Here is a 285,162-nt window from a genome sequence, read left to right on the forward strand (position 1 = left end):
ACATGCTTAAAGCCTTATAGGCTCTATATAAGGATACGCCTTTACCCAAACCACTTAGGCGAGGGAAAATACGCCTCAACAATCTGTTATTTCAGTGAGTATTAGATAAACTACTCTCTAGACTGAAGGTAATCCAGAAAAAGCTGGACTAATGACCTCAGTGAACAGCAGAGACAAATAACCTGAAGCATTTGAAGCTCAGTGCTGTAATACACCAAATCTAAAATGCGTGAGAATGCATGTGCAACTCAAATTTGAGTACAAACGCCATTTTTGCGTACGTGTTAGCTAAGTTCACAGAAGTGAAACGTAAGAGATCAGTGAGCTTTATTGTTTTTTTCTGCAGAGCCAGAGTGTAATTAGGTTTCACGGCTGCTGCCTTCCGGTGAGAAAACCTTGATAAGGGTAATCTATTTCTTCCCTCTTAGAGGCCCACACTTCACTGTGGTCAGTTGCAAGCGTTCGATAAGCACCGTGGATATAAAAAACCCTGCATGTGGACAAATTTGGGAGGCAAAAAGGAACGGATTGAGCCCTCGTTCAAATTCCAGAAAAAAACATTTAAACAGGCATACTCCTAACCCCTTCATTATTTATCACTCATAATAAGTCGACCTTTAACTGATGCCAATTTTGGTCTTTAATGTGTTTCATCACAAAACCAAAAAAGAAAAATTAAATGTGTTTAAACCTAAGCCTGAAATGTTTTAGTATAAACTCAATCTCTGGAAAGCAAAAGTGAAAAAAAAAACACATTTTTCACAGCCCAACAAAGAAATATGGAGAAGGGAATAGTTTAAGAGGTTATGCTGCACCAACAATAACTAATAAGTGTGAAATTCCCATCTGGGATACATCAGTTCACTGTTGGGAACTCATCCTGTGGGACTCCAGGATTCCAGAAACCTTGGTGATCTCATATGTTGCCTTTTTTTAATGAAGAAGACCCAGCTCTCATGGCAGTGCTGCATTGCAGTGCATCTTGCTCTTTTTAAGTCCACTTGAACAGTGGCTGCTGGAAGAAGATAACCTCTTTGTGTCATTGCTGGTGTTTTCCCTCGTTCTCTTAGCTGCCATAGACTCAAGCAATTGGGGATCTTTGAGCACTGAATACAAAGCTAAACTGTAAATTGATTACCCCCCCACACACACACACACACATTTATATTGTAATAAGCATAAGTGTAATGCTGTAAAAGAGCATTACTCATTCAGCACAAATGTCCTGTGCTTGAATAAGCTTCACCACCTGCTTTACAGTCTGGGTTTACTTATTGACCAAGGTAATTCTACAGTTTTAGAACTATGCATTTTTCCAGGTAGTCAAATATACTTTTCTTTGTCTTCCGATGGGTTTCTGGTTTTCATTTCAAATCAAGAGACTAGTAATTCCTCTTACTTTTAGTTTTTTGCTCTACAATCTCTCGTTTAAGATTATATTATTACATTACATTTTTAGTGTTATGTCATAGCAGCATTCTTGACAAATCAGCTGGTTTAATATTGAATATGTGTGTTAAATGAAATTGAAGTATTTTCTTAATGGAGGTTAAAACTAACCATTTGCATTTATTCTTTAAATGAATTTGTAATTCAGACATCTTTACAGCTTGTGGATTCAATCAGCACAAATCCTGAAGAAGGCAAATGAACCACCTCAAAAACAAAAACAAAAGGGCGTCATGTCGCTATTTGTTTACCTGACAATGACTGAAGTAATGGAGGGTTTCTTATTAACATGGTTCTACTATGATTTTTTTTTTTTAATGTTCAAGAGGAGACATACCAGTACTTAAAAACAAAGCCTCTTAAACTTTAGCCTTTTTAAAACATGTTTTAATGCCTTCTCACACATTTGAATATATCTCTCTCTCTCTTTCTCTTCACCCCTGTCGGGGCATTTGAATATACTAATGTTTAAATGTAGTTACTTGTGTTTTTTTATTAATGAAAACTTTTCCATATGGACCTCGATGGTGTGATATGTAATTTTTGGCTTCTCAGAAGACATCAAAGTGTCCAGATCTTTCATGATTAACCCTTGTGTTATCATAGGCACTTTAACATTGGGAGTTGGGTCATCTAGACCCACTAGACAGTGCGCTGAACCTTTTTTCTTCAATGATTTGTGATCTTCACTGGTGCCCATGGATTACATGAAATCTTTCCACCTTTATCCACCTTTGTCATGGTAGGGAGAACACGTCAATGTAAGGGTGGGGTCATCTGAAATAGCACAAGGGTTAAAAGGGTTTTAAATTCCTTTTTGATTTATACAATTTTAAATGACTTAAATCATCTTTAGAATACTTCACACTTACTCTCACACTGAAACAAATGAATGAAATCTTAAATATCTCATTTATAGAGCTACCAAACTTAAGAACAATTTTGAATTAATTAAAAGAAAATCTTTAATTTTGGAGTGTTATTGATATGGAAGAGTACAGTGGTAAATTTAGAGCTTGTGAAGATTTTCAGTTGAGTTCTTGGTTAAAGTCATGCTTTGTTTTCAGTTACTGTTGTGTTTTTCTTCAGTCACACAAGGTTTCTGTTTCAAACAAGAACAGCTGTTTTCTAATTTGTGTTATGGGGCAAGGAAATAAAACAACAACAACAAACTGCGACGCTTTTGCAGAAGAAATGAGCATATGAAGTTTTGCAAAAAACAGCATTTTGTGTTTATATACATAAGTTTTCAGTCTTCAGATTCATTTATGAAAAAGGTTTGAAAACTGAGCTGTGAACCATCATCAGGAGAAAGTAAACCATTTTTCTGCTGCAGTCTATTTTATTCTCCGATGATCTGTAATTATGTGTCTGATTTGTTTGAATTAGGATTGGGCTGTTTGCTCTGGTGGAACTCAGATCTACTCTGAAATCTATTACAGCCTGGAGGGGGAGGACCTTTTGGATTTCTCTGATTTTTTTGTGTGCATATCCTGTTGTTTTTTCCTCAACTGGCAGTTGAGGAATGATTGTTTCTTAACAGAGAAACAATCATTTTCTGCAGTCTGAAGGTGAACTCACACTCATCCACCTCTGGTTTTTTGGACAAATGTAGAGCCCTGCAGCAGAGGCTGAAGAAGACTTACAGGTTTACATGTATTTTCATATATCTGTGCGCTCTTTTCCATCTGCTGAACTTGTTGAATTCCCTTCAAGGTTGCTGGTTCTTGTCCCAGCTACTGTTGAGCAAAGGCAGTGCTCACCTTTTCTCCAATGTTTAAAATTCCTCTAAATAGATTTGAGTGCATAAGAGAAGAACCTGCTGGAGTTAATTTTCCAGAAATGGAGTGTCCACTGTGTCCAGCTGCACTGGAAACAGTCAAGTCATTAATTCACTTCTTGCACCATCTGCATCATTTGGTGGAGACACCTTTGTGAAAATGATTCAGTGTAAATGACAGAAAATGTTCTTTTGTGTATGTGCATTATAATTAAACTGCCAACTGCCGTTACATTCAGTTTGTTCAAAGCATTGGTGAAATACGCCATAGCTTTTAATGAGTCATCTCAAATTTCTCAATCCTGTAGATAAGAGCAGAAAATATTTACTGTTGTTTTTCAAATATCCAAAATTACAAAGCCTTATTTACTAAAAAACTACTGTGGAAGCACATTTCCCAAGCCCAATTCTATCAGCTCACACACCAAAATAACCAGAGGGATCTCCCAAGTACAGCAATAAAATAAAAGTAAAGTAATTTTGTTTTCACTTTGTTAATAAAATCAGTGGAAGCTCCAAGCTTTCAATAGCCCACATTTTTAATTAAATGACTAACACTAGATCCCTTTTTTCTTTTGATGTTATAAAAACGAAAGCGGATGGAAATGGAATATAAAAGTCAACTTAGATTCAAGAGATTTACATTTACATAACCCAAAATATATTTTATATATAGAGACCATTCGTATTTTCATAAGCAGAAGCAATCTATATGCCCTGCTTTATTTATTTCCCAAAAGAGGATTGGGCATCACCACCCTGGCCAAATGTTTCCACAAAATAGGAGCATTCAGTTACATCAAAGAGATGGTGAACAAACCCTGAAAAATAGAGTGATGTAAAGTTTTTGTTGTTGTTCAGTTTTGTACATTTTTCTGTTGAATTTCTATCTATGCCACTTGTGTCAAACAGGCAGTTCTCCAGAACCAAGGCCACATCCATCTCAGACAACAAATGAAAAAAGCAAAAGACCGGCTATAGAATGGAAAAAAAATAACCTTACTAATAAAAGAAAGTTTTGCAATTATCATTGTTCTCTGGAACAAACATGGGCTCACCAAGGTGTGTATTTATCACTTCCAGCTGATGCTATGGCTGCAGGCCTTTCCTCAGCTGCTCCTGCATGGCGATGACTCTCATGGTGGAGTGCAAGACAGCAATCCTGAAACAAATATAATGGGGCAAAAGGCACCATCCTTAACATTTATTAGATGTAATTTTTGTGCACAGACACAGTTTCAGTCAATCCACAACTAAGGATTTCATAAATATGGTCTTTAATGTTTCAGATTAAATTTACCCCCCTACCGCAGTACAAATATTTAAAGAAATATGAATTTTCGACTTGTCAAAGTCACAAGTTCAGTTAGATCTAATCAATTGAAGGAAGTTGCATTTTTTAAACCAATATTTGGGACAAACTACCAAATTCCTGTATGTGAACACTACTTTTAACTGTGAAAAATGTCATCAAAAAAGACAATAATGTTATTTAAGAATATTCACTTTTTCAATTAATTCTATGACATAAAATACAGATATTTAAAATAAATATTTGCCTGGAGGAGCTTTGGTTTCAGTTGCTTAACCAATAAAAAGGATTTTTTTTATTAAAGAGAAAAGGCCAGGTTTCAATCTAAGCAGCGATTTCCAAAGAATGAAATTACCAAAGTCTCCAATTTAACAAATAACAGCAAAAAGACAAGGCCTTACTCCTAAGACTCTTTGTTTTTTTGGTGGGAGGCCCTGTGTTGATGTCAGGTTGTACTTAGTTGACTTTTGAAAAGGATTTCTTTTGGTTTTGCCAATGTTGAATTGGTTCACTGGAAATGTCACTTTTACAAGATTTATAGGAAAAAAAAATAGACTGTAGTGCTACAAATGCAAAAAGGTGATTGTCTTATTCTTACCTCTTTACAGCATCATTTGCAATACAGTTGTTGACTTAAAACTTTGTAGTTCTCCAAAAACATGGTTCACAGATAAAAGGTGTAAAGAAACCGTTCCTTACTTCTTGATGAAGCCATAATTCAAATTAGTGACACGAATGGTTGATTCAAATTTTTTTTAACAGCAAATGTTACTAAATACCCAAAAAGTCCTATCGTTTTGCAAGTGGAACATGCAGCTTTGAGCGTCTTTTCAAATTATTTTGCTTCCAGTGTTAATGGAGTTGTGCCTGTGGTTTTTTTCTCAGAAAGTAGCAGCACACGGGGTACATTTCCAATTTCCAGTCACTCCTTTTGAGCTGTTGCCTGCTGTATCCTTCTGAATAAGGAGGGATGACTACTAAATTGCATTGCCAACCCCACCAAGAAATTGAAAGACATCAATATTAAATAGACGTCCTTCAGCATATATATAATATTCTGTACACTTATATAATTATTTTTCTACATAAAACCATTATTATATATACTATAACTCTAATACATAATGTATCAAACAAAGGTAAAGGATTAGCATCTAACTGGAATTGTTTTTGACAACAAATTTAGAAAGTTTTCCTAATTGTAAAATATTATATATCTTTCAACAAAAACTTTTTCGCCTTTTCGTAAGAAAATCCAGTAAAAAGTTTAAATATATGAACTTTAAATAAATAGTAATAACAATAATAATAATTATAAACTACTGTCTGTTTAATAAAATAGCTTAAAACCTCCTTGAATCAACACCACTTTGTGCAATTGCTTCAAAGCTACAGCCACACCTCAAACTTATCAGACAAGCTTTTGATGTACCGACTGTCCTGGGCTCTCCTCATGTGGTCAACATGTCCCGTCTGTCTGTTTGGGGGGCGTCCAGGCTCCCTGTCTCCCTCCAGGTTGACTTTTATTTCCTATTCTTACTCTGTTCTCTGATGATAACACCGACCTCTGTGCAACATTTGCCATAGTAGGTAAAGTTACCAAGAAAATCAAAAAGTCATTTTAAAAGACGAAATATGAATCCAGTGTTTGTTGATTTGCCTGTAAATACTTTAATATTAATAGAGCAAAGATCTTGTAAATAATGTAAATATGTGCAACAAAAAATTATTTTCTTTCGGTTCAGTATTCTCTGTTTCTACCATCTTGGTGCCATATAGAGAAATCCTCGAAACAAATGGTAACTTTATTGATTCTGTATTGAATGTCTCAACACTGTCATTTTCCTATGTAACAGTTGGAACGTCGAACCAAAAGCATATTGTTGAATTGAAATTTTTTAAATGGAACTTTATCCTGCAATTTATGCAAATGAGTTTTTACAATAACAAACATATTTTATTGACCCAATTTTTTCTTATCCATAGTTATCATTGTAGGGAATTGTATTTAGGTTGACAACAGGGGAAAACCAAAAATTCACTTTAAGATGAAACATTGTCAACGTCGTGAAAATCGTCACGACTTTTGAAAAGCTCTATTCATGCAGTGAACAAGATAAATGAGCTCAAAAGCATTTTTTTCTTTTTTCTTTTGTTTCTCAGTTCAACAAAATGTGTCATGATCTTTAAACTTTTTTAAAGTTTTAATAAACTTTTCACACAGGTATAAAGGGACATATTAGCAAGAGACATGCCTCTTTTGGCTTTGAAGAAGGTGGCTGAGAAATGCAGGAGTGCCTGAATGACAGAGAAAGACACATCAAAGCCAGCTGAAGGCTGTTACTAAAAGAATACACCCATAACTATGATATTTGAATTTCTTTGCATGTTGAAAATTATCTCATTATTGGGATATGAGATTAGTGCTTTTTTTAGATTGGACTTGTCAAAAACCATGTAGTGTTTACTGTCACTGAAGTCCTTGATGAAGAAACGATCAGGGAGAGGCGTAAAAAGAAAACATCTGTCAGGATGGCAAGACACTTATGCTATTTATCCTATTTGCCTGTGTGTTTCATGCTCAGTGATGATTGTCTTTTATGTGGAAAGACAGATGTGTAATTGGATTTATGCATGCCCCCCGAGAGGATCAAACAGAGATGTGTGAGTTGTGTGACAGAAATGTTTTTTTTCCACCTTGCATGATAGGACATGCTAAAACAAAAAGTCATTACTTACATTTACATGAGCAGGTATCATCTGAATGGCGGATGTGGTCCATACTCAGGCAGACTGACAGAGCCTATCTGCAGAGGCAGTCAACTAAAACTGAAGTTGTCATGCTCAAGTTTCGCATGGGAAGCTCATTAAGACACAGTCCATCACACCCCTCTGCTCACTTTCAAACATCATTTGCACACTTGTGCATTCTCGTGTCTTTCTCACTTGTCTCTAAAACGCTCCCACACACAATAATGTACACCAGGTTTAGTCTTGCTTTATCATTTTTATTCCTCTAACTGCACTGTCTGCCTTTCAATTCCACCATCTGTATTAACAATATCTGAAATTCCTGCTTTCTGCAAGATTCCTGCTTCTCTTTAGTTTATCTCAGTAAGTTCTGATATGTATTATAATGGGCTTCCCAAACATTCTCTTGTGATTTGTTTCGCAGAGATCCCCTTAGTGGGCCTTCACTGGAAATGCTATGTGCGTGTATACATACAGTATAGTATTATTTTTCAGCAAGAGAGGGGGGAATTGTACAATGTCATGGATTTCTACCTCAGGTTTATCTTTTTTTTTCTAATACTTCATTTATTTATTTATTTATTTATTTATTGGGGTAGACCCAACAGTTCCCACGGTAGAAATATTCTTGGGTGAACACCAACCACTCGTGACAAGGAAGCCAATAAAAATCTTCTTTTTCTCTGTTTGAATCTGAATTCTTCCACTTCCCCTACGGCTTTTCCCTGCCCCTATATTTAGCCCTCTAAATGGAGAGTTATAGAAAAATGAGCATAAAGCTGATGCATATATGAAGTGTCAAAGAGAATTGTTCAAAGGAAATGTCATGATTACACCTAAACCCATAAGACAAGATGAAGCAAAAATATTTTTTTTTGCCAAACTACAGTTTGCAGTTGTACTTAGAGGCTGGATGACTCCGTTGGCTGTGTGTAGGACTGGCGCATGGGAAACCAGAGTTTATTTTCCAGGGGGCACAATGAGCTTCATCCACTGTGGGCAAGTCCTTTGTGCTACTGCCTAACTATGCAGCCTCAAGTGGGCCCAAGACTGAGTCTCACTGTGCCGTTCCAAACTCAGACAAAAAAAGGTTTTGTCAGAAAGTTTATCTGGCGCAAAAATCTCTGCCAAACCACCTATGCGCATCAGTGAAAGCTGATTTGCTGTGGTGACCCTTGAAGGGATATGTACGGTGGCCCAGAAGGGTCACAACACAACACATTAACTTTACACACAACACATTAACTTTACACACAACACATTAACTTTACACACAACACACTAACTTTACACACAACACATTAACTCACAACACAACACATTAACTCACAACACAACACATTAACTCACAACACAACACAATAACTCACAACACAAGACAATAACTCACAACATAACACAATAACTCACAACACATTAACTCACAACACAACACATTAACTCATGGCCCAGAAGGGTCACAACGCAACACATTAACTTACCTCACAACACTTTAACTCACAACGGAAGTAAAGCAGCAATTGAGGTGCTTTTATTCTGAAATTTGAGCGGCTAACTGCCTAACAGAAAGTAATGTCACAGTGAGCTGTGGAAGGACCATGATTTTTCTAAAGGAGCAGCTAGCAGCAGTGTTGCCAGAAACTTTCTCTTTATTACGTTTCTCCTTCCTCTAAACACACACAATATGAACGCACACTCCTCCCTCCGCTCTCACACCCCTCTCTGTCCTGCACGGGCGCTCCTCTCCTCTCCTTTCTTGCGCTCCCTCCTCTCACACAGGCGCGTGCGGTCCCCAACACACACACAAACAAACACACACACACACACACACCCACTCCGCAACACTAGACACCAAGAATATGGAGAGATGGGGTTTAGTATTTTGGAGAGTTCTACTTGGTAATCATGTTTCCATGTTTGAGATCATAAGATCATCCCAGGGAAAGTCTCTGCTTCAACTCCTGCAGTGAAAGCTGCATCTAAATCTGACGCCATGTTTGCATCTCTCTGACAGTTTGAAGCCAAAGCCCCTCCCCCGCCTCTCTACCTGCTTTTCCTCTCTACCTGTTCACCTGTTCACATCCTCTGCAGCTGAGAGTTGTTTCCCCCAGCGCTCCTCCAGTGGATCCTACACAGAGAACGCAAAATACGGTCATCATAGGTTGACACGATAGTCGGCACGCTCCGGCCTTGCACACGGAAGAAAGAGCCGCATATAGCGGGGATAGAGCGGGTTAAGAAAATTAATGAAAGAAGGCCGGTCCGCTGAAGAAATATTCAATACTGTCCTCCTTTTATTAGATCAGGAGAAAGAAGAATACACAGCTTTCATTGAGTTTTCCCCGTACTAGACTGATTTAGCACCCGATCCGATGATTTTTCAAAATAAAAGATAGTTCAGACTAATAATAAAAGGATCGATAAACACAGACACCGATCCATGTAGCGATCAGACCATAACTTTAGCTGGTATCTCCTCCTACACGCAGCCGCAGTGTCACGCTTTAAAGAACACAATTTCTAAGAGGCGGGGCGTTGCATCCCCCCAACAACAGGTTAAATGACAGAGCCCCTTAAGCGTCTCTGCCTGGTGCGTTCACTGAGCTTCAGTACATAGAAGTTCAACAGCCATACGGCCTAACGTAGTCCGCTATTATATATTCATGAAGGGAAAAACCCGCCGAACCGACCCTAAAACCGCCCAAATTATGCAAACCAAAGCCATTTTTACCCGCAAATTTAGAACCAAAACCGCCCAATCTAGCAACACTGCTACTATCTTCTCTTGTAGAAAAATCATGCTCCCTCCACAGCTCACTGGTTAGCCGCTCAGCCTAGTGGAAATTTCAGAATAAAAGCACTTCCATTGGTGCTTTACTTCCGTTGTGAGTTAAAGTGTTGTGAGGTAAGTTAATGTGTTGTGTTGTGACCCTTCTGGGCCATGAGTTAATGTGTTGTGAGTTATTGTGTTGTGAGTTAATGTGTTGTGTTGTGAGTTAATGTGTTGTGTTGTGAGTTAATGTGTTGTGTTGTGAGTTAATGTGTTGTGTGTTAAGTTAATGTGTTGTGTGTAAAGTTAATGTGTTGTGTGTAAAGTTATTGTGTTGTATGTAAAGTTAATGTGTTGTGTGTAAAGTTAAGGTGTTGTGTTGTGAGTTAATGTGTTGTGAGTTATTGTGTTGTGTTGTGAGTTAATGTGTTGTGTGTTAAGTTAATGTGTTGTGTGTTAAGTTAATGTGTTGTGTGTTAAGTTAATGTGTTGTGTGTAAAGTTAATGTGTTGTGTGTAAAGTTAATGTGTTGTGTGTAAAGTTAATGTGTTGTGTTGTGACCCTTCTGGGCCCCCGTAGATATGCCAAAAAATGAACAACAGTCTGTAATTGTACATAGCCATTTGAATTTTAAACCTCATTTGACAGGTTGGTAGGTGTTAATTTGATGCCCTACATATTTTATTTTTTAATTTCAAGACTTTAACTGTCCACAAACTCAAGGTAAACCGCTTCCTTCACATAACATTTGATAATGGAGGTAATGTTTTGTGGTTAGTAACTAAAGGATATGTAATAATTTCTTACTTTTCTTTCTCAATCCACGGCTCCGCTTTTTTGGGAGCATATTTGATGCAATGTCTTCTTGCAGATTTTTTTCCCTCTCTGCACATGCATCTTTGGTATCACTCTCACTTTAAAGTCTCCTTTGAGCTGAACCAAAAGTAAAAGTTCAAAAGAATTCAAACTCAAGCTTTGATAGCTAAAAAAAAGTGCCCTTTAATTCTCCATACCGGCTTCAGTCCTGAACACTAAATACATATGACGTAAATGTCAGCATGTCATTTAACTTGGGTTACATTCACTATCCAGCATCAAAATGTATTATTAGAGCCCCTAAATGTCAGACAGAAGTGTCTGGTAATCCTTTAGTTTATAAGCTGCTTACTTGACTTTTTAATTCAGCCATTTACACAGTACTTCACATTTGGTCCACAGTCCAAATTTGGCACACACACATGAGAAAAGTTCTTATGGAGAGCAAGAGTCTTGTCATGTTTGAACTGCAAAATAAAAGCTTGACATTTGAAATATTTCTGTGAATGTTAAGTTTAGAATGGATGGATGCATTTTTTTTATCTGGGAAAATCTCAGAAATCACAGTAAATGGATATTAAGAATGTTAAAATGTTAGGGAAGCACACAGTGTTTTATGACTGAATATGTCATGCATGCATGACCCGCGAAGGAGGGTCTAAGGGCAGCGGATGCCCAATTTAGTTTAGTCTGTTTACTTAAAGTTTGGTATTATCCTATCTAATTCTATGCATTTATGATCCTTTTGATTATACGTTTACTTTACAATTACCCGTACGAGGCCCATTGAGACAACTGTTGTTGTGAATTTTGGTTTACAAATAAAAATGCATTGAATTGAATTTGAAGACGTTTAATAAGACATTTTTGCTCTTAAGACCAAAATGCCACATGCACCACATGCTGTAATATTAAATATTAACTTAATTTTCCATCTTTTAGGTGGTGGGGGTTTATGTCAAATGCCAGTACTCTTTTTTCCCCGCAAAGTTTTGGTAAAGAAACTGTGTTTCTTATGGATTGGAATCATCTTTTAAATCACAATCATTTATTTGTTCATGCATGTTTGGCTTGCTGCATGTATGCACTCCATTGTGCTTGTATGCACGTGATTGGTATTTTTTTATTCTCTTCTACCAACAGTACCTCAGGCACTCAGGAAGAGGTTAACCTGTGGTCAACTTTTCTTCATATCTGTGTTCAACTTCACTGAGAAGCCAAAAAAAACTATGGCTTCACATATTGATATTTTTTAATGTCTCAGTATTTTTCTGACCCCCCAAATAAAAAGAAACATTTAACGCATGTATTTCAGGAAAAAGAGGTTGCAGAGAAAAAAGAGATTTCTATAACATTCTAAGCACAAACATATAAACAGGCACATCACATACTGACCCAAAAAGGAAAAAAAAGTCAACAGAAATGACAGATTAAAATACTACTACTACTACTACTACTACTACTACTACTACTACTACTACTACTACTACTACTACTACTACTACTACTACTACTAATAATAATAATAATAATAATAATAATAATAATAATAATAATAATAATAATAATTTAACTTTCAGTTTTAAAAAAAATAATAAACATGATATACTGAAAGGGGTTTTGTTGTTTGTAGATAGGGGTTCAATGCTGTTTGCCCTGTCCATGGTGCTGACACTCTCCTTAAACTCAGCAGCAGAGCTTAAGGAGCTACTTCAACGATTTATGCCTGTGACTAAACTGAAAAGTGTTTCTACACGCAGAACACAGCTTGTACATGGCAGCCAAATCCTGCTGGGACCCCAGTGTGAAGAAAAGAAGAAAAAAAGATCCCCAGCCTCAAATCAATGACATGGTTGGTGGCGAAAGGAGAGGGAAAGGGGGCGGTGTCTAATGACCGGAGAGGAGGAGGAGGAAGAGGAGGAGGAGAAAGCTCCTGGTTCTCTCTCTCTCGTTGCTCCGCTTTGCCGTCAGTGCTGTCGGGGCGCTACCGGGTGCCGTCGTGGACTTATTTTCTTTGTAATAGGAATTACGCACCAACGCGCGCACCAACGGTTAAGGTAAGTTGTGGATTATCGCAGCAGCTGTCGGTATTTGGCAAAGAAACATTCCATTTGGAATCAAAGTCAACTCTCTCAGACTTTAGGGTGCTGCTGTCGTTTGTGAGAGAAAGCGGCAGAAAACAGACAAAGCTCCGTGGGGACTGCAGTTGCGCCTCCGTCTGCGTTAATTGCTTTTTTTCCCCAAAATTGGTGGGAGGGAAGCTAATCGTTTGGCTGTGCCCCATCTGCTGCTGTAACAACTCTCCAGTGTTTATAATCCGATTAAAAGGAGGATCCGCAGTTTGATGTAATGATCACTTCACACGCAGTCACAGGAAGTGGCTTTACTAACTTCTTCTTCTTTTAAAGCGCTCACTTTTCCTCCACTTTGGACCAGGAGCATCCTCGCCGAGTCTTTCACCCTCAGAGTTGCTTCGATTTTCTTTTATCATCTTTCTTTTTGCTTTCAGAAAATGCTTTTCTGTCTCCTACCTGTCGTGGCTGTCTTGCTGGGAAGAGAAACAGCAGTCTCCGGTATCAGTAACGACAAATGGTTGGGCACCGGGGCTCAGTACAACAAGGACAGATCCTGGAACAGATTCAGAGATGTGAGTTGCGTTGGCACAACACAAGAGCTTACTTCCCCCTCACAAAAGAAAAAAAGAAAAAAGACAGACGAATCGCGATTACCTTCATCATTGTGCGTAAATGCGCGCGCATGTGTGTGTTTATCTGTGGAAATGTATGCGTACGAGCGCGCACGCTCCGCCCTTCACGCACTCAGCGAGCAGCTGAGCATTTGCCAGCAGGCATAATCCACCTTGTAGGAAGTCGGCAGGTTGAACCCCGGGTTTAGAGCCAGTCAGACTCCCAGACAAACAGTCAGCTGCTGCTCGTGGTGGAAAATTCTCCTGCAGCTCATTCTCACTGGCTGAGCAATTTCCCCCTCTGTATTGCCTGAGTTACCTTAGTTGTGTTGACATCAAGATATGTTTGAATTTCATTCCAGTTTACCATCAAGCATTCGTCACATCATGAGAAAAATGTTGATCATTTAGTCAGCTGATTTTCATTTCAAGAAATATAAAACATTTCTCAAGGTAATGATTCATGTATGCTCTCCTAATCTGTTGGAGATGTACATGTGCAAGAAAAGCACTTGGAAGCTTACAAATACACAATTTGTTCTTTTTAAATGCAAAATGCATTTTGGGAATTAGATTTTGTTACATTTTTGATAATCATGTTCACACTGAATGGGATCCATGCTGATTTTGAAAAAGCTGCATGTTTACTTTGTGTGTTTCATCACTTCTTTGAACGTCACTGTAAGAGGATGAAAACTGAAGACAAAGTGCTTTAGTTATTTCTGTTTTAAAACATTGCATGCTAGGTATTTTCCTCTAGAAGTGTGGTTTCAAACACAGCGTCTTGTATTGTGGAACCTTGATTTGAGTAAAGGTAATGTGTTTTTTTCTTACTCAAATATTCAGAGCTGCAGTCTCACCAGCTGCAATAAATGACATGGTTGGAAGGCAGTGTCAGTTGTTTCAAAACAGATTCACTAATTTTTAATTAACAGGCAGGGAAAAAAAAGATGACTCTGAGGTTCTGGGCTGTTTTAAAATGCTGGAAAGTTATTTTCATTACATGTAATTAACTCGGATTTCTTATCGCAGCTGGGATTCATAAACATAAAGACAACTGTCAGATGTGATCTTACAAATGTCCCGTTGGAAAGCCTGTGCTGGGATTTCCATGGGACATTTGTTTATTTACAAGGCTTTGCTGCCTGAGGGCATGCATGCATATCTTTCCCGTCTCACACTGTTTTTAGTCTTTGCTTTGGTTCATGTCTGTAAGTTCATGTCTGTAAGCTATCCTTTTAACTTCTTCAGATTTAAAAAAAATCTTTATACACATATATTAGCAAGCTGTTGATATTTGGAAGATGTCATTTTTGTTATCTTTATTGTTTTGTTTCTGACGTTTTTTTTAGCCTTTACTTTATAAAAAGCTCAGTTCTGAGTTTCTGTACTTTGTCCCATCTTTATAAACAAGCTAGTTTTGAGCTGCAATTGGCTTTGTAAATGTAAAAGAATTTTCTTTTTTCAATTTAATTTTAATTGTGAATGACACTGATGGTGTAATAATGAAACTGTTGAGCCTCCAGCTCTTTTTCTTGGTCAAAAGTTGTATTGTAAATCTTTAATTTTTCAGTAAGGCTTCTGATGGTGCATGTTTCCACATCAGCACATATCTGCCATGTCCTGTGGGACTTGTGAAAGTGTTTGGTGTTCTCCTAGGTTATCTGAGATAATTAGCAAACTAAACACATTTTGCATCCATGTGAACTGCTTTGATGCATGTTGTACAGATTCAAAACACAAATCACTAAGAAGAAATAGTCAATGCGTTTAAGGATAGCCGGCCACAACAGTGCGCACTCAGCGAGAGCTCTGCAACACCGAGTGTGTGTTTACAGTATATGTTGTTTTTTCATTAAGCTTCTCTGTAGCCATGTGTGCGAATAAAACTGGTTGATAGCAACCTGTCAACGGAGGACAGAGGAGGAAGAAAGAGAAGTGAACTTGTGCAGAGGATGCCAAATAGGGGTGTGTAAAGGACTGGCGTTTTTGTTTATCCCTCCCATTTCTCTTTGTCTTCTTGGTTTAACTCTTCCCATCAGAGGTGATAGCAGCAAACCAACTTTTTTTCTTTAATTCTGTTTTTATTCTCAACAGAAATGCCCTCTAATTTGTTTGAACAACTTTGAACCTGTCCATAAAAGTCCTACTTCAATCAGCTTTTGATCTATTTTAAAAGCATTTCCAATGGTCTTTTAATTATAATTATGCCATTTTTAGGCTAAATTTAAAAAAAAAAAGTGTCATTTTCTAGGACATAGTTTCTGCAGAGCGGCTGTAGTTCATTAGAAATTATCCTCTTAGTTGTGGGCGGAACTGTTGGTGCACAGTAAGCCTACGGCCACTTCACATCACCTGTCTGTTTACACTCTCTCCCACTAGCTTACAGCCCCATATAACCCCAACCAAAAATTAAAGCTACAAGTAGCATTTAGCGGGCCCGAGCACGTGCGACCGCCTGGCACGAGCGACCGCCCCGTGAGCAACGCCCTGCTCGAGCCATTCTCGTCGTTTTTTCTTGTCCATTCTGGAGCTCCAAGCTATTGTTAATACGACAGCAGCCTGGGGGGGGGGGGGGGGGGGGGCTGTAATCTGTTGCCTTAAGGGACAAAGACTTTTGCATATAGCATGAAAAAAATTCAAGCAATGATGATAATTGCTATCACTGTCCCTAAGGATGAGAACAATAGAACTCATTCAATTTCCACTACAATGTCTAGATGAGTGTCAGCTATGTCTGATAACTTGGCCAATTAGCTGGACCGGGATCTTGCAAAGTGCAGGTGGTTAACGTCCAGTGTGATGAGTCTGTGGACGGCAACAGTACAGCATAGCTTTTGGTTTCCACAAGAGAAGAACTCCTGACACATCTGCCCTAACAGACAACTACAAGAGGAGTTGAAATGTATAACACGGTGAAGGAGTTTTTGTGCAGAAAAAGGTACAATTAGAAAAGCTGGTAGCAGTGACTGCAGATGGGACTCCTGCTATGATCAATAGACAAACAGGTTTCATCACTCACTGTAAAGCTGACCCAGACTTTCCAAAATGTCTGCATTACTGCTGCGTCATTCACCAGCAGGCCTTATGTGCAGAAGTGATTGGCTCTGGACATATAATGACTCTTATTCTGAAAATCGTAAACAACCTCAGCTGCAAAGCTAAACAGCACAGGATTTTTAAGGTGCTATTGGTGGAGATGTCTGTTGAATATGGTGAATATGAACATTGTGAATCTGAACTTGCATTCTTGACTGACATTACTGGAAAACTAAACCACTTGATCTGCGAGCTGCAAGACAATGGCAAAACTATTTTTTTTTGACCAGCCTGCCTGAGCCAGTGTTTTTCTTGTGGGGATCTTTTCTGCCAGGGCTTGTCAGCTTGGTCAGTGGATGTTGCTGCAGTTGTCTCCCTTGCTGGGACAGCTGGAGTTAAACACAGCAGCTCACGGCTCTGAAGTGGACCCCGTTGCTGTCCCAGTCTGGATGGGCACTGTGGCGATGTTCCAATGGCCAGGCTGGCTCCTGGTATAAAGAGATTCCCAAATACCATTTCCTAACCGCAGAGCCAAGGATGTGTTTACATGTTTAGGTCAAAAATGTGATGGACAGCTTCATGTTGTCTAAACATGCCACCCTGTTATTAATCCAGTTGATATGGTTCTCCATCTGTGTCTAGGTGATAGAAAAGCATTTTTTTTTATATTTAGAGCTCTAAGCAAACAAACAGTTGTCTATATAAAAGAGCTTTTACAATTGTGCACTTTTAGCAGGTCTCTGAGTTCATGTGACCAATGTATGGTGGATTTTCACAGACCTTGTTTAAAACTGAAGGTGAGAGAGACTTAGAGAAATGGCTTCATTGTTCTGGAGTTCTTTGTTTCATCCACAGAAGTGTAGAATTGGTGATTGATTTTGAAAAGCTGCTGAAAAAAGTATCTTTTTCAAATTGCAATTTCTAACTTGGGTTTTACATTTTGTGTTCCATTTTTTGTGCTTTAATTGGGAAGCATTTGTTATTTGTTTGGTGTTTTTAAGGTTCTGCAAATATACACATCATTTTTTAGAGACATTTGTTATCAGTTGTGTTTGTTGATTTGTAGTTTAATTTCATTGGATGTATATATGTCGTGTGGGGGGGAGGCTCGAGAGCAGGTAGGACCCAGGCGCAGAGACGGGAGGCAAACGGGTTCAGGGCAAGTGGGTTTATTTAACTAACAAAAAGCGCTGCAGAGCAGGATGACAAAACTAAAAACAAAAACTTACTGTGGCTTGGCAAGGGACATGGACGCCAGACAAGAAGACGTGATCAACATGAGCAGAAGTTAATGGACCAGCACAGGAGGAAGGCAGAGACAAGACTTATATACAGACAGGGCAGACAAGACACAGGTGAACACGATTAGGGCAGATGGGGACCAAAGGAAGTAAAACTCAAGAAACATGACAAGACAGGAAACCTTTCAAAATAAAACAGGAAACAGAACCAAACAAGACAGAACAAGAACTAAAGCGAAAAAAAAGACAACAAACTGAAACCATGACAATAGAAAGGAAAAGAAGTTCAAACATTGATTATAAAAAAGGATATAAGAGATAAAAAAAGAAAAAGGAAAAGAAAAAAAATAAAATATTGATTTAATTGCATTTTGAATGAATAAAAAACAATGATTAATAGAATCAGAATCAGAATCAGGAATCAGAAAAAGTTTTATTGCCAGGTTCAGTAGAGCGCACTTTACAAAACGAGGAATTTGACTTGGTGTATAGTGCAATTAAGAATAAGTTAAAAATTAAGTTAACAACAACAACACACTATATACAGTAGAGTAAGGTGAATTAAAGTGGGAGCACAGATGGGCTGGGATGGTGGGGCCTGTAAGTGGCACCGACAGTCCTTTGGTGGGTGGGTGGGGGGGGGGGGGTCACCTGGGGGAGTTGGGGTTCTGTTCAGCAGGCTGGCTGCAGTGGGGAAGAAGCTGTTCTTGTGGCGCGAGGTCCTGGTCCTGATGGACCGGAGCCTCTTGCCAGAAGGGAGGGGCCGAAAGAGATTATGTCCTGGATGAGAGGGGTTGGCTACAATCCTGGCTGCCCGCCTCCAGGTCCTGGAGATGTGCAGCTCCTGGAGAGACGGGAGGTGGCAGCCGATCACCTTCTCTGCTGAGTGGATGACGCGTTGCAGCTTGGCCTTGTCTCTGGCCGTGGCCGCAGCGAACCAGACTGTGATGGAGGACGTGAGGGTGGATTCGATGATGGCGGTGTAAAAGTCTACCAGCATCTTTTCAGGGAGGTGAAACTTCTTCAGCTGCCTCAGGAAGTACATCCTCTGCTGGACCTTCTTAGTGATGGAGCTGATGTTCTGCTCCCACTTGAGGTCCTGGCTGATGATGGTTCCCAGGAAGCAGAAGGACTCCACAGAGGTCACCGGGGAGTCACAGAGGATGACAGGGGGGAGGGGGGCTGGGGCCTTCCTGAAGTCCACTGTCATCTCCACTGTCTTCAGAGCATTAAGCTCCAGGTTGTTAGCGCTGCACTATGACACCAGCCTGGCTATTTCACTCCTGTAGGCCGACTCATCTCCGTCAGAGATGAGGCCGATGAGTGTGGTGTCGTCAGCAAACTTCAGGAGTTTGACAGACAGGTGACCAGCTGTGCAGCTGTTTGTGTACAGGGAGAGTAACAGGGGTGAAAGGACACAGCCCTGGGGGGATCCGGTGCTTGTGGTCCGAGTATCTGAGACGAGCTTCCCCAGCCTCACATACTGCTGTCTGTCCGTCAGGAAGTCTGTGATCCACCTGCAGGTGGAGTCAGGCACATTCATCTTGGAGAGTTTTTAATACTAAAGATGTATGAAAGACATACCGAAAAAATATGTCTTTCAGTGTTTAACTGGCTGTCTTTGGATTATGCATGCCTGAGTAATGGCCATTCTTACTTCTCATCTCTCTGTTCACTGCTTGCTAATTTACATAGCAGGGGTCCCAGCAGGAGGGGGCGGGGTTGTAACACGACTCCTTCAGCAGAGCCAGGCTGAGAGAGGCTTTGACATGTAAGATGTTAGATGTTAGAATGCCAGATGTTAGAATGACCAGTTCATTTTATATCTATGAAAATATTCAGGTAGCTATGGGACATGTTTAGCTATAGGTCTGTGAAAATTGGTGTCGATTGTTGAAACATAAGTTACCATAAAAAAATGTTTGTTTGGAGTCTAGACAGATTTAACACAGGTTTTTGGATGAAAAAGGATTTTTTATAAATCATCTGTTACACTTTTAAGTCTGAAAAAAATATGGAAGGCAGCAAACACAGATCCCTACCGTTTTTAATTTTTTTGTGCTGATATTTGAAAGATAAGTTATGCAAAAAAATAGGTGTTTGCAGTTTTGCCTAAAAAGACGTTTTCGGACCTTTTTGGATGAAATGTTGAATAAAAGTTCACCTGTAACTTCAATAATTCTGAATTTTTTTAGGAAGCAGTAGCACATAAATGCCTATGAAAGTTGAATTCTTGGTGCTGATAACCTAAACATAATTTATGCTAAAAATCTTTGTTCAGTCCAAAATTTCATTAAAAAAATCAAGTGATGAAGTTTCTCGTAGACCCTATAGTGTTACATATCAAAGCTGGAGGTTATTAAAGGCATCTAATTCTGAAATCTCAGCTTCCTGAGACAAACGGCTGATTTATAATAAATTTCTATTATTTGGGTGCACATAATCGACCACTTCCTGTTACGCAGGCACCGTCAGGTGTACACCCATGAAACTTTACATGATGAGAGAAGACCCTTCTGAGTATCTCCAGTTTTAATTTCATGCACATCGGACAAAGCAAAGAGAAAATACAGGGCAGAATGTGCCCCATGCAATAACTAGGTGGCGCTATAGAGCTCGTCCAAGATTGTCATATCCATGGGTTCAGAATAGAAGCTTCATCATATCCATTGAATTTCAGTGAGATTGGACAAGGAATGTGCACGTGAGAGCAACTTTTGTGTGCATAGCGAGATGCCCAACTTTGCCGCTCTGTCACGACCACACCCCCGCATTGAAAGTTATGGTTTTTTGTCAGAGTAAACTTCAATGGCTTTTCAACAGGTGGACGTCATTTTGAGGTGTGTCGGCTCATCCTACTCGGAGTAGTGATGCTCCAAGTAAAACATGTCATTTCCTCTTGCCAGCAGGTGGCGCTACACTTTTTCCAGATTTTTTCACTGCAGATGTGTTCAGAGTCAGACTACAATCATGCATATCAATTTTGGATCAGATTGGATTTTGCATGGCTGAGTAATGGCCATTTTTCTTTTCATGGCGTGTTTTCGAAACGACCTCCAATTTTGACGCGCCGCCATGGTCACAAACATCCATAAAAACTTAAAAGCTTCGCAATTTAACATCGGACATGTGTCTAGTTTACACAACCAAAGTTTGAAGTCATTACTCCAAAATCTCTAGGAGGAGTTCGTTCTAGAGCGAGGCCTGCAAATGTCCAAAATGAAGCAAAAATGACATATTGACCTCAATATATCAGACTTCCTGTGCGAGTGACAGGTGGGTCCTTTCAGACTTTTTTGTAAGTCTCCATCTGAAGAACATGCCCTGTAAAAATCAAGCTTGTACGTTAAAGCGTATGCGGGGCGTCGGGACAAAAGTCACTGTAGGTGGCGCTATCGAGCCGTTTTTGTGCGCCCATGCCAATCTCCTATAAAATACGAAATTTTTCGCGACTCCTGATGTGTGTGCCAAATTTGGTGAGTTTTGGGGTATGTTAAAGGCCTCAAAAAGGCGACTCTTCCGGTAGAATAATAATAATAATAATAATTAAAGCTACAAGTAGCATTTAGCGGGCCCGAGCACGTGCGACCGCATGGCACGAGCGACCGCCCCGTGAGCAACGCCCTGCTCGAGCCATTCTCGTCGTTTTTTCTTGTCCATTCTGGAGCTCCAAGCTATTGTTAATACGACAGCAGCCTGGGGGGGGGGGGGGGGGCTGTAATCTGTTGCCTTAAGGGACAAAGACTTTTGCATATAGCATGAAAAAAATTCAAGCAATGATGATAATTGCTATCACTGTCCCTAAGGATGAGAACAATAGAACTCATTCAATTTCCACTACAATGTCTAGATGAGTGTCAGCTATGTCTGATAACTTGGCCAATTAGCTGGACCGGGATCTTGCAAAGTGCAGGTGGTTAACGTCCAGTGTGATGAGTCTGTGGACGGCAACAGTACAGCATAGCTTTTGGTTTCCACAAGAGAAGAACTCCTGACACATCTGCCCTAACAGACAACTACAAGAGGAGTTGAAATGTATAACACGGTGAAGGAGTTTTTGTGCAGAAAAAGGTACAATTAGAAAAGCTGGTAGCAGTGACTGCAGATGGGACTCCTGCTATGATCAATAGACAAACAGGTTTCATCACTCACTGTAAAGCTGACCCAGACTTTCCAAAATGTCTGCATTACTGCTGCGTCATTCACCAGCAGGCCTTATGTGCAGAAGTGATTGGCTCTGGACATATAATGACTCTTATTCTGAAAATCGTAAACAACCTCAGCTGGAAAGCTAAACAGCACAGGATTTTTAAGGTGCTATTGGAGGAGATGTCTGTTGAATATGGTGAATATGAACATTGTGAATCTGAACTTGCATTCTTGACTGACATTACTGGAAAACTAAACCACTTGATCTGCGAGCTGCAAGACAATGGCAAAACTATTTTTTTTGACCAGCCTGCCTGAGCCAGTGTTTTTCTTGTGGGGATCTTTTCTGCCAGGGCTTGTCAGCTTGGTCAGTGGATGTTGCTGCAGTTGTCTACCTTGCTGGGACAGCTGGAGTTAAACACAGCAGCTCACGGCTCTGAAGTGGACCCCGTTGCTGTCCCAGTCTGGATGGGCACTGTGGCGATGTTCCAATGGCCAGGCTGGCTCCTGGTATAAAGAGATTCCCAAATACCATTTCCTAACCGCAGAGCCAAGGATGTGTTTACATGTTTAGGTCAAAAATGTGATGGACAGCTTCATGTTGTCTAAACATGCCACCCTGTTATTAATCCAGTTGATATGGTTCTCCATCTGTGTCTAGGTGATAGAAAAGCATTTTTTTTATATTTAGAGCTCTAAGCAAACAAACAGTTGTCTATATAAAAGAGCTTTTACAATTGTGCACTTTTAGCAGGTCTCTGAGTTCATGTGACCAATGTATGGTGGATTTTCACAGACCTTGTTTAAAACTGAAGGTGAGAGAGACTTAGAGAAATGGCTTCATTGTTCTGGAGTTCTTTGTTTCATCCACAGAAGAGTAGAATTGGTGATTGATTTTGAAAAGCTGCTGAAAAAAGTATCTTTTTCAAATTGCAATTTCTAACTTGGGTTTTACATTTTGTGTTCCATTTTTTGTGCTTTAATTGGGAAGCATTTGTTATTTGTTTGGTGTTTTTAAGGTTCTGCAAATATACACATCATTTTTTAGAGACATTTGTTATCAGTTGTGTTTGTTGATTTGTAGTTTAATTTCATTGGATGTATAGATGTCGTGTGGGGGGGAGGCTCGAGAGCAGGTAGGACCCAGGCGCAGAGACGGGAGGCAAACGGGTTCAGGGCAAGTGGGTTTATTTAACTAACAAAAAGCGCTGCAGAGCAGGATGACAAAACTAAAAACAAAAACTTACTGTGGCATGGCAAGGGACATGGACGCCAGACAAGAAGACGTGATCAACATGAGCAGAAGTTAATGGACCAGCACAGGAGGAAGGCAGAGACAAGACTTATATACAGACAGGGCAGACAAGACACAGGTGAACACGATTAGGGCAGATGGGGACCAAAGGAAGTAAAACTCAAGAAACATGACAAGACAGGAAACCTTTCAAAATAAAACAGGAAACAGAACCAAACAAGACAGAACAAGAACTAAAGCGAAAAACAAGACAACAAACTGAAACCATGACAATAGAAAGGAAAAGAAGTTCAAACATTGATTATAAAAAAGGATATAAGAGATAAAAAAAAAAGAAAAAGGAAAAAGATAAAATATTGATTTAATTGCATTTTGAATGAATAAAAAACAATGATTAATAGAATCAGAATCAGAATCAGGAATCAGAAAAAGTTTTATTGCCAGGTTCAGTAGAGCGCACTTTACAAAACGAGGAATTTGACTTGGTGTATAGTGCAATTAAGAATAAGTTAAAAATTAAGTTAACAACAACAACACACTATATACAGTAGAGTAAGGTGAATTAAAGTGGGAGCACAGATGGGCTGGGATGGTGGGGCCTGTAAGTGGCACCGACAGTCCTTTGGTGGGCGGGGGGGGAGGGGGGGGTCACCTGGGGGAGTTGGGGTTCTGTTCAGCAGGCTGGCTGCAGTGGGGAAGAAGCTGTTCTTGTGGCGCGAGGTCCTGGTCCTTATGGACCGGAGCCTCTTGCCAGAAGGGAGGGGCCGAAAGAGATTATGTCCTGGATGAGAGGGGTTGGCTACAATCCTGGCTGCCCGCCTCCAGGTCCTGGAGATGTGCAGCTCCTGGAGAGACGGGAGGTGGCAGCCGATCACCTTCTCTGCTGAGTGGATGACGCGTTGCAGCTTGGCCTTGTCTCTGGCCGTGGCCGCAGCGAACCAGACTGTGATGGAGGACGTGAGGGTGGATTCGATGATGGCGGTGTAAAAGTCTACCAGCATCTTTTCAGGGAGGTGAAACTTCTTCAGCTGCCTCAGGAAGTACATCCTCTGCTGGACCTTCTTAGTGATGGAGCTGATGTTCTGCTCCCACTTGAGGTCCTGGCTGATGATGGTTCCCAGGAAGCAGAAGGACTCCACAGAGGTCACCGGGGAGTCACAGAGGATGACAGGGGGGAGGGGGGCTGGGGCCTTCCTGAAGTCCACTGTCATCTCCACTGTCTTCAGAGCATTAAGCTCCAGGTTGTTAGCGCTGCACTATGACACCAGCCTGGCTATTTCACTCCTGTAGGCCGACTCATCTCCGTCAGAGATGAGGCCGATGAGTGTGGTGTCGTCAGCCAACTTCAGGAGTTTGACAGACAGGTGACCAGCTGTGCAGCTGTTTGTGTACAGGGAGAGTAACAGGGGTGAAAGGACACAGCCCTGGGGGGATCCGGTGCTTGTGGTCCGAGTATCTGAGACGAGCTTCCCCAGCCTCACATACTGCTGTCTGTCCGTCAGGAAGTCTGTGATCCACCTGCAGGTGGAGTCAGGCACATTCATCTTGGAGAGTTTTTAATACTAAAGATGTATGAAAGACATACCGAAAAAATATGTCTTTCAGTGTTTAACTGGCTGTCTTTGGATTATGCATGCCTGAATAATGGCCATTCTTACTCCTCATCTCTCTGTTCACTGCTTGCTAATTTACATAGCAGGGGTCCCAGCAGGAGGGGGCGGGGTTGTAACACGACTCCTTCAGCAGAGCCAGGCTGAGAGAGGCTTTGACATGTAAGATGTTAGATGTTAGAATGCCAGATGTTAGAATGACCAGTTCATTTTATATCTATGAAAATATTCAGGGAGCTATGGGACATGTTCAGCTTTAGGTCTGTGAAAATTGGTGTCGATTGTTGAAACATAAGTTACCATAAAAAAATGTTTGTTTGGAGTCTAGACAGATTTAACACAGGTTTTTGGATGAAAAGGATTTTTTATAAATCATCTGTTACACTTTTAAGTCTGAAAAAAATATGGAAGGCAGCAAACACAGATCCCTACCGTTTTTAATTTTGTTGTGCTGATATTTGAAAGATAAGTTATGCAAAAAAATAGGTGTTTGCAGTTTTGCCTAAAAAGACGTTTTCGGACCTTTTTGGATGTAATGCTCTCTAAGATGTCACCTGTAACTTCAATCATTCTGAATTTTTTTAGGAAGCAGTAGCACATAAATGCCTATGAAAGTTGAATTCTTGGTGCTGATAACCTAAACAGAATTTATGCTAAAAATCTTTGTTCAGTCCAAAATTTCATTAAAAAAATCAAGTGATGAAGTTTCTCGTAGACCCTATAGTGTTACATATCAAAGCTGGAGGTTATTAAAGGCATCTAATTCTGAAATCTCAGCTTCCTGAGACAAACGGCTGATTTATAATAAATTTCTATTATTTGGGTGCACATAATCGACCACTTCCTGTTACGCAGGCACCGTCAGGTGTACACCCATGAAACTTTACATGATGAGAGAGGACCCTTCTGAGTATCTCCAGTTTTAATTTCATGCACATCGGACAAAGCAAAGAGAAAATACAGGGCAGAATGTGCCCAATGCAATAACTAGGTGGCGCTATAGAGCTCGTCCAAGATTGTCATATCCATGGGTTCAGAATAGAAGCTTCATCATATCCATTGAATTTCAGTGAGATTGGACAAGGAATGTGCACGTGAGAGCAACTTTTGTGTGCATAGCGAGATGCCCAACTTTGCCGCTCTGTCACGACCACACCCCCGCATTGAAAGTTATGGTTTTTTGTCAGAGTAAACTTCAATGGCTTTTCAACAGGTGGACGTCATTTTCAGGTGTGTCGGCTCATCCTACTTGGAGCAGTGATGCTCCAAGTCTAACATGTCATTTCCACTTGCCAGCAGGTGGCGCTACACTTTTTCCAGATTTTTTCACTGCAGATGTGTTCAGAGTCAGACTACAATCATGCATATCAATTTTGGATCAGATTGGATTATGCATGGCTGAGTAATGGCCATTTTTCTTTTCATGGCGTGTTTTCGAAACAACGTCGAATTTCTACGCGCCGCCACGGTCACAAACAACCGTAAAAACTTAAAAGCTTCGCAATTTAACATCGGACATGTGTCTAGTTTACAAAACCAAAGTTTGTAGTCATTATTCACAAATCTCTAGGAGGAGTTCGTTCTAGAGCGAGGCCTGCAAATGTCCAAAATAGAGCAAAAATGACATATTGACCTCAATATATCAGACTTCCTGTGCGAGTGACAGGTGGGTCCTTTCAGACTTTTTTGTAAGTCTCCATCTGAAGAACATGCCCTGTAAAAATCAAGCTTGTACGTTAAAGCGTATGCGGGGCGTCGGGACAAACGTCACTGTAGGTGGCGCTATCGAGCCGTTTTTGTGCGCCCATGCCAATCTCCTATAAAATACGAAATTTTTCGCGACTCCTGATGTGTGTGCCAAATTTGGTGAGTTTTGGGGTATGTTAAAGGCCTCAAAAAGGCGACTCTTCCGGTAGAATAATAATAATAATAATAATAAACATTCGAATTACAATAGGGTCCTTGCACTCCGTGCTCGGGCCCTAATAAACATTCGAATTACAATAGGGTCCTTGCACTCCGTGCTCGGGCCCTAATTAGTGGTGCAATAAAAATTAAAGCTACAAGTAGCATTTAGCGGGCCCGAGCACGTGCGACCGCCTGGCACGAGCGACCGCCCCGTGAGCAACGCCCTGCTCGAGCCATTCTCGTCGTTTTTTCTTGTCCATTCTGGAGCTCCAAGCTATTGTTAATACGACAGCAGCCTGGGGGGGGGGCTGTAATCTGTTGCCTTAAGGGACAAAGACTTTTGCATATAGCATGAAAAAAATTCAAGCAATGATGATAATTGCTATCACTGTCCCTAAGGATGAGAACAATAGAACTCATTCAATTTCCACTACAATGTCTAGATGAGTGTCAGCTATGTCTGATAACTTGGCCAATTAGCTGGACCGGGATCTTGCAAAGTGCAGGTGGTTAACGTCCAGTGTGATGAGTCTGTGGACGGCAACAGTACAGCATAGCTTTTGGTTTCCACAAGAGAAGAACTCCTGACACATCTGCCCTAACAGACAACTACAAGAGGAGTTGAAATGTATAACACGGTGAAGGAGTTTTTGTGCAGAAAAAGGTACAATTAGAAAAGCTGGTAGCAGTGACTGCAGATGGGACTCCTGCTATGATCAATAGACAAACAGGTTTCATCACTCACTGTAAAGCTGACCCAGACTTTCCAAAATGTCTGCATTACTGCTGCGTCATTCACCAGCAGGCCTTATGTGCAGAAGTGATTGGCTCTGGACATATAATGACTCTTATTCTGAAAATCGTAAACAACCTCAGCTGCAAAGCAAAACAGCACAGGATTTTTAAGGTGCTATTGGAGGAGATGTCTGTTGAATATGGTGAATATGAACATTGTGAATCTGAACTTGCATTCTTGACTGACATTACTGGAAAACTAAACCACTTGATCTGCGAGCTGCAAGACAATGGCAAAACTATTTTTTTTTGACCAGCCTGCCTGAGCCAGTGTTTTTCTTGTGGGGATCTTTTCTGCCAGGGCTTGTCAGCTTGGTCAGTGGATGTTGCTGCAGTTGTCTACCTTACTGGGACAGCTGGAGTTAAACACAGCAGCTCACGGCTCTGAAGTGGACCCCGTTGCTGTCCCAGTCTGGATGGGCACTGTGGCGATGTTCCAATGGCCAGGCTGGCTCCTGGTATAAAGAGATTCCCAAATACCATTTCCTAACCGCAGAGCCAAGGATGTGTTTACATGTTTAGGTCAAAAATGTGATGGACAGCTTCATGTTGTCTAAACATGCCACCCTGTTATTAATCCAGTTGATATGGTTCTCCATCTGTGTCTAGGTGATAGAAAAGCATTTTTTTTTTATATTTAGAGCTCTAAGCAAACAAACAGTTGTCTATATAAAAGAGCTTTTACAATTGTGCACTTTTAGCAGGTCTCTGAGTTCATGTGACCAATGTATGGTGGATTTTCACAGACCTTGTTTAAAACTGAAGGTGAGAGAGACTTAGAGAAATGGCTTCATTGTTCTGGAGTTCTTTGTTTCATCCACAGAAGTGTAGAATTGGTGATTGATTTTGAAAAGCTGCTGAAAAAAGTATCTTTTTCAAATTGCAATTTCTAACTTGGGTTTTACATTTTGTGTTCCATTTTTTGTGCTTTAATTGGGAAGCATTTGTTATTTGTTTGGTGTTTTTAAGGTTCTGCAAATATACACATCATTTTTTTAGAGACATTTGTTATCAGTTGTGTTTGTTGATTTGTAGTTTAATTTCATTGGATGTATAGATGTCGTGTGGGGGGGAGGCTCGAGAGCAGGTAGGACCCAGGCGCAGAGACGGGAGGCAAACGGGTTCAGGGCAAGTGGGTTTATTTAACTAACAAAAAGCGCTGCAGAGCAGGATGACAAAACTAAAAACAAAAACTTACTGTGGCATGGCAAGGGACATGGATGCCAGACAAGAAGACGTGATCAACATGAGCAGAAGTTAATGGACCAGCACAGGAGGAAGGCAGAGACAAGACTTATATACAGACAGGGCAGACAAGACACAGGTGAACACGATTAGGGCAGATGGGGACCAAAGGAAGTAAAACTCAAGAAACATGACAAGACAGGAAACCTTTCAAAATAAAACAGGAAACAGAACCAAACAAGACAGAACAAGAACTAAAGCGAAAAAAAAGACAACAAACTGAAACCATGACAATAGAAAGGAAAAGAAGTTCAAACATTGATTATAAAAAAGGATATAAGAGATAAAAAAAAAAGAAAAAGGAAAAGAAAAAAGATAAAATATTGATTTAATTGCATTTTGAATGAATAAAAAACAATGATTAATAGAATCAGAATCAGGAATCAGAAAAAGTTTTATTGCCAGGTTCAGTAGAGCGCACTTTACAAAACGAGGAATTTGACTTGGTGTATAGTGCAATTAAGAATAAGTTAAAAATTAAGTTAACAACAACAACACACTATATACAGTAGAGTAAGGTGAATTAAAGTGGGAGCACAGATGGGCTGGGATGGTGGGGCCTGTAAGTGGCACCGACAGTCCTTTGGTGGGCGGGGGGTGGAGGGGGGGTCACCTGGGGGAGTTGGGGTTCTGTTCAGCAGGCTGGCTGCAGTGGGGAAGAAGCTGTTCTTGTGGCGCGAGGTCCTGGTCCTGATGGACCGGAGCCTCTTGCCAGAAGGGAGGGGCCGAAAGAGATTATGTCCTGGATGAGAGGGGTTGGCTACAATCCTGGCTGCCCGCCTCCAGGTCCTGGAGATGTGCAGCTCCTGGAGAGACGGGAGGTGGCAGCCGATCACCTTCTCTGCTGAGTGGATGACGCGTTGCAGCTTGGCCTTGTCTCTGGCCGTGGCCGCAGCGAACCAGACTGTGATGGAGGACGTGAGGGTGGATTCGATGATGGCGGTGTAAAAGTCTACCAGCATCTTTTCAGGGAGGTGAAACTTCTTCAGCTGCCTCAGGAAGTACATCCTCTGCTGGACCTTCTTAGTGATGGAGCTGATGTTCTGCTCCCACTTGAGGTCTTGGCTGATGATGGTTCCCAGGAAGCAGAAGGACTCCACAGAGGTCACCGGGGAGTCACAGAGGATGACAGGGGGGAGGGGGGCTGGGGCCTTCCTGAAGTCCACTGTCATCTCCACTGTCTTCAGAGCATTAAGCTCCAGGTTGTTAGCGCTGCACTATGACACCAGCCTGGCTATTTAACTCCTGTAGGCCGACTCATCTCCGTCAGAGATGAGGCCGATGAGTGTGGTGTCGTCAGCAAACTTCAGGAGTTTGACAGACAGGTGACCAGCTGTGCAGCTGTTTGTGTACAGGGAGAGTAACAGGGGTGAAAGGACACAGCCCTGGGGGGATCCGGTGCTTGTGGTCCGAGTATCTGAGACGAGCTTCCCCAGCCTCACATACTGCTGTCTGTCCGTCAGGAAGTCTGTGATCCACCTGCAGGTGGAGTCAGGCACATTCATCTTGGAGAGTTTTTAATACTAAAGATGTATGAAAGACATACCGAAAAAATATGTCTTTCAGTGTTTAACTGGCTGTCTTTGGATTATGCATGCCTGAGTAATGGCCATTCTTACTTCTCATCTCTCTGTTCACTGCTTGCTAATTTACATAGCAGGGGTCCCAGCAGGAGGGGGCGGGGTTGTAACACGACTCCTTCAGCAGAGCCAGGCTGAGAGAGGCTTTGACATGTAAGATGTTAGATGTTAGAATGCCAGATGTTAGAATGACCAGTTCATTTTATATCTATGAAAATATTCAGGTAGCTATGGGACATGTTTAGCTATAGGTCTGTGAAAATTGGTGTCGATTGTTGAAACATAAGTTACCATAAAAAAATGTTTGTTTGGAGTCTAGACAGATTTAACACAGGTTTTTGGATGAAAAAGGATTTTTTATAAATCATCTGTTACACTTTTAAGTCTGAAAAAAATATGGAAGGCAGCAAACACAGATCCCTACCGTTTTTAATTTTTTTGTGCTGATATTTGAAAGATAAGTTATGCAAAAAAATAGGTGTTTGCAGTTTTGCCTAAAAAGACGTTTTCGGACCTTTTTGGATGAAATGTTGAATAAAAGTTCACCGGTAACTTCAATAATTCTGAATTTTTTTAGGAAGCAGTAGCACATAAATGCCTATGAAAGTTGAATTCCTGGTGCTGATAACCTAAACAGAATTTATGCTAAAAATCTTTGTTCAGTCCAAAATTTCATTAAAAAAATCAAGTGATGAAGTTTCTCGTAGACCCTATAGTGTTACATATCAAAGCTGGAGGTTATTAAAGGCATCTAATTCTGAAATCTCAGCTTCCTGAGACAAACGGCTGATTTATAATAAATTTCTATTATTTGGGTGCACATAATCGACCACTTCCTGTTACGCAGGCACCGTCAGGTGTACACCCATGAAACTTTACATGATGAGAGAAGACCCTTCTGAGTATCTCCAGTTTTAATTTCATGCACATCGGACAAAGCAAAGAGAAAATACAGGGCAGAATGTGCCCCATGCAATAACTAGGTGGCGCTATAGAGCTCGTCCAAGATTGTCATATCCATGGGTTCAGAATAGAAGCTTCATCATATCCATTGAATTTCAGTGAGATTGGACAAGGAATGTGCACGTGAGAGCAACTTTTGTGTGCATAGCGAGATGCCCAACTTTGCCGCTCTGTCACGACCACACCCCCGCATTGAAAGTTATGGTTTTTTGTCAGAGTAAACTTCAATGGCTTTTCAACAGGTGGACGTCATTTTCAGGTGTGTCGGCTCATCCTACTCGGAGTAGTGATGCTCCAAGTAAAACATGTCATTTCCTCTTGCCAGCAGGTGGCGCTACACTTTTTCCAGATTTTTTCACTGCAGATGTGTTCAGAGTCAGACTACAATCATGCATATCAATTTTGGATCAGATTGGATTTTGCATGGCTGAGTAATGGCCATTTTTCTTTTCATGGCGTGTTTTCGAAACGACCTCCAATTTTGACGCGCCGCCATGGTCACAAACATCCATAAAAACTTAAAAGCTTCGCAATTTAACATCGGACATGTGTCTAGTTTACACAACCAAAGTTTGAAGTCATTACTCCAAAATCTCTAGGAGGAGTTCGTTCTAGAGCGAGGCCTGCAAATGTCCAAAATGAAGCAAAAATGACATATTGACCTCAATATATCAAACTTCCTGTGCGAGTGACAGGTGGGTCCTTTCAGACTTTTTTGTAAGTCTCCATCTGAAGAACATGCCCTGTAAAAATCAAGCTTGTACGTTAAAGCGTATGCGGGGCGTCGGGACAAAAGTCACTGTAGGTGGCGCTATCGAGCCGTTTTTGTGCGCCCATGCCAATCTCCTATAAAATACGAAATTTTTCGCGACTCCTGATGTGTGTGCCAAATTTGGTGAGTTTTGGGGTATGTTAAAGGCCTCAAAAAGGCGACTCTTCCGGTAGAATAATAATAATAATAATAATAATAATAAACATTCGAATTACAATAGGGTCCTTGCACTCCGTGCTCGGGCCCTAACTAGCAAACAGTATTGAAGCCATCCAGCTGTACGGTTTTGATTCCAGCTCAGACGAGGAAAACAAAGACGTTCATGGATCTATAGTACAGACCAAATGTTTGGACACACCTCCCCATTCATGCGAATGAGAAGGTGTGTCCAAACTTTTGGTCTGTACTGTATGTGTCTGCAAATGGATGCATCGGAATGGAGCGGATAAGGGAGCTTATGGCCCTCTGATTGTACCACCTACATCACAGATGCAAGCTTTTTCCAACAGCATTTTTTGTCTGCTACTTATTCACAACAATTTGAATTAAAAAAAATCCTCAGAAATGCAATTTTAATCCAAAACTTCTATATATATGACCTCCATCATCAATATGCCACATGGATATGTTAAAATCGTGTTCTTGGAGTGGGTCTTTATCAAATCTGCACTACAGCTGCTGTGTTTCATGTCTGCCATTGAGCGTTCGTCTCTTCTTTCTCATCATAGTCTACATCTTACTCCATATCTATCCTCTCCTCTGTTCTTCCTCTGTCTCCAGAGCTGCAGAAGGCCCGAAACCTCATCAGCCACAGCACAGAATTTCGTTTTTTTTCTCGTCGTGCCCCACTCCCTCGAGTTGTCCTCTCTTTTGCTCTACCTTCCCTACCACATTTCACTCTACATACCGATTGATGAGCCACTTCCTTCCTTGTGCATAATGCATGAGTGTCCACATTCTAGCTGAAGAGCTGGTGTTATAGTTGAAAGTAAAAATTTTTCAAGAATTTTTTAAATAATCTGGTTTGGTCACATTGTTAATTAAAAATGATGACTTGCTGGTTTTACACAATAATGTACCAGTGTGATACAAAAATAACTATATATAAAAAAAAAAAAAACTTAAGGAGCTTAAGAGCACAAGAAAGTTGTATTGAGTTTTAATTGTCACTCAAATTCAGAATGCTTTTGTATTAAACTGTTCTTTAACTGTGAGAAAATATATAGAATAATATAAATAATTTTTTTGGAATACATTTTAGACTTTAACATATAAATTATCATCTTCAACACAAAAAGTAAAATTCTTTTATAAACATTGACAGCTTGTGTTTTGTTCTTTGAATTAGGTTTTTACCTTTTTTCCCCATTCATTTTTGTGCATGCAACAATGCTCGAATTTTTTCTTAAATAAGCACTCACCGTTCAAATTTCCCAAACTTTGATGTTTAGCCGCAGAGAACAAACGCATTCATATGCAACACACTTCAGTTTGTGTTCCTGCTTCAGACAGGGTCAAGTTTGTTGTGAGCCTGCAGCGGCCGTGTGCTGCTGGCTCCATCAAAGTGTTTTGGTCAGGAAAGACGTGAATGTGCACAGTCTGCCTGCAACAGTGGGGAAACTACCAGCAAGAACAAAAGCCAATCTTCTCAGCCAATTCTAACGTAGCTGAGCAACAGAGCTACGGGGAGCAAACATCAAAGAGGGACTTCACTGATTTACATGGAGGTGGAGGCAGCGGTGTCGACACGCTCTCAGTACATTAGTGGTAAACTTTGCGGCCTGTTATTTTCACATAGAAATCCCTTCCAAGTAGAAAGCAATGTGGTTTCGTGAAAAGTTCTTAAAAAGCAGATTCTCAAGCTATCTTTTTATTTTGGGTTTCTTGAGCAAGTGTTTGTTCTTTGTTCAGATTACAATCAAAATGCAAACTGAACCAGAAACTCAAGCTTTAAATCTACCAGTCAGTGTGTCGACGAGAACACCGATCGAGTGTCTATAGAGGTTCCTGGTATTCTCTGTGATTTAATTTTTATAAGCCTCCAGCTTCTAAAGTGTTCTGTGCTCTTTAGAGAGCAGTCAGTTGAGCTTAAACGTGACATACTTACCTCATGTTGGTGCAAAAATATTAGATGGGAGCAGCACTGTGAAGTCATCAGACAAACATTTTTGGCAAATTTGAAAAAAACTCTTAGTAGAGGACCACCCACAGGAAGACAAACAACTATAACAGTAACCTGTCATTTGAAATATGCTCTGATATTTCTGTAGAGATGAAGACATCTGATGGCAGAAACATGATGCACATGCTTTTATCTTGATGTTTGAGTCTTTCTTATTGCTTCGATTCATTTCAAGCAGAACAATGACAGCTGGTGCTTTAATGGCAAACTCTTTGATGTAAGGAGTTAAAGTCCCATTAGCTGTCACGTACCTAGGTGTGTGAAATTTGTTTCTGCATTTGACCCATCCCCTGGGGGAGCAGTGAGCTACAGTCACAGCTGTGCTCCGGAACCATTTCGTGGTTTAACCCCCTAATCCTATCAAGCAGGAAGGCACTGGATCCCATTTTTAGAGTCTTTGGTATGACTTGGTTTAGAATTTGAAGTCACGACCTTCTAGTCTCAGGGCAGAGACTCTACCACAAGACCACTAAGCTGGAGCAGGAGACACATAACATGTCATTATTTTTACATCTGATCAACTTTTACATCTTCATGTTGACAAAACTATACAGTAAATATAAAAAGTTAATTTAAAAAATAGTAACAAGTTCCCAATAAATGTATAAGTATCAAAAACATTTGAATCCTTCTTTGGCAATTTGGGTTTCTTATTTTTAATGGATGGATGGATGGATGGATGGATGGATGGATGGATGGATGGATGGATGGATGGATGGATGGATGGATGGATGGATGGATGGATGGATGGATGGATGGATGGATGGATGGATGGATGGATGGATGGATAGATAGATAGATAGATAGATAGATAGATAGATAGATAGATAGATAGATAGATAGATAGATAGATAGATAGATAGATAGATAGATAGATAGATAGATAGATAGATAGATAGATAGATAGATAGATAGATAGATAGATAGATAGATAGATAGATAGATAGATAGACGTAAAGTCCTGTGCATAGTGGTGCAAAGATGATTGTCATTACGTCAATTGTGTAAGCACTTCACTTCTGTGCAGTGTTGCATATCAGTGTGAGACTGCTTTTCTCTGCTTCGGAATCCACTGGAATTACGATAATTGCGTAAACAGTTGAAGAGTTACAGTAGTGGAAAGAATGCGGACACTGAAGCTAAAGCTCCGGTGTTTAAATAAACTCTTTGCCTTAGAAGTAAACCAACCTGTACCAGCTCAACTAGTTCTTTTGAACTTTCTGTTTTTGGATCTAATTTTGCAGATGATGGTTCGCTGCCCTTGCATGCTCTAAATGATAAATTCAGAGTTACATTTTGGACATTTCATCCCACACCAGCATTTCTCCACCATGTCCATCGTTGTGAATTCTGCCTCCTGCCTGGATTTGGACAGCCTTTGTCAACTGTCTCCCCTCCTGACGCCAACTGCTGTCATCTCCAGTCTGCAGCTTCACTGTTTTCTTCTGAAATTCCAAAAAAAGCTTGTTTCAACTCTATTGAGTCTGCTTCTTGTTTCTCCACAAAGAAGCTTTCTTTTGATTGTATCTGCTTTCTCCCTAATCTGTGGGAAATCCTGTCCTCCACCCTGCTCACATGCTGTCAAACTTGGACAAATACTGCAACGCAATTATGAGGGACATTGGATATCTACTGCAAATTGCCAGACCGGCTATTCATTAGCTGATAAACCTGGTGACAGGTGTAGAATGCTGTCAAATAAACCAAGTGTTCAGGCCGTAGCGAACTGTCTCAACTCCTTCCTACAGTGAGAATTAAACGTTGTCATCTTTCATCAGAGATGCTCTGTTTTCTGAGATGACAGACGGTCTCTTTAGGGCTGCCAGTTACAGTCCCTGCCTCTGCCTCTGCCTCATATATACCGTGGAAGGAGAATTTGTGAGTTGTTGTCTTTTTTTTTTTTTTTTTAACATGGTGCAACAGAAGTCAGACTTTTTTTATTTTCATTTCAAAGTTGGTTGGTCGAGTTGCTTGTTTGACATGTTTTTTTTTCCCCCATTCTGTTTATGGAGAACGGGTTTTGCTGAATGTGCATGTTCTTTTTTAGCTTCCTCCTGCTTCACATTCACACCTGGAAGCACCTCTCTGCCTCCAAATGAAACTGCAGACTTCGGTGTATCTGGGTTTGTGCCCGGCGACTGTGCATGTGTGCTCTGTTAAAATGATTGGTCGGTTATACATCAAAAGATAAAAGGGGGAGTTGTTCAGACACTCACACACATCCTCTAATTCAATACTTTTGACCAAACACCCAAATTCTATCAGTTTGGCTTCAGATTTCTATTTTCTTCTATTTGTCCTTCAGTCATCACCTTTAAATTTCCCTTTCCTTAAAAACTTTTTTTTTTAGCTTTTCAGATTATTAGATAAATTCCAGATAAGCAAGGAGGTTCTAAGTAAATCTTGCCCCTTCCTTCCAAGGCCCTATTTATTCCCTTCCCTTCCCTTCTATTACTGAAATAAAACAAAACAAACTACTAAAGTAAGTGTCGAGAACAGCATTTTGCTGCGTCTCCCTATACTGTGAGAACATTCCCTTATGTATCGCTGCTGATGACCCAGAATCCCATCTACCCTGAAACTCCCAGAGATCAATCACTAAATTTGAGGGGAGGGGTGACCTAGATTGAAGCATTGATGTAATCACTAAGCACAGGAAAAGCCAGGTAGATGTGCACAGTCACAAACACCACACACACAGACACACACACACATGGTAACAAAACCAATAGGAGAGTTGGGTTACACTGAGGACTAGGTTCAGTGCCCCGTATAACCAGATATATGTTATGGGGAAACATGTGTGTGCTCAATGTATGACAGAGATAAAGACAAAGCACGGGAGCCATCCCAGCAGTTTTGGAAAGGTTTTTACGTAAGGATGAAAGGGCCGGTCCCAGAGTAGAGGACAAAGAGACAGTTTGATGCAATTCCAGTCAACAGTGGAGAGAACAGACGGATAGACGGAGAACTGAAGAGTGACTCGTGCAATTCATCAGGAGCTTTTGTCGTGGCAGCAATGTTCTTTTTCTAGATGGAAAATATCACCACTGTTGTGCCTGAACTGCAAATGTTGAGCTGATGTTGATAATCACAGACGTGAATCTGCCGGCCGTCACAAGCTTTTCCTGTCCCTGAAGCTTAGTTTCCCTCTTTAATCTTCATAGATGTGTTAGATCATTACAGTCCGTGTAGGGAATCATCCTGACCTTTTGATAATTTAAATGAGAATCTGGAGAGAAAAGCATAGATCTGTGGTGAAGTCTGACTCCATTTTGGATTCTTCAAGAAGCATCAGAAATCGAGGTATCTTTGGTCACCAGAGTTAATGAATCCTAATGACCCTTAACTGTAATTTTCTGAAATATGTCATCAAAAATAAAACTTTAAAAAAACAGGCAGCTAGCTGCACGTTTTTCTGCCACCATCACACTAAAAACAGTTACAAACTTGTAGGACATGAAATATCAGTACTTTTCTTTGCTGAGCTAAACTTTTTTATTTTAAAGTAGTTTGTGAAGTCCTGACCTCAGAGTGTATCTGTCTGAAGAAGTGCAAGAAAAACCACTACATTTATGTAATGGCTCTGTCACTACTGCCAGAGTTGATTGCTGCCACTTCAAACAGCGCTTCCATCTGAAGTTTCAGAAGAGCCCAAGAAGTGGCTCTGTACTTTGTTAAAGTAGCAAAAAAATGACTACAACAATTTATTTTCTCACCCCAGTGAAAGCCGGGTAATGAAATTAAAAATAAATAAATAAATAAATAAATAAATAAATAAATAAATAAATAAATAAATAAATAAATAAATAAATAAATAAATAAATAAATAAATAAAATCAATGTTTTAAATGATAGTGAAATGCAAACCTACCTAAAAAATGTTTTTCCCACACCAGAATAATAACTATCAAATAACTTTAAGGGATGTTAGTGAGGTTAGTATAAAGTTTAGCAATCAACTCGGTACAGACACAGAACTGTGGCTGTAATAAACCAGGAGATGGCTTTGGTACTTTTCTGAAATTTTAAAGTCAGAGTGAGTGGAGAAACCCATGCATAAACAGGGGAAACAAACAAAATCTGTGTATTTAACTAATGAAAAATCAATATTAAACAACCTCATTTGAAAGGAAAACAAAAAAGAGAGAGAGAGACAACATTTAACGTAGTTAAAAAGGATTTATATGAATGGTTATATACATTTGTAATTAGTAATACAACCATTTAAATGGTCTTTTCAATATTCTGAATTCCACTGACATTGTAGCTGACCTTTTGGATGGGAACAGAATATATCTTAGAGTTCAATAAGCTCAAATTTGATTATTTTAATTTCTTCAGCATTAAAAAGATTGAATCCAAAGCCCCAACCTCTGTGATGTTAATTTACACACAGCAAAACTCCACAAGGTAGCTTACTTATGGGAACCTGTTTTAAAGGGAAGATATCCACGTGTGTGTGTGAGTGAGTGTAAGTAAAATTAATGAGCAGAGTTATATCTCCTCATTTCTTTTAAATAAAAAAGCATTAAGCATGTGTTCATGCATGATTGTTTGGATTATGGCGTTTACATGTCACAGTAATAGCCTAATAACATAATGGCACAGTAGTCTTTCTGCGTTTTCGTTCACTGATTTGCTTGCCAACGGCACCACTGTTGATGAACCTGTCACTACTGCTCTGCAATTCTTTCTAATTTAGGTGATGCCATCTCTCACAAAAAGGAAGACCACTGACCCGTGCCTAAATGTACGAAGATGTAAAGACATGCATGACTGTGGGAAGCACAGTGTTGTTCCTTTGGGAACTAACATAAAAAGAAACTTGAAACCCATGACACTTTCCTTTGTTCCAATTAGGCTCATAGATTGCAGGCAAATGCTTGTAGGTTACATTATAGATACTAAATATTAAATCATTTTATTTAGCTTTAAAAGGGAAAAATCATTAAAAAATTGGACAATGTTCAGACTATAAATCACATGTGTAAAACTCAGGGCCGGATTGGGCAACTATACATTAGGACTTAAACACTGTCCACCTAACCTAACCTGACAGAATCAAATTTAAAAGGATTTATGCTAGAGTAACAAGCAAACATGTTTTCGATACAACTGTAATTGTCACTTTAAAAAGTTAAAATAAATAAATACGTTTTTTAACATTAAGGAGTAGTTACATTTATTTTTCATTACCTTTAGTTACATGTATAAGTTATATCTGGCCCTTTGAGGACAGCAACTATGCTGATGTGGCCCTAGGTGCAATTGAGTTGTACACCCCTGCTATAAATCAACTGTTAACAGCTATTTTTTTTTATTTTTTTTAAAAAGGTCCAAGGAAAGTGATTGGTCAGAACTATTAGGAACTAGCCCATCGTTTGCTCAGTGGCAGCTTGGTGCTGCTGCTCCCTGTTCAAATGAAATGGATGAATTTGGCAGCCTTTGGATCGCTCCATTTATAAGTGTTTGATGTGTCCTCCTGTAAGGCAAACACATTAAAGACAGAATCTACAAGTGAAGATGAGCTATAGCTGCATTATTTGCCTGTTTGTTGCTGTGCCAGCTGGTAAGGGCCCGTTTGGATAGGGACTGCGTTTTGTGATTTGGAGTCGAAGATCTTGGGCTCTTGCCTGTTTTCTGCTCTTTGATTTTCTACAGTAATATTCCTCTTGGTTTCTCAGTGTAAAACATATGGTAAAAAGTCACAGTGAGTTAGGTATGGTCTGCTTTTCATGCTAAAGAGTAATTAAGAGTCTTTTGGCTTCTAGTTTGAGGACCACATTCTAGTATGTTGCCTTTTGGACTCAAGAGGTCTTATGGAGATGGTTCCTGCAAGAAACATTATTTATGATTGTAGTTTGAAGAGTGAAAGTGCAGAAGGTCTTTATGTTGTGATTGATTTAAACACTAGTCCTTGACACTGTCAGCTTTTCAACACGGGATTTTGAGAAAAAACTGAAAAAGTCCTTGAACGTAATTGTTAAAAGCAGGCAGATTAAAGCCAAAGTGTTCAATGCTGCTACAAACACACTAGTTTGAGTGAGACTCAGAGGCTCTCGCTATGCCAGCAGTATTTTTGGACACAGAGGGTTAACATGACTTGATTGATTAAAACTAAGCTTAAGCTAAGCTTTAAGTCAGTAGCCACATGCCAGGAAATCCTGGCTGTGAGTGAATGTCTCCCTAATAGTTTTGAGCTACTTCTAAATTAAAGGTGAACACAGTTAGGGGGGAAGTTTAAGTGCACCCACAGCACACAAACACACTCACATTATGTGCCACCAGGGATTTAGGGGACGCAAAGAAAAAAAAAACTCTTCCCAAAACACACTGCAGTTTGTCATTATTATGTTTGCTAAAGTTTTTCAATTGGACAACAGTCCAAAATGTCAGTCTGGAAACCGGGAATTTAATTCTGGACCATGTGGCATCCTGCCACCTTGGCCCACATCCAAAATGCTCCTAACCTCTATAATAGATTTTCTGTCCATGATCCATGCAGCTGGATGAGGTCTGGAAAGCAGATGAAAGTTAAGAAAGCAGATAAAAAAAAGTCTTGACTACTTATTTGTGTTTGGACATTAGACTGTGAATAAACCCAGACGTTATTCTTACTTTTTCCTCCAAAAGCAGAACGGAAAGCCTTCGATGTCTGGGTAATTAATTAAGTGACCTATTAAAATATGTCTGGGAGATTCAGTGGTGGAAAAAAAGACACTTAACAAGTTTGTCAGTGTCTACAATGCAGAGGAGAGCCTAAACGTGCTTTTTGATTGAGCAACTATGGAAAAATGATTGACGGCAGTCACAATTCTAATAGAGATTTTAGAAAAAAGAAGAATTATTTACTGATAAATGGAATCTGATAATAAATGATTGACTATGTTTTTATTCATAGTTTAAATAAAAAAATTCACAGTGTGTTTGGTCATTTTAGTGTGTCACTACGTAACTCTTTCTCCCTTTTTGAGAGCACTATCTCCATGGTTTTACATAACATGAAGCATCTAATGATGGTAAAGATGTTGGCTTGACAGATGATGGTTTTCCATGTTGATGATGCTTGTAAAATGTGGCGACGCATTTCATTATCCCCCGTGCCTCAGAAATATTTTTAACATGTTCCCCATGACCAGGTTCTTTTATTTATTTATTCATTTTTAACATAACCTCCAGTTGAAGGCAACAACAAAAAAGACCTTGCACTTGTTTACCACCGCTAAGCAGATTTTCTTTGGTGAAGGAGAGCTAGGAAAGTAAAACAAAGACTCAGGAGATGAATTGATAGAAGGACTGAAGAAAATGTAAATGCTCCAGTGTAAAAGAAAAGCGCTTTAGAAAAATTCTAAAAGGAATTTTGTTGTCTAAACTTTGCAAGTTCTACCTGTTGGGGGATCCTCTCAAGGCTGCATCTATATTTAAATAGAAATTTATGAAGCTCATAGTAACAGCTGATCCTATCAACCATCAGTCATTAGTTCCATAATAAACGTAGACGTCCTGAATACATAACTATCCCAGATCAGTGAGCATGAAATATTTCAGTGTCAAGCAGCTGCTGGAGGAGGCTTTTTGTTTTACTTGCTTGTTGGTGTTTTGAGGGAAAGAGTTGGAAAGTCAGACTGACTGAGATTTTCTTTTTTTTCTTTGCCAGCTACGTGACAGCCTGTTTTTAAAGTGTTTGTGTCAACAGGAAGTGAGTTTATCTTTCTTAATCACTTCTTGCATCCTTACAACCTAACATGTTTTTCTTGTAATGAGGGTCATGATGTGACTTATAAACTTGTTTCATACCAATATTCATCATCACATCTGTCTCTGCTTATTCTTTGTTATAATGGGGTTGTTGCTCAGTCTCACCCATTGAAACAGCTGATGCAGATAATTACTCTAACAGCATTCAAATTATTTTCCCGGTTTTAATGCTTGACCAAGTATTTTTTTTTCTTTTAACTACATTTTAATCAATTGTGCCACAAATTCCTTTTTTATTTGTGCGGAGTGGACAGTTCTGCACAGATTACATTTTAAAGCACCGCTTCTAACCTGAATGTCACCACATGGAATAAATTGTGAACTGTCTCTTTTACACCTCCTCAGCCCTCTTTTGATCAGAGTCAGCATCTCTTCTCCACCTCGTTTTGTGCCCTCTCACGCTGATGTTTATCGCCTGTAAAACCATGTCAGCTTGAATCGGTCATTATCTTTTTTTTTTCTCCCACAAGGGAAGGGACTTGCTGTTTGTGTGTGTATGTGTGCATGTGTGTGTGTGGGTGGGTTTGACAGATGTCTTGTCTGCTTCAATAATTCAGAAGGTTTCTGCTACTACACCTCTTGATGCTGGAGGGAAAGGAAGGCAGAGAGAGAAGAAGAGCAGATGAAGGGAGGGAAACAGTGCCAGGTTTATTCCCTGTGGCCCAGCTTTTTTAAAATAGATTAATAATATAACAAATTTGTCTGAAAACTCATCTTATGCATCAACACATACAATAAAGATAATGGTCTGGCTCATTTTCAAACAAAACAAAAATATAGTTTATTGAAATAAGTAAGTATGCATTATATACTATCTTAAATCCTTGTTAATTTCAAGAATTAATTTTGTAAAGTAGATTAGGTTATTAAAAAAGTTAATCTAATAATAAACATAAAACATTTATATAGTTTTTATTTTTATTTTTAAAGTTTACAGGTAGTGACAAAATTACTAAGAAGCTTAGAAATGGCCTTTTTCACACTGTTCATTCATGAACTCAGTTCTTTCTTGTTGGTGAGTAGAGGAGTAAAGGTGTCTTGTTTGATGACTTCCCAAGCAAGCAAAAAATAAAGGGGAGTAGAAAGGTCCTTTTATCTTTTTTTTTTAATTAAGTAATTAATTTTTTAAAGAGAAAAAATAGCTTGTCTGTCCTTAGTGGAAATAAATAGGAAAAACATCCAACAGTGGCAGATTTGGTTCAAAAAAGGGGAAGTCATCAGCTCTAATAATGATTATTACTTCATACTATTGTTGTTTTTGTAGTTGTGACACAATCTGCAGCGGTTTAATGAAAATTACAGAAAACGGTTGTATCCTCGGGGGGTTAAATAGTTATCTAACTACTGTATGAACTTGCAAACAGATATAAAAAATTGAGAATGTGATGATCTGTCCAATGTTTTTTGTAAGTTTTCACTTCCTCTTAGTTTTCCCTTAAAAAAATGAGCCCTAGGTAAACTAAAAAATATATATACTTTTTTTTTAATAATATTACTGCCTCTAGAAAACATATATTGTTTGATTAAACAGCACAAACTTGAGTCTCGCTGTGGATTTCTGCTGCATGTGTTATTCAGCTGTTATCCAGGTATGAGATTTCAGCACCACGGTCAGCTCCCGACTGTGGTGGTGTGATGCTCCTGTCAAAGTTGTACTGAGTTTCCCTCTGCTGTGTCAAAAATCCAGAAGTGGACAAGGTTTAAGTGGATTTGAGCCTCTGTGGATTCAGTGTTCTATACTGAGCTTGACTATTTTCACTGATCTGCCTGCCAGCAGTGCTGGTGCTGAAGTTAATGTTACTCTGACTTTTCGGTGCCAACTTTGCTTCAGTGGTCTCTGGCAGTACGCAGCCACTCTGCAGTGGGATGCTGCGGTGTTGTCAAAGAAACAGCTGGCAGGACGTCCTCTTTCAGGCTGACTTTCAAACCATGAGAGACATGACTAAACAGATTTAGGCCAGATGGTGTTTTTATCCTTTACACGCTGCGTATATTTAATATGATTTGATTTTGAAGACACATAATTGAAAGAGAAACTAATCCATGGGCCAAAAAGGATTAATAATACAGAAATAGTATTTTTTTGTATATATTTATATATACATATATAACTGAATAGAGATTGTTATGGCTTAAAATTGTTGTGTAACATCACAGGTGACCTAAATCTTCAGCTGGATGTTTATCAATCAATGTTGTAAAGTTTCGACTCGTTTCTTTATTTGATCATAACTCTAAGAAAAAAATCAGCTGTTTTGGAATTTGTTATTTGATGTGGTTTGCTTGAGTAATTATGGGAAGTAGAACAATTAGATTGCATTACACTTTTGGGCAGCAAGCAATCAAACACGTTTTTATGTTTAGCAACTCTCAACCACCCTGTCACCCCTTTAATCAACTGAGATTTCTCAGAATGTCTGTACTCCAATTTGGAATTCATAGGATTGTATCTGGAGCTTTCTTCAAGGACTGTAGATTAAACAAAGTGATTTATTTCAATAACCTTTATTAATAGGAAGAGAATGAGCTGATCTGGTAAACCTTTGTTGAAAATGCAATAAGGATTTTGTTGTTATTGTTCACCTTTTGGCATATCCTGCCAGCTTTCACTAATCTGCACAAGTGCTTTTGCAGTGATGTTGATTGACTGATTGAATGAATGAAGCTTTATTATATAGCACTTTACAACTCTTTCAGGGTACCAAAGTGATTTAATATAAAATTAAGACAAAAGAAAGTTAATATTTTATTCACTGAATGCCTTTCCTGACACAACCTTGTATTTTTTATCCGGGCTGGGGACCAGCACAAGGGGCCCAGACATGGGCATCCTTTTGGCTGCAAATTTTGTCTTGCCGTGTAAATTCTTTTGCATACTCATTAAACCACATTGATGCAAGAAGAAGGAAACTGTCCTGCGCTGTTGTTGACTGATAATCACTCATATAATATTCAAATATAAATATATACATTGGTGCATTTGAATTTTGATGATTTTTTTTGGAGCAAGAAGTTTTAGCACTTAACTCTTTTAAGACCAAAGCTCTAGTTTGACCTTTTTTTTTATCTGTCGTTTATATTCGGGCTAAATATTTCACCCTAAATGTGGTTCATTTAAATCTGACTATTTTTGCCTGTTAAAGATGTGAGTAGTTTATTAAAAATGAACTGCTCCCTCTGATGACATGAAGCCCTACCCACTTAATTACAAAGAGACTAATGGACTTCTGGATCTGAGTTTCATTATCCTGTCGTTCTTCATCCTTGCTTTTCTCCTGTGCTTCAGTTGTGATACAGGCTTTTTGTCTGTTTTGATAGCAGCCGACCCAGTGGTTTTGGGCGGGGGCAACGGCATGGGAAGAATAATTAGGCCAAATAGCCAGCCGTGCGTGTGGGGGGTGGATAAAGGGAGATTGATTGTGAGAATGTCACACTTGAGTTGATAACAGTGAAGACAAAATGCAGGGTGAGACAGATTAGAGTGTGAAAATGAATGCATGCATATGCATGTTGGAGAGTGACACAAGACTGGGCTGACAGCTTTAATTAAACTCAGCTGAGTCAGCCTCTGAGCTGCAACTTCAATCACATTTTAATGAGCCACACACCCATGAGCCCACTTGGGACGAGGCCTGTCCTCCTAAACCCTCCCCCTTTTTCTTTGCCTGCCATTTGTGCGCACATGTCCATGTATGTGTGCCCTCTTAACCTTGAAGACCACTGGCCTTTGACACGTTTTCATTGACTTTTAAATAGGTTTCATGAAAAAAAGGTGTGCTGGGATATTGCAGATCAACACTAAGAGCTTCCTTTATCTGCAGCTGACAGAAAAAACTGCTCTTTGCCAAAACCTCAAATTAGCACACATGGCCTGACTGTGGATAATGCCTTTTTAACTGCTGCTATTATGAGATTTATTTTGTTAGAGACTTTCATTTGGACTGTTCTAAAGTAAGAATTATACAGATAGAGTCCAATTTCATGAGCTTAGCTTTACTCTTCACAACGGTGTAATTCACTATGTTTCATTAAATGCACAATATAACTCAAAAGTGTCATGGAACTGCATATTTTCTTTTTAAATTAAGATTTGTCCTTGTTCCATTATGTTGCTCTGGTTGTACAGTAAAAATTCATCTTAATGTTTTAAGTATTTCTATAAATGTTTTCTTTTGTGGTATGCAAGCCCTTTGCTCTTGGAAAAAGACAGAAAACAGTTCTTAAATATGGTATTCAGGATCTACAATTAATCTAGCTCTTGTACTGACAGCTCGATTTTTGCAGATTCACTTATTATGAACTCCTAGTTCTTACTAGTTAATGTAAAATCTCGAAATATAAATATTGGCAGATAGGTTTTGTATTTTGGCCATTATGTGTACAATATTTTTGTCTTTTTGTACAATCTATTTTTGTCTATATATTTTTTTTTTATTCAAGAGTATTTTATTGTTTTGAAATCTGCTGGACCATTATGATAACTGAGTTTCCCTTTGGAAATAAAGCAATCCATCTGTCTGCAGGCTTAATGAAAGGATGGTTTTTAATGTAAAACCAGCACGAACTGGTTATTTTGTTGCATTCTTCTAACTTCAAACATTTTGAGTTGCAGTATTTAGCTGTGCCTTGAAACCTTTAGATCCAACATGTGTAACATTTTACATATATTAGCAGTCAGCTTGACCATCTTAATTACGCCTATAGGCTTGCTGGATTTGCTTTCCTTTGGTTATAAATTTCTCACACTTGCATTTGTGCACACCGACATGTAGAAATAGGGCTTTATGACCCCTTACCTTGTTACATTTTCATAACTGCAAATCTTCCTGCTGAGATCACAGACCTGAAGGCAAAAATGTGTGTAAAAAAATATTAAAGTACTTTCCCATCCCTCTGCTAGCCTTTGCTTTTTCTACTTTTTTGTTTAATTGCATTTGTTACTTTTTCTTTCAAAGGTTTGTGGCTGACCATCTGATAGGGTCCAAATTTCCAGCACAATCAAACTCACAAAGAGGAAGGCCGAGGTGATTTCAGTATGTTTTCTCTGGCAGTATAACAGTAAGTGATTGTTTATCCGTGAGAGTTCGGAGGCTAATAGCTCATATTAATGGTAACACTATTCGAGGTAGACACGTCTTTATTTAGTGCTCCTAATAAGTTGGTTTATGGTTGATGGAAACCGCTAATGGGTGGTTTTATTTTTTCCCAAATTACTATAGGAAGAAAGAATAGTTTTTTATCCTGGATAAATAACAGGACAATCATTTTTCTCTCCGAAGTGCTAAATCAAAAAATGGCTTCTTTCCATAACTGTATAAGTCTGCTTTTTGGTGGAGAATTTGTCCTAAATGATGAATGTTGTCATTTTTCATTTGGGAAAAGTCTAATTTTCTTGTTTTTTGCTCACTTTGCAGTGTGAGGAATGGTGGCACGATGTGCTTCATTTCCTTACTAAATATGGGGCACTTTTTCATTCACAGTAGGAGTGTGGTAAATCTTTGCTTACGTGTGTACCTAAAATAAGATAAATTGTTCTTCAGTTTTAAATTGCTCAAGGTTATTTGCCGAGTCTGGACGTGTGTGTGTGCTCTAAACACCCTGCAGCACTAAAACTAAAACTGAGTCTTGATACTTTATTTTTTCATCTGTTGTTTTTTGCTTGAATTTCATCCTGATTGAGTTGTATTTGACATTTTTGCTGTTATCTAATCCCAGAAAGTCGGCATTAAAGCAAGGAAACCGTTAAGTGCAGCACAGGTGTGACTGCACAGAACATAATGCCTAATGACTTGGCCAAAACATGCTGTTAGGCCTGTTTGCTGCTTTCCACATACAGTCATTGTGACTACAGGGATTTGTGACCATTTTTTTAAGCTTACACAAAAACACACAAGCTGCTGGCTTGTACTGTATGTTTCTTTGCAGGTGCAGCCTTGGTAACCACATCAGCCGCCTCCAGGCTTAAGTGTGACACCTGAGATTTAGCTCAGCTCCTCTGCTCTGCGCAGAGTCTCCAAAGGCGTAGAAAAATTAGATTTTTCTGCACTTTATGTCGCTGCGAATGCCAAAAACTCAATCAGCTTTAGTTTTGTGTTGCTCACCGGAAAAACAGGCAGATTTATCCACATAAGTGAAAATGTACTCATTTAGCCACACACAAGTCGAGGTGTCATAATCCCTCCATGAGTGTAGCGAGATATCGCACCAACAGTAACTCTGACTTTTGTGTGACCACATTCAAATCAAGCTCTTCACCTTTATTTAAAACCTGTCAGAAACAAGTATAAAAAGCCTAAACGATGTTTGGTAGGAGGTCTGTGAAAGCAAGTGAACACCAGCGAAAGTAAAGTATTCTTTGTAATGATGCATCGCACAATTGGAATTTGCAATACGCCTTTAAATGTGATGTCTGTTTACATTGAGTTTTGTTTTAGATTCTGATCCATGGAAGTTTTTAAAATATAAAAGCATGGTTTCAGCTGTTTTTTGGCACATTTGTCTAACTTAATACCCATTGTTTCTCCAATTATTGATTTAGATTTCTGTCAAGTTTTGCCTTTAAAAGTCCCCTTTCATTAGATTTGATTAATCGTTTAGGATGCTACCATTTTGGGCTCAAGTAACTTGAATTCAGGACCAACACACCTGAAAACAATTTGACAGCTGAAAAAAATAATCAAGATAGGAGGTGACAGGGCATGTTCTTTATGTATTTTATTACAAGGTCTAAAGCTTCATAAAATGCAGTTCACCATAGGTTGTGTATATTTTCACAATACAATGATAGCCAGATGGTCTCTTTTGTGCGATGATGCGATACTTTATCAAATCTTGCCTTTTGTTGAAATGTATCCACTTTTTCTGATCCTCATCCCAAATTCAGAATTTAGTTTTGAATGCTTTTTTATTTGAAATTATGTATTATTCTTTTTTGTTTCTGAGCAATTAGCTCCTGCATTTACCTCAAAGGACAATATCTTGATCTGTAAATGGTAACTATGGTAGCATAGTTATATGATCAGTAACAAGAAAAAAAAAATATTTAAAAAGTATTTTAAATGTAAGTTCACACAACCATTTTTTTTTTTCCATTTCAGAATTTTGTTTGAAGCCCTAGAGCTATGAGTGCAATGAATCAGCAACTTTGTATTCTCCCCCGCATGGCCAAAGAGGAACATGAGCCAATTTGTTAGCTGAATTTATTTGGGAATAAATTCCAAACATGGTTTGGCTTGTTTTATCAGGACATGACCTGACCAAAGATTAAACAAGCTTTTATAGCTGCTCCTGGGCGCTGAAGGCAAATATTCATACGGCTCATACTGCTGGTGTGGAAGCCCTGTCATGATTATGGTGGATTATGTGAACTTGTGCTCAGCTGCTTCCATTTACTGATTTGTTTGCTTTCCCTGTTCATGTCGGCTGAAGGGCAGAGGATTAGAAAAAGGACAAAAAAAATCATACCTCCCACAAAATCGGTTGTCCTTAAACACATTTGGTAAAGGAAAAATCTCCAATTATCACTTTATGATGTCAATCTGTATGATATCTTCAAGGGGTAACATATGATTTCATTAAGATTCAGCGTCTAAAACACACATGTGAATGTTATGTTTTGTTTTCGGGTATTTTCTGATAAACAATTGACATCTATATCATCCTTGTTGACTTCACTCCCTTCCAGCTCATTTCATGCATACTGATGCCTGAACAGTAAAGACCCAGTGTTTCTGATGTATATTTGAAAAATGTTAACTATTAAATTGCACAATTTAATATTAACGTGCAATTTAATCTCCCTAAGAAGTACAGAAGGTTAGTCCGGGCAAGTAATATCAAAAGACTGCTGTGGTCAAAAAAGCTGCTAAAATGCCAAAAACTGGTTGTTAATTGATGTATCAGGTTTTTCCCAACTGTCTTACTTTACATTACTAACTCCAGCTGTCACAGTTTGAGGGGTGATGTGCTGCTTGCTTCTAACTCACCTGCCCTTGTAGCTTTTAAATGGCATAACACGCCTGATCCAGGTAATCTGCAGCAGTTCAGGATATTTCCCATCGAGGCCTGGAGTTCAACATTCCTGGAGCAGAAAATGCCATCCATCCATTTTTTAATCCACTGTATCCCTTCCAGAGTCACTGGGCTGCCAGAACCTAGCCTGGCTACTGTTAGGCAATGGCGAGAAACACCCTGGACAGGTTGCCATCCTGTTGCAGGGCTATACAATCACACACTACACTCTCACAGTCACACCTAGGGACAATTTAGAGTAATCAATTAACCTGTGAAGCCTCTTTTCGGACTGTCGGAGGAAGTACCCTGAGAAAACCCACCCATACATGACAAGAACATGCAAATGCCACACACGAAGGACCCAGCCAGGATTTGAACCAGGGCCCTCTTGCTATGAGACGAAATTGCTAATGGAATATGACATCAGCGCTCAGTCACTTGTGATGCTGATCTTGTAGATGCTCTGTCAAAACACTGAGGCTTTTTATTTTATTTTATTAAATGTCAAAAATGCTATTTTTAAACACCAGAAAAACATGATGGTATTTTAGCACATTGTCCCAACAATCAACAAGACAGCCTGGAAGCTCATTAAATGAAGTGATCCTAGGGAGGTCTAAATTAGGAGCTGTGTTTCTCTTTAGCTGCTTGCTGAGTTTGTAATCTAATTAGTAATGGCAGATAACAAAACAGTAGAGGTCAAGTTGAGGTTTGGGAGAGTAAGACACTCTCTAAAATAAGTGCTTTTAGAACTCCAGTAAAACTGCGGCAATTCATCACATTTGCTGCAGAGAAGGAAAATTGTACATGAAAGTGGGGTGACTATACCTTTTTAAGCTTAGTATTTTGCAGTTATGTAAAGCAAAACTTATTGTAACAAAGTAGAATTGTTGATAATTTATGTTAACTTCAACATGTGCATTCAGGAATTCATGTCCATCACAAAAATTTAATTATTTTTGAAAAAAACAAAACAAATATAAATTCCCATGAGGAAAACAGTTTTCACTGTTTCCATTGTTTTAGGCAAGCATTGTTGCAAAGGAAAATGTACTGGGATTAAGGCTGAAAACATAAAAATATGCACAAGAGAAAAATATTTAAAAACTGAAAAAACATCTGAAAATCTGCTTTAGAAAAATCTTAACCAGACTCAAAGTGTAAAACATAAAGCAATTGCAGTCTTTTTGTAAAACCATGAAAAAGTAAGAATTAATAAAATAATTTTAGCATTCGAGCTGCAACAAAAGGCACTTAGAAGAAATGCTGCTACTGCAGATAAGGATTTCCTGCTGAGTTCCTAGTAATCGAGTCCTTTTATCATGGATGGTAGTTGTGGATGACCCAAATGCCAAATTCTGTTTGCAGGAAACCTAAACATTTATTAAATAAACTTCAACATGCTATGAAAAGCCAAGATATGTAATGTGGCAAAACCAGAATTTGAGGAGTGGAACCCAAAATGCTACTAAACAGAGAACATGACCAAGCTGGTGACTAAAACCAGTGACTTAAATAAACTTAACACAAACACCTGTGGTTGACGCACAAACCTTGAGTGAACATGCAAGCAAAAGCAAACCTATAAACTGAGCAGCCCAAGCACAAAATCGAAAAAACTGATCTGAACTGAACAAAAGTTCATTAAAGAGGCATCTATCCTCGTAGATTTATCCGGGCTCTGTGGTAAAGATACTTCTAAACTGTACTCACCATTTACATGCACAGTTACACCTCTCTAATAGCTACAATCAGGGCAGAAACAACGAGCATTATTATTTATAAATAGATATAATTATGGGAAACAATATACCCAGGTTGGTTTGTGTTTTCCAATCACTGTCTTTTTGAGTGCTCACTAACAGTTCGGTGAATGCAGTAGAATGATATCAGCTTTCATTTGAGCAAAACAAAAGCCAGGAATCAGATACCAAAGCTGGAGTTTCAGCGTCTCCTGTTAGGGAAATGTGCCCACAGGATTGAGAAAAGAGATGTTTATGATAAAGATCCTCACAGAAGCTGTTGGATCTGTTTTTGAAGATACGTAATGAATGAAATATAACACAAGAAATGGCATAAAACACCCTTCTATATGCCTTGTCCATCTCCCTGCCTGTTTTCATAAAACCTTTTATTTCTGTCATCCTCCAAATTCTTTTTTCAATTTCCTTGTCTTTTTCTTATTGTATTTGATTTTCTTTAATTACCTATGCATATTTCTTGTGTTATAAACTGTTTTGTTTTCTATTTGAAGTCACACGACTCAGATTAATTCAGGCATTTCCTTTCATTTTCGACTGTCTCTCTTGCAATGGGTTTCACTGTTATGTCATCTGTCTGTAGCAGTAGTGCAAACTTGTACCCTCTTCTATTCTTTTAAATAATATGGAAGTGGAAACAAGTTGTGTGCCCATATTTGAAAAAAAATACACTTAGTTTTAGTAAAGGTTCATAAACCACGGCAAAAAAAAAAAAAAACAACCCAAACACAGTTCACACAGGTTTGAAGGCAAAGGCACACATGTGGCCTCAGGCTTGGAAAGTGACAGCTCTGTCACTGCCATCATCCATTAATGACCAAGCAGGGCATTAGTCATCAGAGGAATGAATACAACTTCTCATAGAGGCAAATAAACTCATCGCCACTCTTTTTTTTTTCCACTCTGAGTGCCATCAGCAGAAATGAGGGCAGTTGAGAACGAAAGGTTAAAGCAGAGAGGGAGACGTCAATTAGGTGAAAGAAAAGTCGTGACAGAAGACTGAAAAGCGGATGAGGATGTTAGCGCTCTATACTTTAGGCAATGACACTTTTTAATCATGCTTGCAAAACCTGAAGCACTATAAACAGGTTCCGCTGCATAAAGAACAGTCCATTTCACACCTCAGATGGAAAAAACTGTCTTCCTGAAATGTACGTATCCTTTTGCAAGGTGGAGGGAGAGGAACAGGAGTTCAGAGACCCTTTTTTTAATGTAATCAGCTTTTCACTCTTGTTCCTACTTGTTCTAATTTCCTTTTTAAGGCCTTTTTCTCCATCGCTCTGGTGTCTTTTTTGTCTTTTCCACAACATCCTCCTTGAAAAACACTGGGGCTTTCTTCCTCTCCCTTATAAAGAAGAATCATGCATTAGTTCTTGATGGTTTTAAATTACAATTCCAGATCTCCTGAAGTAAAAACAGCAGGAACTTTGAGCACATCCCAAATCTGCCTCCTTGTGTTGTTGCCTTTGTGCTTGTCAGTGCCTTCAAGTTGGACGACAAACTTAAGGCATTGAACTTTTTGGGAAGTTATTGTCAAAAAAAAATGCAATTTTCATCGTAAATGAGAAACTGTTCTCAATTGTTCCTCCTGGTAAAATAAAGGATAATAAAAATGTATATAGATGTATATATATATATATATATATATATATATATATATATAAAATCACCAGAGTAGGGCATAACTACAGCAGATAAGTGTTAATTTTTGTACCAGCACTCCTCTAGTATTACCACATTACTGAAAAATAACCTATAATTGAATATTTCACATGGTGGGAACTTGCTTTGTTTTCCCACAAAGGAAGCAGCCCCTCACAATGTGACTGTAACAGATTGACATCCTCACAACACATGCTCTTGCACACCTGCTGAGAGCTGCTGCTGTGATCCCTTCAATTGCACTGCAGAGTCTGTATTGGATTTGTATTTGGAGCCAGCCTCCTGTCTTGTTGCTGTGTTGTGGCCTCTCACATAGACACACGCACACATATATATACACTGGGAGAAGCGTGGCCAATTAACTTCCAGAATCCTTGCTATGGGAAGCAGATATGTAATCCTGGCAGTGGCATCAATGAGGACTTCTGTGCTGAGAAAGTAATGCAGTCTTAGAAGGTGGAGTTGGCAGGAGCATCGATGACCAGCCACATCGACTCTTCTCTCAGCCTATTTAACTGTGGCAGACGGCTTTCTAATGAGCAGGGAGGGGAGGTCAAGTCAGATTCTCAGAGGAAATAACTTCTCCTGCAGGCAGGGATACTACAATTACATTGCTTGTGCATTATTAAAATTGTCTAGATTTCTCATTTAATTAAATGATTAACAGTGCAATAGCAGTTGCTGTCAGTGGTATTTCCACTTGACCAAAAATTCCACCTTCACAAATGCACTGAGAAAGCTGTAGATCTGCAGTAACCAAACACTCCTGGTAGTAATATTACACCTTTATGAACTAAACTTTGGTAGCTTGCCATCTCTCGGTGGGTGGAGTGTCCTTGCCCCGTTGGAGGAGTTTAAATATCTTGGGGTCTTGTTCACGAGTGAGGGAAGACCGGAGCGTGAGTTTGACAGGCAGATCGGAGCGGCGTCCATAGTTTTGCGGTCGCTATATTGGCTCGTTGTGGTGAAGAGAGAGCTGAGCCAAAAAGCAAAGCTCTCAATTTACCGGTCGATCTTCATTCCAATACTCACCTATGGTCATGAGCTTTGGGTCATGACCGAAAGAACGAGGTTCTGAATACAAGCAGCTGAAATGAGCTTCCTCCGTAGGGTGAGAGGGTGCTCCCTTAGAGTTAGGGTGAGAGGCTTGGCCACCCGCAAAGAGCTCGGAGTCGAACTGCTGGGAGGTATTCCGGGCATGTCCCACTGGGTGGAGGCCCCGGGGAAGCGGAGGAAGATGGATGGATGGATGGATGGACTAAACTCATTTATTCTGCCGTAAAGTGTGAGGCTCATTAAAAAAACAAAAAATAAACAAACCCTCTTTATGGGGGCAGGATCTATTATTTTATTATTTGTTAAAAGTCTCACTCCAATCATCTTTTGATCTATTTCAAAAGCGTTCAAAAGCGGTGGTCTTTTAATTATGATTTTGCTGTTTTTTGCCGAAATGTAAAATAATTGTGTAATTTTTCCAGGACATAGTGTCTGCTGAGTGGCAGTAATATGTTAGAAATTCACCTCCGAGTAAGCCTGCGCCCACTACCCTTCCCTATTTATTTACACAGTCTCCCACTAGCTTACAGCCCTTCACACCCACAGCCTAATCTTGCAACAAAAATGGAGAGCAATATTAGATTTACTGCCATAAATCTATCTTTCTGCAAGTTGGTACTTCAGAATGGAGCAGAGCAAGGAACTTGTGGCCTGGCAATTGTAGATTTTAAGTAACAACTACAAGCTTTTATCAATGACATTTTCTCATTTGCTTTGAAATTTACAATTTTCTTTATATATGTACTCCATTATGAGAAAAATACCATAAGAACATGAAAAAACACAAAAAACATATTTCAGAAAGTAACGTTTTATGTGAACTGAAGTGCAAACATAGTTTACAGCAGTTTAGATAGTTTAGATTAATTTGTCTTCTTTTCGTTACTTTTTATTGTTCTAAAATACCAATGTGGGAAGAAAATAAAAGAAGTTTGCACAAATAAACCAGAAATTTCAGCAAGTAGAGGTCAAACTTTCCAATGGGCCACTTCCAATGAAATAATGGTAATCCCCTGAATTAGAAGCAAAAATGTAAATTGTAATGAAACATGCCAAACTGGTGCACATTCTTTTGTAAATGTCTCTGTGTGCACCCACACTAAGTGAAGCAGCAACATTTGCTTTCCCTGTTTGCATTTGCAGGAAGAGGTGCCCTCTGCTTGCTCTAAAATAGTACAACAATTTCATGGCAAACTGTTTCTGAAATAACTTTGTGCCACCTATTTAAATAAACTCAACTTTCAACCTCATTCGAATTTTAATGGAAAGCCACAGTTTTACCAAGTAAGTTCAAGTCAGACAAACTTTTTGTTCAGCTAACAGTTTAGCCCAGCAGGATGTTGCATAAAAGTACATCCATTTTCAGCCAAAAGCATCTTTAAGTACCTTTGAATGTAAATCTGCTTCTTCTTCTGGCACATTTTATATTCCTCAATCCTTCAGTACCAGGAAGCCATGCTGCTCTTGTTTCAGGGACTTCTCTGTAATCTGTATGGTCACCTTCTTGCTGTGATGAAACCATTTTGTCACCAGGAACCCCTGAAGCTACAACAAAAGAATGGTTGAGTTGCGCTCTTTTATTGGGGCCTGTAATAGTTTTGTTCTGTTCGTTTAAATTAATTGTTTTTTTTCAGTGACACGTTAAAGAAAAAAAAACAGAGGGAGGAAAATGGCATTTCCCTCTTGAGTAAAAAGAGGGAGCTTTTAAAATGACAGCCTTGCACAGCAGAATCCTACATTCAGCCCCTGCAGTCATTGCTCCTAAGTTGTCATTTGAAGTTGTGCTCTTTATTTATTTATATTTTAAGTTTTCCTTGATCTCTGACCTCGCGTGATGCTTGCTGTTAGGCTCCTTTTGATTTGTTTGCTGTTTGTCAGTTTGTCAGTATGTTGCTGTTAAGTGACAGGGGAACTGTGGCACAAGGACACATCTGCCAAAGCAGATCTGAAAGGGGAAAACAGCCGGTGCAACTGCACAGCTTTCACCAGTTCATTAGAAACACAACTCTGATGCCTGTGTTTAAGCAACACAGTGATGAGCAAGTCAGGGGATGCTTTTGGGAATTTTTACTTGCAGCTTTTGTTGGGAAATGAGTCATGTCTAACAGTTTTCTATTCCCACTTCACATCTGTCTTTAATACTGACATAGTTAGTTCCAGAATTCCCAAGGCTGTTGTCTTTATCTACTCTTTAGCAACCCACCTAATCATCACTGATGTCTTTGTATATTACTAAGCTCTGACTTGTATTGTTTTAGACCCATGAAGAGGATCTGAGACATGAAACAAAATGCTTCAGGAATCAGGGATTATTGCACTCTGCATGATTAGGAACAAATCGATGCACTCCTCCTTACTGTTGTTTGTTGTTTGTCATTTTAAGTAGCTTTGTATGTTTAGGAGAGATTTTAGTGGGGACTGTTTGGTGGCAGGTAGCATCCATGACAGACTTGACATCAAACTGACATCACTGCAAACAAAGTTCGCATTTGAGAAATCTATAGAAAAAAAAAAAACATTTCCTCAAGCTGTCAATCTGCAATTGAGCCGGCTGTGTTTAAAACAAGGTATTGTCCTTGATGGATTATCCTACTTTTGGAAGTGAGTGGTTTCAAACTGTTTTTTTTTGCAACTGTTTCAATTTAATCTAGGATTTGCAGGGGGACGGGGGCGAGAAGGATCATGCATACTTGTTTTTTCTTTTTCAAATTTGGCAGCAGTACTGCTGCAAATATGATATCTTCTACCTCTGCTTTTATGTGCTGGTTTAACTCGACAGTGTAGCGCTTTAGCCTGCCACCTTGAACCACACATTGGTGAAAAAGAAGGAGCTGGCACATGTCATCTTTAACGTACTGTTGCAATAGAACTGATGGGTTTTGGCAGAGAGGAGTTACAGTAGCACAATTTAAGTGCTTGGATATGTCAGCTGTGGGTTATGTAACATCACAGTTGGCAGTCTGGCCAAAGACTCATCGTCATGTTGTCAAGAGGGGATGGAAAGGTCTTGAAGAACACGAGTGTCAGGTGGTAATATAGCAGCTCTGCTCTGAGAGTCCAAGCTGAGCTTCAGGTGGTGGAAAGCTGTCCAGTTTAGCTCAAAATGTCATTCACGTGGACAGCATTGTCCAAAACCCAGCAGGGTAAATCAGAGCAGATTTATTACTCAGTTAGTTACAGTGGGTCTGAGTGGATATGTAATTGGATAGAAGTCCCAGAAATAGTTTATTTTATGAAACTGAAGTCAAGTGAAGGTAGGAAGTCTACGAGGAAACCAATAAGCTGTCAAATGCAAAAAAAAAAAAAAAAAATGGTTCCAGAGACTGTCCATAAAGTCAAAACCTAAGGTGGTTGGCTTCAGAGGGAAGATAAGGCACAGAGCATAAACCTGCAAACGCAAAAATCAAAACCTACAGAAACAAGAAATGAAAAGCTTGACAGCGGATCACAAAGGAAACCTGGCAACCCAGGGGGGAAAAAGCAGGGAGTCTGCGGAACACACACACATATGTGACAAGGATAACTCAGGAGTGGGAAGTGGGGCTGTCATACCAGCACAAGGACAAGGATATTTTAGAATAAAACATCAGGAAAATAAAAAGCTGATTGAGACACACGACAAACCAGAGACAAAAAAAAAAAAGACAATCTTTTAAAGAAATGTAATATCTTAATAAGATACAATGATCTGAAGTCAAGCTAGATTTTGTGGATTTATGTGTCTTATTTTATTTTGGATTACCCAACAGAAACGCTAGAAGCATCAGATTGGAATTTTACACCATCTGCATCCCAAATGCCTGTCGGTTCTCTTTCTTGTAACAAGAAACCTGTTTTACAAAACTCTTAGTTCAACCTTTAACCTCACTCTGCATTTCTATCTCCTCACCTCCACTTTTCTCTGTAATATTTCATCCCCCCTCTCTTTAGTATGCATATTATATTTCTTTGCTGTCTCCTGTGCAGTGCATGCACACACACGCATACTCAGATTACAAATGTCCCTGCAAATATATATTCCAAGCAGTACATATATATTGAGCGGGCTCTCTAGTAAGATGAGTAATTTGTTTACAATTTAAAGACCTATAACTAGAAATTATTTTCATTTCAGTTTTAAATTCAAATTATATTTTTATTCCTATAAGCATCAGGATTTAGTTTGATCTGGTAAAATGAATGTTGCGATCATGATGAAGATTTGCTTTTTCCAATTTTAAATAAGGCTGTCCTACACCTCAATCCTAAAAATCCTTCACGTTTTTTTTTTCCTTTTTCTCTTTGGATCTTTTTTTGTGGCACATAAAGCAGTCTAAATCAATTTTTTCCCCTCTTAATTTATATTTCACAAGGACAACATAAAAATGTGGCTCTGGATAAGATGCAAAACATATCTACTTTGTGTCTCTCTCAGTCTGCATTGCCACTTTGGATTTATCCAACTTTTGAGTTTCTTTTATGAAAACATTTGACACAAATTTGTCCTGAAAAAATAAGAGGTATCAACAAATGTAAAGGAACACTGATATTATGCATGCACACAAGGAATACTACAGGAGTCTCGGTTTTTTTCTTGCTTTTTTGCATATTGAAACATTATATTTAACTCTGCTATATGCAAAAAAAACATACAGCAGTGAAAGAAAAATTAAATAGAATTAGAATAGAAGAATGGTGAAGTTTCGCATTTACTTTTTAAGATACCAAAACTGCAGCAAAGCTTGAGGGCTAAAAACATCATATGTTGCCAGTGACGTTACCGTTTAAAAAAAAAAAAAAAAAAAAATATATATATATATATATATATATATATATATATATATATATATATATATATATATATATATATATATATATATATATATATATATATATATTCACAACAACTGAAGTTGCTGAGATAGACAGAAGTACACCAGAGGAAATGAAGGATGCAAACATCCTCAAATGTTTCCTCTTTATGAATAGGCTCAAGTCTAATTTGGTGTCATTTACGCAGAAATGGTAGGGTGGGATGGATGTAAGTTAGAGACGATGACATGATAAATAGGTGCGCTGAAGATTTTTGACTGGCTTTCACTAAAAGGAATGGGAAAAGAAAATCTTTGAACAGCAAAAGCTTACAGCAATGACAATGATCTGTGAATGTGCACCTGTAATTTTTTTTTTTTTTCATTTTCTTTAGCTGTAAAAAGCAACAAAAAGAAGTTCCCAGATGAAAATGATGAAAACCAGGCAGAGTCTCATAACGCATTCAGTGTATATCTTGCTTGATGAAGAGTCTGCAGATAGTCGACCTGACAGGTCTACACAGCACCTTTCAGTCTTCGGACTGAATGGCAAACCAGCTGTCTGTCTGGATGAAGGATGTAGAATTCTTTCCACATTCACAGCTGCTCTCCCAGCACAAAGGACCTCACAGAATGGCTCGTGAGTCAGAGAGCTTCGCCGAAAAAACAAATCTGCATTTACAGCAGAGCTTCTGAAAACATTATTAAGCTCCTCCATCACCCTTACTGAATTACTGTTTGAACAGCATGATGGGATGTGTGTGTGAAAGGAGTTCCTAACACGCTTCTGCACATTTCCGTCTGAAGAAATTTAAGAGCTTTAAGCGTAGACGACTAGAAGGATCCCTTAAGTGTTCCTTAGAGGAGTCACATTGAGAGGATTGCTTCCAGCCTCTCTATCTCCTCATCCATCTCTCAGTGTCTTCAGCCTGGCCTTCTTGTATTCCTTTCAATTATACCAATTTAGTTATTGCACGTCAACAAAGCAAGGCTAAAAAAGAAGTATTTATGTTGATTTGACAGACTGAAGTGACGATGAAATGGTGAAAAAGTTGTAAGGGGTATAAGGGGAGCAGAAGAGTGAGCATTTCCAGGGAAAAGCTGGGGAGACTCAGGTTGGTGGTGTGTGTAAAAAGCTCTTCCTCTGGTGCATGACAGGAAGATGGCTGACTTGCCTCAAATCATTGCACAGAAATACTGAACAGATTGGAGTTTTACTTCACCCTGGAAGTTAACGTTTCATTTTGATGGTAATCTGTCTCCCACAGAATTGTCTGTTCAACTTGAAAGGAAACAAAGGCATCCAATCATTGAGATTAATTTTTTTTAAATTGGGTCAATAATGCCGTAAATGTATATCTACAGTTTTTAGGGTCACTGTAAAACAAAACTTAAAATACAGCTTTTAACTGTTTAGCAAAACTGTATTGTTCTTGAACATAGCATATGTCACAGTCAGCAGCTGTACATGCTTGTCAAGCCGCACGTTCATTGGATTTATTGCCTCGTGTCACTTTATGCGTCTCAGCATTATTTTATTTTCGAATCAAGTTTGAGTTATTGTTTGTGGGTGACTCTGACCTGAGAGGTTTGGCTTTGTTTTAGGCCTGCACAATGAATTGTAAATTTATCATTATTGCGATACCATGCCGTGCAATGTGCATTTCACAAAAGTTGGCAAAAATTAAGATAAATGGTTACCTTAATTGTGCTAAAACAATTTTATGGCAGCCCGAAGAATTTAAGTTGCCATAGAGGCAGCTGTGGGGCATCGGTAGGCCCCTGATCGGAAGATTGCAGGTTTGCTTCCCGCCTTGCCCGCCCATAGTCAAAGGGTCCTTGTGCAAGACACTGAACCCCACCTTGCCTCTGGTGAATCCATCAGTGTGTGAATGGGCCTGTGACTGTTTCCTTGGGCCTTCAAGAAAGGTAGAAACCATTTAACGAATTGTTACGATTTTCAGAATCAAATAAATCCCTATATGCATTTGACCAATAGGATGGACGCCTTCAAGTTGTTGACCAATCAGATGATAACCTTTTATGTTAGATGCCCGCCCCCTAGGTAGACATGAGTCATTTAGAGTGTAATTTAAGTTTTGTTTAAATTAAGCTGTTAAAGTGAAATGGAAATTATGTTATTTTGCAATTTGTTCATGTATCGCAAGTTATATTGTCACTGCAATATTGATCGCTTTTATTGCTAATTGCAAGTTTTCCTCATATCATGTAGCTCTAGCTTTTTATGCTGTTATTTATTTATTTATTTTAAAAACAGAGGGTGGGGAAGTCTATGCCTATGGAAGGATTTACTGCATATACCACTGTTTACTCCTTTCGACCCGAAGAATTTAGTAGGAATGAAGAAAGAGACATGAAAAAAATAGACACAGTAATAAAATTCTACAGTCAAAGCAAGGTTTGCCGGGCCAAGTGTGCTCTTGCCAAGCTTAATTTAAATGTTGTAACCTTAATTGGTTGGTAAGTTTTTGTATAGTCTGTCAAATACAAATCAAGCTTGACTGACATTTCTTTTACTAAAACATAACTTTTTCATGAAAAATGGGTAACACTCTAGAATGCAGTTTGCACTGTAATTACTGCGTAGGTGTGTGTTTGTGTGTGTGCGTGTGTGTGTGAGAGGAGGGGGGGGTCACTCAACTAAGAACTGAGTATTATTTCATATTTAAGGGGTATAGCTTCTGAAGTTATGCCATAACTGTGTGTGTTGTAAAATAAATATTTAGCAAAGCTTCACTTTTATCAGTGGCTTTTTATTCTCAAACTACATAGTACTAACAATCTTTATATTTTTAATCAGCTTTGAAAGATCTATTATCACCTAGCTTTTGTGTATGGTAAACTCTTTATGTAATTATGATTTACAATTGGCTGTACCTATTGTCAGGTTGGGGGGATGGGGAGCATGAAGGACCCAGAATTCAGAGACGGGAGGCACACGGTTCCAGGGCAAGGGATTTAATCAACTAACAAAAAGCGCTGCCAAGCAGGGAAACAAAACTAAAACTCACTGTGGGCATAGTATGAAAACATGGCAGAAGGGAGTCAGGGAAGAGACGTTAATGGACCAGCACAAGAGGAAAGCAGAGACAAGACTTAAATACAGACAGGACAGACAAGACACAGGTGAACATGATCAGGAGAGATTGGGACCAAGGAAGTAAAACACAAAAGCATGACAAAACAGGAAACCTTTCAAAATAAAACAAGAAACAGAACTCAAACATCTCCAAACCATGACACCTATAGGACAGTGGTACGATGTTTCCATTCTGAAGTTTAGCAAATTTCAACATTTATGTCTGCATTTATTCAACATTTTCGTCTGCTACTCTGTCATCTTGAAATAGGTGCTTTATGTGGACTCACAGCTTTCCAGCATGAAAAAAACTACCTTTAAATTACCCTTTAATTATAAAGTAGTTACCAAATAATTAAAATCTAAATCTACCTAGTAAAATGTTAGGTTCTTGGGGTGGGGATGGCTGGGCACTCTCCTTCCTTCTTTTCACATTCCACCGTCCATTTTAGAAAAACATAAACACTCACCTGAGCACAGGTGTTAGCTCACCTTTGCACTAACAGTTTGCATGATTGAATGACTGAAATATTTCACACTAGTTGGTTTAAAGGCATAGGTATGCGTGTGTGAACACGCATACTAATGCCATCGGTTTGCAGGCCATGGGTTTTGTGTACATGTTGACATGTGGAAATTTTTTTTAGACAGCAGGTGTGTTGATAACATTTGAGTGTGGACAGGCCCCGCCCTTTTTGTACTACACTTGAACCTTACCGTAATGATAAACAACCAGTAAACTTGTTGCTTTATGCTGCTTCATTGTCTTATCCCCCCCCCTCTATAACATCCCTCTCTCTTCTTCCCTCCTTTCCTTTTCCGTCCGGTCCAATACCAAAGATTTTCAAACATGATTGAAATTAATAAAGTTTGGCCTCAATTACAAAAGTGATTTATTCAGACATACCTTTGGTTTGTCTGAAGATTAATAACCCCTGTTGTTAAAGTAAAATATGTCCAACACAAGAGGCCTTCAGCTCTCATCTGTCTGCCCAGCTGTTGGACAGGACAAGTTAAAAAAAAAATGTTAGGTTATCTAATTCTTGGACTACTGTACCAACAAGATACATAAAAGAAATACATAATAACTACGATTTTTATAGTATGTATGCAGCAGTTAAGGTGTAAAACACAGGCTATTAGAACATTTTACTATGACACACTACATACTGGATTTCAAAAAGTTGTTGGTTAGACTCCAACCACCCTCAATCAAACATCATCTCTGTGACCTCTCAAAAAAACTTGGATTTCAATTGCAATTTCAATAGAAAAAGGTCATACTAGAAAAGAAAAACAATAATTTCCTAACAGTTTTCTCTACTACATAAATAACATGCAAATGAATATGATCAGGCTGTGTCATTACATTCTTACCTTTAAAACTGAAATAAACCTTCCATCAGTGGATGAGTGGGATGTCACTTGTCCCAGGGGGCCTCATTAAATTTTATTCCATTCTCTTCAATCAGAGTAAGAAAAGTTTCTTTGCAATTTCAGTCATAACTGAGGCTGTAGTGGAAGGAATGGATATGCTCTATCCTAAACGGAATAAATCTACTGTAATAATTGCACCAGATCATTGTATTCCCTCTGTGGAGGGAGCTCATTCTTCTCCCAATCACTCATTACTCTGTTAAAAGGGGTCATTCCCCATGTTGGCTTATTAGGGACTTGATGCTTTTTGTCAGGAGAGATGTGAGAAAGGATCAGGTTAGAATGATAGACCATGTAATATTAGTGTATTACTTACAGTCTCTGAAGTGCCTTTTATCACTGTAAGTATTGTAGATAAGAAGGTTTCTAAACTATACTTGGCTGACATAATAATAACTATTAAATCATGAAATTGTTTCATTTCAGTTTGTTTTTTTTAATCAATTTTACATATTCCTTAGGCACTGTGAAAAGAATGTAACAAAACATTCAAAACTACGACGGAGTTTTAGGGCCAGTTTGCAAAAAAAAGAAATATTAAATTACATTTTTTAAGTCGCAAATTTACGAGAAAGAAGGTCATAACTGTTAAATTACGAGATTTGAAGTCGTGAATTTAAGAGAAAAAAATCTTGTAAATTTACAAGAAAAAAAGTCATAGTACAAAAGTAATAGTAGTAAAAGTAGATTAACGAGGAGAAAACACCAAAGTTTTCCGTTTATTGGAGCCTAGTTTGAAGATGAAATATGTGGAGCCTTTTGTGAGGCTTTATTTCCGAATAGGTTTAAAAATCAAAGAGATTCTGAACCTTTTGGCGACTCAAAATCAGATTATTTTCAGTGGAGCCGGCTTTCCGGGGTTTGGTGTCAGGAAAGCGGAGAGAAAGAATTCAGTCTCTCTGGTCTCCTGTGGTTGACTCCATGACTTAGGGGGTGGGGGGCTTGGTCGTCCCTGCTCCTTGCCCTTCTGCCGTGGTTTGGGGTGGGGGTCGGGGCCTCCGGTGCCTGGCGGGGGCGGTGGGGGCTCCGTTGGTCGGGGGGTCGGGTCCGGTGCCTGGGTGGAGCGGGCTGGGGCGCTGCGTGGTCCTCTGGGCTTGGGTGTGGGGGTGCGTGGTGGGGGGGTGGGGTGGTGGTCTGGCTTGGCTTGGGGGGGTGGTCCCTTTGCCTGCGCTGGGGGGGGGTTGGCGGGGGGCCCTGCTCGGGGGGGGGCCCAGCGGCGCCGGATGGGCTGCCCATCTGCACCTGGGGCTGGGATCGGCCCTTCCCTGGCTCTGGGACGGAACGGGACAACCCACTCGGGGCCCCCGGTCGCTCTGGGTGTCATCCGCTTCGGCTGCTGGGTCTGGGGTGGGGTGGGGGGCTTGTCGGCCCTGTCCTGTGGGGGGGGCGTTCTGGGGGGGAGGGGGGGCCCATTATTGGTACGGGTCGGGAGGGCTAACGGGTCGGGGTCTCCGCTGAGGCAATCAGTGGTTGCCTCGGCCGGTTGGCCTCCTCGGTCCCGTCAAGGCCTGAAAAGAGCTCCTCTAGGGCCGGCGTCTGGGGGTGGGGGCCTGGGCTTGCTCTGGGGGGGGTGACGCTTTCTGGCTCCTCTCTCTCTGTGTGGGGTGGGTGGTGCCGGGCCTGGGGTGTCGGCGCCTCCGGGGGTGGGGCCCCTGGGCTGGGTGGCCCTGGCCCCTTTGCTGGGGGTGGGGGGGGGGGGGGGGCTGGGGGACAGCTGTTTGACCACCGGGGAACAGTCTACCAGCTGTCCCCAACTTACCCCCTTCCTCATATAACCTCATATTAGGGTGAGGGGGTGGGGGGTCTAGCCTGCGATGCGCCTTGGGGGGGGGGCTACTTGGCAGTGGCCCTCCTCCTATGGTTGCCGTATGGAGTGGGCCCCCCCTCTTTCGGTTTTATTTGCACCTTGGACATGTAGGGCCCCTTGGTGGGGAGGGTGAGGGGACATCACTGTGAGTAATCAGGAGATGTCCCCTTAGTGCCCTACTTGCCAATTTTAACTGCACCCCCCTAAGTACACACACCCCTCCCCCTTCAATATATACATTCCAACATAAACACACACACATGCACACACACACCCTCTCAAACACACATACACGCACACACATTTTGCAAGGAAGGTGGGACCTGGGTCCATCTGTCCCCTACCCCTTCCCTGGTGGGGGGTGCGGGCCCCTTGGCAATGGCGGCCGTGTCCCTTGGGTGCCGGCTCCCTGGGCCCGGCGGTGCTCTCTCCGCACGCTGGGGGGGTTCATATTACACCTGAGCCGGGGGTGTTCGTGTCCCTGGGGGGTGGGTCCTGGTCCTTGCCCCTGAGCGCTGGGCCCCGCCAAACTTCCAACATGGCCGAGCCTGGTCGGGCCATATTTATAACACCCCTTGTGGGCCACCCTTTTTTCCCCGGGGTTCCCCCCTCCTGGGCGGGGGCGGCGGGCCTGCCTTGCTCCTCCCTGGACCAACCGTGGGCCGGGTGGGTGGCTGCCTGGAGTGCGGAGCGGTTCTCCCCTGGCGTCTTTCTCCGGTGGGGCCCTGCGTTGGGCTCTTCTGGCGCGGCGGGGGGGCTGCTTTCCTGGCTGGGCTGGGGCGGCGCTCTCTTTCCCTCCGCGCCTCCCTGCTCTCTGGCTCTGGGGGCCTCGCGGCGGTCCTGCTGGCCCTGGCCTGGGTGGCGGTCTTGGTCGCCCGGGGGGCGGTTGTTCCCTGCCTGTTCCCGTGTGGCGTTGGGGGAATTCTGGCTGCCGCTGCTGCTGCGGCGGGGGTCTGGGTGTGGGGGTGGCTGGGCGCTCCTCCTCCTTCTTTTCACATTCCACCATCCATTTTAGAAGAACATAAACACTCACCTGAGCACAGGTGCTCACCTTTGCACTTATAGTTTGCATGATTGAATGAATGAAAGATTTCACACTAGTTGGTTTAAAGGCATAGGTATGCGTTCGTGAACACTATCTGTTTTGTGTACATGTTGACATGTGAACATTTTTTGCAGCTAGCAGGTGTGTTGATAATATTTGAGTGTGTGTGAACAGGCCCCGCCCTTTTTGTACTACATTTGAACTGTACTGTAATGATAAACAACCAGTAAACCTGTCTGCTCTATGCTGCTTCATGGTCTTACCCCCCCCCCCCCCTCTCACTATCACCCCCCCCACCCCCTCTGACATCCCTCCCTCTTCTTCCCTTCTTTCCTTTTCCGTCCGGTCCAACACCAAAGATTTTCAATCATGGTTGAAATTAATAAAGTTTGGCCTCAATTACAAAAGGGGTTTGTTCAGTCACACCTTTGGTTTGTCTTTAGATTAATAACCCCTCTTGTTAAAGTAAAATATGTCCAACACAAGAGGCCCTCAGCTCTCATCTGCCTGCCTAGCTGTTGGACAGGACAAGTAAAAAAAAAAAAAAAAAAGGAAAGCGGAGTTTCATATGTAAAATAAGGAGCTCACAGTTTGGGGTGTTGAGGACCAATACTTTATTTTCCTTTTCATTCACACACCCTGAAGTTTATTTGTCACCTTACGTCATAAACCTGTCATCCGAACACCAATGCTGAAGTAAACAGTGTTACATACGTCTCCTCCTCCAGATGAAGCGTCCCGTTTCAACATAAAACAATAAAGATGAATGAAAATAGTCTGTTATATTAGGATTAGAACGTTGAAAACGCCAAAAAGTGTTCCTCCTTAGATGAAAGCATCACACAGACGTAGAGTTCTTGTCTTTGGAGAAGGGAAGAAAGGATTGAAGTGGACAGCTGCAGGGATACCGACGGCTTCATCAGGCTGCAGAGATCCTGCAAACCACCCAGCAATAAATAAAACATTAATAAATTGTAAATAAAACAAATGAGCTTCCAAATATTTGAAACGTTATCAATAAACATTCAGCTTACCTGTTCCACTGAGTTTAGTCGGTCTGCTCTGCTGCGTGCTGCGTGGTGTTCACTTGCTGCTCTGAATGCTCACTTCGACTTTAATCTCGTAAAATTACGTGTATTTTTTCTCGTAAATTTACGAGTTTCTTTTCGTAAGTGTAAGACTTAAAATCTCGTAATTGTACTTTTTTTTTTTTCTGGTGGCCCTAAAACTCTGTTGTACAAAACTAAGCAGAGTATAACCATTTAGTTTTTTTTATAGCAAAATTCTTTCCGTTTTTGTCAAATTCTTATCATCATAATTGATTATTTATAGCAAACAAATTTGTGGATAGAATTTGTTAAATATTTAACTAAATATTTTAATACATTGTTTTAGTTTACAATAGATGAGCAGCTAAAATGTAGATTACTAAAATAGCACAACTTAATGAGATAGTGTGAAAAAGAAGCCCTGAATAGTGCAACTTTAGCATAATTGTGAAGGTGAAGAGATGTGTTTGTGCTTTAGCTTTGACTCGTTGAATGTCTTCTATTAGCATTTAACGAGGAGTTGCACTTTTCTTCATCTTGCATTTGTGTTTGCTTCATCTCTATCCACCCTGCACTTCTATTCCTTCTCTACTCACTTTATTCTATGTTGGGCTTTTCATTTTCCTTTTTGCTGCTACATCAGCACCTTTCTCTTTGTTTCCCCTCACAAACTTTGCTCCTGAGTAAGCCTTTAAATGATCAAGAGACAGTATGAAATTAGCTCCTGACTCCTGTGAGCTTTCAAGGTGTGTGTGCTGGCATACTTGTGTGTAAGTGGGGTGTAAGTGAAGCAGTCGTGCTACTATTAACTGCAACTTAAAAAAAAAACAACAAAAAAACAACAGCTACTGTTTCTATGCTCTGTTGTATCTAAATAAAGAGGGCCATGCTCCCAATGTAAAGACAAAGATAGTTTCTTTTGGGGTTTATTTTGTTGCTTTTTTTGGCCACACAATTTCACAAACACAGGTAGAAGTAGCTTGAAGCAACCAGTAACACATGGCTTGTTATACTGTCGAAGGTTAAGAAAGACTAAATATAAAATGTTGTGCCATGAATCCAATGCATTCAAATTGGTTTTTATTGAAATTGAAATTGCTGAGACTAAGTGGAGTGTCATGCAAATCAGAATTTGACAGGGGTTCCAGCATAGAAAAGGTTAGTATGCTTTGCCCAACGTAGATTTTACACAATAGGGTTAGGGTTTGGGTTTGCACATTCTGCAATAAAAAAAAAAATCACAAAAAGTTTACATAAACACTGTACATATGAACTGTCTAGGAGCTGAGCTCAGAATCTAGTGTAAATTAAAGCCTAAATCTAATTTAATCAGTGAATGATATTGTTGCCTTGGTTTATTATTAAAAACAATATATTATTGTTAGTTTAGTGTGTTACCCAATTTACAATATGTATTTAACAAAGAATCAAGATGTTAATCTGCATCTTTTTTTTTGCATCAATGTGGAATTACATGTACATTGTTTTTCTTCGCCTCACAACCAACCAACCATTTTCTGACACATAATCAAATCACACATTTCTAAATTTATTTCTAATCATTGAAAACATAAATGCTTTATTATTTTTTTTCTGTTCAAGGTGATACTATGGGATTCTTGAATAGCTTTTCCTTTTAAAAATAAAGTGATCAGTAACTCAAAAAATAAGTTAAAAGAGATGTTTTTTAAGGCATCTAATATCTTGTTGAACACATTTTTTTTATAGATTGCTTAAAACTCTATGAAAATTTGATGTGTATTTCACTTTTTCTGTGATGTTTTATTGATCAGTTGTTCCCAGTTAGGAGTCCCTGCCTACTTGGTGGTAGAGTGTTAAAGAGCGTATGGTCTTTCTCTGTTCAGAGGTTATTAAAATTAGATTTTCTTATGGACAGAAATCACAGCTAAGTTCATGTATCAAATAGTCTGTGCATGTTGAAGGACTGCAGCATTGCTATCGAACAAAAAAAGATACAACTACTTTTTGAATAGGTGTTTAAAACAAAGAACATGTTTAAAGTATGAAAAATAAAGGGCCATATGATGGTGGGAAGGCAGGGTCTCACATCAGAAAGGTCTTGAATCAAATCTGACATTATTGTGAGTTTCAGAGCATTATGGTTTCTTTACAAAGTGTGCAGTAAATGTCATTACTTTTTGTTTGTTTCTTTTTATTTCTGTAAAATAATGTAATTGCGGGAATGTTGATGGAAAATAAGATTATAAATTAAAGGAAAGAATATTTAGTAATCAAAAAAGGAGGATACAGACTGATCTCGAAATTTCAACTCCTAACCCCTTTCTCCACCTAACCATACCGACTGTTGGAAAACCTGAACAGTGAGCGCAATTCTCACTGTTACTGTGGTTGTTTGTTCTGTCTGTTTTGCAGTTATTCTGGGAACAGTAAAGATTGTGACCTGGATAATCTGAAACTCTCAACTCTCCTGGGATTTAGATCATATCTTTGTTATCTAGTGAGATTTTTCTTACACAAAGGTAGACGGGAGTGCAGAGCTTACTGTTGACAACTACACTAGAACAACTCTAAAGTCTAAATGTCACCTGGCACTGTGCACTTAGTTTCAGTCATACTTTAGTAGTTCAATCTAGGCCATAACTTAAGACCCACGCACTTTTTCCTTTTAAAACTGCTTTCATTCCTCATCATTTATTAATGTGTTTGGGGAGCACTTGCACATTGCAGCCATTGCAGCCTTTTCAGCGGTTAGTGTATCAACTGTTGTTTCAATGCAAGCTGGGAGTTTTGCTATGACTAAACATTATCACTGGAAATTACTCAAAGTAAAACCACATGGTGAGTATTTTTTTGTTTTTGAGTGAACTTTCTATAAACCCTGGAGATAGACAGAACATGTCTGCACAGATCAACAGTTTCTGAAATACTTAAGGACTTATGGTCTTTAATACCACAATGTATTTTTATCATGTTCTTGTTTTCTCATTATGGAGAACACATATAAAGAAGATTGGGCTTAAAATTGAACCGGTTAGTTCAAGAGGGGGGCCCAAGTCCAAGAGGTTTGTTTTTCCGCAAAATGATTTCAATTGCATAGCGTAAAGGGAGGCTACACCAAATGATTAATACTTTACCCAGATTTAGCACCAGTTCATAGCTTACATAGTATAAAGCACCTCACTTTTATAATTTCATAGGACTAGCAAACTAAAGTCTCTGGACTTGGGCCTTTCTTGAATTAAACAGGGGCGCTGCCACATTGGAAAACTAGTGCTGCCATCTATGGGATAAAGCAAAACCCATGCAAGAGAGGCCCAAGTTCAGGAATTTTGCACTTGATGCATTTTAAATGTCAAGCATAGTCAAAACATTACTACAGATTTAGGATTTTTTTGCACATAATCAGATTGCTTTTCCCTTGTATACCATAGAACATATAATATCTCTCTTTTGAAAAATTGTGGACTTGGGCCCCTTTTGAACCAACCGATTCAATTGCATTTCTGAGTATGTCTTTTTTAAATTGTTGTGAATCAGAAGCAGATGAAAAATGCCGTTAGAAAAAGCTTGTAAGTCTGACGTAAAACTCCCAATGGCAACCCACACGCTCCCTGCCCAACTCCATTCCAATGCATCCATTTGTAGACAAATAGATCCATGTACGTCTTTGTTTTCCTGATCTGAGTTGGCATCTGGCTCAAAATATTACGACTGGATAGCTCCAATATTGGTAATGTTAGGTTGGGGGTGTAAGGGGCTTTAAATAAAGGGATGTAAGTGTAAAAACAGGGGTGATGGGAAATGAAGACAGGCTCACTTTATGCCAGCAGTTCCGCCCACAACTCAGAGGTGAATTCACCTCTGAGTGAATTATCTGTCCTAGATAATGACATAGTTTTTTGTTTTGGTTAATCTTTTGGTTAAAAATGACCCTATCACAATTAAAAGACCACTGGGAACAATTTTGTAACATCACAAGGATTGGAAAGGGACTTTAACTCATCTGAAATCAACAATTTTTGCATGGTCATTTTTACTGTGGCATTTGATCCAAATGCATGGAAACACTGTACAGTAACTTGATTAGGCATATTGTACAAGTACAGGTTGAATTCACAAATTTCTAACTACCAGTGTTTGTCTATTTGAGAATTCATAAACTTTTAGTCTCCCTTTGCTTTTACCGTATGTAAAACCCAACACAGTATAAGACCCTTCAGAAAAGTAAAAAAAATTAAATAATGACGTTTTTCCTAATAATATAGTGGAAAGAAGAAAGCCTAATACAATGTGAAAGATTAGTCTGTAATTTTCTCAGCTGTGCTTAGCTTGACAAAGCCACAGAAGCACACATATGTTGAAGTGTGTCAGCGTCCTTCCACTTCAGAACTTTCAGGTGTTAACTTTGCAAACAGACAGGCCTGACGTCAGTTAGACTGAGAAGGTGGGGGAAGTGAAAAAGGAGCTGAGCCTAAGACTCATCTGAGGGGTTCAGGACAGCTCCATCGTGCTGAGGGAGGAGAAAACTCTGCACGCTTAGAGAGGGGAAATGAGCTGGAGGAGGAAAGAATTAAACAGAGCCGAGTAATGCAGTCAGAGGAAAGTAGGAACATTTATCAGTCCATCCTCCTGAGCTCTCCCCTTATTTCCCCAGTGGAGCCGGCAGATAAGAGAGCCTGTGTGCATGACTGGCTTAACACTTGGCCCATCACCACTGCCGCACTATCACTGTGGGACACTGAGACAAGCTAAGGGATTCTTCAGATAAGGTGGTATTTAAACAAGATTGGACAGCTTCTATGCATGATATTGACTTCCTGAACTTAAATCAGAGCTTCTGCATTTTGGATATGATCAGTAACACAAATTGAAATCATACATCAAACAAACTCCCTTTTTCTTTTGTATGTAATTTCTCCACTTCTGATGCCTTTTCACAATAAGACTCAACACATTTGTTCTCAATGAAAACTTTCAGACTTCAACGGTTGTGGAATTTGGAAATAGAGTAGCTGGGTTTTCCTTTTACTTTTTCCTAGTTAATTATTCTAGTTGGTGAATAAAAGTGTGGATGGAGATGGGAACAGTCTGCACGTTAGATCCAAACAGGCTCTCTAATGCAGAAAACCAAAGAGCTATTTGACTAAATAAAAAGAGAAACAGATGATTTCTTTTCCTAGCTTCTGTCCAATGTTTTCCACATGTCCATATAAATAATAACAAGTGCAGAGCACAGATGCTGGTGGGCTGTTAATGTTAATGCACATATTTTGGAAAATGCAGGAGTGAGCAAACAGCTGTCAGGTGAAAAAGAAACTACTTTGTGCATTTTTTTAATATACTTTGTGCAAAGCCAAGACTGTAAAAGCGTAAAGTCGTGCACGTGCAGCTGCAGCAGAAACTTTTTTTTTTCTCTTACAGCCACACACTCACTGTAGCTCACTTGACTGATCGGACCATCAAATACGGCACTGAAAATACTTTTTTTCTGACCTGGTGTCTAAAGTGTGGTCAGACAGAAACAACATGTAGCTGTCTCAATGAAATCTACTGGCACAATCGTGTATCTAGTATTTTTTTCTCTGTGTCCACAGAAACATTACCTCCCAAAGACTTGGATCTATGTTGATCTCAACACCAGTGGGAGCTGTTGACAGCCGTCAAAGCTAAAGACAACCTATAGAAGCATGAAAACTGTTTTATCTCGAAAAGATTTTCTCTAAATGGAAGTAAATTCAGAAAAACCCAACACAAAATATTTTATTTCTTCCAGTAGGCATAAATGTAAACATTAGAAAGAGAACATAGCATACAAAAATAAAAAAGGATGCATTTCTTTAAAATTGGGCTTTGTTCTTCACTGTTTGCTCTTCAGGAGCCTAAGTAACAAGACAAATTCACAATAGGGAGTCATTTATCATGTATCACATGAAAACAAGCATGAATAATGTTCGTTTTTAGCATCCACTATATCAAACCAGCAGCGAAACAACAGTAACACTGGGATGGAAATACAAAGTTTCTTGACTTTTTATTTCATGTATATTATTGTATTTCAAGTATTCTCCAGATTCTAAATACTCTACATCAGCATAACGTTACTTAAAATCAGATTTAAAAAAAAAAGTGTGGTTCTTATTTGTGATACATTTGTGGCAGCACATGTGATTATTGGGAGCTTTTGTGACCATGAGTTGTTCAGTGCAGGTGTAAAACTTCAAATTTGACCCTTTTTCAAAGTTATTTTTTCTTTTAAGTCTGCGGTTTAGTATATTTAGAGGAGGATGTTTTAGGAATGAAGACACTTTTAAAGTACATAAAGACATTCATCAATTTTGAGCTACAAACTGTGCTTTGTAAAGGCTTTCGCCGGAAAACTTGGAAAAGAATGGGAATGAAAAGGAAGCATCTCATTTTTTGAGCTTTTGTTCAGTTTACTCATCTGTGGGGGGTGTTCAGCAACAGTGGGAATGACAAGAAGAAACTGATGGATGAGGGGGAGTTTTCAAATAGAAAGCAAACTGTGAGGGGTGGGGGGTATACAGAGAGAAAATAAGTTGTTTGTGTTGTTGCAGTTATTGTTTATGTCTGCACTGGTTTGCCGGTTGCTTACATAACCTTACAGTCCGGGCAGGCAGCTCTTCAGCCTTCTCTCTTTGCTCTGCGCTTTCTTTAATCCCCTTCCATTCTTTAATCTCCCGAACCCTTCTTCAGATGTAACTTGGCAACAGACAGGGTTTACTTTGAATAGAATAGTTAAAAGAAAGCATGCACATTCACTCCTACTTCATTTCAATTCATCACCTAATCTGAAATAAAATGTGCATTTATTTTTTAAACTTGATTCTTTGCAGAAAATCCGGTCTGGGAGGACACGCTGAGTCAAGGAGATGTCAGCTCAGACTGATAAAACTTATGCTACTCAGTACTTTGACATTTTCCCTGTAAGGCTAAGAAAAAAATATTTGTTGACGGATTCATTTATTTTAAATGTATCCCGAATTTCATAAAATCGTAATATGTCAACCAATCATAAAAACTCAAAGAATTCAGAATAAGCAAAAAAAAAATTCAGATCCATCTTTTAAACCAGCATTGCTGGAGCCCATCCCAGCTACTGTTGGGTGAAGCTGGGGTACATCTTGGATAGTTCGCCAGTCCATTACAGGGCGAAATGAAATTATAAAAACATTAAATGAAGTTACTAAAAATTGTAAAAATGCAAAAAGTGAATCTAATTATTAATGTAAAAGTATAGTCATAAAAACTAGGGGGGAAAAGGCTAGCAAGGTATGTTTTTAGTCATGATATCTGCTGTTTGAGATCAAAATTACAATTGTGGTTGATCTGCTTTCACTGTGGGTGTAGATGCACTCAAGTCTCTGGTGGTAATTGTGGTGCAGCTGCATTAGCATTCTCATTTCTGCTCGCCCCTTCAGTCAAAATTGCATGACCTTAAATTGCTCTTGGTTTGAGTGCTGGTCATAACATTGATAGCACACATTTCTCAGTCATAAGCACCAATCCAAATACTTGGTGAAGTGTTTGGGGGGGAAAAAGTCATTTTATTTTATTTTTTTAAATCAAATACCTCCTTATGGCAACAGCTAGAGGGCTTTCATAAACTCCAATTTTATAGTTGACTTCAATCACTGTAATCACTATAATGGGCCTCATTAAATCTTTTGAGTTCAGAAGGAAGTTCATGTAAAATTCTACCCCACTATAAGTTGCATTACCTATACTAAATAATAAAGTTACAATAATAAGTCTAAGTTCTGCTAGTCCTACTTAGCATTCCTCACCTCAGCAGAGAGCAAACAGTGCAGTAATCTGAGGCAGTGTCACTAAAAGCCACTGTGTGCTGTGTTGTGCTATCTGCTCACAAAGCTCGTGTCTCAGCTTCACTGGCTGCTGATTGGATCAGAGGATGTAGCCTAAAGAGAAGAGCGACGACCTGGTGGAGAAGGGAGAAAAGAGAAACAGATTTAGGGAGGAGGGTATAAAAATTATAGGGGAAAATAGGAAGGAAGAAAAGGAATTTAACAAAGTTTTAAAACCATGGAAATTAAAACAAAAATTTAAAGAAAAAACCTATATGGTAAATATTTAATGCAGTTTGGTCTCTTCAAGAAGTGGGATTTGCATCCTCATCCCCTGATTATGACATTTTCAAGCAGCACTCCAGGCCTGGCTTTGCCTATTTTAATGTTAATGTGAATATTTTACATACTTACAATTATTCATTCCTTAGGGTTTCAATATCCAAGGTTTAAAAATTGAAAAAATAAGTATTGACTACTTGACTTGGGGGGTATTATGAAATTTTCTTTAATTTTATGGTTACCTGCTAAATTAAAAAATAAATAAAAGAATCCATTCAATTAACTTCATGTTTATGCTCACCTCATGCTTCTTTGGAACTATTTCATATTGGTACATAATAAATTGAATAAAATTGGATTATTGCCACAAGAAGATTAGTCTTTTGCATTTAGATATATTCTATACATAGACTGATAAACAGAAATAGCTGAAACACAGAGTTTTATAGCTGAAAGCCCTTAAGACTTTAATAAATACAGTAGGGTTGGCAGGTAACATAGACTAGCTCTCATTAAACGATATGGATGCAAGCCAATAGTTCAATCCCCCATCTGTACGGACGCTCTTTCATAGCCTTGTAAGCCTAAATATGGTTTAACTCTCATGTCTTTAGAAACAGACAGTACTCATTTGTGCTATTCTGGTTTTTATCTCTATTCATTTTTACTCCCATTATGCCCAATTAAAAGATCTAAGGACAGTTTTTTTTTTTTCTTTTATACTTTCTTCTTTCTAATCACCTTTTCGCACTCAATGATCAGGCTTTCTCAATTATTATAACACATCTGCCCTAAGAAAACAGTTATAATTTGCCGGAATAGAAAGAGTTGTCACTGCGGCAGTGAAAAATGGGTTGTTTGCTCAGTTGTGAGTTCATGTGCTCCTAGAATGATTTTCAAGACCTCATTTTAGGGGAGAAAAAATATGTAAAAATTCAGTTAAATGCTAAAATTAATTGTTAAAAGTGTCTAAAGGATTATCCTTTGGGAACACAAAGCCCAAAACTTGATGTTCCAAACCTCTGTTTTATCAAAAAATGAAAACCCACAGGAAATAAATACCTGAAAAAACACAAGATTACATGTGCAACTGTGAGGGTACAGTAGTGTCAAGAAAACATAAATCACTTTTGCTTTAAAAGCTAAGCTTTTGCTCCATAGGGACCTAAGAATGGTTCAGTGCTCACTGTGATTTAGTAGCAGAGTTTAAGACAGCAGAAAATGCAGAGTAATAATAAAACCTAATCAGAGTGGATGGCTTCATCATGTTTTAACCCCCCACCCCAAAACAAAAAAAAATAAAAAGCATTCTAAAAATGTGGGAGGTTTTTATGTTTATATGGTTACACAATATGAAATTCGTTTTTAAACCTCTACAAAACATTTCAAGACAAATCATGGATATGGATTGTTAATTTTTCTCCTAAATAGACTTTATTCATCTGTGAATAGAGCAGAGACCTTTATTGGTATTTGATTGGTTTTGATCAAACTTTAATATTTTTGACAGCTTTTTCTGAAAACGAAATCATGCAATTCACTACACCTCATCCTCCCAATGTCATCAGCCTTTGTCCACAAGACTCAGACTTTCAGTTTCAATGCCCATTTCAGTAAATTAGTTCAGTCCTTCCTCAGTTAGCTTCAAAAATAGCCCAACATTCTGGGATTTAACAAAATTAGGATCCACAAGACAAAACTCCTGCATTTATCTCTTCTGTAATCTTTTTTTTCTCTTAAATAAGCCAAAAGCCTCTAAATTCAACTAAAAAAAATACAACAACTAACCCTGAGTCTCAGAACCTGGGCTCGGTGTCCCTCCACTGGTTCCTTGTTTTGTTTTAGAATCAGTTATTAGATGTCATTTATCTGTTTAAATGTTTGTTAGGACATTTCAATGAATTCATGCTAATAATGTCACTTCTCAAAACCCACTTTTATTTATTAACTCACAACTTTGTCTTTCTATTGGTGACAGTGCAAATAATCAAACCTTTAACAGTAGTAAAATGCAAGAAACAATGTCATGATTACATTAAAGCTCACTATATCATTGGAGTTTAATACGGTGTTTAAGCACAGCGGTTCCATTTGTTATTATTTAAATGAAGGTGTTCTTTGGTTTTATAATGAGAGCATCTAATTTTCCCGGACAGTTATTGTGCTGCTTTTGAAATAGATTTTAAATTGAACCATTAATTAAAACCCAATTACACTGTGTAAAATTATGATTGGTAATAAACTCTTAGTGCCTGCAACTTTGAACAGCCCCTCTTTCCACTTGTAGCTGGATTTAGCAGCAAAACCTCCATCAAAAAAGATGTGATAGTAACGATCCAGTTTTATCTCCTCGTAATCTTTTTAAAAGGTTTGAATGACATTGGAACAGTGACCTGAGCAGGCAGCTCATACTTTATAGATAAGCGTATTAAACTGTTAATGAGGGACTTTTGCAGAGAAAGGTCATCGCTGCACTCACCCTAAATAAGAATGTATTTGGTAACAACTTGTGCAAAGGAGCATTTTTAGATATTTATGGCTGTTCACTGATGAAGTTAAACAGTGCTCTTCCCTCAAGGCATAACATGGTTAAAGGTCATGGTGCAGAGGTAGAGCGGTCAACCTCTGAACGGAAGATCACAGGTTTGGTTCCTGCCCTGCCTGCCCATGTGTCAAAATGTCCTTGGGCAAGACACTGAATCCTCCTGGTGCTGGTTGGTGCCAGTGTTCAGCATCAGTGTGTGAATGTGTGTGTTCTTTGGGGCTTTCATTCATTTACCAGTATCCTGAAAGAAGAACATCAAAATGTAAACTGTTCTGTATATAAAAATCCTACATGGACATGTAATCAAATGGCATGTTGTATAGAAATGACCCTACAAACAGAAGTTTGTTTATGAATTCCTTAATTCCAGAGCTACGTTCATATGGGCCATGTGACGCACATTCTTGAATTTTGAACTCTTGAATGTGCGTTAAGTTCACGGTGTTCATACCGGAAGAGTAGGGAGGGGCTTCTTTTTCTTTTTCTTCTGTTTATCAACGCATGTCCGCCACCTACAGTTGGAAGAGGCTTGGTGCGAAATGTCAAAGCAGAGCAAATCTGGCAAATCTTGCTCCAGGCTTTTTCTGTCACAGCTCTATTCTGATATAAGAAAGACTAAGCATCATATGATTTCACTGGGCACAAGCCGCAATTATTTATTTCTCCTACATGATAAACTTGCATGAATTCAAAGGGATGTCATCCAAGTCCCTGATTGGTCAATGTTCAACCTGGTTGGACTTTTTTGATATGTACAGCCAGAAAATGGTCGTAGAAACTTGTGTAGCGACGCGTGAACTTGAGAGTTTTGAAAACAGAAATCCAAAACATGCATATACACAGGTTACATTAACTTTTCATTGGAAGTGGTCGCTTGAACGCATGTTGCCAAGGGCATTGTGAATGTAGCATGAGATAAAATGATCTGTAGATACAAGAAATCATGGTTCAGATGGTGATAGTGATGACTTTGAGGTTGGAATGACTGTTGAAATTGTTTTTTTTTGGATAATAATTGAAACAATTGAACAATGTCATATATAAAATCTTCTTTTAGTCAGTCTGAACAGTCCAACCATCTTTTTTTAATGCTTCCTAATATTGAAGTTTCCAGATAAACATATCACCATGTATTAAAGATGTAACTGTAGTTATTTTTGCAATATATTTTTCACTGTTTTATATCCTTTTCTTGTTACAGCAACTTGTAGCACTTCCATAATGTATCAATAATTCTTTAAAAGAATCATTTTCAGACATAGTTTTAGCATGACGCTCATGTCTTGAATGTTTCACGTGCTCGATATTCTTTACACTCTCATATCATATTCCAGTGCAACAGAATGACGGTGGAATAATTTGCTTTTTTTCTCCACAGAATTCTTTTTTGCGCAGCGTTCATGCCTCGCTCCTCTCTCTGATTTTCCTTTATGCTGTTATGCTACTCTGGCTTCACAATTTGGCCTCGTTGTGTTTCAAATTACATGCCACGTCAAATAAAGCTGCAAGTGCGTGTACGTGTGAGTTCTGCGGTAATCAGCCAGCTTCAGAATTAGATTTGCATTAAACGGATCTCTGGAGTTGAGCTTGGTATTCTGAGTGAGTCACATAGGGTTGTAATGGATCTGATGGGCATAGCATACTGTGCCATAATTACTGACCTTTCCTTCTTTCTCTTCTCTCTCCTCGCAATTCTCCTGTGCCCTCTGCAATCATTTCCAGGAAGCAGAGGTAAGTATAGTCATTGTTTCTTTGACTTCAAATGCTATTTTAAAGAGAAATAACACAGTTCCTCCCTGGAAGCCCCAGACATTGCAGCGTTTGTCTGACACCTACTTAAAGACATATAAGAGAAGCTGGAGATGTTTTTTGTTTTTTTTCCTTTTGGCTACTCCCTTCAGGGGTTGCCACAGCGAATCACCCTGAGAAGCTGGAGCAGTATTGCTGATTTGAATGCACAGCAGGTTTGATGTCTGGTCAGGCACAGTGCAGGATAGTTCAGAATATTAAGATTCCGCCATGTCGTTTTATAGATTTTAAGCTTTCTGAGTGATTGAGTGATTGAATTTTCCAGTATAAAGCCTGTCATTTTGACATGACAAACTGTGAATATAAAGACACCCAAGCATGATGATCCTATTTCCATTTAGTTTGAAGCCTATTGCAGAGGTTGGAAATATGTGAAGGAGCATGGAGCTTATGTACAGCTCAAAAGAAGCATTTTTGATTTTCTCATTCTGTTACTTTTTGAATAATGACACTTTAACCTTTTCAACAAGAACAACTGTTCTTCAGAAATATGTAGGTTTAAAATGTCAAAGCTGCCATGCTGTGAAATGTTCCATTGCACTCCTGAAGCATCTACGGAGAAAAGCACTCCAACTGTGCGTATCATGAGCGTATGATGAATACAGTAAGATAACACGCTAAAAGCATCAAAAAGAGAAGTTTTTGTTTCAACAGATTCTGATTACTACACAGTCAGTAGCTGATGACTCCTTGTGGCACGTTGTTTTTAACCTTCAGTCCTGCAAATGAAATTGGCAATAAAGAAGATTTTTTTTAAATCAGATTTGACTGCACTTTCGTATATATGCTTAATCATACCCGAAGAGAAGGCACAACAGTTGATCATCCAGAGCATCAAAAATGATCATATCATACTCTCAACCCTCTCCAGATGCTTTTTGTTTTTATGGATGAGGTTCATTTTAATAATCTGAATACATTTATTCTGTCCCACCTGTCATATTCGTAATTGGTTGTATCTAAAAAAAAATATTGGTCTAATTCCAAATGAAATGATACACTGCAGAGATTTTTAAGGGTAGAGTCTAATTTGTGATAAATTTCGAGGATTGACAGGTTTGTGAACAAAATCCATGTCAGATTAGCCCCTGTGTTTTGTCAACAGAATAGGACTTTAATGAATTTGTAGAGAAGCTAAAACGCAACAGCCCAGAAGCTGTAAGTCTTTCCAAGATGAGAAACGCTGTGTGTTCTAATCCACATTGTTGTTTAATTTGTATAGTGGCTATTTGAGGGCCCAACACTGACAGTGTTTACACCTAAGAGGGTTAAAGTGGCAGAGCGCTACTACCAAGCTGGCTATGTCACCATATTTTGTCTAGATAGTTTCTCACCGCTTTCCTTGTTTTCAAATTGAGACTAGTTCTACAGAAACACAAATAAACCAACTGTGTCTGGACAGTCACTAAGTATAACCTATTCCCATAGTCGATCTGTCAGTTTTATATGTAGAACTCTTGCAGAAACATCCCTTAAAAATTTCAAAATTTTCTCCTCCTAGAATTATTTTTTTACAGTTTATTCATTTTGGAAAATGCTCTATGTGAAGGATTGTAATGAGTAATGCTGTTCACTCATGATAAAGTACCACAAGCAAAGCGGCATCACTTGCTTTTAAACACTCAGATCACTTTTTAATAGCGGGGGGTGTTAAAATTGCTTTTGCCACTAGCTCTCTTTACTTCCCAGTGAGTGCCTTGCAGGTTTCTGGGTAGATTTATGTCCCATTCAAGTGTCTACATAAGCTTGTACCTTTCCTTTGTCAATGAAGTTACTTGCTGCAGACAAATTTCCTCTGTAGCTTACTCGAGTATTTGGACTCTTTCTTTTCTGGTCTACCAAAATAAATTATGTTCATCATTATTTTATTTTTGTGTTTTTTATAACGCTTTTTTATTTTGGTTGTTCTTGTCAGGATGACTACTTCAAAAGTTGGGTTCCTGCCAAATCGCTCGACCATGGTGAGTAACTTTTGTGTCCATAAATTCTATTTTAAGCAATGGCATAAATTTGATGTCAATCTGAGGCAAAGGCGATTCTCAACTGTGGTAACATACAACATATGTATATTGTTTAAGTTAAAAATCCAGAGTAACTGTAAAAAGGCTTATTCATTCATGCTGGTGTAAGGATTTGAGATGGACAACCCAAGGAAGGCAGAGAGACTCAAGAGCAGTTTACCAGTTGTGGAAGAGTGATCAGTGATGATGGTGTCTGAAGTGCTCAGGAGGATTATCTTCTGAGAAAACCAGACAGGATGAGGAGCTGATCAGAGTGGTGTTGAGAAATCCAACAATCCAAAAAGGAGTAATCCATGAAAGCAAAGGTCAGAACATTTGTAAATCCACAGGTAAACTCGGCTAAACAAGAACAAAAAAAAGGGTCAGCAACAAAGTGGCAACAAGACATGAAATAATTGGCTAGAACAAGAGCAAAAAGGAAAAAAATGAACTGGCGGAGAAGAAGAGCAGAGCAGAGAAATAAATGCAGCTTAGGCCAGGTGAGGGTAATGAGGTTGATGAGGAGGGAAGGGAATGTGGCGAGACCTCCAACAGCAGCTGGAGGTCTGGCAGCTCAGCACAACATGAAGACTGTAATTTAATTGACTCTAATTTCTTCATATCTTTTGTTCATAACTAGTAGGTTTGGGATTTATTTTTAGACGATGTGGTACATGGGAACGCTATCAACTAAAAAGAGGAAAAACAAAAAGCAGTCTTTTGTTGTACATCAGTGACACAAGGTCAAATACAAGCAGTAATAATGATGACCATACAACATTAGCTTTTTTTTATCAAAAAGAAAAACAGATAGTACATTTAGATACTTTAGTTATGGTGCCTTCCTTCCACAAATTATTAAAGCGGTGGGAGCTGTACAACTTAATTTGGAACAAACCAATGCTTATCTTCATATCTCTCTCAAACACTCTTTTTCCACTTTCAACCACAACAGTGGCTCTGCATCAGCACCACTAGTGTTGTGTCTAGCACTTTACTCTAATCCATATGGATCTGCTGGTGCATGAAGTCTAGGCTTGCCGAAGCACCAATATTAATTAACAAAGTGTGTAACATTGATTTCTCATGTCAACATACAGATGAATACCCGAGATCTTCTTCAGAAACAACATAGATCTATCGCTTCCCAGTATTTGTCCATTTTTACATTTAATTGAAACACAGCTCTCTTTCTTTCTGTTTTTGCAATCAAAAAATGATTTATGAATATACCAGCTGACTCGGCTGCATGCTGTCAGCTAATCAGATTAGCAACATGCCTCCTGTGTCGTGTCCTCATTTAGGTGTGCAACACATAAAATGCCAGGTGATATACTTGCTACATCATAATCAAGTTAGGTCTATTGATAAAATATGGACTGAAAATTTTGTTTTTATTATTCAAATGCATATGTGGGAACACCCAGTGCCAATAGTTGCTTGTTTTTTCACTTGCTTATCTTTTCTTAAGGACTGACTCCAAAAAAATTGCGTTTTTAGTGTTTTTTTTTTTTTTTAACTTGTCCTTTCCAACAGCTGAGCAAACAGATCAGAGCTGAAGGCCTCTTGTGTTGGACATATTTTATTTTAACAACAGGGGTTATGAATCTTCTGACAAACCAGAGGTATGTCTGAATGAACCCTTTTTGTAATCGAGGCCAAACTTTATTCATTTTAATCATATTTGAAAATCTTTTGTGTTGGACCGGACGGAAAAGGAAAGGAGGGAAGAAGAGAGAGGGATGTTGGGGGGGGGAGTAGGAGGGTGATTATAGAAGGGGGGGGTAAAATCATGAAGCAGCATAAAGCAGCAAGTTGCTGGATGGTTATGATCATTGCTGTGAGGTTCAGATGTAATACAAATCTAGAAGGGCAGAGCCTGTCCACACACACACTCAAATGTTATCAACATACCGGTTTGCTCCAAAAATGTTTACAGGTCAACATGTACACAATACAAATAATGTTTACACACCCATACTTATGCATTCCAACCAACTAGTGTGAAATATTTCATTCAATCACGCAAAGTATTTGTGCAAAGGTGAGCTAACACCTGTGCTCAAGTTAGTGTTTATGTTCTTCTAAAGTGGATGATGGAATGTTAAAAGAAGGTGGGAGAGTGCCCAGTCATCCCCACACTGTGGGCGAGCTAGAACCCCGCCAACAACCGCACAGTAGCAGATAGAGAACAACCCCCCCCCCCCCCCCCCCCCCCCCCCCCCCCCCCGGCGATCACATCCGTCACCCAGGCCAGGGCCAGCAAGACCGCCACAAAGGCCTCCAAAGCCAGAGAGTGGGAGGCATGGGGGGACAGAGAGTGCAGCTCCGGCCCAACCAGGAGAGCAGCCCCCCCCAATGCGGGGCACCCAGAAGAGCGCCCACAGCCACAGATGAGCACCCCACCACCACCCAGGAGTCCTGGGCATCCCCCAACCCCAGGCACGAGCCAGGACCCCCCAAGGGAGACCCGCCCCGCGGCAACCACCCACCCAGCCCACGGTTGAGCAAGGCAGGGGCCAGCCCCCTCCGCCCAGGAGGAGGACACCCAGGAGAAGAGGGGGTCCACAAGAAGTGTTGTAAACATGGCCCGACCAGGCTCGCCCACAGTTGGAAATTTGGCGAGTCCCAGCGCTCTAGGGCAAGGACCAGAACCCAAGCCACAGGGACACGGACACCCCCAGGCTCAGATGTGATGTGATCTTGGTCTTGACAGAGAACTCAGGGATCCCTCTCCCTCCTTGTGGGATTTTTGCCATGATGGAAAATTAAAATTGCATTTCTGAGTATTTCTTTACAGTAAACCCTTGTTTTTCGCGGGGGTTACGTTCCAAAAAGAACCCGCGATAGACAAAATCCGTGAAGTAGAAACTAAGAAACCTGGATTTTTTTTATTTTTTTTTTACAACTGTTATAAAATTAAATACTGTATTATATATTGAAAAGAAAGAACAAACCAATTTACAGGCTCAAGCATTTGTTTCACAAAAAAAGTACTTTAGAAACGTTTTTTTCAACGAATAACTTCTGTACTGTCAAATAATAATTTTAATCATCGATGTGAACAGAAGGCTTCAAATTGCAGAGATTAGCCCCGCCCACCGCGACCTGAGTAATTGGATTAAATGGGATGAAAATTTAAAATGATTATGAAAAAAAATACAAAGTACAGTCGGACAAATAGTGACTCGGGTGTATTTCACTGCTCTTCAGACTGAGCCGCTGCATCCTGACTCCGCTCTGCAGAGTTTTCTTCTTTTGAAGCCCATAGTGCAGGTGTGTTTGTTCGGGAGAATAACATACTGAAAGGCAGTTACTGTCGCTCTTTCTTCATGGGTTTTAGAGAAACTCGAAATTGCAAGAGAATTTGCACGTATGTGTTGTAAATTTGGCAAGCTGTTTTACGTACGTGTACATATCAAACTTCAACGTTATTGACGCACAGGTAGAGAAGAAGCAGAGTGACTTTTTAGCCAATCAGAATGCAGAACACAATGTACGATGCAAATCCGTGAAGTAGCGAAACCGTGAAAAGTAAACCGCGTTATAGCGAGGGATCACTGTATTCAAATAGTTGTGAATCAGGAAAACACAGAAAAATTCAGTTTGAAAACACTTGTATTTGTGACCAAGAAGCTACAAGCAGCAGGCCACAAGCTTCCTGTTTCGCTCCATTCTAATGCATCCACTTATAGGCAAATAAATCCATGTACAGCTTTGTTTTCCGCGTCTGAGCTGGTATCTGACTCAAAACCGTACAGCTGGATAGCTCCAAATTTTTGTTGAACTAGTAATGTTTGGTTGGGGTTGTGAGGGGCTGTAGGTTAGTGGGGGAAGAGTAAAACAGATAGATGACGGAAAGTGGGAGCAGGTTTACAATAGACCTGTTTAGAACTGAGGATAATCTCTAAGGTACTACTGCCGCTCTGCAGAAACTAGACTAGAAAGAGGCGCGTTTTTTGAGTTAGCCTAAAAAATCATAAGTAAAAGACAACTGGGAACACTTTCACGATAGATCAAAAGATAACTGCAGTGGGACATTGAGTTTAAAGTGCATCTCAAGGTTTTCCTGAGATTGCATGAAAGGTTTTCAGTGTTTTGCAGAACAAATTGACAAATCTCCATAAAGCATTAACGATGACTTGATTTCTGAGTATTGGCCAAAAACAAGATTGATTCTATTAAGTGTCACTATTTGTGCCTCAAATGTTTGTTTTTAGTGTAGCATCAGAAGGCATCACCTACAAAGTGAAAAGCATCCTTTTTGTATCTCATATTATGAAGGAAAATACTGACTTGCTGCAAGCTGTAAGCTCTATTAAAACACAGGTAAAAATTCCTATGTAGTTGCTAAACAACATGTGTCGTTACTGAAATTACTATTGTTAACATAGTTAGGTCATTAAAAAGGTTAGAGACTTGTGAAATATTCTGGATTTTCCTTCTTGCAATTTATCAAGTAACTTATGTCACTGTTCTATAGATAAATGAGCTCCTTTATCAGGTCATCCATCCTCTGCAGTGCAGCTTCCACATTGGGGTAGACTTGCACGTTGCACATGCAGATGAGCATCCTGTAACTGCTTCACATTTAGCTTCAAGGCAGATCACATGGCCGTTTTACGCAATTATCAATAAATGAATATTGAATTACACAACGATCTATTTTCCATGTTGCATGTTCTGTACAGCATGTCCAAGTATGTAAGCATGTTCAGAGAGCACAGTGTGCTCACTCAGACAGTCACAACAACAGGAACTACTTCGCCTGTTGGAGTAAGGGTTTGTTTACTGCACTAATAAATTATGATTTTCAGTCACTGTTTGTGCTCTCATATTAGCACCACACCTGGAATTTACATTGAGCACATATTCATCAGGACACATATGCAGGTGCAAATCTGCTTATGCACTAAAAGATCCACTTGAGCTTACTCAGGAGCTGCTCAATAGTGAGATTTTGATTTGTGCTGTTTTTTCCAGCTCTTATAATTGATTAATCACTAATTCTAAGCATATTAGTGAATAGAAAGTCTAATATTATTAGACATTAATGCTGTGAGGAAAATATTATTGACTCAGTTCATTTGACTGTAGTTCAGGAAGTGATTTTTGTTTCATATATTCAAATGTAAAAATAAGGCAAAATGATTCACAGGTTTTGAAGCACCTTTGTGTGGGCAGGTAATTTCAAACTGGACCAGCTTATATAAAGGATAAGTAACTTTACTTCAAAAAGAATAAATTCTTCAAAAAAATAATTCTGCAAAGTGTTTAAAGTGATTATACAAAACAGACATGGGAACTTTGTAGAGGGTTAAGGTTAGTTACTGCATTTAATTATTGGAAATAAATTGTGTCTTTACACGGCTTGGTAATTATGGATTTACTACTGTATAGAAAGAATGCCAAGTCCTTTCCATCAGCTACACTCAACTGTGTAATGCCCTTACATCCCCTAGTAACTCTCAGCTAAAGTCAATTATTACAAACATGATTTCGCCCATGCACATACTCATGCACAGCCTGGTAGCTGCCTGTGCACATGCACAAACTCTCCCACAGTTTGAGGGGGGTTAATTGGACTGCAACTCTCTGAACAGCACACCGAACCTTAAATCTTCCAGCTGTTTAGCTTTTTCTGTTATTTGTAGGCTGGATTTTGCATATCTAGCACAGTAACTGTAATTCTTCAGGGAAAGACTTGCTGAGCAGTTTTATCTGGGCCAGCTCCTTGTGGATGCTTAGCCTGATGAGAACAGCCTTGCCTCAGTGCATCATGTTCTTCATGGAGTTCTTAAATATGACTCAAAACCCAAGGTATGCAGCACACCACACTCTGACAAGGGACTAAACGCGCAAGTGTTTGTATGTAAATCCTCTGTGTCAGTCTGAGAGTTGTCTGATTTAGCCTTTAAAATAATGTCTAATCCATAAAGAGGTACTGCACAACCAAAAAGATCCTATTTGCCAATTGGAATCAGATAAAGCTGTCATAAAAAGTTTATTGCAACTTTTTTTGTATGTTACTGGTGTTGACAAGCCGGCAAATATCAAATCACTGAAAATGTGATCATCAGAAAATCCCAGCTAAATCCATTTTACTGTTGTCCCTCGTTTGTATTGGCAATTAGGTAACAGCAGTTGCCTTGGTTATGCAACACTATCATAGGTTTTCCATCTCCTGTGTTCTATTCACTCTGGTGCAGATGTAAAATTTTAAAATAATTTGGAAAAAACATGGATGCATTTTGGGTATTATCAACTTTCTTGGTAGAAATCAACATGTCTGAGTTGAGTTCAGATTATAGAATAACAGCTGTTACCAGATAAAGGACACGCGAGTATCATGTTTACATGGTCTGTTGAAAATTCTGATATTTCAGAATAGACTTCAGATCATGATCAGATTTGAAAAAATTATGTTAACAAGCTCATTTAGATGGTCTTTACCTTGACTGGTGTATCTCAGTAGGAAATAGTTGCAAACTCAATATGCTCAGCAGCTGTTTTGCACACTGACTAACTAAGAAGCCTAGACAGCTTTTTTAAAACAACCAGGTCTCTTGAAATAACTATCGGCTGTTTTGACACATACAGAAAAAGCAAAATGAAAAAAAAAACACAGAAAATACAGATCAGTTTATCATTTTTCAAGAACTGGTATCACTTTGTAATTTCCCTCTTATTGCAAAGGGCTTTGATATGAAAAGAACTCTATCTACCAGGAAAAAAAAAGGCTAATTAAAAAAATTCCTCCCAACCACACTTACACGCTTTTTCAGCACTCATAGATTAAAATCTGAATATTTATAATTGAGTTCACAATTTAGCAAAGGAATTTGAATAAATCTGAAAACAATTTTCATTTCACATGATTCAAAGAATAACTGCAAGTCTAAAGAACGCCAATCTGAGGTTAAAGTCAGAGCTGTGAGAAAAAAAGTCAAATTTCTGACAATAATAGGTTTTTTGCCTTTCTCATTCTTTTTTTGGTAAAATTAAAATGTTTTTGAAAAAAAGTGGTTAAAGCAAGAATATTGATTTTGAAGGTCATTTTTTTAAGAAAGGAAAAAGCAACTATACCCACTTTTACTTTTTTTTGTGACCCGAATATTTAAAGCCAATTCCCGAGTTACTGATTTGACTGCCCAAAATTATTCTTAAACTAAAGAAAACCTCAACAGTCTCAGTACTGAGCTTCTATATGAATGGACAGTACATTTATGTAAGCATTTATTCAGCACTGCTGCTGCTTCCTGTCCGCACATCAAGACCTTGCTGGGTTAGCACGCCGTTCCCTAAAGTGGTGATAGAATTCTTTTTTAATTTTTTGCTTCACTAAAAATTGTAAGTTTCAAAACAATTTTCAAAATCTTTGTACAAAATGTGAATTGATGCAAAACTTGAGTGAAGGACGTACGTTAAAGTGGAGATGAGGAAGATTCTCGTAGAGAAAAAAACAATGTTTCCTAAATTGACAATGCTGTACCAGTCGTCTCAACAGTTGAATATGTATAGTCGTTTTTTCCCCCCTGTTTTAGAATTGGTCCAATGAATACAAAGTGCAATTTTTATGAGTCTTGAAAGCAAAGAAATGGAAACTTGCCCACATGATAATCAGCGATGTCATAACATATCAGTCAGCGCAGTTAGTTTAAATTTCTTATGCCGTGAGACAACATTTCTGCTTTCAACTGCAATGCCGCTTATATTCAGCGAAAGGTAAAAACTGCAAAACATTTTCTGACCCAAATGATGCAACTGTGTGTTTTAACTAGGAGAATGATGGGCTCAAAAGCATTGTGTCAATCTTCTGATTCCGCTTCTGGTTCTGCTGCAGCAGCTCAACACTTTTTAGTTGCAACATGACTGCAGACGTTTTTCTCCTCTGCAGCAGGGGAGCATCCCCTTCCACATCAGCAGCACAGCTGGAAGTAATGGACAGCAGAAACAATTAGACAGCACATAAGTAATATACGTCAATTGGACAATCTGGTCCCCTTTTTGTAACATTTAATAGCATCGCATGTCTGAACTCTTCCAGTCATTGCTACAACCATCAAGCTGGCACTGCAAGCATCACAGTCGAATCTGGTTTGACTTTTATTATGATTTACAATGTGATGGAGAATGTCTTTACTTCTTTTCCTTAGCAAAACTAAACCATTAGCTGACATTTCCTTCACTTTCTGTCTTTAGACTTAATGATTAGTTTGTGTTCTGGTCCATTTAAGTTTGACTCCAAGCTTCAAAGGCAAAAAAAAAAAAATAAGGTTGATTAAACTAATAGATCTGTGAGCGGACTTTCAAATTAAAAGAGCATGCAGTCAGTCTTGAAGAGAATTTTTCTAATTTGAAGGCTCCAAGAAGACAAATTTTTTGGAGGAATGGGAAAAAATGCTTTAAACTGATTTATGTGAAGAGAAATCCAATCAAACATTATTTATACAGCACTTTTCCTGTATCTGGGGTGACGCAAAGTGCTTCACAAAAAAATAAAACCTTTTAAAGTAATACAAATACCGTCATATGTATAAAAAAAGGTTGATTATGTGGTTTGAATTGAAATCACTAAAGATGGAAGAGCAGGAGGATTAAACACTGATGATTTCAGTTCGATGGATGAATCTCAGGCCTTCCTTGGAGACGGAACCGCACCAAGAACGTTGATGAAGGAGAAATTTAGTCCACTGATCAATCACTCTGAGATTAATGCTCCCTCAGACACATGAATGAATTCAGTGGGATCACAAACTGCTTGTTGGTGTCACAGAGAATAACAAATTAGTTTTCCAGACATCTTGCAGTTTAATGAAGTCCAGCTGTTGATCAGAAGGTTTTTGTGAAACTGAGATAACATATATTTGATCCCAAAAGTCCTCATTCAATGTGAAACTAGAAAACTTTCTGTAAGAAAATATTGGCTATAATAGAGAACTATTATGTTTTTTTTTCTTTTAGCTGGGTATCGTGTGGTAAAACAGTTGTTGTTTTTTTACAGCATGCTGTGAAGATTGAAAACCTAATTTGTTGCATTTGAGCCAAAAAACCACATTACAAATATTAATATTTTTGACCTCAATGAAAAAACATTTGAAACATCTCTTCAAAATGGTAAGCAGTGATTGAATATAGACTAAATAGTTTATCTCGATGTTCAATTTATTGAAATAAGCAGTTATTTGGTAAATTCTGTCTTCCTATAGCGCTGTACTGCAGCACAAATGACACTAGTTTTTGTGAATCATAATTTCAATATAGTTTAATATATTTTGGCTGCATTACAAATACTAAATCTAGGATAGATTTGCCAAATACATGTGAAAATGGAGTAAATAATGTACAGCATCTTTTCACGAGTGTAAGACTCACTCAGCTGCAGGACACAGGAAGCTACCATACCTGACTAATTCTGAAAGTAAGAATTCGCTGTTAGTATGAACTACCCGATCTGAAAGTGGCTGTACTTTCTCCTTTACATGACTTTTTTAAGTGTAATAATATATTAACAATCTTGCCTCTGTCTCTTTCCTGTTTTCGGCTGTCATCCTCATATAACTCTGTTTTATCCTTAGATGGTCTGAATCCATGGGTGTGCTTTTGCTAAGTAAACAAAGTTCTAGCCTTGGCTGAATAATGTGTTTTCCTACACGAAGAGACTTCTACGAAAAGTGATGTGATCTGGATTCAAACAGCTCTATTTTTTAAGTAGGAAATAATTGTGAGATCTTTATAAGTTTGCATTTTTTCTTCTCATCCTCACCTTTGACTATGCTTTTGCTTTTTTCTTTTGGTATGGCTGCTCAAATGATAACATATTTTGATGCTTATTTTGCTCACGTCTATCAACTGTGTTTTTGGGAGTATTTTGTCTGCATCTAACTAATTGTACATTCATTCAGAGTGGAAGCACATTCCAGGGTTCCCTGAGACCGTCCCAAGTCCGGGTAAATGCTGAAGGTATTCTCAGGGAGGGCATTTACAGTTAAACTAACCCCAAATCACAATGTGTGATGGGGTGATTTGCTTTGGTGACTCCTGAAAGAAGCAGCAATAATTTTTAAAAAATACTGGTGTTTGACCTCGTTTGAGTCTTAAATTTGACCATGGTGTGCTGTGGAGCTTGAGTGTGTCCCAAATCTATAGTTGTATATGTGTTAACTTTATATTGATTGAAGCTTAACACAAAAATGTAGCTCATGTAATCAGTCAATGTCCTATGATATTTTGCCTATAAACACACTTCCTGTTCCTCAGGGTTGCCTTCAGGTTCAGTTGTATTTCTGGTTACTTTTAAAAGGAGCTTCCTCCCACCATTACTGCTCATTGCCTCTCCAAAGTTTTATATCATTCTTGACACATTGAGTTCATCAAATGGAAATTGCATAACGAAAAATAATAGGTGACTCTGAATCAACATACCAAAGTGCCATAAACAAACACACTCACTAAAAGCCTGTGAGAATTAATTGGGTGTTGTATTCAGGCACATTTATTTAATAATTTAGAAACTGCTTATTGCTGCCACTGACCCAGTTCTATTCATGTCTGTTTCTTTATGTCTGGTTTCTTGTGCTTTGCAGGAAACAGAGGTTTCCAACAGCAAACTGTCCTTGCTCCCTCAGTCTCCAGTCTAGCTTTAAAGTGCATATTATTTGAGGTATTCTCATAATCATAAAACCAATTTCAGTATCCAAATCATGTCTTAACTACCAATTTGTCCAACAAACTTTAACCGTTTCCACAAATTGTGCCTTACAGTTACCTAAGGATTTCATATCTTCTCATTAGAGGATTGCAGATGCTGTGAGGATGAAAGATCATCTCAGACATAGAACAAAATAATAATAAAACACATTTAGCTGAATATTACAGCTGAATGCTAGAGTTTTGTGCTTGAAGAGTGTAAACAACATTCTTCTTTTATTGTTTTTGTGCTATTAAACTCCTTGCAGAGGACAGGTCTGAAGACCAGAGTAGGGTTGAATTATTACATAAGCCTGCGTAAAGTATGCAATCATGAGCAACTCAAACGAGGGCTGAAGGAGACAATCCTGATGGTCTTTTATCTTTCACAGTCGAATGATGCTGTTTGCCGCCATAATTTTCTGTCAGCTCATTATCATTTACAACATATGGTTTTGAAAACGTATTTGGTACTTTCAAAAATGAACAGCAAAGATTTCACTCCCACACATTTCCAGCTTGTAAACCACAGGAGTTAGCCTGCATTCTTCATCCATTCAGTTAAAGCTGAAATCTTTTATTCCCTTCAGGTCAGCTTAGTGATCCTCAAACTTTATATTCGTTTTTTTCTGCATGCCTATTAATTCTACTCATTCCTGTCAGTAACACTTTAGCAGTAGCGGTCTGTTAAGCCTGACAGAAGGGGGGAAAAAGAGTGTTTGGCACACGATAACAGTTGTGCTGTCAGCAAAGCCAATGTTACAAAAGGTCTTGGAGTTGTTTGAATCCGGGTTCCTCTATATGGCTAGCAGTCTTATGAGTTTGTGGTTACAGGACATTATCCAGAGAGGGGAGTCAAAGCGAGGATTTTGAAGGCATTCAGTGCCCATTATCGCAGTCGGTCCAGAAGACTTCAGAGATTCAAGTTGGCATCAAGACAAGAACAGAGGTCATTCTGCAAACGGAGACAAAACATTAAGAGTCTGGCTGACAATTTTCAGGTGTTTATTTTATTTTTTTTTCACTAACACATAGTATAAAAAGCAAATGATTGCCATGGGAACCATTTTGATTGCAAATCTAAAGTAATTTGCAAAGCACTATGAATTTGGCCACCGCAGTGGCTAACAAAGCAGAAATGCAGAGCTTCCAAATTGCCAATCAGTCTGATAACAAAAAGACAATGTCTTTGTCTTTTTTTAGAGGAGCATTTGTCGTATTTGACGCATTTGACGTAATTCATCCGTGCGTTCTCTAATTACAACACATCTGCCTCTTTGCAGATGTGATGTTTGTCTGCTCCCATTTTTCCTCGGTCCATCTTTAATCTCCCCTGACTCTATCACCACCTCTTAATACAGTCTCATAAAACTGTCTTTAATCTACGCCTGGAAGAGCTAAGAGAATTAGAAAGAGGAAAACTGATAAGAGAAGAGACAGATAGGACTACAAACTGCTTTGAGCACCTCAGGTCTATGTAGGAAATGGAGTGTGAATTAGAGTGAAAATAAATATCTAATTTCGGTAGAATGTGCAGTGGGTTTGTAACTTACTCTCGAGGCATTCTTTAAACATTGTTTAGTTTTCTGGCTTTAATAGCTTGCTGGCTGCATCACAAAAAAGTAATCCATGTCTATAACCTCAGTTTAGTCCTGGGATCATCAAGTGAAACCAGTGCATACATGCTACAGTGATTTCAGGCTCACAAAGTAAATGAATGAAGTGGCAATCAATGATACCCTGAACCCATTGAGACACACTTAGACTGAGAGAATTGCTAATTTAATGAGCAGTTGAAGCCAGATATGTCCACAAAGTTACTACCTTGCATCCTCATGTTACATGGGCAGAAAACAAACAACACTCTCACGCAGAAACACTGTGGTGAATCAATGGCGTGCAATATGTACTGAGCTGAACAAGCAGTTTTCAAGGGGAGATGAGAACCACAGAGGTTGCCTAGAGGGAAGACTGTGTGTGTGTTTTTTGACTATTCTTTATTTATTTTGCCTGTTAGCCGACAGGTACACCATTGATCATCGTAAATTAAGATAAATAAACTTAAGAGGATGCAAGCAGACAGCAGTTGCTTGCCATCTTAGCAGGAGCCTCAGGCGAAATGTCAGCATACGAAAGCGACAGTGGGATCAGAGAGTCCCGTGGGACAAAGGCAGAGGGAGATAGAAAGATATATAGACACAAGGCCCATAGAGGACACTTGAGAGAGATTGCCTCTAGAAAGGATAACTTGTGGATAAGAGAGTCTCCCGATAATGAGGAGAGGAAAGGTCTGGAAAAAAACTGAGACGAAGGAAAGAGTGGAAGATAATGAGTAACGGGCATATTGACAAAAGTTGGGCAAACTTCTGACTGGGACGTTCCTTTTTCTGATCTTCATACAAAGTCCTCAGTTAGCCCTTAGTCAAAAAGCCCTGCTGGCTAATAAAGTCAGAAGATGGGTGAGTTCAGGAAGTTAATCACTGGAGTTTTAATGTCACAGCCTACAGACAGATATGACAAACTCCCTGCCTCGTATTTGGCTGCTCTCCTTCCTCCCTAAGGCTCTGCCTCTTTTGACTTCTGTGGCAGATTTTGCTCTCTCCACTGAGCTCATAAGAGAGATGATGAACTGGCTCATCCTTTTAAATCACAAGACAATGTATGTGTCATGACCTCACAGTGTAGTATGCCAGCACTATTGCCTGAGAGAAAATATGTCCCGGATTTAAATATTTGATGTGAACAATATGTGAAGTAACTGTATTTGTTGATTAGTAGTTGACATTTTTTATGTATATTTTTATTCCAATTTACTCTGATTTTGACTAGCAATATGTGATATGCATTTAAAATATTTATTCAATCGTATTTCTCATTTTACTCAAAACTTGAGGTCTAAAATTGACTTAATCATTTTATACAGACATTATTTTAAAACAGTGGCTTCAGTTAAAAATACCATTTGGATGAAATACTTGTGTTTGTGCTCATCCATTTTTTATTATATTATATTTGTATTAATGTGAATTGGTTTTCTTGTGTTTCCATATCTTTGTCAGCAGATCATTAGGTCATCTAACAAGTTGACTCAGTGTGACAGTCAAAAACCTGTCCTATATATCTAAAAGCATTAAACGAACACCTGTTTTTACCTTAAGAACCTGATCATTAGATTTCTTTTAAACCCACACATGCTGTATCCACACACACATGCCTGCATATTTCAACTTTCAGATGTTCTCTGTGTTTGTTTCAGGTTTAAGAAAAATGTCATGAATTGTTGGCTTTTTTGTGCAGGAAAACAAAACTGTTTACTGACACTTCCATGAAAAATATTTACAAGCTGTTGTACATTATAGTGAAGACTTGCTGATAGCTGAGAGAGTTTCTCACCTATATCAGTATAATTGTCACAAGTAAAGGGGAAGTTAAAATTGTAATGGAGTAGCAGATTTGACTGGTTAGAATTGCGCGTGTATTTGAGCTGATTGGCAGGAATAGTTTAAAGGTGGAACATTTCTGAGTCTAGAGTGATTGGCCAAAGTTACAGTGATTGGACAAAGTTCTTGTGTCCAGAAAATGTGTAGGAATTGCTTGATAGCGGCACGAAATCTTTTAGGGATGGCTAAACAACTCAATTTAAGCATTGGTCTTTTACTTTTGTTTTTAGAGCAAGTTGCAGAACCTGGCAAGTATGGAGATCTAGGAAGTAATACACACTCAAGCTCAGCTAAAAAGAGGCTGCAGAATGCTAAGTTTAAGCAGCAGAACTTGTACTAAGATTTTTTAATAGTTTTTATATGGCCTACCTTTACTTTAATCAGGTGGAACTACATGCTTGGTTTATTTTTATAAATATTATTTCGACTTTGGGCCGAGAGTGGCGTAGACGTTAGCGCTCTTACCTCACAGCGAGAAGGCCCTGCATGGGTCAAATCCCACCTGGGTCCTTTCTGTGTGGAGTTGCATTCTCTTGGTGCATATGGGGGTTTTCTCTGGCACTGTTGCTTCCTCCCACAATCCAAAAACATGCTTCATGAGTTAGTGATTCGTAAGTGTCTCCTAGGTGTGTATGTGAGTGTATGTGTCTATTTGATGGACTGGCAAACTGTCCAGGGTGTACCCCACCTTTCCCCAACAGTATCTTGGTAGGAACCCAGACCCATTTTCCCCAAAATTCAGGTTATGTGAGCCATACCACAGACCAGGTAGACCACAAAACACATTTCTGATGTTTGCTTTTACACTGATGTCTCCATAGATTCCTACTTTTAAAATAAATTTGCTGTAAATTCCAGATTCCATTTACACTAACATTATGCCTCACAATGAGCCCATTTAAACCCCTTTAAAAAAAAGAATAACTGGAAGTTAATAAATATTTGCAATTGACATGCAACCATTAAGAAAATCGTACCTGATTTATAGTAAGTGCTAACGTTTTAACTTGAGAAACATGGTAGAACCCATGGCTGTAGCCATGTACCTTTGCTATATGTCTGAAAAAAATAAAGATAATAATATCTGCAATCCTCCATTTCCCCCCCAGACATTTTTATCCAAATTTACTCCTAAAACATTCATCTGTTAGGTTACAAAGAGCTTGTTTTTGTTACACCTATAAATATAAATTAACAATTGATAACACTAAATATGTTGCACAAACATTTAAACATTTAATGTATCCATTGCTTGAGCTCCATCACCCCCATCCAAAAAAACAAAAACAAAAAACACTATATTTGAATCACTTTGAAGCATTTCATATACAGTGTTCACAGGTTTTAAGTTTTTTAAATGTTTTTAGTGTTTTTGTCCAGATAGAGCTTAAATATTATTAATTAAATATATTGCCAGTCTATAATGGCCTCTAATCCATTTGCTTCATCATCAGGGGCTGGTTTATTACTTTCTACTGATCATCAGTAACCTGATCTGCTCTCAAAGTTGGTGGTTTTATTAAAAACTGACCAAAAAACAACAGTTAGCGTCAATAGCCAATTCTGCTTTATGCGAAATTAGATTCCCAGGCTCGCAATCTGTTGCCTTATAAAATAAACAGAAATTTACATAAAGTAATCAAAGGTACTGCATTTTTTACTCACATTTCCCAAGATTAGCTTCCGTATTAAAACTATTTTTTCCAATGTTTGTGTAATATTCCACTTTAATTTGTATTTTCGTTTATGGGATATGTTATGCAGGTGTAGTAATTCATCTCTGTCATTACAGTGCTAGTGTTTATGTTTAATTAGAAAAGGAAGTTCTCTGCTTTGTATTGAGACTCTTGTGTTCTAAAAGCATATTTCAAAATAGTTTTTTCGCTCTTTGTATTAAACTGCTTCCCAGCACTTTGTAGTTGACTCAGAAAGTCCCTGCCTAATAGTTCTGCTCATACGCAGAATAATGTATGCTCTCAGTTTCAGAAGTTTTGGTCTGCAGTCAATCTTTTATTTTTCTTCCTCCAAGAATTTCCTCATAAAAGATCTTTTTTTTATGTGTTATTCTTTCAGCACTTAATTGTCACACCAAATATGGTGGAGTCCAACTAAATCAACATGGCCTCATTAAAATATAACTTGTTTTACTTCACTAAGCTCCTTTGAGATGATATGCTGGCTGAACTCTATAGCATGAGTCACCCATGTTGGTGTAATAACCATTTAAGGGTCGCATTTACTCAGGTCGCATCTGGATCAGCTCCAGGGTTTGTTTATACAGACAGTCCACATCATTTACTAAGTAAAAAGCCTAAACTGTGGTCTGGACCAAACAAGTGAGCCCTGGGAGGAATGTGGGTCTCAGTTCACTTGTAAATGAACTCTGATGTAATCCACTTCCAAGTGAAGGGACTATTCAGAAGACCGAACTGAGGGAGCGACCCAAAAGGAGGAAATTGCATTGGTGCCATGGATAACAAGTAAGGGGGAAGACTGTCCACTGCACAGTTTAAAGAAGCTTTAATTGTTAAAAAGTTAGGCAATAGCTTGACAGTAAGTGTGGTCTGACAAGGCAGAACACAGAACTGAACTCAGATGCAGAGTTCAAGTTTACTTTTAATTCTCGGATTCAAGAAGTTTGGCTAAGCTTTGACAAGTGAAGAAACATGCCAAACTGGTACTGGACAAAGGGAAGCTCAGGCTATAAATACATGAGGAGGGGAAGCACAGGTGGGAACGATCAGGGATGATGAGGCAGTCTCAGCTGTGGGGAAACAGACAAGGCCAGGAAGAGGAAGGTCTGAAACGAGAGGTGGGTTAAACCTTCAGAATAAAACAGGAAGTGTCACACGAGACAACACAAGTGACGGACAGAAACTTGACGAGACATGACATGGTCAGTGTGTACAGACATAATAATTATGGCCCGCAGCACTCACAGAGTGCAAGGACCATATTGTAACTGCTACGAGGGTCGACCCCCAAAAAGGTCCAAAACGTCAAAAAAACGCGTTAAAACGCCAAAAAATGGGGTCAAAAGTCGCCCAAAGCACACAACGACACGACAATTGTGTAACGCAACAAAAATAGACACACACACGCACAACACCAACGCAAAAACGACAAAATTGTAGTCGCAAAAATGACGACAAAAACACGAAAAAGCCAAAAAAAGCCCCAAAAAGCCCTCAAAGAACGGGTTTAAAGCCAAAAAGACATGCCCACCCTATAGTAAAAGACAGGCCGCATTGAAATACATAGGCCACCTGACTGCAAAAACTTCTATATTGTTTTTCGAATGTTTATTATTATTATTCTTGTTTCTAACGGATCCGTTGAGCTCAAATTTGACCCCCGCCACATACCCGAAAACTCACCAAAATTGGCACACACCTGGGATAAATTGAAAATGAATTTTCGGCAAAGAGAACGTCACCCCCCCGAAGTCGATGACATCACAGCGAGCGTTCCCGTAAAAAAAATGAATGGGCCGAAAATCGCTTATGGGGCCAAAAAAATTTTTTTTGAAATACAGTTACGAAACCCAAACACTTGTGTTGGAGATATCCCAAAGAAGTTCTGAAATTATTATGGGATGGCCACACGACTTACGGCTTGGCGGCCATTTTGTGGCAAACTCAGAGAAATGGCGATTTTCGTGTTTTTTCACAATATGGGAAAACGACACTTTTGTTCAAGCGATTTTCACGAAATTGCACACACATGCCACAAACACGATTCTACAACTACCAAAGAAGTTTTGTTGACCTTTGACCTTGGCAAGGGGCGGCCATCTTGGATTTTCAAAAAAAAGCACCTTTAGTAATGGATACCATCGAAAACTCGTCCTAGGGATTTTTATCGATCTTTTTGAAACTTCTCGGGCATCAATGGCTAGCTACTGTGGACAAAATGTTGGAATTAGAAGTTGTAGATTTTGAACGGCGTGCGCGTGGCGAATTCGCAACCGTCGCTATTTTAGCTAGCTCGCACATATTTTATCGGAATAGCCTGAAACTGAAATATGCGATACCCTGGCCCACACTGAACAAAACAATGTCACATACGACAAAATCGGTAAAGGAATGTGGCCGTGGTAAACAAAAAACGGTCGCAAAAAAAAGTGCTGACTCGGCAAAAAAATTTTTTTTTTGGATTTTATTTTTAAGAATCGGCTAACGAAACCCAGATAACTTTGTCGGGTATATCCACAGAAAGTTTTGAAATCATTACGTGATGGCGACACGACCTACGGTTTGGCGGCCATTTTGTGCCAAAATCTGCCATTTTGAGTTTTTCGCGTTTTTACACAATATGGAAAAATGAACTTTTTTTCGAGCGATTTTTACGAAATTTGACGCGCATGTCCCTAGCGTAAGTCTACAATCACCTCTGGAGTTTCATCAACCTTTGACCTCGGGAAAAGGCGGCCATCTTGAATTTTCTATAAAAAACACCTTTACCACCAGATTCAAACGTAAACTTGTCGTTGGAATTTTCATCGATCATCTCGAAACTTTTTGGGCATCAATGGCAAGCTACTGTGGAAAAAATGTTGGAATTAGAAGTTGTAGATTTTGAACGGTGTGCGCGTGGCAAGCTAGCAAAGTGGCGCACTGTTATAACTACCATGCATTTCAATACAATACAGTGAAAATTGAATGCATGCAATAATGCCTGAAACAGAATACATTGAAAAACACTGGATTTTAACCGCACCCCCCTTAGTACACACACCCCTCCCCCCTCAATATATACATCCCAACATAAACACACACACATGCACACACACACTCTCTCAAACACACATACACGCACACACATTTTGCAAGGAAGGTGGGACCTAGGACCATCTGTCCCCTGCCTCTTCCCTGGTGGGGGGTACGGGCCCCTTTGCAACGGCGGCTGTGTCCCCGGGGTGCTGGCTTCCTGGGCCCGGCGGTGCTCTCTCCGCGCGGTGGGGGGGTTCACATTACATCTGAGCCGGGGGTGTTCGTGTCCCTGGGGGGTGGGTTCTGGTCCTTGCTCCTGAGTGCTGGGCCCCGCCAAATTTCCAACTGTGGCCGAGCCTGGTCGGGCCATATTTACAACACCCCTTGTGGGCCCTCTTTTTTCCCCGGGGTTCCCCCCTCCTGGGCGGGGGCGGCGGGCCCCTGCCTCGCTCCTCCCTGGACCAACCGTTGGCCGGGCGGATGGCTGCCTGGAGTGCGGAGTGGGTCTCCCTTGGGGGGTCCTGGCCCGTACCTGGGGTTGGGGCGGGGGGATGCCCGGAACTCCTGGGTGGTGGTGGGGTGCTCGTCTGGGGCTGTGGGCATCCTTCTCCGGTGGGGCCCTGCGTTGGGTTCTCCCGGCGCGGCGGGGGGGCTGCTCTCCTGGTTGGGCTGGGGCGGCGCCCTCTTTCCCTCCGTGCCTCCCTGCTCTCTGGCTCTGGGGGCCTTGCGGCGGCCCTGCTGGCCCTGGCCTGGGTGGCGGGCTTGGTCGCCCGGGCGGCGGTTGTTCCCTGCCGGTTCCCGTGTGGTGTTGGGGGGAGTCCGGCTGCCGCTGCTGGTGCGGTGGGGGTCTTGGGGTGGGGATGGCTGGGCACTCTCCCTCCTTCTTTTCACGTTCCACCATCCATTTTAGAAGAACATAAACACTCACCTGAGCACAGGTGTCAGCTCAACAGACTGAATGACTGAAATATTTCACACTAGTTGGTTTTAAGGCATAAGTATGCGTGTGAACACTATCTGTTTTGTGTACATGTCGACAGGTGGACATTTTTGCAACTAACAAGTGTGTTTATAACATTTGAGTGTGTGTGTGGACAGGCTCCGCCCTTTTTTTTGTTTTTTTTTTACATTTGAACCTTACCATAATGATTAACAACCAGTAAACTTGTTGCTTTATGCTGCTTCATGGTCTTATCCCCCTTCCCCTCCTATTATCACCCCCTACCCCCCCTCTCTCTAACGTCCCTCTTTCTTCTTCCCCTCTTTCCTTTTCCGTCCGGTCCAACACCAAAGATTTTCAGACATGTTTGAAATTAATAAAGTTTGGCCTCAATTACAAAAGGGGTTTATTCAGACATACCTTTGGTTTGTCTGAAGATTAATAACCCCTCTTGTTAAAGTAAAATATGTCCAACCCAAGAGGCCCTCAGCTCTCATCTGTCTGCCTAGCTGTTGGACAGGACAAGTTAGAAAAAAAAAAAAAAAAAAAAAAAAAAAAAGAAAAACACTGGATATGGACATATAAGGAATGTGGGCGTGGTTAGCATAAAACCACTGTTGCTAAGGACAACAAAAAGTTTACTTTTACCGATTCGTCCGAAACTGACGTCAATCTGTTCGTCCTTCCGAGGGGACCAAAACATAAAATGGTTGCTATAGAGATAAAATCAACAGAAAAGCCGCCATTTTGGAAAAAGTGGGTTTTTTATCAACTTATGACATATAGCTCTCACCAATGGAGGAATGTGTTTTTCTGAGTCAGTTGATGATGCTGATCGCTATGCTAGCACTTTTAGCTATGTTAGCATAGCTAACATAGTGAGCATAATTAGCATTTTAGGTAATGTGTTTTTCTGAGTCAATTGATGATGCTGATCGCAATGCTAGCACTTTTAGCCACATTAGCATAGTTAGCATAGTTAGCATAATTAGCATTTTGAGCAATTTTGACTACCCTTTATCAACGTGGGCGGTGAGGACGGTGGTGCGTAGAGTTGGGCGTGGAAGGCGGGTTGCGTCTGCGGGCCATACAACGCCGCTTGCGGCTTTAATTCTTCTTCTTTCTTTCTTCCACTTTGACCTCAAATTTGACCCCCGCCACATACCCGAAAACTCACCAAAATTGGCACACACCTAGGATAAATTGAAAATGAATTTTCGGCAAAGAGTACGTCACCCCCCCCACGACGATGACATCACGGCGAGCGTTCCCGTAAAAAAAATGAATGGGCCGAAAATCGCTTATGGGGCCAAAAAAAAATATTTTGAAATACAGTTACGAAACCAAAATGCAGGTGTTGGAGATATCTTAAAAAAGTTATGAAATTATTATGGGATGACCACACGACCTACGGCTTGGCGGCCATTTTGTGGTGAACTCAGAGAAATGGCGATTTTCGTGTTTTTTCACAATATGGGAAAACGACGCTTTTGTTCAAGCGATTTTCACGAAATTGCACACACATGCCACAAACACGATTTTACAACTACCAAAGAAGTTTCGTTGACCTTTGACCTTGGGAAGGGGCGGCCATCTTGAATTTTCAGAAAAAAGCACCTTTAGTAACAGATACAAACGAAAACTCGTCCTAGGGATTTTTATCGATCTTTTTGAAACTTCTCGGGCATCAATGGCAAGCTACTGTGGACAAAATGTTGGAATTAGAAGTTGTAGAATTTGAAACGCGTGCGCGTGGCGAATTCGCAACCGACGCCATTTTAGCTAGCTCGCACATATTTTATCGGAATAGCCTGAAACTGAAATATGCGATACCCTGGCCCACACTGAACAAAATGATGTCACATACGACAAAATCGGTAAAGGAATGTGGCCGTGGTAAACAAAAAACAGTCGCAAAAAAAAGTGCTGACTCGGCAAAAAAAAATTTTTTCAGATTTTATTTTTAAGAATCGGCTAACGAAACCCAGATAACTTTGTCGGGTATATCCAAAGAAAGTTTTGAAATCATTACGTGAGGGCGACACGACCAAGGGTTTGGCGGCCATTTTGTGCCAAAATCTGCCATTTTGAGTTTTTCGCGTTTTTACACAATATGGAAAAATGAACTTTTTTTCGAGCGATTTTCACGAAATTTGACTTGCATGTCCCTAGCGTAAGTCTACAATCACCTCTGGAGTTTTTTCGACCTTTGACCTCGGGAAAAGGCGGCCATCTTGAATTTTCTATAAAAAACACCTTTACCACCAGATTAAAACGTAAACTTGTCGTTGGAATTTTCATCGATTGTCTCGAAACTTCTTGGGCATCAATGGCAAGCTACTGTGGAAAAAATGTTGGAATTAGAAGTTGTAGATTTTGAACGGCGTGCGCGTGGCGAGCTAGCAAAGTGGCGCACTGTTATAACTCCTATGTTTTTCAAATGACTACTGTGAAATTTGAATGCCTGCAATAATACCTGAAACTGCATACATTGAAAAACACTGGGTATGGACATATAAGGAATGTGGGCGTGGTTAGCATAAAACCACTGTTGCTAAGGACAACAAAAAGTTTACTTTTACCGATTTGTCCGAAACTGACATCATTCTGTTTATCCTCCCGAGGGGACCAAAACATAAAATGGTTGCTATAGAGCTAAAATAAACAAAAAAGCCGCCATTTTGGAAAAAGTGGGTTTTTTATCAACTTATGGCATATAGCTCTCACCAATGGAGGAATGTGTTTTTCTGAGTCAGTTGATGATGCTGATCGCTATGCTAGCACTTTTAGCTATGTTAGCATAGCTAGCATAGTTAGCATAATTAGCATTTTAGGTGATGTGTTTTTCTGAGTCAGTTAATGATGCTGATCGCTATGCTAGCACTTTTAGCCACATTAGCATAGCTAGCATAGTTAGCATAATTAGCATTTTAGGTAATGTGTTTTTCTGAGTCAGTTAATGATGCTGATCGCTATGTTAGCACTTTTAGCCACATTAGCATAGCTAGCATAGTTAGCATAATTAGCATTTTAGGTAATGTGTTTTTCTGAGTCAGTTGATGATGCTGATCGCTATGCTAGCACTTTTAGCCACATTAGCATAGCTAGCATAGTTAGCATAATTAGCATTTTAGGTAATGTGTTTTTCCGAGTCAGTTGATGATGCTGATCGCTATGCTAGCACTTTTAGCCACATTAGCATTGCTAGCATAGTTAGCATAATTAGCATTTTAGGTGATGTGTTTTTCTGTGTCAGTTGATGATGCTGATCGCTATGCTAGCACTTTTAGCCACATTAGCATAGTTAGCATAGTTAGCATAATTAGCAAATCCAGCTTTGACTAGCTTTTAATTTGCGGGCTGTGAGGGCGGTGAGGTCAGCGGTGGTGCGTAGAGTTGGGCGTGGAGGCGGTTTGCGTCTGCGGGCCATACAACGCCGCTTGCGGCTTTAATTATTATTATTATTATTCTTGTCCTCTAACGGCGTCTTTGAGCTTAAATTTGACCCCCGCCACATACCCGAAAACTCACCAAAATTGGCACACACCTGGGATAAATTGAAACTGAATTTTCGGCAAAGAGAACGTCACCCCCCCCACGATGATGACATCACGGCAAGCGTTCCCGTAAAAAAAATGAATGGGCCGAAAATCGCTTATGGGGCCAAAAAAAAATATTTTGAAATACAGTTACGAAACCAAAACACGCGTGTTGGAGATATCCCAAAGAAGTTATGAAATCATTATGGGATGGCCACACGACCTACGGCTTGGCGGCCATTTTGTGGCGAACTCAGGGAAATGGCGATTTTCGTGTTTTTTCACAATATGGGAAAACAACACTTTTGTTCAAGCGATTTTCACGAAATTGAATACACGTGCCACTAACACGATTCTACAACTGCCAAAAAAGTTTCGTTGACCTTTGACCTTGGCAAGGGGCGGCCATCTTGGATTTTCGAAAAAAAGCACCTTTAGTAACAGATACAAACGAAAACTCGTCCTAGGGATTTTTTTCGATCTTTTTGAAACTTCTCGGGCATCAATGGCAAGCTACTGTGGACAAAATGTTGGAATTAGAAGTTGTAGAATTTGAAACGCGTGCGCGTGGCGAATTCGCAACCGTCGCCATTTTAGCTAGCTTGCACATATTTTATCGGAATAGCCTGAAACTAAAATATGCGATACCCTAGCCCACACTGAACAAAACGATGTCACATACGACAAAATCGATAAAGGAATGTGGCCGTGGTAAACAAAAAACGATCGCAAAAAAAAGTGCTGATTCGGCAAAAAAAAAATTTTTCGGATTTTATTTTTAAGAATCGGCTAACGAAACCCAGACAAATTTGTCGGGTATATCCAAAGAAAGTTTTGAAATCATTACGTGATGGCGACACGACCTATGGTTTTGCGGCCATTTTGTGCCAAAATCTGCCATTTTGAGTTTTTCGCGTTTTTACACAATATGGAAAAATGAACTTTTTTTCGAGCGATTTTCACGAAATTTGACGCGCATGTCCCTAGCGTAAGTCTACAATTACCTCTGGAGTTTCGTCGACCTTTGACCTCGGAAAAAGGCGGCCATCTTGAATTTTCTATAAAAAACACCTTTACCACTGGATTCAAACGTAAACTTGTCGTTGGAATTTTCATCGATCGTCACGAAACCTTTTGGGCATCAATGGCAAGCTACTGTGGAAAAAATGTTGGAATTAGAAGTTGTAGATTTTGAACGGCGTGTGCGTGGCAAGCTAGCAAAGTGGCGCACTGTTATAACTCCCATGCATTTCAATACAATACAGTGAAAATTGAATGCATGCATTAATGCCTGAATCAGAATACATTGAAAAACACTGGATATGGACATATAAGGAATGTGGGCGTGGTTAGCATAAAACCACTGTTGCTAAGGACAACAAAAAGTTTACTTTTACCGATTTGTCCGAAACTGACGTCAATCTGTTCGTCCTCCCATGGGGACCAAAACATAAAATGGTTGCTATGGAGATAAAATCAACAGAAAAGCCGCCATTTTGGAAAAAGTGGGTTTTTTTTATCAACTTATGACATATAGCTCTCACCAATGGAGGAATGTGTTTTTCTGAGTCAGTTGATGATGCTGATCGCTATGCTAGCACTTTTAGCCACATTAGCATAGCTAGCATAGTTAGCATGATTAGCATTTTAGGTAATGTGTTTTTCTGAGTCAGTTAATGATGCTGATCGCTATGCTAGCACTTTTAGCCACATTGGCATAGCTAGCATAGTTAGCATAATTAGCATATGCAGTTTTGACTAGCCTTCATCAAAAGTGGGCAGTGAGGGCGGTGAGGGCGGTGAGGGCGGTGAGGGCGGTGGTGCGAAGAGTTGGGCGTGGAAGGCGTGGAAGGCGGGTAGCGCCTGCGGGCCATACAACGCCGCTTGCGGCTTTAATTAAATCTCGTTTTTGTTTTTCTTCGTTTCTATTCAGATACTATTCATGACCAAAGCTGCCCCCAAATGATTAGCTTTTGGAAGTTCATGAATCGCTTTGGCTGTCTGGTTCATTGTAATTGCTTAAGTGCTAAATGTTCAATCACAGTAAAGTAAATCAAGCTCTAAAACTTATCAGCATCTTTTTTTAAAACTAACCAAGTGTTCCAGATTACCCTAGTCACCACATTTCAATTTCGGTCATGTTTGTCGGTGCTCGTATGAAGTGATAAAACAAGAGAAAACGTCTCAAGGGGTTATTGTTTTCACCGGAGTGCCCCAGAGCTTAGTGTTAGGGTCCTTTTTTTTTTTTTACTACAACCACCTTGGTTTCATCAATATTTGCATCCGTCTATGCAGGTTATTTACAGCTTCACTTTTTTATAGGATCAAACAAGGCCCTGGTGAAATCAGAGGTTTTCCATTTTAATTTTCATCATTTCAAAGGAATGCATTATATGTTGCTATGTTTGGCCATCTGAACATTTATTGTCAGAGTACCAGACTAGTTGAACACAAAAATTTATATTTGTGCAAAACATGGAATTGGACACAAGCTGCAGTGGCAGTCAGTGTGGTTGCTCATTGCAGAATGTGGAAAACAAGTTATGCTTCAGCAAGAGTCATTTGAACGTTAGAGTTTGGGAGCAAAAAAGTAAATACTTAACCAAACAGTAACTCAAAATGCAAATTTAAATTACACAAAGCGTGACAGCCTCCGCATATTTTTCTTTGTCTGTTTGGTTAAAATCATTTTAGCATGTTTTGCTCGAATTAAACTCCAAGAATTTGTTATTTTCTGTCAAGTCGGATGCAAACATTAGAACAGAATAATGAAAAGACAACTGTTTACTTTTAGGCTAAGTGCAATTTGTTTTTGTGTTTTCTGGCATCTTGTCATTGTGGCAACTAAAAATAATACAGTGAATTTTCTGTTTAGATAATAAGGGGAGTACACTTCATTATACTTTTACTGAATTAGTTTTTATATGTATTCACATTAACAGTCAATTCTGAGCTCTTTGGCAAAGTGAAAAAACTGGAAAAAGCTATTAATAATGGAGTTAAGTACAATCCAGTTGCATCCAATTAACAGTGCATTCCAGGTTTCATTAAATTATTTTAAGGAAATAAATAATCAAGTTCAATTTTTTTGTATAACCTATTACATTTGGCTGGTAGAATCGTGGAAAAACACGTCTGTGTTTAATGCATTAATTTTCTACTCTGATCTGGCATCTAATAAAATTATTCTTTTATTCTTGAGTAATCTTTTTTTGTTAGACTATATACTCCATGCACTTTTTATGTATTACAATCATTTTTATTTTGGTAATTTTATTTACATTATTTCTTAAGAGAAGCCTCTAAAAGAGTAGAAACATCAGGGAAATTATGAAAAATGAAATACAAGGGAAACACAACTACAATTTAACAAGGTCTTACTCATTCACAATTATGGACACATACATGCTTGAACTTTAAAATAATAAATGCCACACATTGAATAACATTTAATAATCTCTGACACTGGGAGGGAAGTAGAAGCCAGGTCTGTTAGCTAAAAATTTCATGCTGTACTCTGTCACAGTGACCTTCACCAAAACAGAATAAAAGCTTGGACTTTCCCTCTCTTTCATCAACATATGGCTGGTTAAATGTCTTGGGATGTTTGGTTTTTAAGATAGACAAGAAACTACTTAACATTATTCAAGTGTATCAGGGGCAACAGAGGGCAAAGTTAGAAGGAATACATCAAATAAAATGTGTGTGTTGCTGCCGGTCTTTTTCTTCTTACCCCCCTTTATTAACATATAATACAGTAACTACACTCTCACCCACTTTTCTTTTGTAATAAATATTTTTTGTATATCATTCTTTGTGTGACAACCAAAACTTAATAATAAAAAGTGGTATTTTAGATATAACTGTAGAAAGAAGACTATTGTAAGAATCACAGCTGATAAAATGTAGCATGTCATATAGTTGGCCAGACTTTAGGATTCAAAATGTTTATTTTATGTCTTTATCTGTGTCTGGTAAAAATTAAATCAGAGACCAGAATACAAGTGAGGTAAGCCTAGTGGTTGTTAGAATGAGTGGTATTTTTCTATATGAACTTTGAGATTTTATGCATGTTTGACTCATAAGGCACTCTTTGGAGCATCTAATTTTTCTCTTTGTTCCAAACACATTGGATATTATCTCATCATCAGTAAAAGGGTGTAAAATGTTAAACAGTGTGTAATTCCATAATCACCTAATTGGACCATTTGGAATAAAGTGGGTATTTGTGATACTATGTTATTACTATAATAATCAAAATAAGCAAGTACAGAACTACCTTTCCCACTACCACCACCATCTCAAAAGGTGCGAGATGCTCCTCTAAAATAAATTGGTCAGTTCGATTTTATTTTTGTCTAAGTTCATAAAAGATTCGTTCTCTTTAAACTGAAAAATTTGTTTTTAAAATAGATTCTTAGAAAGATGATTATGTGTTTTCCTACTCTGGACTGTCACATTACAAAAGTATTACTTTTTTAGTGGCAACAATGCATGATTCTTAGGTCCTTAAAACAATTTTTTATTCTTTTGTAACACTGCAGTTTCAGAACAAAGGTGCAACCTTGACTCTCTTGATGTTAACTGACACATCCCCCTCAATGGCACATTATTCCTGTCTTTGTATTAAAGTCCCTCAAATAGGATGTGACAGAGCACGATTAGTTGGAGAAACAGAAATGCAGCTAATAATTTCCCCTATAATGCCTCTAAATTGTTTTAACACGAGTGCTGCATGGACTTTGCAAAACTTGCCTGTGGTGCACATTCATGTTGCATTAAATTATCATTAAATTTGAGAAAGGTTTTTACACTTTCAATGTAAAAGCCTTGTAAAGGAGGATATGGGATCAAAAACTGTTCGTGGGTGACACCACTCTCGAACCAGGAGTGTCGGCCAGAACACTACTTCAAGGCCTGGATGAGGCTGTTTCTGTTAGTGGGTGCGTGGAATAAATGACAGCAGGCAGGAGGGTGGCTTCAATAATTATAATCCACGCTTCAGGCTTTACATCCTTTGACTTGACATACAGTGGCAGGTAAATTTCCATAGGTGGATGAACACAGGTAGGTGTGTGTGTGTGGTCTCTAATAAACACAAACACAAATATAAACTTAATATGCAACTTAAATCACATAAAAAGAACAAAGAAGTCATGAGCGCCCACGTGCGCTTTATGCTCATTATTGACTAATTAACGCTTATTTAGCTGTGCACTACGTAAACATGCTGAATATTTGAACCAAATTACTCCAAGTAACATATATTAACATAAACTTACTTTGTCATCAACGCACACTAAACTTCCAAGAAAAACTTCATTTCAACCTGCCACGCAGCGGCACTCTCACACGCACGGAGGAAAACAGACAGGCAGGTGCCGTGCAGCAACACGATGACGTCATCACTCTTTTAATGAGCATGCGTCTAACTCTAAACAGAACTTAAAGGGACAGGAACGTATTTTAACCATAAGTATCTGAGTCTTTTGTACAGCCGCCCCCAAAGGTGCGCAGTACGTTTGCTCCAACAAAAGACAACTAAGGAGCAAAGTAAAAATCTTACAAAGTCCCTTTAGAGTCTTTCGCAGGGAGCTCAGGTAAGGAGATTAGGCGGGCAACAGGTCGAGTGTAGGTCCTGTCCTTCACTTTCACGTCAGCTGACCTGACACACCCATCTAGGCTATGGTGCACCTTGATGACATGCCCAATAGGCCACAGTGCCCTTGGGAGCTGGGGATCCACGATCATGGTGACTGAGCCTTCCGTTATTGGGTCTGTTAAGGACTGCCACTTCTGACGTATTTGAAGTCCGGGAAGGTACAACTTGATGAAGCGGGTCCAGAAGTGGTCTGCAAGCACCTGCGTATGCTTCCACCGTCTTCGGCTCAGGAGCTCATTCTTTTCGTATACCACTTGTGGCAGTGCTCCGTCGGGCCGCCCCATCAGAAGACAATTAGGGGTCACGGGATCGGGGTCACTAACATCAGCAGACACATAGCCCAAAGGTTTTGAGTTCAGAATATTCTCCACTTCGATCAACACTGTTCGGAGCACTTCTTCTTGAACGGGCTGTGCTCCAACTGTGATGTACAGCGCTGTCTTAACAGATCTGATCTCCCTTTCCCAAACTCCTCCAAAGTGAGGAGAAGCAGGAGGGTTGAAATGGAACTGAATCTTGCTTGGGGCTAAGAGTCGCTGGAGGTCTGGAGACATAGCAGCAAATGCCTCATTCAACTCTCTCTCTCCTCCTTTGAAATTAGTTCCCTGATCCGAGTACAGCTCTGCCGGGGTTCCTCTTCGTGCAGCAAACCTTCGGAAAGCCATTAAAAATGAGTCTGTGTCCAGGGAACTCAGAACATCCAGGTGCACAGCTCTTACGGTGAGGCATTTAAATATGATCCCCCATCGTTTCTCAGATCGGCGTCCTATCTTGATGTTGAATGGTCCAAAGCAGTCAACTCCTGTAGAGTAGAAAGCAGGCTTGAAGAGACGGAGACGAGCTAGTGGCAAGTCAGCCATTTTCGGAACCGATGGCTTTGCTCTCCATCTTTGACACTCTGTGCAGGTTCTCTGGAGTTTCCGAATTACTTCCCTGCCTCGTAGAATCCAGTATTTGCGTCGAATTTCAGCAAATACACGCTCTGGACCTGGGTGCCTAAGCTCATTGTCATAGTTTCTGATGAGCAGATGAGTGAATGGATGTGAAGGGTCAAGCACCACTGGATGGAGAGTATCATAAGCCAGGGTTTCTGAGCGACGAAGACGGCCACCAACTATGATTAGCTGCCCAGTCTCATCTAACTCAGGGGACAGAGTTAGCAAGCGACTACTGCGTGGGATATCCTTGCCTGCCTTTAGAAGCTTTAGCTCACTGGGGAAGCTATCCTCTTGAATGCACTTGAGTAAAAACAACTCGGCTTGACGATAATCCTCAGCATTTAACGAAGTGTCCTCTTTGGCCGCCCCATGCAGCTTCTCTGCTGTAGTACGGAGCAACTCCTGCCAGGAGTTACTTTGGCTGAGCTCACTCATCCTAGGACTTGCAGGTGTAGCTGACATCCCACAGAAAGTAGTCTTCCTGAGCTCATCAGTGGTTGGAGCATTTATCTCATTAGCTGCTGGAATTGTTGGCCATGTGTCTGGATGCATGTGGAGGAAGGGGGGTCCAAAACTCCATCTGTTGGCTTTGCTGAGATCTTGCATGGTCTTGCCTCTGGTAATATCATCTGCAGGGTTTTGAGCAGAGTCTACATAACGCCACTGATGATGTTGGGTTAGCTCTTGGATTTCCGCTACACGTGTGCCAACAAAGATCTTAAAGCGACAAGACTCTGACTGCAACCAGGTCAGCACAGTTGTTGAATCTGTCCACAAGAAAATGGCTGTGATTGGCAACGTGAGCTCATCCTCGAGCAGTTTGGCAAGCTGTGCTCCTGTTTGGGCAGCGCAGAGCTCCAACCTGGGAACTGAATGAAGCCGTTTTGGGGCTACTCTGGAGCGGGCCATCACAAAGGCAAGGTGAGTGTGATTGTCTTCACAGACCGTCCTGAGGTATGCCACTGCTCCATAAGCCAACTCGGAGGCATCACAGAACACATGCAACTCTCGTCTTGCTACTGACGCAGCTTCACCTGCAGGTAGGTATGGACGGCTGAAGACAATCTGAGGGAGGAATTGTAACTCAGCCTCCCATGTCTTCCATTGCTGCAGGAGGTCAGGTGGTAGCTGGGGGTCATCCCAGCCTCTTTGTTTATCCCACAAATACCTGACTAGGATTTTGGCCCTCGTGGTGTAAGGCAAAATGAACCCCAATGGATCGTACTGACTAGCAAGTACTCTGTAAATGTTGCGGAGTGTGGGAGCACCATACTGGACTGGGCGATGTTTGTAGCCAAGCATATCAGTGGCAAAGTGCCAACTGAGACCCAGGGTTGATTCAGGACTGTCCGTCCTGTCTTGCGTTAACCAAAGTTCTGCACTACTGGAACGATCTTCCTCTGGAAGGTGGCTAATGACCTCCGGAACGTTGCTAGCCCATTGTCTGAGGACAAAACCAGCCGAGGACAAAAGAGCTCGGAGCTCGTTGACAAGATCTCTGGCTTCTGTTGTTGTTGGTAGGCTTTGAAGACAGTTATCAACGTAGAAACTTCTCTCAATGGAGGTTCTCACCTTGTCTTCTGGCATGCAGTGATCCTTTACATGACGCCACAGTGCATACGTAGCACAACACGGACTGCATGTGGTGCCGAAGGGCAGTACTTGCCATTCATATACTGCTGGTGGTTCATCAAGGTCCAGGTTGCGCCACAGAAAACGGAGTAAAGGGCGGTCTTCAGGAAGAAGGCGAACTTGATGGAACATGCCCTTTATGTCACCACTAATGGCTACTGCATGCTCACGGAACCTAAGAAGAACTCCAAGAAGAGAGGCGCCCAAAGTGGGGCCAGGCAGTAGATACTCATTCAAAGTCTGGCCTTGGTAACTGAAAGAGCAGTTAAACACGAGACGGTGCTTACCGTTGTGACTGACAAGGTGATGTGGTATGTACCAAGCCTCCTTTACGTCACTCAATTCTGACTCTTCAACTTTGGCAACATATCCAGCTTGAATGAGTTTCTCCATCTCTGCTGAGTAGATCTCAGCCTTTTCCGAGTCCTTCAGGAGTCTTCGCTCAATAGCTCTCAGGCTTGGCTTCACAGCATCAGGGGTTATTTGCAGGCATGGCATATCTTTCTTTCTGAGCAGAGGAGTAGCATAACGAGATACTCCACTGACCTCCACCCTTGTTGTTCTGGCCTCAAGCATCTCAACAGCGAAATGGTCTTGCTTGGAGCGAGTCACTATTTTGTCTATCCTGAGGGGGATGGTGTCAGTTTGCCACAATTTCTCCACATGCTTCATCAGCTCACTCATTTGGGGTGGAATGGAGGTCAAGAGGCACTGCTGTGATCTGTTGAACTGACAAACCACATTGGAGGGGCCTTGCAGTGTCCAGCCTAACCTGGTGTGGATTGCAGCTGGTCCACCAGGAGGTCCCAGCCTAACAGCCTCAATAGGAGTGAGAAGGTGTGGATGGTCGCTACCTATTAACAGCAACGGTTGGATCTTCTTGAAGGGCTGAATAGTTAGTCCCCTCAGGTGTTTGTACTTCTTCTGTAGTGACTCGATCGGGTATGTATGATCAGCGAGATCAATGTGGGAGGCCGTGAAGGCATTCCTGATCTGGTACTTAGTCTTGGGATTAGCCTTTGGTGAAATGGTAAAGGATATACAGGAGCCTCTCATATTCTGTATATCTTGCCTGATTGTGCGTAGAGGAAGGGTCTCTGGGTCACCTTCAAGCCGCAATTGCTGGGCGGCACTGGGTAGAAGCATAGTCCTTTCAGACCCATCATCTAGGATAGCATATGTATCTAGAATCTGACCCTTGTTGCGGATGAGAACTGGAACAACTTTGAGAAGAACACGACTGTTTGCTGTTGGCCGGTCGAGATATAAAACCCCAGTGCATTTCTCACCTCCATCTTGTGGTTGGCGTGCTGTGGTCTCTGAAGACCTCTTAGATGGACTTGTGTTGACATCATGGAGAACCTTTAAGTGACGACCTTGGCATAAGCTGCAAAGCTTCTTCAGGGTGCATTCTGCAGCACGATGAGAGCGGACACAGCGCCAGCACCTATGGTTGATTTTGATCCATTCAGTTAGCTGCTCCTTTGACAGTCCACTGATTGCTGTACACTGACTTAAGTGATGATCTCTGTTGTCACAGTAAGCACAATATGGTGGGGGATTCTTTTGTAGGACGCCGCTTGGTGATTTAAGTGATTGAGTTTTGGTTTCTGCTCCATGAAACACTGCAGTGGAACGTCTACCGGATGGCCCCTCAGGGTTCCGACCCTGTGGTTTATCTCTTACTCCTCTTGATGGTAGTTGGCCGTCAAAGTCTTGACACCAAGACTCGTACTTCAACCAGCTGGCTAAGTCTGCAAGGGTATATCTTTGGTCAGGGCGGTTGAACATGCACCTGCGGAACTCTGCTCGATGTTCAGGGGGTAACTTACTAAGTAGCTGGGCTACATGAGAGCCGCACCGCAGCTCCACATCCCCATCAGGGCCAAGTGTCTTTAACATTCCCACCAGCGATTGAACCTGGAGGGAAAACCTCTCAAAGGCAACAGCGTCACCTCGCCTGACGTCAGGGGAATTCATCACTTCAGCTATTCTCTTTAATGCAAGCTGATGAGGTTGACCGAACTTCTCGTTTAAAGTTCTCATGGTGTCTGTGAATGGTGTTGGTGAATAGATGTAAGCCTCAGCCACCAGCTTAGCATCTTCCAACTTCAAGTGATTAATCAGCACCTGGTACTTGAACAGCTCCGTACTGTCAGGAGGGAGTAAATTCTCCAACGCCATCTTCAGGTGGGCGAACTCTCCAGGGTCTCGGTTGACGAGGTTTGGGATTGATGGACGAGGTCCATGGTAAGTTGCATCCAAGCTTGAACTCCGACCATACAACTGACTGGGTGCAGGGGGACGGTTAGAACCAGAACTAGCCTGAAAGATGACATTTGGGGAATCCACATGCTTGTGATAAGGTGTTGATGCTAACCTGATGGGCGATGGAGATGCTGGGAAGGGATCTTCACCATAGTTATGTTGTGTTGGCACAGCATAACGTTTGTGCCAATTAGTCTCTGGAGGTCTTAAATCTGTGTCATTTGGGGGTTGCCTAGTCAACAATGGCTGACTTTGCGGAGTTGAGAGCGCTTGGCTGCGCAAAATCTGAAGCTCTCTCATCATTTTATCAAGTCGCTCCAGCATAGGTGAGTGAGTTTCTACCTGCTCCTTTTTCTCACAAACTGGAGGTGGGGGTGCTGGCCAATCTTCTTCTTTAACATTTTCCACCTTTCCTAGTGGATCGGCATATGTTCTTTGGGTTGATTGGCAGGGTGGAGCAGTATTAGCAGAGTCCATCATCCTTAAAATGTCCCGTTGCATTGCACACATGTCTTCAAAATCCGCAGCCATCCGAATGTGTGATTGCTGAAGGAGGAGCCTTTCCTGACGGATCTCCTCAAGCTCAGGGTTTGTAGAAATAGACTGCCGTGGCTTCGGTGAAAGATCATATTGAAGAAGGGTTTGGTCTCTCAGCCGGTCATGCATAGGACTAAGGGGTGGCTTTTGGACCACTAGGTTTTCTCGCTCATGCCACAGTCTCTGAATCTCATATCTGGGGTCTATCTCTGATGCAACTGAATGTCCGTCTGAGGTCTCACTGGCTGCTTCAGGTGAATGGGTCAAATGTTCTCCTGTCTCATGTCCATGGAAGGTTGGATCTGTGAAATCCACCACATACTCTTCAAATCGAAGAGGGGGACGAACTACGCGTCGGGGACGTGCACCACTTGCTTCATAGTTCAGAGCTTCATCCATCTTAACTGGTTAAGGGCAGTGTCCTCAGGCTCGAAGGACCAAAATGTAAAGGAGGATATGGGATCAAAAACTGTTCGTGGGTGACACCACTCTCGAACCAGGAGTGTCGGCCAGAACACTACTTCAAGGCCTGGATGAGGCTGTTTCTGTTAGTGGGTGCGTGGAATAAATGACAGCAGGCAGGAGGGTGGCTTCAATAATTATAATCCACGCTTCAGGCTTTACATCCTTTGACTTGACATACAGTGGCAGGTAAATTTCCATAGGTGGATGAACACAGGTAGGTGTGTGTGTGTGGTCTCTAATAAACACAAACACAAATATAAACTTAATATGCAACTTAAATCACATAAAAAGAACAAAGAAGTCATGAGCGCCCACGTGCGCTTTATGCTCATTATTGACTAATTAACGCTTATTTAGCTGTGCACTACGTAAACATGCTGAATATTTGAACCAAATTACTCCAAGTAACATATATTAACATAAACTTACTTTGTCATCAACGCACACTAAACTTCCAAGAAAAACTTCTTCATTTCAACCTGCCACGCAGCGGCACTCTCACACGCACGGAGGAAAACAGACAGGCAGGTGCCGTGCAGCAACACGATGACGTCATCACTCTTTTAATGAGCATGCGTCTAACTCTAAACAGAACTTAAAGGGACAGGAACGTATTTTAACCATAAGTATCTGAGTCTTTTGTACAAGCCTCTCCAATTATTCACCATAGTTTTGGTAATTTGGTAATTTCTTACATTTTCTGATAACCATTTGGAAATTGGTTAATGTTAAGTTCGACATACCTGCAATAACCATCGCTAAAAATGAATTCACCAATTCAAGACAATTAAATTAGGTCACAACAAAACTTATAAATTCAATTCAAATGTTGTCACAAGATGTTTTGACCTAAAGTAATTGATGCCTTAACCATAATGGTCTAAAGGTATTTTCTTGATGCTCTTCATTGTTTATAACGATTTTTAAAATTGTTAACACTTTCAAGGGGTATAGTTATTCCTGAGACGGTAACCTTCAGCATTTTTCACCAGATAAATCCTGCTGCAGTCCTTTAATTAATCTGTACCACTTTGCTTTTAGGCCACTGTCAAAGAATGCTTGATTGATGACTTGCATGGCTTCCTTTTAAATTTGCTACTGGCAAAACATCCTCATTTTAGAATTCTCTCCATGTGAATAGATTGATAATTGTTGCATGTCACTGATGAACAGAACGAATTATAACTGATAATGCATAGGTTCTTTCTGTGAGTATTTTCCTCCCGTAAGCTATTGTGCTTTCTTCTGACATGCAGACTGTAATAGCCTGTTTATCTTCTCCATTTTTCAATTACATTCTCAATAATACGATTTGCTTAAGTTTTCAATAATTAATTTTCTTTATGCTGAATGTGTTCCTCCCAGAGGCCTTGTCTGTTCTTCTCTCCCTCCATCGTCCCTTGCTGACGTCCATCGCTCTAGTGGTTCTCTCCAGGCCAAACAGTCAGACCCCGAGAGGCTTCACGAAGCGTAAAGTGGAGACAATTTTAATCTCTATCTCATCTGTTTGTCTTTCAGTTGCCTTTTTCTAGACTGTAGGGATTACTTTATAAAACACCACAGCGGCCCCCCCACAATGTGAAAAGGAAAAAAAATCACTTTCCTTACTGATTTTTTTCTTTTTTTCATTGCTTCTCTTTACACTTTGGGGATTCATTTAAAAAAACACATTTTTAATTTGTTTATCAAAGCTTGAAAGTAAATCTCATATTTCTAAAAACAGTTACAAACGCGTCCTTTGGGAACAGCCGTTCAAGCTGTTGCTGAGTTTATACAGACCTGCTTATTTGCTCTAAGACAAAATAGCAGGGGAGAGTAAATAACGCGAGAGAGGTGGAACAGATTGTGGATAAAAGAGCACATACCACCACATGCACAGGTCACTAAAACGACCTATTGACCCGTGTGCAGCTTTGCAGCAATTAATTTAAGGTCCATGTCTGTTCTTTAGCTGGGCTTGCACGCAATTTAGTCTGTGCTATTGGAGTCAGACTATCTTTATTATCCAATCACTGTGTCTTATCCTGGCGTCTGTCCAGCAATAGAGGACACAATACGAGTGTTTTGTCCTACACCCTTTACAGCAGCATTTTACAGTCAATTTTGCATTTTATTTTAAGGACGAGGCTGGAAATAAGAGGGTACACAAAACTATCTTTGCTTTATTAGTTACCCTGAGTTACACCACTATTTTTTAATAAATCATTGTTCATAGTTACTACAAATATTTAGTTGTAGTTAATACTATAATGTTAATACTGTCTAGTTTTAATATAGTATTAACATTATAGTAAGTATCAGAGGCTTTTCTGAATGCACTCTGTGCATAAACCTTTTGATGTACTGACATGTTTTTTTTGTTGTTGTTTTTTGTTTTTTTACAGTATATTGAACAAAATGAAGAAAGCCCTGGAAAATGCATATGAAGCAATACTAAATGGAACAACAATGACACAAAAATGTTTTATTTTATTTGCAGGATCAAGATTAAGAATCTTTTTGCAAATTCATCAAGGGCATAAAAGTTTGCTGTTACTCAACCAATTTTTTTTTTCTTTTGTGTACAAACTTGAACGCTGTGTCCATAACTACTAAAAAAGCAATACAGGGAATATGACGTGATCGATTTCAGAAAGTGAAAATCTAATTGATATGAGCGTTTTGCATGACTGAAGATAAAAACTTTGATGGTTTATCAAAAAAAATACATTTAAATACATTTTCTTTGCAAAAATTGTTCAAACGCCACACATTGTGGTCTAAATTGGCCAATTTAGTAGGCATCGATGCACAAATTTGTTTTCGCAGAGACTTCTGGGTAATTTCTAGGGCGAATGCACTATATAGTGCACTATGTAGTGAGTAGTGAAGGTATTCGGAAATAGCCATAGAGATAGTTACCTTAATCTAACAAGAAAAAGTGCAGATCATATGCTACAAAGGGTCCCATAACAGGCGATAAAACAATGTTAAGGGGACTTTTAGCCTTTTCAAATCTGGCACCTGTGCATATATTTTTCCTTTTCACATTTTTCTAATCCTAACCACAGGCCAAAAAAAAGGTTTTTGGTCTAAATCCTTGGTTTGACCTTTCAGTCAAGAGTTTGCATTTACTTACCCTGCAGATATGGGTTGAACTGCCCAAAAAAGCATGAATAAGAAGCTAGCTGATAATTCTGAACTGCCAGTGAGAGGGAATGTGAGCGTGCAACATTTACTCCTTCTGTGATGGGCATGCAATCTGTCCAGGTTTTACACTACAGATTCCCTAATGACAGCCAGGCTCCAACCCTTCTGTGACTTACCGCAGCACAAAGCAAGAACAGAGGACTAGCTTAAATTCTCAACACATTCTTTTTTTTTTGGAACAGGTCGGGTCTACGGCCATTGTTCTGCAATAACACGGCAATGTCACAATCTAAAACCTATTTTGTCATGAATGACCATGCAGCTATAACATTAGAAGGGCTTGTTGTTGTTTTTCTGCTCATTAAAACTTTGACTTTTTTGGGGGGGGTTGGGTGATGAACATTTTTTATTATTCCAACATAAAAAATTGTCAGAACTTTTGTTAAAATCTTAGGCTTCTTTTATTTAGCAAAAGCTATAATTGAAGCGGTTGGATACTAAGCAATCTATTGATTCACATTGTGAGATTCTTTTGATTAAATGGTTTGGAAGAACAGTTTATAAAGCTAAAAATGTTACACAAATCCTCTGTATGCACCCCACGTACACACGTCCAGTACATTCAAATATGCACATCATACAGGTCAATTCAAATACAGCTGTTTAAACCCAAAGCAGTTTACATTACGATAGATTATTAGACAAATATGGTCAGCTTGCATTCTGTTGGAGGATGTTGGTGCTTGTTTGTTAAAGAATCTGGTGCCTTTGATGTTCCTAACTAAGGCTCTGATCACTCCTCCATCTGCCTCAGTCTTACAGTTCTGCTTGCCAGGGAGCATTAGGCATCTCTACACATGCCCAAGGACAATGACTAGCAAAGCTGTGTGAATAATGACTTTGACCATGTAGAAGAAAAAAAATAAAAGTCCAAACTGTGCATTTCAGTTTTAAAACAGATAACCTTTTGTATGTTTATGTCTGGCAGAAAATCCCCAATGGTGTTTCTTTTCCTGTGACAATGGTAACGCTTGGAAGTGAATTATGTAGAAAAAAGATTTAAAAACAGGAAGTCTGTTTGAATTGTAACATTCCAAAACAGAAACTCTGGCAAAAGATGTTTCTGTTTGCATCCTGACTTGTTTCCAGAGACAAGCTAATGCTTTGCTTATTTTCATATTTTTGTCTTAGATAAAACACAATTTAGTTGACACTAGTATATTGGAGCTAAAATGCCCTGCTTAGTGAGTATAGTTATATCAGAAATAAGTCAGATTAGAATTGATATAATTTCTTGAAGAGTAAGGTTCTTGTGAAATCCCATAACTCTTTTCATCCGCGTGTGTCTGCTTTTAGAGTTAAAGAACAGACATGATATTCTTCATCTTCAAACACTGTCATCTGAAAAATGATAACCAACTTGACAGAAATGGTGTCTTCTGCACATGAAAAATGTGTTCACAGAATGCTCTTCACATGCTGACAGAGGCTGAAGGTCTGATCTTTATGTTGACTTTTATACCTTATAGAGATATTAAAAGTGGCGTATATTATCTCCCCAGTCAGAAAAGCAGTGTCAGTTCTTGATCTCAGGATACTGACTCAGATATTAACTAAGAATAGAATAGAATATTAATTTGTAATAGCAGTTAACTGAAAGAAGCTTCATCTACTAACAAAAAACATGAAAGTGTGTTCCTGAAGATAAAGATGTTGGCTTTAGTGTACAAATACCGGTGTTTACATCACCAACTGGGTTTTGAACAAGGCAGCTGCTGTTCAGCTCTCCCTTTGAAGAATGAGTCAAATGCTGTAATAGCAAGCCAACCAGATTCAAAACAAATGGGTGAGAAACGTAACATTTTTGCTCATAAAAGCTGCTCCTTGGCATCTCAAGCAAAAACAAGCTTTATATAATTTTTGCACATTTTAGCATAGTCTGCCCATTCCAGGTTTTCACGTGTGCAACTTTGAGACTTCTTCAACAGAAAAGCCATTGATTTCATGGAAAACAGTTACATAACGACTATTTTAATTTGGGTAACGTTTTTGCAGATGATAGTGTACTTTATGTCAAATCAATATTTTAGTGCAATAAATATCGCAGTAGTGGAAGTGGGGAATAAAGCAGATGGCTCGGTCATTGAGGAAAGTGAAAAAAGAGGTGGCAAGCATGTGCTGCAGTCCTTCTGCATTACAATTGATTGGCTGGTTTAACCAGCGCAGTGCTGCTCACTCAAGCTCTAAATAGATGGATAAATTCTCTCTTGCCCATATCTCTTACTTGCTTCTTATCTTAGCCACCTTAATGCCCTTTTCATTGTTGTTTTAAATTGTACTTTTTTTTTCTTGCTTCAAAATCCTCCGTTTTGCTCCCAACGTCTACATCAATTCTTTTTCCATCTGTTTTGAATCTATTGTTCTCTCTACCTTTTTTTTCTATTTTTTTAGTCATCCACTTCTACTCTTGTTTACACTCCCTACTTCATCTAAGCAACTTCAAATTAGCTCTAATTGTTTCTATTTCCCCAAAACGTTTAACCGATTCAATGGAAAGTAATTTTTGAGAGTATTTTTAATTGCACAGATTTATCCGTTTCAGAGTCGAGGTCACACAGGCATCTCATCCTCCTTTAACCAGATAAGATCTGGTTTTTCCTCCATCCATCTACTATAACATTCTTCTTGTCCCCTTCATCTGTCATTTCTTCACATCCATGATGCCTTTTCTCAGCTATGGAAAAAAACATGCTTTTACTTCATCCCTGAAAGATGAAGGTAACGATGGCTTCGAATTATCATGCAATAAAAGGCATGCACAACACACATTTCCCCTTTTTCTGCTTTTGGGATATGATAGCAGGTTCACTTACAAATGTGTTTTTCTCTCTGTCTTTCTTTGTGTGTCTATCATGCAGAGTAAAGAGGAAGTGTGTCTGTCAGTGACCTAGGAATTTTTTGCCTGCAGGCTTTCTAAGCTTTACAGTTTTATTGTTAGGCTGGTTCATCTTCTTGAAAGATTTAGAAAGATTTTCCCTATTGTCTGTCAGCTCTAGTCGTATAATGTCTACAGTTTTTATGTCATCTTTCGGCTGATTGCTGAGGTTTCCCTGTGGAATTAACATCAGGAAAAAACTCGCCTCCCAAGTTGTGGGAGATGAAAGCGAGATGCTTTTCCACATTAGATGTCCTCTTTGACTTAAACAAAACCCATTAGGCCACTAATATTAAATGATGTAATTCTAATAACTTTTAGATCATTAAGGTTTTAATGTAAAAAAATGTTCTCTGTTTAAATTGCCTCTACATTTAAAAAATATTTTACTAAAGACTTGATCTTTACATTTGATTTAAAACTAACTTTGCCCTCTAATCTTCTTAGTGGCGATCCTGGACAATGACAATATGCCAGGGAGCATCAGGCATCTGAGACTATAATTATTATTATTAGCTTATATTATATGTTGTAATTGCAGTGGCGGCTTTAATAGTAGCATCAGTCTTGGAGTAGCAGTAAGGGTAACAACACAGCAGTGGTAATAATAGCAATCGTAGTGGTGGGACTGCAATTGGAATACTAGTTGTTGCAGTAGTGCCAGGAATAGTTGCAGTAACACTGGTAGTTTCAGTTGCAGTAGCTGTAGTAGAAACTTTGGTAGTTGTACAGTATCAGTCATAGTAGAAGTGTTAACAAAAAGTGATAACTGTTGTAGTATTTGTAGCACTTTAGGTGGTAAAAGCAAAGAATTTCCTGCTCCTAAACTATCACATGGAGTTTAAGTAAACAGAAACTTAGCTTCATGTTATTAGAATTCCTCTAATTTTACAGATAAGCAAAGAAACAGAAACTGTTTAGAATTAACGCTTAGGGTAGTGCTGAATATTAATCACTCACAGAGTTTGGTTAAAGGTAACATTTTTTGCACAAAGAGACCATAATTATTGTTATTTGTAGGCGGTTGGACTGCTTGTTGGACTCTAGTAATTACTACCTATGCCATATCCTTGTGTTTTTAGTTACCTTTGTTAAATAAGATTGCTAATCTTCTTTTAATTGGCATCTATTATTGAAAACAAAAGTGACAAAATCTGTAAATCCACAATTTGACTCTTAAATGTGGACTCAATTTCTGCTTAAAGGGCCGGTTGCTCTCTTTTTGTTGTTTTTGCCTTTGTTCCCTGCCACTTTAGCAACATTTAAAGTCAGTCAAATGCAGGTGGGGTTGCGCTTTTAGCCTCCAGTAGAGGACACTCTTTTGAGTAAATGACCTTGCTTTGATCCTTTTTTACCTTGGACATCAGCCAACCTCATTGTTCCACTAAAAATTGATTTGTTAGAAAATGCTGTTGATGCTTGGAGAGAGTAGTTCTTATTGGTTAACTTACAGATCTCACAGTTTACTTCATGCATGTTTACTTTTCAGTCTTTCCCTCTAAGCGATTGCTTTTTGCCGGCTTCAGCTATTAGAAAGTGGGAGTCTGCCATCTGTAAAAATAACAGAACAGCAGGATTTTTCACTGCATCAACCTGGCACTGCTGTGCTGACATTTCCTGCCCTGCGTGTTAGTACTCTTTTATTTTTGCACTTTAAAAGTTACAATTTTTTGCCTCTTTTCTCGCTTCAGGGCCAGATACCACCAAGGACCCATGCCTGAGGCTTCACTGTCCTCCTCACAAGGTGTGCGTGAGCCATGACTTTCAGACTGCCATCTGCATCAATCAAAAGCAACCTGGCCACAGGTAGGAGCCAATTAAATGTATTGTTTATAAATATAATCTGTGAATTTTAAGGTGCTTAGTACAAGTTGCTTATTTGCAAATGGAAAAAAAATATCTTTTTGCATGCCAATAAGTTTATATTTAATAAAATCCAATATATTTTTAGATAATTAACATTAGATGTCTAATTTTGTAATAAACAAGGAAAAACAAGACTTAGTTTGGCTTTAAAAAAATTAGCAATACCACTTAGGTGGTTTAGTCTAGTGGTTTAGCAAAGCAGTTGGTCTTTTGTTTGCACTTTATTGGTTAAATTCACACATACTTATGTACCGAGCTAATTAAATTTAATTAAGCTATCTGCTTTGCTACTGGACAAATTGTCTTTTAAGTTTTCTTTTTCAGTTAATTCTTTTTCTTTTTCCATTTTCCCCTGACTTATCTATGCCCTGAGGTTTACCCGTCAAAAACTGTAGATTTAATCCTTTGCTTTCAGTTGCATTAATTACAAGTTCTATGTATTGCTGAAAATGTCCAATCATTCACATGGAATTTGCATTTTCCCCAATATCTTCACTCCACTGAGGCTACATTTCTTCATTTTTTTTAACACCATGACTGACTTGATTGTTGTAATTTGACTTTTTGTTGTTAGGCTGTACGCTCACTCTGGATTGCAGTCTTCATATCAGTTTTTCAACTACTTGAAGGATCCATGTTTACAGCAGGGTACAACTGAAGGCCCATTAGTGGAGTTTCCCTTGTTATTTTAAATTAAGATCCTATTCAATCAAATTCCGTGTAGATGAGAAAACACAGAATTTTTTCTAGGTGCTGATGCACAGCAGAGAAATATGAGGTGAATATTTTTATTGATTATCTGTCAACACTTTTCTGTGTTTCCTAGAAGTGTTAATCAAACATGCACTGCTTTAAGTGTCAGATATCACTTGTCAAATTCACGCTTAAATTCCAAACCTGTAGGCACAAAAAAAAAGATGCTTTCAGTGTGTCAATGAAGATTCTCATTCATCCAGGTGATGTTGTCTTGAAATGAGTTTTGGCTTCTTATTGTTTTCTCTTCTTTGAGAACTCATCCAAGTATCTTCATCAGACTCTTCAGTATTTCTTTACAAGCTAAAACATTATGATTTACGAGGCAAAAAAAACTGATACAGAGACGATGACTGCTTTAATATTACACCTCTTTCATAGTGTTTTTTAGTTTTTACATCCATTTCTCAGATTAGTAATACTTTTTGTCTACTTCTTTTGGGTTCATTATGATTTTGCATGTATTTGTATATTTTATCTTTTTTAAAAGCTTTGTGGATTATATTGGTGTCTCTGTGATTTTTATCTTTCTTTTAATCTATAATATATACTGCACTGTAAACCCGAACGTTCAGAGTAATTAAATATGATGAGTAGCTAATACTCAAAGACTTAAAAAAACTCTTCTAACTCAATCATATAAAGTTTGTTCAACACATCCCCTGTTTTGAGTATATGTAACTAATAATTTTTAATTTAAAATAAAATATGTTTAAATTAAGTAAATTAAACTTAAAAACATAATTCAAGTGTAATATATAGATTTAAGTATTGCACACTGTAAACCCGAACGTTCAAAGTAATTAAATATAATTAGTAGCTAATACTCAAAGTTTTCAAAAAAACTCTTCTAACTCAATCATATAAAGCTTGTTCAACACATCCCCTGTTTTGAGTATATGTAACTAATAATTTTTAATTTAAAATAAAATAAGTTTAAATTAAGTAAATTAAACTTAAAACATAATTAAAGTGTAATATATAGATTTTAGTATTGCACTGTAATTAGTACTGGATTTCTTATCTCTCTTGTTTCAGGTGGTGCATGCTCTCAAATTTTTATTTTTATTTTTCTAAATATTGTAGCAACCTGCAGCCCCGCCTTCAGCCCCTAAGAATCATGGGAAGTGGGGAATCTTGGTGTGAAAACCATGAGTGAGGGGGCTGGAAGCAGAAGTGAGATGCATGCTGTTTGCCTGTTTGTGTGTGTGTGTGTGTGTGTTCAAATAATTGGAAGAAGCGGGCAGAAGCAAAGGTTCCTTTGCGCAACAGAAGTTATTGTTTGAAAATATACTTCTTGTAGGAATAAAATTTTAATATGAATTTAAAAGTTTATTCCTTATTTTAAATTAATAAATGTAGAGAAAAGTACTTTTATTAGTTTTATTTAGGCATTGCACAGAAAGGAGTGAGTCATTAATATTGTTAGGCAGGTGTTTACAACATTTTGCTGTACAATCTAAAAAGAGCATTTAGGCTGTAGTTGGAAAGATAAACTTTTTTCCATTGTTCTAACTTAATTATTTGGTTTGGTGAAGATAAATCTTTTTTTTAGTTCATTCAACTTAAAAATAACATGTAGTTGTCTGATGTAGTTATTTTTACTTTCAATCAACTTAATTGAATTAAGTTGGTGTAACTTTGGTGTAAATGCACCATGATGTCATAACGTAAGGCAGCGCAAGGAATTATGGGATACCATTTTCTTTGCCAATCTGGGCAGATTGGGGTTTAGGTGTGCGTTTTTGTCCATGGTTTTTGTTGTGTAGCTGTTTTACTCTGTTTTAACTAGTAATTTAAACTATTATTTTTATTTCTTTCTGCACCATAAGTTAGAGTTTGGTAAAGGATGATGACCAACCCCGTAGAGCACAAAACAGTGTATGTCCCTTTATTAAAGGCAGAGTTCACAATGGCTGAGCTCTTGTCTTGAACAATATGACATTGCTGGGTCATTCATGTCTTTGATGTGAATAAATCAAGGTCCAGTAGTTGAAACTTTAGAAAAATGAGCCAATGTATATTGTTGCATATCTTTTTTCAGTTAGACTAACTTATCAATTTGAGTTGAATAGCCATATAAACTAAGTTGCATAAACTCAATTCAATTAGGTGTTACCAACTGAAGTAATTCAATTAAGTTGGATCAACTTTTTTTCTTTTTAGAGTGTTTTAAGTTACCATTACTCTATTTTTTAGGCAATCATTTGCCTAAAGAAAATAAGTTTTGAAAAGCATGGTTTTGAGTTTACTGACTCAAACAAATTGATTATCCCTGTACAAGAAGGTAACTAATATATATCGAGTTCTGTTAAGATAAAATTGTTGTTTTTCCCTATTTTTTTAAGTTATGCAAACTTATTCTTGTGGCTTTGAAACTCAAAACTGCGAGTCATAGTGACTGATGACAATTAAGTTGTCTTAATGTGTAAATGTAAGTAATATTTAATGCCAATATTTGACTTGCATGAATTGACACTTTTAATTTAACTGTTATAAAGAAATACAAGTAGCACACAATTAAATCATTTATGTTGTGGAAAACTCAGACTTTTTAGTTAATCAACTCAAAAAAATTGTGGCAAATGATTGCCTTAATTTTTTTAAGTTCTGGTAACTTGTTCGGGTTTACAGTGTGATCGTATTTCTTTCTTTTTTTTTTTTGACCAAAGCCTTCTGTCTTTTTTTTTAATCATTTTGAAATTCACCGCTTAAACATGCAGTCCAGAAAAGCATTGTTTTTTTTTATTCAATACAGGTCAAAAATGAACTCAAGAAAACAAAATAAAAAAGAAATACATGAATAAAATTTCATAAATACAGTGAACAAGAATGTCCATTTTGCCCAAAACTGATTTCTTTCATCTTGATTTGAGGCTAACATAGTAACTCACATCTTATGACTTTGGAGAGTTTGAATCTTCAAATGCTAATGTTTTGTTACTTTTTAGTTAATAGTCTTTGGTCCACTGAATGAATCAGTTTTTAACATTTAATATTTACCCAATTGGGTCTAAATATTTTTTGCAGTTTTGCATTATTTTCAGAATTTTCTTCAAAAATGTTGTCAGTTTTAACCTCTTTGGTCATTGAATCCACATGCTTAAACATCACATTTTAGGTTATATTAACACAGTAGTTAATTATTCTTTACTACAGCCTTGTTTAGATGGTTAGCTAAAATATTAGCTCAGGTCATAAGAGGTTGATAGGTTTAAAGTTCAGGTTTTAAGCCATTTAAAGTTTTATAAAACTTAAATAGCAGTCTTTCTTTATTCTGCATTTTGGATTGTATCAAAAACACTTTTTTAAGGGGATTTATAACAGCTGTGATGAAAGTGATCTTCATCAAATTACACCTACAAAGAATTTAAAGAAGATTATTTGTTGGTGAATTTGGTCGTTCACCACTCAATTTAATACGTTTTGATGTTTACAGACAATCATAATATGATTTGTTTAGATAGCATGAGTTAGTCTCTTTTTAATCATTTCCCTAAATGTAGCAATGAAATTACCCCTAATAAACTTTTTTTATTGATGTTGTATAAAAAGTCTGACTTTATTTTTTTGTTAAAGTTCTGCTTTCCAGTGACATCCGTGTCGCATCTCATCCAGCAATTTTCTTCAATTTGTCCAGAATTCAGTAAAAAGACAAGTTGCCATGACATCCCCACCTGTTCGCTTTACTGTTCACTTTCCATAATTTCTTTGTCCTGACATTCATTTCTCTGTGAAGAGTCTGTTTGGCTCCAGTTCTATCGCCCCTGCTTGATGGATCAGGAGGCAGCAGGGTGTTCAGCGAGAGCACTTAGACAGAAAATTGCAACAAGATTTGGATCAAACATAATTACAGTGGTTATTGAAGAGGCCTCCTCAGACCAATTGGAATCTGCTTCATCTCAGGCTCATCTCCTCCAATAACACTTTCTGCTCGGCTCAGAAGGTTATTCTCCTAGTTTAGGTACTTTTAATGTCTGTAAAGCCATTACAGCATTTATCCCTGCATGCATAAATAGATTGTGCAATTGACTAGATATGCTGTACAGTTTTTTGGCCTTTGGCAGTGCAGTACTCTATTTTTATTTGCTTAGGGGCCATTGTTTTTGTAAAATAGATAAAAGGCTTTGACATCCCTAGTCATGCAGTTTCTCCTTTTCTCTATTTGTCCCAGTGTGAAAGCCAGAAAAGGCAGCGTAAATCCCAAACATCGATCCGAAGCCGGGGCTCATGGGAAATGCAGGCTTTGTTCAGCCTTGAAGACATCGCCTGTTTGTGGCTCCGATGGACACAGTTACTCCTCAAAGGTCCGATTTTCAATATATTGTTTTGACTTTTATCTTTGGTCTTTTAAAATTAAAACCGTCTGCAATCGTCTCCTGGCACTTTTTCTGATGTGAAATGTTATCATTGCATTGATTTCAACCTCACACAAATGAACACTTTCTGTATGAGAAAAACCTTTGTGATCGATCAAGATGACATTGAACAGGTAGTCTAAGTTAAGACTAAAAATAAATCAAAATAAGTGTGCATCATTTTGACTTCACAATTTTGCTACCAAAGGGGAAAAAATATGTTGAGTTTGTGGTGTTGTATTTTACTCAGTTCGATTCAGAATTCCCAGAATTGCAATCTGAGGCATCAATTAAAGGTGTAATTTTGTCTTGGGGAAACCAGTGGTGCATCAAATGATTGTTTTTCCCTCTTCTGTCAAACATCCAAGCATTACCCATGTGTTTCAGCTCAGCAGGAATTAAACATTTTTATTTTCATGACAAACCCCTAAAAAAAGAAAGGAGAGATGTTGGTCCTCATCCTCTTCAGCAACAATTATAGGGATTTCATTTGGATCACTGAAGACAGCTGTTGGTTTTAAAATCAAACTATTACAGTTGTGGTAATGTGAGATGACTTTTCTTTTTTTGTAAGAAAAATTGTCTTGAAGAAATGTCTCTATAGTCTTTCCCCAACTTTCACACAAACAATTCAAGCTGGTTTATTCTATTTAAACTTCTGCAAATGAGTTTAGGGACTCATAACTACAGAGTGATATTTGTTTAGCAAACCACAAGGAGGAACAACATTACATATTAACACCATTACTTTGGTCAGTAATGAGTAGTTTAATTACTTTTGGCAAGCCTCTATCAATTATTCAAATATCAAACTTATTATCGGAACAATTTCTAACACACATGTCCCTCATACATCACAAATGTAAAGTGTTCTTATCTTTAATTATGATGACGGCTGAGGATAAATTGAATTGAATAAGAGATGGGCAGATAGTCACACAAACACATATCTAACATCACAAAGGCAAATCTTTTTAAACTGAAAAGAGGTCTTTTATGAAGCTGTAAATTTATGTGATGTACTGCTGCCAAAGAGATGCTTTAGTTTGTAACTATTATTAATTTTATCCAAAAATAAGGTGAGCTTGAGTTTTTAAAGTCCCACTCTGATCATCTCCTTTCAAAGTGTCCCCAGTTGTCTTCAAATTATGATTATGGTGTTTTCAGCCAGAAACAAAAAACCTGTCGTTGTCTAGGACATAGTTTCTGCAGAGCAGCAGTAGTTCATTAGAAATTTGACTCAGAGTTGTGAGCGGGATTGTTTGCACGGAGTTAGGCCGCTCCATTTCCCCCTTACAACCCTAACCTAACATTAGCAGTGCAACAAAAAGAGCAAGCAAAATTGGAGCAATCCAGTCGTACAGTTAAGAGCCAGATGGCAGCTCGGACGAGGAAAACAAAGATGTACATGGATCTATTTCTCTGCAAGTGGATGCATCAGAATGGAGCAGAGCAGGGAGCTTGTGGCCTGCCGATTGTAGCTTCAACGTCACAAATACAAGCTTTTTTCAACAATATCTTTTTTATCAGTTCCTGATTAACAGGGATTTGAATAAACAAATACTCAGAGATGTGATTTAAAGCTTAATTTTCTTCATACATGTCCTCAATCATGAGAAAAATGCCACAGGAACATGTTTAAACACCAAAAATACAATTTTTAGCAGAGTGGGACTTTAAAGGGATAGTGAATTGTGCTTGTTAGCAGCAAGAGTTCAGGTTTTTACTTTTTTTTCCCAATCTTTAGACTTTCCTCATTACTTTTGTTTTCCTCCATGACATTTCTCAGCCGAAAACTGACAAGACTGGAGATGGATTCAGGTTGAAGAAGTTGTTCTTTTTAACAACTTGCTTTGCACGAGCTTGGATTGTGCTGAGAAGAAACAAGAAGAGGCACAAAAGAGGCAGAAACTCCCTCTGCTCTCTGTGATCATTAACTTGAAGGAGTTCAGTTAGTTGGGGGAATGATGGGTCCCTGTGGTCCAACTTCAAATCTGCTCACCAGGGATCTGGCGATTCTGAGTTTATTCATATTTCATTACTGCCTTACATGCCTCCCTCCTCATAACCACACACTCACACGTTGGCAGTTTCCTATTAAGAGGACAGTACTCCTATCTCCTGAGAGGCTAAAGTCCATTAATTTACCTCACATAATTCATCTTTTTTCCTCTTCTTTCTTCTCTTTTTATTCGACCATGTCAGGTGTTAAAATACTGTTTCATCAAAACCACATTAACCCCAGGAGAAACACAAACATGAAGATTCATGGAGCTTCTCCTTGTGCTGACAGTGACTCGGAGAGGTCATCTATTTTCCATTCTGCCGCTCAGTCGGCCTTCCCAGACAGCTAATTCAGAACACTAAGAATGGGAGAACGCTCTGCTCCTTAGTCAACAAATTTCATTAAGAAACATTAGCAGTGCTATCATAAAGGTGGCAGGGAGGAAATGATTGATTTGAAATACAACGTGAGAAGTGAGTGTGCCTGCAGAACAGGGCTGTCCAAAGTGTGATAAGTGCAGCAATGTTCATGCTTCTACGAGCCGTATTATCTTGCAAACAGAATTTACATATTTCCGTTTTTAATATTCCTCTTGGAAAGTCTTTTATAATAACGTTTTTGGTAAGTTGTCCAAATAATTTCTAACCCCTCACCTGCTTCAAATCAAATGAATGTCGTTAAATTCCATCTAGATTGTACTCTTGCAACACACCTCTCTTTTTTATTAACTTGAATTGTATTCTTCTCTACTGCAGAATAACAGAATATCATAAGATGACTGAGGTTGTGTCAACATGCCTGTCTCGTGCATGCAGTGCACGAGACAGACAAAAACAGACAAAAACTTTGAAAAATGTATTTAATCTTGTTACATTTTTTAATCATGTAAGCAATATCATTTTTCAAAGTTTTTGTTGTCTTAACACAACAATTTGGAGCAAGTTGACAAAGTCGGCTTACATTCTGTTATTTAATGTTGCCTGCTATTTCTGTGCCTTTATTAAACTAAAAAATAAAACATTTGAAAAATACTTAAAATATTATTTTTTCCCCTTTTCCTTTTTTTACTGATAAATAAATGGGTGAAGAATGCTGCACTAATGTCATGATTTCATGTTCATGAGATGAAATTACAGTTTTTAATGAAATGCTGTGCAGTTTTGACCTTTTATAATTGCTTGGAAGCAAAATTTGTTCAGCTATTCTACCTGGAATGGTTTTCGTATGATCACAAAACGGTTATGTGTGTTAAATATCATTGATATATTTGTTTAATAAAAGCTTACAGACGGGGCCATTAAATAGCATAGCTAGTTTTTAAATTTAATTGCAATTGGATCTACTAGATACACAGTTGTTGCATTTAATAGTGATTATAGTAGTCCAAGCTGTTTATAAAATTGGTTTTATTGTTAAGGAAGTTTTAAAAAAGAAATTATTAATAATTTTTACCTGAACATTTCTAACCTTGTCAACTGACTTGGTCCTTCAAAATAAAACGGGGAAAATCAGGAGACGTGAGCAAAAAATTACCAAATCACCCAATGTTTCACACTTGATGCTATCTATATCTCATGAAAAGGATATTGCAATTTTTTTTTCATTAAAAGGTTTAAAAAACATCTTTATTCCAGAAAATTTGTTTTTTCTGGTAATTCTTTGGGGGATTAAATGTTTTAATAAGTAAAATGTGTTACACTTTATTTGTTCCAGGTTGGTTCTTTGTGCAACAAAACTTCTTTCGATTCCAATATGATTCCCTTTGAACATGTATGCCTTTTCTCTTGCAGTGTAAGCTGGACTTTCATGGCTGCATGTCAGGGAAAGCAGTTTCAGTGAAATGTAAGGGACTGTGCCCCTGCTTGCCTCATTACGAGAACATCAAATCCCCTCATGATACCGAGAAGACAAGTGAGTACCCAACTATTTTTTTTTTCGGATGTCATTTAAACTTTCTTAGTTTTTTGTCTGTTTACTCTGTTGTGCTGTAAAATCTATGAGGATTTTTTTGCACTTCTTTATAGCTGAAGTTGAATGCAAGCGCACAGACAAGGGAATGAGTGACAGAGATTATCAGAAGTCATTTTTAGGTTTAGAAAGGTCGCTACACTGGCTCACCTCTTGAACATGCAAAAATTCTTTTTACCAGTAATCCCTTGAATTGTCTGATAATTTTTCGCTTTTCTCTCATTCAGTTCCTATCACCGCCCCCTTAAGTTGTGTTATTTTCCTCTCATTGCTTCCCCTTTCTTGCTCCCCTTTCTGTGACAGCTGCAAGGATCAATGATGGAGCACGCGTGTGTGCGTCTCATTGTTTGTCATGAAAATAGGATTTCCGCAGATGGATGGAAAGATTCTGGTGGAGAAACGAAATCTAAGCGAAAGCTGCACAGAAAAGGATAGATTGCCATTGTTGCAGGTTTCCTCTTTCACATAATGGAGAGTGGGTAGGTGGGGGTGTGCTTTGACTTTCTGATTGCTGTTCATCTATACTTCATATCAAAAGTGTGTTTCAGCATTTGGCTTTCAATTTACCTCTAAAGTCTTCAGTGTTCCGATGTGAATCGTAGGACAAATCTCCAACGAGTTTCACATGAGAAGTCTGACTCAGTGTGGATGCTCAGAGAAAGGTGTTTATTGATAGCTACTGCCGGTTAAATATGTGTCCTTTTTCTCTGCTATAATAAGTCTCAACATTGCGATTGTTTCTCATATTAACAGAGAAACAGCATATCTGCTTATAGGAGGCCGACAGTACAGATGTCTGTTGTACTGAAAAAAATGATAGGTACGTACACACCGGGCATATGTGGCGGGTTCAATAATGCACTGAACATGGGTTTTTGTACCCGCTTTTAACATGGTGTTCACACAGGTACTAACTTATGTACTCACAGTTGGAAGAGCGTTGCTGTGAAATGTTAAACTGGTGCAAATTTCATAAATCTTAGTCCAGGTCTCCTTCAAGATCAATTTTCAAATGGTTAGCACTTCCGTGATATAAAAAAGGACACTAACCATATGTCACTACCAAACCAGAGTCGCTGATTGGTCAAAGTTCAACTGGTTTAACTGTTGACTCTCCAATGCTGTGCGTTTTGTTCGTAGAGCCCGAGAACAGACTAAATAACTTGTGTAGTGGGAGTTTTGAAAGCAGAAGTCCAAAAGGTGCATATACATGTGTTTACATCGACTTTTTATTGAAAGTGCTCACTTGAACACGCGTTTCTGAGCCTGATGTGAACGCAGCATAATAAGTACTTATTTAAATATTATAAAACTTGTATTTTTTCCATCTGGTGAAATAAATTTTAAAAAGTCTGATAATTTCTAAATTTTGACCTTTTAGAAAGGAACCATAGCATTTGTAACAAAATTGCACAGTCTAATAAGTATCTTGCCTACCTGTCTGTCCGCCTCCTCTCTGATAATAGGGCATAATAGGCTGGATTTAATACAAAGACCAAGTGTCCGCTAATTAATGATAGCTTTTTTTATCGTAGCCTCTACTCCATTAGTTTGAGCCCAACTGATGGCGAGAAAATGGATGGATGTTTAGTTAGAGAAGTGTTTCACCAGCTTGATTTCTGTCAAATGAATCGTTGCCTTTGTTCAAAATAATCTATAGTTGTTTCTTTAGTATGCTGAAAGCTTATTTTTGTGAGTGAACAGTGCTGGGTGGGAAAGGCAAGAAAAAAATATCTGCTTTTTAGTTCTGCTTTCTTACCTTGCCTTTTCATAGCTTATGTCTTTTTCAGTACACTCGTAAAATTAGCATTTATATAAACATAAAAACTGCTTGTATTCATAGAATACACAGAAAAAAATGAAGGTTTGTCAATCTTCTGCCTGATTTCTCATTTTATCTATAAAGCATTCTAATAAACAGATAGAAATGGTAGGAGGTAAAAACTGAATATGCGTAGTATCATATACCTATGGTAACAGAATACTATTTAGAGGGCGGTTCAACTTTAATATGGGCTTTTAAACTGCAGTTGCAGATACCTTGGACTTGCATGTGCAGTTCACTAAACATTGTTTAGTGGTTGGCACAATTGTTGCAAATGTTCTGATTTGTTGTGCTAAAGATTCAATTCCTGGAAAGATCATTTACAAAAAATATATTGCTTACAATATACACACAATGAAGAATTATCAATTCTGATGTGAAAATACTTTTTTGGGTTATTTCTACCCATGTAGTTAAAGTATTTTTTGAAGATAACATTTTTATGATGGATTAAAAAAACTTTGTAGACCCCTTGGCAACCGGCAGTAATATACTGGCACCATGGTTCAACACAGCATTGTTTGAGAATGTATTATACTGTGCAGAGCGATGAAAGGTTTTTACAGTTGAATTGCTTCTTTGTTACCCTCAAAGTAATAACCAGAAGAATAATAACTTAAGAACAATGATATTCTTGTTGAAAGTCACCTGCCAGAGCAAACAGTTGAACTGCTGTTTTCTGCCACAATAGATTTATTCGAGTCCTTGAATATAAAGCAGGTGTACAAATTAAAGGATGATTTTATTTATCAGCTTTTTGTCTTCTTTCAAAACTTAATTTCTTTAGTGAATTCTTCATGAAGGACTAAAACAAAAAATGTCTTTATAAACAATAAAAAATGTAAAAAGAGCAACTTAACCATCTGCTTGGCTGCACGGTGGCGCAGTGGTTAGCGCTCTTGCCTCACAGCAAGAAGGCCCCCGGTTCAAGTCCTGGCTGGGGGACTTGAAAAATACATCAATGGGGGACCTTTCTGTGTGGAGTTTGCATGTTCTCCCCGTGCATGCGTGGGTTTTCTCCGGGATCTCCGGCTTCCTCCCACCGTCCAAAAAACATGCTTTATAGGTTGATTGGCAACTGTAAATTGTCCATAGGTGTGAGTGTGAGAGTGAATGGATGTGTGAGTGAGGATATCTACCCTGCGACAGACTGGCGACCAGTCCAGGGTATCTCCTGCATATGCCCAAGTGGCCGGGATAGGCTCCGGCAACCCCGTGACCCCGAAAGCGAATAAACGGTAAAGAAGATGAATGAATCATCTGCTTTTGTGTTAACATAATTGCTGGTTCCATTGCATGTGTTTTGCTTGATGGAAAATTATGTTTTTTGGAAATTATAAACCTTTTTTGTGTCAGTATAGCCAGAAGTCATGGGAAAACTCTAATTCTCTATTTGTTGCAGCTTCTTGTTTACCTTTGAGGTTTGAGGAACCGTTGAGCTACCATCTCGTTTTCATTGTAATGTCCTTTAAGCATTGTTCTCATATTAGAAATATTCTGTTAAATATATTTAAATATGTGGAAATAATGTGATTTTCAGCTGCTTCCATTCACCGCCACTGGCTTCCATGCCGCAGTTGGGTGCTTGCCACTGAAATTTGAGCAAAGATATGCGAGGAAACTGCTTTTCTGTGATTGCTTTGTCCTTAATAATGAACTGATTTCAGCAGATTTAACGATGTTACATGGCAGTTTGTGGCACTGTCACAGGTTGGTCTCATGAAGCCTTATAAGAAGATCATTATAACAGCTAAAGAAACCCATCAAAGCTGTATGTCTTGCTTTCAAGAAAGTGTAGCATGCTGACATGAAGGCGCTGATGTCATTTGATTTGTCATCTCCCCCGCAGCGGCACTGCTGTGATACTGAACACCAACACTTTCTTGAGAAAAAGCTCTGGCTCTGGCACGGAGCGACTGCACATAATCGTGATTGGCGCTAAGTATGGTTAGTAATATTTGTAGTCTGAAAGAAATCATTTCTGTCTAGACATTGATAAGGCGAAAGGAGCTGGTTCAGCCCTTAGAATGAGATAATTCTACTAAGTAAATTAGATTTTTCTTGGCGTTTTTATTGTCTCCCGGTTCTACAGAGAGCAGCCAGGAGGACAGACTGTGCTGTCCTCTCTTCTGCCTCCACATTTCCCATCCTCTCCTGGCTTATGCCAGTTCTTCTGAGATTTCTCTGGAGGTTTACCAGAGTAAAGGATGCCTACAAGGCCTTAGTAAATCTTGAGATTAATTATAAAAACTACTTTTTTTCTTCTTTTTAAGGTTTTGGCACAATAGTATGTGCTTCAGGGATGCATTGGCGATAACTAAAGTACAAAAAAACTATTAAATTTAGCAGTGTTCGTAAAAAATACTTTTTTATTATAAAAGTACAAGAAATAAAACAGTGGCATTTTCCCTGTTATGTAAATGTAAAGCAGACGCAACTGTGTCCACAGACATCAGCACTTTTTTTTATGCCAAGCTGCTCCGTTACGGTTTGAATGATGGGACGCCTCTAAATCACACTCGATTTTTGTAAATGCAAAACAGCAGATGTATTTCATTCATCTCAACAACAATGGGGATGAAATGACACATTCTGGAGACATGTAAGAGCTGCACAAAGTCTGAATTAAATAGGTTTTTATTTGTCTCTTTAGCTTAACTCACGAACCTAAAAAGGATTTGGGATATAACTGCCTCAGGACTGAAAAATGCAACAGCTGTCATTGCTGGGCGGTCGATTTTGAAGATGGAGAATTTGTTGAAAAGTACTCGTGAAGGCTGCTGTTATTTCAAAATACTTCCTATTTCCATAGATGCTTCCTGTTTTGTTTTAGTTCACAACTTGGACACTCATAAATGACATTTCTTCCTCCTCCTTCATGCTGTGTGTTACTTCGATGAGTCTAGTGACAGTGAAATCTTCGGCAGGGAACATTTTGCTCCAACTTCATAGCCTTTGCTTATACACTTCTAATGCAGCTGAGATAAAAATCAGAAATTTTCGCACAATAGGAGTGAAAAAAGTTTGGGGAAGAAGGCATAAAAATTAATTTTAAAAGTTACCCCTCTTTCGGTTTATGTCTAATAAATCTGTACCCACTCATCTGTCTGTAATGAACTATCCCACATTCACTTTGTGAAATTACGTTGGAAAAATGTTAAGAAGAAGATGCCTGTGTTGTTCAAATAAACCCAACTTTTTGTCTTTTTACATATCCCAAACATACTCCTTCCAGACTCTCGTTTGTCGTTTCTCAAAAATAAAAAAACATCTTTCAATCCTTCATTTTTCCTTTTAGTTTTTTTTCTAAAATTTCTTAAATGTGTCCTAGTTGTCAAGGTAATCACAGCAGCCTTCTTTTTGTTTGAATTAGTGAATTTTATTTTAGAATTTAGATGAGTTAAGCATAAATGATAAAACAAATCAAAGGGAGTTTTAAAGTGATGAAGATTTATTCATATTAAGACCTTGCATACAGTAATAGACCATGTGATTTTATTTAGTTAAAAGCGCTTTAGAGAATTAGTTTACTTTCTTAATTTGATGGTAAACTACGGAGCTCCTACAGGAGCATAAAAGTAAAAAAAAAAAAATTGTACTTGTTTCTCGTGCACACCATACAATATCTGCACTACAAACTGTCTGGTGCGCAACAGAAAGCTATATATATATATATATATATATATATATATATATATATATATATATATATATATATATATATATATATATATATATATATATATTTTTTTTTTTTTTTTTTACTCTTATGTTCCTTTAGGGGTATCATATTAAACCTTTTTATGGAATGATCCAGCTTTTATTACTGTAATTTAAATAAGTTCAAGAAAAGCAAACTTTGTTTATAGACCAGTTACTAATAAAAATGTTACAGCAGCAAGTTTCAGTTGACATCAGGGAATGGACAGGACACAGGAAAAGTTGGAAGTCAAAGGACCTGAAAGAGCAAACTTGTTCCTCTCTCACACTAGGAGGTTCTGTGATTTAATGGGCAATGCTTTATTGTTTAAAGCTAAAGTTCAATGACAACATACAAGTAGAAAAGTTTAGATTTCCAAACAGGAGCCATGAAACCTTCCCGACTAAGAGGTGATAGTTGGTTCCCCAATACAACAAAGAAATTTTTTAGTTTCACAGCAGAGATGGAGTGGAATACCAATATTTTTGGATATTTTTGTCATTGCTTTGCCATCTAAAAAGAAAAATGGAACATATATTTATAATAATTACTGAGATTTAACCCTTAGGTAGTGGTTTTTCATATTACTGTAGCTTAAAGCTGATGTTTTCATGAAATGTAAGGCAGTCTTTTTAGAGAACCAAGTCAGTGAGCCTCTCAACCAAAGACTGAAAAAAGAACTAAATACAAGAAGTGGTCACTTTACCGCTGCATGGCTGTTGGTGACTTTCCGAAACAAATGTTAGTCTTTCTGGAAATTGGCTCCAGGCGAGACATTTAAGTCAGATGTCTTTTTAAAAATCCCCAATCATTTAATTTTCATTTAATTACATGTGAACTTGATGGTGACTTACCAGTCTAAAAGATGGAGTCAAATAAAATGATGAGAAAATTCAAACCAAGTGTATTAATGTTGCATAGTCAAACCATTTTACATATTTACAAGTTATGGCGACAATCCTGTGGACACTCGGTGAACTGTACGTCTCCACTGACTTACTTTTTCAATGAGCACAGAGTACTAAAAGCTGTCCCTTGTTCTTATCCCCCATAAAGTGGTTGAACACGAATGCATAAAACTATATATGCATATTATACAACTCTTAGGCACCAATAAGTTAACTGAATTTAATGCAATACTGTATGTTGTATTTGTTAATGTCATCTTTTCTTGCCTGATTTGATTTGGGGTTTTGTTGCAGAATATACATTTATATTTATTAAACCTTACATTTCTAAGCTGTGTTTTATTCTTTTCAAATTATATTTATGAAATATAGTCGCTCTCTTTAGACTGAAATAAAACAAAGTTAATTACTGCTCTCATTATCTATTTATCTTCACTTGTTTTGAGCTCATTAATTTTTTTTACCTCTATTATTTTTTTAACCTCCCCTCATCCAAGCTATTGAACTTTGAAAATTAACGTTTTTTTCATCTCTCATTTATAATTCAAACCTGATTGTGACTTGTGAACTGTTTCCTTTTTTACATCCTTTTTGGTGGATAAACAAATATCTCATCTTCTGCTCAGAGAACTGTGTGCTGCAGCACAAATGTCTCCAGCCTGCACTGCAGACATGCTGTGAGAGTTCTCTCCAGCTTTGTTTCCCTTCTTTCATTATAACACACCATATGTTGGACTCTGAATTATCCACTTCTGGGAAACAGAGAACTTGTGTTTACATTATAACAAACAGCACGAGGCTTCAATTCAACCAGAACCTGTTTCAATACTATTAATACTAGGGTTGCAGGAAAAAATCGATGTCGCGATATTCATTTGGGGATGTTTGTATCGATATAGAATGCTGTCAGGGCGATATTTATTTATTTATTTATAGCGACCTTAAGAGTCTGACTCTATTTTTCCACTAAACCCCCAACCGCTAGTTGGCAGCACAGCCCACTCAGCCTCAGCCTCTTTGAACAGCTCTATACCGCACAAAACAACTACAAAAGCTCAGCGAAAACCAGCGTGTTTTCTTGTTAGGAGACATGCACTACTTAGTTTTTACTTATGATGGGTACCGAACCAAAACTCTGTGCCACGTTGATGCCAGTATCATATAAAAACGCGGATTGCGGTGCTTTGTAGCGGGCAAAGCGGGCCAAGTACTGCGGAAACTCACAGCAATAGATTCTAGTTTAGCGACCTGATGGATCAGAGTGATGTGTACAACACTCTGGAAAAAAGGCCAACGATATGGCGATGAGCGGTGAAATCCGTGTTTCTACTTCCGTGTTCAAGTCCCAGCTGGGGGACCTGAAACAGAACACCAATGAGGGACCTTTCTGTTTGGAGTTTGCATGTTCTCCCACCGTCCAAAATCATGCTTCATAGGTTAATTGGTTACTCTAAACTCTCCATAGGTGCGATTTGTGGCAGACTGGCGACCTGTCCAGGATGTCCCCTGCCTTCGCCCATAAGTGGCCGGGATAGGCTCCAGCAACCCCAAAGGAGATATGTGAATAGAAGGGAAAAAAAAAGACTAATTCATCCTGTAACTAACTAAGCAACATTTTCAACTGTTAAAATTCTTTAAAACCTTGCAACCAAACTATAAAACCTAAATGAGCAGCTCATTCATATACAAACCTGTTATTTAAAATGATCATTCTGTCCCCTAGTATGTAATGTTGGTGCATCACTTTAGATGCTTGTGCAACTTTCTGATTTAATACTTCTTCACGTTTTCCTGCATTATAACAACATAAATGTGTGCTCTTTCATGCCTAAGATCCCTGCCAGTTCACTGGGTGCAGCCTTACACTGTTCTTTAACTGTATTTTTCACATACATCACATGATAATTTGGTTCAGCATTAACAATTAAAAATCTAATGGCTTGGGAAGCTTTTTATTTATTTATTTATTTTCCAAGTTCAATTTGCCAACATGAAATACGTCAGAAGCAAGGAAGAAGGATAAGATGGTAAACTCGGGTCATAAAGTCAGGGTTGATAGGGTTGATACATCTTTGAGGTTTGGATTTGCTTGTTTGCCCGTAATCATTGTACACTTTGTTGAGAAAGTCAAAGGAAAATATACAAGTCAAACCTCCACGCTTGTTTGCTTCACACCCCAAACTATTATTGAAATTTTTGTTTTACCAGTTTGAATGTTTTAGGATTCGAGAAAATGTTCTTGGATCTGAAGAGTTGAACTAGAAAGTGCTTTCTCAGTTTTCAGTCTCTTTGAACTTTTTTATTTTTTATTTCTCCTTTTTCCTTCTCTGTGAAAATGAACAGACTTTGCAGGGTTTGCTGTAAAAAGGTACTAAATTCTTTTGTTGTTCTTTGCCTGTTTCTCTAGAGGCTGAGTGTTGTGCCAGAGTTGGTGACGGTTGCTATGGTGAGATGGAGATAAATGTCACACAACAGTTGCACTTAGTGCATCGCCTTGCAGTGTGAAAACTAAAGGTCACCTGCAATATTATAATGGAACATATACATGTATGTTATACACATTTATTGTTTTTTAAGGCGCTAGTTTGACTGTGCATGAAATGATTACAAACAATTTAGAAAAATAGTTGTTTGCACAATAACTTATTGTCAGACTAAGAATATGCATTTGATATTTTAACACTTAGGCCCACAACACACAAAGCATGTATTAAATGCATCTTATACCAAGCTTTTAAATGTTACTTTTGTATAACAGCAACAAGCCTGTTCCTGTGTTTTTTTTTATTTTAATTTCTTAGAATTCCATTTTTATAAGGACTTAATACAGGAATAGATGTTATCTCCATCTGAAGCATGTGTAGTGTAGAAGATAAAGTATGATTTAGTAAGAAGCCTTGTTACTAACAGAAAAAAACTAAGAATGGGTTTCTGTTGTAATGCACTATCCTATATAACCACCCGTATCATATTTCATACAGGCTTCTTTTTTGACACACCTATCTCATTAGCATGATCCAAGCTTTCTTTAAAAAACATTGGATAGAACTTGGTCCATGTGTTCTGCCCTGTAGTTCATTGTCATTCCACTAGGGGCAGTAGAAGGACTTTTCCTGCTCGTTTAAAAAGGCTTTGCACCTAAAACACTTTAGGTGGGAAAAGTTTAACTAATAATCAAAATTTTATGAGAATAACTTATCTTTATAATACACTTAAAAATACGGTGGCGCAGTGGTTAGCGCTCTTCCCTTACAGCTAGAAGGCCCCCAGTTCAAGTCCAATCTGGGGGACCTGAAAAACAGAACATCAATGTGTGGAGTTTGCATGTTCTCCCCGTTTATGCATGGGTTCTCTCTCTGGGATCTCTGGCTTCCTCCCACTGTCCAAAAACATGCTTCATAGGTTAATTGGCAACTCTAAATTGTCCATAGGTGTGAATGGGTGTGTGATTGTGGACATTCTACCCTGTGACAGACTGGTGACCTGCTCAGGGAGGATGTCCCCCTGCCTTCGCCCATACGTGGCCGAGATAGGCTCCGCCAGCCCTGTGACCCCGAAAGGGATAAAACGGAATAGAAAATGAATGAATGAATTAAAAAAATATGGATCAAATTTGAGACAGCGGGCAAATGTGTTTTTTTTTCCTCATGTCAATATTTTTGCATCTTAAAGTGATATTGTTGTGAGCAGAAACGCACCGATTCACCCAACGTATCATAATTAATACAATTATAATATTGTATCACTTATTTTTTATTTATCAGAGGGTTTAATAAACATTTTTAATTTTAAAAAATATTTAATTTTTTGTCAATTTTTTGATGTAGTTGGCTTTACAGCGTTAAGAAGTAAAAGGACATCGTATGGGAGAAAACTGTGATTAAAATGAATAATTTGTGACACAACTCTTTTTTTGCTATTTCATTTGGGTGACAAATGTAAACTAAATGACAAATGAACAACCAAACCAGGAAAAGGTCAGAGTGGGAAAATTATCCTTGAAGGATATTGGTAGAAAGTACAGCAAAATAAAATGGACTTTTCCCCCTGCAGGTTTCTGCTCAAAACCATTAAGTGACTTCGGTGGGGTTTTATATTGGAGGTGGAGACAGATAATGTTAAGCTGTTCGTTTTTTGCTCCCTTGTTCTCTGCTCCAGAGCTTGGAAATGAAGAGCACTCTGAAATGTGAAATGTTATCAATGTGGTCCTGAAGGATTATGACACGCACACACATGTGTGCGCACAAACGTAACCTGCCATGTCATTCCAGAGGTAATGCCAAAAAACTAGCCAGCAAGATAAATGCTATGTGTCCTTTGCTGCTGCTTTTCTTGTTGCCTTGGGCATCTGCTGTTATATAGAAACAGTCGTGCAGAATCCCAGACTAGAAATATTTTCTGTATGTGTGTCTAGGCATCTGTCTTGGCACATGTAAAAGAATTCAGGTTCTGATAAAAAAAAAAAACAACTTAATGAGCATTTTTCTTCCAGAACCCACCCATAAAAAATATTGGCTATAAATTGTGCTTACGCTTTTGTCTAATTCTAGTTGTGAATTTTGTGCATGTTGGAGAAATGTTAATAACCTGCCTCTGCACTGAGCTCCATGCTGAAATGAGAGGATGTGGATTTACAGGCTTGGAAAGAGGAAGATGACTCTTGCCTTCTGAGAACATCTATTGTCTCCTGAGAACAATAAGCCACTTGTTTTAATAGACTTTTGTTCATGTCTGTGACAGTTTTACAGATAAGGTATTGATTGAAACTTAAAATAAATGTTAAATTTTTTGGCAGACCAGAAAACAGGTTTGTCTATGCAGCTGTCAGATGAGGTCTCCATGGGAGGTGTGATGGTATAACATCTGCTCATGTTGTATGACTGTATTGTTTGCTCAGGGAAAAATCATTGGATAACAATATATATATATATATATATATATATATATATATATATATATATATATATATATATATATATATATATATATATATATATATATATATATATATTGATATTGATGTACAGAAAAACATAAAATGTAATAAAATGTTAAATTGTGTTTTTATCCTCTGAAAAAAAGCATTAGCTTCTTATGGTCTTTTGTTTGTGTGTAGGTTGCACAGATGCTGAGCTGCACAGTCTGGCTGCAAGATTGAAGGACTGGTTTGGAGTTCTCCACCTCGACGCCAACAGAGATCTCAAATCTGATAGTTTTGACTCCACCGCTGGACGTGAGTGTTTCCCAGCAACAACACATTGGATAATGTCTGCCTGTGTGTCTTTGTGTGCTTTAAATACCAACTCTGCCTGCTAATGGACACAAGTACATAAAAATATATACAAGTATATATTTTTAAAGAGTTTAAGGTTTATAAGTGATTTGAGGTTTTTAAGCAATTAGGGTGAGAAAGGTTGCTGCTAGCATTGTGTTAAAAGAATATAAAAAATATTTTTTGTATTTAAAAATCTTTTGAGCTGACAGGGCATTGTGTCTTAGTTTTTGTATTGCCTCTTAAAGACCCATTCCAATGAAAATTGTGCTTTTGGTGTTTTTAACTTGTTATTGTGCCATTTTTCTAATAATGAAAGCCATTTCTTTAAAAAAAAAAAAAAGCTTAAAATTGCATTTCTGAGTATTTCTTTATTCAAATCTTTGTGAATCGGGATCAGACGAAAACAATGCAGTTGGAAAAAGAGTATACTTGCGACATAGAAGCTACAATCTGCGGATTACAAGCTCATCACTGGCAGACGAATAGTTCCGTGTACGTCCTCATTTTCCTCGTCTGCACTGGCATCTGGCTCAATACTATACGGCCAGATAGCTCCAATGTTGCTCGCCATTTTTGTTAAACCAGTAATTTTACATTGTGTGGGACTGTAAGCCAGTGGGAGAGAGTGTAAACAGATGGAGGAAGCGTTGTGGAGGCAGGTTTACAAAATGCCAACTGTTCTGACCACAATCCAGAGCCGAAGTTCCTATGAATGCTTGCCGCTCTGCAGAAACTGTGTCCTAGAAAAAGGCACAAGTGTTTGACTTGGGCATAAAACTATATCAGTATATTTAAAAGGCCACTGGGAATGTTTTTAATTTTTTTTTTTAAATCAGAGTGGGCCTTCAAAGAACAAATCGTTTTGTCAAGAACTGACACAATTTTTTGTGAGACAAATTTCCAGATTAGGAGAGAGGAGAAGTCAATGTGTTGTTTTATAAAGCACAGCTGCACAAACTGTGTGTCAGTCTCTATGATCACATTTGAGCTCTAAAGGTAACAACACCTCACATCCACTCAGAACCCTAAGTGCACTTTATATATTTTATTTTTTCGTTGTCTCATTTTGCTTCTTGCTCTATTTTGGCTCTTTAGACTTTGACACCAGCATCCTGCCCATTTGTAAGGACTCACTTGGCTGGATGTTCAACAAGCTTGACATGAACTTTGACCTGCTGCTGGACCATTCAGAGCTGAGTGCCATCTACTTGGACAAGTACGAGCTGTGCATGAAGCCTCTCTTCAACTCCTGTGACTCCTTCAAGGACGGCAAGCTGTCTAACAACGAGTGGTGCTACTGCTTCCAAAAGCCTGAAGGTGGGGGAGCAGAGGGACAGAGGCAGGCCTTGAATTGAGATGGATAAGCAAAAAAAATCACATAAAAAATAAATGAAGCAGATAAATGAAAGGAGTGGTTAGAGTTTTGCAGCTTTTCAGTATGAAAGTTTGTTTACATTTTGCAACTGAAATACATTTAATATAATATTATAAGAAAGAATGTCCCAAAAGCATTTTTTAGGATTAGGTACTTTTGCCTTTTCCAAAAAGGAATTAATCTGCATCATGAAAGATGTTAACACATTTTCTGAACAGCAGGCGGCTGCATATGGAGACTGAACACACCCTCAGCCAGCTGACATAAAATAATGGTTTTAATGTTCACAAATGGTGAAAATACATTCTGAAGACCACCAGATGTCCTTCAGGACATTACCACTCTCGACACTCAACACACTTCCCAATGCAGATCTGCTGACAGCTGGTCAAATGCTTCCTGTGTTTTTAGCCAAGCTAGTTTGCTTAAAAGCTTCCCGTTTGCAGGAATTTCAAAACATAAGTGTAATTTTTATTTTTAAGAAAAAGTTTTAAATGCCTAACAGAAATCTTTTACCGGTAGTTCAGTTTTAAAAACATTTTATTAATTCACATAGTCACAAGTTACTGACTTTTTTGTACAGTTTATGCACATTATGACCAATGCCTCAAGCGTAAGCACAGCTTAATGCAGCCTTCTGTTGTGTTTGCTTTAGAAAAGTAAATAGAAACAGAATTAATTAGTTTTTTTTTTCATTTTATCACCTTTTTAAATGTTTACTTCACACTTTGAAAGTATTTGCATATACATCAAATGAGGTTGATTCAGGGCACTCATTTTCTCACTCAGCAAAACAACACAACTACTAGGAATAAAGAATAAGAACTGGAATTCACTTTTGATGGTAGTTCTAAATGCTTCAATTTTTAATTGGTTTAAACACTAAAGGACTGGGGCTGTAAACAAACCTGACAAGTTGATGCAAGGAACCTGTGCTTTGAGGTTTACAACAATTGATTGCTGTTTTGGAAGTAAACATTACTGTGGTTGTAATGTTGTGGGTGTACAAGTAAAGTCTAATAAAGAAACAAGTTTGTGTTGCTGAAGGATAATGAAAGAAGTTTTTAAAAAAATCCCCAGTAACTGGTTGAGAATAAATGGAGGAATGTAAAAAAACTGTTGACCTGTGTGTTGACCAGGTAAAAAATGTCAAGATAATGTCTTCTTCATGATGAGCTGTTGTTGCGAAGTTTAAAAAATGTTGTGCTTCTTTTCATGCTGCAGGATTGCCATGCCAAAGTGAGAAGAGCAGGATCCAGAGTCAGAGTCACAGAAAGAGCCTCGTAGGTCAGTGTGGGGAACTAACAGCTTTCAGTCTATTTAACATATTTTGATGTCTTTGGAGAAAACACTCAGAAGCTGCAGTGACAAATGTGTCTTTTTCACATATGTCAAAGAAGGAAAAGGGAATGATCCACTTCAAAACAACACTGTGAAGCACATTCATGTATTTTAGTGGCACCTGTCCCCACCCAGCAGACTGCGCAGTGTTCCCCTCACTGCAAATTAGTTTGAAAAATGAACTTAGACTGGGTCAAATGAAGGTAAAAGATAATAGGTGTTTTTGTGTGCGTCTTATTAAGACTTACTGCTTCCCCCTAAGCAGGATGTATAGCTGTTTTCCTACAACCTTCTCGGAGGTAGTTGATTGATCTGCCTCTCAGAATACACAAAAACTTTGTTTGAGACTCTGGGACACGTCGACGTAACCTTTGCTGGGCACTTATCAGATTATGTGTTCCATTTTTATCAATTTGAGGCTCTTAACCTTTATTTGACTCCTATACTAAATGTTTTTTTTTTTGCTTCTTTTTATTTCTTCCAACCATTTTCATGGTTTTTCCTGTATGCTGGCTTTGCCTTAAGGTTCCTACGTTCCTCGTTGTACTGAGGAGGGTTACTATAAACCCACACAGTGTCACAGCAGTACTGGCCAGTGTTGGTGTGTGGACAAATACGGCAACGAAATCGCTGGCTCGAGAAAACAGGGCAACCCTAAATGCGGTAAGAGTGCACAAAACACAAAGACTGCACTAAATAAAATTCATACCTTTAGAGTTTTTCACAAGTCACGTTTTGTCTAACTGTTTATCACTGTTTGGATCCAAATAGGTAACTAGAAATTTGTATTATTTCTGTTTTGGTGCACTTGAAAGACTGTACAGATTCTTTCTAACCCTTTAACAACAGAGCTGTCGCCAGCGACACCTAAATAACACACGCTCTTTGACATAACTCCTCTATTAGTCACACAATCGACATAAATCAGCTTATTATAACGTGGAAAATAGCAGCTTTATGTTGTGCGTCGTTATGCTACATATTACTAATGTAAAGTGACGCTAAGTCACTTTTCTCCACAACAGAATCAGCTGGTTCATTTCAAATGCATAAACACTCCACAACTGTACAGTGTTGCTTATCAAAGCAAGACTGCTTTTCTACGCTTCAAAATCTGCTGGAATCACGTTAATTGCTTAAACAGTTGAAGAGTTAAGGTAGTTAAAAGAATGTCGACACTCCAGCTAAGGTCTGAGGCCAAAGGGTTTAAACATAATGTACCAAGCACTTGAAAAATGCTACTCATAATTCTAAGTTTTCAAGTCAAGTTGACTTGTTGACTACTTCAGTTTCTTAGTTGTTAGAAATTGAAGCAGTTAACAAGTCGACTCGACTTGAAAATTGAGAAATTATAGCCAACAAGTCAACTTGACGTAATAACTGAAGATTTAGAGAGCCCAACAAGTCAACCCGATTTGAAACTGAGAATTTGGAGCAGTCAACAAGTCGACTCAACTTTAAAACTGAGAAATTAGATTACCGTAGTCAAAAAGTCGAAGTTGCATGAAATTCTGAGTTCTTTCAACTTTTCTCTTTAAAGTTCAAGTGTTAGTTATACAAACTTTAAATTTAGGTAAAAAGCTGCTGTAACCTCAATCTGATAACCTGATTGAGGAAATTCAACAGGTTCATTTTGCAAATATAGGAGAATGTTCATCAAAGCTAAAGAAAGAGTTTAATGCAAAGACTGAAGAACACCTATCGTGGATGATCAAAACCTGCTGCAGACCGTTACTAAATATAAATAGTTAAGTGCTTTGACATATCAAGGGGAAGTCTTTGAAACCAGCAAGGGAACATATAAAGTAAGGGCCAAAAAGCAAATCACAACAACAGTAATTACCAAAAAGGAGTCTACACTAATTATAAATCGAGCAGCAAAGTCTGAGGCACAGATTACTGCTTACTGAAATTACCTAAATGTCATTCTAGCATAGAGTCCATGATTGTAGCTTGCAATATTGATATGGTGTCTGTCTGTCACACACACACTCACACAGACCATCATTCCTTTGTCTCTAGTCTAACAATTTCATCTAAGTCTACCTTAATGTGGAGCAGCTTAGAGATCCTCCATTCCCCCTGCGTATAACAAGCACGAAGCTCAACATTCAAAAGCTCAAGCACAAGGACATCAAGCTGATATTAATGCAGCAGGTGTCACTCAACCAGAACACATTTGTACCCAGGTGTCCATACCCTATTTTGAACAGGCCTCATAAGCTGCTCTGCATTCTGCTCACAAAAACACTTGAAGCAGAGTTATTATAGCGTCTGTACCGATTGTAACTATGCTGGATCCAGCAGTCATCGCCAATTAGATAGACCCCACTGAAGCGAGTTAGTTGACAAGCAACCCCCTAGGTCTTCACTGTGATGTATGAAGGAATAATGAGTTGGAGGCTTGCCTTCTCGTGCATTTCTTTCTCTGATTATTGTCTAAAAAGGAGCGAAACGTACAGGAGTCACGCAGGTGATTCACAGACCAACTACTACATCAGTAATTTACATCCCTGCGCTGGGCTGAGATAGGGTTCATGCATAGTTGAATGCGAGGCTAAATGTTAATAATTTAGGCTTACTTGGAACACCAGCCTAAATCTTTGATTGGTGGGATGTACCCACAGTGGTTTGAGGTCTGGAGAGCAAATATTTACATGAAATCCAGTGTCAGGAAGTAGATCCAACCAAAGGTTTGTGGTAGTATAACATGTTGCTCAAACTGAGTTACTATATCTGAATCTATCTGTTCAAATTTCTAAAACTGACATCTTTTGCTATGTCATTCAGTAGCATTAAATTCTGAACAACAGCAGTCCAGACAAGAATCAATTAGAATAGGTTTCTGTTTATGCAGAACAAAATGGTAGCAGTAGTTTGAAATGCTTGATGTCCCTTAAGCATATTTTCTCCTATTCCTTAATTTGGTTCTAGATGAAGACCACGAGACATCAGGGGATTTTGGCAGCGGCGATGCAGTTCTTCTCCTTGATGACCAGGAGGAGGAGCCATCACAGGTTGGACGGAGCCAACAGAAGAAGAGACGGGGCCGAATCCACCCTCGGGGAACTATTGAAGACGATGAAGATGAGGAAGAGGACAAGGATGATGAAATTGGCTACATCTGGTAGCTCCCTTTCATGATAATTTGCCATCATCTGACCAGGAAACTAACTCGGCACAGATCTGAAGCCATTCCAATGTCTCTTCCTCCACTTACCTTGGCAGCAGTCCATTGTTTGGTTCTTGAACCGGCCCTATAAATTCTGTCTTTCATCCTAATCTCTCACCCTTCAGAGAAGTCTTCATCAATACTTTCAGAGAACTAAATAGAATCCAACTATTGTGAAGTCCCTTAAGAATCCTTCCATTTGTCCACCTCTTGCTTTGACCCTCTGTAGAACTTTTACCCTCTCCCATCCGTTGGACTATCCTTTTTATCCATGTATCTCCATCCTCTCTAGTTGCCGTATGTCTTTCTCAGTGTCTGATGGGTCTGTGAGCCAGGAAGCATTTGCAGATGTACTGGATGTAAATATGGTTTCTCCAGGGAAGCTTGATTGCACATTCTTCTTCTGGTTGATTCATCAGCAGTTCATTCTCTTGTCCTTTGTTTCAACGTTGGGCTCCTTCCAGAATTCAACAATGTTTCATTGACGCCACAGTTCCAGCCTCTGAGATGCCCCCGCTCCCCTCTCTATTGTTTCATGGAAGACTGTAAATTATTTAATTGTTGAATGTTCCAGAAAGTCAAGGAAGCAATGAGATTAATGATGTATTGTCGTTGTTGTTGCATGTTTCTCATCGTGTATCTGTAAAAGAGAGATTTACCTGGCCAGGTCCAGCTCTATGCATCTCAAACAGAAAGTGATGCCTATTTGGCTGCTACAGTACTTTGTTGCTATGTTAATGCTGTCTAGTGTCCTTTTGGTTCTCCCAATCTCAGGAGATGGAAAGCTGCATTGCAGAGGGATAACAGGATGAAGAAAAAAAAAGTGAACTGCAAGGCCTGCATTGCAAGTCTCAGCTGGCTGTTATTTTGCTTTTTGCTCAGTAGGCCTGCTCAGGCCTTTTGACTGCTTATGGACATCAGAAGAAGCCACTGCTCCTGAGCTGGGGGGACAAACGACGTCGAGCAGAGACGTCTGCTCTGCCTCCCGACATTGGATTTGTTCAGTGATTTGAAAATTGAAATGTTCACTATGTCAACAACGTGAAGTTTTATTTGTAACTTTGAAAATTTAAGTAAAGTGGCACATTGAGTGTCTTTTGAACCTAAGCGGTTGTTGTCAACTTGTCACTTGTTCTCTTCTTGGTCCTTTTTCGTCTTGTACATTAAATCTTAATTCACCCCTTATGGATGAAAAAAAATGAATGGAAACTCTCAAATTACTTTTAGACTTTTTAATACATTTCTCTGGCTTGCTCTTTTTCTTTTCCAGCCTGGATGTTTTTTTCTTTAGTTACAAAGTGCTCCATCAGCTCTGACCTTTTCCAACCTTGACAAAGGCAGCTCTCCCCGTTAGAGGCAGACATAAATGGTAGCAGCTGAAAATGCTCTCATCACTTTCCTTTCAGAGAGAAGAAAAAGTCACCAGCAACCAAAGGAAACACGGGGACTTAATGAGTGTTTTTGTAATATCACCGGCTAATAGGACAGCTGACCCCACAAGCTTGAAACACACTGTTCAGCACTTTGAAAACATACTGTACCAACAAGAAGGGTCTGAAATGGCAACCAGATCTAAACGTTTTTAGTAGTCAGCAACCTGGTAAGACATAGCAACTCTCTTTGAACTATACATGCAGCCATGCAGGGACTTCTATGATGAAAAATGAACGATGTTGTTGTTTCGTACTGTAGCAAGTATGGAATGCGGATATTGTTTGTACAAATTCTGTCAAAAATACTTCACTTTTGTGTGTTGGAAAAAATTAATTTAGTTCTTCTTATCAAAGCTAAGATAAAATATTATAAATCTGGTAGAGAAAAACTGCTTCTGTCTGAGCATCTGCTTCTCACATGCAGGTGTCGGTTCAATGCCAAAAAAAGCAGGATATGTCATTCAGAATATCTAAAAAGAATCTTGGATCGCGAAAAAAAACACTGCATATTTATGAAGAAAATTCTAAATCCGAGTGTTGCAGTTTTTAATCATTTGGTAGTTTATTTAGTAACGCATCGATCACGCTGTGCTCAATTTTTACCCCCCAGCTTCTTCACACACACGCAGTGTCTCATAACCGATTTTTTTTTCTCCGCTCTTGTTCTCACTTTCCTGGAGTGAGTTCCATCTTCCATCACAGTGAGGGGAATCTTTTATCCTCGGGGCACTTTGTTGCTCTATTTTATTTCTCTATTAGCTGCTTCTTCATCATGCTCAGATGGCCTCCCTGCTGGGTGGATCCTCACAGCAACACTGGGTCTTCATAGAGAGTGGGGATGCTTATCCCAGCTGAAGTTTGTTTTTCTGCTTTTGGGGTGTTCCACTTTATTTTTTTAAATTCACTCAATCTCACACCTTTTTAGTAAGATGGTTGTCTCTTAATTGAGATTTTTTATATGTTGAAGGCTGATTAATTAATCCAAATTGTTAAGTTGAAGTGTAAATGTAAACAAGAAGACACATAAAATTGTTATCATATTCTAAAATGTTAAAAGAAGAATTTCTCTGTTGCATGATATGATGCAGTTTCAGATGTGCACAGGTATCATATTCCCGGCCTCGATGCCCTGTTTTTTACAGGTTTTCCAACTAAACTACCATTCTTATTGTCTTGACGTTCATTAGTCGGACTAATAAAGCCACTTGGATGAGTGATGAAATGTTTCAAGGAAGACAATCTTAAGTCCAGATGCCATGACTCAACTTTAAGACATCAGCTCCTGAAACCATCTTCAACATATCATTGTTATTGCTGTTGACATTGGTAAAACACACCTGACCCAAGTAATAAGCAGCAGATGGGACAGGGTTTTTGAAAAACCACTATAGGGTTTAAACTCCAGAGTCTGAAACAGCTGGTTCATGGTATAAATGTCATTGCTTAACAGTTCTATACCATCACATTTTACATTTTTCATGGTTTTTTTTATTCCTGTAAAGATACAGCATTGCATTTTAACCCTTGTGCTATCCTAGGCACTTTAACATTAGTAGTTGGGTCATCTAGACCCACTAGACAGTGCGCTGAACCTTTTTTCTTCAATGATTTGTGATCTTCACTGGTTCCATGGATTACATGGAATCTTCTCCACCTTTATCCACCTGTGTCATGGTAGGGATAACAAGTCAATGTAAGGGTGGGGTCATCTAAGATAGCACAAGGGTTAACCGGTTTATGGATTTACTTCATCAAAAGATATTAAAAAGCACCAAGAAAACAAAGCAAGCCCCTACTAACGCACCTTTGCATATCTGCTATGCACCAACTTCAGAGTCTGCCGACGAAATTTATGGATCACTGCTCTAAAGCAGATTTTAGTAATTGGCCAAAAATTCTGTCATGATTAGGCATCATCAATTTTCTAATCTGTCATAACGCACCATTTCCACTCTCTGTTTTTCATGCTTGACTGCAGCTGAGCCAGCTTGCAGAGACCCTGAAAGGATCAGACCCCCTCACAGCCCTGAGCAAAGATATTTTGCATCATTTATTCCCATTTATTACCCAACAAAATTACTCTAAATTACAAATCACTGCCAACAAGCTTCTCCTGGTGATAAATTTAACGTTTTTGACAGGAATTATAAATAAAAATGAACCATTGAATTGAAGGGGGGAAAAAATTAGAAAACAAAAACAGTTGGGTGATGTGTTTACAGTGTTTATTTTTATGTATGATTTTTCAAATGCATTTGTATTTTTTTTCAAGATTCCCCAAGTAACCTTGTCACCTGTAAGAAAAAAAATACAAAATTCTTCTTTAGTACATCCTGTTTTTATGAACATAGCGTCACACTGGCGCCCTCTAGTGTTGGGCTGTTTTCTACTAGATTTTTACACTAGAATCTTGTGTAAAAATGAGTGCACAGTGCAGAAGACAGAGATCAACTGCTACATTTTGAAGACGATTATGCTGTTTTCATGTTTATTATGTAATAATCTATTTACAGTTGCATCAAACTCTTCGTTAAGACACACAAACATGTAATCTGCATATAAAGGCACTTCAAAGGAGTACAAAAATTATGACAAAAACTTTGGATTGTGGCTGCTGAAAAACTGAAATATTGGCATTAAACCTTACAGGGGGCATTTTGTCCTCTTTTTATAGAAAATAAAAAAGCATTTAACTTTTCACAACAAACAACATTTTCTTAGAGTCAAAGACAGTCTACGTTTTTTAATTGAGTCTCAGAGATGCTTTACGCCCTCTCTCACCATCCATTACGCTGAGCTGCAACATCCACATCTATGATTCGAGGGAGCCGACCGCTCGCACCTCCCTCCAAATAGCCGGACTTTACTGCCGGTGCATCTGACAGCCTCCTTTTGCTCTTGTTGAGGTCTAGACAAACAGTCAAACCATATGACGTGACAGCTACAAAGTGCACAATAGATATCCAAATGATACCAAGAATGATTCTCACCTGAAATGGCTAATAACATTTTACGTCTGGCTCCAAAAGTGGAGACGCCCACCTCTTTTAGATCATCATCAGATAAAGTGAGGAATGTCTGATAGTCAATCTGTCATAAGGAGAGTCATTCAGAATGCATCACTCACCCAGACATTGTTCTGGTGGATCAAGGTCAATTTTCTGTGCACAAGCTTACTTCTTGTTGCTCAAACACATCAATGTATTTGATCAGGCCAAGTTGATTGAGCAACTCATGCAAGTCATCTGTCACACTAGGGGAGGGACTTTGCTGGCTGCAGGTTAACGTCCTCCTTGAAGAACTTTCAAAGAAGCTGCTGCTTACAAAACCCTCCGCTAAACATTGAAGTTCAGAGGTCAACTCCACCAGTGAATGAAGTAAAAAAAATGCTTAGAGTGGTTTTTATTTCCCTTTAAAACAGTCAAGACTTACGTGGTGTGTCGCTCCTGTTTGTGCTCATTGAGGATGCAAATGAAGGAAAAGAAGAGGTGGAGGATGAGAGGGTTGCTGGGGGTGAGATGGGGGAGGACGGAGAGGAAGAAACAATACGAGATGTTGATCCACGTCTGTCTCTCCAGTTCTCAGAGTTACTGCCGTTACACGCCTTTCCCGTCTGAGCAGCCCAAGACTAAGGAGACACATGGAAGCAGTCACAACAATCATCTTTTTAGCTGCTCCTGTAGGTTTAATCAATCTCAATAAAAATTGTAATTTTTCATTTTTATTGTCATTTACATCCCCTGTCATGCAGGCCAATCAGGCTTTTGCCGCATAAATAAAGAATCACAACTAATAACATTAAATGAGCTTCAAGGCAATAACCTACTTTAGCCAATGTACTTTTAAATCAAAAATAATCAATCAAAAGTACAATTTCACAACTGGCAGATTTGCACCTGCTGCTGATTGTTGTTGGTGGTGCTTAGATAAGGCTTGTAGCTACGGCGGTTGATGGTGCGGAGTTCCTTGACAGCTTCAGCTGGCATTGACTTGGAGAAACCGAGGCCACTCCAGGTATCAGTTGGCGTGCGGACCTCAGTGACCACCGGCTTCCTCTGCATTGCTGACAACACAAACTAAATTTGTCATTTACATGAAAAAAGTCAAAGAAATGCTTGTTTTCAAGCAAGACTCTGATGTTTTAAAGAGACTTTGGTCTGAAGATACTGTAGGTGCTACACAAAAGATTCGGCAGCACCTACACAAAGCTGGGCCATTGTGTACTCTTCATATTGACCCTCAGTTCTTTCATTCCACGTCTGTTTTGAGGCCCAGACCTAAACCAGCTCTTTCCATAAGGTAAATAAAGAATCACGATCAGTAGAACTTCTTTCCAGCATGCATAGCGCTACAGAATTCAGACTGCAAAGTCTAGCACACTCACTCCAAAAGGGTCTCCACGCCTTTGAATGTGTGATGAGAATGGCAACAACCCTCCACTCAGAGTGCAATATCAACAAGACTGTTTCTGGTGGGCTGTCGTTAAAAGTGTGCATGTGTGTTTCTGTGTGAGTAAATGCCCCGCTCATAGGCTGGCATATGGACATCTTAATGACTGAGAGGCAGATGGCCCATTCAGACTGCTTATTCATAATCCCATAAAACAACACTGTGGGAATTTGGTAGCATTTGGCTGCAGCTTCTCTCAGTGTGCATGACAAATGAGGCAGAGTTTGCTGGATATTTGTCGTTTCTAAGGGCAGAAGTGTGTGCGAGGATGTCCAGATCCACGTGTGGTCATATCAGCATTGTGAACCTATGGCAGTGTGAGAGTCAGTGCTACTCTGTTATAACTTTGGCACACAGCAGCCCGTAAAAAGCTCTCAATCATGAGTCGCTCTAGTAGATATCATGTCTGTTCAACATCCTCTCGGTTAAATCCCTACCTCGGTGTGGGATGTCAGCTTGCACCCCCAAAATATTACTGAATTCTTTACAAAATACAAGGCATGCAAAAGATATGCAATGCCTTTGTTTATTATTCAAATGTATTATTTATATATAATTAAAATTTTAAATAAACGTGGCATTGTACTTCAAAAGCAGAACGTTACTCATTTAAAAGAGTATTTTCATTATCCAGACCCTATAACAAATCCACCTATCAATCATCTTTTGATATATTTTAAAACTGCTTCCAGTGGCCATTTAATTATGATTATGAATTTTTTGGCCAAAATCAAACAACCTGTGTAATTTTCTAGGGCATAGTTTCTGCATAGCGCCAGTAGTTTGTTAGAAATTCATTTTTGAATTTTGGGCTGGACTGTTGGTGCGGAATGAGCCTGCCTTCATTTCCCATCACCCCTTTGTTTACACTCTTTCACTGCCTTACAGCCTCTCGTACATCCAACACAACATTACTGGTGCAACAAAAATGGCGAGCAACATAGGCGAAATCCAGCCGTTCACTTTACCCAGATGTCAGCACAGAAGAAAACAAAGACGTAAATGGATCTTTTTGTCCGCACATGGGAAGGCTGTGACTCACCAACGGTCAGGGCTACATGCCTTTTCCAATGGCATTTTTTCCTCATCACTTGAGTCATGATGATTTGAATAAATACATCTCAGAAATGTAGTTATAAGTTTGGTTTTCTGAGTAAAATGCCACAATAACATGTTAAAACATGAAAAAAACTATTTTTATTTGAGTGGGTCTTTAAAAGGATTTTAATTTCTCAATAAGACAGATTCAAATAGTAAACCTTTAGATGTACCAACCTCTGGTTGCGAGTAGTTTCTTTTTTTCGTAATCATAATCCTGTGAAACACATAAAGCAAATAGAGAAGGTCAATAATGCATGAAATTGATTTCGTTTTTCTTTTCTGGTTGTTCAGGAAAGGTTGTAAGAAAACCAATTTAAAATAGGAAAAAAAGCTTAAGAGATTGAAACACTCATGCTGCTTTTAAGGGGTACTCATTAATCCTCCATGGAGAAACATTCTGAGTAAGAGGGGAAGAAAAAAAAACATCAGATCAACAAATCAACAAACATGACTTGTGTGCTGTTTTGAGTCCAACTTGTGTGTTCATTTTGGCATCAAAGTGACAGGATTTGCATCTCTGCTTGTATTACTCATCCATCAAATTTGACTGTTTATCCAATGAAAATGATTTTTTTTGTAGAAGGGGAACATTTTCTGAGAAAACAAGCTAAATTCCTGTTTGGCTTTACCTCATCCTTGGATGAGTCAGCACAGACATTTGGAGGCAAAGTCACGTCACTCCTCAGGCTGTTCCTCCTCTCAGCCCTCCCTCCCTTTGTCTCTGGGTTCAACAGTCTGCCACATCCAGGAGACACACACAGACGGAGGGTAAGAGCAAGCAAGGTGAACGTCTAATGAATACACGCCACATCGCGGGCCTTATTAATCCTTCATCGCTCTGACAGAAATAATTCTGTTGAAGAATTTCAAAGACAATGTCATGAAGCTTTATAAATATCCAGCACAATTAATGAGAGCTGTGGTGTTAAAGCTGTATGGCTCTAATTAAGCTTAAGAAAGGAGAGTACTAGGTTCTCCTTTGCATGACAGACTTTGTGATTTATAGATTCTGGAAAGACATCCATCCATCAAACTTTATTCAGACAAAAGATGAGACAACATGTTCTCCAGGTCAAACTTTTAAATAAAAGTCAGGGTTCGTTTCTTTCACAGAAATAAAAACAGTTAATGAACATCTATCCCAATTGGTGATTTTAAGACTGCTGACCTGTATGAGATTGCTTGTCCTGTTGAATGCCTTCTGCCCTGGCTCAGAACCTTGTTAACGTCAGGAGTTTGCAGGCTCCTTCTTCGACCATTCAGCCCAACCCTGCTGATGCCGTTTGCTGCATCACTCATCTCTGGGTCCTCATCTTCAGACTGACCCGACTGGTACTCGTTTTCAAGAATCTGAGAAGGAAGAAACATTGAAATTATATTTTGAGCTTGTGAGAGAGAAATGTCTGTTATCCGACAGAACTTTTGTTTTCCCCAAAAGTTCATGATTCATCACCTTCTCCAGTGGCCGGTTGTCTGTTCCCCTCAGCCCTGACCTGCACTCTTCAGGAGAAGGAGCGAGTCCTGGAGGAGGTGAAAGTCGGGGCTTACCACCAGACCCAATTTCTGTGGATGACACAGGTAAAGAACCTGTGCACCAGAATGAAAAGCACAGAATGTTTTTCATATTACAAAAAAAATGTCCTGATTGACATAAACCTTTTAAAAGGATTTCAGAAATATGACCTTGGAAAAGTTACTATAAACAAAACCTTTGAAAAGATTGTGGGCAACAAAAGTTTTAATCATCATCATATTTTATTGCCAACACTTCAGTGGTGAAAAGCACATTTCTTAATCAATTTGAGTCAATATTTTTGTACAAACAGTAGAAAAAACAAAAGACAAAATTGCAAATAAAAACTGGAATAAATAAAAAAAACCTAATCAATGAAAATAGAAGTTATTTAATCTAAATCAGTCTCATGTATTAAAGATTTACAGGTCAGTCCATATTTATGAACATTTCTTACATTAATTTATTTTAAAGAAGAGAAAGTTTAATTTTTTTGGCGGAAATGTTCCTCAGAAACTGTCTTGGTAATGCAAATAAGAAACCAGACCACAAAATCATTGTTACTAATTATGTCTAATTAAGTCCCATTCCAATCTTTTCAAAACTAAAAAACCTGTAACGTTTTCTGTATAGTTTCTCCACAGCAGCAGAAGTTTATTAGAAATTCACCTCTGAGTTGTGGGCAGGACCGTTGGTGTGGAGTAAGCCTGCCCCTACTTTCTGTCATCCATCTGTTTACATTCTCTCCCGCTAGCTTACAGTCCCTCACAACCCAACCTAACATTACAGCTGCAACAAAAATGGTTAGCAATATTGGTGCAATCCAGTCATACAGATTTGAGCCAGATTCCAGCTCGTGGCTTGCTGTTGTAGTTTTCACTTCACAACTACAATCTCTTTCAAATAGCATTTTTGTGTTCGCTCCTGATTCACAACAATTTTAATCAAGAAATACTTAAAAAAGCCATTTTAGCCTACTTTTCTTTATATACGTCCTCCATCAAGAGAAAAATGCCAAAAGAACATGTTAAACACAAAAAACAATTTTCATCAGAATGGGGCTTAAAGCACACGTAAATGCAAATATCTATTATCTGTGAAATAATCCCATCAGAATTGAATCTGCCCTTTCCTTTATGCCCCTTGGATTGTTTTGGGAAAAAGCGGGAACTTTTTTTGTACGATAATGAATGTGAAGGACTATGATGGCAAGAAGCTCACCCTGCTCAGAGAGACGAAGTTGCTGTAGCAACATGTTGAGCCAGTAGTTGGTCACCCCACCTCCGGGAAGCACGGGGTCATGGCTCACTCCATTTATTTTTGCATGCTCAGAGGAGTCAAGTCCCAGGAGAGCACGACGGGCCTCATAAATATTGGAGATGTTGCGCTCCAGACCCTTCACCACCACCGACTGATGAATACACATCCACACAGATTCTTCTGTCAGTATTCCACTCACTGCAGCACACTGAGCTACAGGTATGAATACATTTGCATCCACGTTTTGAAATTAAACTGAATTTACAAGGTTTTCTGACTGATGCGAGGCATGTGAAATGAGCAAACCCTTTATTTTGTGGCCACAGAACTAAAGTAAATTAAAAGAGGTGAAACCGAGGGCTGACATAATTACAATTGTTTAATTGTGAGTGGAGAGTTTAGTGATAGAAAAGCATGTACCTTGCTGGTCTGCTTCACTTTTGGTTTGACACTAATGAATACCCCAAGATTTTGCATCATCTTAGCCAGCATGCAGGGATCTGCTGCTCCATCTTCTCGCATGTCAAACATCAGACACACAGGCAGACAGTCCTGAAAAAACACCCATGTGAAATTTAAAACAACAGACTACTATGAAGAAACCTCATGGGGAATTTAATTTAAGAGCAGGGAATGACAGATGGGGAATGCATATCTACTGGAAGGTAGGAATCTGCCAGAAAAAAACAAGAAGATTCCACTGTACCATGAGCTGCTGTCGAGCCAGACAGACTCCATCAGGGCTGCCCTGGATGAGCAGAGAGGGGGGACTCTGAGGGGCACTAAGGTCTGGCAGGATGATCTGGGTCTGAGTCTGCTGCATAATGCTCAGAAAGTGTGTTCCGTTCTGGCCCAACAGAAAAAGATGCTGCTGGGTGGTGACGTCCAGTTGGCTGCTTACTGCCCCACCTGGAACCTCTGAACCCAGTAGGAGGTCCATCAGGATGCAGGTCGCCTCCTATCAAGTGTTGATGTACACAAGCCAGTCATGATGGTGGACCTTGAAGGATGCGGGGAGGGGATCGGAAATAACTTGTGCCAACCTTTAAAGCGGCCGTGTTGCCTTGCAGTCCCCAGACGGTGCAGCAGTTTCCATAAAAAGAGGTTTGGGTTTGAGGCTGCAATGGGAGGGCCCTGAAATTTACGCTGACCCCAAAAGCCTGCACTACCTGCTGGATGAGTGGGGAACCTGCATCTGGAAGAGCCTGGGGTACCAGACTCACCGGCAGATCAAAAGTCAGTGACAGTGGTTGGAGGTCCTGGAGCAACATCAAGGAAACAAGATGATGGTGTTTCATTGATGCCTGTGTCAAGGCAGGAAAAGTATTTAAGATGAAAAGCACTTACTCTAATCCTCCTCCTGGCATCCTCCACCCCATCTATGGGTCCAGCAATTGAAACCTTACCAGAGCATGTAAAGAAATTATGAATGAATAAATGTTCCCATGGGAACATTGGAAGCATCATTTATAGAGCATCACCTGGTTGCTTTTTTCTCCTGCACTGTTGTGACGGTTGGAGTCAGGGAAGTGGATGTGACAGGATGTGGCATCCATCACCTTTTTGATGTTCCCTCCACCTTTTCCAATCACATGGGAGTGTTCTGTGTAGGCCACGTCCATTTTCAGAGTTACTTTGTTTACCTGCTTTTCATGTAAATGCTGGTGTAAATCGTGCATTAACCAGATCAAAGAACAGCTACTCATGATAAGGTTGTCACCTTGGTTTCCAGTACTTCAAGAATCTTCATTTTGGCTTCTATGACACCGGCTGGTTTACCTTCCACTTTCACATGTGGATCTGTTGAAAAAGCTCAGTTATTTGAGTTGATGCCTCAGTTTGGAAAGTTTTTTTTTATGAAAATAGACCAAAGTGTTTGCTCAGAAGTGTGAAGATGCTAAACAAAAACTGAAGACTTCAGCACCTTTTTTTGACTTTGCTCCTATCTTCAGCTTGGATGGCCATTTCACCTGAGTGTTAGTTTCTCGCATCACCTGTGGTAACACACAGACACAAACACAGCATCCCTCTGTTCACAACACAAAGGGACATTTGCATTTCAAAGCCTTCAACGATTTCCCCATTAAAACTTTAGCAACTTTAAACAGAGTTGGAAACTTAGATAATTAAGGTGTCACAGAGTGGTTTACTGATGTGGATGTTTAAAGTAAGAGCTGTCTGCAGAACAGAAGGTGTGGGTTTTCTCTTTTTTTTATTTTGAGTTTGTTCATTGAAATTTTTCAAGGAAGGAGCACTCACTCTCTCAAAAAACTCCTCTCCTGTCTCCCTGTCTTCACTCTTAGGAGCTAAAAGAAGAAAAGAAAAAACAGGCAAGGTTCAAATAATGTGCAGTCAGGTTGGGTGTTGCAGGTCCATAGTCTTCTGTTTAGAACATGAGTCAACATTTGTAAAATTTGCATTGCAAGTAGAACAAGAGGTCGCCTGGAACATAAACACTTTTTAAAAGGTCATCGCGCCATGGTGACATTTACGGGGTTCAAGAGGAGCTCCAGGAACGCCCTCATCTCCCCCTTATCACCACGGGTTACACTGGACTAAACTGAGGAATGAGAAAAGCTCAGTGTGGGGTTGAGCAACAAGGTGCTGGTTTGGGGAGACAACCGCAGTAATGCTGGCTTTCCTCCCCCTCACTTTAATTGCATTTATATAACCCCCAGTAGAATAAAGAAAAAAAAGGTTAAAATCAACTTTATATTTTTAAAGACCCACTCCAATGAAAATCGTGTTATAGTGTTTTTACATTTTAGTAGAATTTTTCTTATGATGGAGGACGTATCTAAAGATTAAGCCTAAAATTTTTGTGAATCAGAAGCAGATGAAAAAATGTTGTTTGAAAAAGCCTGTAGCAGTGATGTAGGTGCTAGAATCAGCAAGCCACAATCTCCCTGCTCCGCTCCATTCTAATGCATTCGCTTGCAGACAAATGGATTAATGTATGACTTCGTTTTCCCTGTCCAGGCCGGCAACTGGCTCAAAACTGTACGGCTGGATGGCTATGAGTTTGCTTGCCGTATGTGTTGAAGTGGTAATGTTATGTTGGATTTGAAAGGGGTTGTAAGCTAGCGAGAGAGCGTGTAAACAGATGGATGATGGGAATTAAGGGTGGGCTTTCTCAGCGCTAACAGTCCCACCCATGACTCAGAGGCAAATTTTTGATGAACTACTGCCACTCTGCTCTGTTGTCCTGGAAAATGTCACAGGATTTTTCTTTTTAATTTTGGCCCAAAAAAAAACACTGGGGAGCCTTTTACAATAGATCAAAAGATGAGTGGGACTTTAAAAAGCTAAATTAGCCAACCGTCATTGTTTACATCAATATTTCACTGTCAGTTTCCTCTGTGACCCAAAGGAGGAACTTGTCACAAATCTGCCAAGCAGCGGTAGCCAACAGAAGCAGTCACCTCTGCTCTCCAGACAGGATTGATAAAAGGAAAAAGGAGATCTGAATGTGTAAGTCATTGCAGATGATAAATTACAGTGATGCACCAACAGGGCTTTGCTGGATCACAGCTACTGATGGGAGCAGCAGTGCTGCAGCCAGCTGGCTGCCCTGACAGACTCATGGGTTCAGGCGAATAACAACCTCAACACACAGGAGAACTTGTAGGAAATGTGGCCTGCCAGGTAAATTGAATTTTTTTTTTAAAAAAAGCCTCCCTTTACCACCAGAAAAAAAAAACAAGGTGTCATTTCACTCACCATATAACATGGATTCGAGCTTTTTCCTGTCAATCCTGAATCTTTCTTCCACCCACTCTGGATCCAGAGTTGGCCTTGTTGTATCCTTCTGCACAGCAGAACTTGCTCCTCCATTCTCAGCTTCCTCCTTTTCCTTTTTGTCATGTTGGGCCCCTTTGGGGTCAGGCTTTGCTGCTGAGTCATGTTCTATGTTACTTCCTAGTTCGGGCTGCTGAGGTGCTATGGTGTCCTGAGAAACCCCAGAAGTCTCCTCTGTGGTGGTGGTGGCCATAGCAGGACTGAGCCCTCGTCAGTGTTTGTGTGACTTGTGTTTGTGCATGTGTGTGACCAAGGAGACCAGCATGGAAAGGGAAGAGGGGAGAGAGGGGTAAGAAACACCCCGGTTAGTTGTCTCCAATACTCCACCCCCTTTAGTTAATTGAGAATATAAATGAGTTCATTGATTTAGAATTAGAGCTTCTTAAATATTCAAAGAAACTGTCACTGACATTATGCTGAAGGCAAGTCTCTTCTTTTCACCATATAAGCAAGAAATCTCATTGAAATAAAACACATAAGATGATAATCAGGTCATTCTGAGTGAATCTTGAAATCCACAGCTGAAAAATCACAGATTATATCAGATGATAAAGTCACATGACAAACCTTCAAATCACACTGTGCTCATGAACCAAATGCACTGTGAGGTCATCTTCACAGCAGTACACACAGCTGACCAAACAAACTCATGTCCTGGTTTTCCACTGCACCTCAGCTCACATCTGTCCTCCCTACAGAAGGTTTTCAGATTTCGAAGGTTCTGATAAGGGGAAGTCTTTGAAGATACACTCCAATTAAAGTTGGGTTTTTGGTCTTTTCAACGCGTAGTTGCATTTTTCTGATGATAGAAGACACATGTAAAGGCAATTAAGCTTAAATTGCATGTATGAGTCAGGAGAAGATGAAACAATGCCATTTGAAAAAGCTTGTAGTTGTTGTATAAATTACAATTGGTGGGCCATAAGCTTCCTGCTCAGCTCCATTCTGATGCATCCACTTGCAGGAAAAAAACAGATCTACTTACGTCTTTGTTTTCCTCGTCCGAGCTGGCAGATCGAAACTGTGCGGCTGGATGGCTACAATATTTCTCGCCATTTTTGTTGCACCGGTAATTTTATGTTGGGGGTGTGGGGGTAAGCTAGCAGGAGTGAGTGTAAACAGATGGATGATGGGCTTACTCCACGTCAACAATCACACAACTCAGAGAGGAATTTCTAATAAATTCCTGCTGCTCTGCAGAAACTATGTCCTTGAAAATGACTTTTTTGATTTTATCTAAAAACACCATAACGATCATTTGTACAATTTTACAATATAGCAAAAACTGATCGGAGTGGGGCTTTAAAAATGTCTTGAAAGCAAGTGATGAGCTCCTAAGAAAGCATGTAAACTGTGCAATGTGAAAATGTTAGAATAAGAAAAAGATGCAACTATCATTTTGTAATTTATACCAGCTTTAAAAAATCCCAGTCAAGGTTTACTCTTTTCTTCTAACCAACACACCACCAGGCAGCCAATCTTTAATAACTCTTACCTGACATGATTTAGTCCCTATTTTCCCGCTAAAACCAGGACACTGATTTCATGCAGAAACTGTCAACAACCTTGTGCCCGACCGACTTATATTTAGCACCTGTCTGTTTAATCCTCCTGAAAGCCCCAGTATGTTCTGATCATTTTTGCTAATTAAAACAAAATGATGCTGCAGCTGCTAATTAGTCACAATTTGGATGCAAACCTGAACTGGCCTGATAATTAAATGCAGGTTGGACATCGTGCGTTACAAAATTAGTCTGATGAAACTAAACCTACAAAAAATAAGTCTACAAGCAGCCGAATGATAAGGAAAAGATGTAGAACGTTAATGTAGTATGATGATATTGGTGTTTGAATGTGCACACGGACATGTGCCACATGAGAAAGTACTGAATCCAAGCAACAACGCTTAAATGTTGTAATAAGTCAGGTTAATACTTTTATTTGGCTGACAAAAGTAATACGAGATTTAGAAGTTGATCATTTTAAGGAACAGGTATAAGTAAAACATTTGAATTTATGGGTGAAAGAAACATATTTGCATGTGTGTTTATGCTCAATCAAGCAAGCAATAAAAACAATTTTCATTTATATAGCACTTTTCAGACAAAGTGCAGTAATGCAATAAAGACCAACCTGTACCCTGACTAAAACCTCATACACACGGCTCGTGCAAAATATGTTAGTTTTCTTACTTGCAGTTGATGGTTGTCAAAATGTAAAAATTTACATATTTACAAGTGTTTGTGTCTAAAGTTCAAAGCTTTGGCCTGGAAAAAACTTCAGCGTTTTTCACTCCTGTTTTGGTCCTTTTTTCTGTCTTCTATTTAAGCTTAATCACAAACTCTTTTGACATTGATAGAAACTAAAACATTGTAAATTACTGCTGGTGGTGTTCATCTACCACAGTTATGAGACTGCTGAAGTTAATCAAATGCAGCTTTGACTGCTGTTCATTGTACTTTATCTCTGTTGTCTGTTCTCCCCTCCTAAAAAAATAAAATTCCAATGGTCCAGTCAAAGGCATGTATGATCTTCACAAGGGAAAGGGGAAAATTAAAATCAAATGGATGGTTGAATTATTTTAGTAGCAGTATCCAATTTGAAAGATGAATGTTTTTGGAAAAAGACTTTTCCTTTTTTATGTGCACAGAAAAAGTACAAAATTCATAAGGGAAGGAGAGAAATTATTTACAACAGATCCTTAAAGAGAATTATACCTTATAAAATTACTGTATTCTTCATCTGTGATAAAAGAGGAATTCATTGCAGCTTTATTATTGCAAAATATCCTTCAAGCAACACTTGTGCTATGTACTAAATTACAGTAAAAATCAGTTTTTGCTCAAATAAAAATATTTATAAAATAATTCAAGCACAAGATGAACACAGTACAGAGACAAAGCTGTAGATTTTGTACAAGAAAAAAAAAAGAAAACAACACTTTTTATATGCACAAACTGCTTGTTTTATATGATTTTACTTGGTACACGATAACAATTGTTAGAATAATGTTAAAAAATAACATAGAGTTTTGTTTTCTTTGCCCAAAAAGGACCTTAAAGTGTGACCACCACCTTTTGCCAAAAAAATATATATATATGCACTTTAATGTGCTTGCTGGTCAAAATAAAGATATGAGCAAGTCGGCGGGTCACAAGCTGAAAAATGCAGGAATGCAAGACACTGACGCAGTTTGCCGACTCCAGAGGAATTCTGTCTCACCGTCAACCTTGTGTGTTTTTTGTATTACTTCCATACATCTGCCTCCAGGCAAATCAGCAAAACAGTATTTAGCAGTGCAGAGATCCTGCAAGCATTACAAAACACTGCAGGCTGTTTGCCTGAGGAGGATCAAAAGTGAAAGCCCCGATTACTTTGTCACCATAGCAACAGGGCAAGGAGCAAATAACTCAAAGTTTGAATTGACTTTACGAGTGCTTTTCTGCTCTTTCCAGCTCACCCTCAAAAGCTCACCCCCTCTCCCCCCCTTTTAGCTCCATCTGACTGGAAGTGTGCGTAGTTCCAGTAAAATGTCGGCACGTGCGTCACATGTTTGATTACTGCTGAGGACAGAGAAAAGACAAACCATCCTGCAGGGAGACTGGTTAATCCTGCACTATTTCCCAAATCTGCTTTCCACTCTTTAATGAATCTGGCGAGTGCCACCTTTTTCTCCTCATTCACCCTCTCAGAGAGTTGGCATTCCAGTTCTCGGAAACCAACATTAATGTGATCTTAGAGGAGGGGTGTGCTGCAAGATTTTGGATGTTCACCATTAAAACCTGATTTGCTTTAGATTCGTTGTCGAAATGCAACAGGTTTAGCTGCAATATCCGAAATTTCTTGCATTTAACAGTAATAAAATAAAATAAAACATAAAGTATATGTTGAGTTGGGAAAAAGGGCCAAGGGCATTTAATTCATGCTCTTACTGGTCTGCACTCTGTTTTGTACTGTTATTTAAGCCTATATTTATACATAATCCCCACTATTATTTTTAAGTTTGAGGTTGTGGATTTTTTTTAATTAAATACTTTACAGTTTTTCCATTTAGTTTTTTATTTGCATCTTCCTAAACATCAGCAATCATTAGAATTCCACTGGATACTAAGAAAAACATCCCATCCTAAAGTGTCACTTAAAAGACACCTTAAATTGTTCTTTAAAAAAATATTAATTGTATTTAAAAATCAATTATATCCTATAATTTTTCGTTTCTTACGAGAGCTAGTTATTTATTTATTTATTTATTTATTTATTTATTTATTTATTTATTTATTTATTTATTTATTTATTTATTTATTTATTTATTTATTCATTTTGCATCATGGAAGACTGGAACAAGAAAGTTGCAAAAAATAAATGTGTTACAGTTGGTGTCCATACTTAGTGTTGTTATAAATCATTTCTTGTGCTTTTTAAGTGAGACATTTGTTACAACCATTTTTCCCCTTATAGATTTTCTTTGTCACAGGTTATTTGAGTGTGTATGTTTACCTAATATTGCAGGTTATTCATTCTCAACATCAGGGGTCTGCAAATAGGGCTCTGGAGCCACATGCAGCTCCTTTATGCCTCCATTGTGGCTCTGTTTATAAATAAATGTGCTTTCAATTCCAATAAATAAAGGGTTTGTAGTTAATTTCTTTAAGTTAAGTAAGTTTATTCATTTGTATTTATAATTGTCTGGGGTCATATAACTGAGAAAAATACATGTAGGAGTAGTTTATTATCAGAATAAGCTTGAAGAACATTAAGATTTTTTCAAACAGGTTCTGCACCAATGTTGTCATGATTATATGTGATAGTAAAAGTAGAAAAAGGATGGGGGTGCATTGGCTTTTTTAATTCAAGTATCTGCTGCAGGAGGATTTTTTTGACGCAGAATTTTATTTTGGACAGAAAATTCATCCTGCTATCAAACAGAATAAACTAAAACGAAGAAAATTATAGTGGCTCAATTACTGCAACTATTTTAAACGTATGTTTACTGGCGTTAAATGGCTTAATGGTATGGTTACAAAAACATTTTGTGACTCATGGCTTTTGCTCTTTTTAGGGTCAGATCCCATGCTCTGCAGCTTTATGCAAGAGCGTTAGTTACCTCTTTTGCCACAAGAGGGCGCCGTGATTCTGCCTGTACTTCCTGCCTCGGCTCGGTTGCATCAATTCACTACGCACTTCCGGTTTGTTCCTCTTTCGGCACAACTCGTGACAGCTGTGTATGTGTTGTTTTTTTATTTGTTTTTTTTACCACCAGCGGAACTATTTTATTGAATTAACCACAGTCTCCGGTTGTTCTGTGAATCAGAACTCTGCGGGAGAAACAAACATGTCTTCCCGAGGTTATATCTGCGGTTAAAAGCAAGGACGAACATCATGTGGAGAGTTCAAGGTTTTGTGGGGAGAGGTGAGAAATGTCACTCAAGTCTTTGAAGAAAAAATACACTTTTTTCATTTCGCTGTAATTTTTTTCATTAGTTATTTTGCTGTTACGCATATTTTCAAGCTTGTTATTGTAAATGAGAAACTGTGTAGCACATACTGTAAATGGGAGACGTTTATGTAACTTCAGCACAGCGAACACAGCATGATGTTTATTTTGGTCTTTGCGGACAGTAATTATTAACTTCCGGTCCCTGACTTCCTATTTTTTTTATAGAACGTTTAAAATATAATTAATTTAATTCCCCACATCCACTTAAAACACTTTAGCCCAAATAGGCCCTTAAAATGTTTATATTTTCCCCCGAAAAATACATTTAGTTCAAGCGTTTGTGTTTAACTAGTAGTCCTTCCGGGAGTGAAATTAATCATATTTAGCAGATTTACAAATTGTATGTCCCAAAATAACAAGAACTGCAGGTTCATATCTCTTTTTCGGTTTGTGTACTTTTGCATTTCAGCTCTGCATAGATTCCATGGCAGCCACACTTTACGACTGACACCGAACCACCATGTGGAAGATGAGGTTCTCAACAGCTCAGCCGCTCTTTCTACGTCCAGACTCCCGTCTGACGGCAGGTACTTCCAACTCCATCCTTTGTCTTTACAGACTTTGGGTTCTGAACCCATCTGACGGCTAGGATAAACTAAAATGTGCCGTCCCCATTTTTATTTTTTTAAATCTTACTTTCTTGAGGTGTTGATGGTTTTCTTGAAACTTTCAGGTCTCAGAAGGAGGAGGATGGAGAAAGGAATAGGAAGGAGCAGACTTTTCAGTTTGATTATGCGAGGCTTCCACGTTACACAGCCCTCGATGCTGTGGGATGGGTATGTCTGGTTACTTCATTTAAAGTGTCAGTGTGCTATTATCAGTGTGCGGGTTCTTGTTAGTTTTAGTTTGTACAATGGTGCAAAAAAGTATCTGCCGGTCACTGATTCTGCAAGTTGCTCCACTTAGAAAAATGGTGAAGGTCTAAAATGCTCATAGATAAATTTTAACTGTGAGAGTCAGAATGTAGAAGAAAAAAATCCAGGAAATCATCACACTTTTTAATGTAACTGTGGTTGTTAATGATAGAGGTCAGATGTTTCCTGTATGTTTTTACCATGTTTACATACACTTTAGCTGCTATTTCGGTCCATTCCTCCATGCAGATCTTCTCAAGAGCTTTGATGTTTTGGGCTTGTTGCTGGGCAACATGGACTTTCAACTCCCTCCATAGGATCTCTGTTGGTTTGAGGTTCAGAGACTGGCTACTCCACTCCAGAACCTTGAAATGCCTTTTAAATAGCCACTATTTTGTTACCATGTGTTTGGGATCACGGTCATGCTTAAGAATCCAGCCATGTCTTTCATCTTCGATGCCACACTGATGGAAGGAGGTTTTGGCCCAAAATCTCTTCATAGATCCATTCATCCTTATCCTTAATACAGATGCAGAAAATCTGCTTCAAACCATGATGTTCCCACCCCCATGCGTCACAGTGGGTTCGGTCTTCTTAGGTTGTAACTCAGCCTTATTCCCCCCCTTCAAACACGGTGGTGTTTATTCCAAACAGTTCCCTTTTGGTCTCCTCTGACCACATGACATTCTCCCAATCCCTCTCTGGATAATCCAGATGGTCTCTGCAAACCTTTGGAGCTCTGCAGGATTTGAATCCATGACAACGTAGGGTGTTACTATTAATAACCTTCATTACTATGGTTGCAGTCCAGAGAACAGAAGCTTTAATTATAAATTTCAAACAGAAGCTATAAAGACAGGTAACCAGTGGAGGATAGAAGAGCTTCTTGAAGAAGAAGTAGCAGAATTCCTGCTTGTTTGTAGAACTAAATACTTATTTTCTTCACCATTATACATATAAACTCTTTAAAAATCAAATTTATGATTTTCTAGATTATTTATTTATATTTTGTGAACCTATGATGAACTTTACAGACCACACTTATCTTTTTTTTTTAAGTGGGACAACTTGCAGAATAGGCGATTAACTGTAAATGTTCTGCATTATTGCGTGAGGAATCGAACCTTATTCAGACTTTTTACATTTAGATATAATAGGAACGTTTTGTCTAGAAAATTACTTTGTTTTAAATTAAATTCATCAACCGTAAGTCGTCTGTGGCACATGGTGCTCGAACCTCTCAGCACTGGGAGTCCTAAACATTAGATGTCTCAGATTGTAAAATCAACCCCCTTTCCCAGGGTGCTGTGGCAGTTCTGTTTATGCAGATCTGCAGGAGAGTCCACTCCAGCTTCTCATCAGGTTCTGAGGCAAGTCCAAATGCAGGGAGCTGGACAGCGTCCTCATCCCTGCAGCGGTGTGGCTACCGCGTCCTGCTTGACATCTGTAAGTCCCTTTGTCATCACAAGAACATTGTTTGCAAAACGCGTTCATTTAAATAACAGTTCATTTAAAAACAATAGTTTTTTTATTTCTGTAGTCTTAAGAGTACAGCTTGACAGTGGTGTGTGTCCTTTCCATCTGCTCTATGCAGTATCCAGACGTGATGTTCTTCCCAGAGGAAGGAGTGTGTTGTGTCTCCAGGGGATGACAGGGAGTCAGAATCCAGATCATTCTTCCACTCAAAGCAGCAGCAACAGTCCAGCCAGCACCGGCCAGCAGTTTCTGACTGCTGACAGTTCCACCTCCGACCACCAGGGGGAGCTCGAACACTCACCTGAAATTGGTTTGTTTTCTATCAGGTTTATATACAAATGTTTAAAGAAAAGACATTTTTGTACGTTTTTGAGCTAATTAGTTGCTTGCAAATAATAATTTGTTCTTCCTTGTCTCACAGGGGAGTATCTTCTTTCTGAAGAATGTCCTCAGAATGACACTAGTCCAGAAAAAACAGTGAGGAAAAACGAAGTACATTTCTCACTTTATTGTTTGATTTTTACTTTAAAATACACTTCACTGACTTCTTTACAAATAATTTATGTCCACATTGTTATTTTTAGGCCACCTTATCCAAAGAAGAAAAGTTATCACAAGCAGCACTTAACCTCAAACATGTGGGGGACAGCAGTATTCCTGTTATCCTTAACATCATCGGTAAGGATGTGCTAGAGTTTCCCCTAATAGCAATCCTATGCACATTTCAGTTGAAACAGTAATATTTCCTCTCTTGTATTCATTGTTTGGTCTGCTTGTCCAACAGGCCTAGAAAACACTATGGCTGAGAATTACAGGGAAGCTTTCATGTGTTTTCAAGCTGCGGCCCAACAGGGCTACAGTAAAGCCCAGTTTAACACCGCCGTGTGCTATGAAAAAGGTCGAGGAGTCGACAAGGACATAGACAAGGTGAGGCTGTTGTCTGCTGACTAGTTTAGTCCTACATAATCAGTCAGTGTCAGCAGGGCTGAGTGTTTCGGGTTGACTTATGCACCAAATAATATCTGGTTTATCGTTAGAAACTGGAAAAAAAACGGGCACATGTGCCCAACAGTTCAGAGGAAAGTCCAAGTCCGTTAAGGAAAAGGAACCTTTTTTTATTGCAGTAAACGATACGATGTTGAAAAGAGAGTTTAATACATTTTAGATTGTTGATGTATGGAAATAATGGATGTAGAATTAAACAAAAATTTTAAACAAATGTAAAAACTGTTTTTTGTTTTGCCTTTATGTGTTTTTTCTATCTTACATGTGTCTGCTATAAGTCACTTTGTTTGAATATTAAAGATATTTTATTCAGAGACGCCTTTGTTTTTTTGATACACCGATTTCAGTTTTGCTTGTTATCGTTGTGTCAAACTACTTTTTTAGGTTATCACTTTTTCTCACTAATATAAGCCTCTAAGAATCTCTATAATGAAAAACTCTTGTTTTTAATCAATTACATTCTTTCTTTTCATCTGCCAGCTATTCAATAACCTGTGTTTTTCCCCAGGCTCTGTATTTTTACAGACAGGCTGCAGCCAGAGGCCACAAACAAGCTCAGTATCGATATGCAAAGCTTCTACTGACCAGCAGAGAGCAGCAGAGTGCAGAAGAGATGAACACTGTTGTCAACTTACTTCAAGAAGCTGCTGCAGCTGGAATCACCAAGGTACGAATCCAGCCTTCATGATCAGCCTTTCACAATGCAAATATATTTCACTGTGGTTTGGTGCAAGTGACATTTTTAATTGAAGAAATATATATTTTAGTGATACGTTTGCAACACTAAAGGTTTAAATGAAAAGTTTTTGTATCTGTTGCAACACACAGCTTTCGTAAAAGTCATATAGCCAAAAGGCAGTAAAACATAACTGCAACAAAAGATGTCATTTTTTATTTTTTTAAGTCTTGCTGAGATATTTTGAGCTGGTTCCTTTTAAAAGGTTTCTTTAAGGTGACTGTGAAGCCCTTTGGACCTAAATGCTATTGAAGTACACGTCATTTACCAATTACCAAAGAACAAGTCAAGGCAACGCCACGTAAAAAATGCAAAAGCCTGGTCTGGAATATCCAAAAGAAGAAAAAAATCAAATAAAAGCTTTCTTTAACCCTGATCACAAATTTGACCCATGTTTCACTTTGAAAATATCTGAGAAAAGCAGGGTAATTTTTTTTGTTTTTTCTTTAATCAAATATAGATAATATTAATCAACAAAATTATATTAAAAAGTTCTCTGGAAATTAAATTAAGCTGGATTCGTTATTTGACTTTAAAGCAGTTTTAATTTCCATCCTTCAGGCCCAGCTGTGCTTAGCTTCCGTCTACACTCGGGATCCTGGGAGGAATGGGGGCAAGTCCATTAAGTACCTGAAGATGGCAGCAGAGAGTGGAGTGAGTGCTTTCTAGATGCTTCTAGACTTTTATCAGTGGCTTCATACCAGAAAACGCATAATTTTCAAGTAAAATACTCGTACACTAACGTTAATAATAATAATGCTGCATAAAAATAAAAGTTCACTGTCATCTCCTAATCTTTGATTGTTGAACCGACTTAAGTTTTTTATGTGGGTAACTATCTTGGTAAAACTTTGATCATTTTTGGGTCAAGTTTCTTCTTCATAATAATAATAATGGATTAGATTTATCTGCGCTTTTTCTTGGTGCTCAAAGTGCTTCCAATGTGTCCATTATTTATTCACTCCTCATTCATACTTGGTGACGGTAGCTACTAATGTAGCCTCAGCTGCCCTGGGGCAGACTGACAGTCTGCGCCTACGGTCCCTCTGACCCAACGGGACATTCATGCACATTCACACACCAGTGGAGCCGCACTGGAGGCAACCAGGGTGACGTGTCTGGCCCAAGGACACAACGGCAGCTGGCTGGGAGGAGTGGGAAATCGAACCACCGACCTTTCAGTCATTGGACGACCTGCTCGACTAATTTCAGTGATTTCAGATCAAATGATATGATTTGATCTTTTCTTGTTCAGGACGACACGGCCCTGCTGTTTTTGGGTCAATGTTACGAGAGCGGCTTTGGCGTGCGGCAGAACCTCAACAAAGCTGCTCAGTTTTACAAACAAGCAGCTCAAGCAGGCAACAAACAAGCCAAGAGTTTACTCAGGCCCCACAGTGACCTAAACACTAAAGGTGAGCACATCTGCATTTTATGCTTCCAGATGTATCTGTATAGGATGAATGATAATATTCATGTTTTTTTCAGCTGAAGATGTGGTGATGCGTTCCATCCAGTCAGCTCCATGCTTCCCTGTGGCTGACAGTCGGCTCCTACCAACACCCTCCTCCCCGACCACTTCCAGTCATCCGGCAACCGTTCCACTCCTCCCTCACTCCTGGAGTATGGGGAACCTTGGAGCTCCCCTGTCATTGTCCTCCATGCCCCTTCACTTCCAGCCGTCCCCCACAGAGAAGGGGCGCTGTCAGTGGACTGTAGGAGTAGGGTAGATAGACAAACATGAGTAAAATTACAAGGAGATAAAGGTCCATCCATCCAGATTTTGTAAAGTCTGGATGGAAGTAAGGTGGTCAGTTAGTATTGATTACATTATCTTTTTGCTTTTAGTAACGTTATCAGAAAATAAGCTTTTTTGTTATAAAAAAAAAAAACATTTTTACTATGTCAAGGTAAATGTAAAAGAACTTGGTGCCTTTGGTGTTTTTGCTTCCTTGCAAAATGTCTTAAACATGTAAAACTATGTGTTTAACCATATTTGATGACATGTCTCTGTGGCTTAATGGCTTGTTCTGTGTTTCTTGATGTGAAAGCACCACCATGCTGCCAAAGTCTGTTGATTGCACTGTTAAGACGCACCGTTTTAAATAAATACACTTTTAGAAAGTATTGTTTTGTTTACTTTTATTTAATTTACCAAAAATATAAATTTCCCAGAATGCTTTTGTAACTTCTGATTAAATGTTTAAATGCTGGTTGTTTCTGTCAGATCCGATCCTTATGGAGTTAATTCAGTCTCAATAATCAGAAATGCACACAACCGGTTTTACAAATGCACACGCTCCGATTCACAAATGTCATTTTATGCAAACGTGAAAAATAAATTCGGAAATACACACCCTGTGTTTCACAAACACACAGATTGTGTTTCACAAATGCACACTAAATGTTTTACAAATGCACAATAAGTGTTTCTCACAAATGTGCACACTGTGTTTCACAAAAACATTTCAGAAATTCACAATAAATGTATCAGAAATACACAGTAAGTGCTTCACAAACATGATTTTTAGGCACACATGTGATGTGAACTCACAGATCATTCGAATTGCAGACTGTGCATTCAAAATCCCGTTCTCGTTTGTGAATCTCCCCGTGTGTGTGAGAGATTTTTCTACGGTGAATATTGAGACTCATCTGACGGAGCGGGTCGACTAATCTCACCATTGGCTAGTGAATCTGTCAATCAAACTCATCGGCAAAGCAGGCGGGTTCGCTTTTAGCCAATCGAATGGCCCCTTACACTCCTCACTTTCAAAGTGACGAGGGAGGGAGCTGTTCAGCACAGCAGTTGAAAGGACGCGGGCGGCAAACATGGCGGAGAGGTCTTCTGAACGGGATCAGTCTCAGGCCGTAAGTAATGCACTTATTTGATCATTCCCTCGTTGTACGTCCTGTAATGTTATTGAATACTAAGTTGAAGCGTTCTCCTTTGCCAAGTGACATGTGTGAATGCTTTATGAACACTGCAGCCGAGTCGTTTGCAGAGTACCCCCACCGCAAATTAGCTTAGCTTTGTTTTGCTTAGCCTGTGCAAGTTGTGTCTGTGTGAGTGTGAGTGAAGTTCAAGCCGGTGTCGGTTCAAGCTAGCGTCTATAGCTAATGATCTGTAGGTTCTTAACATGATTCATAAGGAACTAAGGGGAAAAGCATGCCGGATTTACAGCAGCAAAGAAAGTTTAATAAAAAGTATTGATTTGGAGACGGCGATTTGTTTAAACACTGATGCTATGCTATGCTAACTAGCTAGTTGTTCCGTGTGCTGCCTTTATGTAAACGCGATCCGGGTTAAAGTTAGACACAGCATTTTCACAACCCAGACTTTAAGACGGGGTGGACTGTGCAACAAAGTTATTTCATATGACATTCATGAAAACGGCATTTTTTAAATATAACAGACATGAATCCACTGTTGAATGAAAGAAGCCTCATTAAGTTTCTAACGTTAGAACCCGTATTGTGCTGAAAAGCCCTGTGAGATTGCGTCAGAGTGACAGCCACTAAAATCCCCGTATCTTTACTTCCAATGACGTAATGACAAGAATCCCAAACATTATGTTTTTAGGCTGTTTTGTAGTCGATAAGTAGTCACAGGGGTGGATGGGAGAAATCAGCTGTCAACAGTGATTTGAGTAGAAGTTACTGTAAGTATTACACACAGGCTTCCTGTGATCAGTGTCTTGTCTCTGATTTTTTTTAAAGGTGTTCTTTACTACAAGCTCAAGTAATCATAGCAAGAGTGTTTTAAAAAAATTCCCCTTTCATATATTTGAAAATTATGTAATTTAAGATCAGACGGCTAAATTATCTAATCCATGTTTGTTGTGTTTTTATTTATTCTCTAGGAATTACTGAATGTGACAGCGTGACAATCTTTTGTTCCTCGTGCCATCAGGCAATACAACTCTCTGGCAGGGCATCTTACAAGTAATTTCTTTTAATTTTACCCACTGATTTTCCAATTATTTACCTTTTTTTATCAATCTTTTTATTTTGTGATATTTCTATTTGTAATGCATGTGTGTTTGTGTTTTTTTAAGATGGCCATTTTAAAAAAATTTCCTCAGGGATTATTAAATACCCTTCTATTCTATTCTATTTCATATTTTATCATCCTATTGTATTACTGTTTTACCTGTCAATTGGGAATTTAGCATTTTTGCCCCTGTAAATATCTGACAGTTGAAAGTATTTGTACTTGTATTCCATGTATCCTGTACCTGAAGATAGCAGAGAACAACTGTGCAGACACCCACTTGGCCTTCTTCAGTGACGCTGTGAACGTTTATGGCTTTCCTCTGAGGTATTCATGTTATTCATAAAGAAATATTTTATTCACATATCAGGCAGTATAAGTACTTGGTTATTTGTATAAAAATAAAATTACTTTTTTTAGACTCCTCTCCATAAACAAAGGCAACTCTAAAACTTTCCCCTCATGAATAACATTTTACCCCCCCTTAACAGTCTCTCTCACCTCATTTTTTTCCTCAGTGATACATGTAACCCACTCCTGCAATTTTTTTAACCTAGAAATTCTACTTATTGGCATCATACATAAGAACATTACATTTTAAACTGATGTGTACCGTATTGGCGATGCATTTGTAATTATGTGTTTGAGACATGATTTTCATGTTATTGTCAGGGTGAGAGGAGATCACGGAGGAGAAAATGTGGGCATAGCTGAGTTAATGCTCACAGTACGTACAACTGACACAAACGGCTTCATTGTGGGAAAAGTGTACACACAATCAACGGTGAGTTGAACCTAGTTTTAGAAGCTTTAATATATACACAGGGCTCCAGACTGCGTCCATTTGGTCACATTTTGCGACCAAAATTTGAGAGTGTGTGACTGAATTTTACACCCAGTCGCACATGTGCTACCAGTAAACTTGCCTCCTCCACCCTCCGTATTTTTTATACATTAAACATGAAAGGAGCACGTCAATGATCGATGAAATGAGAGATGAAATCATCAATGAGACGCGAGTGCACACGCACGCAGGCAGACACACACACTCGCGCGAATACTCATGAGACTGGAGCACACGCGAGCACACACTCGCGTTTCATTGAGTGATGCCTGAGGCGGCCAATGCGTCTGAGAAGAATAGGGAAAGTCACTGCAAGTGGCTAAAATATGTGGAGGGGCGGGGCCTAGAGATAATCGAGCGCGCATAAACATCCGTGGGAAGGAAACGGAGACAAATATCATCACAACTTGATATGTGCGTCTGAGCTATGAGCAAGCGAACTATTGATTCGTTCTTCCGACCTGCAGCTAGTGTACCAGTGACAGAGTGTACAGCAGGGGTCTCAAACTCGCATGAAATCGAAGCTGCAGCGAGACTGAAAGAGACCAGGAATTAGGAGTTGTCCTTAACATTCAATTTCGTTTTAATATGCCTCTCCCCCTAAGTATGAACTGTGATATTACATCTTTTATAATTATTTTAATGTTTTGTAATGGATGTAGCCTTTTTTTAATCAGTTGGTATTTTGAATTATTTTAATTGATCAGTGAACTACAAAAAACCCATCAGGACGCATGTCCCATAATGCATTGTTTTGTAGTCTGTAGGGCAGCTTTTAGTCAGTTCAATACTAAATTTCCAGCTGCGTTCGCTCTGATTGGTGTCTTGCTCTCACCCCTTTCTCGGGATATTTTTGTTTTGATTGACAGGTGATGTTGGAGCAAAAAGAAAAATATACGTCACACACCAGGTGATCTGTGCAGTGTTGCGTCCATCTGGGTGATCTCAAACACGCTTATTGTGCATCTTGGCTGAACCTATTTGGTGTCACCAACATGAATTTCCATCCTCTAATATTTACATACATTTAAGTATTGTTTGAAACTGTGAAATTACGAAAGGTTACTACGGTAATCACTTGTTACTAAAAACTTTTTTTTATTCTAAAAGTATGGTATTTTTTTTTACTATTTTTACTTAGTTGTACTGTCGTGACAGCGATGGTGCTGTCAGTTTACCTTCATGTTGCATCTTCAAAAGTGCAGAATAAAATATGACACTGAATTAGAAACAGCACATTGTAATTTCTGCATCTATTATTAAAGTATTTATTTGTAATACAGTGGAAATTAGTAGATTTGGTTAGAATGTTGATTTACGGTATGCGCCCCTAAATTTTCTGGTTGTGCCCCTAAAACTTTCAGTTGGGGGCCACTGTGCTCCTAGTGAAAAAAGTTAGTCTGGAGCCCTGATACATAAAAGTGAATGATGTATTAAAAATAAATCTGACAATAATATAATATTTATTTTTGCTTTTTTCCAAATACAGGATTGAGCTCCTCTGGTGTGATGTCTTCGTGAGTGTTACTGGTTTATATTACAACATCCTGCACTCTCCTGAGGACCAAGACTTGCTCAATATCAGTCACATCACATATTCTGCTGCCATTACATTTTTCTACCACGCATTCAGGCCAGTTTGGATGTCTTTAGTGACGCGTGGGACAGCCATCCAATCAGGACGGAGCAAAGCATGACACCAAATCAGCTGTGGCAGTTGGGCTTGACCCAGAACCCTGTTTCTGATCCCCGGGTAAATGCTTTATTTAATCTCACTGTACTGGACAACTGATTTGTGTGCAGTTTGACTAAAGTGGAAAGTATCAAGAAGAGTATCATGAAATCCTAATGACTACAGTGAATTTTCATCGAAAATGAATGAAAAGGATTATTGTTGTGTGGTGCAAACAATTTCCCTAAATTGTTTGTTTGTAGGAAGAATAGCACATCTGCAAGTTCAAAATGCATCACAATGCATGGCCTTATGAACCATCAGATGTACTAATGTCACTACTTTGTTAAGGTTCACTTATTTGCAAATTATAAACAGTTATGGAGATATGAGGTCTGCCTGCCAGCAACAATATAAGTTATTATTAGTCGGTCACTGTTCCTACATAATCTAAAACACAAAAAAAACAGTGCTGTTCAAAAACAGTATCTTTTTTTTTTTTTTTTTTTTGTCAGGGTATGCTGGTTCCAGAGATTGAATGGGAGGAGAGTGGATCCATGACTGAACCTCATCCTGGGATCAATGTCCCGGTATGGGACAGTCCTCTTTTGGGTCCACAATTGTTGGAACTGCAAGACGACATCAATCCATTGTGGAATTCAGACCGTTTGGGAGTGGACCTACATCTTTACTGTCCAGTGTGTTTAGAACTTAATTTAGGCGACATAATTACATACAGAAGAAGAGAGACTGAGCGGGGCAAGACAGAGTTCAAATCAATACTGCTGTATTGTTCAAGGGACTTCATTGTATGTAAGGAAGTTATGAAAATTAGTTCGAGTTTAAATAAAATTCAAATCAGTAGAGATCCCACATTTGCTTAAATTTTGATGTTTTAATCTGTCCAGGTTTTCACTGAATTTTACTCTGCAATAAAGGGTGAATGTTTGCACTTTGTTGTTCTATGACCATCTTTTGTTGTGTAGTATTTAACCAGCTACAAAAACCCAGAGAGATGAGGATCTTTTTTGCAAGGGTGACCTGGCCAAGAGGTGTATATGTATATGGTTACAATATAAAATCAATGACATTTGAGTTATTAAAAAAATAAAATTAAGGTCCATCAAAGTGACTTCGGGCTGAGCAGGGGAGGTGTATTGGGTATCTGTGATTGACAGTGAGATGAACTTGAGGTAATGTAGTCCCACTGCGTGGTACGGAGCAAAGTGATGCCAGTTTCTCCACAAAACCTGTGGAAGTTGAAGATTTTTCTCCTCCACCTTCATATGATCAAAACCGTGTCTGAGTGTTGAAATGACGCTAGCATGAAAGCTAAGAGAATAACGTACAAACGATCCCGAGTGAAACATTCATTTTAAATCTCATGACCAGTACAGAGTTCGATGGATTCTGTCAACTGCATTCAACCACTGTTGCCTTGCTTCCAGGTCCACTGAAAAATTGCACAAGCCAGTAATTTTTGACAACCGAAGGCAATAAACCGACAAGCCATGCTAAGGCTAACACGCTAACGACCGACTGGTACAGAATCAAATATGGGCGGGGCTTTTGCCACCCGCAGAAAGCGTAGAGAAAGTGTAAGGGGCCATACGATTGGCTAAAAGCGAACCCGCCTGCTTTCCCGATGAGTTTGATTGACAGATTCACTAGCCAATGGTGACATTAGTTGACCCGCTCCGTCAGATGAGTCTCAATATTCACCGTAGAAAAATCTCTCACACACACGGGGAGATTCACAAACGAGAACGGGATTTTGAATGCACAGTCTGCAGTTCGAATGATCTGTGAGTTCACATCACATGTGTACCTAAAAATCATGTTTGTGAAGCACTTACTGTGTATTTCTGATACATTTATTGTGAATTTCTAAAATGTTTTTTGTGAAACACAGTGTGCACATTTGTGAGAAACACTTATTGTGCATTTGTAAAACATTTAGTGTGCATTTGTGAAACACAATCTGTGTGTTTGTGAAACACAGGGTGTGTATTTCCGAATTTATTTTTCACGTTTGCATAAAATGACATTTGTGAATCGGAGCGTGTGCATTTGTAAAACCGGTTGTGTGCATTTCTGATTATTGAGACTGAATTAACTCCATAGATCCTCCACACGCAGTCGTGTCTCCTCGGTCCGCGTGACGTGATTTTCCCCGATGATGTGTGATTTCATTACCTGAAACGCAAAACAACCCCGGCAGATTTATCATGTCTGCGTCCCCTCCGTGCAAAGGCGCTGCCGCGTCCGCGCTTCTGATTGGCCGGCTGCGCGTGAGCTCCACAGCGCCGCGCCTCTCCGGGATCCTCTGGCGCAGAGAAACAGCGTAGCTTCGGCCGCCTTGACAGGGAGGACCAAGCCGGGGTTGAGGGGAGGGGGCTCCGAAGATGATCTAAATTCCATAGGGGGTCAGACCGGCATTTCAAAGCGGCCCTAGTGTTCAACCCTGCGCGCCGTCGTTGGAGGAGAGACGCAGAAGCGGTGAGTGGAAGCAAACAGATGCTCTCGGTGGGATGCGCTCCCCTCCCAGTGCGGCGGGGATGGGGCTGGATGCCCAACATGTACTGCGTCTGTTCTATATTTACAGATAAGCTTCCGCAGTCATTTTAACTCCACTCCTCCGCCCGTTTCTTTGGGGTAAATTTGATCCATGGAGCCGTTTCTGGTTTGGCTGTGAGGGAATTTATGGAGGCAGCAAAAAAGGGGGTTAAAATACTCCACCCATGACATCATCCACTTTTCCAAGTTCATTTTCTCCAATGCTCGGGCTTTCATCTGTTGCGTTTGTTGTTATAGGGAGGTTTGTGTCGCACTGGGATATATAATAAAGCCAAAGCCCTGATATATTACAGATGGATGCTTTTCTGAGGTATTCAAATCTTGATTATTGCGTAAAACACGTTTTTGTTTATGTGAAATCATAAAATTCAGTTCCTGCAAGTCATTACTGATTTCATTTTTTCTTTAAAACCTTCTGCTTATTCTGCCAGAAAACAAGTTTTACTTCATTATTTTGGCAAATAATCTATACTGAACATAAAACCCAGTAAAATGATTTTTGCAAAAAAATATATATTTTTTTTAGTTTGTACAAGTGTCAGGACAAATTTTCCCAAGCAAAATAACTGCTCTACTTAAAGCCATACTAGATAAATAAACACAAAAGATTTCTTCAACTTGGAGCTTCCCCTTTGTGTTGTGTCCTGCAAACTGCTGTGTCATTCTCTTCTCCCTTTTCCTCTAATAAGCTTCTCTTCCTCGCTGGCCCTGGCCTGCACCCTCGCTTTGCTCCACTTTGTCCACCAATAGACCTGGCTGCATTAATATAAGGGTGGAGGAAAGCCTCCATAGAGTCTCTGTGTCTGCAGTGCACAAACACACACAGAAGGAGTTCTTTATAATGGAATTCATCATCTGAGTCATACCTGCTTGAATTGCAGAGCAGCATAACATTAGGACAGGCTAACTGATGTGAAAAATACAAGAATTTACACAATATGTCTAATGACGCCCTACCAAGTCTTGTATTTTTCTGCTTAATTTATAGAATGAATACAAATCTTTAAATGAGTTAAATTTCACTTTCAGAATCAGCTTTATTGACCAAGTAGGAGGTAATTTGACTCTGGTAACTTATACTCCATTATACAAAGACAAAGCGTATAAAGACAAACCATAAATAGGCCTAAAAATCTATATAACATGTAAGCTGGTTTAAAAACTTCTCGTGTGTGGTTTCATACAATTTCTTACAACCATACAACTTATGTGACATGATCAAGTCTTTTGCAGTATTGGCATTACAGATAATGATACAAATGTGGCAGGTTGTGCCTAATAGGCTTTACTTTAACTGAAAATGTTTTGCCAAAGTGTCTGTTCTAGGGGTGTAAAGATTCCTTTTAACAACGATTCTATTCATATCAGATTTTGTGGTTTATTGTGCGATTCATAGTCGACATTTGTTCATTTTGATAGATCTGATTCACTGACCTAAAATGAGTCTTTAAATATTATTATTAAATATGTGTACAAACAAATAAGTAAACAAGAATAAATGGAAAATCCATCTACATTTTAGTTTCCTAAAGTTTAGCCCACTGTTGTTTTTCCAAATTACATTTATCCATAGGGAACATTATTAGAATATTCTACCTCACTGTATGGTCACATCTTTGCAAAATTCAAAGTATTTCCCCACACTGGATTGGAATTATATTTTTTGTTGCCATCACATGTGTGTTGTCCGCTGTGATGCACTTGGTCATTTTTACATTACAGTAAAATAAACCTACCAACAGAACGGGGGACCTTTCTGTGTGGAGTTTGCATGTTCTCCTCGTGCATGCGAGGGTTCTCTCCGGGGACTCTGTCTTCCGCCCACTATCCAAAAACATGCTTCATAGGTTAATTGGTCACTCTAAATTGTCCCTTGGTGTGGATGTGAGAGTGCATGGGTGTGTGATTGTGACCCTGCAACAGACTGGCGACCTGTCCAGGTGTCCCCTGACTTCGGCCGCAAGTGGCCAGGATAGGCTCCAGCAGCCCCGTGACCCCGAAAGGGATAAATGGAAGAAGATGAATGAATAAATGAATGAATGAATTTAATTGACTTATTTACTTTTGAAACAATTTTATAATGCTTTAGGCCGGTTTGATTAACAACTTGCCTCAGACAGTTCGATCTGGTTGAATTGCATAAATCAATTAATAAATTAAGTCGATTAATTGTTACGCCCCTAGTCTGTTCTGTTTTTCACCGCGTCACTATTTTCCTTTAGAAAAAAAGAACCCCAGAGACTTGACAAACAAGTCACCAGAGGTTCCTATACACTTTGCATTCCCTTCACAATAAGGGCCTTTTTCCCTAAATATTGATATTGTCATGAGATAGAAGACTTTCGTGCAGGTGGCCTGAACCTGTTGACTTTATTAAAGAAAGCACGGATTCAGCACAAACCCCACTATTGCATGTCAGAGTGACTAAGGAACAACACAACTGCCCATCTCGGCGGATGGAGACTCACGTTGAAAAAGTTGCTCACTCCAGGGATTTTTGCTGCATCTGAAACATGTTCTCATCCTATCTTGCCTTAAAATCAGCTGAGTTTGAGTTTTGCTGGATCTCCGAGCTGAGATGCTGATGATGACTGCTGTGTTGTTCCAGGCACATTTGTTCCCAGCGATGTTTATGCTTGCAGGTCGAAAACTTGTTTGTCTGCCTGCTGGGTTTTCCAGCTCAAGGTTTTAGTGGCAAAGCAGGCACATACGATGTATGTGTCACAATGTGAGATCAGAATGACTTTCAGACCTTCTCATCATTGATATCCATCTGTCTGTATCAGCATCAAAGAAAACCCAGAGATAAAAGAGATCAGACAGGCCTAGCTTGTTAGCAGGAGCTGGCACTTCTTAGAGCAGCTTACTGCTCAGCTCCAGCTTCAGAAGTTAGTCCCGCTTCAATGCATTGTGGGTGTGACTTCATTACTGGATGCTGTGAGTTTTTCAGTACTTCAGCAGAAAAAAACAATGTAGTGAAGGTGTTTTCATCAGATGCAGGTTTGTCTCAATTCTTTTTAAGAAAATAGAAGTTTCAGGTGATCCTTCTGTGACCTCTTACAGTGCATCTCCTCTCCCAGCCTGATCCTTGAGGGGTGTGTCCACCGAGCCATTATGTCAGTCCAAACTCCGTCCCTCTCTCGCTCTGGCTCCACCCCTTCTACCGGAGGTCTGGATAATCGCAGCGGTCCTTCCCCAAACCCACCAAACTCTCTCAGCCTTCGTTCGTCTTACAACCAGCTGCTTGGACGTGATATCATTAAGGAATCGATGGCAACGGGAAGCTCAGCCACCCTGCCCAAGAGCAGGCAGAAGAACACAATGACCAGTGTGCGAAGCGCCGTGGGAATCAGTGACAACCTGGCTTTGTTGCCTAAAAACCAATCTGCGATCAAAGGTAGGGGCCTTCCAACCAAGTCTTCCTCCAGTTCAGCTCTCTACTCTTCCTCCTTATCATCTTTCTTCAACACAACCAACCCCAAACTGGCAAAGAATGGAGCCAACATGCAGAGGCGAGCTGAGAACCAGCAGGTGGAGCTGAGCAGGGCCAACACAGTGGACAAAATTCACAACCATCTGATTGGTAACCCAAGTTCAGATTGGCCAGAGTTTGGCAAAGACAACTCACAGCTGCCCCCGTATCGCAGAAGGACCAAGAGCTTCTTGGAGTACCATGGCAAAGGCTGGGATCTGGATTCAGGAAAAAAAGACGACAAGAAAGAGAACAAGCATCAGCCCTCATCAGAGAAGGAGCAGGCCAATCCTGCTAAAGAGAGGGAGAGCCAGAAAGAAGAGAAGCTGAGCAGCAAAGACTCAAGTCTGGAAGAGAAGGAAGATGTGGAGGCTGTGGTGGAAGAGGATGAAGCAGATGAGCCCACTCCAACTCCCAAACAACCCCTGCTACCAGTGGTGGTGGAAGCTCCTCTTTCACCGACCTCCTCTTCATCCACTGACAGCCCAGAGTGGACACCTGAGAACCACAGTAACCCCCAAAGCCAAGCTCCGACACATGTCAGAGGAGAGCATTGTGCCCAGGTTCAGCTGTGTCCACGCAGTCCTGCTAAGCCCCCACGAAGCTCCCAGCCCCGGGTGATCAAAGTGGAGCTGCACCCCAACAACGAGAACCAGTTTTTGCAGCAGTATCCACCATCTCCTCCCAAACAGCCCAGAGCAGCAGAGAAGAACAATCCTGCCAGGACCCAGGCTCCTCTTACCCTGACCATCCCTGAAGAGGAAACTAAACTCCCTAAAGTGAGTTTAAAAATTGACCTGAATCCTGACACTCCTTCAGAGGATGAAGACTCCAGCTGGACCACATTGTCCCAGGAGACACCGTCTCCGCAGACTCCACGTGAGACAGGTTAGTTGGGCTTTTTTTTGCTTTCAATTCAAAACAGTATTTCTGTGTTATTCTGTAATCATCCTCAGCCCCGTCTTTCTCCATCCGTCTGCCTCATGCAGAATATCAGCGCTGGGTTTTTACAAAAAGGCTTTTCTTAAAGACCCTCTCCAATGTGTTTTGGGTGTCTTTAACATGTTATTGTGGCATTTGTCTCTTGATGGAGGACATAAATAAATAAAATTAAGCTTAAAATAGCATTTCTGGGTATTTCTTTATTCAAATTATTCTGAATCAGGAACAGATGAAAAAATGCAGTTGGAATAAACTTGTTGCTGTGACATTGAAGCTACAATCGCTGAGCCAGGAGCTCCCAACTCCACTCCATTCTCATGTATTCACTAGAAGACGGCTAGATCCGTGTTCATCTATTATCTTGTCTCAGCTGGCAACTGGCTCAAAACTGTACGATTGGATAGTTCCAATATTGCTCGCCCTTTTTCTTTGAACCGGTAATGTTAGGTTGGGGTTGTGAGGGAGTGTAAACAGATGGATGATGGAGAATGTGGGCCACCACATGTCCCGCACATGACTCAGACGTGAATTTCTAATGAATGAAACCATGACCTAGAAAATGAGATAGGTCATTGATTTTGGCTAAAAATGGCATAATCATAATTAAAAGATCAGTGGGAAAAATTTTACAACAGAACAAAAGACGATTGGAGCAAGCATCTCCAACAATGCTGATGGAACCCTAAAGAACTTTATCATAACTTGATGGTGCAGGAGGTGATAATGGAGGAGGAAAGGAGGCGGTTTTGAAGAGAGCCAAAAGTCAAAAGAAAGCTGAAAGACAAACAAGATTGATTCAAGTGAATTATGTTTGTCAGACATGTAACCAGACGAACTCTTGCATTGTAAACACTGAGAAAGAAGGAAGTAAAAAAACCACACAAGCTGTTCTCAAGATTCACAAAATTAAGCACAAACGGGGCTGAGTTATTGTTCAAGATTTGCTTGGTGATGTCCCAAGCAAACATGCAGCTCACACTTCTTTATGTCATGTGACCATGAGTGTCTGTGTCGGTATTTACACTCATTTTCAATCTGCTTTCCATCCATCAGCAGATGTGTGGGCTGAAGGGGACCTGCCCCCGGGCTGGCGGGAGATATCCGACTCATCTGAGGTCTATTTCTGGCACGTTCCCACCGGCACTACACAGTATGACCGACCTGTTGCCTCCGACAACACCTCTTCCAATAATGAGCCAGATGCCAAGCTTGACCAGCAAAGCGACAAACAGGAGTCTTTGAAACCGCCGGCGGAGGTGAGCAGACCCACAAAAGTCCTCTTTAGTTTCATTTAAATGTATGAAATCATCATAAATAGCAGCATCAACTAAAATCCGTTTTCACATGGCTCATTATGTGCACAATTACTAGTCAAATTTACTTTTGTTTGTTTACAAGGACAACGAATCGTCATATCTTTGGAAAAAATAACAACACAAGACTTCAAAAAAGTAGAATACAGTTGAAGGAAAGCAAAAATAAAACACTGGATCAAAAAATGTGCTTAATTAGGACAATTTGATTCATTATATATTTATAATATAAATTTTTATATTTGTAATATAAAAATAGGTTAATTATTTTAATAAGTTAGGAATTATTTAAGTGTAGCTTTATTTTGTATTTGACCTTTTGACAACATCAGAAAGCACGACAGTCAAAAATGCAAATATTACTTTTTTAAAATCAGTTATTAAATGTTTTTTTTAATGTTTTCTTTTGTCAAATCTAATCCAGAGAAATAAAATAATGCTGCTTAGTTTGAAAGATAATCTTAATAAACACATTTATTATCATTTGGCAGCTATTTTTCAGTAGAAATATTTTTTTTGTAGCTTTGTTTAAGTGGAAGGAATTCCTCTAATTCTGTTTTGCTTATGATTATTTTTATAAATATTGATGGAAATAGTGTTCCATTTGAATTCTACTGTGCACACAGGAAAATCCTGCAACTATTAAACAGCTACATTTCATTTGTCGAAAGGCTGCTGGTTATTTTGACCACATTTTTTTTTTTTTTTACAGATTTTTAAATTATTTTGTTGTTTTCACTCAAATCTTGAAATGCTTCTCCGTTTCCATCCTTTTTTGCCCCTAGCGCCCCAGCAGCCTGATATCCGACAGCTCGGTGGAGCCTGTTCCGTCCCCCACCGGCTCGTTTTCCTCCCGATCCTCCTCCCCCACACCCTCCAATGCTATGTCTTCTCCTGGACGGACTGTGGACACCACCCCCACCCCCACCACCACCACCACCCGTACCGTCAATGTGAGTCAAGTCGCTTTAGCTCTCTCTAGCTGTAACTCTGATGTTGCTTTTCGAAACTCTATTTTGAAGGTCATTTACCCTTAAAACAAATGAAAATGTATCCAAAACTCTTCTAACATATTTAATATAATAAAATAATAAAAATGTTCATCAAATTTATGATACTTATTATTATTTTTGTAGCACTGCTGTTCTTTGTAAAAGAAAATAATGGTAATTTATTTCAAAGGTGATATCTCTTGAACTGAATTTAAATTGTTATTATATAAATTGGATATGGCCCAAACTAATCACAGTCTAAAAAAATAATAATATGTGAATATTTATTACTATGGTTCTAGTTTCATCTTCGTTTGTTTCAGGAGCTGAAGGACTATCCAGTCTATCCAGATCCCAGTCTTAAAGCATTTGAAGGAGCAACTCTGCGCTATGCTTCTCTAAAACTCAAGTAAAAAATCCCACTGAAATGAATTTAATGTAATCTAATAGATTTTCTGTTAGATGTTAGTTGCATCGTATGTGTATATGTGAAGTCTGAAGTAGCCTTGGTATTTGTATCATCTGTTGTGTTCTCTTCCTCTCCACAGCCCTACAGCTCAGCTACAGACGGTGGACCTTGACAGCACATATCCGGATGCAGAGGCAATGGTAATCTAGTGAAAACATAGGCAGTGTGTTTACAATAACAAAGCTGGACATGGTGTGTGACAAACACAGATGCAATGCCCTGTCATAAAAAAATATGGTGCTTGAGTTTCATGCAAAATTGTTTTGGAAATAAATAAAAACATCAAATGCTTCAGATTTTTGGTTTTTAGTCCGCTGGTATTGCAGCCGTAAAAGCTTTTCGGTTGTCTTTTCTATTTTGGCAAAAGTAGTAGTTTGAAATATTAGGTATTAGCTGGTTATTAACAGAAATTTTAAGTTAACATTTGGTTTGACTAACTAACACAGCTGGAGAAGATATTTCTTAACCGTGCAGGGCTTTGTTGCAGAATGAGCATTCACCCAAAGGGCAGCGTTTTCCGAGGAAACGTATTTTTCATCTTACTAAGACAATGTCAAAGCACATCCTGTACACGTTACAGCTCAATGCCTCAGTTTGAAAAATGTCTGGCAGTTAAGTGAATCTGTGTATAGCTGTCACAGCTTCTGATGCAATACCGAGAATCCTTTGGAAGGTGATGATTGCAGAGAATAAATTAAAATACTCAACATCTCTGTTTTAGAATTTAAACATGCGGTTTGGAAAGGTTTTGATTGATTACATAATTCCAAAAAGGTGAAATCTGCATTAGTTTTAGACAAACGTCAAATAAATGGCTAATTATGGTATAATAATACTGACTTTGTATTTCAGAATAAAGGGATTTATCAAAATGCATTTAGAATGGGATGATGAACCCATTCGCCTCCAGTGCTTGCTTCTCTGTTTGAGAGTACAGCTCCACCACCTGGTCACTTTGTAAACTGAGCTGCTTGGAGTTTTGTTAACAGGCAACAGTGATTTACCTTCAGGGATGTTCAAACTCGCTTTGGAGTTACGTGCAACCTAAGAACCAGTGACTTAACAGGAAAAACAGCAAAGCCCAAAAAACACAATGGAGAGCCAAACATTAAATGAAAAAAAGTTCATATGAATTGTTGGCATATGAATGCCAACAAATAAGCATTTGGTGCACAAAATTTTCCATATCATCAGTCAATACTACTAATTTGTGGCCACAAAATACTAATTTGTTTACACTAAATGGTAGTTTATGCCGACAAACCTAATTTGTGCACAGGCAGTGCTAATTTGTGCCCACAAAATGCCAATAAAAATCTAATTTGTGACCACAAAATACCAATGAATGGTAATTTATTGTCACAAAACACTTAATTGTGGCCTCAAAATGCTCATTTGTTTGTATAAAATATTAATTTGTGCTGTTAAAATAGTAATTTGTGTGCACATAATGCAGATTAAAAATCTAAATTGTGGCTTAAATATGCTAATTTGCCCACACAAAATGCTAATTTGTCCACACAAAATGCTAATAAAATTCTAAATTGTAGCCTTAAAATACTAATTCATGGCTTAAACTAATAATTTGACGAAACCTTTTTTTTTTTATGTCAGTTTCAGGGCTCTGTTAAGTTCAAAGAATGAAGCTGATTTATAAAGTTTGCGAAAGCTTTATGTGCCATAACTAATTAATGCGGCGACTGGTGACAAATGAAAAACATGCGTAAATCGTTCAAAATGAATGAAGTTGTCTCTTTACCTGTGACTATTTCTGTCGGTGAGGGACCTACCCCCTTCATGTGATTTTCTGTTAATGATCCTGTCCTCCAAAAGGTAGCACACACCTCTTTCTTCTTGAAAGAACAAAAAACAAAATAAATGTATATAATGAAAGAGGTGTCTAATCCCTAGTTCCTTTGGAACAAGCTACAGTATGTCTCAATGTACTTCCATTAAGGAATTACAAAATCAATAAAAAATTAAAAATCTACCAAAAATCTATGTTGATTATCTGTACTTAATGGTACGAATTTTTGGTTTAATTTGTTAAGTTAGTCATCTTTTTACTGGGCGGTTAGCACTCTGACTTCACAGCAAGAATTCAAATTCCAGCCGGGTCCTCCCTGCTCAAAGTTTGCATGTTCTACTCGCGGATACCCCTTGTTTTCTCTGGGCACTCAGGCTCCATCCCACAGTCCAAAAACATGCTGCATGGGTTCATTGGTGACTCTAAATTGACTCTTAGGTGAAAATGTTAGTGTGTTTGGTCGTTTGTCTATGTGGCGCCGACATGTCATACTGTTCAGGGTGTGACTCCCTTCACCAGACAGTAGCTTGGTAGGGCTGAATGGGACTAAGGAGTTGTAGAAAATGGATTGATCGCTTAACTTGAGTACTTGCTGTCATGAGATTCTAACTTGTCACCCTACAAAGAGTTTTTGGTGCTTAGTTTTAGTTAGGTCATCTGCAATTCACCACCCACTCCTGTTTTGACCCTTCTTGTTCTGTTTTATTCTGTTTTAGTTGCTCATGCTGTAATTCAGATATTATATAACTTATATTTCACTATAGTTTTTCAGTTTTTTACAGCCAACCTTTCTGTTGTAAATTAAGATATTCAGCTCATTTACATAGGAAAATACAAGTTCTCTGTTTTTATGTCCCAGTCCTTTCCAGTGCGCTCTCTTGGCTGGGTGGAGATGGCAGAGCAGGACCTTTGTGAGGGTAGGAGCAGTGTGGCCGTCCACCAGTGTATCAGACAGCTGTCCTACTGCAGGAGGGACATACGGGACTCAGCCGGTGTCTGGGGGGAGGTAAGTGTCTCTACAAAGGGCAGTTATTCATGTAATATTAGTTAAGACATGACAACCTCATCATGCCACTTTACACACATTTATAGAAAACCTGCGACAGATTCAGTTAAGCTCCTTTGCCTAACAGGTGGGAAAAGTTCTGCAAGAGAAGATTTATGAAAGAATCTGCAGTAAAGAATACAGTCTGGTGATGGCAGACTAGTTTGAAACTGATAAAACTTAAGTAGACTATAGCACTCCTAGTAAAAAAAAAGTAAATAGAGGTGTGTTTTTTGATGTCTGAGATATTGTGAGTTAGATCGAATTAATCTTTATTTATAAAACACCTTTCATACAATCAACACCAATTACTTTAAAAAAATTAAACTAAATAACAATACAAAGTCTGATTGATTGATTTATTTCAAGCAATTTCCAGCAATAAAAAAAACAAAGGAAGACAATAAAAAGACATAGTAAGACTGTTACATAAAATATTGTGAAAACACACACCTTCCCCATAAGCCCACATTCCCCACATTATGATATGTAAAATTCATGTATAAACAAGACAACAGAATAAAACAAAAAGCGCAAAAAAAAAGTCTTGTCTGACGTTTAGAATCCATGCTAAACTGATTGCTCCCATTTTACAACTAGTTACTAATAAATGGCAGCACAGCAAACACCATCAACAGCTATTTTTAATACCCAGTAGACAAAGAGCATACATCTGTATGTCACAGCTCTGTTTGTTCAACCTATATATGTCTCCACCCCAGGTCCTTTAACTCTGCATTGACAAAGACTCCACCTTGAACCTCTACCCTTCAGTTTGTAACCTAAACCACAGCTTGACCTGATCCCTTCTCATTGTCTTACAGGGTAAAGGGATGCTTTTAGTGCTGGAGGATCGCATGTTAAGCCTGGTGGACCCGGATGATCACAGCTTGCTCCACTCTCAGCCAATCAGCAGCATCCGTGTCTGGGGAGTCGGCCGAGACCATGACAGGTAAAATAACAAATATGGAAATGAAGGAGTTTTTAAGATAGAGTTAAAGGACCTTGTTTTTTTTTAGTTAAAGTTAAAGGACTGTCACTCAGTTTGGAGGACTGAGTGACAGGATGGGGTACTACTGAAAGTCTCATCAGACTGCAGAAGAATAAACAGCTAAGGGGCTGTTAGAAAAAAAAATGCTCTCCAACATAGAAAGTTTTTGTCCCACTGACAATTCCAAATTTGCATACCAGAATCTGTTCTAGCAATATGGAAAAGTTTGTAGCAGATAAAGTTTGCTTACATCAGTTCTTTGAAACAGATTTTTATCAAAGTTTTGAAGTTTTGTGGAGTTTTCCTGTTCTTGTTTTGTTGTTGCACAGAGATTGACATTAAACTAAATTTTTTCTGTTTTTCATCAAATGGGACATTAAAAACATATTTTCCATAATACCCTTAAGAGTACTAAGTCTATAATCTTACCCAGGTTGCAGAATTTGTCTTATTATCATTTCAACAGTCTGTTTTAGAAATACATGAAGGGTTGTAATTATTCCACTGCTCAAGTCTTATCCCCCTCCAGTTAAACCTTTGGCTTGTCGATCGTTTCCCATCATTCCTCAGTCTTAACCTTTTATTATTGAGTTGACAATGTGCTGAAGCTAGCATAGCTGTTGATAGAGCGGTAGTCTAAACCCCCATTGACGTGACTCCCAAAGACCCAATGATCAACTGTGTCACTTACAAACTCCCCTCATGTCTACAGAAATTTGTGCTGACATCCCAGTTCCTCTGAGATCCTGTTTTTCATATATGCAACATGAACTTCACATCCACACACACTAAAAATAAATCATGGAGTTTGGGGTCAGCCAAAGTAGCTTCTACGTCACACCTGCAAGCATAATAGCACTGTATTTTTTCTCTGCTCCTGATTCACAAAAATTTGAAATATTCAGAAATTCAATTCAGAAATGCACTTTTAATCTTAATTTTCTTGATGTATGTCCTCCATCATTAGAAAAATGCCACAAAAACATGTTCAAAAAAAACATTTTCATCAGAGTGGGTCTTTAACAGCTTTGTGCTCTCACGTTCTTCCCGTCCTCAATTTTACCTCCTTTCTTTCTCTTTTCCATTAGCAAACCCACTAAAATCCTAGTTGCATGTGTTTGAGGGTGATAAAGAGTGAAGCATAACGACAGAAAATCCTTCCGGCCTCTATCGTCCCGGGGGGCCAAGAAAACTTTCAGCAGCTTTCTCTCTTAGTGCTAATGGATAAAGTGTGTTACAATAAGAAGAGGGGACTGTTGGCCTGTGATAGCTCCTCTCTTATCTTTTGTCTTCTAAACTGTATTTTGTGGCCTCATAACATCCATTCTGTTCACATTTCACCCCAACAAACCTTCAAAGTTTTAAGTCTGCTTTTTCTTTTGTTTGGCGCTTTTCTCATGACTTTGTTTTATAGGAACTGATGCAAAATGTTGTTGCTGCTAGTATCTTTTTTAAAGTTATATTTTATCTTTTGCATTTCCCATTTTTAATGTTTAAGATCTTGAACAATTTTCCCACAGCAATTTTCTAAAATCTGCGATTGGTTGATTAAACCACCAGAGGGCAGTGTAGTCAAGGTTTGTTCTTCCCAGAAAAATAATGTGTGATAAGTAAGCAGCTAAAGCTTTACAATTTGTGTTATTTAAATCCATTGATTTTCTTAACTTATTGTTGCATTTTTCCTTCTACAATTTAAAATAGTGTGCTTCAAAAGGATGAATGAGCTCCTAAAACAAATTGCACAATCTGCATTGGTGTAAAGAAACCTGTCAGTTGATCTTTTTTAGAGCTTTTGAAAAAGAAAAAAACTGTTATAATCAGCCTGACAAGCTCTAATCATAACAGGGTATTTATAAGACTACTCTTGTTGCTACAGAGATGCCATGTGTGCTGTTAGTTTTTATAACTAAAAGGTTCCATCTGCTTGAGTTTGTCTGTTCAGATTTTACATAAATGTTGAGCCAAATTCTATGAAGGTAGATGGAGAGGTGAGGCAAAACCAAGAGTCCCCTTTAGATTTAGTGTTAACATGCACTTTAGAGAAAAAAAAAAAAAGCTAAATAAAGCATGAGCCTTGGCAGAGGGCAAGCTTCCTGACTGCTGATTGTTAAATATGTATTTTGTTTTTGGTGGAGAGGCCTCCTGCGTTGATGGATGAGTCATCAATCCATCAAATTCTAATTATAAAATCTTGTTTTTGACTTAGGAAAGGTGATTTTGGAAAAGATTTGCATACAAAGAAAACAGACTTCACTTAGCCATCCACATTCTCTTTTTTGTTTTGGTTTTTAATCAATCTAAGAAATTGACAGCTTTTGAGGTGGTTCCACTTTTCTTAATGTTCCTTTTGTACTTTAACCTCTTTAGGTCCGAGCTGATATTTAAGCTAACCCACTACACACGTTAACCCCAGTTAAGCAGAATAATATAACCCAAAAGGAGATGTCAACGCATGTGGATACCAGGTCTTGAGAGGTTAAATTGAACAGATGATAAAATAAAGATACATCATTTTTTAAGGTTTAGGTGCAAATAGATAAAAGCGAACGAAATAAGAAAAATAAGTAAAAAGCTTTCAAAAAATGACAACAACAATTTCCATTTAAAAGATAGATTAAAAATGTTTTGCAGAGGATTTGAGGACAACCCTCCCATTACTGTCGTCATCAGATCTCTCTTTCCATCTTCTGCCTCGTCTTTTCCTGCATCTCTTTCTCAGCTCAATTCAATATGAATGAGTCCCCCCACCACCATTCCATCTCTGGAACAGGGTGGGACAGCAGGGGAGGAGGGGCTTGCCCCACGATGAAGTCATGAGGCTATATCTGGAGCACTCAGCAAGTCTGATAGTGCACGCCCAGTTGTGCGTGTACACGTTTACACGTGTGTGTGTGTGTTTTCTGCTGGGTTTGAACTGATGAAGTCATGTGTTTCTATCTGGAGCACGGTGTGTGTCGGTGTGTGATGGTGTGTGATGGGTGGGTGTGCATGTATTACCCACTTCACTATTCCATTCTCCTGTCTGTAACACTCTTCTGCTATTTCCACTCTTTGTCTCCGACACTCTTTATCCCTTCCAGTTATGCTATTGGCTGCAAGGCTTTGACTCCACTTCCTTCTGCCTCCCTTTGTTTGTCCCACACTTTAGTGGGGTGGAAGCCTTCCCTTTTTTTCACCCCAGTTTCAGTGAGGAGAAGAGGGAGACACATGGAAAAGAGGAGAGCGTAGGCAAACAGGGAAGCGTGGAGAGAAAGGCATGCTTCCCCGCTTGCATTGAGCAGGACGCAGCAGGACCTCGCCAGACTCTTCGGATGAGGCAAGCGAGCAAAAGGAAGCAGGCTGTAGCGAGAGCAAGGAACAGAAGAGGTGTATCAGAAGGAAAGAGCAAATAAAGAACAGGGGGAGGGGAAGGATCGAAAAGAAAGACCCACGGGAAAATTTACAAAAAAGGGTAAGAAGAAAAAATTGGAAAAGATTTACCTCAGGGATCAGCAGAAGAGAGGCAGAAGCAATGTCACCGTGGTGGAGCTAACGAGGCAGGGAAGCAGTTATCGGGGCGAGGATGTCTGCCTGTGTGAGTATTCCCATCTAATTCATTCATTCCTCTGCTCTCCACCCATCAGTCTGCTTAAAGTCATCCAACATCACTCATCATCTTCGTCACTGTTTCTCCAGCACAGAAAACAGCTATTTAAATGTATTTTCCTTTTTCTTTTCTTTTCTGGGGTTTTACGTTTGACTTCCAGCTGTTCAAGTTCCTGCCTTTCTCTCCGTCTTCTTGGTTAGCCATCAGGTGTAGGGCTGCAGGTTAGCAGCAGGAGTCACTGACACAACAGAGTACAACCCAAAAAAAGAGAAACCAAGCAAGGAAAGAAATGAGGCAAAGCAAGGATTGAAAAAGACAGGTGTAAATGGGCTCAGTGAGCTGCAGGGATTTTGAGGCTGTTTGCAGCTGTTTGATGTTATATTGGATTTGTGCGAGAGTGTGAGTTTTTGGTGAGATGCAACCCAGAATCGGCTTCAGTCGATTATGTTCATTTAGTCACGCATGTGTGCTTGAGAAACGCTGCCACATTTGTGAAGTTTTATGATTAAAAACACGGGAAAGCTGCATCCGCTGGTCTCCTTGACCTTTTGCGTTTGGCATCTACTTAGATCCGGAGAGCACTGTTGGAAAAACTCTTTTTGTGGGGTTTTTTTCCTGCTGTGTAAGTGCTTCACGGATTACTCATGGGTGAGGTTGACCATTTCATTCATATTCATTAGTGGGCAATAGAGACTCTTGCCTATTCCCTCCAGTTATCACTTGTTTCCCAATCTGCTAACCTTCTGTGGACAGCTTTGGCATATAGAAAAGAAGTGAAGGGGAGACAAGAGGAGAGGAGACACACTAGCCTCTGGGATCATACATTTTTTAATGCTGAACACATTCTTGCAATCTCTTTCTTTTTTTTTTTTCTTTTCCTTTGTGAAGTGAGTTTGTACAAGCAGGCTTGGTTAGAGCCCCCCCCTTCCCTTCTCGAGACCACCATAACCGCAGCTTATTTACTGATGTCAAGGTCTCTGAAGCCTTAATTAGCATGCAACATGTCCCTCTGATGGCCCACAGGGACAGAGACCCAACACATAGACCCACTCGATGGACGTCAGAATGATTGATGACCTTTCCTCCCCACTCCTGCACTGCTTTGAACCTTATAGCTGCACCTGTTCTTACCCTGCAACTCATCGCTTTTTCCATTTTGTCTGCAATAGATCAATTCTGCTTCTCCCCACACAAACAACCCACCTTTGACAGGGTTTTGTCCACCCATCCCAAAAGAGACTTCTCTGAGCAGAAGATCACTGTGAAGGCTTTGATTGTATATCATCGTCTAGAATATAAATTGATTGAATACTTTCTTCTTCTTTTATTTCTGTCTTACATTTGCATTATTAGGAACACCTGCAGTAATCCTTTTCCTTCTGACAGATTACTCCTCCTGTTCATCCCCATAGATTCCCTGCGCTGCCACAACGGCCAATAAATCTCCTCAGGATAAGAACATCTTTGGGCCTGTCAGACAGAGATGTTTGCTGATAATGCAGGACTGAAGATAGTAGAGCAAAGTGATTTAATGTGTAACTACAATTATTTTATGTTTTTTAACAAACAATAATCATTCATTGTAGTTTTTTTTTTCTAATGTCACATAAATCCCCTTAGTTTAGTTGTTGACAGTGCTGGACATCCTGGTGGGATTTTATTTATCCAATCACTCTTTTGCTTGCTTGTGTTGTCATGTTCAGTAAAATTTGCCCAAGGCCTTCAGAATTCACAAAACGGGTTGACGTAAACTGCGCAAACAGAAAGTTGCAATAGCCAATCAGATTTCAGCTTGTGACAGTAAGGCCTGTCTTACGCTGGATGTTCTAAGAATAAGAATTCCCGAATTCAGAATAATAATCCTACATTCAAAACTCACTCTGATGAAAATCATGCTTTTGGCGTTTTTGACATATTCTTGTCGCAAGACATAAAAAGATAAAATGAATATTGAACATTGAATTTCTGCAACTAATATATTTTATTAAAGAAAAATCTGAGTGATGGTACAGCCTTATGCTGAAGCCTGTTGGCTGTTCCTGTGTCTAATCCTTCTTTTTAGTGCACACAGTCAAACACATGCTAATAACATTATTGTCAACGGAAAATAAGCGGTTGATAAAAAATAAAGCGCACAGATTAACTGAACAGTAGATACGCTAATGTTTACTCAGGAGAGAAAGGAAGGAAGTATTTTATTTGTTCATTAGAAGAAGATGGTGGTGGACCGTGTTGATGAGTGCAAAACATTTGAATTTCATTGTTATTATTGCAATGTTTCCATGCACTGCAAGTGAAAGAGTGGGCAAGGTGCATTGTGGGAGTTTTTCTGTTGTCTTGCATTTTTGAGCATCTCGGTTTCAGCTGTTGGAGTGTTTGATTGTGTGGTTTAAAGTTTTTAATGTTGTGTTAGTGAATCATAAATGATGGCGCTGAAATGCATGTGTGGATTCTGCACGAGTAAAGTCGCAGTGCTGCTTTGATTTTCGGTTTTTGATGTGACTCATACAAGAAAACGTGAGATCTGTCATTCAACATCCAAAGAAGAAAGTCAAAACTTTTTGGAATGGAGAACACCCTCCACCGTCTTTTTTAAAGTCCCTCTCTGATCATTTTATCTGTTGTAAAGCATTCCCAGTGTATTTTAATATGATTATCCAGTTTTTAGACAAAGTCAAAAGACCTGTGTAGGACATAGTTTCTGCAGAGCATCAGTAGTTGACTAAAAATTTGCCTCTAAGTTGTGGTGAGACTGTTGGCGCGGAGCAAACCGCCTCAAATTCCCGTCATCCATCTGTTTACACTCAGTAGTAGCTTTTATGTCACAGCTACAGGGTTTTTTCCAACTGTGTTTTTTCTGCTCCTGCTTCACAATGATTTGAAGAAAGAAATACTTATAGATGCAGTTTTGAGCTTAATTTTCTTTATATAAAAGTGCCACAAGAGCAAGTTAAAAACACTAAAAAACACAATTTTCATTGCAGTCTGTCTTTAACCATTAGTTTGCACACTTGCTCATTCATTTAACTATATGGCGCTCTATTATGTTAACCTCAAAACTTACTAATGATATATATCATTTCTATCATTTTCTTTATCAAGAAAAAATAATTGAAAACAATGCATCAACTTATTTTGAAAAATGCATAAAACTTACTGTACTTTTTTAAAGAGCTGTCTTGATAGCAATGAAATCTTTAGCTTATAAAAGATATTTTAGTACACATCCCCTTAAGGCATTTAGCGTACCTCCTTATGGAAATGGGGACATATGGCACTGTATTGCATATATGCATAGAGTATGATTTATTGCTCTGCAACTCAATGAAATTATGTGCAAAAAGAGTATAAGAATAACTCAACATTAACTTTACACCTAGTCCCTGTGCTCTCCCACACTCTGTCACAAATAGAAGTTAGTGTGATGCATGAATGGAGGCTTTTGACTGAAGTGACATCTCACTGAAGCTCTGCAGCCTTGAGAATATTGGTGCATCAGAGCAAAAGTATACTACGCATACTCTAAAGAAATGTGATGTATAAATGATCAAGAGCAGGGAGAACTGCAGGACATCATCTTTCCTTCTCTGCCGCCCACCAAGAATCCCCCTCCAACCCCGATCTTTCATTCCTAACACACGCTCTGTCAGTCCCAATCGTCGATCTTTGCTGTTAAATATCTAATGAAACACCATGAGTGTTGACACTTGGCTGCTGCATAATGCCCCTCCCACTCTTGGTTGCCTCTGTGCCACTCTGCACAATTGGAATTGGGTCACAAAGCTGCATCTGTATAAACTGAGCTATGTTTCTTTCATTTGACAAAAGACTGTTTTTAACCATCAGCTTCAACTGATGCACCGGGAACAGAGGAGGAATCAAACCGCGCCACAGCTGCTGCTGTAAACAACGTCAATCACTTGCTCAAAATCACACAGGCGGTGCCGTGTGCTGAATGAAACACAAACACATCAGTCCTTTGCTACATTCCTAATCTTTAAAACTCCATTTAAAGACCGTATCATGGAGCACCTTAAATTATAATTTGTAACTTGGCATTTGAAATGACAGGGTAATAAGGTTAAGCATTCAAACAACCCTGTGGTTCTGTAGTTTTTATGAATCAGTCTGTCTTTTTTGCAAAAAAACTCAAACAAAATGATAACAATAATAATAATAAAACTTGATTAGGTCTGAATTAGATTTGATATATCTATGTAATTTTTTTGGTCATCTTTGGTTTCTGTTTTTCGTTTTGTTTTTGTTTTTTTTGCTAAAATTAAACCAACTAAAAAGGAAAAACATTTTTAAAATACTCATCTTTTTATTTGTCGTCTTTATTTGTCTTCATTTAGTCTTTTGTGTTGTGACTATGAAAAGTGAGGAAAAAAATGAAAAGAAAAACACGAAAAAGTATAAGAAAAAATAAATATTAGGGAAAGAAAGTTATTCAGTCATCAAATCAGAAACTAATTGTTCTCTAAAAATAGTTAACCTTTGAAGAATCTGAATAATATTTGCTAGCTAATTATTAGTTTAAAACAGATCATTTCCAATAATGAAGCAGCAGGACTGCAGCAACACTAAGCCAAATTTTTATTTTTGTCAGCACTATTGTGCAGGTCTGCTAATAGCTCTGTGTCAGTAAGAATGTTATGACCCTCTTTCCATTTTATCCTCAACATTTATTACCTTTTTTTCATCACGCTTTTAAACGTGCAGGTACAAAAAATACTGCACTTATGTGCCACATATTAGGAGGCTAAACCTAACTAATAGTTCTATTTTTTGTTTTTTTGTAGTGTTTTGCAAAGATCTGGGTGTTTGGATAAATGCATGGTGCTTCAAATTGTCAGAAGAATTTGAATACAATCTAAATTTTCTCAGAATAATAGCTCGTTCTTTAGTTTTTCCTAATGACTGTTAGCTTAGCCTCAAAATTCTGCATCTTTTAAGTGTCAGAAATGATAAGTAGGACTAAAATACTCAAACTCAAGCAAATAGCTAAAGATGAGTTGAGATCCTGCATCCCTGTGTTTCAAAGACAACTGTAGGTGGCTTCAAACCGAAAAATGCCCAGCAGCTCATTTGTTATTCTTTTTACAGTGTGATGAGGAGGATTTCCCCCAAATCATTATCCAGCTGTTGTCTCATCTTTTCACACTTGTCACCGTTCAGTGCCAAACCTGGATTAGCTCCATACCCATTCTGGATCTCAGCCAAAACCCACCACTGTCAGTATAAACAGTGGAGAGGTGATCCAGAACATACGATTACACTTACAGCAGGTCTTCAGCATCTACATTCTGCTGACTGAACCGTCACAGGAACTTCCTCCTCAGACATTTGAAATCAGTCCACACTTGTAAACGCATTAGCATAGCTGCCGGTGGTACGCAGAAGCCCTGGAAAGCTGTTTGATAATTAAAGTCTGTGTGATGTACACTGTGCTCTCTGCACCTGCGTGTGCATGTGACAGATGGTGTGGAAAAGTCAAGTCTCTACCGCGTGACTCTACAAGTTAATCCTAGCGGCAGAAAGCGTTAGGAATCTCTACAAGTGTGTTGTTTTTGCTGCAGCAAGATACTGAAGTGTTACTACAACATTTTAGCACCTTAAATGTGTTTTCTGTTCAACTTTTTTATGACTGCATACATTTTTGGACAAGACTGTTACTCAAATTAGAAATTAGCCTAAATTAGTCATTGCATTTCAGACTCATAAGCAATCTAAAATGAGAGCATGTAAACAGCAGTGAAACCATGAAAACACAGTGAAGGAGGAATGATAAAAGTGCCTTAAATAGAAATTAAAATACAGATGTTGCATTGGTTTCAATTTTGGATTAAGATGTGACCCACTGCAATAAAAAATGTGTTTTTAGCTTTTTTCTCATGATGGAGGACATATATAAAGACAGATTAGGCTTAAAATTGTATTTCTAAGTATGTCTTTATTCAAATAGTTGGGAATCAAGAGCAGATAAAAAAAACACTGTTGAAAAAAGCTTATAGCTGTGACGTAGAAGACACAATCGGCGGGCCCCAAGCTCCCTGCAATGCACCATTCCAATTCATCCACTTGTAGACTAGATCCATGAGCTGGCATCTGGCTCAGCACTGTACGGCTGGATAGCTCCAACATTGCTTGCCATTTAATGTCAGGTTGGGGCTGTGAGGGGCTGTAAGTTAGTTGGAAAGTGTGAATAGGAGGAGGTCGGGGAAGCTTACTACACGCCAACAGTCCTGCCCACTACTCAGAGGCAACTTTCTAATGAACCTCTGCAGAAACTATGTCCTAGAAAATGATGCAGATTTGAATTAAATCATAATTAAAAACCATTGGGAACATTTTAAAATAGATCAAAAGATGATTGGAGTTCAAATTGGAAATCTTTTGAAGTCTAATGCCGGGATTTGGTTCTCTATGAGTCCAGAAGTTATAAAATGAGTTGATTAGATTTGATCAAAAGTAAAACTGATTTAATTAAAGAAACCGGAAAAATATTAAAATCACTTTCAATTTCCTTTTTTTTAACTTAGCAAACATCTCATAATTTATAGTAACTTACCTAAGTTTCATGCAGCTCCAACACCACCAATCAATAACTATATCTAATATCGACTGTTTAAAACTTTATGTCTAAGCGGTAAAGACACCGATTTAGGAACTGGAGTCAGCACAAGTGGCCTGCTGTGTTTTGCATTATAGATTTTTGCCAACAGAGAAATGTGTCCCACATTAAAGGATATAACATGTTTGTGCAACAAAAAAAATTCACAAATTAGGAGAACTGAATATCACAAACCCAAATACATAAGAAACCCAGCTTTTTCATCCAAACGGGGTGCCACTAAGCATGAGGCTGTCAGCGATACAATTTTTTTCTTCTTTCTTTCTCTTTCGGCTTTTCCCATCAGGGGTCGCCACAGCGAATCATCCTTTTCCACCTCACTCTATCATGAACATCTTCTACCCTAACGTTAGCCAACTTCATGTCCTCTGTTAAGACATCCATATATCTCCTCTTTGGCCGTCCTCTTGCCCTCCGGCCAGGCAGCTCCATCTCCAACATCCTTCTACCAATATATCCACTATCCCTCCTCTGAACATGTCCAAACCATCTCAGTCTGGCTTCTCTGACTTTGTCGCTAACACAGGCAACATGAGCCGTCCCTCTGATGTACTCGTTCCTTATCCTGTCTAACCTGGTCACTCCTAAGGAGAACCTCAACATCTTCATCTCTGCTACCTCCATCTCAGCCTCTTGTCTCTGTCTCACTGCTACCGTCTCTAACCCATAGAGCAGAGCTGGTCTCACCACTGTCTTGTACACCTTTCCTTTGAGTCTTGCTGGCACTCTTCTGTCACACAACACTCCTGACACTTTCCTCCAACCGCTCCAACCTGCCTGCACTCGCCTCTTCACCTCTTTTCCACAATCCCCATCACACTGAACTGTTGACCCCAAGTACTTAAACTCCTGCACCTTCTTCACCTCAGTCCCCTGTAACCTAACGCTTCTACCTTGATCCCTCTCGTTCAGACACATGTATTCTGTCTTACTACGACTGACCTTCATACCTCTTCTTTCCAGAGCAAACCTCCACCTCTCTAGCTGTTGCTCCACCTGCTCTCTACTCTCACTGCAAATTACAATGTCATCCGCAAACATCATTGTCCAGGGAGATTCCTGTCTTACCTCGTCTGTCAGCCTGTCCATCAGCATAGCAAACAAAAAAGGACTCAAAGCTGATCCTTGGTGTAGTCCCACCTCCACCTTGAACTCCTCTGTCTGACCTACAGCACATCTCACCACCGTCATACTTCTCTCGTACATGTCCTGAACTACTCTGACATACTTCTCTGCCACTCCAGACGACCTCATACAGTACCACAGCTCCTCCCTCGGCACCCTGTCATACGCCTTCTCTAAATCTACGAACACACAATGCAGCTCCTTCTGACCTTCTCTGTACTTTTCCATCAACATTCTCAAAGCAAAAATGGCATCAGTGGTGCTCTTACGGGGCATGAAACCATACTGCTGCTCACAGATCTCCACCTTCTTCCTAAGCCTGGCTTCCACTACTCTTTCCCACAGCTTCATTGTGTGGCTCATCAACTTTATTCCTCTATAGTTGCTGCAGTTCTGCATGTCACCCTTGTTTTTAAAGATCGGGACCAGAACGCTTCTCCTCCATTCCTCAGGCATCTTCTCACTCTCTAGAATCCTATTGAACAACCTCGTTAGAAATTCCACTGCTGTCTCTCCTAAGCACTTCCATACCTCCACAGGTACGTCATCAGGACCAACGGCCTTTCCGCTCTTCATCCTTTTCAGAGCCTTCCTAACCTCATCCTTTCCAATCTCTGCTACTTCCTGCTCCACAACAACCACATCTTCCTCCCTTCTTTCCCTGTCATTTTCCTCGTTCATCAGCTCCTCAAAATACTCCTTCCATCTTTTCTGTACACTCTCTTGGGTTGTTAGCACCTTTCCATCTCTGTCCTTAATCACCCTTATCTGTTGCACGTCCTTCCCATCTCTGTCTCTCTGTCTGGCTAGCCTGTACAAGTCCTTCTCTCCTTCCTTTGTGTCTAACCTGTCATAAAGCTCATCGTAAGCTTTCTGTTTGGCCTTTGCCACCTCTCTCTTCACTCTACGCTGCGCTTCCTTGTACTCCTGTCTACCTTCCTCAGTCCTTTCTACATCCCACTTCCTTTTAGCCAACCTCTTCCTCTGGACGCATTCCTGTACTTCCTCATTCCACCACCAAGTCTCTTTACCGTCTTTCCTCTTTCCAGATGACACACCGAGCACCTTCCTACCTGTTTCCCTGATAATCTCTGCTGTAGTTTCCCAGTCATCTGGAAGCTCATCCTGACCACCCAGGACCTGCCTCTACTTCTGCCTAAATTCCTCACAAGTTTCTTCATTCTGTAGCTTCCACCACTTGGTCTTCTTTTCTGTTTTCCCTCTCTTCTTCTTCCTGACCTCCAGAGTCATCTTACACACCACCATGCGGTGCTGTCTGGCTACACTCTCTCCTACCACCACTTTGCAGTCATTAACCTCTCCCAAATGACCTCGTCTGCATAGGATGTAGTCCACCTGAGTACTCCTACCTCCACTTCTGTATGTCACTCTATGTTCCTCTCTCTTCTGGAAGTAAGTGTTGACTACAGCCATTTCCATCCTCTTCGCAAAGTCCACCACCATCTGTCCCTCCAGATTCCTTTCCTTCACACCAAACCTGCCCATCACCTCCTCATCACCTCTGTTGCCTTCACCAACATGCCCATTAAAGTCTGCTCCAATAACAACTCTCTCTCCTCTGGGAAAACTCTCTATGACCTCATCCAACTCACTCCAGAATCTCTCCTTCACTTCTAACTCACAGCCAACCTGTGGCGCATACCCACTGACTACATTCACCATCACCCCTTCAATTTCTAACTTTAGGCTCATCATCCTGTCTGAGACTCTTTTCACCTCTAGAACACTGTTTACAAACTCCCCCTTCAGAATCACACCTACCCCGTTTCTCTTCCTATCAACACCATGATAGAAAAGTTTGTATCCTCCTCCAATACTACGTGCCTTGCTGCCCTTCCACCTTGTCTCCTGCACACACAGTACATCTACCTTCCTTCTCTCCATCATGTCTGCCAGCTCTCTGCCTTTCCCTGTCATTGTGCCAACGTTAAGAGTCCCTATTCTCAAACCTATGTTCCTGCCTTTTCCCTTCTCTCTCTGGCAACGGACCCTTCTGCCTCCCCTCTTTCTTCGACCAACAGTAGTCAAATTTCCACCGACACCCTGTAGGTTAACAGCATCGGTGGCGGTCGTTGTTAACCCGGGCCTCGACCGATCCGGTATGTCTAAAGTGTTGTGGATGATTCGCATGGTTATTTTGGCAATTTTTACGCCGGATGCCCTTCCTGACGCAACCCTCTCTATTTATCCGGGCTTGGGACCGGCACAGAAGTTACTGGCTTGCAACCCCTGTGGCTAGATTAGCGATACAAAAAAAAAAAAAAAAAAAATTGTAAAAAAAAAAAAAGCGATACAATTTTTTTAGAGATTGAAAAAAAGAAAAAAAAAGAAAGTGCCTTTTACAAGCCCAGTTCACCTGCAGTCGTGACCTCATTTAATCACACAGTTGTACGCATCCTCTCCAGGCGAGTCTGCCTCGCAGCCATCAGGATCAAAGAAAGATTGGTGGTAGTGAGTCAAGTCAACCTTCACCAGGCTGTGGAAATATCTGGAGCACAGAGAGAAAAAAGGAGCACAAGAGTGTGGGGAGTGTTGCTTAAACTCATCTCTCTGCTTTGGTGTTTTCATCACCTTTCATCTCATGCTTCTTTCTAACCCCCCCGCTTTTTTAATTCTTCAGCTCCTCCTCTACGATCCTGCTGCCCTCAGAGGATCTCACACCTCCATTCCTCTCGGCTGCAGACCCACCTCTTCTCTCTGGCTTGTCATGCTCTCTTTTATTACCTTTATTACTCTCTTTTCTCATGCTTGGACCTCTATGTTCCATTCATTCTGAGCTTTTGACTGACCGTATTTCATTACCATCCCAAGCAACTTTCAACTCTTTTCCTGTGTTCCCACTGATCTTAGATTATTAGATTATTTGTTTTTTTGGATTTAAATGTCAAGCAAATGCAACAGTTTCATCATTCATACACAACATTTTGTCATTTATTCAAAAATCTGAGCATAACATTAATATTTCTTTTAATTTTAAAAAGAAATGTAGTTGTTGCAAAGTGACCAATAGTACAGTGTGGCATTTGGATTAAAATACTTGCAGCACAGTAATGCTAGGATAACTTTAACTCCTTCATACCGGAATTTTTCCAAATAATTCAAATCCAAATAATATTTTTTCCAAATAAATAAAAAGATATTATTCAGTGTTTTTTCCATTTAAGGGGAAATTAGGTGAAGTCTTGGATTAATAGTGCATTTCAAAATAGCAGTATACAGCGTGAAGGGGTTAAAATCCTAATGTAAATGTAAACAGGGGAAAGAAACAGTTTGATGCATGTATAGTTTTTAATTGATCTCAGTACCTAAAATTATTTAAGTATTTGTGGGCTGGAAGGGTTTCAGTGTTTGAAGGGCATAGCTCCAAACCTTGACGTCATGGTCACCAAAGAGACAGTAGTGGCACTACACTGGGACTGAAATGAATGAATACCTAAGAAAACCTGGGGGAAATATAGACTGAAGTCTATTTTGGGCCTTTCATCAAGTAGCAGTGCAGAATAATACAAATGCCATTTAAGATTGAAGGAATGTATAGTAAAGCTAAAAAAATATTTTTAAAAGATTAAATTATAAATAGTTGTTACACGGGGCTTGATTTTTTTCATGTTTTCTGTTGAACATATAACAGTACCAGTAGTTTTTCTATCATTATTCATTTTCTAAAATTGAGAGAATTTTTGATTTCTTAAAAAAAAATTATTTAATATTATTTTATTCTCTGTGTTTCAACTTTAATTGCAACATCTGTTACTAAAACAGATCAGTGGTGTGTTTATAAGTTTATAACGGCAAAACGTATTTTAAATTCCCATGTACTCAAAAAAAAATTTGTTGAGTTCTAATCTTTAAAAAAAAAAAGAAACCTTAGCTTAAACATTTTAAGTATGTTAACTCTTTAACTACCCAAACAAGACAAAATCAGTAAAAGTAAAATAAAATGTAAGGAAGGGGTTCTGCTGCTTATTGCATTTAGATGGTAATACACTCAAACAATATTTTTAATAATATGCTTTTTAAATGTGCCTTGCCATTCGGTTGAGCTGGAAGTTAAGGGTTAACATATTAGCCAAAATGTATGACATTAAATTAAATAAATTTAGACAAAAATGCATTGGAGCACTTCTGGCAATAACCCCCAAGCTGGAGGACTGGAAAGACCTCAGATGTCTCAGTCCAGAAAAGCGCAGTTCTAGGAACAGCTAAGATTCTGCGCAGGACCCTTAAGCTCCCAGGCTTCTGGTTGAGGACCCAAGCTCATATTTTATTTGTGATAGTACTACATTTTCAACAGAAAACAGAAAACATGAATATATATATATGTATATATATATATATACGACCAGCTAAAGGTCAAACATCGGTTATAAGACATATGTCTCGTTGTGACTGACAGCTTCAAATTTCTTCCAAAAGTCAAACCTGTTGGTGCAACTATGACAGTTCTTCATGGTATTTGAAAGCTGGTAGGAGTCACTGAATTTTATGTGATACTTTGACTTAAAAAAAAAAAAAGCACTTTCCACTAATATACAGTTGTGGTAGAAAGTGTGAAGCATTGAGTGTCATTTTCAGCAAACTCTTTCCGAAGTGTTGGGCACTAAGTGACACACAAGGTCCGACTTTATAAGGTTGAAAAAAAAGAGCATTACGAAGCAAAACAAAATGTAATTCATGCAAAAAGTTGATACATTTACATGCAACAAGAGAGATGTTTGAAGACGGAAGCATTTGATCTCGTCTCCATATGTCTCTCAGCATTTGTTCAAAAGTCAACCCCCTGTAGAGTTGATGAAACGTTTGTTTTAAGGCTCTGATAATAAGAGTCTTGCTTGAAAATATAGTCTGCTGCTCACACACAAACATGCACACACGGAAGCACTTCCCTAATAGTTCCTCAAAGAAACAAAGCCAGTCAATATTTGAATTAGCTATGTGTTTTCTTTTGCATTGCACTGATCCCGATGGAGGAAGATCACAGAATATTGGGTGTTTGGCTATCATCAATTGCAACTGATTTATGCATTTAATGCTGCATTTCCTTTTCTATCTGGGGCCACTTTTATTGTGAAAGAAAAACACGAGTGCCAGAGAAACTTGTAATCAGTCCAAGGCAGATTTAAGTTTTTTAGATATTTCAGCATGTTGCAAATGTTCTAGAGAAAACAAGTTCCATCCCATTAAAATAGAGGTATGCATGTCTGAGCTTTGATTGCACCCAAACAAACCGTATCCGTGTGCTAAAAAACTGCTAACATTTCTGTTTTTCCTTCACTCTACTTTCCCTTTTGCCTCCTGGGACAAAGAGAAAGGTAACTCCTCTTTGATGTTTAATTTAGACGCTCAATTGTTTTCCATAGTTGTCATGCAGGACTCTCAACCTGTAAAATCACATCAGTCCCACTATAGATGTCAAGTTGGTGGCTTTGCCTCAACCAGAGTGACCGTTGCGCTTTACAGGAGCCCAGCAGCAGATACTGTAGGTCTAAATCACTGATGCTAAATCATCACAAGCCAGACTGGCCACAAGCTATTTCCTGGTAGGAGTTGCATGCTGTTTTATAGCGCCGCAACCCCTGATAGAGGGTACAGAAGTCATAAAAGAATCATTTGTGGAATGTGAGGCAAGGCCACTCATGCTGCTATGGGCGATAGCCTGCTCAAATGTCCCTGAACAAAGTGGGCTGGACGCCGCACAGTCACGCGTCCTGTCGCACTTTGATTCCTCGCCGCAGGCAAAGAGCATTATCGACCCAAAGTGTGTTAGCACACAATTAAGAAGAGGAGACAGGCCGGGTAATGGAATCATAAACATAAAGGGCCCCTTGAGATAAATGCCAGCTGGGCTCGCCATATTTCTGTTTGTGTCTTTACTAACGCTGTAGTGTGCGAAGCATGTTTGTGTGCATCTGGTGGCACAGTTGTGCAAGTTGGTCTCTCCCTGTGTCACCACTCTGTTTTGCCCACATAGTGACTAGTTTTTTGTCTTGACTGTAGTTCTAAAGCTTGTCTCACGTGTTTTTGAGGATAAGTGTGTGTTTCTTCCATCATACACCTATTTGTTTGTTGGTTTGTTTGTTTCTGTGCGTGTTTCCTATCTCTCAGATATTTGTTAATCTTCCACCCACTCTCTACATAAAATTTGGGTCTCAGTGGAGCCTCCTCCCTCAATCCCATCCTAATTTTCTCCTACTTACTTTCATATCCTGTGCAGCAGAACTACAAAGCTGTGAGCAATAGGATTCACATCTACATACACGCACATGTGGGTTTTTGTGTAATTGTATTTAAGGCTGGACATTTCTAGTTAATTATTAACTAGTTTTTGTTCCCACAGCACACATGTAATGCATCAGGGGAGCTTTAAGTAATGTGCTTTCTTCAACCATTTGCTCCAACAATCCCTCCAAAGCGTAGATGAAGTGACACCGAAAATGAAAAGAGCTGTATCACCATAACTAAGGAGGGTAATTAGAGCACAGGTCCATTCAGATATGAAAAGAGAAAAAAACTTCAACATTTCCAGCATGTGTGAAAAAGCTTTACAGCTTTTATTTGCTGATGGAGTCCTTTTCTATTTACCAACTCTCATGCTACATGAATTGAAAGGGACAGCATCTATACGCCACTACCAAACCAGAGTGTCTGATTGGTCAAAGTTACATTGGGTTAATGATAAACGTCGAAAACATGCTTGCGTAGCGACACCTGCATGTGAGAATTTTGAACACGTAAGCCTGAAATGTGCATACACATGTGTTTAAAGACTTTTCATTAGAAGTGGTCGCTTGGAAGTGGTTCCCGAGCCCGGTGTCAACGTACTATTAGAGATTTTGCATCCATTTAAAAAAAAAAAAAAGCTTTTGCTTCACATGCTATGAAACCACAATGAGATAGCACTGACTTATTTACTTTGGAAAATTATGCTTACTTGTTCTTGTGTTTTCTTTTGTTTTTTTCATCGTAGGGATTTTGCCTACGTGGCAAGAGACAAGAACACTCGGGTGCTGAAGTGCCACGTGTTCCGATGTGATACCCCTGCTGCAGCCATCGCCACAAGTCTCCACGAAATCTGTTCCAAGGTGGGCGCCATGGTCACTGTTAACTCCTCCACGTACACAAGCCTGTCTTTTGCTCTCAAACAAGCTTTTAATCAGTTATCAGTGAGAGTGTTATTGACAGAACCCCATTACTTTCTGCTTGTGCAGTAAAGAGGAGCCACTTTTTATTCATGAAAGTCAGATAAAGCTTTTGTAAAGACAAGACGGGAGGCCGCCTGCACTTGTTTTTTAACCTTTATTTATAAAGAGCAGATCTTAAGAGAGTGAACTCTCATTTTCAAGGACGTCCTGTTTCACATTCATTGCTCGGGGCTACCCAGTACAACCACAGATCAACCTGTAGTCCAATGAGCTGCTCCACTAGAGCAATTCGGGTAAAGAGCCTTGCTCAAGGGCACCGCAGTGGGGTTACAATGGTGGAGCAAACACTGCTGGGTATCTGTTCCATCCAGGCTTAGTCCTGGACTGGAACCAGCGATCCAACAACGTACTACGGCTTAAAGCATACATAATTAATATAATACTTATGGCATATGCCGGACATTTAATGATCAGCTTTTCCAAGTTATAAGATCATTTTGTCTGAAATAATCCTCAGACGGCATTTTATGCATAAAGAAAACTTGATTTTTCTTCATTTTTGCTTTGCATAGTTTTCTGTTTACATCAGTGTGATCAAGCATCATGAATAAAACTGTCCTGGCTGCAGGAGTCTCCGCTTTTGCTGAAACTATTGGTCACTTACCGGCTAATTCACAACAGCATGTGTGCTTGGGCTGTCATCTTCTGGTCTGCCTGCTTTTTTTAATTTTTCAACTCAACAGTTTCTTAAATTAGATTCCAGCTAACAAGGCTCCATCTGTCCCATTTTGAAAGAATTTTAATCAAACCTGAAGTCACATTGAGACCCCCTGGTTAATGACACCATGCTTGTTCCCACAGGACTGAGAACAAATCTAGATTTGCTTCAGGCATTGCACCTGCTGGATCCAAACCCCAACCTTTTCCCATCTGCACTTGCACACAGCCAATGCTGGCTGTCAAAAGAGTAGCTCCTCATGGTGCCAAGGCCAAACCAACCAAACTGTGTTACCCATCGTCACAAAATCTTTCCTGAATCCTATTTCATTTTTCCTTCAGTTAAAGCAAAGGTTAGATTGTATGATTTGGAATAATTCCTCTGCAGTAAATCTAAAAATTTGACCTGCCTTTCAAAAAGAAAATTCCCTCTACGTCTGTTTTTAAGAAGCATCTTTACTTCTCAGTTAAAGTTTGTTTTAAATCAGACTATTTTAGGAAACAGAAATATATCTCAAGGCAATAATGGGAAGCAATGAAAACATTGTTGATTTCCTTGGAGACACTTTGTTTTTTTACAAACACACACAGAACGCTCTGTGCACAAATGGGAAGTAAGTCTCTCCTCAGGTCAGATCTAACCTTGTAAAAGATGAATACTTGGAACTAAAGATTTTCTCCCTGCGAGGCATTGCGACCCAGTTAAATATATATTTTTTGTTCACTTTAGTATTATCTTTAACCTCAAAGCGTGGAGTTTGTACCAGAGTGTCTATAACCGTATGCATACAACTTTTCCTCCCATCCTCAAGCTGCCTATTTTAAACACACTAGTGTCTCTTTCTACTGCAGGGAAGAAACTTGGTGACCTGCGCCTTGCAGCTGTGCACAACACTGAACAGGGCTCCCTTGTGTCCGTGTATGAGAGTGTGCATGAATGTGAGCGCGCTCCCGTGCGTTCCCTCGTGAGCCGAGCTGCAGACTCACCATCATCTTTGATTAATGACACCTACAATTAATCAAGTGTCTGCAGCAGGAGGAGAGAGCACTGGCCCAGAGCAGCAGGCCACGCCAAAACTTCTGCTCTCCTCAAGAGAGCACACTGCAGAGAAAGAAAGCACAGAAGCAGTTCAAAAGCCGTCAATCTTTTAGTAGATCCACATTAATGACCTAGCAAGGATTAGGTATAATTTCATTAAACAGTACTTACCCATATGATGTAAAAAAGGAGCAAATGACTGCAAAGTGTTAAATGTCACTATATACTCACACACATTTAGCGTAGACTTAATTAAATGTATGTGTGTGTTTATGTGTCTTTGACCAAGCAAAAAGGACAAAGTTAAAATTGTTTTGGAGGGCATTGTGAAATCTCTGTTTTTTATTAGGTAATTGTGAATATTTGGATTAAATTATTACTCACTGTGTAACCCATTTTTTTTCTTTGCTTAGATTATGGCTGAAAGAAAAAGTGCCAAAGCTGCAGCTGGCAACTCTTCCCAAAACGGCTCTGATGTGCCACTACAAGGTACACACTCACAGAAGAAGAGTATTTGTTTATGTTTCTTAAATATCAGAGACTCCTGACATAGAAGTAATAAATAACTGAACACTTAGACCAGAGGTGGTAACTGGGACTGGTGTCGTTTTGAGTCGCATATGCTGACACTTCAGACCTGACTTGAAAGTTGAAATCTGGGACTTGTTTTACAATATTCATTTGCTTCCCTGCTTTCAAAGTTTTCTTTAGGAATTCTGGAATATTACTTTCTGTTATTGCTTCCTGGCAAGTTGTATCATGACTAACTTTTTTAAATAAACAAGTTTTAAAAATTGAGAATTAAATGGCAATGGTAAATGGCGTATACTTATACGGCGCCTTTCTTCCTACAAGAACAAAGCGCTTTACAGTCACAGAGCCATTCACCCAGTCACACACACATTCACTCACACATTAACACTTGACTTAAAAATGACAGCTAAAGACTTTAACCTTGACCTGGACCTGGAAAGACTTTTGAGCATCTGTGAATTAAGCGCTTAAAAAGCTATGATTTACAGTATGCATACATGTTTGTTTTTTTTGCTCCATAACCCAGGCAAATATATTTCTTGAAACGTGTAAGGAACTGCATTTGTCCGCCCTGTGCTACCTCTTTATTTGTGCTTTTTTGTCTCTTGTGACAGAATTGGCCACCTTTTTTAAACCCCAGTTCCTCTTGAGCATCAATGAACGTCTGCTAACAAAAAAGGAATCACTGTTTTTTTTAAGTATAGCAGTGAGTCCAGAACAACATGTCTTTCAAAAATCACATTATCTCATTGCAAAGTCAAATTGTCAAACCTTTTCTGTTTTGTGATTACCTTTATCTAATATTCCTATTAATTGTAAAGCAAAAAAAAAACAGAAAAAAAATCAATCCACTATTCCTTCTATGCTGCAAGAAGAGGCAAGCCGTGTGAGTGATCAGACTACAAAAGAAACGGTTTCTCATTTGCAGAGACAATTTGCCTTATTAAAATCTAATTACCCAAATTTCTTGCAGGAATAATGTGGTTCACCTCAGCCCACATCACAGCTTTACGGTCAAAGAAAATTCTGTTCAGAGTTTCTTTACAACCAACTTCCATGAATATGTGTGTGTATATATTTTTTCTGAGTAATTGTTTTTCACAGAGACTTAGCCTCCTCAATAGAGGGGACACAGCAGTGGGTTGGAAACAGTTGTTCTCAATATCTCTCCTTTCAATGAATTGCTGCATGAGTGTTGGAAGGAAATTTGAAGAAATTAGACTGATGAAGAACAACAGCAGGAAAATGACTATTCTGTGCTCATTGGATCCAGTCTGTCCAAGCTCCATTGTTTTATGACATTACTGTCTGAAAAGCCTAACAGCTCATGAAACTGGACAGACATTCAGTCATATTATTATTTGATAAGTCCAAGTCAAGTTTGCCAAAGACAGCCATGGCTGGTGAACTTTTTGAAAGCTATGTTAAATCTATGGTTGTTTGACAATCTTATCTAAAACAGTCATATTTAGAAAAACCTACATGGGATATGCCCATATTTTTCAATATTCAGGGATGTAGACGTGTTGATTACATTAACAACAATAATAAGTACAGGCAAAAGAGATTTTAAAGTTGAATAGTATTTTCTGTTTTGTCCATTTTTAATTTCTTGGAGAATAAAACACCCGTGTTGAATGAGTCCAGGGTGATGGTTTTAATCTGTCACTGTCATTCAGCCACAGTTGAAACAGGGTGGCAGCTCCCTTCTGGAATTCTGGGTCTGTTTTTTCATGTTGTAACCATGAAAGTGCTGCAGAAAATGTTAAAATATTCACCAACCTTTGCTTATTTCTTTGCATTTGGCCAATTCCACGGACTGCTCTTTAGAAACTTCTGATGTTGTCTTGAATCATCTAATCCTGTTGGTATATTCCGGCTCTATAGTTTTACATTGAAAAGCAACTACAACCTATTTAATGTGGAGTAAAACATTTTAGTTTATGGATTATTGTATTTTTCATGAATTATTCTCTGTTTACATACAAAAAAATTACATGCAGTCAACTCCTATAGTTATTTGTTTTTACTTTTTTTCATTTTCAAACACAGAAATAGATAAGAATTTTTATTTATTTATTCAGTATTTATCTTTTTTAAATATTTTATTTCATAATTATTATTAGTGGTCAGTGGGCTTTTGCCAAACGCAGCTATTTTGTGGTTTAATTATATTTGTTTTCTAAAACATTCAGCTTTTTACGTCTGTCCTAGTTTGTGTTTTTGGGCTCATCTATTAGAAACTACTACAACCAGAATGCTAACTACGCCTACCGGTAATTGTCCTCTCCGGCCATGCTGTCCAACCATTTGATCATTCCTTTTTTTGTTCTTGTTTTTCATTTTGTCTCCAGAGTTTCCGATGCCAAAGACAGAGCTGGTGCAGAAGTTTCATGTGTTGTACCTCGGTGTGACTTCTGTGTCTCGTCCAATAGGTGAAGCCAATTCCTTGCTTTACACTCATATTTAAAGCTTACATGTTTTTTATAGGTTATGTTATCTCCTATCTGTGTTTTTTAACCCATTTTTTGCAGGCATGGACGTCATAAATGGGGCCATAGAAAACCTGCTGGCATCAACAGGCAAAGAGGACTGGACTCCCGTCATACTGAGCATTGCTGACACCACTGTCGCCGTCATCAAAGAAAAGGCAAGGAGGCTCACAAAGACATGTTGTTGGTTAGAAACAGGTTGTTTTTTAGTGGACTTTCGTCTGACTTTGTTCTGCCCAATCAGCCATTTTTGGAAAACTGTACAGTAAACTCCTGGAAAATGTTCATCCCAATTCAGGCTTCATTTTTACTGCTCAGAGTAATAATAGTTACAAACCAAAGGTCCTGTTAGTAAACATGTCTGAAGAGCCTACATAGAAAAAGTGCAGCCGAGAAAATTAACTTTGAGTTTTTATTGTGTTTGCAACAATTTAACAAATAGTGTTTAGCAAATTTGCAACAATTGAAACATTATGGAAAATGGAACCAGATCTGGCTTAATTCAGTGTAGTTCCTCTGTTTCAGTTTCAGTTTCTGTCACTAGTTCGAGATTATAGAAAATGTTTAAAAATATTTCTGTCGTTCTGTTGTGCAGGAGGAGGAAGAGGAGGTACTGGTGGAGTGCCGTGTGCGGTTTCTGTCCTTCATGGGTGTGGGGCGGGACATCCATACATTTGCCTTCATTATGGACACTGGGAGCCAGCACTTCCAGTGTCATGCTTTCTGGTGTGACCCCAATGCTGGCTGCGTTTCGGAAGCTGTGCAGGCGGCTTGTGTGGTAAGCTCTGAAAAGTTCAAATAAAACATTTTTTGCATCATTTGGAGGATTGTGGCACAATTTTAAGGAGCTATTTAGGACAGGTGTCTGCAACCTGAGGCTGCAGAGTCATGTGCAGCTCTTTTGTCCCTCCATTGTGGCACTTTGGCTTTAAAGAAAAAGTTATTTTTTTTAAATAATAGGTTAGAAGCTAAAATTTATGAATAAAAGGCTTAATGGCCGCAAAAGCATTTTCCAAACAGTGAAGTGGCACTTTAGGGCTCTTGTTGGGTTTTAGTCAGTAAGAAACTGGCCCAAAGCTAGCGTCAAAGGTTGCAGACCCCAGATCTAGGATATTGATCTTCCTGTTTTGTTATTTTTACCTCATTTGTGTGGAACACTGCAGAAATAGACAGTATGGCAGCAATAATATCACGACTGGCATAACTTTGTCTTGCCCTCTCTTAGCTCCGGTACCAGAAGTGTCTGGTCGCCCGGCCACCCTCTCAGCGCGCTGGCTCTTCCTCCTCCCCCTCTCCGGATTCAGTGACCCGACGGGTGACCACCAGTGTGAAACGCAGCGTCCAGTCTCTCATAGACACTCTGAAACCCAAGAAACAGTCATCAGAACTGCCACAGCAATGACCATCACCACTGGCCACTCACCCCAGTCCAGCCTGGAAACCACTGACACCAACTTCACACACCCAAACAATACCAGCCGTGGTAAAAGAGGATGTACAGTGAACACAGTATAACAAGGATCATCACAAATACAGGAAAGAAGGGAATGGTTAGAGATACCTACCAATTAAAAAAATAAATGAAAGAAAACTGCTTTTGTAAATAGAATAGGAAAAGAAGTTGACCTTACTGGTAGAAATTGGACCTCAAAAATAATCAATTATCTTCTACTCTAGGAAAATTACTTGATAACAAACTACTGACAGAATTATCAACAAAAAAAGAATATCCAGCCTCTATTTGCTAATTGCTTACGGAGCAGCATTTGTAAATGTGTTTTTTTTTATTTTCATATCCGTCTTTTTCTGGACTTCTGGACTAATTGAGCTACAGTAGATGTAGAAAGTGTCTTGCTGTTGTAAAAATGAAAAACATGAGAAAATGTGATTTCGATCAGATGTGAAGTGGCATCAGCCACCAAAATGGTGAAAGCATTTTTCAGAGATAAAGGAGTCACTTGAAAACACAGCCTCTGTGACGTGATTGTTAAAAAAGTGACACATCTGTAATTGATTGTATGTAGAAAGTTACATTTTAGGGCACAAGACCTGTAGATGCAGCATCAGAGAGATGAGATGTTTTTGACAGAAAGTGTGGCTGAAATAGGGCTTTTGATTCTGCATGTTTTCCTGATGGGGGTGTGGTGAATGTTAGGGGTTTTGGTATGAGAAAAACACAAAAAAAACCATCACATGTTTACTTGACTGGCACAAGAAATCCATCTTAACATCTAAATAGATTATCATTTGTAAAAATACAATTAATGAATGTCAGCTTTTTTGTTCACTTATTTATTGAAGAAGTTCAGAGCAGAAGAAGGCTGGGTGCATCTCACATAGTGGTTTTCTCTGGCAACAACAGCTGCTGCAGGCTTATCAATCTTCTGTTTGACTTTGTTCTCCTATCTCAGCACCAAACAAGATATTTGTCTTCATTTGGTCAACGAATGTGCCTGTCAGTCTGACCGCTGCAGAACAGCCAGTGAAGCTGACTGAGAAAGCAATATGAGAATCATCATGATCTCAAGTCATAATTAAAAGGCAATCGTTTCTAAAGCTACAAACACATCGGGCATGTGACGTGCATGCAAGAACTTCCTTAATGCAGGCTCTTGAACATACATTTTAGCCCATGCCGTTCACACTGGACAAACAGGGAGGGTTTTCTTTTTCTAGTGTTTACTAGTGCACAGTTGGAAGAGGTTTGGTGCGAAATGTCAAAACAGTGCGAATCTCGTGAATCTTGTTCCAGGCTTTTACTTTCACAGCTCTATTCTGATGTATAAAAGACGTGGTGTCATATAATTCCAGTCGGGCACAAACCGCAATTATTAATTTATCCTAAATGATCAATTTTCAAACAGTTGGCACTTCAGTGATTTTGATCCATCCATATGTCACTGCAAAATCCGAGTCCCTGATCATTCAAAGTTTGACTGTTCTAAGGTTTAGTGTATAACCGTTTCACCTGTTTAAAATCCTTTTGACAAGCTACACTAGGTCATGGTTTTGTAACATATGTGACCAATATTAAGCCTCTGAATTATTTATTAGCACTAATTAGGTTTCTTTCTTTTTTTTGTTGACTTCTCAGGACATTCAGATAAATTTTTTTGTCCTCACATGTTACCCATAACTTGAAACAAAATGTGAACAACTAAGTCAACTTTTAAAGGATTCATTTATACAACCACATGTTCAAATAGGAGTTGTAAGAAAATGTAAAAATTCTTACAAAATAAACAAAATCTGTTCTGCAACAAGCACACTGCATGCAGCTCTTTCCGCTTAGATTTGGCACACGCATTTTCCGCAGAAGAAGCAAACTGAAGGAGGCTGATGCTCAGACAAAACACTATGGTGACTCAAGCCCTTAAGCAGTTTTTGATGTATTTTGATGCATTGGATTGTGATGCTTTTTGTACACAAAAAGAAACATTTTAACATTTCATGAATGTAGAAATATTTCAGTTTAAACTTGTCAAATTTCTCAGGAATTTTTATGCAGATAGCCAAAATTTATCCAGAAAATTCCAGACTCTAACTTAAGCGGATGTAAAGCACTGGGAGGCATATCCACAGCAGCGCACAACCCCATTTGCAGCGCTTGGAAGGCATGTCAAAGGTCAAATGTGTTCCTTACACTTGAGGTTAACAGTGTTCTCTCAACCACTGAGAATTCAGACAGTTTACACCCTCTCACAGTCATAACACACTAATATGCACACACGGCGGGAATTAATATCTATGTTTGAAAATATAAGTATGCCGTCAAAAACTCTTTTCTATGCTCATGGGCTCATGGCCACCAACTGCACTCAATGTAAAATTTGTCGAAGCTTTTTATGTTAGTAAAAATGCACACTAAAAAAAGAGAAATGCGAAACATAATTTTCTGTTTGTCACGTCTCACCATGTAAATGTATCAGTTGTGACAATAAAAGCATTACCATAAAAAAGGGCAGATTCTTCCGTGTTTTAGCGCTTTTTCCAGGTCAGCTGAGCTAATTATTCACACTATTCACTATGTAACAGTGGTTAAGTTGATCCTGTCCTTGACTAGGCCCTATTCTCAATTTCTTTAATATTTCTTTAACTTTTTGGTGTTTTGGGGGGATTGAAAAAATATCAAACATCATCTGGAAAGAGGGGCAGATTAAGATAATCTTATGGACCTGAAAGGACCTAAAAATGTACTAACTTGTTTTGTAAAGTCCTATTAAGACTTGAGGCATATCATACAATATTGTATCATGTTTTAAATGTCTTATAAAAACACATCAAGTTAATTTTTTTCTGCTTGGGTTGTAAAAGTTTTCCTCATTTGAGAAGCACAGCTTATTGACACACAGACTTTGACCCACAATTTACAGTGCTAAAACCTGCAATTTTTTATGTGACCACTTGAAGTTGGTTGCAAAAATGAGCCTAAAATGAATCCCAATTTCAAAAGCAAGAGTTCACAATTAAAATAAAAACAGAAGGGTTCAAAATTGGTTTTAGTTTATTGACAGTTTTCACATTTATTGCAAATGAGGGTCGCACCTGATCCAGAACAGTTAACAGGACAAAACTAAATTAAGATTATGCAAAAGGAAAGCCAAGACCCTAACCCTAACCCTAAACCTCTGACATGTATGTTTAACAAGCACTTATATCAGTTACTTGGTGAATTTCACCAGGCGCCAGCGTTTTTCAGTTTCTTACAAGCTTCGGTTCGGAAGTTAAAGGATTGTTCACTGTTTTTTTGTTGTCTCTGGTTAATTGTTGGCTCATTAGCTATTTGTTGTACCAGCTGTTGGCTTCTGGTAACAACACTCCCATAATCCTTATGATCACTTCTGTTGTAGACCAATGCAGCCTTGCAGCCCAGTAGCTACTTGCATCAACTGCAGACATATAACACAAGCTACCATCACATTTCAATGTTTAGAATAATGTACGTAAATAACTGTACCAAATACCACACACCAACACCTTCACAAACTCACTTGTGTAAACTCCAGGCCTGCGGCACAGAGGAGAAGGTAGGAGAGGAGAGGAGCCATCGTGTCCTTGCTGTTGGTGGTGGGGTCACCTGCTGTCTCAGCAGAAGGCCATGCTGGAATTCACCGCTCTCTGTAGCGGCTGAATAATTCACAAGCACAGTGTACACCATAGGGAAAAGCAGCCTGGGTGACTCTTTTGTGTACTTTGATTTTTCAGCTGCTTGCTTGGACTGAATGCAAATTCCTTCAAGTGATTGCACAAATTGGCCGTTAATCATCATTCAAATGTGGGTGTGTGTAGATATAAGCATAAGAGTGTGCATTTTTCCCATTTGTTCTCCTGCAGGTGCATTGATAGACCCTCTGTACAGCAGTCGACATTGTTTTTAAGGCCTCTCTAGTGTGCAGTCTTGGTGGTTGCCCTGGACTTCATTGATGTTAACTCATACAGACAGGGGGCGCTGAATTATTAAAGAGGCACTCTGCCTTACTTGTCTTTCTTCTCTCTCATCCCTGTAAACCTCACTTCCTCTATATCTATATCTCCAGAAACTATATCAAAATCCGTAGAGCTTCCATCTTTGCCAAATCTAATTGCAGCGTTGTTTTCCAGACCCTTTCTTCTGAGTGTTCTGCCTTCAAAAACAAGACCTTGAATATGTTTGGCTAAACATTTTAGTCCATAAAAAACATGTGGAAAAAAAACCTATTTGTGGTGAAATCTGCTTTCTCTGAAATTATAGAAACACTACACTGTAATGAATGAATGAACACTACAGAGTAATGCAGGAATGTCTTTATTGTCCCCAGCTGCTTCCATATAACAGGCTCATAAAGAACCTTACTGTGCACGGCAATGCCCATATAACCCAGGCAACATTCAAACGTTTATATAATTGCTATTTTTATGGTGCTTTTCAAAGTGCCACAATAAGATTTGATTAGCAACATTTATTAGAGGTAAGAAAGAAAAAAAATCCTGTTAGTGGCAACGTTACAGCAGTTTGATTATCTTTTCATACTCATCTGCGGACGTATAAAGTATGATGGATGGCTGGAGAAAAATAACAGCGTGGGGGAACTCTGTCACTCCCTCTGTGGGTGAAAGGCCTTAATAACTCGCATTAAGCATTTCTTAAGAGCAAATTTCATAATGGCAGGTAGTAATGTCATTGTGAGGTATGAGGAATAGTGGAAAAGTGGGCAGGAAAAACTAAAATGAGATCATCTGTGAGTTTGTCACAGCTCTGTACCTTTTCAGCTGGAGAATATGGATAAAGGGAATTTAAATATGAGTAAAAATTATTCATTAAAAACTGAGAAAAAGTGGCCTAAAACCATGCATTTGAATGCAAAATTCAACAAATCTTGAAATTCTTCTTAATTTTCTTCAGTTTTTTAAGTATATATAAAACATCCTCAAGAGTTACAAAAGGGAAGCTCCATCACATCTTGCCAGCTACATGGTGTATTTATTTACTTCTCTAACTTATGTATAAATGGGCAATATTTCATTCTGACTTTTTTAACTTACCGTAGTCGTCTTACGTTTTTTAGCTTTAAAAGCAAAAGAGAAGTGTTTTTTATTCTTTCATTGGGCAAAAAGCTAGCTCATATTTGAAAACAACTTTTGTTACCAACGATTGAGATTTTCAGATACCTTGTTTTACTTATACACCGAATTTCATACATTGGAATGCAAAATTACCTATCTGACACTGCAAAAACAGGCTCCCTATATTTTAAAAATTCGTAGAATTTGAACATTTTTTAAGTAAGCAAAAAATCTGCCAATGAGATAAGAAAAATGGTTTTACTAAGATGTCTTATTTTAGGAACATAACTCTAGTCACTAGGACCTGTTTTCTTAAACTAAAGGTATTTTCTCCTTGGAAAATTTTTTTGTAAATGCGTTATTTGTTTTGCAAAACCAATAATGGTTGTTTAATGTTTATTTGTGAGAATCACTGCAGGGTTTTTTTCTGTGAGAAGTTTCCACTGATGTCATACTTGTGTGTTTACCAGAAACAGCCAAAAAGCAGCTTTTGCTGACCTTGGAAGGCTCTCAGACAAAGGAAGGCTCAGTTTCTTCTGTGGTCCGCTCATACTCAAAGCAGCTTTAAAAAGAGTGAGGCTCAGTCTGAAGCAAAAATGCACAAAAAGTAAAACATAATATGTGAAATTACTTATGGGAGTTAACCAGAGTGGAATACTGGGGCAGATTTAATATGCATCTAACTGGATGTGCATAGAAATGGAAGCAATCAGCATAAGCCTTGAAAATATCATTTAATAAAGAAAAAGATGATTAATATAGGATTGTCCAACTATGTAGAATTTATCAATCACAAATTATTACACTGTAAGAACTTTTTTTTTCTTTAAAGCCACACTTTCATTTATCTGAGATTTTAAATATTAAGGTTTATCCAAACCTGTAAATGTTTTATTCATACAATCAAGCCAAACTTCAAGCTTTTACAGCAGATGCTGGAGAATAAAGATCATTACTCTTGTAAGTAAACAACAATTAGAAATTGGATTGATAATTCAGTGATGATTTACTTGTTTTAAAAAAAATCTGAACCCTTTAAAGTAAAATTGTAAGAATAGTTCATTAAACTTAACTAGTGTCGCATCCAGACCAGGTCTTCCATGTCATTAAATGTTACATGTTGCATGTCAATGCATGTTCCATCTCATGTGGTTTGTTGGAGCAACTGATTCCTTGGAATTGCTATGAAAAAGAGAGCAGATTGCTATACAGGCAGACAGAGGAGATTCTCACTCTGTTCTTCTAGGAAAAAAGGGGGAGTGTGAAGTTGTGCAGCTGATCCAGGTGTGCTTTGATCACACAGTTGTCTTGTTTTGTGGGGAGAAGTCTGATCACAATGAGAATAAATATGTAATGTGAGCAACTCTGTGCCTGTAGAAAACACAAGGAGGGAAGAAACAACTGAAAGAGCAGCGTTTCTGGAATGCTCTTGACTGAGCTTTAAAGACACAAACAGGGCATAAAGATTGACTAACTAACAATGACTAAATTTCTCTTCAATAACTTAAGCTTCTGTGTTTTTAAGTCATAACTAGTCATAACTATGGGCAAATCACTTCTGGTCTGAACAGACTTCCATTGCAACTCCTACATCAACATGAACAAAACAATGAAAAACGAAACAAAAAAACACACATCTCAGCTAACACAAAAGCCGTAAATGTAGTTGTTTTGGATTGATGCCTGTTCTTATCAAAAAGAAAGAATGAATGAACTTCTAAACAGGGTTTTTATCAAACTGAATTTACACGTTCACTGTTCGCCTCCTGCAACTTCTGGTTTCTTTCAGATTGGTTAAACTGCTGGGAGTTTGACTTTCATCATTAAGTGTTTGATTTAACATTTTTTTTCCGTTACTAAAAGTAGTTGTACAGAAACAATTAGAGCTCACGAAAAGTAAATTCAAAACAGCATAGCTCCAAACAAATGAGAAAAGTTAATAGACTCAAAAGAAAAATTAAGGATTTCAGGGTTTACATTAAAACATTCAGGTATCCTGGTTCGGATGTGGAGCTTTATCACAGACTTTAAAAAGCTTTAATGTCTCCTATTTTACTTGTGCCTCTTTGAATGCAATGGAATAAAACAATCCACCTATTTGGAAACTCGATGCATCCAAACCATTAATTACCAGTTCAGTTAGAAAGAATCAACAAAAAGATCAATAGAAGGGAGACTGGAGGAGTTGGTTTTAATTTTCCACTAACTAAAAAACTCGATCATTTGATGAAGTAGGTCCAGGCATCAAAAGAAAGCAGCGAATGAATTAGGCATAGAGTGAACAGACGGGGCAGAAAAGACTCAACAGTAGATGAGAAGTGATTAAGACTAAAAAACCAGCAACGAGATGAATGCAAACTCCAGAATTAAGCACTTGCGTAAAAGAAAAAGTAAGTAATGCTGCAGAAGACAGTGGCTGACCAATAAGGAGCAACATTAGTATTCCTAATTAAAACTCAGACCATCTCAGAGGAACGCCCTGGGATTCAGTCTAATGGCATTTGAGATTAGATAATTAGGAAGCGTATAAGCTTCATTGTGTCGGAGAGGCGAGAGGAGCAGTGCACGTGTCTGTTGTGCATGACTACAGGAGAGCAGGTGGTTTTACACCCTCACTTCATGATTTGATCAATATCTTTCTTCTGAAGTGGCAACCAGAGCCTCCATTTTGCTCCAGGCTATGGAGCTGCAAGAAAAGCCCTGCAAGAGGTCTATGTCTTAGAAAGTTAAATGGTAAAAAAAAAAAATCACTTGAAATATTGTGTCCACAAAAATGCACAAAAAGCAAAACATAATACGTGATATTACTTATAGGAGTTACACAGAGTGGAATACTTGAGCAGATTTAATATACATCTACACACTTGAAATATTGTGTCCACAAGATCAAATCAATTCACATAAAATCTACAAACATGTTGACTGAAAGCAGAAATTGGTTTTGATCAATATGCCTTTCTTCTAGTTTAAATTTATATTACACATGTACAATAGCACATTACAAAAGCATAAAAACAAGCACATGATGCTTTGCATCCCTTTTGTCCTGCTTTTTGTAGACACAGTGGATGCAGATTATATTTATTTATTTGTAATATTTGTATTTTTTGTGAAAATAAATCCAATACTTCCAGTTTTAGCAGGAAGATCTCCACAGGGATGTTGACTCCATAACATCAGGATCAACGGGATTTAAAAAAAAAAACATTTGAAGATGGCTGAAACTTCAAATCACTCACTCTCTTCAAAAATCAGCTTCTAACACAGAGTAGCAGCAAGAAGATGAGAAATCTACCGTTGGGATGCATTTTTCTGTGCTTTTGTTTGATAATGCTTACTGCCTATAGATTAAGAAAAAAAAGGGGAAATTACTCTGCCTGAAGTTACTGAAAAATATTTAATTTTGGGAAGTCTCCACCTGCCTCAGTGTTCATATGTTTTCCTGAGTGAGGCTCAGTCTGAAGCAAAAATGGACAATTCCTGTCATTTAAGCTGGTTTAAAAATGTGTAAATAGATATTATCGGGTATTTTAAATCCTCCCTTTGTTTCTTAGGATCCCTTGTATCTTAAATATGACATGAATTCTCATGCCACTGCAGCCTTAAAGCCTCCTTTTTTGTAAATATTTTTGCTCTACCTAGATTGAATTCATGGTGACTTTCCTCTGGCTCCAAACTGATAACAATGATGGGAACATATTTTTTGTTTGTTGGTGGTATCATCCTTTTCAGCCGTGTCACAAAATTGGGAGTCCCACCCCTTTCCAACGATGTGTCAAAAATGTATTCCTTTGCCTCACTTTTGCCAGTTGTTGCCTAAAAAGTAGAAGCAGGAATTTATTTGATGTGAACAAAAGTTGCATGACTTTATCGAGCAGTAATTCTGAACCTGGTTCTTTTGAGCTAAAATATATGGTCCACTCACTTAAAAAACACAGTCCAGTGTGTTCAAGTGAACCAGTATGTAGAACATCCAAAATTATATAATTGTACCTTTTTATCTGAAATCTGTCTATATAATGGCATCCAATCCCATATGTATGTTTGGATATCCATTGTTTTTTTAATGTTTCACTTTTACAATCAACTCACCACAAATCACTTACATTTTGATATATCATCGGCATAAATACATCTTCTTTATTTGTCCTCTTTAGTAGTTTATGTTTTGATTGCTTAAAATAAATCAATTTCAATCTGAATCCAAAATATTTCAGATGATTTATGTTAATGCTTCACAAAATAAAGTTAAAAAACTGTAAGTTAGTAGCTGGAAAAACAATCAAGTGTTCAGAGATGAGGACTAAAAGTCCGGATAAATATTTTCAGCCACAATTTGGAAAATGATAGTAAAAACAAAACAAAAAAAGCTGACTTTTCAGATTCTGATTCCAATTTAGACAGAATATTTTATCAAACACGACTCAAACATCAGATGTATGTTGCGGTACCTTTAATAAGTTGTACTAATTAAGCTTTCACCTTCTTTTCTTCAAGAGTTTTTAAAGTTTATTTCATTAGAGTGTAAATTATGTAAAATGAAAAACACCTAAGGCTTGTAATAAATCTGACCATGTCAATTAGGAGGATAAAAGAGAAATAACTGAGAGGATAGACGGGGCTTGTTAGAATTCCACAGCTATATTAACACCTTCAGAGAGGAGACTTCTCTCCAGCGCTAACTTGGATTATGAGTTTGTGGTCACTAAGCAACACGATGGAGAGCAACTGAGATTTCAGCTCAGCTGGAAACACCAGCATACCAACACAGTGGGGATCCTGGCAGACCCTCCAGCTGCCAAATTGATTTCTCCAACCCTGCATTGCTCAGCACACTTCAGACCATATCGAGACTGCAAGAAAAAGGAGAGCAGCAACGACAGCGGATAAGTGAAAATCTAAGAGGAGGGATAAAAGAACAAGGTGAAAGGTAGGAAAGAGAGACGACCTGTCGCCATAGATCACACAGGTGTGCAGAATTCCCATTTGGCCTTCTAAAATGCCTTACACGTAATGTGTGCAGTAAATTTGTTAAGGCACACATACACACCGTTTGTCTAAGGCAGGTGACCTTTCCAGTTACACAAGTGGATGAGAGGTGTTTCTGATTAATCTGTCTACAGCTGCAGGATTTACACCAAACTGATTCAACCTGTAAATAAGTGCATACTCACATGGGGATGTGGCTAGGTTTGCCTAGCCTGAAAAGACTGACCTGCTATTCAGTGAGCTGGCTAATGCATTAGGAGGAGATTGCAGAGGAGGGAGAAAGTCCCTAATGCACAATTCACATACTAGTGTCTAAACCAGGAGTCGGCGACCCTTTCCTCTCAAAGAGCCAATTGGATCAGTTTCCCACAGAAATGAAAGCACAGGGAGCCGCAACACTAGGGGTGTTTTAAAATTTGTTTCGCCTACATATCACGATAGTTCATTTGGCGATACTTGTATTGATTCAAAATGATGTCAGGATAATAGTTTAACTATTTATTTTAATTATTTATGAGCTTGATGTTTCTTTTAAACTTTTGTCCATTTTCCACAACCTTGAATAGACTTTTCTGTCTTTGTTGCAGGGTCTGGAATCGCAAGCGGTGAGTCTAAGCCCCGCCCCCGCCTGGTCTAGACTCTAGACTATTGACTTTTTATGAGAATTGGACTGAGGGTCCCCTTCCCATTTGCTTTCCAAAAAGGAAGCGCCTGTTGGTCCCAAAAAGACCTTCATTGAGAAATAAACAGTTATTACTCAGAATGTTCTTGCTGATACTACTTCTTTATTATGCTCTTGATGTGGCACAAGTTATTTAAGTTATAAACGGACCAATCACAAGCCTCAATAAAAGCAGGCGGTGTCAAACGTTTAAAGCATTAAATTGACAGATTCACCTGGGCCCATTTTTAGTTGAAGAGGTGTGGCCTTCTAACATGCGTACTCCTGATTGGAGAGTGGGTTGACTCAAACTGATTCTGACCAATCACTGCTTACTGACAATTTCTGGCTCCAACATAGCAATGGCCATATTGCGAGAGAGAAAAAAGGCGGCTGATTTGACTGTATTTTATTGAAGCCGGAAACAAGTGATTTTCCACGGGTGACATCACACTCACTCGGTCCAGATCTCTTATACAGTCAATGCTCAAGACCAATCCTTCAAGTCTCAGGAGTTGTACCAAGTTGTTGTGGAAGGAAAAAATAATGCAAGCCAAGTCACGAGTCTTAAAAAGATATCAAAAGTGAGGAGAAATATGTCAGCTTTTTTATCACTAATGACTTCTTCTATGTGTGTTCTCCCATGCATAAAAACACACTGTTTATGAAACTCGCCTTGGTTTGGCCCGTTTTTTAAACAATTTTTCCAGCTCTGATTTGACTTTGTGGGAGAACCTAGGTTTTTCTTGCAGCTTGTTCTGGAAGTTCTACCTCTCCAGATTTAAATCCATTTTTAAATTATCAAGGTTCTTCTTTTATTACATGGAGCTTTTTATGATCTTTTGTACACTTTTGGTCACCTTGAGCTTTTGTGAATGTGCCATTCAAATAAATTGACATTGGCAAAATGTAGCTGTGGAATTCAAAATGTTAGGACTTGACTTGTGAACTGTTTGAACTCAACAACAACTTGAGTTGACTCATTTGGTTCTTTCCACCACAACTATTAATATAGTTAATGAAATACATATAGCTGGATGGCGTTTTTCCAAAACATCACAGTCCCATTCACACAGGCACGTACACATAATTACTCTAATGGTAGCTCTGCTACCATGCGAGGTGCTAAACCTGTAACCACCAAGAGGCATTGTGAGGTTCAGTCTTGCCCATAGGCACTTTAACTCAGGGAAGGCAAGAAATTAACCTGTGAGACTCCGATTACAGATCAATCACTCTACCTCTCCACTGCAAAAACTGAATCTTATAAAAGCAAATAGACCCCTGTTACAAAAAAACAATGTCTTCTTTTCTGTCTTATCAAGAAAGTTTATACATTGTGCTGTTTTGCTTGTCTGTTTCTTTGAATCTTTTCATTTTGAATAACTGTGAAGACAATGAATTGTTTTATGTATTAATTTCATCTTTATTAAAAATTCCTGTAATAATGCATGTATTTTTAGCAGTGGACTCCTTAAAAACTGATCTTAAAATTTGTAAAGACTTATGGGGATCCAAAAGCAAATACTATCATTGACAACATAAATCCTAGTCGCAGTTTGAATTATTCTTGTAATGGCTGCATTACTATTGTTCCTGTGGTTAACTGTGCACAGTAAGCACTGAGCTATAGATTTACCTAATCGCCCAAAGCTTTCAATCAGAGTGTAATTTTATAACTGAATGTTAGTTCTAAGATAAATTACAAAAATGTAAGATTACATAAAAACAGACCATGTCCTTTTAATTTTTCTGCATCAATTCATACTCAATTCCCAAGTTGAACTTTTTTGATCAGAGTTGGTCAACCAAGACTAAAGCCGTCGAATTTGCAACTCGAATCAAGTTGTTTACTGCCCTTTTTTGCCTCTTCTTTACACTCTCCATCAGGTATGGAACTACAAACTAAATTTTAAACTGATTACGAGGCAGATTTGTGAAATTGGACCTTTGGAAAAGAAAAAGAACATTGTCATTTCACGAAGTCATTCCATTTTTCAACTTTCAACAAAAATATGCATTTTAGTCATGTTTGTTATCATCTAAAAAAGAAACTTCACATTTCTAAAATTCCTTTGCTCTTATGAAATATTTTTTTCCCAAGATTAAGGAGCACAACAATGATTTTGGTCATTGAATCTTTCAGTTAAATCAAAAGTGCTGAAGGTGGCTGAACCTGTCTTATTCTCCCATGGAAAAATGAAGGCCGGAAATGACCAACACGTGCTATAAAAAAAGAATACAGTGCTTCTTCTTTTTTACCCAAAGCTCAGTTGGGAGGATGTAGCAGATTGACATTACCTTAGAAGATCATCTGCCACTTATAGAGTGGTCCCCCCACCTCCATCCCTGAGGAGGAGGAATGTGAAGATGAATAGATGGTAAAGAAATTGTGGGGTTGTGCAGAGGTAAGAGGAGAGCTGAGCAATAAGAATAATCTGATGATTCTCACAACCGTTATATTATTGCAACTATGGAAATTAATCATGTGCAAAAAAGCAAAAAAGAAATGAATGTATATGTATATATTCATATATATTCATATATATATATGAAGTTTTGTGTGTGGCTTCTATACAGATTTAAAGTTATATCTAGTTTGCAGCACCTAGAATACACACAGTGGCAGATAAATGTCCCTCCAGCCCACTTCTGCTGTTAATTAAGCCCAGGGGGAAGCCTTGCTCAAGCATATAATAATAATGTCCCTTCTTTTCCTCCTTCAACTTACTACTCTGTTTGTGACTCTCCCCATCAGGATTTCGCTGCATTCTATCCATCTTCACCTTTCTCTTCCTGAGGGAAGAGGGGCAACAGCTCTATTAGTGGCAGGTAATGATTCCACGGCAGCAGCAGCACTTGACACATTCACATGACTGAGCTTTGGGCACAGAAGCCAGGAGTCTTCCAAATTTTATGCAGCTGCCCCAAAAATTTTGAAATCTTTATTATTCATCGTGCCGGCATCAAGTTTCATTTTGGGCAAGTAAGATCATACTGCCCCATTTTGGCCACTCTTCTTCCTCACCTTACCTCAACTGCTCCTCACTGAGTTTAAGTGAGATGCTTATAACAGCATCTCAGTATGAACTAAGATTTATGGAGTTTGGATCGTAAACTGGATGAAGTTCAACTTTTTAAAATGTAAAAGTTGTGCTTAGTATAATGTGAAGATGACCAGCAGTTGAATCCAACTGAGTAACATGACTGAATTCATAATATCATCATCAGAGCAAAACAAAGCTTTCTTTTCCATGTCCTTGCAAGCCAAACAAAAAAGTCACAGAGTTTTCCACTGGTGAAGCACTTATGTGCATCCTGGCTTCGGTAGGTTCTCGTAGATTCTCCAAAACAGTTGAATAATTGATTAAAAACATGTATAATTCTAGGAAGGCAATGTCCGGTTAAAACCCTTGTGCTATCTTAGATGACCCCACCCTTACATTGACGTGTTCTCCCTACCAAGACAAAGGTGGAAAAAGGTGGAAAGATTTCATGTAATCCGTGGACACCAGTGAGGTTCAAAAATCATTGAAGAAAAAAGGTTTAGCGCACTGTCTAGTGGGTCTACATGACCCAACTCCCAATGTTAAAATGCCTAGGATAGCACAAGGGTTACATCATCCACAGGTGTGGAATTATGCTCAACTTTGGAATCAAGTAGGGGTCAGAAGTTCCAGTATTCCTGCATTTCCACAGGTATTTCTGTCTGTCATTACCCTTCATGTTTCCCACAATGTCCAACAACTCCAGACTGTCAACGTCCTTCATGAAAACAATAGACCAGACGCAACAAAAGATTGACACGAAAAAGATCTAAATGTAAGAGAGCAGGTGTTGTGGTGTCACATGCAAGGAGCCTTTAGGTTGGAACTAAACTGCAGAAGTCTATTGAGCCCGCCTCATGAAGGTTCTCACTGTTCGATCAGTAGTGTGCACTCTTTATCTCAGATCTGTGTGATCAAAAAACTGCAAACTCATCTGCTATACAATGTTCTATTCAAAACACGCCCTTATAGTCAAGGACATGTTATTTTAAGGATGACCCCTTATTTTTGTGTTTTTGTCCTTTCAGAATTTGCATCATCACTAAGGCTGCTTCCCTTCCCTTCATGATCCAGCCCTCATTTTCTCATTTATGGTGATCAAATATCCTTCAGGCTCAATTTCTATCTATAGCTTCATATTTCATCCCACCCCCACGCTGCCACCATTATGCAACCCCTTTTTACTACCTATTCTCTCATTCACCTCATTCTCTCCTCTCTATCAAGGTTGAACTTTATAGATGTCAGGAGCGTAAAAGAAGGTGAGACTGAGTTCTAAAGACTGTCTCATTGTGTCTGGGCTTTATTGTCAAGCTATAGGGATGCAGAGTAACGACCTGTCACCAACACATAGGGGGAGCTATTTATTTCACTGCAACCATATTTCACAAGTGCACAGTCCAAGTGGACATCTACGTGCATGCAGAAATTGTGCCTGATCCCAACTCCATCCCAGCTAATGTATCTCACTGAAGTAGACGTTGCTCATCTGCAGTCTATGCTCCGTGACAGCTCTGTTTGTGTTTACACATTCACCACTGTCTGCTTTCATTACTTGTTTCCTTAGCCGGCTCACGGTCACATCTTTGTATTCTGTGCATGTTTGATCACAAGCCAGAATGTTGGAAAAAAAGAGAAAAAAAAGGACTCCGAAAGCCCCCAGTTTCCACAGCTTCTTTGATGTGAAGTGTTAAAAGTAGGGCAAAAGAACATGCCAATCTCATCCAGAGGATACCTCTTCATTGAAGCTGCGGGGGATTCCTCTGTTGTCTAACGGCCCCAGTTTTCGTGGCTCAGCTGGGAATCGCAGAGTTGTGCGCATTGGGGAAGGGGGGGGGGGGGGGGTAGGTATAGGACACAGTGTGTAAAACCCATTTAAGTGCCCCAAAAAAAGAAAAAAACATTGCCCTTGGGTTATTAAACAATTAGGGCAGTTAAGTGGGGTGGTTTGGTTGAGCGTTCACATTATAAAGACACAGGCAGACGTGCTCAAAGCCCCGCAGAAGCCTTTATATTTTACTCCAAAGGGAGAAATCCTCATTGATTGAGAATAAAGATGAAGTGTAAAGTGGTACATTGCTGCAATATATATTTTAATGTGCTTTCAAATCAAATTCATCGAAACAAATGTGTCGATACATAAAAACATTGATTGAAGCACGCAAGGAGAGCAGGACGACCGTCAGAAGGACAATGAGCAGCGTGTCTATTCAAATTGGCTTAAATTAAAGGACACTGAGGGATTAAACGTGTTTATGTCTCTAATAACGACTGCATGTTAAACCCACAGCACAAGTGAAGCTCACTTATTATTGGTGGAAACAGGTTAAAAAGAGCTGTCCATCACAATGTCCTCCAGCAGCTTTTGATCTGCTCAAAAACCAACAAGGTTGTGCTGAAATAGAAGAGGGATTGCTAATTCAGAGTAACGATTACTGCATCTTTTTCATCATCGTGAAATCATCTCTTTAAAAAGAAGGAATTATTTCATCTATTATCACAAAAGGACGGCATTTAACGACCCGTGTCCAATAAGGGGTCAAATAAATGTTATGAAGGACAATTTTAACGTCTGAGGATAAAACACTTTTCAAGAAGCCGCTAAGAAATGGAGAGGCTTCCGGAGTAACTTCAAATTAGGGGTTTAATTAAAAAAAAGAACAATTGAACAACAGGAGGGGGCTTAAATGTGCATGATTAAAAGCTAATTTGATGCCTAATTAAGGCTAATCTGAAACTTCATTTGCACATTTCTTTGTCTTCTAGCGGATAAACTCAGACTCCTAGGTTTCTGGAAATGTAGCAATTTTAAAACGTGCGTGAGCGAGCAGTTAGCCTCTTAAACATCTTATTTTCCTTTCTCCTCAGTTATTTTCAGAGTATGCCCCCATGCAAACTGACAGCAGAAATCCCTGACGTTGCTTTTAACTCACCACACCAACAGTAATATGTGTGCCGGATTCAGCTAAGTGCAGATCTATAGGAGTTTCCAAAGGGGGAGGACGCACATTCATGTAGGTGAATCCACATGCGTGTGAGCACCATTACAGGCATAAATATGTGTTTTTGCGCGATAGAGCTTATCTGTAATAGAGGAAATGCAGGCATACAACAACAGCAGTGGTCCTTACAGCTGCCAAGGTTTACAGTTGTAACTTTTACCGCAGAAGGCCTTAAAGATAAGCCCTCAGCAGATAACCACCACCGCACACCAGAAACCAGACAGCAGAGGGGTGGGGACAACAGTCAGGTGTGTGGAGGGCTACATGTTATAAATCACACGCAGCAATTTAAAATAAACGTTGGACATTTTCTGCTATAAATCATTTAGACCTGAGTACAGGGATGATGCAGACTTCTTTCACATGAGATAAATATTTATTGCATGTGCTTGCTGACGTTGCTTATATTCTATATAATCAGTGGTTACTGTATAATAAATGTTATTTTTTGGAAAAATTTATCGAAAGCATGGTCACCAAAATGTCTTGTGATAACAAATTTGAAATAGCTTTAAGATAAATGGATGTTGTGATATAAAAATGTTAGTAGTCATTTCTAAATTGAGATCACAAGAAAAACTATTCAGTGTAACCATCAGATCAATGTCAGAGCTCATTTGCATTTTAGTTTTTTTCCCTACTGAAGCATTTCTTCTTGACATCAACTCAATTTTGGATCAGTCACTGCAGGTCAGTGGCATGATTGACGTGTGTGTTTGTGCATGAGCATGAGGTGTGACTGTCGGCATGGATGTTTGTCAACAGCAAATCAATTTCTGCACAGAGGTCGGCTTGCTCTGTGGAGGAAGGATATTATCCCTGTTTTAGAACAGCGACTAACAAAAAGTCACAACGCTGAAATGCTAGTTTGACAAAAAAATAATACATTTCAACAAATATAAACCAGGAAAATGTATATATATATATGATGGGAATTACTGACAGAAATTATAATAACACAGCCCCTTCAGGAATATTCAAACAATGCAATTTACTCTAATAGAAGGGTTTTATGACTTTGTTAAGACCGTAGTTAAGTGGCTCTTGCTTTAATTGCTGTTGGGATTGCAGCAAATTTAAAATGCTGCTGAAATCTATGCTGCCACACTCTCACTAAAAGAGAAATGGAACTGAGGTAATAGAATGAAATGTTCTCTGCTCTGCTAGATATCTGGTAAATTCCCCCCTCTAATTTTAGGAACGATAACCAGCAGCTAAAGAAATGTACTTAAACAACTTAAATAAGGGGCTGGAGTACACCATAATGGGGTTTTTTGGGAGAAAATTGACAAAGGTATGTGTAGGTCTGTGACTTATGCAGGTTCAGGAGACAGGTGAGCTTGAACCACATCCTCCAAGGTTACAAGAATGTCTGTGATACAAATGGAAACAAGTCAAATCAATTGCCTTGCTTCCTGCTCTGACAGGTGCTCACCTCCACTCCCTCATGGCTGTAGTGATTACACACCCCTGCAACTTGGCTCACCCAGACTCCCCCCCTATAGTATAAATGTGCCTCCTCATGTGCCTCATTGATTTGCAGCTTTACACCCTCTTCCCGGTCAGGAGGGCATTTTTTGTCTTTTTCTTTACTTTCACACGTTTCTCATCAATTTATCTGCATTCAGTCAAGCATGTCAATTAACTACCAGGAAGCCATTTGTTACCATTTGAAAGAGTTGCCCCATCTGCGAGGAATATAATAGGCTCAGTTCTCAAATTAGTAATCAAAATAAATCAAGGAGGATGGGATGAAGACACTTTTAGTGTCTTCACCTTCATATTTCCCAAAAAACACAGCTTCCTACTCAATATTGAGCCAGCACAAAGCTGTGGTTGGCTCATCCAGAACTCTTTGTTTTGACTGTCCTTCACTGAGGAGCTTCACGGGCGACTGTGTGTGTGAGGTTATTCTTTGATAAAAAAAAAAAAAATAAAAAAAAACTGTTGTACATAGATAGATTTTTGTATGATGACAAAAACAAATGCTGTTATCTGTGTTTTTGTAAAAGAGCCTGATTAAGTACAACTAAGAAAACACAATTTTATTGAGGCAAGGTCAAACGTTTAGACAGCAAAAGCTGAATCTTAAGAAAGTAAAAAGACTCTGTTCTAAATCTTGCAAGAAAACAAATTTTATTAACCTTTTTTAAACAGGCAAAATAATCTTAGTTTAAGGAAACCTGTCTTAGTGACTAGTATTAATTTTTCAATTGACACTTTCTCTTGCTTATTTAAAGAAAGTTTTTTTAAATATTCAGATTTTTTTCTGATTTCTAAAGGGCCTCTTTTTTTGCTGTGTGCTAAGAGCATTGAATGAGAGTTTTAAAAAAAAAAACAGTGACTTTGCATGCAAACAATTGCCCCCCAACCTCTTTGCCATCTGTAGATAACTGATGCTAAAAGGTAGACACTATCAGGGAGGCCATGTCTGTCATACAGCTTGGAGGAACAGCAGGGCTGATGCTAACAGCTGTGTATTCCAGCAGGTTCTGTTCTTTGATCCATAAGGCTGTGACAACTATCATGTGAAATGTAGTGCTCTTTTTTAAGCTGTCAGAAGCGTGGCTTATAGTCATGTAAATAACTGCATGTAAAAACCGTATTGTTCCAGCACAAAAATTATTTTAGAGAAGATTATTGTCCACCAATATTAATTTGTTCTTGGTTACTTATTGTTTGAGCAAAACCATATATTTTATTAAAGACTTCTTTTAGGAAAGAAATGTCAGGGAAATGTCACTTTATGGAATGGAAAGACTTTATAGCAGCTGATAGGTATAAATCCTGCACATTAATACTCCCATATAAAGTTTCAAACAGAGAGCCTTGGGATACATGAAAAATGAGTGCCCTCTGCTGTGAGCAATGAAAGATCTAAAGGTTGGCTTCAAAATCCAGTAATTTGTGTTCTGTGCAATAGTTAGTTTTCCCACTTTCATCTACCTTGGAAAAGACGGTTGTTGTTCACCTTTTGGCATATCCCTTTAGGGTCACCACAGTGAATCAGCTTTGTGGTTTGGCAGAGATTTTTTACGCCGGAGGCCCTTCCGGACACAACCCTGTAGGGCCCAGACTTGGGCCCCCTTGTGGCTACATAGGCGGTAGAGTAAAGGGTCTTGCCCACGGACCCACTCTGGATGAACCTCATTGTGCCCCCTGGGAATCGAACCCTGGTTTCCCATGTGCTGGTCAATGCACTCCTGCGTTAAATGCATTCAAATAACTAAAAGAATTCCTAATAAAATGTTTACCCAAAATATTTTGAAAGCTGTTGGGTGATAAGGGCACCATTTTTATTAAAAACCATTTCATTTGGTAGTTTTGGGAAAAGGTATTTTATGAGGGGGGAACTTCAAGTGTTGATATATTCTAAAGGGTGAAATGTTTTGGTTTAGCTAAAAGAAATGATTAAACCTAGAAAAAAACATTGCTTATTGAAAAGCCTTTTTTCTTCACAACAGTTTCATTAAAAGTTCCTAAATCTTTGGAATGGACTTTGTATTTAAAAGTGTTGGAAAAATGCAAAGGAGTGGGGAAAAATACAATCGTTTGAAATTTTAAAAGATTTATTAAAAATGTTTGCCAGTGTAATTCAAAATGTTTACATTTTCTAAAAGGTTTTCTCTGCACCAGCATTCCCTTTTTCTCCATGCAGTTCCCTCTTTCCCACCTGCTGTCCACACGTACACACTCACAGAGGTATATGCATTCATTTGACTTTCAAAGTTGCAGGTATGAGTTTTGCTGGAGAGGAGTGCAAGAGTGTGCACACTGTGTTACATAATTGATGCTCCATATTACCTTACATGCTCACTGTGCTGGCTGGGCAACAAACAAAGCTCGCTCATGAACTATTCACTGGATGATTCAAAAACAGAAAAATGATTCTGCGGGATCCCGAGTGCACCACAATGCTGGATGCCTCAACCTTCGAGCATCTTCTTTCACTGTTCTGATTAGGGCTTAAGTGGACTAAAAATATGTCACGTGTTCACCAGAATGACAATAAAGCATATTCATTTTTTTAAAGCTATGATTTTAAAACAGTTACTGTTTTCTCATTTAACCCTTGTGCTATCTTAGATGACCCCACCCTTGCATTGATGTGTTCTCCCTACCATGACAAAGGTGGATAAAGGTGGAAAGATTTCATGTAATCCATGGACACCAGTGAGGTTCACAAATCATTTAAGAAAAAAGGTTCAGCGCACTGTCTAGTGGGTCTAGATGACCCAACTCCCAATGTTAAAGTGCCTAGGATAGCACAAGGGTTACAGGACTGCATCTCATAAGATTCCTTTAATATTTGTTGTGAGGGAAGAAAAAAGCAATAAATATGTTTAATTGTGAACACATTTTTGTTTGGTTTGGTTCATTTTATAGATAAAAACCTAATAATTTATTGTTGCAAAGTACTGTTCACTTACTCATTAGCTTTATATCAGGAAATAAATATTATCTTAAAATGAATATAACTTTTAAATAAACGTATAAAACCAAAATATTTAATTTAAACAAATGTAAGAAATAGGTATGGAAGCATATTGCATTCATTAAAAAAACATGCAGTCTTCACTCTATTTTCTGTTTGTGATTTTCGTTCCTAATTTTCTTTTTAACTACTAAAGCAAAGAACTACAAACAGGTTGGGCACTAACTTCCTCTGCTCGTGAAAACTATAAGATGACCTGCAATTAAAAACCACAATGTGACCAAGTCTGTTTGTAGTTCTTAAAAAAACAGAAGGAAAAACACCAAAAATTTAGAATGAAAAACACCTGTTTATTTTTTTCTGTTTTTTTATTGAGTACAATACGCTTCCATAAACAATTCCATGAATGTGTGTTCAGTTGAACAGTTTAATATAACAACCATCTTCTGGTTTAGTCACTTTGCTTTGCCAATAATGAGAATGCTCATGAGGAAAACCATGATGAAGAAAATCCACATGAAGAACCTGTCCATCACTTTAGCTATCTTCTTCCATTCTGCTCCTTTAACACACGTGGCCCTCTGCTCTCGAAAACAGTTGGCAATAAACTCCACATTTTGCATCAGCTTGTTGTCCATTTTGGGAATGCCACCCCTGTGGCTGCAGAACACGCACGACCTAAAGGTCACAGTGGGACAGTTCAGCAAAGGCGGCTTGTCTTCAGGGCAGCAGGGAAGCTTCTGGTCCTCAGGACAACAGGGAACCTGTCTATCTTCTGAACTAAAGTCAGTCATAGGGATTTTTTCATTGGAACCTTCATATTTTCCAGGTGAAAAACTGGAAAAGCATTCATTCTCTTCTCTCATGATGTGGTGCTGGACTTCTACTCTGTGCTGCTGTTGTACAAGAGAGGCCTGAGACCGGGGCGGTTTGTATTTGTGACTCTGCCAGTCCTCTTGGCTGTGGTGGCTTCCAGGTCTACCGTTTGCGTGTATGTGAGAATGCTGGTTGGAAGCATCATCTTTGAGGCCATGGGACGACTGAAGGGAGGCAGAAGCACAGTTCTCCCCCACTTCATAAACAAAGAAGATCTTGGACATGTAGTCAATGATGAGTACTTTAGCCCAGTGTGGAACTGGCTTGGCTTCTGCACCACAGAAGTGAATGTTCATGATGAAGATGGTGAGGGCCGTGGAGGCTGTGACCATGGTCATGGTGGCAATGTAGTACTTCCCTGTGTAACAAATAGGAAAAATGCACATTTCTCTATCATTTTTGCTTTCAGGAAATGCAGCAAAACACCTCTTACCTATGAGCGGAACGCTCTCTGATGGTGGCATGCTTTCAGCCACCATCAGCTGGAAAACAGTGAGAGCCAGGAGAACTGTCACCCCAAGCGAGACCTTCTCCCCAGAGTCTGCTGGCAGGTAGAACCCCAAAGGAGCCAGAAAGGAGATGAGGAAGCATGGCAGGAGGAGGTTGAAGATGTAAAAGGAAGAGCGCCGTTGCAGCAACACTGTATATGTGATGTCTGGGTATGGATCAGAGCAGCAGCCATACATTATGACATTCTTAGTGGCGGGCATCCCATGGCACTCCCACTCCACGTTTTCCACAAAGTCTGACAGGTCACCACTGTCCATGCCCATATAGATGTCAACCTAGAATTGGGAAAGGAAAATATGAGGCTTTAAAGCTCTTTAAAGTTCCTCGCATCTTTTGATTGATTGTAAAAGCATTCCCAGTGGTCTTTTGATTATGATTATACTGTTTTTAGCGTATATCAAAGGAACCTTTGTTGTTTTCTTGGACAGTTTCCGCAAAGCAGCAGTAGTTGCCTCTTAATTGTGGCAGGGACTATTGGTATGAAGCAAGACCGCCCCAACTTCCCGTCATACATCTATTTACATGTTCTCCTGCTAGCTTACTGCACCTCACATTCACAACTTAACATTGAACCCAAGCAATATCGAAGCTATCCAGCAGTATAGTTTGGATTCAGATGCCAGCTCAGAACAGGAAAATGAAGACCTACATGGATCTATTGGTGTAAAACACATGTGTCAAACTCAAGGCCCCCCATGTCATTTTATGTGGCCCGCGAGAGCATAAAAGTTTTTTATTTCTTGAAATAAAAACTAAAAATTGGTGTGTATTTATTCATGTCTGGGGGAATCTGACTTGAAATATCAGATTGGGCAACTATACATTAGGACTTAAACACTGTCCATATAACCTAACCTGACAGAATCAAATTTAAAAGGATTTATGCTAGAGTAACAAGCAAACATATGTTTTCTATGCAACTGTAATTGTAACTTTAAAAAGTTATAATAAATAAATTATCAGTTATTTAACATTAAGGAGTAGTTACATTTATTTTTCAATACATTTAGTTACATGTATAAATTATATCTGGCCCTTTGAGGGCAGCCACTGTGCTGATGTGGCCCTCGGTGAAAATGAGTTTGACACCCCTGGTCTGATGCATCAGAATGGAGCGGAGCAGGGAGCTTGTGCCCCACCAACTGTAGCTCCTATGTTTTTTCTAGCTGCATTTTTCTGTCTGCTCCTGATTCACAGCAATGTGAGTAAAGAAATACTCTTTAATTCAATTTTAACCTTAATCTATTTCATATATGTCCTCCACCATCAGAAAATGCCACAAGAACATTTTAAATACACCATTTTAATGGGATAATTCACTAAAAAGCTGAAAACTAAATCATTTTGCAAGTTTTTAGGAATATAGAAGATGTTTTTCTGTCTTGACCAAGATTTTTCCTACAGATTTGGTTACATATTACCCTGAAGTCTTATTTTTTGATAAAAGCGTTTGCTAAATCTAAATCTAAAAACATGTTCAAACATACAACTCTAAAAAGAACTTTCTTATTTGAATTTTAGTCGTACTTCTTACCTGGTTTCCATTATAGGTCCAAGAGCCAAAAGTGAGATTGCATTCCTGACTGTCAAAGGGAAAGTAGGACACATCAACAACACAGGAGCTCTTGGTGATGGCAGGAGCATCCCATGTTATTTCTCCATTGTAGCGAAGCTTCACATTGGTGTCCATTGGTCCTGAGAAATCATCATCGGCTCTGGAAGAGCAAGTTCACTTGAGAAGATAATTTACATGTTTTACGTAAATGGATGTAGTAAACATTTCTCAATTGTGTCTCCTAGTTAATATGTGTGTAATATGGACGTTTCCCACAGTTTTATTATCAGAGCACTTTCATTCCCTACATGCACATTTTAAACTGCTTTGAATAAATAAAAAAATGTGTTGTTTAAGAATGTCCTTTAAATAAACACTTAAAAGTAATTTAATTGTTGAGACTTATGTTTTAAACTCCCGAGGTTGTTGCTTTTGTCACACAGGTTCCATTCATTTTTGCGTGACTTCATTTTCTTTCTAGAGCAATTTGCAGCCAAGCCATGAGGCGGGAATGGTCCCACTGGATAATGGAATGAACCAATCCCCCTAGTGGCTGACCTTAGTAATGTCTGTCTTGCTGCTTTTCCAGAACTCGGACGGATGGACGGATGGATGGACGGATGGATGGATGGATGGATGGATGGATGCTAAGTGGCAGCATGTTACAATTGTGCACACATTTTCTGAGGCACCTTCATGCAAACAAGCTTTAAAAAAAAATCTTAAAAAGTCATAACTGATTTTGCTCAACATTTAAAGCTAATCTGCTGAAATTTCACATGGATTGGTGACCTGAGTCAAGAATTAGTGTTGCATGCTTACTTATTATAGAGAACAAGGTCAGGCCTCCATACCAGGCTGCTTGGAATGTGGATGACGTCCAGACCATCATAGTCGTCTTTGTTCCACTTTAGGTAAGCATCATGCCATGTCTGCCTGATCCACAGGTAGGCTATCAGCACCTGGTTTCTCTCATCCTTCACACACAATAATGGGTACACTCATTCAAGAGGTTTTGATAAAAAAGCATACAAAAGGCTGTTTATAGCACCGCTGAGGTTCTTTTTCATTCCCTTTTACTTTAAAGACATTTTCCCTGTGAGTCAGAAGTCTGCTCTGTTCCTTGTAATATTATAACCTATTGTCACTTTTAATATAAGTCTTAGAAAGAACTGCTGCAACCTGCGTAAGTTTATAAAATTGTGCTGCCTGTCTAAGTTTCATGATCCTTTTTCCAGTGTTTGGCTGTTATCACATATATAAAGAAGTCAAATCTTTGCCAAGTATAAGGAGTCAGACAAAGCTTATCCCAAAACTAAACGTTTTGAATTTTTCTAATGAGAAAAATAAATTGTTTGAATAAATTATTTTAAAATGGAAACTTCCAGGATGGAATGCACCTAGTTTTTTTCACAAGTTTAGTGTCTGAACACACAAAAACGCAGATTTGTGCAGAGGACTTCCAAAGACCTTCTTGTTCTCCCTCATCAGCCCCGCTCATACATACACTCCTCCGATTAACATAACGGCTGTAACCCAGACCTGTCTGTCAATATCAGGTGAATAAAGGCCCATAACAAAAGAACACATAACCACTATGTGTAACAAAAAACCACAGCACACGCAAACACACACTCATATCTCCTCATTGCTCTCGGCTTGCATCTACTCAACCATGTCGGACTTGAGCACACATATAAAGACTCTTTACATTCAGGTGGAAAAAGTGTCTGTTTTATTTTAAAATGCAGAAAAAATCTTGAAACCACTTGAATTCACCTCAACTTAAACACAACAAGAACTTCCCCTTCATAAAAACTGTATAAGGAGTGTCAATAAATTTCCTATAAATTCATTAGACAGTCAGCAGTGGAAAAAATATTTAAAAAATAAAAAGAATAATAGGTTTTTTCATCTCTATTTCCATTTTTAGTTTCTCCAATCAGACCTTTCAGTGAGTATGTTCGCCTTTTTCAGCTTTGCGAGGTTCAAATTCTGTTTTTTCCGCTGCCATGTGTAACAGTAAGTTACACATGGGGTGGATGTACCTGCATACCTTTACTCACCATGTCTTTGATCTGAGAGAGGGTGACCTGTAAGGTGACATTAAGGGCACTGTCTGTGTCCTCCACAGGGCGCAGAGCATTGGAGTAATTCTCCATCAGATCATTCAGCAGTTTCTGAGCATATTGACCCTGTGCACTGTGAACCGCTTCAACCGAGAAAAGAAAAGGAGCCAAGTATGTAACTGTTCCGTTTTAACTTTACAGTAGATGCTTTCAATGCAGTTTTTTAATTGCACTTACCTTTAGGAAGCAACACAGCCAGGAAAAAAGTAAGAATCATTTCAAGTGTTTTTTGGGATGTCTCAAAGAAGAAACTGAAGGGATCTTCAAGCAGCAACCAAAACAAAAGTTCCTTCCCTGGAAGGCCAACTTCATGTTCTTCCAACCCCAACTGCGCTTTTCTGCAAACAGCAATGCACCGGCTCACACAGCCATCCTCACTGCTCTCACCCCCTGACAGGGGGAGGCAACGTGTCTGTTGGCTGGAAGACGGAATAAAACTCCAGCTATCACATGGCACAAACAGACGGAGGGAAACAGGATGCCCCCGAATCATCGCCGCACCACACACAACAGTTTTTAACCTGTTGTTGATGTGCAGCCAGGTGGGCTGAATGTCTGCTTGTGTCACAAAAGAGGCTAAAGGGAATGTTCTCAAGTTTAAATATGAGTTGTATTTGAATCTCAGAGAAAATGATGTCTTTTTAGAAGGTAATTATTTTTTTCAAAAATGTATCCAATGTATTTTTTCACCTAATAGTCTAGGGCAAACCTTAAGAAAAGAAAAATATGTCCAGTAATGCTTAGAAACACAAAAGAAATAAAGAATTTTATATTAACATTGACAACCAGTACTAGGATTTTTTTAAGGCTAACTTCTCTTCTTTAAGCCAGGATTTTCCCATTGAAACAAAATTCAAAGTATTTGGATATTTGAAGAGAGTTCGTTTGTGATTAAGATTTTTTTTTCAAAGAGTAAATCTTTATTTAGTTAAAATTACAGTGGGAACTAATAATTCCTATATGCTGATATTGTAAGTTAGATAGATGACTTTACTTTATTAATCCCACAATGGGGAAATTTCATTTATCTGTGGCAGCAACACGACATTCAGAAATAATCTATATAATATAACATCAATAAAGGACATCACAAATTACATTTATATTAGATAATTAAAAATATTACTAAAATTATTATGAAAAATTATTATGAAAAATGAGATTCTTATTAAATAAAGAAATAAATATTAAATAAATACAGCTGCAAAAGTGTAAAAAACATGCGGTCTGCAAAACATGTAAACTGTAAAAAAACATTACAAATTTTTTCAAAATACAGAAATAACTAATGAAGTTCACACCAAGAACAAAAACAAACAACTGTTCAGGAACAAAAAACAATTTAAAATTGAAAAACAACAACTACAACAAAAGTAAATGAATCAATGACTAAACAGAAAAACACCCCTGGGACCGTGGAGTGTCACTTTGACACGGTGTAAGTTTAAGTTATAGTAAATTCTGTTTAAATATATTCATTTTCATTGGTATTACAGAGCAGCTATAAATAGTATTACAGGCAACTTTTGTTTTTCAGCTTGTCTGATCACTCTAGCCACAAATTCATCCAACAGAGAAGAAAATATGTCTATGTAAATATATTAACATTCTTTAATTAGTGCTTGTTTGAAGTCCAAAAGCTTTTTTTATAAAACTTTGATTTTATTCTAACTTTTCAAACTCAAACTTCCATTTTTTTGTCCAACTTATTTGTAATTAAAAAGAACGTGTTTAATAATTAAATCTTCTGTTTTCCTAAAGTGTTTGAACCCAAAGGTTGAATCTATTTCAGGAAGTTTTTCAGGCAAGTGTTTATTAATCTGTTATTATTACTATTAAAAACAATTTAATGTCTATGAATCTAATAAACAAATGATGCTGTTTCTTTCCCGGTTAAAGGAGTTCAGAAAACAGCAACTTATGTAACATTTTGTTGTTTTTGTAGGGAATGAAACATTCTCTTTTATTGACAGCGTGAATAAACACTTGGGGCTTTATTCAGATGCAGTTTGTGAAGTCAAATTTATTTCAAAATCTGCTTCTTAACAAACCATATTTGACAACCATGATTATGGTGTCAGGAACTTCTACTTTCAGTATGATGTGTGAGCTCTGTAGGGGGTTTCTTTGAGCACTCGGCAGACTGTCCTCGGGGTAAATATGCAGAAACAGTCACTTTACAGAGGATGGGCAACTGTCTTCCACGGGTTGTACTTGAGATTATTTTTTTCTATATAGAACGTTAAACTCCAGATAACCCTCAGACCGACATGCTATATTTTAAGCCACGTTACAACTATTGCTGTCTTAACCTCTATTTATATATTTATATATATATATATATATATATATATATATATATATATATATATATATATATATATATATATATATATATATATATATATATATATATATATATATATATATATATATATATATATATATATATATATATATATATATATATATATATATATATATATATAGAGGACCAGAGCATGCCAGAAAGCATTCATAATAGGTCTGCACACCTTTTGATCAAGAATGTCAATTAGCAACACCTGCATGCGGTCTTTGTCCGTCCTTCAAATTGACATTTTCCTTTTTTGTTGTAACGTACAAAATGGGGAAATCATTTATCCTTTATTTTCCTTTCTAAGGTTAAAAGCAACTACTGATATTTTTACATCACAAAGTAGGTCAAAGTAGGTTCACCCTCATCTCAGAAGGATGCCTGGTTACCTGTATGCAGCGCAAAGATGCCAGGGCACAGTACTACAATCCAGCATCGTTTTACTTTTTACTGTATTAGGTACAGGATTGTACCTAATATATGAAAAATGAGGGGGAACATGTTTTTACCATCCATGCTACGTTCTTCTAAAATGCTCTGCGCCATCGGGAGGTAAACAAAGCTACCCAGAACCCAGTTCTGCACAAATATCGACTAAAGATGTGCACGGATCTGCATAAGCCGTGGAAATTCTTCAACCATAGAGCGGTTGTTCCATTTACACTGTGATGCAACTCCCTGTAGGTTACATTTATGTTGGTCTGGCATTAATTTCACCCCACCCCCCAATCACATTTCTATTCAAATGCATGCATGGCAAAACAACCTCATAAACAAATGTTGAAAGCTTCACAGCAGCAAGAATATAATATTTAGGTCTTCTAGAACTAGTTAGGTATTCTGGAAAAGGTTTTTAATGAACTGAATATTTTTGTCCTGGTGGTCATTTAATCTTACAACACAAATTTTGAAATAGAACAGAAAGAACAAACAGATTAATTTACACTGACTTTAATATCTTTATTTACAGATGGATCATTGACATTTATCCGTTTGTGTGATTAAGATGATGCATTCAAAGTCATTTTGAACAGTTGACATCCAGACTTGTCACAGGTTGTGTTACTGTAGAGGATTGGTTGAAAACTTCTGCTAAAATTTTTGTAGGTTTAAGGGCAAAATAATGGATTGCTTTAGATGTGGTGTTGGGACACTTAAAAAAAAAAGTCAACAACATGTGTAGAAATAGGCTTCTCCCCCAGACTGCAGTGGAGCCCCCTTCAGGAGAGGAGCATCACTGCTGCTGTGTGAACACCGGGAAGACGCTTTGAACGGGTCTCTGGTGTATGGAAAAAGCCAACCTGTATGATACATGGTGCGATGCATAATGTGTTTAGTTCATGCATATTAGGGCAATCGGGGCATACTCCATTTTCCTGCGATTGCCCACAATTCAATAGTTTGCCCGGATTTCAACACCACATGTGTAACGTCGAAAAAATAACTCAGTAAAGATGCACTTTTCTGTTTTAAGAGGACTTATTGTAAGGGAGTCATAATTTCAAATGTAAAAAAAATAGAAAGAGATGTATTTTAAAATGGTATGATCCAACTTCTTCACTGTTTAGAAGACAGACACAAAGTGTCTCAAGTCTTGACCAGATCAACAAAATATGAAAACTCTTGGCTCACTCCTAAAAAGCATAACAAAAAAGGTGATCAAAGATGAAAAAATATGCACTGCATAGGCAAGAATAAGCTGATAACAGCTGCTTCTTGGACTGAACCAAAACAAAAAGCAGGGAGATACACGGACAGATGTGGGGAAGGGCTATTACTCTGGACTTTGCTCTTGAAGGAGGTGACATGGGCTTCTGATTGTAGAACCGAGCTGAACGTTGAACCAGCATGAAAGGGACCAGAGGTCAACGCTCACAGAGCAGTTGATTGGAGTGCGGTACAGTATATGTGTGACAGGATGGGCGAACTGGGGAGGAGTGGAGGTGAGTCTGCTGTCAAACAGAGGGTTCCAGAAAAAACGTCTTCAGACAGCCGAAACTTGGATGACAACGTTGTGTTTGTGCATGTGTGCATGTGTGTGTGAAGAGAGAAAAATGGGGTTCAAGACTCGGATGAAGCGGGCACCAATTTTCAGTTACTGAGCAGGAGCTCTGTCGCCGTCTCCACATCCCAGGATTTTGATGACAACGCCACTATTACTGCATTCTAGGGAGAGAAAAAAACAAATCTTTATGTTCTCGTCTTCATTCTGCAGTACAACATAGTAGGAAATGCCATAAAAAAACAAAAGTACATACTTTTTCAAAGCCCATGGCACAGAGTTTGTCTATTTTGCGTGTGTACTCCGGACTGGAGACTGGAGCGCCTGCATAAACGTGAGACCAGAGTCTCGCCGTCTGTTTAAACATCTCTGGATTCTGCTTGTACTGTGAAGTGAACAAACATGAAACATAATCACATGCAGATCACATTTTTGCCAACAGAACTTGACAGTTTATTTGAAATTTAAGTATTTTTTTACTAAACATTGTTGATGAGTAATATTATAGTTGTAATTACATGTCAACAGCGTTTTCCTTTTTCATCACACCAGATGTGTCATGCTATAATTATGTTAATTAAGGATGTGTTGGTTTTACCCCAACAGAAAGTCCATTTTCCTTCATCAATCTGTAAGCGGTAATTGATGTCATGCATCAGAGGGTAATGTAGTTCCAGTCCCCATCTCAAAAATGTTAAAATAGTTCAATGCATTCATTGTAAACATTATACATCTCAATTTCTTTGTGCAAGCTGATCAAATATGTAAAGTGTACCCAGTGGTCTTTTAATTATGATTATGCCGGTTTTGGGCTAAATTTAAAAAACCTGTCGTTTTCTAGGACAGTTTCTGCAAGGCTGCAGGAGTTCATCAGAATTTCACCTCCTAGTTGTGAGCAGGACTGTTGGTGCAGAGTAAGCCAGTCTCCACTTGATCACCACTAGATCACCGCTACAAGCTTTTTCCAACTGAATTTTTGCTTTATCTTCTCCTGATTCAAAACGATTTGAACAAAGAAATACTCAGAAATGTAATTTTACACTTAATTTAGCTTTATACGTTTGTTTTTTGTTGTTCTTTAAAAGGGTTGGGTTGATAAAAATCGATAAATCAAGCTGAATTAATCTAAGCTAAATCAATAAACTATTCATAAAAGTACAGATTCATCTTTTATACCTTTCCTTTTCCGGTGACCTACGCAAAACAGCAGTAAAGTGAAAATCCGCCAGCTTGATGCTGACGTATAATGGAATTTCCCATTGGATGGCTAATGCTTGCTCGACCTTAACATACATTGCTGACTAAATTAACATCCTTATGTACTCACAGGCATGAATTTTCCAAACTCTTTTAAAAAACCGTTTTTATATACAAGTAACCATTTGTGGTCTAAAGCACTGTTTTTTGCTCAAATCTTCTGGAATATGGTGTAATGCTTTAGCGCAAGCTCCACCTAGTGGCCAAACCGAAACGCCTTCCAGAAGAGGAGGAACATCATGATCTGCACATTTCTGTTGGAGGGAGCTTCTCCTTTTTACAATTTTACAGTATGTGAGCTGCATCAGATTAACATGAATATCTTCAAAACATATATAATTGTTGTATTTCTATACAAATATGTCCAAATGTGTAAGCCATGTAAATTCAAAATCAAATCAAATCGAGTGGATAGTGAATTTGATCGATCCAAGCTGCGGTGAATCGGATCCAATTGATCCAAGAAATTAGTGCTGATACCCAGGCCAATTATTTTATGCATATAAGTCTATAGAAAAGTACAATTGTCTCTTGTTTATTGCAGGAGTTACGTTCCAAAAGTAATATGAGATAAGTTAAATCCATAACGTAGTCCTCTTTATTTTTTAAAGATTTTTTTCTTTTGTTTAAACTCTTAAAGTTGAAACCTACGTAAAGAAATGAGTCCAGTATCATACAATGAAAGCAAAGATCTGCTTGCGACAGAAGATTATTGTCAATTGTGGGAGTTTAATGTAGTATGTAATGTACAGGAGACACAGCACAGAGGAGATTGACTGAAAATTATCTGCAGCCAATCAGGATGAAGAACATAATGTGCTGACGGAAAAAAGCATGCAAAAATTTCACCAAAAAATCCACAAAACAATACTGCGAAAGGTGAATGGTAATATAGTGAGAGAACATTGTACAAGCAAAAGAATAAAGATCACAACCTGATTTTTTTGGTTTTTGTTTCTTGGTTGACTCAAACAGACCCACAAATTCCAAACACACTTACCTGATTGGCTACCACTGCATCCTGCGGATCATCTGGCTCTGCAGCCGCCAGCAAAGCTTGCAAAGACAAGAGGACCGTCCTCAATGTCATAGCAGCTGCCCTGAAACGACAGAGCAACAACACAGACAAATGAGGAGAAAAACTGAATGCAGATGTTTTCCAAACACATGATGGCATTCAGGCTGTAGGTTAGGATTCCAAAAAAGTGACAATTAGTCATCCTATTTGATTCTACAATTCTATTACAAATGAAGACATGACTCAGAGAGGCTTCACTGGAAGAATCACATTCAGTGCCGTTACAAAATTGTGAACTTGTTGGTGTTTTTCATCAGGTTCAATGAGAGAAACTGCGTTTACATCTGTGAAAGTAATCAAATGAGAAGCTCTGGATAAATATTGAAAATGTTATAGTATGTATAACCACATGGAGTAACTGCAAGTGCCAATAACAACCAAGACATTTCTATGACAGGAACTTGTCAAAGTTCAGTGGTGCAATGAGCAACAATTCAAAGACACACAAAAAGGGGTATAAGCAGATGAGTCATTGCTCAAGTTTCTAACAAGTGGGTGGGTGTGTAGAATCCACTGAAAAGGTGGAAAAGCTACTGATGTTTAAACCCAAACACATGTAGATCCAGCAGGTTTAATGGTGTTACATACAAACTGTAATATATTGTGGCATCCCTCGTCAGTACAAACCTATAAAGTTGTTCTAAGTTCTATTTATGACTGCACATTTTATGTGTTAAAAATATTCATTTCTTGCATTTTTTTTCCTAAAAAAGTCAGAAATTATTAATGATTGTTCTAATTGAAAAAAAATATTTAAAGGATTTGGATTTGAATGCAACAGAAAGCCGTTAAGGTGATGTTTAGACAGTATTTTCCACCACAGTGACGAATAAAACAATAAAACATTCTTAAACAGTTTCTGATTTGTAACATCTGTTACTGCATTTTGAGCATAAATGTTTCAAGATTATTATTAGTTGGGGTTTTTTTCTTGTAAGAGTCCTACACAGTACTCACACAGTGACACTTTAGTCAACAGTGTTTATTTTTTTAGACTAAGTATATTTTTTCAAGAGCATTCCTCCCTAAAGAGACTTCCAAATAAGTTTTTTTGGTAGATTTCACTAGCTTTTAAGTTACTAACTTAGTGGTCCAAGCAGCTGCTTAACATCCCGTGACGCGTCAAGACAGACAGATTTGGTGGACAGAATCCGGTTGATTTCCAAAATAAAACTTTCCTCAGTTTCATAGAATAAAATAAATGGAAATAATCGTAGTTGGTGTATGCATTTTTTCTGTCTGTGGACAAAGTGATCCACGGACCGATACCGGTCCACAGCATTAGACCATTTCCTGGCTGTCTTTTCAAAATTAAAGCTTTTTTTATTACTCAGATCAGTAATTTTGATTAAAAAGAATAACCTCTGTGTGTATGTCTTAACAACAGTTTGCAATATATCTATAGAAAACTGAACGGAGAAACAGAAAAGGAAGAAGTAACAAAAACTTTAGGTTCTAGCAACCTCTTTTTCTAACCAGAAGAGTATAATATGCAAAACAACTGGTCCAAATACTGATCATCACAGGCCTTGTAGTTGATTTATGCAAAAGCACTCGTGCTAAATCTCTGAAACATCCACACAACGTGACTGGAAACTTTGCTCATATTGGTGCTTTTGAGGTTATTAGCCAAGACTGAGCCAACCTATTCAAAAGAAAAACAACCAACTAAGACATAATTACATTTTTGTTTTTTCACGTTAAACCACTTCAAGTTGACTTTGGTTTATAAAAAAATTGTTATTTTGATTGTAACCTTAGAAAGAAGGCCAAAGGTAAATCAGTCAAAAATGTCCTTTCTTTGATGGATGAGCAGGAAGTCCTTTTGGAAGATGGAAAACGAGTCAGACGGGACAGGTAAGCAGCTTTAGTTCCTATTTGGTACACTCCAAAAGTCTTGTGCGACCTTGTATATCTTGCTTAATCATTTGGTTACAACTGAAACATTTCAAATGCAACAAAACAGGCAGTTCCTAGGAAAAGTCTGCTTCTGAAATGTGTCTAATGTAACCTGAGGTGGAGCTGATGAAAGAAATGAACGACAGCAGATCTGATAAACTACCAAGCCACACCCTTAGCCTTCAAACCGATGGAAAATACTTCTAGTCAAAATGCAGCGTTTAACCCTTTGGAATCAAGCAACACCTGACGGCGTCCTGAGGCTGTGACATCAGCTTAATGTCAAATATAAACTTATTTTAATACTCTGTGATTAAGCTTTCATTGAGTGACAGAAAGAATGTGGCAATTAGTTGTAGTTTCTAAATGAGAGTGATGTTTTATTACTTTAAAAAATGAATGTCAATTAGGGACTCCAGCTGACTATTCGGATGGAAGAAGAGGAACAAGTGCCGGCTTCAGGGCCATCATCTGAATCTGAGGACTCCAACTGCAGACTGAAAAAGGCCAACTTTACTTTATGAGGGGTTAGAGAGAGGGGAACTTTTTCATCTACCAGCACAGCGGTGAAATCACAAAAGCGTATAAGGACAAGCTTCCTGCTGCAATGAAAGGCTGTCACAACTCTGATGATGAAAATGCCGACCCTCTCTTTATTTTGGATGGGGAACGACAGGATTTTTCTAAAAATTGCGGAAATCCTGCGATGAAATGCAAAACTCCAGGTCACCGCCATTGCGGGAGGAAGGCAGTTCCCCCTGTTATAGAGGAAACAAGAGCCAGACACACCTCCAGCTGTGAGCAGATTCCAGCTGAGGAGAACACCTGGGGGGTATTCCAGAATGCAGGTTATGCCAGCTCCCATGGTAAGTTTGAGGCTAAGGAAGTTGATAACCTCAGCTTTCGGTTCCAAAAACAGAAGTATGTTTCAGGGTATGTCAAGTTGCCATAGCAACTCATGCTCTGAACAGAACCTGGTGTGGAGCAGGTTTAGTTGAAGGTTAGTTTTCAGAGAGGTGAAGCAGAATAGCGTGTCCATTTGAAGAGGATTTAGTGGATGAAGAAGCTCAGATAATACTTTTTCCACCATGAGAGGGTGATAAGACCATGTATGGATGTTGGAAAGATAAACTTTTTTACTTTGATCCAACTTCATTATTTGCTTCAATTAAGATAAATCATTTTTTGAGTTCAGTCAACTTAAAAATAACACATAGTTATCAGACAGTTATTTTACTTTTATTCAAATTAATTCAATTAAGTAGGTGTAACTGGTGCTGCTGTTAGATCGACAGCACAAGGAATGTGGGATACCATTCCCTTTGCCTGCCAGGACGAATTTGTTTAATTCTTTCTGCACCATGAGTGAGAGGGAAGGAGAGGGTAATGAGTTTATTTAGCACCCCTAGTACGGCATGATATTACAAGAACTGAAGTTAGACTCAGAGTCATGATAACTGAATATACGTTATACATGCAAATCCACACTGTGTCATTCATTTTATTGTTATAAAAATTAGTATATCTGCAGCTCAAACTAAGGCATATGAGAGTTCAAGAAAAACAATGAATTAAATTTTTTTTTAATAAAATAACAATAGCTGCAAAAAGCAGGAATTCCAGTAAAACCTTTCAAATGGGCCGCAGTTCACCCAGAGACTACTTCAAATGAAGTGGAGACACTGCCTTTGTGACAACATTAGGAAGCACACAGTATGGAGGTGCGGGACCTGTGATGTGCCTTAATGTGTTCAACTGTAACAGTAACTATTTTTATATCTGAATTTCCTCTGGAATTGTTTTCTTGTATTTTCATTTGAGACCTGCAAAACAGTTTGTTGAAAACATTTGTTTTTCAAATTATTTAATGCTGTAAAAATGGTTTGTTGAACATTTTTGGGGGTTTCCACAGCAAAATGAAACACATTTTCACTGTCAAAATGTTTTGTTTTTAAATGATTTGTGTCTAGTGAGTGAATACAACATGGAAAAATTACTAAATAAAGTTAGTGCCAATAGGTGAGGTTGTGCTGATTAAAATCATAGCAGGTAAGCTAACAATTTGTCTTCCAAATTGTAAAACATAGAGGTATATTTAAAAGTAGACAAAACTAAGATTTAGGCCCTCAGTTCCAGAGAGTTAAGAAGCAAAATACTGTCTTACACAACCATGAATGCATCAGGAAGGAAAGCTGCAACAGTGACTCACCACTGGTCTTTAAGAATGTCCAAACATATTGCACCTGTTACTGAGCTGATATTGGGATGCCAGATCTTTGTGATAAACCGCACCTGCAATTTTAAAAAATGGTTTTAAAAACACTGGGACAGCTCAACTAACTATGTTAAATCACACGTTTTTATTTAGAATAATAACTGGGAATCCTTACCTTGGGTGGATTAAATGGATATGTCTCTGGAATTTTTATTTCAAGTTGATATCTACCTCCTTAAATAAATAAAAGTAAAGTGTCAAAACAAAATGAAATGAAAGTTAACAATTTAAATTGTAACAACAGATATCAATAAAGTTTTGTTCAAAAATGACTCTGAAACCTTGTAGTACAGTAGGTACATTTTTACACAGTTTTAGCTGATGTCTCACCTTCATACGGTGTATCAGGGGGGCCTGCTATTTCCCCCTTAAGTTCTGTGAAGTTTTCATCCACCAGATCGACCTTTATCTGGTTTTTGCTGGTCTAAAAGGGACGAAAAGTGAGCAGAAAAACATCCGACATTCAGCAAAGAAGGTTGTCAAACACCAATCTGCCTACTTAGCACAAGCTGACTTTCCTCACAATTGTTGAAGTTGACCTCGACTTGTTGCACATACACATCTATATTATATACTTGTCTGTAATGTACATGTTTAAGCCAATCTATACAGCGTCAAGGCAACATGGTCATGGAAAATGAAATGCCTTCACATTACGAAAAGAGAATTTGACCAATTCACTGTAGTCACCCCAGCTAGCTTAGTAGCCATGAAATACACCCCAAGTTAGCAATGTTAGCGAAGCTCGTTTACAGCAGAAAGAGAAAATAAAATGTATTAATAGGATTCAAAATAAAATTATTTATTTGGTTTGAGACTCCGTAGAGTGACAGTCTCCTGGCTGCCGCATACGTGTGTTTTTGTACAATTTTGTGAGAGGTGCAGTTAGCTTGAGCTAACTACTAGCGACTAGCAAGCTGACAGCTGAGCAAGCAACGCGTCACTCTCATTTAGCCACGGCAAGGGCAGAAAATGAAGTGGTAAACCTGGTAACCAACCTCTTCGCTTTTAAGCACCTCCTTGAACTCCCGTTTTATCCTTTGGACTGCTATGTTGGCCATGGCTTCACCGAGTTCTGGTCCAGATGAGGCCTCGCGGCTGTCCCGACTTGTTAGCAAGGGCTAGCTTGTTCTGCTCCACAGCAGCTCCTCACTTTTTCAAATACAAATTCAAAAAAACCCGAACCAAAACACTGTCACAACCGCTACTTGGATCGTCAGTCCCACGGATCGACAACAATTTTAATTTGTTGAAGTAGTAAAACATGGATCTTTCCTAATAACTGTAGAACAAGACAATGGTTGGTGGTACTGAAAACATTATAATACCAAAGTGCAGGCAGTGTAGGGATGTCATGTGATCCGAGCCACCCTGAACCCGTCTCGTTTTTATTGGTTTAAAATAATAATAATAATAATAATAATAATAATAATAATAATAATAATAATAATAATAATAATAATAATAATAATAATAATAATAATGCACATTTTGTTACACATGCTAGGTTTTTTAGGTCAAGAAAAAAAAAACGTTTTATTTCTAAAAAAAAAAAAAGACATTGTTGACTTGTTTAAATAAAATATGACATATTTTTATTGTAGTAATTATAATTTAGGTACAAAGATTCAAACCATGATTCAGACAGATATACACAAACAAAAACACTACTAATAAACAACATCTGAATAATTCTTTCTGTCTGCAATAAAACATATGTTATACTTCTAGCAGCTAATTACAATGAGGTGTTCACCACTGAACTGAGAGTAACAATGGAGAAAACGGAATTCTGTAAAAAAAATAAAAATAAAACACTGTAAAAGACAAGACATCTCATTGTGACGGCAGTAGGGGGCGTCCTCCTGTCACTAAAGAATAAAAGAAAGTTTTACTGTTTTTTTTTTATCTTTTTTGTTTTTGTTGGGTTTATTCTTTTTAAGGTTTTAGATTTACAGTTAAATCTGGACTCATCAAAGTTCCACACCAAACTGTAATTATTGTTGACATTATATCAGTTTTGCACTTAAATAACAGCCTGCACTTTCTTTTTGTAAAACCACACACATCAATAGGTTTTTTACCATTATACAATAGCCTATAACCACATACATCAACAGAGATGCTTTCTTATGACAGTATAACTTAACAGTAGTCTCAAAAGCAAGAAAGAGGTCCTTACAGGTGCGAGGACAGCATTGTGGCTTATTTCAGTTCCTCCGCTAATTCTAATATTCGACAGTAGGACACAAAAGCATGGGCGCTCCTTTATTTTTTCTCATCTGGATTACCCTGCGTTTGTGTCTCCCTCTGTCTTGTTTATGATTTCTCCTGGCAATGATGACATAGACCACAAGTGTTCCCAGCATAGCAGCTGTTATAAGGAGACAGCCTCCGAAAACCAGCAATGCTTTGTTTCTAAAAATCCATTCGCACGTGGAGCAACTTTTGTGCAGCTCACTGGACTTGCACGGCTGCTCTGTGGCATTGTTGGGAAGACCGCTGTGAGCGATGATTTCTCTGTACGCAGCGATGGAGGCCTTGGGTTTGGACTGGAGTCGGGCTGAAGTGAAGAGGCCGTACTGGGGGCCGTGCCAATCCTGGAACTTCCACACGTAGAAACCCTGCAAGTTAACTCCATCGAGGTACGCTGAAAGTGAAAGGTAAACGAAAGAAGTTAGTTGAAAAAACACGTATCTTCCCTTTTAAATGTTTGCAAAAGCATCAGTCACGTAAGAAAAAACATGTTTTCTTGAGAAAAGACATGAAATTTACATCAAGCGAAGTAATATTTGTTTTCTCACTCCTATTTATCATCTTTCATTTTTTTATGAAGTTTTGGTTATATAACTAGAAAGATTGACCCACTTTAGCAATAAAACTCAAATGTGATTGTGCAATGCATCCTTAAGACTCACCTTTGAGCCCCTCCTGCAAGTAACTCCTGAGGTATTGCTGTCTGAGTAAATCCTCGACAGGAGCCAGATCATCAATGCCACTGCCTGTTATGTAGATGGGGAGTTTTCTGCCATATCTCTGGCTCACCCATTTCAGCATCTTGTGCAGCCCCCAAGGTACCACAGCCTGTCCCATGCTGGAGGAGGGCCAGGTGGGGTCAGAAAGGGTCAAACAGCCGTGATCAGGGGATGGGTTTCTCTGCTTCTGGGGTTGAGGAGAAACTAAGCGTGTGGTGAAATGGTTGATAGCAATAAAACTCAACGCCCCTCTCAGCTCCTCCCTCTCACTGTCTGTAAAGTTAGGAAGAGGGGATCCTGGGAGGCCCATCAAGCGAGCTCTTTCCATCAGGTATGTCTTAATTTCATGTGGGTAGTCTCCTTTAATCTGCTCTTCTCCGTACTGTGTTCCCAGCAGTGGATCGATGAATCGACCAATTTCAAACAGAAGGAATCTTTCCGCCGCTGCTTCATGGGATTCTAAGAAAGGGTTTGCTGGTTGGGCCCAGTCAGCATGTAGTGCGAGGGACACCAATGATTGCTGCTGGTTGTACTCCCTATCATTCAACCTCCAGGCTTTTGCATGCGCTAGAAGAAGGTTATGAGCTGCTTGGTGTCTCTCTATCCCACTAGGATAAGCATCAATGAGTCTGTTTGGCTCATTAATGGTGATCCAGTGTCGAACCCATTTGCCGAATTCCTGGTAGCAAAGTTCAGCATATTGTTGAAAAGCTTCCACTGTGTTGTATTGGAGCCAACCACCAGAATCATGGAGTGGAGCAGGTAAACCCAGGTTAGGAGCTCTGTGTGTCGGATAGTACATGATGACCATGGCCTCCAGACCCAGCCTCTTGAGCTCAGTAAGCACACAGCGGTAGTACCTTAAAAAAAAATTATAGTTCACAAAAAGAAGAAAACTGCAGAGTAGACTCAATAGATTACACTAAATTTCAATAAATCCAATTCCTCTGAGATTTTGCAAGTTGTATTTGTGAGTGGTTGTTCTTCTACCTCAAAGCTTCGGTGTTTACTAGAGAGCGATCTCCCTTTGGCAGAATCAAGGTCCAGTTTAGAGCAAAGCGATAATGGGATGCCCCTGTAGATGCTAACATACGAAGATGACTTGGAATAAACTGGTAGTCAGTGCACTGAGCTGGTCTGGTCTGCAGTTTCACTCCTGGGACTGGATGCAGCGATCCATCTCCTGTCAGGTTCCATCTATACAGTAGAGGATCATTGAACTGTGGAGAGTAGGGATGGAAGTGGACCTAAAGAAGAAAAAACATTCAAAAAAATTGCTTTTTGAGGTTTTTTACATGCGTCATCAATGTCTGCAACTCATTTAAGTTTTATGGTCAGTATGGAGCATATCCAGTATCGCTTCATGCCAAAAAACTTTCAGCTGAAATGATGGACATATGTCATCATCTAATCAGCGATGTCCCATAGTACCTTTTCTGGTTTCTTATTTTATTTTTAAAACTTTTCACTTTGATTTCTGGAAATTACTTTTGTTATCCGAAATGTTTAATTTTTTTATTGTGTCCCCTTTTTTCTTTTCTTTTTTTTCTTATCTAATTCTGTTTTTCTATTATGGGTTTAGCTTTTTTTAATATTATTGTATTATATAATCATTACTGTGTTAAGCTTCGAGTGAATGTTGATGTGAATTGCACTTCGGGTTCGGCCACCGTACAAAACAGCTTTACAGATAAAAATACAATGGGTTTAGGTTTCTGTTCTAAGAAAAAAACACAATGAAGGTTAATTTTTTACCTTTTACTTGCTGTTTAAAAGGGCAGAGGATAGTTTCATTAAATACCATTGTAGGGATTTCACAAGTATTCCGCTTAAATTTCCTGTTCTTGGTTTTGTTTATGAAAACAGCACGGTCTGTCAGGTCAGCTTTTAGGCCAAGTTTTAGAGGACTACACCTTATTCCTTGCTCAGACAAAAGTCTATTTTAAGTCAAAGAATTCTGATGGCGAGCTAGGGCAATAAAAACCTGAGTAACAGAGAATAGGTTACACCTGCTTTTACGATTTCAAAGGAAAACTGAAAAAAGAAGAGGTGAGGAAAGCGTTCTTCAGAATAGGAGAGGTTTATGTGTAGAGGACAGAGGGTGGAAGGCTGAAATGAGATCAGCACAAGCTGCAGTACACACAGGATTAAAGGAAGAAAGAGGAATTTAGACAAATGCATTGTAGCGTGTTTTTCGGTTCACCTGGAAAAGATTAACTTAATATAATGTTTCTCATGACACCTGCACACACTTTCACACTAACATGCAAAAGTTCTTTTTGTTTTAGATACACTAGTGTAGTCTCTTTTAGCGACATGCTTTTTTTTCTTGCATCACACACTAAGAAACACAACAAAATGTGCCACATCATGACTTACATTTATGGATGGTTATTTTCTCAAGTTACCTGTAGGGTAGAGTCTGCGATGCCCCAATGAAAGTTGCAGGGGAAATGACCTTTAACCTCTGTGGAGGGTTCATCACTGTGGAAACCATTGTCTGCAACTACCTGCCTGTAGTACTTAGCGGAGGTTTTGGGAGTCCTGCCACAGCCTGGCTGGTTGAAGTCAACATAGAACAAGCCTCTCCTAATACTGTAGCCATAATTCCACTCAAATCCATCCACCAGTGACCAGGCCACATAGCCGAACACCTGAACACCATCAAGCTTAACCGCTGTAAAATAATCAACCATGGTAAAATAATTTTAACACACTTTTGTTCGGTATGTTTGTCACATTATCCAGATTTTGCCACTTGCTCACCTTTCAAAACTTGGTTGATGAAGTTCTTCATCAAATAAATGGCAACGGTGTCTTCCCTTCCCACACTGGCTTCAGAGAACCAGCCCGCCTCGGCCACCAGAACCCTCAGGTCCCCATATTCTAGTTTTATCCAGTTCAGGAGTCTGTGCAGGTCGGGAGTTACAGTTTGTCCATGATGGACCAGGTCTCGGCCCAGACGGAGATTATTAGGGCCAAACGACAAAGCAAAGAAATCTGCACTTTTCTTCACCCAGAGTTTCTCCTCAGGCGTGAATGTGGGCAGGAGACGGCCATACTTCTTTCGCAGAGAGTCGGGATAGTTCCCTTCACCAAAAATGGGACCGGCAAACCAACCAAGAACAGCCTCTATTGACTGCTGGCAAGAGTCAACATTGGCAGCCGTGGCTTCACCTCTTTGGGGTTCAACCCAGTGGGACCCTAAAACAATGGATACTTTACCTTTTTGACTCGCCCGGAAGTGGGAGTCATAGATGTACCATGCTCTGGCATGTGCCTGAAAATGAAAATGACACACTTTGTTACATTCAGCTGTCTAAAGAACAAATTACTCATCAATTTTTGTTCAAATATCTGTGAAAAAGAAACAAAAATTGAAGAAATAGTTGACAGTTTTCCCAATAAGCACATCGACTAAATATTTGAGGGTCTTGTTATTGTGCAACTCAGCTTAAAGGCACACTTTAAATATAAATTTACCTTTTGTAATTTTTAATATTTCTTACACTTTAACTAGTCAAAAATGTCAAAAGTGAAGAAAAGTCTTTCGTGTCTTCTAAAAGCAGCACAATTTACATTTATGAACAAATCTACCCATCTGTCAATACATTATGCCGCTCTAAATGTTTTCCAAATAAATGATTCCAAGGTTTTAGGCTTTAGATAATAATTAGGTATGTAAAGGATACAGATAAGAATCAAAAATTCAGTATCAGTGTAAAACCACATATACACTACAAACAAGATTATGTTGATAAAAAGGTATAAAATTGATCAGGATGTAAATAATTGGTTTCTGGCTAACATTGTCTGTTTTTCTTCCTGTTGTGTCTCTACTGAAGTTACACTAGATTATTAATCATTTATTTTACTTCTCCTTTTTTCAGTGTTTTATTGTTTATTGCTTTTATCAGTATGTTTACTTTTTAATTCTCATTTCTATTTGAATTTGAATTTCCGGTCCTTCTTCAGTTGGATCCCTCTCCCTCTGGGTCAGCTGCTGTTCAGCCGTCTTAATGTAATGCAGTTTGTGTTATGATTTAATAGTAAGAGTGCTTTATAAATAAAGTTTGAGTTAATTTGATTACTGTCTTTTTCTTTTTTTATGTGCATGTGATGTAAGCATAAAAGACGTCCAATCACAAGTTTGCTTCTATCAAGTCAGGTCATTGGCTGAAGGTGAACTGCAGCGAGGGATGTGTGCTGTGTGCACAAAACATATGATAATCTTTTTTTTTTTTTTAAACACTGCAAAGACCACATGAAAAAACTAAAATGATAATTTTCATTAAACCACAATGAACAAAAAGACATGGACTTTTGTTGCTTAAAATTGAAAGTGCCAGTATGGGGGGGGGGGGGGGGGTTCTCTGTTAAAAGGCATTTTCATTTATAGTTTCAAATGCCAGTTGAACAATAAAATGTATATCTAGATTGTCTCCGTTAAGGTAAAAGACTTGGACTGTATCCTATTGCCACAAAGTTAATTGAATCTTTAATGTATTGAATTATGTGAGAGCAACAGATAAACACCTCTAGAATTAATCCATGTCTTTACTCAATATATTTAATGGTGAGTAAAGTAAAAGATTGATTTCATATAAATATAATCAGCTGTTGAAGTCCTGTTTCAAAATCTTTCATTAAATTGTGCAGGGAAATAGGGACAAAACTGTGACAATCATTCATCAGGTTACAGAATGGCTGCTAAAAGTTCAAAAATATGAGAGGGGAAGAATGAAACATTTCCAGAAATAACAAATGAACATAAACGTATCTAGTGCACATTCAATCCATCCATCTTCTGAATATGCTGAATGCCTTTGGGGTCCCACGCCACTGCAGCCAAAACCAACCACTGTTGGGCAAAGGCGGGGTCCGCCCTGAACAGGTTCTACTGAAAAACGCATAAAGTATTCTAAAAAAAAAAAGCATCAAAAAAGGCTTCCTGTATAATGTAAACGGGCAAACTGTACTTTTGTAAGATTTAACACAGAAGTACGGTGGCCGAGAACTGCCATCGTACAGAAGTAATCATATAAATCTTATTTTTTTAACCAAAGAATTTCCTTTGCAAAAGTGGGAAACCTCAAGTCAAAGCATTTAAAGGTAAACATGACATTTTCATGTCTAAATTCATCTCCTCAGCAGTAGCTGTCCCCCCACCATCTGTGCCTGACTGCACAAACATAAGCGATTATTAATGAGGCGTATCTCTGTGTCTTCCTGATATCTCTCCAGCACAGAAGTGTCGAGGTGGTGGACTTTGACCAAAGTATTTTTTTTAGGCGTCCTGTTAACTTATCACATGCTTGTCAATAAAACATTTGGTCAAATAGTCATTAAAAAGATCAAATAAAAAGAAGTTGAGGATTTCCAAATATATGGAACTAATGAAACCAAATTTGTTTGAGGTAATTATAGAGCCGTGTTTGCCAGGCTTTCCTGCGACCAAGCAGTCATTTTAAAGATATAAACAGTCATTGACCGTTTCTGATGACACTATGGAAGTTCAAAGTTTGCACAAAGCAGTCGTCTGAACTATACAAATCTTACCCTGATAAGGTTGTGGGCCACAATAAGAGAACCAGAAAAACCTCCTTTCTCTCCAGGAGCATGCACGCCTGTCCCATATCCTTGCACAGCCGCCAGATATGGATTGTGGATCGTGAGCCAGTGCTTAACCCGACTCCCAAACGTGTGGAAACAAAAACGGGCGTACGCCTCAAAAAGCTCCACCAACTTTTCATTTTTCCAGCCTCCATATTGCTCCTGGAGCACCTGTGGCAAGTCTGAGTGGTAAAGAGTGACAATGGGCTGGATCTTTTTTTCCAGAAGCCTCTCTATGAGGCTGCTATAGTGCTCCACAGCTACTGCATTGGGCTTGCCTGCAGCATTGCCATCAGGGAAGAGCCTTGGCCAAGACAGAGAGAACGAGTAGGCTCTGGCGCCCAGATAATCCAGTGCCTCAACATCCTCTTCCCAGCAGTTATAGCTGTCACTCACAACATCTGCAGTGTCTCCTTTTGAATTACCACCTGTGGAGGAATGGGTGAAAAAATCCCAAATGGAGGTGCCTTTGCCATCCTGATTCCAAGCTCCCTCTGTCTGAAATGCTGACGTTCCTGAGCCCCAGAGGAAACCCGGAGGGAATGTGCCATGTAGTAGAGACTGGTCTGTGATGACGGGGTTTGTTCTGGGAGGCTGCCATATGCTCATGCCTCCCCGACGAGAACAGGCCGCTTTGTTCCAGCAAAAACCCAACAACAGGAGGTAGACTAAGGAGCATGCGGGTACAGAAAGGTGGCCCGGCATTCTGGAGCTCAGAAATCCACTTTAATGGGACATCAGGTGTCAGTCATTGTTATAAATCCTCTCCAAATTGATACAGAATCCATGAACTTTTGTAGAGAAAGTGATGATCCAAGCCAGAGGAGAAGGATATGTGAAACCCCAAGTTGCTACAATATCCATCTGACAACCTGGTCAGCCTTCCCTATCTCTGTCTCAGTGTACTTCTGCTCCCTCTCAGCCCCTCCCTACCACATAATGTTCCCACATTCAAAGGTTGACTCATATTCACACGTCTGCATGACTATACCGACATAACACAGCCAGTTGATTATTTCTACTTCTGAAACTACTCCATGTCTGCTCTTTGTATGATGAAACCAAGCTGAGACATAGAAATCACAGCACGTCATGGTTATGATGCTCTTTGTTAGCTGTTTCCTTTGAGGACACGCTGTCAAAAAGCTGACAGGCACATTGCAGTTGTTGTAATAAACAATCTTTGGTCAATTATTAGCTTGCACTCTGATCTTAGCTTTATAACTAAAGATTTGTTTGCACTTTTTATAATAAACCCTTGGAGATTTTTTAGGCTATTTTTGAGACAATAGATCAAAAATGATCTTTAAATGAAGATGTATATTAAACATATTGTAAGGGCACAAAGAGAACAAGAGCTGCAAACAAAAAGAAAGTGTTTTTTCTTCTTCTTTTGCTTACGGTCAAAGTGTGTTCAGCTAAATTGCAGTGTTCCCTCCAGATTTGATCAGACACTCCCAAGTGAGAATGGTGGTCATTTGACCTTATTCAATTAATTCTATATTTGTGGGTGCACAAGGCATTGCCCCCCAGGCAAGAGCAGCTCAAGCTGGCTATAAACAATACAGAGATATATATCAGTGTGTGTTGCAGGTCCTCTTGTGATTATCTTTGACCAAGCCTCCCTGACTCCAAGGTAAAAGCTAATAAAAATTAAATATATTTCTTTTATTATTTCCTTTTATTAAAGCAATATGTACGACAGCTCCCAGTAAACAACATAGTCACTTCTACCTCAAGGCACGGCTGGAATAATTGAATTGCACTGCAAAATCTCTATTTACTGTTTAAATCAGAACAACTTAAGAGAAATCCCTGCAATGAAAGCACATTCTTTTTTCAGCTCATGTTGCGACATTATCTATTTAAAGAAAAATGATTTGAGCTCCGTGCACTGCAAAAAAGGAACAATAAAGTGATAAATCAATCTACTGTATCCAAAAAACACTATTTGGAAAAAGATTTTTCAAAAATGTTCAAAGATTAAAATGTACTGAATGTACTTTCTAAATCAACACAGTTTACTACTGTTAGTGAAAGGGGAAGTGAAAATAGGATGTGCCTGTTAAAAAAAAACTTAAGTAACAACAGCAGTTGCCTCCCAGCTTTGCTAGTCAGCATATGTAAAAAGATGAGACAGACTCTGATGAGGTCAAATTCAGCGATCTGGTTACAAATTGACTTTTCTTGTTTGTTAGATTAACCTTTATTATTCATTTTTATTTTACAAATTAAAGATCTTAAACTTGTGAAATAGTTTTTTTTCAATTGATCAGACAAACGGTGGTGGAGAATACATCTGTTCTCACTGAAGGTTAGTGTCTTCTTTTCAACTATTTATCGTTTTTTTAAAATCAGTTTATGTAGTTGGTGCAGAAAAATGCAAAATGAAAAAAAAATGTTTTTTAATTGATACAGGTGACTTTTTGTAAAGATAAATCAGAAAAGCAAAGAAATAAATGTAATGTCTATGAAGGCATTTATAAATATACATGGCATAATTAACAGCAACACAGTAAATACTGTTAAAATTTATCTCAGTTAAAGCTAATTAGTAGCTGATATGATAACTAGAAAAGTAAAGTTTTGAATTTTTTAAATTTGCAGCAACACACTAAATACAAAACCATCACAAACTGAAGATATTATCAATATTTTCAAGTCTTATTGATTCCTGATTATCATCTGTGTCTCTGACACAGATTTAACTCATATGTGTTAGTGCGCCTTCATTTTTTGTTCTGTGTTTGTTTTTGAGCTGCTAACATCTGTTTCCTCTCATCCTTATCCAGGCAAAGCATGAGACTCTCAGCAGCTGTCCTGTGTGCAACGGCCATGTTGCTAGGAGGGCAGAGGTGTGCTTTGCTCCCTGGAAGCATGGTAGACCGTTCATCCAAGAACCTATCCTCTGTCCCAGGAGACCTGCCGCCGAGCGCCGTGTCCGTAGACCTTTCCAGAAACCACATACATCAGATTCACAAAGGAGACTTTCAAAGTGTCCCCATGCTGAGGTTCCTGAATGTGTCATGGAATGGTTTGGAGCACATCGACGCAGAAACTTTTCTTGACACTCCACACCTGGAATATCTGGATCTGTCACACAACATTCTGATGAACCTCTCAGGCCAACGGTACCTGGTGAACGCGGGAAACCTCGTGGAGCTAAACTTGGCCTGGAACATGTTTCTTAACATGACACTTGGGGAGGAGTTCAGCTTGTTGGTAAAACTGAAGGGACTGACCATTGGAGCCAGGAACATTGGTGTGGGAGACTTCAAAAACATTGCAAGGCTAAAACTGCAGAGTTTGACCCTTTTCCTGGAGGAGGAGCTTGGATACGAAGTTGGCAGTCTGATAAATGTCAATGCTAAAAGACTGAGCATAGTTTTTGTTGATCAAACAGTTAACAGTGGCCTGATCTCTGATGCTCTGTCGGTTTTTGATGAAGTGGAGATGAGAAACTTGACAGAGGGCTTTGATGATTTAACCACGCAGCTTAGAAAGAAACCAGAATGTCGTACTTCCAATCTGACTGTCAGTGACATGGCAATCGACTGGAGGAACTTAACAGAGTTTCTGAATGTGGCTCTGCAAACTTCTATTATCCACATAAGCTTAACAGATGCAACTATAAACAAGCCTCCTTATTTTGACACCAAAGTGGCTCAGACAGCAAGAACTAAGACCTTTACATTAAGACGGGCAGTTGTCAGCTCCTTCTTCTTTTCTCAGGAGGCCATGTACAACTTTTTTATCAACCTCCCAGTGCAATTTCTAGCTGTCCTGGAGACTTCAATCATACACATGACATGTCCGGAGAAGCCGAGTCCAGTTGTTGAGATTGACTTCTCCTCCTGCGCTCTGTCCGATTCCCTCTTCTCCAGAATCAAAGGTCAAGAAACCATTGAATGTGAAACTCTTACTAACTTGACAAAACTGTCGTTAGCAGACAATAATCTGAAAAATATTCAACTGCTGAGTGAGCGCGTGCAGCACATGATCTCTCTGCAGCACCTGGACCTCAGCCTCAACTCTCTGGTTTACGACGGCAAGCTGTGCCGGTGGCCGCCCAGCCTTACCGTCATGAACCTGTCCTCTGGAGGCCTGACAGAGCAAGTGTTTGAATGTCTGCCAAGAGGACTGGAACGGCTCGACCTCCAGAACAACCAGATCTCTGTGGTACCAACATCCATCTACAAACTGACAAAACTCTCTTCTCTCAATCTAAACTCGAACAGGCTGCGGGACCTGCCGGTGTGCAACACCTTCCCTATGCTGAATGAACTCCTGCTCAAGTCAAACTCTCTTCACGCCCCTTCTGTGAACAACCTGGAAAACTGTTCAATTCTGAAGACGTTGGATGTCAGCCACAACCCTTTTACCTGCACCTGCTCTCTGAGGGATTTCATTAAACTTGGTATCAGTACTGAAAAGGCAACAAGTCCTATTGAGTTGTTGAACTGGCCTCAAGACTATTATTGCACCTACCCTGAGGAACTTAGAAATTCTCCTTTAAAAGACTTCTGGTTGTCAGAGGTTTCCTGTAATGTCCATCTTCTTGCAGCCACCATTTTGGTCCCTGCAGGGGCGCTAATTATTAGCATTGTGCTTCTGTGCCACCATCTAGACATTCCCTGGTACATGAGCATGATCTGGCAGTGGTTGAGGGCCAAACATCGAGCTAGAACACGACAAGTTCGGCCTGAAGATCTCTTGGGTGTTGAGTTCCACGCTTTTGTGTCTTACAGCCAGCACGATGTGGACTGGGTAAAGAATTTCCTTCTTCATAACCTTGAAGGTTCCGCCGGAGGGCTCAAGATTTGCCATCACGAAAAAAATTTTGTGCCCGGGAAGACGATCGTGGAGAACATCATGGCATGCGTGGAAAAAAGCCGCCGCTCTGTCTTCATACTCTCAGCTCACTTCGTGAAGAGTGAGTGGTGCCATTATGAGCTCTACTTTGCCAGCCATCAAGGCCTCTCTCTGGGCACGGACGGCATTGTGCTGGTGCTACTCGAACCTCTGCCTCAATACCTCATTCCCAACAAGTACTATCAGCTTAAGTCCATGATGCTTCGTCACACCTATCTGGAATGGCCTCAGGACAGAGCAAAGCACAGGCTGTTCTGGGCTAACCTCAGAGCTGCCCTGCAAGCTGACCTACCTAACCTTTCGGTCACAGACTAGGAGGATTAACCAGGACTGTGTGAAATGAGGAACTGAATCTGAACTAATGAGGGAACAGAAACACTTAAAGGAAATGAGAAACATTTGGATTCTTTTTTTATTTTTGCTTTGCTAACTGTTTTTTGTTGCAAAAAAAAAAAAAAAGTTGGGGAAGGCTCTCATTTATTCTATTTGCAAAAACATCTGCGTTCTTCTTTTACTGTGTGAGCAAATGAGACTCATTGTTGTGTTTGAAATGTGCAGTAAGGAAACCCCCAAAAAAACATCTGTACCCAGATGAAGCATTTATTGTAAATCTCCAAATTACAGATATGTAACAAAAACAATAAAATGTACAAAAGTAATACAATGCATTTGAGTCTATTGTTGATTCAGACACACAGCTGAGCACAGAAATGTACCAAACACTTAACTGTTATTCTGGTTGAGAGGAATTTTGGTTTTGGATCAGGAAAAAAAAGAGCAGAAGTGGATATTTGTTGTTCTCCTAGCCATTTAAAGACGTATTCCTGTTTAACAAAGAGAAAAGAACATTGTTGAGTTTGTGAACAGAATATTAGGACAGCAGGACCATGAGTCTAACTTATGGAGCCACAAAATGTTCTCAAATTGCGCCGACAGCCAAGGTGTGTTAAGGAAGGGACTGGATGATGATGATTTTCTCGTTGATGCAGAAGCGGTGCAGCACACTCAGAAGGTTTTCTCCACAGCGTGACACCTGCCTCTCCATAGCCAGGCGGAAATCCTCCTTGACTCCTTTGGTGATCCCTCGGGTCACTGTGTGGTGCCTGAAAGACCAAGCGAATATAAATAACAAGAGACTTTTTCCACAAGCATTATTGTGTGATAAATAAGACTCCCCATAAGCCCTGCAGTAACAGCATGTTTTTTGTCTCAACATATTAAGTCAATAAAAACAAACCCAAATTAAACCATAAAAAACATCCACAAATGAAATGAGACCAAAGTGTCATGAAAAGGTAAAAAAAAAAACAAAAAAAAAACACCAACATTGTCCTTGTATCAACAACAATGACCACAGACAGAGAAGTAATGGCTCAAGTAAACAAAGCCAACAAGAAAATCAAGGAACATCTAACTGTTGATGTAAAATGACAGGCCCAACTTAAAACTGGGAGGACGACAAGCTTTGAAGCTGAAAATGAAGAGAGGGTGAGTGGTGTCGGGACGGGATGGGAGTTGTGGTAGGAGGGGCCTTGGGGTACCTGTCCATCCTCTGTACCCCTTGTAGCAGAAGGGTGTTTAACTCCACCCCCAAGGCGGGACTAGGGTTCCTAAGGAATAGTCAACAACTCTGTCAGTGAGGTTCCACTCATGTGTCTTTACCGCTACAGAAACGAACCGAGGAGATGCACAGAAGCTTTGTTTTTCTCCCCCATCCCATATGTTTTTCATAAGGCCCACTCCATCAAACAGGTTATGTTCAAAGCAAAAAGATCCCCCCACAGGCCGTGTCTACAGATATCATCAGAAACTCTCTTGAATAAAGAAAAATAAAATAAAAGTAAACAGAACGGGAAAGTGCAGAGTCGCCATGCCAACGTCAAAACCGCTGAAAGGCTTTCGCTTACTTAATGAGCATTCCCTGATTGGGCAGCAGCTCCAGCTGAATCCTTCCTCCCTCTGGAGTGCGCAGGTAAGCAAACTCCTCCAACATGTCAATGTCTGAGAAAAACCACCGGTTAACGGAAACCATCACACTGGAAGTGGCTTTCAAGACGAGCGTGCAAATACAGCCGGATAGTGAGACTGGAAGGATACTGGTGACATAGTTGAAGAAATTCTCATACTGGAAACTTCCTTGGTGATAGATTTTGTCCACTGACTTTAAGAACAGCATCTCTCCCTGTGGCCAGTCGTACTGCAGGAGCACCACCACGTGACCGAGGGATAAGTCGTCCCGGTTGTCTGCAAAGGCGCGGAGCTGACGGGACACAATGAGAAGCATGAAGGCTCTACATTTACACATAATCCAATACTACTCAACATAGCAATACTACATAGCAACAATTTTTAAACCTTTTCTACTTTGATTACCTTGAAACAAGCGAGCATCAGTTGGAAGCAGAACGGTAAAACAGCTTTGTTGGTGCATGGAAGCAATCTAAGGTCATTACCTGGTAAAAGAAAAAAAAGACTCTAAACCAACAATGTTCTTTTGAAAATATTTGGCCCAATTAATGTGTATTACACTCCACTTATCTTTCTATCCATTGTAAAAGCATTCCCAGTGTCCTTTAATTATGATTATGTCGTGTTTAGTGTCGTTTTTTTAGGACATAGTTTCTGCAGAGCGTCAGTAGCTCTTCAGAAATTCACCTCTGAGTTGTAGGTGGAACTGTTGGCGTGGAGTAAGCCTGCCTCACTTCCCTGTCATCCATCAGTTTACACAGCCTTCCACTAGCTTACAGCCTCTCACATCCCCAATCTAATATTACTGGTGAGCCACTGGCCATTGGAGCCATCCAGTATCCAGCCGCAGAGTTTTGACGAGAAATACAAAGACGTACATGGATCTAATCGTCAACTAGTGAATGCATCAGAATGGAGCAGCAGGGAGCTTGTGGCCATGTCACTACGTCCTCTTTGCAAAAACATTTTTTCATCTGCTCCTGCTTCACAGCGATTTTAATAAATACTCAGAAATCCAGTTATGATCTTGATTTTCTTTATACATATCCTCCATTATAAGAAAAAGGCTGCAAGATGTTGAAATCAACAAAAACCCTATTTTTATTGAAGTTTAAATGCACCAAAAAGAGACTATGTAAGTGGAGCATTATACATCCCCAAATAAGTCAATTTCTGACTCAATTTATATATTATTTAGTTGAGAGAGAGAAAATAAAAAATGACGTGTTCAGACTTTTCTATTTTTTATGAATTAAACTTTTTTGATTTTATTTTTTTTTTAAGTATTTTACTCTCATCTGTACAATGACTGTCAATGTCTGAGATTATCTGTTGGTTCTTTGGACGGTTCCTGAGGGACTGTAGATGTCTGCATCAAGATCCAATCAAATACCATAAATATCTATCAGAAGTAGGTCAAATTAGCCTCTTCTTGTCTTCAGGATGACCCCTCCTAACACAATCCTCCCCATTCTCGTCAACCACGCCAATTTAGGATATTATTACATAACGGTTGCCACACAGCAGACTAGACTAGACTTATTTAGCATGAGTGATGTGTCAGAAACAAGCTGCAGAGATGTCCATGAGAGACAAAAGGTCTTGCTCCTCTTAGATGGGAAGCTTCTCATACTGACCCAAGCTGAGCTGAAACTAAATAAACTCACTTCCAAAGATTTACTTCCACTTGTTTTTTAAGAATCATTGAAGAAATCCAGGATTTACAAACCTTTCCTACTTTTGCTCCTGACTCTGTTATGATCCTCGGGAGCCTTTGTCTGGTCTTGGTTTGGGGGAATCAGTCCACTCACAACGTCCAGCAGTTTCTCACAAGCCATCTGAAAAACAGGGCAGAATTCAAAACGACAAGAAATTGGTGCAGAGCAAGTAACACTTTTCAGAGAAAATAAAAGGAGGAATTAGGAAATTAAATAACATTTTACAATATTTAAAATGGCCACATCTAGTAACCTACAACAAAATCCTTTTTTATGTGATGCATATTCATTATTTTTTGAATAACTTGCTCAGTTAAAGAAAATAATGGTATCCACCAGAAGCTGTTTAAAATATATGAAATACTAACCAAAGCAGAAGTTCTAAACAACGCCACCTTAAGGCATGAAAGCGTAACTGACTCCCATGTGGTGCTCAACTCAAAAAATGAGCATTAAAAATAATATATATGCCCCAAATATCTATTTAAAGTTTATAAAACAATAAAAATTAAAACGATTCAACTTTGATGCATTACTGCTGCTCAATACAACTACAAAGCAGAATATTGTGGAAGACCTGAAGTTACAGCTGGTAGCAATGGGGTGATGGTGAGATGGAATAGATGTGTGTGTACCCTGTACTCTCCCAGTGCGTAGTGACACGACGCCTGCTGTATGAGGACCCTGTGATGCTCCAGACTTCCCTGGCCCGATGGACTCTGCTGCCCAGGCTGGTGCTGCTGCACAGCAGACATCTGATGCAAACTGGAAAGAGCTTTGCGATACTGGCCCTGGTGACGACATGCAAAGAAACAAACCTGTACAGCTACAGACAACTTTTGAGTCACACCTGTGAGGAAAAATAGAGGTTTTGACTTGTGCTCCGATCCCATGGCAACAATTTACATCCCTAATCAGGTGTAAATCTTCTTATACTTCAATTTTTTTATTATTTGTAGGCTACTAAAAAACTAAGGACTTCTAATAAAGTTTACTTTAATTACTACATTTAAAAAATGATAAATTAGCTAAATGCATTTAACGAAATGGTCAAGACCACAAACTTCATAATGAGACACAGATTAATACAAAAACTCATATCATAAATTGAAATTCAAATTATGATAATCCCACTTACCTGAAACACAATCATATCAGTGAGGAATATTCTGAACCATAACCAGCTGTCTGTCTTCCATGACGCACAGATCTTCTTGAACTCTGAATGACATGAAGTACATTTCATTTTTAGGATTTTATTCTCTTTCTTTACATAAAAATGAAATTCTAGCTAATGATAATAATACTGAAAGCACAATGTTTGAGTGTTGTCCTGACATATACTGTACATTGTTTTATTCTGTCATTCTTTGCCTCTTTGAGCTTATTTTGAGAACGTGTTATTTCTATTCATGGTTTATCTATTGACTTATCTTCCGTTCTTCCTCACTAAACTGGTTCAGTTTATTTTAGTGACAGCAATTTGCTTGTACTTTATTTAACTTTCATTATGTTTGATGGACAGTGAATCAGTCACTGATTCTGCAAGTTGTTCCACTTAAAAAGCTGAGACTGGTCTGTCATGTTCATCATAGATACACTTTCACTGTGACAAAATGCAAAAAGATGATCCAGGACATAACATAGCTAATTTTAAAAGAATTTATTAAAAAATGAGTATGTGATCAATAACAAAGGTTCATCTCAATACTTTATAATATAACCCTGGTTGTCAATAACAGAGGTCCAAGGTTTCCTGTAGGTCTTCACCAGGTTTGCTCACACAGCAGCTGCAATTTTGTCCCATAATGCCATGCAGATCTTCTCAAGAACTGTGATGCTTTGAGGCTGCTGCTGGACAACACAAACTTTTAACTCGCTCTGCAGATTCTCTATTGGATTGAGTTCCAGAGACAGGCTAGACCACTCAATAACCTTGAAATGCTTTTTATGTAGCCACTCCTTTGTTGTCATGGTGATGTGATTGGGATCATTATCATTTTCATTCTGGAATATCCAGACATTTCATCCTCAATACTCTCACGGATACAAAGATTTTGTCCAAAATCTCTCCATAAATGCCCCCCCCCCCCCCCCCCCCCCCATCACACTGATCAGTCGTCCTGTTCTTTTTGCCGAAAAGCAGCCCAAACCACGATGTTTCCATCACCATGCTTCACCAAATGGGTATTGTTATTGGAAATGCAACTTAGCATTTTTCCCCCCTCCAAACACGGCCAGTGGCGTTTCTATCAAAATATTCCATTTTGGTCTCATCTGACCACATGACATTCTCCCAGTCCTCCTCTGGATCATCCAGATGTTCTTTCCAACCTTTAGGTGGACCTGGACAATCTGCTGGTTTAATCAGTTGTCATGACAACGTCGAGTGTTACTAATAATAACCTTTATTGCTATGGTTGCAGTCTGTTTCAGGGTGTGAACAGGTGTCTATTCAGATAACCAGTTCAAACAGGAGACATTAATATAAGTTACAAGTGGAAGATAGAAGAGCTTTTTGAATAAGAAGTCACAGGTCTGTAAGGGACACAATTCTTGTTCGTTTGTATGAGCTAAGTGCGTTTTTTTTCTGCACAGTTATACAGATAAATACCTAAATAAATTGTCTTTTTCCATTCTGTCTCTCACATTTGGAGTGTATCTATTGTAAATGTTACAAACCTCTGATCTTTTTTGCTCTACTGTATGTTTTGTAATGATGATGACCATAGATGAATGGTAGATGACCTGCACTTGTGTATCTCTTTTCATCTACTTGTTCATAAACAGATAAATTAAGCATACCGGGAGCTGCCATGCTGCTTAACCCTTGTCCTATCCTAGGAATTTTAACAGTGGGAGTTGGGTCATCTAGACCCACTAGACAGTGCGCCGAACCTTTTTTCTTCAATGATTTGTGATCTTCACTGGTGTCCATGCATTACATGAAATCTTTCCGCCTTTATCCACCTTTGTCATGGTAGGACTAACACGTCAATGTGACGGTGGGGTCATCTAAGATAGCACAAGGGCTAACCTAGCCCCCAAGACAACAAGAATTTTTTGATACAATGTTCTTTTTTTTTTTTTTTTTTAAAGGCTATCACGTATATTTTTGATTGATTTATTGACTAAAATTCCCTGCAAATGGCTTGGAATTGTGTTACTGTTCAAAAATAATGCTTATTCATTTTGAACGTCTACTCATTCACAGATGTATCATAAAAACAAAATACAAATTGTGATGTTTACCAGCTTCCAGAGCATCGTGCGAGTGAAGGAGGTCCCAGCTTTCTCTTGCTGCGCGAAACCCCTCCAGAGTCTCTGACCAATTGGGCATCTCTGTCTTACTGACCAAAATGTGCCGACCACGCCCTTTACCCAAACCTTCCTCATCATCTGAGCTCTGCGTCAACACACAAAAAGCACAGTCATGAAACAACACAATAGTTTTACGCAAGATTCATTTAAAGATATGAAAGATTTTAAAGTGTGTCATTGCCATTGTCTTTTCTCTCCCGTCAGCCTGTTTGCGTTTCTTCTGTGCGTGTTTCACTGGTCCTTTATCCAAATCCACATCGCTGTACACTGAGCTCAGATCCTCCACCAGGATCCATGGTCCTGAACTCGCACCACTGGCTCCTTTAAAACAAAATGTTATGGTTGAGTAAAGACAGAGATCCACAGCCAGGAATTAGAAACCGTGGATATTTGAAGCTGACCCTGAAACAGTGCAGGTTGTACAGCTGAGACATAGAGGAAGGCACTGCGGAAGAGGGTGAGAGCACCACATATGACCACCTGGCTACAGTATCGAGACCTGGTTTCTCCATCCAGCCCTGGCAGGTAGCGGCACAGCTCTTTCATTCTCTGCAGCATGTCCACAAAACTCCTTCAGGGAACCCAGAAAAAAAAAAAAAATACTTAAAAACTTACAGTAAAATGTTACAACACATTTGCACAACTTAACAATTTTTCTACCTTTCTGGACATTAAATTATGTAAACATTCTGACATTAAAATACATTATTTATGGTCTTTTTCAGGTTAGTATACTAACTGTTCATTTTTGTAATTTGCATCTACAAAAATGAAGACACTGGAGACTAGACGGTCCACAAACTGATAAAAATACCTTTGTCCTTTGTCTCCTTGCCACTCACAGCGAACTCCAACCACAGCAAGTAATTCAAGCAGCCTTTCCCAAGGATCTGCAACCAGCGAGGATTTTTCTGATAAACCATCAATCACATAACGCTGAGAGCCACGCGACATGCTGGGGGACTTCAGTTTCCCACTGTCCTGGGAGCCTGAAAGATGGAAAACAAGGATCCTAAGAAATGCCAAGGAAAGAGAGAGGCAGACTAATGGAGACATTGCTGCCTTACCCTGTAACTGCCCATCAGCTGAGGGTCCTCGGGTAACGTATCCAATATAAAATTCAGCAGCTTTCAGTATGTACTTCTGCATGAGGCTCGCAGGAAGACGAATGTCCATATTGTTTATGATCAAAGGAAGGACATCACATACTGCAGGAACAGAAAACATAATCAATTAAAAACCACTTTTTTTTCAGGGGGAGGAATAGCAATAGTAATATATTTACTGACCAAATAGTTTTCGGAAACAGTTGACAGGAGTGTCTACATTCTCTGAAGCCTCTGCATCCAACAGTGTCTCACCTAAACTGAGCTAAGGAGAAAAAAGGGGGAGAAACGCCAGGTTACAACAAATACACAAGTAAAAATAAAAATAAACAAGTGCTATGGTGGTAGCACATACCCCATGTTGGACCACAGACTCAGGAAAGCGCTTGAGAAGTAGTAATAACATTTCTGCCTTCTCCAGGGTGTTGAAACATTGTTCTGTGGCTTTTAGCAGCATCTCGCATTGTACACGGCCAGGAAGGGTCTCAAAAAGCCCTGGATGATGAGAGTCATGTTTTAGATCTGTGTTTAGCTTGTTTTTTAACCATCTAAAAAGGAAATGACGTTGTAATAGACTAACCTCGCAAAAACTGGGCGTGCTTGTCTTGGGAGTCGCTGCGCAGCGCAGCAGTGATGACACCGATCTCACGCCAAACAATGGGCTGATCAGGAAAGTTTATAAACCTAAATATATGAATATTATAAATAATTGTGACCATATGTATATGTAGGAAATCCAGGCAGCGTGCACAAACTCACATGTCATACAGCAGTCTGCCGGCGGGTGCTGTTCTCTCTGCATTGCGCTCAATGGTGTACATTTCATACTGTGAAAACATTTGGACGAATTTTTAAGTAAATTAGTAGTAGTACTGCAGTCATAGAATACAAACAGATTTTTTTTTCTTTAAAAAATAATACCTGAATGTTGAAATCTGTAGGATAAAGGGTTCTTGCGGTTATTAGCCACGCTTTGGCTGCACAGGAATCAACAGAGACCAGCTCCCGAGCTTTTTTCACTAAAAACTCACAATCTTTTTGCGCGGACATTGCACGCTAATCAAGTTTTCCAAACTAGCGTGCAATCCACTGAATCCACAGAAACCTAAACAGTAGTTTTGGTGCCACAATCGCAGGAAATCCAACAATTATCTTTAAATTAGCAGCATTTTAACTATAGCTAAATAACTTCTGGGGCTTATTAAAGTTCATTTGTCATCGTAGCGAGACTAATTAAGATAACCTATTTTTCCCAGCCCGATATATACAGAAAAATGTTTCGGAAGGGATGAATCCGTCAAAATCCTTTCAAATTCAACAAACAAAGCTAGGAGAAGCTTCGCTTGACGGCACCTCGTGACGTCACGCAAACGTCGTAAAATTCGTTCTACTTTACGGACAACTTTCTTGACAGCAGTGCTTGTCATTCGTGCCAAAGCAAAGGCAAAATATACATTAATGTGTGCACATTTGAAAAGCTTCAACAACCTTTGTTTCTTAGTTATTTACATACAATAATACAGTGGACAGAATATGTAGATCTGTATTTAAACATTTCTCGAGTCCATCCACTTGCTTTGAGATCGGTGGATCAGGTCGAGCGCGCAGGCGCAGATGGTGCATTGCTTTCACCTGCTTCTTCCAGGGTTTCCAAACGGACACGACCTACACTAGTGTCTCGAATACCCTGCAAAACACTGCGCTCAACCTTTCCGCTGAAAACACGGTAACCAGCCGGTGTACTAAAGCAGGTAAACACGAACTCAAACAACTTCTACTACTTGCTAAGATGGGGGAGCTGTTTTGCTTCGCTACAGACAGTCAGTTCCTTATAAACCAGTCAACGCCTATCCGTCATGTCATGACTACGAATATGCTAACTAAACTTAGCATGCAAAAAGCTGTGTTTTGCAGGCTTATCATGCATGTGGTGCAACTCTGTCTTATTGTAAACAATTAGTAACGCAATGGCGTAAACAGTGGCTTACAGAAAAAACGAATTAGCAATGGTTGCTAAGTCGTGTTTTGGCATTTGATCTGTTGCTGTTAAGCTTAACTACTAAACCTCTAATGTTAATAATTAGCTAAATTAATGTGAAGTTTGACAGCAGCTTAACTTTTATTTTACTGTTCTACTGGTTAAAATATGGATTATTGCGGACTAATTTTGTGGTAATAAACAACAATTTTAGGGTTAGGGTTAGTTAGGCTATTGTAATCAGATCAGATTTGAAATGATCCATACAATACACGGACCCAAAAATTGTCTGGGTTTTCATCTTTAAATAATAAATCGTTTCAAAAGATTCTGGTTAAATAAAGATCTGTTCTTTAACTTTCATGAAAACAAAGCTAAATTGCATACTAACTAAAATGCATTTTCCCCTTAATAAAAGGAAAATCATTCCACAGATTTGATGAATTTAGATTATATATTCTATGCAAGTGTCTGTTCTCTAAATGCATTTCTTTAAAAATAACCCAAAAAGCAAAATTGTAGTGGATTTCATATAGCATTTAGAATGTGAACATCACATTTTAGTATACAAAAACTGCAGAATTAAACCGGAAGAGCGCTATATGTTTTAGTTATGTACGGAAACCAAACTTTGAAAAGGAATGGAGAGGAGCGCCAATTAGTCTTCACTTCTGGAAGCAGATGTACTGTCAGGTCTAGTGATTTGACTTCTAATCAAAGGTCAGATTCTTCCCTAATCATTTACTTTGCCAGACTATGACCGGAACAAAAATGAAGCATTCTATATACATTTTTTTTTTACATAAGCATTTAAAGCTGACATTTCTATCAAAAAATATCATCTTTCTGACAATAAAAGTGACAATTTTGCTGCTGAATGCTTCCCCAGTGGTGTTTTTATGGCCCCTAATTAAATAAAATTTAATTTAAAAAAAACAAGCTCCTTTAGGAAAAGTTGCTTTTTTGTGATATTTTTGTTTTACTGCGTGATTTTCGTCAACGGTATTTTAAAGCCCGACAATTGGTTAAGGAGTGGCGTTCATCAGGTCATGTTTCCATGTTAATGGCCTGTTTCTCTTAAGAGCAGAGATCTTGTGATAACCTCAAAAATAACATGCACATGCATGTCTTAGACAAATCTCAATTTTTTTTTAAGGCCTTTCACCATGACTTGGCTGAGTTTGTCACTTATGGTAACAACTGTTATCAGCAGGTAGTTGAGACGCCCTATTTTTACATATCCAAGGTGGGATATTGTGATAGTTACTCTACGGTAGACTTATTTTTTTTATACTATATGGTGTATTGTGTTATCTTTATAAAAAAGGACTTGATGCGCTCTTTTTGACAAATCTGTACATGTGATTGTTTTTGATTGCCTTTAACAGTGGTGTGCAGAACTGATGGGATGATGGAGGACCAGGCAGCCGTGCACTGAGCCTTCTATGGCTGTCGCCACCATGGACTCCGAGTCAGCCCAGACACCGCAACCCCAGTCTGCTCTGACAAAAGGAGGCCAGTCACTGCTGCCCGCTGGGGCTCTGAGCGGCACGTTGGGCCCTCAAGGAAGGCATTACGCTTGTGGCTCCCTTGCAGCGTTCACCAATATTGTTGTGACCTTTCCCATCCAGAAGGTTCTGTTCCGCCAGCAGCTGCACGGCGTGTTAGCCACTGAGGCGGTGCGACAGCTCCAAAGGGATGGGCTGAGGAATCTGTACCGGGGTTTGCTCCCCCCTCTGCTTCAAAAGAGCACCACAGTGGCCATCATGTTTGGGCTTTACGAGGACTTCTCCCGACTGCTGCTTGTGCAGGTCGGGGACAGTGGTGTTCCCGAGATTGTCACGAGAAGCTTTGCCGCAGCCCTGGCGGGAACAGCGGAAGCCATCCTCACGCCGTTTGAGCGTGTACAGACCCTCCTGCAAGACCATCGGCACCACAACCGCTTTAACAACACAGCCCACACCTTTCGAACTCTTCTGACCGAGTATGGTGTCAGAGAGTGCTACCGCGGCCTCGTGCCTATACTTCTCCGCAACGGCCCGAGCAACATCTTCTTCTTCGGGCTCCGCGGGCCCATAAAGGAGCTGCTGCCAGAGGCCACCAACAGGGCCACTCACGTGATCAATGATTTTGTGTGTGGAGGGCTGCTGGGGGCGGCCCTTGGCATTATGTTTTACCCATTAAACGTGGTGAAAGCCCGGGCCCAGTCCCAGGTCGGCGGGGCCTTCCAGCCATGCAGCAAGGTGCTGTTAACAGTGTGGAGAGAGAGGGGTGGCAGCCTGGCGATGCTGTTCAGAGGGGCCCACCTCAACTATCATCGCTCCCTTCTTTCCTGGGGCATCATTAATGCCACCTACGAGCTGCTCCTCAAGCTCCTATGAGGGGAGGAGCAACGCTCCCAAAGGGAAAACCCATACAGAGGTACGGAAGAGCTGGAGGGGGAACTGTCACCAAGACAGCAGTTGCACTACAGATGAGGAGGGGCCAACAGTCAGTGTATCAGCTGCCATTGTTACTATTCAAGAAGTATTACGACGGAGACACACCTGAGCCTTTATAGAAAACAAAACGTGTGCCAGGGTCCAAACGCAACGCCATGGTTTGCTCCGAAAACTGAAAAAAGTGGGGGGTGGGGGTTAAAAGTCTTTCAAAAACTTGTTTTTGGACAAACTTTTCTATGTTCTGTGGTGTTTTAAAGATTGTACCCATATGTTCATCATACCCAGTTAAGGTTTTCCCATTTCATCACTTTTATACTTTATTTTTTTTTTAGCATGATCAGTTGGCCTCATTATTAACTTCCGCCTGCTATTCCCCTTCAAGCTTTTTTTTTCAGAATCCATCCTAAATGAGATTCCAAAGAGGCTGATCCAATCCGTGTCACTAATTCACTGGTTTTTAAATATATATATATATATATCTGTAAAATTCAAAAAAATATATATAATTTTTAAAGTGATTGACTAATTATGTGTTGGAATTAAATGTTTTGAATAAAAAGTTATTTTCAGAGAGGTCTTTTGAGTTGAGACAAGTGCTCATTGAGTTTGTTCTTCAAGTCTGTCAAGTGAGTAAAACGTTTCATTTAAAACCTCTTTGACACTTCTAAAACCCATAAAAATGTGCTCTTGAACATTTGTTTTCCGTTTATATTCATTACTCCTCATTGGCTCTTTAAGGTTGCCTGCTCTCCGGCTGCTCTGGAACATCTGTTGACATAATGGGCTCAAATTTCAAGCTCGAGTAGATTTGTCGCACAGGAGCTCCGGTTATAGCCCAAAGAGGAAAGGCATGCTCGGATACTTAGGATGAATGGCGCTGAAAAAAGATGGGGACAGAAGATAATGTTTGGTGACACAAAAAGCTTAAGCTGCCATGTAAATTAACCTCTTGGCTTTATTCAGTTTTCATTTTGATTTCTGCAGTGTACTGAATTTGATGGAAAACAAAACACATTTTCAGCTCTTCAAACTTTGTATTTCTATTATGACTTGCTGATGTGGCATAACTTCTTAAAAAAATAACTAAGCACAAGCAACGCTCAAACTCACTGAAAATGGATTGTAAATCTGGCGTTTCAGGAACTGCCACATTCAGTTAGTTTAAGAAAAAGTTAACAAATAAAGATGTTCACATAATGGATAAAGCCTTCATGGGACTTCAATTCTTTTGAGGTGCACCCCACTTTGTCCTGAGTCATGAAACTGTAATGTCTGACCTGCTATTTTACCCAGAATGCACTTTAATTCTTTATTACGCTGTCATGCTTTGGAAGTGTGGGCTTTACCACTGCTATCCACATTTATGGTTCCCTACACCACAATGCTACATTTTACTTTACTACAGCTTGGAAATCACAAGAATATTATTTAGTCTTCTACTGATATCTAAAAATAAATCCCTTATGGCTTTTCTTGTGCATGTTTTTGCACTGATTTTGTCACTTTCAGCCATGATTGAAAATGTGTGGCATGCAAGAGTTTGGGTCTTAAGAATTGTAGATTTTTTAACCTATTATAGAGATAGTAACGGTTTAAGCATAGGGTGGACAAATGAAAACACGCTTTAATATTGATTGAAAATTAATATATATATTTTAAAATTGAACATTTTAGATTTTTTTATTTCAAAACTGTGACTTTTGTTGTCATATTAGTGCCAATTACACCAATGGGTTCATGTCCGTCAGGGAAAACTGCTAACGTGTTGGATTAATTAGGAAAAATGCCTTTCCAACTCAAAAAACACACAGCAATGCAGAATAACTTTTTGCACCTACACTAAGGTCAATGTATATTTAGTGCACCATCTATGGTGAGACACTAGAATTACAAGGAAGATAAATTATTAATGATTATCAATATTACAGTATTCGTACAATATTAATACAGGATTATTTATTCCAGATAAAATAGTTTAGTGTCGTTTACCTCTCCTTTTTTTTAGTCAATAACTCCTGTTCTGGTTGTTTTTATTCAGTAGAATCATTTTAGAATCTGTGTTGATGTGGGAGGGTGTGTTGGTCTAACTCAGGGTCTGCAACCTTTACGGCTAATGGAGACATCTGTTCCAGTTACTTACTCACCAAGTCCCAGTGTGAGTGGCAAAAGTCCCTTTGTGTTTTAAAAAATACGCTTTTATGTTTTGGTGTCCTCTCATTTATAAAATGCAGCTTGTAAATTTTTACAATAATTGAATTAAAACAGTGTTATCTTTTTCTATACATGACAATTTTAACTTATTTAACTTTTGAAAGTAGCAGTTCCTTTCAAAATAGAATTCACCCTGTGTAAAATAAGACCCTCTTGCTG

At 39.0% G+C, this 285,162-nt stretch overlaps 10 protein-coding genes and 2 long non-coding RNA genes across 32 annotated transcripts; 7 read left to right on the plus strand and 5 right to left on the minus strand.

Moving 5' to 3' along the window:
* Window positions 1-12,707: 12,707 nt before the first annotated feature.
* Window positions 12,708-152,763, plus strand: spock1 (SPARC (osteonectin), cwcv and kazal like domains proteoglycan 1). The gene is made up of 11 exons (XM_078953592.1): window positions 12,708-12,935; window positions 13,388-13,525; window positions 82,140-82,185; window positions 124,802-124,916; window positions 129,904-130,036; window positions 133,883-134,003; window positions 145,610-145,726; window positions 146,864-147,085; window positions 148,368-148,430; window positions 149,010-149,147; window positions 151,419-152,763. Exons 1-11 carry the CDS (start codon window positions 12,723-12,725, stop codon window positions 151,613-151,615), a joined length of 1,503 nt encoding a protein of 500 aa, XP_078809718.1. The 5' UTR covers window positions 12,708-12,722; the 3' UTR covers window positions 151,616-152,763.
* A 2,534-nt stretch (window positions 152,764-155,297) lies between these two features.
* Window positions 155,298-166,841, minus strand: bicc2 (bicaudal C homolog 2). 10 transcript variants are annotated; one of them, XM_078953588.1, is made up of 21 exons: window positions 166,706-166,841; window positions 165,133-165,436; window positions 163,672-163,718; window positions 163,337-163,406; window positions 163,133-163,212; window positions 162,894-163,055; window positions 162,760-162,813; window positions 162,456-162,671; window positions 162,119-162,370; window positions 161,833-161,964; window positions 161,374-161,563; window positions 160,093-160,160; window positions 159,808-159,989; window positions 159,269-159,374; window positions 158,814-158,853; window positions 156,986-157,152; window positions 156,522-156,717; window positions 156,267-156,424; window positions 156,080-156,179; window positions 155,871-155,997; window positions 155,298-155,383 (listed from the first exon to the last, which is right to left on the minus strand). In XM_078953588.1, exons 2-21 carry the CDS (start codon window positions 165,401-165,403, stop codon window positions 155,380-155,382), a joined length of 2,622 nt encoding a protein of 873 aa, XP_078809714.1. In that variant the 5' UTR covers window positions 165,404-165,436; window positions 166,706-166,841; the 3' UTR covers window positions 155,298-155,379. The 10 variants fall into 10 exon arrangements, with proteins under 10 accessions (XP_078809714.1, XP_078809712.1, XP_011478506.1 ...); XM_078953586.1 differs by having other exon boundaries at window positions 160,093-160,226; XM_011480204.4 differs by having other exon boundaries at window positions 160,093-160,226; window positions 162,894-163,058.
* Window positions 166,842-170,302: 3,461 nt separating this feature from the next.
* On the plus strand, window positions 170,303-176,905 carry dele1 (DAP3 binding cell death enhancer 1). 5 transcript variants are annotated; one of them, XM_011480207.4, is made up of 13 exons: window positions 170,303-170,432; window positions 170,522-170,620; window positions 171,117-171,234; window positions 171,381-171,483; window positions 172,863-173,007; window positions 173,156-173,347; window positions 173,459-173,529; window positions 173,622-173,715; window positions 173,822-173,964; window positions 174,551-174,709; window positions 175,340-175,432; window positions 176,034-176,193; window positions 176,267-176,905. In XM_011480207.4, exons 2-13 carry the CDS (start codon window positions 170,590-170,592, stop codon window positions 176,506-176,508), a joined length of 1,551 nt encoding a protein of 516 aa, XP_011478509.1. In that variant the 5' UTR covers window positions 170,303-170,432; window positions 170,522-170,589; the 3' UTR covers window positions 176,509-176,905. The 5 variants fall into 5 exon arrangements, with proteins under 5 accessions (XP_011478509.1, XP_078809722.1, XP_011478508.1 ...); XM_078953596.1 differs by having other exon boundaries at window positions 173,459-173,514; XM_011480206.4 differs by having other exon boundaries at window positions 170,381-170,620.
* Window positions 176,906-177,507: 602 nt separating this feature from the next.
* On the plus strand, window positions 177,508-181,944 carry LOC144994731 (uncharacterized). 3 transcript variants are annotated; one of them, XR_013658343.1, is made up of 7 exons: window positions 177,508-177,649; window positions 178,642-178,723; window positions 179,023-179,099; window positions 179,445-179,556; window positions 181,106-181,133; window positions 181,250-181,369; window positions 181,804-181,944. It is a non-coding gene; the product is annotated as an uncharacterized LOC144994731 (long non-coding RNA). The 3 variants fall into 3 exon arrangements; XR_013658344.1 differs by having other exon boundaries at window positions 181,270-181,369; XR_013658345.1 differs by lacking the exon at window positions 177,508-177,649 and adding an exon at window positions 178,409-178,440.
* Window positions 181,945-183,564: 1,620 nt separating this feature from the next.
* On the plus strand, window positions 183,565-222,015 carry apbb2a (amyloid beta (A4) precursor protein-binding, family B, member 2a). Of its 4 annotated transcripts, none has more exons than XM_023959190.2 (14): window positions 183,565-183,787; window positions 186,929-188,225; window positions 189,333-189,535; window positions 190,378-190,545; window positions 190,908-190,993; window positions 191,133-191,193; window positions 193,720-193,866; window positions 194,730-194,857; window positions 213,230-213,344; window positions 215,574-215,649; window positions 218,049-218,129; window positions 218,229-218,344; window positions 218,782-218,964; window positions 219,412-222,015. In XM_023959190.2, the coding sequence occupies exons 2-14, from the start codon at window positions 186,980-186,982 to the stop codon at window positions 219,586-219,588; spliced, it is 2,787 nt and encodes a 928-aa protein (XP_023814958.1). In that variant the 5' UTR covers window positions 183,565-183,787; window positions 186,929-186,979; the 3' UTR covers window positions 219,589-222,015. The 4 variants fall into 4 exon arrangements, with proteins under 4 accessions (XP_023814958.1, XP_023814959.1, XP_078809720.1 ...); XM_078953594.1 differs by having other exon boundaries at window positions 183,607-183,787; window positions 189,336-189,535; XM_078953593.1 differs by having other exon boundaries at window positions 183,664-183,787; window positions 186,946-188,225.
* A 7,513-nt stretch (window positions 222,016-229,528) lies between these two features.
* Window positions 229,529-232,433, plus strand: LOC144994732 (uncharacterized). The gene is made up of 2 exons (XR_013658346.1): window positions 229,529-229,659; window positions 230,306-232,433. It is a non-coding gene; the product is annotated as an uncharacterized LOC144994732 (long non-coding RNA).
* Window positions 232,434-241,212: 8,779 nt separating this feature from the next.
* On the minus strand, window positions 241,213-246,552 carry LOC101173314 (neuronal acetylcholine receptor subunit alpha-9-II). The gene is made up of 6 exons (XM_023959483.2): window positions 246,111-246,552; window positions 245,871-246,016; window positions 244,627-244,781; window positions 243,784-243,964; window positions 242,173-242,524; window positions 241,213-242,097 (listed from the first exon to the last, which is right to left on the minus strand). Exons 1-6 carry the CDS (start codon window positions 246,424-246,426, stop codon window positions 241,319-241,321), a joined length of 1,929 nt encoding a protein of 642 aa, XP_023815251.2. The 5' UTR covers window positions 246,427-246,552; the 3' UTR covers window positions 241,213-241,318.
* Window positions 246,553-249,228: 2,676 nt separating this feature from the next.
* On the minus strand, window positions 249,229-258,173 carry ube2ka (ubiquitin-conjugating enzyme E2Ka (UBC1 homolog, yeast)). The gene is made up of 7 exons (XM_004073293.5): window positions 257,799-258,173; window positions 257,131-257,224; window positions 256,916-256,974; window positions 256,735-256,817; window positions 252,549-252,648; window positions 250,548-250,676; window positions 249,229-250,455 (listed from the first exon to the last, which is right to left on the minus strand). Exons 1-7 carry the CDS (start codon window positions 257,859-257,861, stop codon window positions 250,381-250,383), a joined length of 603 nt encoding a protein of 200 aa, XP_004073341.1. The 5' UTR covers window positions 257,862-258,173; the 3' UTR covers window positions 249,229-250,380.
* Window positions 258,174-258,369: 196 nt separating this feature from the next.
* Window positions 258,370-266,431, minus strand: klb (klotho beta). Its single transcript, XM_011480210.4, has 6 exons — window positions 265,335-266,431; window positions 262,542-263,055; window positions 262,184-262,452; window positions 260,766-261,022; window positions 259,719-260,635; window positions 258,370-259,450 (listed from the first exon to the last, which is right to left on the minus strand). The coding sequence occupies exons 1-6, from the start codon at window positions 266,091-266,093 to the stop codon at window positions 259,029-259,031; spliced, it is 3,138 nt and encodes a 1,045-aa protein (XP_011478512.1). The 5' UTR covers window positions 266,094-266,431; the 3' UTR covers window positions 258,370-259,028.
* A 1,049-nt stretch (window positions 266,432-267,480) lies between these two features.
* Window positions 267,481-270,924, plus strand: tlr1 (toll-like receptor 1). The gene is made up of 2 exons (XM_011480211.4): window positions 267,481-267,702; window positions 268,181-270,924. The coding sequence occupies exon 2, from the start codon at window positions 268,188-268,190 to the stop codon at window positions 270,573-270,575; it is 2,388 nt and encodes a 795-aa protein (XP_011478513.1). The 5' UTR covers window positions 267,481-267,702; window positions 268,181-268,187; the 3' UTR covers window positions 270,576-270,924.
* On the minus strand, window positions 270,845-279,762 carry ints10 (integrator complex subunit 10). Of its 3 annotated transcripts, XM_011480213.3 has the most exons (18): window positions 279,295-279,762; window positions 279,133-279,200; window positions 278,954-279,057; window positions 278,729-278,868; window positions 278,557-278,638; window positions 278,335-278,475; window positions 278,082-278,256; window positions 277,669-277,838; window positions 277,449-277,588; window positions 277,199-277,352; window positions 275,085-275,167; window positions 274,582-274,737; window positions 273,958-274,066; window positions 272,634-272,713; window positions 272,358-272,520; window positions 272,168-272,261; window positions 271,802-271,870; window positions 270,845-271,363 (listed from the first exon to the last, which is right to left on the minus strand). In XM_011480213.3, exons 1-18 carry the CDS (start codon window positions 279,421-279,423, stop codon window positions 271,207-271,209), a joined length of 2,214 nt encoding a protein of 737 aa, XP_011478515.1. In that variant the 5' UTR covers window positions 279,424-279,762; the 3' UTR covers window positions 270,845-271,206. The 3 variants fall into 3 exon arrangements, with proteins under 3 accessions (XP_011478515.1, XP_004073343.1, XP_020562257.1); XM_004073295.4 differs by lacking the exon at window positions 271,802-271,870; XM_020706598.2 differs by having other exon boundaries at window positions 278,082-278,475.
* A 19-nt stretch (window positions 279,763-279,781) lies between these two features.
* Window positions 279,782-283,365, plus strand: slc25a51b (solute carrier family 25 member 51b). The gene is made up of 2 exons (XM_004073296.5): window positions 279,782-280,124; window positions 281,740-283,365. Exon 2 carries the CDS (start codon window positions 281,797-281,799, stop codon window positions 282,730-282,732), a length of 936 nt encoding a protein of 311 aa, XP_004073344.1. The 5' UTR covers window positions 279,782-280,124; window positions 281,740-281,796; the 3' UTR covers window positions 282,733-283,365.
* Window positions 283,366-285,162: the final 1,797 nt, after the last annotated feature.

The sequence above is a fragment of the Oryzias latipes genome, chromosome 10 (assembly GCF_053564925.1).
Source record: "Oryzias latipes strain Hd-rR chromosome 10, Olatipes_Hd-rR_3.1".
Taxonomy (NCBI): Eukaryota; Metazoa; Chordata; class Actinopteri; order Beloniformes; family Adrianichthyidae; genus Oryzias; species Oryzias latipes.

Bases quoted from the DNA above. Each gene is read 5' to 3' on its own strand.
- spock1 (XM_078953592.1), top strand. From the start codon at position 12,723: ATGACATGGTTGGTGGCGAAAGGAGAGGGAAAGGGGGCGGTGTCTAAT. The intron at 134,004-145,609 runs GTGAGTACCCAA...GTTTGTGTGTAG, and splicing joins TCATGATACCGAGAAGACAA to GTTGCACAGATGCTGAGCTG. The intron at 147,086-148,367 runs GTGGGGGAGCAG...TTCATGCTGCAG, and splicing joins CTGCTTCCAAAAGCCTGAAG to GATTGCCATGCCAAAGTGAG.
- bicc2 (XM_011480204.4), bottom strand. From the start codon at position 165,403: ATGGCCACCACCACCACAGAGGAGACTTCTGGGGTTTCTCAGGACACC. The intron at 159,990-160,092 runs GTGATGAATCAT...CTTCCTTCTCAG, and splicing joins ACAACCGGCCACTGGAGAAG to ATTCTTGAAAACGAGTACCA. The intron at 157,153-158,813 runs GTTGGTACATCT...TTGTGTTGTCAG, and splicing joins GAAACTACTCGCAACCAGAG to CAATGCAGAGGAAGCCGGTG.
- dele1 (XM_011480207.4), top strand. From the start codon at position 170,590: ATGTGGAGAGTTCAAGGTTTTGTGGGGAGAG. The intron at 173,008-173,155 runs GTAAGTCCCTTT...TGCTCTATGCAG, and splicing joins CCGCGTCCTGCTTGACATCT to TATCCAGACGTGATGTTCTT. The intron at 174,710-175,339 runs GTACGAATCCAG...TCCATCCTTCAG, and splicing joins CTGCAGCTGGAATCACCAAG to GCCCAGCTGTGCTTAGCTTC.
- apbb2a (XM_023959190.2), top strand. From the start codon at position 186,980: ATGTCAGTCCAAACTCCGTCCCTCTCTCGCTCTGGCTCCACCCCTTCT. The intron at 190,994-191,132 runs GTAAAAAATCCC...TCCTCTCCACAG, and splicing joins TATGCTTCTCTAAAACTCAA to CCCTACAGCTCAGCTACAGA. The intron at 213,345-215,573 runs GTGGGCGCCATG...TTCTTTGCTTAG, and splicing joins TCCACGAAATCTGTTCCAAG to ATTATGGCTGAAAGAAAAAG.
- LOC101173314 (XM_023959483.2), bottom strand. From the start codon at position 246,426: ATGATTCGGGGGCATCCTGTTTCCCTCCGTCTGTTTGTGCCATGTGAT. The intron at 242,525-243,783 runs GTAAGAAGTACG...TCCCAATTCTAG, and splicing joins GGACCTATAATGGAAACCAG to GTTGACATCTATATGGGCAT. The intron at 242,098-242,172 runs GTAAGAGGTGTT...TTTGTTACACAG, and splicing joins AGAGAGCGTTCCGCTCATAG to GGAAGTACTACATTGCCACC.
- ube2ka (XM_004073293.5), bottom strand. From the start codon at position 257,861: ATGGCCAACATAGCAGTCCAAAGGATAAAACGGGAGTTCAAGGAGGTG. The intron at 252,649-256,734 runs GTGAGTCACTGT...CTGTCGTTTCAG, and splicing joins GACATTCTTAAAGACCAGTG to GGCAGCTGCTATGACATTGA. The intron at 250,456-250,547 runs GTATGTACTTTT...TTCTCTCCCTAG, and splicing joins GTGCCATGGGCTTTGAAAAA to AATGCAGTAATAGTGGCGTT.
- klb (XM_011480210.4), bottom strand. From the start codon at position 266,093: ATGCCGGGCCACCTTTCTGTACCCGCATGCTCCTTAGTCTACCTCCTG. The intron at 261,023-262,183 runs GTAACTTGAGAA...TTTCTTCTTTAG, and splicing joins TCGCAGACTCTACCCTACAG to GTCCACTTCCATCCCTACTC. The intron at 259,451-259,718 runs GTGAGTCTTAAG...TTTCACTTTCAG, and splicing joins CTTGCAGGAGGGGCTCAAAG to CGTACCTCGATGGAGTTAAC.
- tlr1 (XM_011480211.4), top strand. From the start codon at position 268,188: ATGAGACTCTCAGCAGCTGTCCTGTGTGCAACGGCCATGTTGCTAGGA.
- ints10 (XM_020706598.2), bottom strand. From the start codon at position 279,423: ATGTCCGCGCAAAAAGATTGTGAGTTTTTAGTGAAAAAAGCTCGGGAG. The intron at 279,058-279,132 runs GTGAGTTTGTGC...TCATATATTTAG, and splicing joins GGCAGACTGCTGTATGACAT to GTTTATAAACTTTCCTGATC. The intron at 274,738-275,084 runs GTAAGTGGGATT...TGTCGTCACCAG, and splicing joins CTGATATGATTGTGTTTCAG to GGCCAGTATCGCAAAGCTCT.
- slc25a51b (XM_004073296.5), top strand. From the start codon at position 281,797: ATGGCTGTCGCCACCATGGACTCCGAGTCAGCCCAGACACCGCAACCC.